This window comes from Sminthopsis crassicaudata, chromosome 2 (genome assembly GCF_048593235.1).
Source record: "Sminthopsis crassicaudata isolate SCR6 chromosome 2, ASM4859323v1, whole genome shotgun sequence".
Taxonomy (NCBI): Eukaryota; Metazoa; Chordata; class Mammalia; order Dasyuromorphia; family Dasyuridae; genus Sminthopsis; species Sminthopsis crassicaudata.
Window position 1 is genome coordinate 74,870,798 of NC_133618.1, and position 288,358 is coordinate 75,159,155.

The 288,358-nt window shown below is 34.0% G+C and overlaps 10 protein-coding genes and 1 long non-coding RNA gene across 15 annotated transcripts in view; 6 read left to right on the plus strand and 5 right to left on the minus strand.

The window, feature by feature from the left end:
• Positions 1-2,213: 2,213 nt before the first annotated feature.
• Positions 2,214-18,440, minus strand: LOC141554573 (uncharacterized). Of its 2 annotated transcripts, none has more exons than XR_012485897.1 (3): positions 18,066-18,440; positions 16,381-17,065; positions 2,214-4,042 (listed from the first exon to the last, which is right to left on the minus strand). It is a non-coding gene; the product is annotated as an uncharacterized LOC141554573 (long non-coding RNA). The 2 variants fall into 2 exon arrangements; XR_012485896.1 differs by having other exon boundaries at positions 11,974-17,065.
• A 17,929-nt stretch (positions 18,441-36,369) lies between these two features.
• LOC141552643 (olfactory receptor 1N1-like) lies at positions 36,370-37,317 on the minus strand. Its single transcript, XM_074284710.1, has one exon. The coding sequence runs from the start codon at positions 37,312-37,314 to the stop codon at positions 36,370-36,372; it is 945 nt and encodes a 314-aa protein (XP_074140811.1). The 5' UTR covers positions 37,315-37,317.
• An 11,674-nt stretch (positions 37,318-48,991) lies between these two features.
• LOC141554568 (olfactory receptor 1N1-like) lies at positions 48,992-49,939 on the minus strand. Its single transcript, XM_074286579.1, has one exon. It carries the CDS (start codon positions 49,937-49,939, stop codon positions 48,992-48,994), a length of 948 nt encoding a protein of 315 aa, XP_074142680.1.
• A 15,276-nt stretch (positions 49,940-65,215) lies between these two features.
• On the minus strand, positions 65,216-66,163 carry LOC141552644 (olfactory receptor 1N1-like). Its single transcript, XM_074284711.1, has one exon. It carries the CDS (start codon positions 66,161-66,163, stop codon positions 65,216-65,218), a length of 948 nt encoding a protein of 315 aa, XP_074140812.1.
• Positions 66,164-84,800: 18,637 nt separating this feature from the next.
• LOC141552645 (olfactory receptor 1f45-like) lies at positions 84,801-85,841 on the plus strand. Its single transcript, XM_074284712.1, has one exon. The coding sequence runs from the start codon at positions 84,801-84,803 to the stop codon at positions 85,839-85,841; it is 1,041 nt and encodes a 346-aa protein (XP_074140813.1).
• Positions 85,842-104,579: 18,738 nt separating this feature from the next.
• On the plus strand, positions 104,580-105,500 carry LOC141552646 (olfactory receptor 1f45-like). Its single transcript, XM_074284713.1, has one exon. The coding sequence runs from the start codon at positions 104,580-104,582 to the stop codon at positions 105,498-105,500; it is 921 nt and encodes a 306-aa protein (XP_074140814.1).
• Positions 105,501-110,501: 5,001 nt separating this feature from the next.
• On the plus strand, positions 110,502-232,890 carry LOC141554569 (olfactory receptor 1f45-like). 4 transcript variants are annotated; one of them, XR_012485895.1, is made up of 6 exons: positions 110,502-110,639; positions 180,385-180,532; positions 192,348-192,550; positions 213,586-213,652; positions 232,246-232,339; positions 232,596-232,890. XR_012485895.1 is itself a non-coding variant. In XM_074286580.1 (4 exons), exon 4 carries the CDS (start codon positions 194,250-194,252, stop codon positions 195,165-195,167), a length of 918 nt encoding a protein of 305 aa, XP_074142681.1. In that variant the 5' UTR covers positions 110,502-110,639; positions 180,385-180,532; positions 192,348-192,550; positions 194,248-194,249; the 3' UTR covers positions 195,168-195,314. The 4 variants fall into 4 exon arrangements, 3 of the variants coding, with proteins under 3 accessions (XP_074142681.1, XP_074142682.1, XP_074142684.1); XM_074286580.1 differs by lacking the exons at positions 213,586-213,652; positions 232,246-232,339; positions 232,596-232,890 and adding an exon at positions 194,248-195,314; XM_074286581.1 differs by lacking the exons at positions 180,385-180,532; positions 213,586-213,652; positions 232,246-232,339; positions 232,596-232,890 and adding an exon at positions 194,248-195,314.
• On the plus strand, positions 215,786-216,703 carry LOC141554570 (olfactory receptor 1G1-like). The gene has a single exon (XM_074286584.1). It carries the CDS (start codon positions 215,786-215,788, stop codon positions 216,701-216,703), a length of 918 nt encoding a protein of 305 aa, XP_074142685.1.
• Positions 232,891-246,188: 13,298 nt separating the features above from the next.
• Positions 246,189-247,121, minus strand: LOC141552648 (olfactory receptor 1D2-like). Its single transcript, XM_074284714.1, has one exon. It carries the CDS (start codon positions 247,119-247,121, stop codon positions 246,189-246,191), a length of 933 nt encoding a protein of 310 aa, XP_074140815.1.
• Positions 247,122-266,943: 19,822 nt separating this feature from the next.
• On the plus strand, positions 266,944-267,903 carry LOC141552649 (olfactory receptor-like protein DTMT). Its single transcript, XM_074284715.1, has one exon. It carries the CDS (start codon positions 266,944-266,946, stop codon positions 267,901-267,903), a length of 960 nt encoding a protein of 319 aa, XP_074140816.1.
• Positions 267,904-287,547: 19,644 nt separating this feature from the next.
• LOC141552650 (olfactory receptor-like protein DTMT) overlaps positions 287,548-288,358 on the plus strand; it is a 966-nt gene continuing 155 nt past the window's right edge. Inside the window, exon 1 of the mRNA XM_074284716.1 lies at positions 287,548-288,358. This exon is cut by the window's right edge and continues 155 nt beyond it. Within this exon, the coding sequence (XP_074140817.1) occupies positions 287,548-288,358 (811 nt within the window).

A 288,358-nucleotide genomic window follows, 5' to 3' on the forward strand; every position in this document is an offset into this window, starting at 1 on the left:
AGCTATGAACTGGCAGATTTTGTAACTAATTGCATGGAGAGTAAATTCAAGGGTGGAGCTTAAATATCTTATTAAGATATCTCCAACCAATCACTGTGTGAGTTAAGGAACTGGCTAAACAACAAAGGTTTCTACAAAGGGGTCCAGGCTTAAACCAGCCCAAATCAGCTAGGATCAATGACAGATTACAAGCCTTTAGACATATGGAATAGGTGAATAAAGAAGATTCTAAATCAACCAGTTGTAACTCTGTAAATCTGACCTAATTGTAATTCAGATTGTAAATCCCACCAATTGTAGCTAACTCTGTAAATATGACCAATCTGATCTGAAGGAAAGGGTAAGAAGCTTAACTAGCAATATAAAGCTTGCTCCTGTGTTTGCATTGTGTGTGTCTTCATCAGTAGTTCTTGAAATTTCTGCAGCAATAGAACCCAACTAGAGTTTAATTAGAGCTTAGCATAGTTATTGGCATATAGTAGTTGCTTAATAAATGTTTATTGACTGACAATCTCATGAAATAAGACTTAAGTAGAAACCTTAAATGATTTTCTAAAAAAAAAGTTAACACTATGTCTAAAGTGTTATTAAACTGTGCATACTCTTTGACCCAGCAGTGTTTCTACTGGGCTTATATCCCAAAGAGATCTTAAAGGCGGGAAAGGGACCTGTATGTGCAAAAATGTTTGTGGCAGCCCTCTTTACAGTGGCAAGAAGCTGGAAACTGAGTGGATGCCCATTAGTTGGAGAATGGCTGAATAAATTATGATATATGAATGTTATGGAATATTATTATTCTAGAAGAAACAATTAGCAGGATGATTCAGAGATGCCTGAAGAGACTTACATAAACTGATGCTAAATGAAGTGAGCAGAACTAGGAGATCATTGTACATGGGAACAATAAGATTATATGATGATCGATTCTGATGGACATGGCTCTTTTCATCAATAAAATGATTGAAACCAGTTCTAATGGTCTTGTGATGAAGAGAACCATCTACACACAGAGAGAGGACTGTGGGAACTGAATGTGGATCACAATATAGCATTTTCACTCTTTTTGTTGTTGTTATCTTGCATTTTATTTTTTCTCATTTTTTCCTGTTTGATTTGATTTTTCTTGTGCAGCAAGATAATTGTATAAATATGTATGCATATAGTGGATTTAATATATATTTCTATCATGTTTGACATATATTGGACTATTTGCCATCTAGAGGAGAAGTAAGGGGAGGCGGTGAAATTGGAACACAAGGTTTTGCAAGGGTTAATGTTGAATAATTATCCATGCATGTGTTTTGAAATTAAAAAGCTTTAAAACATAAAAAATATAATACAAATTAATATAAAATTCATTAAAAATACTTTCAGAAGAATTTTATTCAAAATTTAGCATTTTAAATTACAGCTTTATCATTTAGAAAGTGCTTTATATAATTTTAATTGTTCCTATCATGTAGATAAGGTAGTCTTTTGGGGTGGGAGCAGGGAAATGCATCAAGGCTATCTAACTGCACAGCCTATATGAGGGGCAATAATGAGAGGGAAATGGCTGATCTCCCCTATCTATTTTGATCCCAATGAAAGATTCTGTCACTTCTATTTTTATCTGAGGAGTATTCTTCCTTTATTTGCTACAAGACAGTCAACTCTTAACTCTCAAGTATTCATGCTTAAATATTACTTCACACATAAGGCCCCATAACTAGAATCCAATACCAAAAACAACAACAACAAAACCACCCTCTTTTGTTAAAATATAGCACCTAAAAACCAAACATAAGTGCAAAAGAGAAATATAAGTTTTCTCACTGAGGAAAAAAAAAGATGAAACAAGAATCTCCTTTTTTATCACTTCTATTTGACATGGTTTTAGAAGTGCTTGAAATTACATTAAAAATAAGAAATTAAAAGGATAAATGTTTATAATGAAAAGGTTAAAACACATATCTATAGAGAATTCAAATTCTCAATAAAAATTGTGAAGATTTCATTTAGGTTGAAAACTAAACATGTCAAAAATGACTATATTCATTTATACTGGTAGTAAAAATAACAAATCAATTTTTAAATGTTAAAACAATTGACATTAATGAAAAAATCAAATACTTGGGTAATATCTAAGACAAACACTTTTTTAAAAAATTGCAAAATGTTGTGGCTGAGCTAAAATAAGTTAATAATAGAGGGAACACTTCTCCACAGGAATCTGCTAAATAAATATAATAAAAAGTTCAATATTTAATTTTTAAGTTAGATTAAGTATTACATTTGATATAGTACCAACTAAAATACCACAGGGTTCTTTTACAGAATTAAATAACATGACAAATTTATATGAAAAAATAAACTGGCAAAAATATGATGAGATGCCTTTATGGAAAAAAGTCTAATTGGTAAGGGGGAGACTTGCCTTGCCAGACCATTAAATACAATAAAGTCTATAGTCAAACTCTCTAGTAAGATATAAAGGAGTCATGATCTGTATTAGTAATTGAAACATACTTATGAAAATACAGATGATTAACATAATAAAGTAACTTTTAAAAATAAGTGCTTTATAAATAAATGTAGCAAACATTTGTAAACTTCAATTTCAATATGAATTCTTAGGTGTTTAAGGATAAACTCTCATATTTTATTTATATAACTTTTCCTCAATAGGAAGTTTCTTATGTTTACAAAGTGATGATCTTCAACTGAGTGTTTTCTGACATGTACTACACTCATAGGGTTTCTCTCCAGTATGGATTCTCTGATGCTGATTAAGAGATGAACTATGCCGGAAAGTTTTTCCATATTCAGTGCATTCATGTGTTTTTTCTCCAGAATGGATTACCTGATGTCAAGTAAGAGATGAGTTTTCACTAAAGGTTTTTCCACACTGATTACATTTATAAGGTTTCTCTCCAGTGTGGATTCTTTGATTCTGAATAACATGTGTGCTCTGGCTGAAGGCTTTTCCATATTCACTGCATTTATAGCGTTTCTCCCCTGTATGAATTCTCTGATGTTTAATAAAAGATGAGCTATTACTGAAGGCTTTTCCACATTCATTGCACTCAAAAGGCTTCTCTCCAGTGTGGATTCTCTGATGTTGGCTAAGGGATGAACTATGACTAAAGGCTTTCGCACATGTTTTACTCTCATAGGGTTTCTCTCTAGAATGAATTCTCTGATGCTGAGTAAGTGTTGAGCTGTGACTGAAAGCCTTTCCACATTCAAGGCATTCATGTATTTTTTCTCCAGTATGGATGATTGGATGTATAATAAGAGATGAGGTATCTCTAAAGGCTTTCCCACATTCATTACAATCATAAGTTTTTTTTCCAGTGTGGTTTCTCTGATGCTGAACAAGATGTGTTCTTTGACTGAAGGCTTTGCTGCATTCATTACACTTATAGTGTTTCTCCCCAGCATGAATACTTTGATGTTGAATAAGGAATGTGTTCCTGCTAAAGGCTTTGCCACATTCCTTACATTTATAGCATTTTTCTTCAGTGAGAATTCCCTGATGTTGAGTAATATGTGTGTTTTCACTAAAGATGTTCCCAGATTCATTACATTTATATGCTTTTTCCCCATTATGTAAACCATGATATTGCATTAAATTTGAGCAATGACTAGAAGCCTCCACACATTCATTATTTTTGCAAGGTTTCTTCCCTGAGGGGATTGTATTACATTTAAGCAATCTGAAAACTCACTGCAGACCATATCATAAGTTTCAAATTTATGGAGTCTCTTTTCCAAAGATTCTGTTCTTTGTAGAACAGGAATTGACCCAAGGTTAGAATTTCTCTCAAATTTATTATATCGATGGCTTCTTAATAAATCAGAAGGTTTTCTGTTGGGGTCTGTTACTTCCTCTGAATGTCTGTCCCAATTTTGCTGCTGTTTCTCTGTCTTGACATTATATCCCCAATTTTGTCCTTGAGAATCCTTAAGCCCAAACATTTTAAGTCTTTCCCAAATGAGTCTTCAATATAAATGGCTTGATTAGAAATTGACTCTTTGCTTTTAGTCCCAGTGTTTGAATCTGAAAGAAATAAAAAATGTAAAAATCTTGTGTCCTTTTATACTGTGAAAAAGTACTATTGAATAGTAAGTCCTCTATTCTATCCTTTAAATCAAGGAGAATTTGCTTCAAAATGCAAAGGCTAAACAAATATGACTACTCCCTGAATTTGCAGAATTCTTAAGCTTCTATAGGACTTCATATTTAGTATTTCGTTTTAATCTCATAACAGAACTGTGAAATAAGGACTTCTGCTAATAAGAAAAATAAGCTTTAACATGCAATAAAGAACTTGTTCATGGTCATGTAATTATCAAGTGGCACAATCAAAAATAGATCTTGGGTTTTCAAATGCCTAATCCAGCATTATTTTTTCTCCTTTTTCCTTTCAACTTTTGTGGTAGAAAGTTGTGATATTAGGAGCAGAAGAAGAAAGAACTTGAGATGAATAAAGAAAATTGTGAAAATAATTTTGTGGATTTTAGACTTGTGAAGAAGACCAAAGATTAAATCTGAGAAAAAATTTAGGAGACCTTGAGGAAAAGTTGAAGAATAACTTGATTTAAGGGAAGAGAATTTAATATGAATGAGGGAAAGGAAAAGCAGAGAACATGGAAAACTTAATGTTTAGTTAATGTACTAAATGTAAATGGTCTGAGTTTTCATGACAAAAAGTAGACTTAATGAACAGATTTTAAAACTCCTATTCTGCTTAGAGGAAATAATTTAGTGCATATAAATACACATATATAGTTTTAAAATTAAGAGATAAGTTTAAAATATTTCAAGATAAAAATATATATATATTTAAGGCAGGAATAGCAGTACCAACAGATGAAATAGATAATAGATAATTCAGATTGGAAAACCTCAAGAAAGACAGACCAGGACATTATTACATAAAGTTAAAAAGAACTTTAATCAATATATAGCAATCTTAAATTCGTGGCCACCAAAAAACTTCAGGAGTTAACTTCAAAAAAGGCAGATTAACAACTTAAAAGCATAAATAGCAAAATATTTAATAATGAAAGAAAGCTTCAAATTGTCATTTTCAAAATATCAAAAAAATTTAGTGAGAAATCACATTTCTGAGTTACTTCAAAAAATGGAAATAACAGCTTAGCTATTAGAGAAAACTAACTATAACACAAAGAATGTACAGGGAGCTCACATAAAAATGATTATTTATTTAGACATTGTTGTAAAGTTTATAAATTGTAACTGCTACAATATAATTTATAGTGTCTTGTTTGTAATTTCTATGATCTTTCTTGACTCTTAGAATTTTGTAACTATAAGTATTAATCTTTTCTTTTACTTTAGAAAATATGAATGAATATAGCTTTCCATATAGTATATACATATGTACAAATATTTTATTAACATTTAAAGTCTTTTTGAGATTTAAGTATTTAGGATATTAAATATTTTAAAATTCTTTCTTTGGAATTTAAAACAGTTTTCATATTTGTAATTCTAAAGGAAAAACTTGAAGCACCTTTAACAAAGGACCTTTGATTTCCTCACTTGAGAGAATTACTCAGGGCTGTTACTAATCAATTTAAAATACAGAATTCCCTGATTCATGGCCATATCAACTAGCTAGTACATTGTCTATTTCTTTCTGTCTTTTACCCCTAAAATAAGTTGAGATCTCCTTATCTTTTCACAATAATAATTGCATAGAAATTATGCGGATTCAAATGGCCTCATAGCACATTAATCAATCAACAAGTGTTTATTTAGTGTCTATTAGAAGCCAGGCATTATGCTAGGTAGTGGGAATCCCTACTCTCAAAGAGTTACTCCCTTTGATATCTAATCTTGAGGGCAAATATAAACATTCTAATTGCATAGTCTTATTATTTTCTACCAATGACTATGCTCAAAGATCTCAAACATAGAAGAAGCAGCAGCTAACAATCAGTCCCACATCAATCACCATCTTGAAATCCCTGAAAAGGAGGCAATATCTATTAATGTCACAGATGGGACTTTGCTTATACAAAAGAGAAAGATTTCAAAGATGCCGTAGCAATTGCTATTCATGTTTATAATGTTACTAAACTTTCTTTTATAAAGTTAATTACTAAAATTGTTTGGTGCTCATAATATAAAGATGCAGTGGTTATTGTAAAGTCCTTTCCGCATTATTTTACTATCTATCTTGAAGTTTCCTGGTTTGAATTAGGGAGCTGCCCTAATCTTAGGGAAGGTCATATTATTAGCCGAATCTCGATGCAGATTCAGAGGCTCAGATCATCACAGTTCCATTTCTGCTGAGTGTAAAGTATTACCCTTTAATAATTTTTGTATTTATGGTTCTTCCTTTTTCTTTTCCCTAGTAGATACTGGACTACCACATTATCACTCATTTGGAGATACTTCCATTTAAAGAAATTGAAATGGGCTGAAGAAACTGATAAATTCTTCTCACTTTTTAAACTCCTTAAACTCAGAAAGACCTCATTCTAAATGATGTAGTGAGTGATCCTGATATCACAAATAAAAAGTCTTAAATTAAAAAAAAATAATAATTCATACCACAATCTCAAACCAGAAAGCAAAATAACTAGAAATAGATGATAACATGGATAAAAAGTATGAACTAGATGATTTCTAACATCCTCACTGTAAATCTATTAAAATATTTAAAAGCATAGGAAGGGTAAGAGATAGTATTCAGATTAAAGGTACACAGCTTAGATATAAAGAAAAGGAATGTATCTCATTTGGTGAAAGCATCAGGACAGGTGTGTTATTACTTTATCCTCTTCCCCCAAGTCTGACAGTCTTTGAGGAGATGTTCTGATTCAAAATTAAACAGGATCATATGATGTTTTTGCTTGCAATTATTGCCCTCTGCATAGTTTTATTCATTCACTTTTTAACCTTAACAAGTACCTTTTTAGACTTCTCTTTCCAGAATTCCTGGTTCTTCCCCTAAATCCATATGGGAAATTAATTCTAGTTTAGAAACTGGAAGTCCTGCTCATGTGAGGAAAAAAAATGGAAAAATGGATCTTTGGCATTTCAAAATTCAACTTCTAGTTCAAACTCTTGAAAACACAAAAGGAGAACCTTGAAGTAGGAGAGTTCAATGTAACATTCCAATAAAGTGAAGAGGAATGAGTCATAAAGTTTGTGTGAATTTCTAAGTTCCATTTCCTGTTAAGAAGATGGAAGCTGCTTCTAATATTTGTAGAAATTTGCTCTACAACTTACACTAGAAGAATACTTATTTTGGGAAGATATTACCCGGGAGGATGATGTCTTAGATTAAGCTTAAGAGACAACATAATGAATCTCCCAATTTTCGGTTATATTAAACAAAGCCCTTTTAGGGAATTCAATTATATTAAATACAGCCCCCATTAGGGAATAAAGAAGAGAAATAGTCTTTCTCTTGGTTGTAAAGGTATTAGACATCTTCTCTATCTGCTGCACCCCCTGAAAGCTTTTAACTAATCACTTCATCTCTTGTAAGAAAAAAGAAAATAAAGACATTCCAAGGAGAAAATCTTTAGTCAAAAAATAAAGCTATACTCACCCAGAAAAAACTAGGTAACGGTAGTTCTCTAGAATGACAGCCAAGTATAGGTCCCTCTGATCTGATTCTAATTCCCCCCACTCTTCCTGAGTAAAATCCACAGCCACATCCTCGAATGTCACAGACTCCTGAAATGTGAAACCCACTCTGATCCATTCACAACCATCCTCCCTACATTCTGGAGAAGGGAGCATAGGTGATGGATTTGAACAGGATATCTACGCTTTCTGGGAGCTTTCAAATTGAATTCTATTATGTATTTACTATATGTCTGTTTTTGTGGGTGAAATCCTAACTTTTACAATCAGATTCCATTAGTAGTTAGAATTTAGTCATTTAAAAATATTTTGCTATAAAATTTCTGTTAATTTTTTAAATTTTTTTTATTAATTTTATAATAATAATATTTTTGACAGTACATACGCATAGGTCATTTTTTTTTTACAACATTATCCCTTGTACTCCTTCCTGTTCCAAATTTTTCCCCTCCTTTCCTCCACCCCCTCCCCTAGATGATAGGCATTCCCATACATATTAAATATGTTACAGTATATCCTGGGTACAATATATAGGTCCAGGTTCGAATTTTGTTGTTGTTGTTATTGTTGCAAAGGAAGAATTGGATTCGGAAAGTAAAAATAATCTGGGGAGATAAACAAAGAATGCTAACAGTTTATACTCATTTCCCAGTGTTCCTTCTCTGGGTGTAGCTGATTCTGTCCATCATTGATCAATTGGAATTGGATTAGTTCTTCTCTATGTTGAAGATACCCAGTTCCATCAGAATACATCCTCATATAGTATTGTTGTTGAAGTGTATAATGATCTCCTAGTTCTGCTCATTTCACTCAGCATCAGTTGATATAAATCTCTCCAAGCCTCTCTGTATTCCTCCTGCTGGTCATTTCTTACAGAACAATAATATTCCATAATATACATATACCATAATTTATCCAACCATTCTCCAATTGATGGGCATCCATTCATTTTCCAGTTTCTAGCCACTAGAAAAAGGGCTGCCACAAACATTTTGGCACATGCAGGTCCCTTTCCCTTCTTTAGTATTTCCTTGGGATATAAACCCAGTAGTAGCACTGCTGGGTCAAAGGGTATGCACAGTTTGATAACTTTTTGGCCATAGATTGCTCTCCAGAATGGTTGGATCCTTTCACAACTCCACCAACAATGCACTAGTGTCCCAGTTTTCTCACATCCCCTCCAACATTCATCATTATTTGTTCCTGTCATCTTAGCCAATCTGACAGGTGTGTAGTGGTATCTCAGAGTTGTCTTAATTTGCATTTCTCTGATCAATAGTGATTTGGAACACTTTCATACGAGCGGAAATAGTTTTAATTTCATCATCTGAAAATTGTCTATTCATATCCTTTGACCATTTATCAATTGGAGAATGGCTTGATTTCTTATAAATTAAAGTCAATTCTCTGTATATTTTGGAGATCAGGACTTTATCAGAACCTTTAACTGTAAAAATGTTTTCGCAATTTATTACTTCCCTTCTAATCTTGTTTGCATTAGTTTTGTTTGTACAAAAGCTTTTTAATTTGATGTAATCAAAATTTTCTATTTTGTGATCAATAATGATCTCTAGTTCTCCTTTGGACACAAATTCCTTCCTCCTCCACAAGTCTGAGAGGTAAACTATCCTATTCTCCTCTAATTTATTTATGATGTCGTTCTTTATGCTTAATCATGTACCCATTTTGATCTTATCTTAGTATGTAGTGTTAAGTGTGGGTCCATGCTTAGTTTCTGCCATACTAATTTCCAGTTTTCCCAGCAGTTTTTGTCAAATAATGAATTCTTATCCCAGAAGTTGGGATCTTTGGGTTTGTCATACACTAGATTGCTATTTTTATTCACAATCTTGTCCTGTGAACCTAACCTATTCCACTGATTAACTAGTCTATTTCTTATCCAATATCAAATGGTTTTGGTGACTGCTACTTTATAATATAGTTCTAGATCAGGTACAGCTAGACCACCATCATTTGATTTTTTTTTCATTACTTCCCTTGAAATTCTTGACCTTTTGTTCTTCCATATGAATTTTGTTGTTATCTTCTCTAGGTCACAAAAATAGTTTCTTGGGAGTCTGATTGGTATAGCACTAAATAAATAGATTAGTTTAGGGAGTATTGTCATCTTGATTATATTCGCTCAGCCTATCCAAGAGCACTTAATGTCTTTCCAATTATTTAAATCTGACTTTATTTTTGTGGCAAGTATTTTGTAATTTTGCTCATATAATTCCTGACTTTCCTTTGGTAGATATATTCCCAAATATTTTGTACTATCAACAGTTATTCTGAATGGAATTTCTCTTTGTATCTCTTGCTGTTGGATTGTGTTGGTAATGTATAAAAATGCTGAGGATTTATGTGGATTTATTTTGTATCCTGCAACTTTGCTAAAATTCTGAATTATTTCTAATAGCTTTTTAGCAGAGTCTTTGGGGTTCTCTAAGTATACCATCATGTTATCTGCAAAGAGTGATAGTTTGATTTCCTCATTACCTGCTCTAATTCCTTGAATCTCTTTCTCGGCTCTTATTGCTGAGACTAGCATTTCTAGTATAATATTGAATGGTAATGGTGATAGTGGACCACCTTGTTTCACTCCTGATCTTACTGGGAAAGGTTCCAGTTCATCGCCATTACATATGATGTTTACTGACAGTTTTAAATGTATGCTATATTTTTGAAAGTATTCTTCCATTTCATTTAAGTTATCGAATTGATTGGCATAAAGTTGAGCAAAGTAGCTCCTAACTATTGTTCTAATTTCCTCTTCATTAGTGGTGAGTTCTCCCTTTTCATTTTCAAGACTAACAATTTGCTTTTTCTCTTTCCTTTTTTTAATCAGGTTTACTAAGGGTTTATCTATTTTGTTGGTTTTTTCATAGAACCAACTTTTAGTTTTATTAATTAATTCAATAGTTTTTTTTTACTTTCAATTTTATTAATCTCACCTTTTATTTTTTGAATTTCAAGTTTTGTGTTTGTCTGGGTGTTTTTAATTTGTTCCTTTTCTAGCAATTTTAGTTGCAAGCCCAATTCGTTGGCCCTCTCTTTCTCTATTTTATGCAAGTAGGCTTGTAGAGATATACAACTTCCCCTTATTACTGCTTTGGCTGTATCCCACACATTTTGGTATGATGTCTCATTATTGTCATTTTCTTGGGTGAAGTTATTAATTATGTCTATGATTTGCTGCTTTACCCAATCATTCTTTGGTATAAGATTATTTAGTTTCCAATTATTTTTTGGTCTATTTTCCCCTGGCTTTTTATTAAATGTAATTTTGATTGCATTGTGGTCTGAAAAGGATGCATTTACTATTTCTGCCTTACTGCATTTGATTTTGAGGTTTTTATGCCCTAGTATATGATCAATTTTTGTATAGGTTCCATGAACTGCTGAGAAGAAAGTATACTCCTTTCTGTCTCCATTTAGCTTTCACCAAACATCTATCATATCAAACTTTTCTAGTATTCTATTTACCTCTTTGACTTCTTTCTTATTTATTTCTGTGGTTTGATTTATCTAATTCTGAGAGTGCAAGGTTGAGATCTCCCACTATTATAGTTTTGTTGTCTATTTCTTCTTGCAGCTCTCTTAATTTCTCTTTTAAGAATTTAGATGCTGTACCACTTGGTGCATATATGTTTAATATTGATACTGCTTCATTATTGATGCTACTCTTTAGCAGGATATAATGCCCTTACTTATCTCTTTTACTGAGATCAGTTTTTCTTTTTGCTTGATCTGAGATGAGGATGGCTACCCCTGCTTTTTTGGCTTTGCCTGAAGCATAGTAGATTCTGCTCCACCCTTTTACTTTTAGTTTGAATGTATCACCCTGTTTCAGGTGTGTTTCCTGTAAACAACATATAGTAGGATTCTGACTTTTAATCCAGTCTGCTAACTGCTTCCTCTTTATGGGGGAGTTTACCCCATTCAAATTTATTGTTAGAATGACTAATTCTATATCTATATTGATACACACTATGCTCATCTCCCTCCTTTCTTTCTCTCAGATTTAATAAGTTACCTTTGCCTCTTCATGAGATATAGTACCACCACTTTACACTTTTTTAGGATATAATTTCCTTTCCACCTCTAGTTTCTAGGACAAATTATACATATGTTCTTTACATATTTTTTATGGCAGAAGTATAGTTCTCAAGATTTCTTTTTACCTTTTTAGAAACCTCTTGAGTTCTATATTTGAAGATCAAACATTTTATGTAGATCTGTTTTTTTCATCAAGAATAGATGGAATTCATTTATTTCGTTAAATGTCCATCTTCTTCCCTGGAAAATGATGCTCATTTTTGCTGGATAAGTTATTCTTGGCTGCATACCAAGTTCCTTACCTTTTGGAATATCATGTTCCAGGCCCTTCATTCTTTTAATGTGGATGCTGCTAGATTCTGGGTTATCCTTATTGTGGCTCCTCCATATCTGAATTGCTTTTTTCTAGCAGCTTCCAATATTTTGTCCTTTGTCTGATGGTTCTTGAACTTGGCCACTATATTTCTTGGCGTTTTGATTTTAGGGTCCCTTTCAGTAGGTGATCGATGATTTTTTTCAATGTCTATTTTACCCTCTGTTTTCAAAATGTCTGGGCAGTTCTCTTTGACAATTTCCTGGAAAATGGTGTCTAGGCTCTTTTTTTTCCTAACATTTTTCAGGGAGTCCAATTATTCTCAAATTGTCTCTCCTGGATCTGTTTTCCAGGTCTGTTGTCTTTCTAATAAGGTACTTTACATTATTTTCAATTGTTTCATTTTCCTGGTTTTGCTTGAGTACTTCTTGGTTTCTCCTTGAGTCATTCATTTCTACTTGTTCAAGTCTAATTTTCAATGATGTATTTCCTTCACTCACTTTTTTAAATATCTTTTTGTAATTGTCCAATTGAGTTTTTATCTTCTATGGAATTTATTTCCATTTCATCAATTTTATTTTTTAGAGAGCTCTTTTCTTTTTCCAACTCACTAATTTTATTTCTCAATGATTTGATCTCTTTATCCACTCTGGATGACTTCTCCAGACTCTCTTGCCAAGCTTCCCTTTCCTTTTCCCATTTCTCCTCTATCTCTCTTGTGAGAGCCTTTTTGATTTCCTCTATGAGAGTTTTGTGTATTGAGGAGTAGATCATATCCCCCTTAGGGGATTCCTCTGGAGACAGTCTGCTTTTAGTCTCCTAAGGGTTTGAAATCTGCTCTCTATCCATACAGAAACTGTCAATGGTTAGAGCCCTTTAAAATTTTTTGTTCATTTTGTCAGAGTGGGAATTGAAGAAAACAAATTAACAAGAGAAACAATTGTTCTGTTTCTGGGTTGGGGGGATGGGGCTGGATGTTATTACTGGGCTTCCTATACAGACTGCTGGAGACAGAAGCGAGGCACTAACAGGACAGAGATGGCTGTGTGCTGTGTCTGTGCTCTGAGGCTGTAAGAAGGTGCTGAGTCACTCTGGGTGGGGGTGGGGGTGGCCCTTCCGAGAGACTCTAGCTTTCCCCAGTTTTATTCTTTACCTCTGGTGTTTACACCTTTTCTGCAGCTCCTGGCTTGCTACCAAGACGGAATATCCACACTGGAGTAAAGGTCATTTTGCAGAAACAGCAGAGACCACACCCCTCCCCCTCAGGTCTGAGCAGCGTGAGCTGCCTGCCTTGCTTGTGCTCCTGTCTTCAGCCTGAACCAAGTCTGTTTGTCCCCTCCCCTGAGCAAACACAGACCTTTTCTGGCAAATTTCAAGAATGTCTTCTGTTGGTGATTATTTGTGGGTTGTTTGTTTATTTGTTTGTTTGTTTTTTCCGGTCAAACTTTAATTCTGAGGCTTGTCATGGAGTAAATTCTGAGAGAAAACAAGGAGCTCAAGCAGCTGTGTGCCTCCTCTCCCCCAACTTGGCCAGAAGTAGCTAAAAAAATTTTTTTTAAGAAAAGGAGTCCGCCATTTCCTAAAGTTGTAGAATTACTGTCCTACATTCTCCTTGCTCAATCTAGTCTTTTCTTTCTTTCATTTAATATTTTATTTTTTGTAATCAATTAAGTTTGGTAATTACAAAAAATTAAGTAAATTCCTAATTGTTTAATAGTATTAGTCTCATTTTCCCAGTGAGACTGTTAACCCCTTTGACCAAAAGATATTTCTCTTATGCCCCTCAGACATTAAGGACAGAAATGTCCTTATAAGGAACAGAACGACTTAATAAATAAATGGGGGCATATAGGTGGTGCAATAGACAGAGCACCAGCCCTGAAGTCAGTAGACCTGAGTTCAAATCTGACCTAAGATACTTAATACTTCCTAGCTGTGTAACCTTGGGCAAGTCACTTAACCCCAAGCCTCAGGGGGAAAAATAAATAAATAAGTGAATCCTAGCTGGGAAAAAGAAGAAAAGCACTAGATTAGCTAGGATCATTTCTTTTGAAGTCCAACATCAGAAAGGCTTTATATAACCTTCTGGATTGCAAGATGGTGGGACTAAATGAGTCCATATTCTAAAAACAAAGATGATATTTCAGAGAAAAGGATGTATCAACATATCTGGCATCTCAAAATAAGGAGTTCAGGAACCATTTTCTCTTCTTTTTCCTCCAGAAGCCTAAAGTCCTGATGATTAATGGCAGAGGAGTTAAAAGGAAACATGAGAAAAACTGATTTTACCTTGAAGTTCCCAGATGGATCAAGCTATATATCTCCCAGCACTACTTCACTGACTTCCCAGCACATGCACATGCATGTGAATGCACAATAATGTGTGCACATATACATATGCATGCACAAGCAGACTATATACACATGCATACACATGCACACTTTGCACACATACATATACACATACACACACACAAACATGCAATCCCTACAAAGAGGAAAGTCAGGGAAAAAAATGAACCAGTTCCTTTCCAGGATCACAAAAGGAACCATGGACACTACTGCTAAAAGTCTTGACTTTGGCGCCTTTTCTACATGTACTTTCTTTTTTTTTAATTCCTCCAGAAATAGTTCCTCAAGTAACTAAAAACAGTTTTTGTATCCCTGACCATAGTCTCCCTAACATGCCTAACTCCTTTAACCCATGTTTGTTGATATAGACCAGCCCATTTCATCACCTAATAACCTTGCTCTAGGTATACTATTATTTGTCAAAAGTCCCTGATAAAATGTGGCAGTCAGAGATACACAATTCTGTAGATGTGGCCCAAGAAGATGTGGCCAGATATCTTGGTATTTCCTTTATCTGAAATACCATCTTTGTTTTTAGGTCATGGACTCATTTTCTCCCTCCATTCTGCAACCCAGAAAATCAGAAAGGACCATTCTGATGATGTTGGACTTCGAAAGAAATGATGCTCACTTTTCTAGTGTTTTTCTTACCCAATATAAAGTCATCCTTTTATAGCTGGGTAGATTCAGGTTTAATTTAAAGAAAATCTTTTAATGATTAAAGGCTGCCCCACAAGGCTCTCTCAACAGAGGTCTTCAGTGAAATTTTCATGATATGTGGAAGGTGTAATCATTTAAGCAACTATTACATACTAGGCTCCATGCTAAGAGATCTACAAACATTATATCATCTTGTCCTCACAGCAATCATATGAGATAGGAACTATTATTACTCTCATTTTATAGTTGAGGAAACAGATAGAAAAAAGTTAAGTGACTTTCCCAAAGTCCTACACCATCCTGATTTCCATTCAGCTGGTATGTTAGATGACCTCTGAGTTCCCTTTAAACTATGAAAAAACAGGAGTTTTTTTTTTATTAGACATATAAGGAAATAATGTGTAAATCTCAAAGGGAAAGAAATATGCACAAATAGATGATCTTAACTTCATGTTAGAGAAGCACTATGTTTAATGAAGAGAGACAGTAGAATCAGAAGATTAAATTTCTGGTCCTAATTTGGCTGACATAAGTTATAGAAAAAATTAAATATAAGTCAAAAGTGATACCAGAGACAATCTTGTCCAATCCCCTCATTTTTCAGATAAGGAAAGTGGGACCCAAAGGTAAAGCTACTTGCTCAAGATCACACCTCTAGCTGAGTGAAATGAGCAGAACCAGAAGATCACTATACACTTCAACAACAATACTGTATGAGGATGTATTCTGATGGAAGTGGATATCTTCAACATAAAGAAGATCCAACTCACTTCCAGCTGATCAATGATGAACAGAAACAGAGAAGGAACACTGGGAATTGAATGTAAAATATTAGCACTACTGTCTATCTACCCAGGTTACTTATACCTTTGGAATCCAATACTTAATGTGCAACAAGAAAATTGGATTTACACACGTATATTATATCTAGGTTATACTGTAATGCATGTAAAATGTATGAGATTGCCTGTCATCTAGGGGAGGGAGTAGAGGGAAGGAGGGAAAAATCTGGAAAAATGAATACAAGGGATAATGTTATAAAAAAATTACTCATGCATATATACCGTCAAAAATGTATAATTATAAAATTAATTTTAAAAAATTTTAAAAAAAGATCACACCTCTAGAAAGGGTCAAAGCTAGGACTCAGTTCCAAATTTCTCATCACAAGCCAATCCTTCCTACACCACACTTCCTATTTTAAATATATAAGATATTATTTCCAAGTCTAAATTTCAGTCACTTCCTTATGGGGCAATGGCACAAACCCACTAGCAAGATAGGATAAGATATTCCTTCCACTTCCCCTAAGTGCCCTCTCCCAAAGAATGCAAAATAAAAACCAACTACTCAGAAAAGCAGTCTCAAATGATAATAGGCTTACCTATATGAAAAAATACTACATACTACTACCCACAGTGGACTCCGAAGAAGACAATGGGCTTGATAACGTCATCCATTGATCCCATGTTGGAGTTCCAAAATTCTCAGAAAACCTTTTGCTCCATGGATTCCTTTTTTCAAGTGCCTATTTCAACCTCTTCCCTTCCCATCATTTTTCTGCAGTTCTCACTTCTCTCCTCAGTTTGTATCAATTCCTCCACCAGACTCACCACCTCTTTGCTATTTGTGGGATGCTGAGAGTTTACCCAAATCTTCATATCTCTAGGCGGGATGGTCGGAAATTGTTCTAAGAGCACTAACAGTTCTAAGATCTGTTTCTTTGTGTGAATCTCTGGTCTTAGCCGCTGAAAGCTCTGGGAATTGGATTAGGGTTTCTTGGGGTCCAGCCACTTTTTTGGGTATTGATACCACCTAAAACTCTGTCGAGCAGCTTCAAGGTCTGATTTCTCTCTTCCTAAGATTGTATCTTTCCTCCAAGGTACATCAATTCTCAGGACCCAGTCTTATTCATATGGAGGCAGAAGCTGGGAGCTCAAGAGAGTGGCCATCACCTTGTTTGGAGCTTTGTATGGGAGACTCTCCCCATGAATTTCAAATCTGCATTTCCCGCAGGGAGCCAATCCCTTTCACTTATATTAAGCAGTTTCAAGTTCTTCTAAGGGCCGCTGTGGGCAAAGATCGATTATAGTGATCAGAAAAAATCCCTAAAGTCTCAATGATAGAGCCTGACTCTAGAATCATGCAAAAAACTGTGGAGAGGTACTGAACTTATAAATGTTCCATAAGAGTAGTAGCATACAAAATTGTCAGATATAATTCTTTAGACTTTTAGATCCTTCAAAGCAGAGGTGGCTTTGTTTATTTTGGTTTGTTTGTTTTTGCCTTTCTTTGTGTGCCAGAGTTCAGCACAAGGGCTGCCAAATAGAGATTCTAATTAAAATTTTAATGTAAATATTTACACTTCTGCAATCAGCAAATGGCACAAAATCAAGGTCTATGTCATTGATTGTCTAAACTCAAAAAATATGTGGAGAAAATATCATCACTTGCAGATTGAACTTCGAAAGTTTTTCTTTGAGTCAGCGTGCCCCCTTCGTGACATCAATACACAAATTTACCGAGGTAGAGAAAAGCAGATTTTTCTCAGATCAATCTGCCAATCACGCTTAGAGGAGCCAGGCAGCCGCGGAAGCAGGGCGTACAGAGAAAGGCAAACGCAGTCCCTGTCCGAGGTCCAGAAATCCGAGGCTAGTTCTTAACATTCCATCAGCAGCCTCACAAGAAAACCACTTCCCAAAGCTGCAAAGACCCGACCTCCCTCATATTCCCGCCCTCTGAAAGGGGAGGAGGGAGGAGAACCGTTAGCAACACAGAATATTGGGGGTGAGGTAAACAGAGGGAAGAGGAGGCAAAGGGTGAGCCCGACTGGACAATGAGCTAATTCTAACTGGACTTTCGGTACCTCCCCCTCCGGGGCTAATACACACTCCCTCCTCTTCCAGACCGCCGACCAAGTTCAAGATTAATGGTTGGCTAGCTCCCGGGATAAAGACGGTGATCCCATCTACCCCGAGGCAGATCTACACCAGCCTCTAGATTATCCCAGTCAGGCTGGAAAAATAGGCCCTTGGAAAGCTAGAGTCAGATTCCCTGAGTTGTACTTACCAGATGCTTGAATATAGGACCCAAGCCTGAAAGCAACAAAAGCCAGTCCAGAGCAAAGCGTTCTTGGGACCCACAACGGGGCTCGCGTACTCAGCTCCCAAGGGATTAGGGATGTGGTTAACCACAAAAAGCCTTCGAACTACGACTCCCAGAATTCCCCTTTCCATATTTTCTGGGTCCTCTTTTTCCAAGAATCTGACTGCAAAGCAATGGCTTCTCCTCGCCATCGTATTCCAAGGGGTGACTTATGGGCTGCGCTTATGCTGGCTTTGAACCCAAAACTGAGTTATTTCACTTATCTCAGTGGAATTGGGGATCAGGAAGGGAAAGGTAAGGAGAGAGATGCTAATTAACACCATCTAAACTCTCCATCAATCAGGGGATTTTTTGCTCCTCCCTCTTTCTTTCCCTATCCCTCCCTTTTCCAAGAGTCAAATCCCAGTTTCCGGCGGCCGTCTTCTATCCTTATCTGTTCTGAGACCGGGAAAGAATGGTGAGAGACCAGAAGAAAGAGAGATCAGAAAGTTTCCTTTCGCTTTGGACTAATACCTTAGCAGAAAACGTAACGTTCATGGCAGTGTTTGGAACTGAAATTAAGGAGATGGAGGCCGCTAGGTAGCACAGTGAACAGAGCGCAGGACCTGCAGTCAAGAAGACCTGAATTCACTTTGGACCTCTGTAACCCTGAGCGTAATCAAGATGCCTTAATGTACTACATAAGTGCTTGCTATTGTTTTTGTTACAAGAATGTTGAGCATTCTGACCCCTCTGAAAAAAATAAATATTCAAGTGCTGTCACAAGTCCCTGGGTGATAAAGGGAAAGCAAACTGATTATAGTGGTCAAAAGGCATTTATTGAGTGTAATTCCATGCCAGACACTGAACTAGGATCTCACATATACAAAAAGGAAAGACAAAAGTAGACAACCCTCAAAGAATTTACATTCTAATGCGGGAGACAGACATGAATATAATTAGGTTTATATAAATTATATACAGAATATATGAGAGGTAATCTCAGAAAGAAAGGTCCTCTGCAAAAGATGAAATTTAAGAGTTTTGAAGGAAGCCAAGGAAAATAAATGTGAGGAGGGAGAGCATTCCAGGCATGGGGCACAGCTGGCATAAAAGTATAGCAAAGGAAGATAGAGAATTGTATTGGAGGAATGATAGGTCAGTGTTGTTAGATGGTAGAATTTGGAAAGACAGTAATTAATATATGCCCGAGGAGTGCCTGAAGGAAAGCATCATTGATTGTATAACTAGAGAAACCCAGAGAGTAGAAAAACTGACCACAAACTAATGCGGCAGAAAGCTGAACTAGGGAAGATTCTCTTGAAGGAAAAACTGCTGGAGAGTAGGCCTGGCCTAGGAGGAATAAGCCACAGATTCCCTAAGTGATAGAATAGTGAACCTCAATTTTTTCCTTCTGTGGGAAACCCTTTCAAAGAGTTGTTTTGGGGGAGATTGGCTGAGTAGAGACAAATGAGTTACATTAGATGTATTAACTGCTCAATCACCTCTCCCAGTTCCCTTTCAGAAGTGCCAGAAAATGATACTTGAATAAGCACAGATCATCTGGGAATTTTTTAGGACTCAACATATAGATAGATAGATAGATAGATAGATAGATAGATAGATAGATAGATAGATAGATAGATCTTCAGGTTTTTCTTGTTATGATAAAGACTTTCAGAAGAGTTACTTACATTGGTCTTTTCTTTAAATAAATTTTCTAATTCCATAGACTTTCCTCTCAAATTTCATTCTTTTTTATTTCTATGTTCTTATTTAGTAAAACATTTTCCACATATATATAAAACTTTTTTACATTACTATGTACTATTACTATGTATTGGGCAAAGGATACATACCTAAAAAATGATGACTGCATGTCATATGAGATCATCAGCTTGGGCAGATATCTTTATATCAGAGGCATGTATTGTTCCTTTATTCATATTTTCCAATCATGTGTCCCTTTACATGTGTACCCTGAGAAAATGTGTCACCTATGTTGTATTCCTACATAAAAGCTCCTCACAACTTGAATTTACTATGTCTCTATAAATTTGTTCCCTGCATGATCAAATTAGATAAATAGTAGCTATCAAACTAATAATAATCATCATGATCATTATTACTATGTATCTACTGTCCCTACAGATGGAAAAGTTAACCCCAGGTTTATGGAGAAAGTATTTTATTTCTATTTTCATTACTATTCTATCAAATGCTTCTGTTTAAAATTGTATCCTATGGTCAACAAATAAAGGTAAACATATCAGTGGAGTATGGTGAACTATAGATTTGAGTGGATATAAACCCAATGAGTACCTTAAAATTGGGTAATTTTGTCTCAGGGATACACTTTGCAAGTCAAAATTGATCCTTATATTTTATATATACATGAAATTATCCTTTGCTAGATCTCTTTCCCAATTTTTTGGCATCAAAAATTATTTAAATTGTTCAAGTTGAAGTTCTTTTACCACTGTAAATAATTAATCCAGAGTGCAAGATGTCATCAAATAAATTTATTAGTGGAAAAGAAGATGGACTGTCTAGTGAAATTAGACAATACTTTATGGACAGATCATATATTTCATTGTTAACTTTTATGATGGGAAAAAATATCCAGAAACATCTCCAGCATTTTGGATTAAGTGCCTATAATAAATTTATGTAGTAACTGTATGAGTGTTTGGAAAGAAAAGACTCAAACAGATCCTGTCACAACCCTCATCATTTCCACTCTCCACTCCAGCCAATATTCATTATACTCAACTGCCTAAAGAGTAGGTCTAAATATTTCATATCACTTTCCCCTACCCAATAAATGTTGGTGGCTCCTTATCACTACCTGGATCAGAATGTTAGAATTTGCTTTGGTATACTCAACTCTGATAAATGAGCTTTCACTTCTTGCCTGGAATGAGGCAGGCATTACTTTCTGGCCATTTCTACATCATGCTGGCATCAATAACTCTGTTCTATCTAATCCTTCTTCCTTCCTCCTTATATATTGTCTTCCCCTATCGAATGTAAACCCCTTGAAGGTAAGGATAATCATACTTATAAAAGCAAATATAAATTTATATCTCTAACACTTATAGTACCCAATACATACTAAGTGCTTAGTATATGATTTATCATTCATTTATTCATGCCTTTAATTTATTTGGGACGTAGTTTACTTATCTTTATAATGAGAGATGTAGTCTAATTTCTAAAGGACCTTCCAGTTAAACTTTTTGACTTTCACTTTTGTCTTATAAAAAAAAATCTTGTGTTTTTACAATTCTTTATTTTATTCAAGAAACTCCCACCTTTTAAAAAATTTGTCTCCATTTTATTTTGAAGCATTTTGATTATCTTGTTCTTGTCTAAGAACAGAAATTGCCGAGCTTTCTGACAATTCAAGGAAGAAAACCACATCTTTATTCATGTATTTCTTCATTTATTGATCAAACACTGATGATATATCAAAAAGATAAGGGCCTGCTTCATGAAATGATGACTTCCTTATTAATTGTAAGTCTTCAAAAAGAGACTAGATAAACATTTACTAGAAATTTTGTTCAGGGGAATTTCTATTTTAGGCAATAGATTAGATGATCCCTGGGATCATATGATTCTAATGTGCTTTTGTGTAGAAAGCATCATTCTAGATAACGTTGTTAATCATTTAATGACAAGGATGCTACCAAAACTATGAAAGGGTTGTGTGAACATACTCAGTAATTAAATGTGCTAGAGCTTCCATACAATGGAATAATACAACATCTAATCAAACAGAAGAACTTCTGAAGCCCGTGGCTGCTTAAAATACAAGTGATACAAGTCATCCTTTGCAAGTAAACTAGCTAAACTTGAAGATTCCTGCAACTGCTGAAACCAATTCTAACCAGTTTAGAAAGAGAAACAAATATCTTGCTTTTTGACTGATTGTGTTTATAGAAATCCTACTTTGCTGATTTCCAGATCTATTTTGTTTCTTCCTTATCCCACAGTTAGCATAAATACTCCAAATAGGTATCATTATCTCATTTTCCCACTCCCCTTTGAATAGCTGAGAACTTTGTCTCTCTCCTTTAGCTTGCAAACTTCTTTGACAATAAATGCTTTTATTATTTTTTTAATCTTTGTAAATTGTGACTGGACACCGGCCATTCCAGATCCCCCTTTTGAACTTATGATTTCAGCAGCTAACAAGGGGATTTTATGTATTTTAACAGTTCAAAGAAAGAAACCATATTTCTAATTTCTCCAGAATCTTGGAATCTATTGCTAGGATACTGAATTTTTATCTTTATCTTGCCTGGAACCAGATCTTCATGCCACTTACTTATCACTTCCATACCATGCCACTTCTACTCTGGCCTTATCTCCATTTTCTACTATGGAAATCTTGGACTCTACCAGTAGGATAATGATGGGCAATGATGTGTGATTGTTTTAAACTTATTTTGTCCAGAACCAAGATTTCATGTCATTTTTTTCTAGCTCTCATTTATGTGTTAGCTCTTCACATTATACTACAAATTCCTTGACTGTAGGAAGAGTCTTATTTGCTTTTCTTTGTATCGCTAACATTTAGCACAAAAGCTTAAATGATTGCTCTCTTTATGACTGTCTTGTCTCTCTGTCTGTCTATTTGTCTACCTAGCTAGCTAGCTATCATTCACTAGAAATTCCCTGTCATACCTTCAAGACTGAAACAAAGTACCTTTTGTTGGATAAAACTATTCTGCTTGAGTGTGTTTGTTTTAATGTTGCCTGACATGTAAGAATTAGAAAAGATGAATTACCTCTATATCTAATAAGATAATTAGCTCATTATTTACTCAATAGCAATAGATTGAAGGTTCTTATTTAATCTTTTTGTTAATTTCTTTTGGTAATCTCACATAGTCTATGGACTCCACCAAATAATATTTTAAATGTATAAAATAAAATATATAGGATTACAAAGGAAACCAAATATTAGTGACAATAAAAATGTAGGTTGGTAGGGGATTTTTCCCTATCCAAATCTACAGATCTCTTGAAATCAATACACAGACTTCAGGTTTAAAACCCCCAGCAACTAGTTTCTAGTCACCTTCCTGAGCCAAAAATAATGGTCAGAAACAGATGCTTTATTTTTAATATGGGAAGATGTCTGACTTCATCTTTTCTGTTCCTATGAAAAAACATGAGGCTTCCACATAAAGTTACTTTAAATTGAGATATATAAAGGAAAGAAGAAAAGATAAACACTGCTTCCTAAGAGAACTAGAAAGTTTTTGAGGAAGGAAAGAGTCAGGTAACATAAAAGGATCTTTGAATAAGATTAAATAAAACTGAATATTCCAATGTGGAGTATCTATAGTTGAAGACTTAGATATAGATGACCTTACTCTATCTACAAGCCTGAGATCAAATAGCTTTTATGGTTCAAATATGCTTTTTCTGACTCTGTGTGTGTGTGTGTGTGGGTGGGTGGGTGGGTGTGGGTGTGGGTGTGGGTGTGGGTGTGTTTGTATTATAACTTGATCATTGCGTAGAGGAAGATATGGAACAGAAAAGGATAAGTCTGTATCATTCCAGTATGGAACATCAAGCCATTTGCAGCCATGTGGCACAGCAGATAGAGAAAAAAGAAAATCAGACTTGAACCCATACCTATTACTTGTCTGACTCTAGGCAAGTCATTAACTTGTTCACTTCATTTTCTAATTGTAAAAATGAAGATAATAATAGTACCTACCTCTCTGGGTTATTATGAGGATTATTATTATTATTATTATTATTATTATTATTATTATGGATTTTAAACAGGTCATGTTTTTGCTATATCACTATAGCCAGTTCATTCTGAGTATATGTGCCAAACATGCTTTAATTTTATGGTTCTGAAGACTATAAATGTAGGGGTTCAGTGTAGGAGCCACCACTGAGAACATAATTGAGGCTACAAGATCTTCGCTTCTTCCTTGAACCTCAGTCTGACCTAGAGGTTGTATATAAACAATAATTAATGTTCCATAGAAAAGCATGACCACAGCTAAATGAGATCCACATGTGGCAAGTGCCTTGTGCAAACCCCCAGTAGCTCGGACTCCATTTACTGCAGCTCCAATGAAGATGTAGGAGGTGACAATACAAGCAGCAGGCAAGATGATGTCTGCACTACCCTCAACTAAGGCTATTAATATAGTTGAGGGAAGTGTCAGAACAGGCAAGCTGCAGTAAAGGGTACACATCACAATAGAAGTGTGGGATATCATGACTACTGCAGAAGGTGAGCCTTGCAATGAGAACTGTGTGGAGCAGGGAATGGAGAGTTGTGCCAACCCAGACCCCACAAATAAGAATTATGCAGCATGGTAGTGTCACCACAGTAGCATAGTGCAGAGGTCGGCAAACAGCAACATATCTGTCCCATGCCATGACTGCCAACACATAGCTACTCACATTGCCCGCCATCAAGAAGAAGACCTGAGTCAGGCAGGCTGTGTGACTGATGGACTGGTCTCCAGTAAAAAAGAGAATAGAGGAGTGAAGCACAGGTCTCCCAAAGACAGATTGATCAGGAGGATGTACATGGGAGAGAGTCTGATCTGACAGCCATAAGAATCAACAGATTTCCCAGGAGAGCTGCTAGGTACACAACCAGGAATAGTATGAAAAGAAAATCTTGATGGCTGGAGAAGGCCAAGAGGAAGAACTCAAGAGACACCAGTCTGGTTCCCCATTGTGACATTACTGTTGGATTTGAGCCTGGGTTGAGGGAAGGGGGAAACAGGATTAGTGTTATTTCTATAGTTAGTTTTTTAAAAATTAAATTCATCTTCAAGAGCCATTGAAGACATTCAAAATATTATTCTTCATCCTCTAAAGATCATTTCTGAAGAAGAAATATAAAAGTGTTTTTAGCTTTTAAAATATCATTGAAATAATCTCTCTAGGCAACTGATAACAGTAATAAATGATGACCATTGAGTACTTTAGGACTTATAAAGCACTAAATTTTACTTCTTTTTCATTATTTTTTTTTACTTTTTGATCTGATTTTTCTTGTGCAACAAAGTAATTGTATAAATATGTGTGCCTATTTTGGATTCAACATATATTTTTCCCATGCTTAACATATATTGAATTACATGCCACCTAAGTAGGAAGGGGAGGAAAATTGGAACACAAGGTTTTTCAAGAGTCAGTTTTGGAAAAATCATTCTTCATATGTTTTCAAAATAAAAAAAAAACCATCAATAAAAAAGAAAGACTTACAAAGCACTATATTATGTATATATATATATAATGTATATATATATATATATACACACACACACACATACAACACATAGTTGTGTGTGTATGTGTGTGTATGAGTGTGTATGAGATCTCTTTAGAGCATCTAAGAGTCCTATAAGGGTTTTGTTACATGCTTGAGTAGTGTAACAAAAATATTATAAAGCCACTGTTGTATACTTTCCCTTATAGTGTATAGTACAATACTGTTACACCCCTTACCTCTTGAAGGGAATGCTGTTACCCACATCATCTCGCAGAATGTCACCCTAACCTTACATCCCAACTTATCTTTGGAAAAAAAAAAAAAACTTCCTCTTCCTCTATTTTAGCTTTCTCTAGAATAGTTATCTTGTAAAGAAATGCTTTGGTCAGCAAGACAATACTCACAGGTAAGCCTTAGAAACCTGCTGGGGTGAACAGCTAAGTGGTTCAGTGGAGAGAGAGCACTGGGAGGCTTATAGTCAAGAGAACTTCAGCTCAAATCCTGCCTTAGCTTTTCCCCAGTTGGGAAGTGAGGATAATAATAATAATAATACCTATCTCCTAGGGCTGTTGTAAGGATCAAATGAGATAATTGCAGCACATAGTAGGTGCTAAATAAATTCTTATCTCCTTGTTCCCTCCCCCAAAGCTATTGTTCAGTGATGCTAATGAGGGATGTTCTAGGGGACAGTGAGGAATTAGGAATAAGCATCCTCCTTCTCCTGGCTCAGTGTTTTGGAGGCATAAAAGTATATCCAGTAATGGAGATGGTGATTATGGATACAGTGACTGTGGAGGTCCCAGACTTCCACCCACTCTAAAAATATAAATTAAAGATGAGGAAGAGGCCTGGGGAAATTTGCATTTTTAAAAATAATACAGGGATGATGAATCAAAGAGAGAGAAAAACATTTTTATGTAGGCACTGAAATTTTCAAACACAAGTCTTAAGAGAGTAGGTAGTAGAAGAAAAGGAGGAGAAAGAAGAGGAGCAGAAACTTTCTAAGCAATATTTAGGAGAGTAGATTATTCTCTTAAGTGTTTTCTTCTTCCTACACCTGAATTTAGGTCATATGTTAGTCATCCACAAAATGGGAGTAGGAAAGAATGCTTGGGCCCACTTTTTTTCCCCTCTGATTCAATGTAGGAGGATTTAGCTGATAGAAAAGGATAAGTCATCTGTTATGGAAATACATGCCTTCCTTTCATCTCCCTTTTTTTACCTGGTATACCTAAGAAAACAAAAACAATCTCCCCTTCCACTATTTGTTGTTCTTAACTTTCTTCATCAGCCTTAAAGCCTTCTGCATTGTGTTTTCCTGTGTATTTTTCATATAACTGTGTGAAACTTTGTTATTCTTGCTTATTTATGTTTCCTCTTTCACTTCAGTATACATTTTAAAAATCCAAGACTGTTGATTTTCTTAAACATCTACATTAGTCTCTTTGCATAATTTCTCATATTCTTCCTCATTGGAATTGTTTCTCCATCCAAAAATAAAATATGGACATTTTTCCTCTTTTAATTTGATATCTATAGAAGATAGGTCCTACTTTGGTAGATATCTTTTTTTTCCCAATCAACCAGTACACATTTAGTAAGCATCTGTTTTATGCCAGCCACTGCTCTAGGAACTAAGATCTCCAAATCTTGGGTGGTTGTCAGATTGAATTCCTTCTTTCGTCTAACCCTAATTTTAATGTGGAATGGTTGTTTCTTTTCACTATCATTCCCACTCAAGAAACCATTTCCTCCTAATTAGCAAAAATCAAGACCAGAATAGACATTTCCATTGTTGGTTATTCTACTTTTTATAGAATGAAATTATTATTATAGTTATTTCTTATTAATTGTTCTTATCTGAACAGAAGAATTTCAACAGATCTATTTCCTCTCTTTAACATATTATGATGAAAAATTTGTTTGTTTCTACTGATTTCCACCTAAATACTCATCATTATATCTCTCGCATCATTATTAAATATCTTCTTAATAAACAATGTTCCTCTTTCCTATTGTCTTTTATATATTTTGTTCTTTTTCGACAAAAAAGGTATAGACCAGCTGTCTACTACATTTTAGAGATGCAAATCAAGTCAAATTTGCCTCCTTATTTTAGCATCCTTTGAGAGGGACAAGAATGCAGCAATAATATCTATAAATCCCCATCTGCTGATTGGGACCATGGGAAATCTAAATGCAGATGAGTAAGAAAAAATATCTGCTCATTTCTTCCTAAGGACAATACTAAATCATAAGCATCTTGTCTTCTAAGGCAAGGTGTAGGAAGAAGAAAACACTTAAGAGAATTTTTTTACACTCTCCATTCCTTCTGACAGTGATCCCATAATTCATGGCTAACGGTAGTTCCTTTTCTTCTATCATTTTCCAATAGGACCCAACTGAATTTCACCCACTTTCTCCCTAAGAGAGATCAGATGAATCTTAATCACTTCTGCTTGGACAATCTGGATCACACACTTGTATAAAGCAGAAGCCACTGAATTTCACTCACCTTTGGAAGGGTGTTTCTGCCCTTTCATATGTCTTCAGAATAATACGGTGACCCCAGTAGTGATCCATCTGGAGAAACCTATTTATGGCCACTTCCTCAATAGCTACAGCTATAAAAATTGGAGGTTTTCAAACAAGACAAGAAGAAAGAAATTGGTGAAAGTCTAAAAAGATCTCAATCCTTTGTTACTTTCTTGTTTATCATATTTAATGATTAGTAACTTATAGATGCATACCAGGGTGGGATTTCTTTTCAGGTACTTTCATTTAGATCTCTCTGAGGGCTCACTCTTATTATTTTCTCTTGTCACTCTCCAGGGTTTTCCTTTCATTATGCTCACAGGAGAATATCAGACATCTCTGGGGGCACACTCAGTTGGGGTCCAAGGTTTCATGACAGAATGCCTCATCTCCCATTCAAAAGAAAATTTTCAGTTCTGGACTGACTGCCTTATTATTTTTTTGCTGAAGTAACTCAAGTATCAATATATTGGTTTATTGTTTTTTTAATGCTCTCTTGAGTATTAATTTTGTACCAGCTTCTCATTTTTATTCTTTATGTCTATTTTAAGGCATTTCTTTTATATAGTAAATGGTTGGATTTTATTTTATATACATTCTGACACTTTTTATTTTATTGAATTGAATATTAATTCACTGACTTGGGGATTATGAAAATTAGGTTTATGCTCTTCTCCATTTATTGATTGTGTGTATGTGTGTGTGTGTGTGTGTGTGGTATGTGTGTGAGTGTGTGTTTTATTCCTTTCCTCTTTTTAATCAGCACTTGGTCCCTGTCATTGGTTTTATTTAAATTACTTTGATGCTAATTTATTCCCACAAGCTCTCTCAAATTGCTATTTACCTGCCCTATTATCAAGTTATTTGAACTTACTTAAATTCATTCATTCATCTATTTCTTTTACTCTTTCTCTCATTATGGGGGGTGGGGTGAGACTCAACCTCATTCTTTTCCATGACTATTCTTTTCAGTCACAATATCATTCTCCTTTGCAGAAAAAAAAATTGTAGAAAATAAGAAAGAGGTAGATTTGTCTTTTCTCTTTTCTGAATTCATTGTTTCATCATATACCCCTTGATTCCTTTCTTTTCCTCAACATAATTTAAAACCAGTTTTTAAAGCGTTGGCTTTCCTTATTAGAATATGGAACATTTAACTTCATCATCTACTACCTATTCTTTGATCTTCTGTAGAAGTATAAAATTAAGGAATTGCTGCTGCATCTAAATGTTCTCTACTGAAATATATATATTTTGAACCAAAATCCGTCCTTTAAAACCTAGCCTCTAATAAGGATGCATAGAATCTTTGTTCTCAAAATTATTAAAGCCAATTATATTATGCCAAAGGATGATTTTATATGTAACTTTAATCATAGCTTATATCAAAAATAGAGAGGCAGAAAGGTATTCATTACAAAAAGTGGATCAAGTATCAAACAAATATTATTCACACAAAAATTATACATCCAAAATAAATGCTAACCACAAAAGATTTATAGTAGTCACTAACAGAACATCTTAAAATATAATTTAGCAATTTAACATAATTATGGTCATAATATGCAAAGAGGATGATGCTTAAATTTCTACAGAATATACAAGAATCTTTTGATCTATTTGTAGCCTTCCTTTAAAGAAGCCTTGATTTTTAAGAAGTAATTCTCCATTTACCATCAATAGGTTATTGGGTTTTAACTCCAACAAATTATATAATCCCATTGTAGACACTCACTCCCTTGGCCTTCTGCAGAAAGTCTTTATATTCCCCTATGACAAGTAATCCAATATATGTTAAACATTCTAAATATGTTAATTAGATCCAATACATGTATACATATTTATACAATTATCATGCTGCACAAGAAAAATCAGATAGAAAAGGAAAAAAAAAAGAAAAAAGAAAAGAAAATGCAAGCAAACAACAAAAAGGTGAAAATGCTATGCTATGATCCACACTCAGCTCCTACAGTTCTCTTTCTGGGTGTACATGGCTTTCTTCATCACAATATCATTGGAATTGGGCTCAATCATCTCATTGTTGAAAAGAGCCATGTCCATCAGAATTGATCTTTGTATAATCTTGTGATTGCCATGTACAATAATCTCCTGGTTCTGTTCATTTCACTTAGCATCAGTTCATGTAAATCTCTCCAGGCTTGAAATCATTCTGCTAATATTTTTTCATAGAATAATAATATTCCATAACATTCAGATACCATAATTTATTTAGCCATTCTCCAATTGATGAGCATCCACTCAGTTTCTAGTTTCTTGCCAATACAAAAAAAAAAAAGGCTGCCATAAACATTTTTGCACATGTGGGTTCCTTCCCCTACATTAAGATCTCTTTGGGACATAAACCTAGTAGAAACACTGCTGGATCAAAGAGTACACACATTTTGATAGCCGCTTGGCTGTAGTTCCAAATTGCTCTCCAGAATGGTTGGATCAATTTACAACTCCACCAACAATGTATTAGTGTATCAGTTTTCCCACATCCCCTCTAACATTCATCATTTACCTTTTTCCTGTCATCTTAGCCCATCTGAGAGGTGTATAGTGGTACCTCAGAGTTGATTTAATTTGCATTTTTCTGATCAATAGTGATTTAGAGCATCTCTTCATATTACTAGAAATGATTTCAATTTCTTCACCTGAAAATTGACTAGAATTCCCCATCTTCCTCTCCTCTGAGGGACCCCTATCCATATTATTATTGATTGTAGAAGTAGTAGTCGTTATCATCATCATTGTCATCATCATCATCATCATCATCATAATCATCATCATCTTCATATCCATTGGACATTTATCAATTGGAGAATGGCTTGAATTCTTAAAAATTTGAGTTAATTCTCTCTATATTTTAGAAATTAGGCCCATGGCTGAATAAATTGTGGTATATGAATATTATTGTTCTGTAAGAAATGACCAGCAGGATGATTTCAGAAAGGCCTGGAATGACTTACATGAACTGATGCTGAATGAAATGAGCAGGACCAAGAGATCATTATTTACTTCAACAACAATCCTATATGATGATCAATTCTGATGGACATGGCCCTCTTCAATAATGAGATGAACCAAATCAGTTCCAATAGAGCAGTAATGAACTAAACCAGCTATACTTTAAGTCCTTCCTGATATCCTGATTGCTAGTGCCCACATTATATTGCATTGATGTTGAATGTAAAAAATGTGAACTACTGCAATTTCCAGGGGACTAGAATTTCCCATCTTCCTCTCCTCTGAGGGACCCTTATCCATATTATTATTGATTGTAGAAGTAGTAGTCGTTATCATCATCATTGTTGTCATCATCATCATCATCATCATCATCATCATCTTCATCATTATCCTATTCTTACATTAAGAAAATAAACTCTAAAAGTTATAGGACATAAGATATTTGATTTAATAGTAATTTTCTGCCAAAAAATCTGAGGGCAACCATTGATTATAAAATTTATTTGAAGCACAGTTGCATTGCTACTAAATAAATCTTAGAGTATATTAATCAAAAAACAGTTACTCCCCCTCACCTTCCTTTGATCTACTCTTCTCCTTGTCTGAAAACTTTGGCAACATTTTTGGCATTCATTTTTCATTGTGTCCTTCCTGCCACTATCTTCCCTGATTGGGCAACGTATGTATAATTGCATTCACTTTTTGACATCACATTTTTAAATAATTATCAACAAATTTGAGTATTACCAGACCAAGACTACCAGTTTGATTAAGGAATACAAAACTATGTCATAAGAAAGATGGTTGAAAAACTTGGAAGTAAGGGATTATTAGTTTGGAGAAGAAATGGCTGAAATAATCAGGTTTCAAAGATTTGAAGGGCTGTCAGGAAGAGGGTAATTTAATTTGTTTTGTGATTTTTTGTGAGGTGGACTAGGATGAATAGAAAAACTTACTGGGGAGCAGATTTCAGGGCTGCTCAGCAATAAAGTGAGTTGTTTTTTAAGTTGGTGCTCAAAAGTATTCAAAATATTCAATAAGAGTTTAGAGTACCACCTTTATAGGTTATTGTAAGCAAATTTCCATATTGGGTAGTAAGTTACCTAAGATTATATAAAAAATCCTTTGTAACTTTGGAGGTCTCTGACTCTTAAACTTTAATAATTATGGGATTCCATGATTTTATAGTCTTAGACCAAATAAACTAGGAAATTTTAAAAGAAACTAAGGATGTCCAGAATCATATTTTGAAAATTAGTGAGGTTGAAATCATTAGAGATAGGCATGCTTCCTACAATATCACTTTTAGTTTCTTGATGAAATGAATCCACAATTTAACTCTAGGGAAATTTACTATGTTCTCAAGTTTGTTAAATTGGAAATGTCTCAAGGAGTGTAAATTCCTGGGGGTCTCATTAGCAAAGGAGACAATTATAGGGATTCAAGTACTACACAGATATCTCTCTCACAGATAAGTTAGTTATAGTATAACTGCACTTTAGATTCTCCCAGCATTACCTGAGGACAGATTTAGAATCAAATCAAATCAAATCTTGGTATTTTATGCATTTCTGATGAAGTGTGTTTGTCTCTACTTGCATATTTGTCTATTTGTTTATCTATAATTGTACTTTTAAAAAATCCAGACTAGCTGCTCCTGCCATCATTTAAGATAATTAAAATCATGAAGTCAAGGAGCTAGTACTTATAATCAAGGAGGAGACTTCTGATTGGGTTATAATATCACAGATCATAGGAACATAGATTTTGAACTGGATAGATCCCTAGAGACTATCTAGTCCAACCCTTCATTTCACAGATGAGGACATGAGGCTATGAGAAGTTTAGTGATTTTCCATACAGCTAGTAAGTACTTGAGGTGAACTATCAACCTAAGGCTTTCTTCCACTCTTATACTTTATTTAGTATGATATGCTGCTTGTAGTTAAGTGCAGTACATACAGAACACAACCCTCCCTGGAATCTAGAGATTAGCCTATAGATCAAGAAACACCTAAGTACCAGAACCAAAGTGGATGAATTAAGAACCTGGTTAAACAAATCTAACTTTTCTAAACAGAGATTTTAAAAGTGTATTCCTCTTTCCTCCCTTCTTTTCTATATCCTCTATCCTAGACTATTGATTACAGACAAAAACATTTCCTACTAGTTCCTACTACTACTGCAACTGAATTGAGAAACCCCAAACCAAATTCTGAATGATCCAGAGATTCAGACCCTAGGAGGTTCTTACACAGTGATAGTTCAAACTGAATTTAAAATATCCCAAATATCTTTTCAACTGTTCATAAAATATCAACTAATATTGTGATGCTTTTGTATCTTTCATGTCACTTGGCTTTGTATAGGCTGTCCACCACCCCACCACCACTCATCCTTCATCCCATGTCTGTAATATACTTTTTCCATATTGTTTTCTTTCAAAACACAACTCAAACATCACCTTTCATTAAACTTGAAGTCCTTCCTGATACTCTGATTGCTAGTGCTCACATTGCATTGATGTTGAATGTAAAGAAATGAACTACTGAAATTTCCAGGGGACTAGACTTCCCCATCTTCCTCTCTTCTAAGGGACCCCTATCCTTTGAACCCAAGAACATGGATATTGTTCAATCTTAAGGATGCCTAACCCTAGAAGAAAGTGATGCTTCTTTCTCTTACAAACTTGGGTACTTTGGTGATGCACCCTGGAGCATGGTGAGTCCAATCACTTAAAATTTATATTTGAGTTATTTAAAATTTCCCCAAAGAGAGAAGCAAAAAGGGCCTCCACGCAGACCATATATTCGGCAAATATTTATTTCCTCCACAAATTAGAAATGCTTAACATAAAAGAATTTCAAATTCACAGTGACAAAAACCTTAGACAAACAATAATATTGCTACTGCCATACTTTGCCAGTATTATTGATATTTTAAACACCAATGTGAGGCAATTTATGGAACAACTGAATAATTTTATTTTTTGACTTGGTTATATACTATGTTATTTAAGATCCATTTATTTAGAAAACCAAGCCAGGTCTTGAGTTCATCCTCCTTCAGAGAGCAACCATCTCCAGGAAACACTAGGAGCTGTAAGAAACTCCCTATTAAATGTATCCAATATGAACTGAAGACCCAGGAACACTCATACTCTCAGATTCAGGATCAGTGATAATATATTTATACTCTGGAAAGAGACAAAACAGAAGAAGTTCAAGCCCCAAACTCAGAGTCCCTTAGGCAGGACATGTCCCCTTTGTTATATACTCACACCTGCCACACTGCCAACGTGAGGAAATTATGGCTCACCACTGATTCTTCATGGGAAACTCAAGAAGGGAAAGTTTCTTGCTACGTGGGAGCGTTGAAGAAAGATATTGAGATGGAAGTTGTCTTTCATTTTTAACTGGTGTGACCATCTGCTTTATTGTAAAGGACTACAACATATCAAAATTCTAAGTTCTTGTATGCTAAGCCACATGTTTCATTGGAAGTGACCAAGATATAAAAGTACTTAATGTGGTAGACTCTAGCCATTTTCCAATATTTATACCCCATTAAAGGTAGTATTTTGGGTATATTTGGGTGTGCATATTGCTTCCCTCATTGCAATATGAGTTACTTCAGAACTAGCATTGTTTTGTTTTTGTCTTTATGTCTGCAGTACCTAGCACATAATAAGCACTTTAAAAATTGATGATTTGTGAATGAAGAATCACTCCATGTCACTATCATAAGGAAGGAGAAGACAAAAGATTGTTTTTTTTAGCCAAGATGTTTGGGTGTGTTGTTTCCCCTTCTCCTGCAAGAGCCATTGAAGATGTTGCAGAAGAGGGTATGGGTTATCACTTGGAAGATTCTCTATTATATCTTTTATTTGTTTCTATTCAGTAAACGTATTCTAATCTTTTATGTAAGTCTTTTTGGGGCCAGACAAAATTGGGAAGGAGATAAAAAATCTCAATTTATGGAAGTGTAAACAAGTCAAATACATTTTGAAAAATTGGACATTTTCATAACATAGGCAAATAACCTAGGCAAATCAGAATATCAATGGATTTTTTTGTGGAATTAGTTAAAATCATGATAAAATTTATGTGAAAAAACTGATGGACAAGAAAATAAAGAGCTCAGCTGAAAAAAGGAAAGCTGATAATGATGGTTTTATAGTCCCAAATATTAAAACATATAATAAATAATTTATCATCAAAACCCTGTGTTATATATCAAATAAATTAGTGGAACAGAATAAACATGCCAGTTCTCAAACCAAATCTATACCAAAGTTTAGGATTTTATAAACATGAAGAGCATAAAATTTGAATAAAGAATTAATCATTTAATTAAAACATTATTGAATTGGAATCCATGCCAAATTCAACAAGTTGGGAGAAATGATCAGCAATTCAGATAAAAATTAATGTACAGCTATAACTCACCAAATATTTCAGGAAATTCCAACTACATGACAAAATAATGGAGAAGACTATAGGAAAAAATAGCTCAATATAATTTTCATAAAAGGGGAAATTTTTTTCTATTCAACAAAAAAGTTTTAAATTAGAATAGGTAAGACAGGCTTGAGTACATTAAAATAAAATCTTTACATAAGAAAAAGAATAAAAATGCAAATATTTATGACATGAAAACATAGCATCTAAATAGATATGTGTGGAAATTTTACATAAGTAACTTATAGACTTTAATGAATATATGGACAAGGAATATTAAATTCTTTTCAAGTGAGAGACATAATTATTATGCAATTACTTAATAAAAACAATAATTAGACACCAATCATAATAACTCTGAGGTACTACATTCAACAAATTAATGAAAATATTTAAAAGCAATGAAATCTCTTGCGTTAGGGGTAGTAGGGAAATACATATAGACATTCATTGCTGAAAGAATTGCCAAGTAGTAAAAAATTAGGGCAGTTCTCACTAAAAGTTACAGAAACAACCACATAGTTTGAGCTAATAATTTCATTTAGGAGATGCACTTGAAAGGATTATCAAAAACATACCTCAAAAATTCATCATTTCAATTATTTGTATAGTAGCATTAAAGAGATAGTTCTCTGCTCCAAGAAGGAACATTAACATCCAGAAATAGAATAATAATTAAATAAACTATCATATCTTCACATAATGTGATATAATTTAATTAAAAATGACACATATGAGGAATATAAAGAAATTTGGAAAGACTATTTACAAAAAATGCAAAGTGAAATCAAGATAGCCAAAAGGATAGACTATACATTTATTCTGATGATGGAAGAAGAAAGATAAAGAACAAGGAATGGACTAAGAATACTGATGGAGATTTAAGGGGCATATGGGGAAAAGTTTTGACATGTTAATTAAAATGAATGAATGAAAACATAAAAACTTGTAAATCATATTGAATCACTTGTATTGATGTTTGATATTAAGTAAATATACTTAATGTGTGTCTCTGTGTGTGGTGTGTTTTGAGTGATGTAGGCTAAGGCATGGATTACTAAGCCTGGGAGACAAGTAGCCTACCTCTTAGAAGACCTACTAGGGCATCCTTCATATCTCGATTCCTAAGGCTATACAGGAAAGGGTTCAGCATTGGAGTGACTACTGTATAGACCACAGATGATGCTGTCTCTTCAGTAGAGTATACTGATGTGGGACAGAAATAAGCGCTCAAAACAGTTCCATAAAACACACAAACTACAGAGAGGTGGGAGCCACAAGTAGAAAAGGCCTTGTGCCTTCCCCCACTCCCTGAGGGGATCCTGAGGATAGCTGAAACAATGTGGATGTAGGATGCCACAATACATAAGAAAGGAATTGTCATAACTGGGCCACCAACAGCAAAAACCATCAATTCATTTATATGAGTGTCAGAACAGGATAGCTTCAGGAGGGGGCCAATATCACAGAAAAATTGAGACACTTCCCCTATCACACAGAAAGAGAGATGGGCCATAAGGAGGGTGTGAGTCAGGGCAACAAGATTAGTGAGAATCCAAGACACACTCACAAGAAGGACACAGAGCCTGGGACTCATGGCTGTAGTATAGTGGAGAGGGCGACAGATGGCCACATACCGGTCATAGGCCATCACAGCCAGCAAAAAGCTGTCTAGATCACCAAAAGTCAGGAAAAAATATAGCTGTGTTAGGCACCCTATATAGGAAATAGTGTGACACTGGGTATACATATTCACTAGCATCTTCAGGACAGTGGTAGAAGATAAGCCAATATCAGCTAAAGAGAGACAGGCTAGGAAAAAGTACATGGGGGTGTGGAGACGAGTCTCAGAGATGATGGCCAGGAAGATGAGCAGGTTCCCAATAATGGTCACCAGATACATCAATAGAAAGACTCCAAAAAGAATTTGCTGATGCTCTGGATGAGGGGAGATCCCCCGAAGGAGGAATACAGAGATAGTAGATTCATTTCCCTGTCCCATATCATTGACACATCTGGAAGCAATGAAAGACCTATAGAAAATAAATGAACAGTTGCTTGAGTACATTAAATTGTATTTCAAGCAATCAACATTCATTTCTAAGCATGTTGGATGGAACAATGAAACACCTGATTTTCAGAGACTTTATTTCTTTACTTTTGGTCAGCAAAACATACCTGACAAGCAGTCATCAAATCTCTGTTGGAGTACCAGCAATGTGGGGGAATGAGGGAGAGAGAAAGCCTTCTAGCTCCTGAAGAAGCCCATTCCACTTGCAGAGAACTCTAATGGATAGGAAGTTTTCAGAATATCAATGTTATATTTTCCTATTTGCAACTCCTATTCATTATCTCTGAAATTGCTTTTGGGATCACACAGGAAGAGGATAATGTGGTGTTTTTTTTTCCTGCACAATAGTCCTTAAAAATAGCTATCACATCTACCTTCATCTCCAACCCCCACTCCCACCACCTGCTAAATATTTTCTTCTTCAGGTTAAAATTCCTAGTTTCATCAATCAACCCTAGTTAGCTAAGTGGTCCAGTGATTGGAATACTGGGAAGGAAGACCTGAATTGAAAACTATTCTTATTTGAACTTGCCACATGACCCTAAACAAGTCATATAAACTCTTTGACTTCTTCAATTTCCTTACCTGTAAAATGGAGTTAGTAGTAGCACTTACCCCACAGGATTGTTATGAGGATCAAATGAAATCATATTTATAAAAGCACTTATTACAATGAGTGGCACATAATAGGAGCTTATGAAATTATTTTGCCTTTCCTCCCTTCACAGTTTTAATAGGGTCTAAATTCCTGGCCCTTTACATTCTGTTTACCATTCCCTGATTGTTCTTAAGTTTATCAATGTCCTTCCTATTTTGTTGCATTTAGAACTGAGAACACTTCTCAGAGGGGAGAGTATCACCTCATTCCCAGCAATCAAACTGCTGTTAATACAGCACAATATTGAGTTCCCTTTTTTAACTGCTATATCACTAATGATACATTATCGAACTAGTATTCCATTAAATCCCTTGGATTTTTTTTTTTTTTGTAAAACCAGATATTATCCAATCCTGCTTCACTTCTATTGCCTTTGTGAAATTGATTTTCTCAACTCAAATGTAAAACTGCAATATTGCAATGGAAATGTATTGAATCCAACCTGATATTCTAGCTTGTCAGTTTTTTTTCAGATCCTGATTATCTGATATAGTTTCATGACAGCAGAGTTGAGAAGGACAGTCTCTGTCCTTATCCTTAAAAGAGAAATTTCAATGCCAGGCTAAGGATTTTTTGCTTAATCATAGTGGTAAAAAGAAGCCCCTAAGATTTGGAACTCGGAATGGTCAGATCTGCACCTTACAATGATTATTTTCCTAAGGTATCTCATCCCATCGTCTAGATGCTTTAAATCTTAAAAATAAGTTTGCCTCATTTTCTCTTCCATCCCCACTTTCCTATCCTTTACCTGACTTCTCTTTACTGATCTCAGATATCTTCACCAAAGATTCCATTTCTTTTGCCACCACTTATCTCCTTTGGATAAGGGGAAAATACATCAGAAAAATATGATTTAGGAAGCTTGAAGTCGTTATGCCTTGAAGCAAAGGAGACAGAAAGATTTCTAGAAGGCTTCCAAGTAAGCAGTTCATTACTACTAGGAAAAAAGAAACTGCTTGGTAATTGTGGCAAGAATATTTACCAGTTTCATAAATCCCTGGAGACTAATCCCCATGATTCATTATTAGAGGCACAGATAAAATGTCCCATTTTATCACCCAATCACACTAGTCTCAGTGCTCATCTGAGTTTGGGAAAAGGGAAAGGGTTATCTGTCTCTTGACATATTGGTGCCTGAAATTATGGCCACTACATCAATAAATGGATAGAGAAGCTAATGATACTTTATTACCAATATTTGAAACAATCTGGGATTTTATCCCTAAGAGAACTTCTAGAAACATGGATCAGAAACTCTGTATACCTCCCTAGACATGAAGCATTGTAGTCATAAATAATAATCAAAGTGAATTATGATTTAATGTTGACACATTGATGCTTTCTAGAGAGAGAGAGAGAGAGAGAGAGAGAGAGAGAGAGAGAGAGAGAATGTTTCAATCTATATTCAGGTACAATAAGTTCCTTCTCTGGCTATGTATAGGATTTTTCATCTTAAGTCCTTCAGTGGATCATTGTAATGCTAAGAATAGCAAAGGTATTTATAGCTGATCATCCCAGAACATTACTATTACTTTATACACAGTCCATTTCACTTTGAGTTCATGGAAGATTTTCCAGGATTTTTTAGAGCATCCTGCTCATACTTTCCCATAGAACAATAACATTCTCTCATAATCACATACCACATTTTATTCAGGCATTCCCCAAAGGAAGAATATCCCCCAAATTTCCAATTTTCTGTCCTGAAAAGAATGCTGCTATAAATATTTTTGTACATAATACATCTCTTTTTGGATTCATACCTAGTAGTGATGTTGTTATATTTATAGTCCAATGGGCACAGATCATATCTTTTGATCATTTATCAATTGAGCATGATTCTTATTTTTTATAAATTTGACTGTTTCCTCTATGTTTGAGAAATTAGGCCTTATCAGAGAAATTTGCTTTAAAATTCTTTTTATACTTACTATTGCTAACTGTATTGTCCCCCATTTATTATGTTCTTACCTTACCCTATTTCTCCTCAAAAATGTTTTTGATTGACTCCTCCCTCCCCCAATGTGTCATCTATTTTTTTCACCCTCCTCCCTTCTCATATTCCATTCCTATCTCACTTTCTTTCAGGGTAAAATGCTCCATATGGAGTATGCATGTTATTTCTCTTTGAGCCACTTCTGATGAGAATAAGGTTAACTCACTCATTCTTTCCTCCTCTCTTCCTTTCCACTATAAAAGTCTCTTTTTTTGCCTCTTTTATGGCAAATAATCATTCTACTTCTCTCTTTCTCTTTCTCCCAGTAAATTTCTCTCTCAGAGGTCCTCAAACTACAGCCTGCAGGCCAGATGCAGTCCACTGAGGATGTTTATGCGGCAATCCAGGATAATAATAATAATAATGATAGCAATGCACTGGGCTGAGGTTCATAGTTTTTGTTTTTACTACAGTCCGGCCTTCCATAGTCTGAGGAACAGTGAACTGGCCCCCTATTTAAAAAGTTTGAGGGCCACTGTTTTAGGAAATAATAATAATAATGATAATGAGTTACAAATAGTATCCTCCCTTTTAGGAATGTAAACAGGTAACCCTTATGACAATTTCCTGATTACTTCCTTATGCTTCTTTTGAGACTTGTATTTGAAAATCAAATTTTCTATTCAGCTCTGTTTTTCATCATGAACATTTGAAAATACTCTATTTCACTGACTATCCATCTTTTTCCCTGAAGGATTATATTCATTTTTACTGGGTAATTGATTCTTGGATGTAATCCTAGCTCCATTGCTCTCTAGCATATCACATTCCATAATATTCCAAGTTCTCCAGTCCTTTATTTTAGAAGCTGCTAAATCTTATGTTATTCTGACTGTGGTTTCAATTACTTCTGTCTGAATGCTTGCAATATTTTCTCTGTGACCTGGGAGTTCCAGAATTTGGCTATAAGATTCCTGGAAGTCTCCATTTTGGGATCTCTTTCAGGAGGTGATAAATAGATTCTTTTAATTTCTATTTTATCCTCTGGTTCTAGATTGTCAGAACAGTTTTCCTCTATATTTCTTGAAAGGTGATAGCCAGGTTCTTTTTTTGATCATGATTTCAGGCAGAACAATAATTTTAAAATTAGCTCTCCTGTATCTATTTTTCAGGCCAGTTGTTTTTCCAATGAAATATTTCACTTCTAAAAATCAGCAATGTTATTGATGATTCAGAGGTGCATATCAAAATTCCTGCTTTGCTGGGGTTGGACTGCACTGTGCAGTCTGTGCTGTAATTGCATAGTAGACTCCCATCCTGTTGCCACAGACATTTTCTGCTGATCTTCCAAGTCCTCTTCAATGTCTCTGAGTTGAGAGGTTTGGAAGCCGTCAGTATTGCCATTAAATCAGAGGTCCCTACTTCAGTTCACGGTTTTTTTTGTCCTGAGATTGGGGCCAGGGGTGAAGCCAGGGCTGTGCTAGCATCAACTGAATGCATACTGAATAGTGAATTCAAACCCTGGTACCACAGATCTTTTCTGTTAACCTTCTAAGTTGTCATTAGATGGAAAATATTCTACTCCATCTTGTCAGACATTCTGACACTCTAAAATTTGTTTAGAGTCATTATTTAAGGGAATTTCAAATAGTTTGGGGTAAAGGTTTGGTGAGTTACTGCCTTTGCTGTACTGTAGTGGCTCTGCCCTCAAACACTGCCTTTAAAAATATATATATATATATATATATATATATATATATATATTTTTTTTTTTTTCAATCAGCAAAATTCTGGCTTCTCTCCCTCAAATAGTAATTCCCCATTGAGAATAAAAAAAACCCTTTGCCACAAACATATATTGTTAAGCAAAATAAATTTCCTTATTGGCCCTGTGCAAAATTTTATATATCACATCCTATGCTCTGAGTTATTCACTTTTATATTAGGATATGGTTAATATATTTTATTATTAGTTCTCTGGAATCATGATTGACTATACACAGATCACAATTCTTAATTCTTTCAAAGCTGTTTAATTAGGAGAACAAAGGATAGTCTACCTCTTAGATCTTTGAAAAAGGAAGGAATATATGGCCAAAAAGTGCAAAATGAGTAATTTCAATGATATTAAATTTAAAAGTTTTTATACAAACAAAGCCAATGCAGCTTTGAAGGGAAGCACAAAACTGAGAAGGTTTTTGGGTTTTGATAAAAACTTCATTTCTAAAATATATAGATAATTGACTCAAATGTATAAGAATAGAAGCCATTTTCTCATTGATAAATGGTCAAAGGATACGAACTTATTTTTATTAAAGCTTTTTATTTACAAAGCATATTCATGGGTAATTTTTCCAATATTGACCCTTGCGTAATCTTTTGTTCCAAATTTTCCCCTCTTTCCCCCCCCCCCATTCTCTCCTCCTAGCTGGCAGGTAGTCCAATACAATAGATAATTTTCAAATGAAGAAATTAAAACCATTTCTAGTCATATGAAAAGGTGCTCTAAATCACTATTGATCAGAGAAATGCAAATTAAGACAACTCTGAGAGGTACCACAACATACCTTTAAGATTAGCTAAAATGGCAAGAAAAGATAATGATAATCCTAGAAGGGGATATGGGAAAATAGGGATACTAATATATTGTTGTTGGAATTGTGAATCATTCTGGAGAGTAATTTGGAACTATGCACAAAGGACTATCAAATTGCACATATGCTTTGATCCAGCAATATCTTTACTGGGCCTATATCCCAAAGAGATCATAAAAAAGGGAAAAGGACCCACATGTGAAAAAATGTTTATAAGAGCCCTTTTTGGAAAGACAAAGAACTGGAAACTGAGGGGATGCCCATCAGTAGGGGAATGGCTGAATAAGTTACATCTGATTGTTATGGAATATTATTATTTTATAAGAAACTATCAGCAGGCTGATTTCAGAAAGGTCTGGAGAGACTTACATGAACGGATGCTTAGTAAAGTGAATAGAATTACAACAACAACAGCAAGTTTATACATTGACCAAATTAAATCCAACAATGAGGTGATTCAGGCCAATTCCAAAAGATGGAGATGTGCTTGTGATGGAGAGAACTATATGCATCCAGAAAGAGTACTATAGAAACTGAACATGGATTACAACATAGAATTTTCATTTTTTGTTATTGTTTGCTTCCTCTTTGTTTTTTTTTATTTTTTTCTTGATCTGATTTTTCTTGTGCAACATGATAAATGTGGAAATATGTATAGAAAAATTGCACATGTTCAGCATATATTGGATTATTTGCTGTTTAGGGGAGAGGATGGGCAAAGAGAGGGAGAAAAATTTGGAACTGTTGAAAATTATCTGTGTATATTTTGAAAATAAAAAACTATTATTAAAAATAGGGAAAACATAAGGAAACAGAGTATATTATCAAAACTTTCAGCTTTAGAAAGACACAAATGGAATTAAACACTATATGGAATCAACAAAACAATTTGCTTATTTTTATTATATTATCATTGCAAAAATTATTCTCCTAGTTTGTTCACTTCATTCTGCACCAGTTAATACAAGTCTTCTGAAGTTTTTCTGAAACCATCCCCTTCATAATTTCTTACTACACAATAATATTCCATCACATTTATAAATCATAACTTGTTCACCCTTTCCCCAATTTATTGGCACCCCCTCAAATTCCTATTCTTTATCACCTAAAAGATACATAAAAATATTTAGTTCATCCTAAGAATTTTATTTGTTTAGGACTAATAAATCCTTTACTCTAATTTTCCTCTATTTCCTGTTTCTTCCTCCTCTACTTTTTCTCCTATTTCTTTTTTGAATAAAATATAGTTCTGTACCCAACTTGTGTGTATCACAGTAAACAAAATTATTACACCCAACTTAGTTATTCTGGGTGAATAATTCCAAATTACTCTATTCATAGCTCCATTAAAATGTTTTAGGGCCTTTTTTCATGCAGCCTTTCAAATATTTACATTTTCTTTTTCTTCCAAATTATTAGTTTGATAGATGTGAGAGTGAACTTTACAGGCATCCTAATTTGCATTCTCATATTAGGGATTGGGAGTATTTTTTCATATTTTTGACGTAACTTGAATTTCTTCCCTTAGAAATAGCTTGTTGATATGAACAGACTATTCTCAGATGATGAAATTGAAACTATATCCACTCATATGAAAGAGTGTTCCAAATCACTATTGATCAGAGAAATGCAAATTAAGACAACTCTGAGATACACTACACACCTGTCAGATTGGCTAAAATGACAGGAACAAATAATGATGAATGTTGGAGGGGATGTGGGAAAACTGGGACACTAGATACATTGTTAGTGGAGTTGTGAAAGAATCCAGGACATTCTGGAGAGCAATTTGGAACTACGCCCAAAAAGTTATCAAACTGTGCAACCCTTTGATCCAGCAGTGCTACTACTGGGATTATATCCCAAAGAAATACTAAAGAGGGGAAAGGGACCTGTATGTGCCAAAATGTTTGCGGCAGCTCTTTTCATAGTGGCTAGAAACTGGAAAATGAATGGATTATGGTATATGAAGGTTATGGAATATTATTGCTCTGTAAGAAATGACCAGCAGGATGAATTCAGAAAGGCTTGGAGAGACTTACATCAACTGATGCTGAGTGAAATGAGCAGAACCAGAAGATCACTATATACTTCAACAACAATACCGTATGAAGATATATTCTGACGGATGTGGATATCTTCAATATAAAGAAGATCCAACTCACTTCCAGCTGATCAATGATGGACAGAAACAACTACATCCAGAGAAGGAACACTGGGAACTGTTAGCACTACTGTCTTTCTACCCAGGATACTTATACCTTCAGAATCCAATTCTTAATGTGTAACAAGAAAATTGGATTTACACACATATATTGTATCTAGGTTATACTGTAACACATGTAAAATGTATGGGATTACCTGTCATCTAGGAGGGGAGGGAGTAGAGGAAGGGAGGGGAAAATTTGGAAAAATGAATACAAGGGATAATGTTATAAAAAAATTACTCATGCATATGTACTGTCAAAAAATTTATAATTATAAAATTAATAAAAAAAGAAATAGCTTGTTCACATTGATTTTTTTTTTATCAATTGGAGAATAACTTTTAATGTTACATATTGGAAAAAGCTCATTATATCTCTTGAAAATGAAGTATTTATCGGAGAAAATTACTACAAAGTACTTTTCCCAAATAATTGTTTATTTTCTATTTATAATTAGATATTTTATTTTTGATTCTTTTCTTTGGTAATGAATTTTTCTTCATCCACATATGCAATAGCTAATTTTTCCATGTTTACCTGATTTATGATGTAATCTTTTATATCTAAGTCACACATCCATTTAAATCTTATCTTATCTTAAGCCTGGAAAGACTTATATACACTGAAACTGAATGAAATGAGCAGAATCAAGAGAACATTGTACATAGTAAGAACAAGGTTATATGAAGATCAATTGTGTAGACTTTGTCTAAAAAATGCAATAATCCAGGGCCATTTCAATAGACTTGTGACAGAAAATGATACATGCATTACAGAGAGAACTATAAAAATTGAATATGGATTGAAGCATGGTATTTTTGTTTTTTTGTTTTCTTGTTTGTATGGTCTTTCCCATTTGTTCAAATTTGTTCTAAATTTCTTGCACAACATGATAAATATGGAAATTTATTTTAAAATAATTACATGGACTTAACCTATGTCAGATTAATTGTCTTCAGAAGGGAGAAAAATTTGGAACACAAAGTCATACAAAAATGAATATTGAAAACTATTTTACATGTATTAGGGAAAATAAACACTATTGATAATTTTAAAAATAAATCTTATCTGAACATAAGATATAAATTATTAGTTAAATTTAGTTTCTTTCATATAGCTGTACAATTTCTCAATAGTTTCTTTATTTCATCAGATAGTAAGTTCTAGTCCTAATATATGGGATTTTGTGCTTTTCAAACACTAGGTTAATATATTCATTTGCTTCTGCATATTATATACATACATATATATATACATATATATTTCCCAGAAAGCTAATTATGATAGCTTACTAAAAAAATGGAAAGACACTGATTTATGTTAGCTTGGATATTTCAGTTTTTATTTTGAGCCTTAAGAAAAAACATATTTTTTATACTTGACTGAGTAATTTTAAATTGGTTTACAGCAGTAACTCCAATATACATTGTTCTAGGTGCAATTCATATGGCTTAGTTTTCATATATTTCATAATTAGTAGCCAAACAATTCATCATTTAAATCACCTCCATATTAAAAGCAACTTTGTAAACTATATTCCATTTTGAGTGGAAGTGTTCATATTAGAATGAGGATCTCAGTTCCTCAGTAACCAATTTTACTGGTCTTAGAATTTGCAGGGTTCTCATATGTTTTTGCACATCCTTCTATCATGGAGCTGATAAAATTTTATGACTTTACCAAAATTGAAAATCCAGAAGATCTGACAAATCCCCAAAAAACTCCACAGATAATGAGAATTTACAGTCTTTTGTACTTTTACAAACACTAAGTAATTTTCATTATTATTCATGTTAAACAAAATATGCCCAATGAAATGCTTAAAATAATTTTGTAACCATAAGAACAAAAGTTTCCAATAGTGATAACCAAATTCATAATTCCTCAGCATTCAGATAAAAAGAGGAGCTAATTCCCTAATCAATATCACTTTTAAAATTATAAGCATTTTAATAAAATATTTCCCTAAATTACAATGCAAAAAATCAAAAGCATAATATTAATATGCATCAATATTGCAGATTTTAAAGAGACATAAAACTTACTGCCCAAATGATAAATTATTTATTCAAATGACTTCATTTCTTAATTGTTTTACATAGGAAAAAATCACTTCTTTGCTTGTATAGGTCTAGAACTGAGCAAATGCACTTGGATAATGGAGCATGTGAGACTAATTGCCAATTGGACAAATCTCTATTAACATGTTTGAAAGATGACCCTCCCCAACTATTCTGTGCAGGCTCAATTGGTGGGTGTGGACAAAGAAGGGGAAGTGACTTGTGTGGGTGGAGTAGGAGGAGGAAATTGAGGCATTCTTCTGGCGGTGGAGAGAGAGGAAGGAGCTGTGGAGATTGCTAGATCTAATCCCCTGACCTTGACCTCAAAAGACCAAGAATAAAGACTTTTTGTTATCCTGGCTCTGGCTGATTTCTGGGAAGACAGAGTTCCAGCATTAGCTCTACAATTTTGGCATTCTATACTAATTCTATTCATAAACCAACATAAAATAATTGTAATTTTATTGATCTTATATTTAGAAAGGTACTACCATTCAAAGGATAGATCAACATGCTGTGAATAATATTTTCCCTAATTTATCAAAACCTAATATAAATCTAAATCTTAAATTGTTCAGTGTTCGGTTGTAAATTTGCATTCCAAATGATTCCAGCTGCATTTATACATCAACAAGAACACAGAATCAGCTAAATAAAGCTTGGAGGCAATGAGAAATCTCAACTAATTTTAACTATCTGAAGAAGAAACAAGCACTTCTCAAAATAAAGTTTACAATTCTTTATGTAGGAAAATCTTCCTTTTCCTATCTAAATGAGACAAATTAACATATTTTATTATTCACTAGCAATTCATTATAAAACTTTTACTTTTTCCTTGTCAAAATTTAATTTTCAATGTTTGTATATAAATTTTCATTTTTGTCAAGATGACTTTTCAATTGGTTTCTTAAGCTTGCAAATAGCCCATGCCAAATCCATCTAAATAACCTTACTCCTAATTCACACAAGTAATTAAGTTCTCCTAAGTAACTCACAAAAGAACATAGTGGTAAAGTAAACCACAAAGTCAATATTGCTTTTTTTATTTGCTTTCTGATTTGAAGAAGGCTCTTTTTTTTTTTTATAACCCACAGAGAGGAGTTAATAACTTCACTAGTTGGTTTTTGAACACCAATTTTTTTTAATGAATGTATTTTTCCCAGTTGCATGTTAAAACAATTTTCAACATTAATTTTCAAAATTTTGAGTTCCAATTCTCTTCCTTCATTTCTCTCCACCCTTGCCTAAGACAGTAAGAAATATGATGTGGGTTAGATCAGTGAAATCATGAAAAAGAAATTTCTATGTCAGCATCTTATTAAAAAAACTCAGACTAAAAATCATATGTATTCAGTTTCATTTTCATTTTTGCATTCAGATTCCAAAAGTTCTTTCTCTAGAGGTAGACAGCATTTTTCATCATGAAACTATCAGAAATGTCATCTCTTCCTCCTTTTCTTCCTCCTCCTCTTTCTCCTTCTTGCTATTTTTCTTCTTCTTCTCTTTCTTTTCTTTCTTCTTTTTCTCTCTCTCTGTGTCTTTATCTCTCTCCATCCTTCCCTATCCCCAATCTGGCCAAACTTAGGAACACAGAGATGGGAATTGTCAACCAGAACAGAATTAGAAAAATAAAACATCATTTCATTTTAATCTTTCCATATTTGTGGTAATTTATTTCTTCATTTCTTATACCACAATAGTAACTAGCCCATCATATTTTTGTATCACAATTAATTCAGTCATTCTCTGATAGTTTTTCTATAAGATTCCAATATTTCTCTATGAGAAAAGTAAGAATAATGAAATAAGTGCATACTCTCACATCAATGTAATAAAAATGAACAATTATGTCTGTTTGATATATGATGGGGAATGAAATAAGCAGAATAAAACAACTGATAAAATAACAACTTTACCAAAATAGCAACAACTTTGAAAGTGATGAGTGGGGCAGTCTACTAGATATCTGTCTGCAGACTTTTACCCATTTGAAAATGTCCTTCCAAAAAAAAAAAAAGAAAGAAAGAAAGAAAGAAAGAAAGAAAGAAAGAAAGAAAGAAAGAAAGAAAGAAAGAAAGAAAGAAAGAAAGAAACAGGAAAGCTAGGTGGAGAGGAAAAGATTAAGAAGAGGCTCAACATAGGAGACCAAAAAGTTAATGTTTCTCAGAGGCAAATATTTTTCCTCTAAGGAGACGCCCTAGGGCCACTTTCATGTCTTGGTTTCTCAGGCTATAAATGAAAGGATTAAGCATTGGAGTTACCACTGTGTATACCACAGAGGCCACCATATCTTTGATGGGGTAAATAGATGGAGGACTGAAATACACATTGAAAAGTGTACCATAAAAAACACAGACCACAGAAAGATGAGAGCCACAAGTGGAGAAAGCCTTTCTCCTGCCACCCCCTGAGGATGGCATCCTGAGAATGGCAGAGACAATACAGATATAAGAGACCAGAGTGCACAGGAAGGGAACTGCCATAACTGGACCACCAACAAAAAAGACAATTAATTCATTTAAACGAGTGGGAGAGCAGGAAATTTTCAACAGGGGACTGATGTCACAAAAAAAGTGGGATATTTCCCCCACCACACAGAAGGACAGTTTTGCCATAAGCAAAGTGTGTAACAGACCATGGAGATTAGTGATCACCCAACACACACTCACCAGAAGGACACAGAACTGGGGTCTCATGGCTGTGGTATAATGCAGTGGGTGACAAATGGCCATGTAGCGATCATATGCCATCACAGTTAGCAGGAAATTGTCCATATCTCCAAATGACAGAAAGAAATAGAGTTGGGTCAGGCATCCTGTATAGGAAATGGTGTGACTCTGAGTATAGAGATTATGGAGCATCTTCAAGACAATACTGGAGGACAGACCAATGTCAGCAAAGGAGAGACTTGCCAGGAAGAAATACATGGGAGTGTGGAGGCGAGCTTCAGAGATGATGGCAAGGAAGATGAGCACATTCCCTGCCATGGTGACCAAGTACATACACAGAAATAATCCAAAGAAGAGGGGTTGGTGTTCTGGCTGCTGGGAGAGCCCCCGGAGAAGAAACTCAGAGACACTGGTCTGATTTCCATGTCCCATATCATCAACATATTAAGAGAGTCAGAAAACAAAAGACCTAAATAAACAAAGGAATATTTCATAAATGTATTACAGAGTGGTATAGAAAGAATTGAAATAAAACCCATGATAATTATGTTCTACAAGAAATCCATTGGTCTTCATGACTTCTATTCTATCTCCTCTCCTCTGGGAGTTTACCCAGTTGACCATTTCTCTCCCCTTTTCTCCAAATCTCTCAGTAAATACTATTTCTCAACTACCAATAAATATACTCAGAACTCCCTTATCCTTAAAAATTCTTTTTTCACCCCCATTCCCCCAGATAGTTCCATATATCTTCTCTCTATATGTTAACAAACTAAAAAGAATATACTGAACTGACTACCTGTACTCCTATCAACCTCTAATCCCTTAAATAAAGTATCTAGACTCCACTGGGAAAAAAATAGTACAGAGGTTTGCATGAATCAATATTGATTCTTTCTCAAAAGACAGAAAAGAAAATACTTTAGCATAATACTTTTGTATTTTATAAAGAAAAGGTCCAGGGATGTCCCATTTGATCAATTTTGAGAAAGTACCATTGCTGTGGAACAGAAAAATAACTGTGAAAAGCAGAGAAGGACTGACATCCCCCCTTCAAAGATAGCACAGTGGGTAGAATGGTGAGCTTCTCCCTCCTTGTCTCCACAAGAGAGTAAGCAATCTGACACAGGTAAAACGTGTGCAATTCTTCTAAACATATATCTATACTCATCGTGCTGAGCAAGAAAAATCAGATCAAAACAGAAAAACATGGGAAAAAAAACAAGCCATTAACAACAATTAAAAAAGAAAAAGTGAAAACAGTATTCTAGGCACTAACATTTTCAAAGTCTATTTGTATGGATGGCATGCCTCTGATGGATCAAAATCCCAACTCTGAAAGATCTGGATTCCACCCCTACTTCTGACATACTACCTGTCTGACCCTGGGAAATCACTTAATCTTCAAGTGGACTAAACAGCTCTCTTAAGAACATGTTTCAGCATGATTGTAAATCTGCTTTGATCAAAGGAGTCTCTTCACTGGAATATCCCCTATCTAGTTAAATATCAAGTTGGGACAAAAAAAAAGAATTATATAACAAAAATACAGTCAGAACATTAGATTATTTTTTCTTATTATCCTCTACCTCCAGGTATTTTTGCTTGATTTTTAGACTCACTAGAATTTGAGTTCAAATCCAATCTCAAGCACTTATCAGCTACTTGATCCTATTTAACCTTGGTCTGCTTTATCGACTATAAAATAAAAATTATTTGTCTCCTGTACTTCCAATGCTTGTTGTGAGGAGGAATAAGATATTATTTGTAAAATTCTGAGCACATTGTCTAGCACATAGCAAGTATCCAATAAATTATTTTTTTCTTTTATTTCCCTTATTTATTCTCTGCCATTTTCCTTCCTTCTTCCTTCCTAGAGCTATTTCTGATGAGGGGAAGCTGCAATGGCTATCAAATGCATTTTAATAAGCTAGAAAACCTTAAAACATAAGAATTGAAGGAAATGTTTATAAACTATCACATGCAATTAGGATGCAGTCTACAGTATCTTTGGAACTTTTTCTTGGCAAGTTTCTTAGGGAACTGTTAGGTTAAGCAATTTGTTCAGTATAGTATATACTGTATACTAGTATATACTATACTATACTATAGTATAGTATACTAGCATAGCTAGTATGTGTCATAGGCAAGATTTGTACCTTTTATTTACCATATAAGACCAACCAATTATTTGCTATGTTCTATATTCATTTCTTAGTTAAAAATTAATAATATTTATATTAAATTAGAATCCAACTTCATCCTGCATGTGCGTGTGCATGTGTGTTTGTGTGTGTGTGTGTGTGCGTGTGTGCTTGAATGATTGCAGACGAAGCATCATAGTATTTAAGACCGAAGATTTGTCTTAGACTTAAGAGAACTAGAGTATAAGCCCTGCCTCTGACACATACTGGGAATGGGAACTGGGTACCTCTCTTAATCATATAGTCTTCCAGGTAACACTCTAAGAATACAGATGGCAGAGTACTAGCCCATCTGCATTACTAGGAAGAGTTTTCTTACCTAGAGCTCCCTATATAAATACAAAATCAAGTCTGGACTAAAATTTAAAAGTCTTTACCTTAGTACAAACCACTCACCTGGACTCTTGCCTCTCCTCACAGGTCTTACTCTTTCCACTATCTATTCTTCTAGAGTTAACTCATGCTAATCCCCACAGTGTATTTGATTTGGGAGACAGATGATACAGGGTTTTAGATTTCTGGACTTAGAGTCAGAGAAGACTTCAGTTCAAATCTTGTCTGAGTCTCTTATTATCTATAACATTGGTCAAGTCATTTGACCTTTATCTGTTTCAATTAACTCATTTTTAAAATGAGTAATTTATAATAACACTCACATTCCAGATTTGTGAGAATAATATCTCATTGTTGGTTCTTTACTTTCAATATACCTTTGTTCAGGTTCTTTCTTATACCTGAAACTCCCTCACTTCTACCTTCCATTTGAATTTCTACTGCATCTCTGAATCTCATTAAAAATATTTTTTCAGTGAGAATGCCTTGAACTTCACAAAGAACCTTGATTATACCCTAGCTATGTACTATTTTTTTCTTTTTTGAATTTCATAGTATTTTATTTTCCAAATACATGTAAAGATAGTTTTCTACATTTATCTTTTCAAAACCTTGTGTTCCAGATTTTTTTCCCCTCCCTCCTTCTCTGTCTCTTCAAGATAATAAGCAATCTGATATAGGTAAAACATGCACAATTCTAAACATATATTAATACTCACCATGCTGAGCAAGAAAAATCAGACAAAAAATAAAAAATTAAAAAAAAAGAAAAATCAGGACAAAAGGGAAAAACAAGAAAAAGAAAAAAACAAGCAAACAACAATAAAAAAAGTGAAAACTATTCTATGCATTAAAATTTTCAAAGTCTATTTGTGTAACAGAGGCAGTATGAATGCTGTCTGATGGATCAAAATCGCAACTCTGAAAGATCTGGATTCTATCCCTACGTCTGATCCTGGGAAATCATTTAATTTTCAAGTGGCCATAAACAACATTCTAATAGCACAAGTTTCAGCACAGTTGTAAATTTGCTTTGGTCAAGGGAGTTTCTTCACTGGAACATCCCCTATCTAGTTAAATCTCAGGTTGAGACAAAAAAGAATTGTATAACAAAGATACAGACAGAACATTAGATTATTTTTCTTTGTCACCCTTTACCTCTAGGTAGTTTTTGCTTGATTTAAAAGATTAAGGAAGTGTTACTGAATGTATGATCTTTTCTGCCACCATTTCTCTGCTTCAGATGATAGTAATTCAAAAATTAATTGGAAGGAACAGGGAACATCAATCAGAAGATTGTGTTGTACAGGCTGTAGATCTCTGGACTCAGTAAGTGACTTGGAAAGAAAAACCTCAATCTTGGCATTGAGAAGCATTAGTGTGGGGACTATGGAGCCCAACACTGGCTAGAGTGAATTGAGATAGGTAACTAGGTCCTAAGTGTACACTCTACCCCCTCCCCATTCCTACCTGCCTAGTATCCCCTGCAGATTAGAGCTTTTACCTTCTTAACTGGCACTTAACTGGACTGGGAAAATAATCCCCAAAGATTTGTTAGGAAAGAAAAATAATTTTCTGACCATCTATATCCTCTTCAGATCTTTTTCTCCTGGGGCAGAAGAGAGAGTCCCTAGGATGAGCTTTCACATAGTTTGTGCTATGGACCCCTCAGAAAAGCTAATCTTCTATTAGCTTAAGGTACTCTTCCTCTGAAACATGGAGTAGGGGACAAGAGAAGGTAGTATTCTTAAAGCTGGACCCTCTTGGCTCTGAATAGAAACTGTTTCCTTAACAGAATCCCTACCTCCATTAAAGTTCTGGTACTAGGGAATTCTAGTTTTTTGCTCCACATTGTCTATCCTACATCCTTTTTCACCACACTCTATACCTGAAACTTAAAACTACAAGATTTAAAAAAAAAACAGTTTACAAATCAACAAATTAAACATTTGTTAAGGACTTGCTAAAATCCATATCAAAAAATCTAAAAATGAATACATTATTTTGCTTGTTTACAATGCCCAAACTCTTCCTGATATCTTTCTAATGAATTCTAGCTACAATCTATTCAGTACCTATATTGCTGATTTTTTTATTATCATTTTGAAATTTTTTTAATTTTTTTTACATTACAAATATTTATAGGTTTCTTTCACTTCTTAATAAGCCTCTTGTAACAAAAAACAGTTAATAAAACTGATAATATAGTGCCATTTTTGAAAGAATATGGAATATTTCACATCCCACTCCTTTCAATTGCTTATTCAAAATTTAATAGAAATCTATTTTCTCTCCTCCATCATTGGAAAAAAAGACAAAATAAAACAAATTTCTTATAGCATCTATCTACAAGTAAGCAAAACAAATAATCTCAGTGTCCATGTACAAAAATGCATATGTCTCAATCTAGATCCTAAATTCATCATCTCTCTATAAGGGTATCATTTTCTGAAATCAAAATGGCCTCTCAGATTACAAGGGTTAAGTGATAAAAAAAATTCATTTCATTTGAGTCTTTACACATATTTTGTAATGCATTTCTTTATTTCTTATACTACAATAGTAATTCATTATACTTTGGTATCATAATTGATTCAGCCATTCTCTAATAAATGATTTTTTCCTTTAACTTTACAATTTTTTGCCATGAGAAATGTAAGGATGAAGCAAATGGATGCTATTACATTAATATAATGAAAATGAACAAATATGAGGGTTTGATAAATTGTTGGAGAATGAAATAAGTGGAATCAAAGAACAATTTATAAAATAACAACTCTACAAAACAAGAGCAACAACTTTGAAAGTAGTAAGAACCATCATCAGTACAATCACTAGTCTAGGTACAGTAATTCTACAGTTATCTGACTTTTGTTCATTCTTTTGAGATAAATGGGAAATGTATCATATTGAAGAAATCACATTGAATGACATGAAGAAGAGACGTTTTATAAAGATGAGAGGAGAATCATCAGGATGTTCAAAAATCAAAAGGCTATCATTTGAGCAAGGGATTGCACATGTTCTTTGTGCAAAGGAAGCTGGAGCTAGAGTTTTCAAAGAAATCTATTTAGGTTTGATATAAAGTTGAAGTTGGGCATGTTATAGAGAGGATTCATTTAGGCTACAGGGTTTCAAATTTCCTTTCCAACAATTGAAGTCTGTGGTCAGTGAAGAATACTATTTCCTAGTCTGTTTTATTCAGATGAAGAATTCTTCCTAATGTCATACCATCTGCATGTTAGATCATTGTGACATCTATGGCAATTCAAACTATTGTTTCATATGTAGAATAATAGTATAATACTAAGAATGGAACCTTGTGGTACTCTATTACAGATCTATTTGCAGACCTTCATATCTTGGTTCTCAGGCTATGGATGAAAGAAAGAGTTGAATATTGGAGTTTACAATGTATATACTACAGAGGCCACAATATCTTTGATGGGGTAATTAGATGGAGGACTAAAATATACACTGAAAAGCATACTATAAAAGGTACAGACCAAAGAAAAGTGAGAGCCACAAGTGGAGAAGGCCTTTCTCCTGCCATCCCTAAAGATGGCATCCTGAGGATGGCAAAGACAATATAGATATGTGAGACCAGAGTGCATAGAAAAGGAACTGCCATAACTGGACCACCACCAACCAACAAACAAACAAACAAACAATTCAGTTAGATGACTGGGAGAGCAGGAAACTTTCAATAGGGGACTGATATCACAAAAATAATAACTGCAAGTTCATAAAGTCTAAGTTTCATCAAAATATTATCTATATAGAATTCCAATAAATTGAAGCAGAAGACAAAATAAGATCCAAATTTGAAAATATAATGTCATTTACCTGATTATCTTTTTACATAAAAGTAAAGTTCACATTTTAATTCAATTTAATTTACACAGTTTAATTCAGTATAAACAAGAATTTATTAAATGTCTACTATCTGAAATTCCAAGAAAGTAAAAAACTTGAGGGAAAATAGGAAGAAAATGATGATCAATTTCATAGCACACTCATATATTGACCACAGAAACAGAGATTTTGCTGATGAGAGACATTCCCATAAAATTTCAACTAACTAGTCTTTGGAAGGGGCCTTTTATATGATTGTGTTTAAGAATGAATATCATTAATTTGATGGAGGTTGGGGAGAGAAGAAGCATCAACTTTCTTCAAATCTCATCTGATCAACTATCTTACATAAATTAAAAATATTTTCAGTTTAGAAAATTTCTCTTTTCCATGAAATTACAAGTCCTATTTATTTTCTTGTGTCTTTCTGTTTCTTTTTTTCTTGAGACTGTCCCAAATAGATCCAAAGAATGACCTTTTCTACTATTGTGTTATTTCACAAGTAATTATAATTTACCCATGCAATCTAGATAGGTAGAATGCTCTAGTAGAGATATATAACAACAGATGACCCCACAATAATCTGTAGTTGAAATACATTAAAAATTCAATTGAAAATATTTAATTAAATAAACATTAATGATATTCACCATCAATAATGTTAATGAATAATTTTCTAAGTCTATATGAAATGAACAAGGATTTATTTCTATTTGAGTTTTATATTACTGGTGTAATGTATAAAGAGCTTCCCACTAGGTTGGGAAGGACCTATCTTACTGCCCTAATATAGTATAGTGATGAAATACTTTTAATAAATAAATTTAATAAATAAATAAATAAAAATAAAATAACTTTAAATTTTTTTCAAAGCTTTTTATTTTCAAAATATGTGCATAGATAACTTTCAGCATTCACTCTTGCAAAATCTTGTGTTCCAAATTTTTTTCTCCTTCCTTCTCCCTCCAATCCTCTTTCTTAGAGACAGCAAGTAATCCAATATATGTTAAACATATGCAATTGTTCTATACATATTTCCACACATCATACTGCACAAGAAAAATCTGATCAAAAAGGAAAAAAAAATGACAAAGAAAACAAAAAGCAAGCAAACAACAACAGAAAGTGAAAATATTATGTGGTGATCCACACTCTACAATCCTCTCTCTAGGTGCAGATAGCTCTCTCTATCATAAGTCCATTAGAAATGACCTGAAACACCTCACTGTTAAAAAGAGCCACATCCATCAGAATTGATCATATATATATGTATATATATATATATATTTAACACTTATCCAGCCATTCTCCAGATGATGAAAATCCACTCAGTTTCCAGTTCCTTTCCACTAAACAAAAAAGCTGCTACAGAATTTTTTGCACATGTGGGTCATTTTCTCTTTTTATGACTTCTTTAGGCTAAGGCCAAGTAGACACCCCTGGGTCAAAGAGTAGGCACAGTTTGATAGACTTTTGAGCATAGTTCCATAAAACGGTTGGATAAGTTCACAACTACATCAACAATGTATTAGTGTCCCAGTTTTCTCATATCCCCTCCAACATTCATCATTATCTTTTTCTGTCATCTTAGCCAATCTGAGAGATAAGAGGTGGTACCTCAGAGTTGCCTTAATTTGCATTTCTCTGATCAATAGTGATTTAGGATATTTTTTTTCATATGATTAAAATGGTTTTAATTTCTCCATCTGAAAATTGTCTGTTCATATACTTTGACCAATTATAAATTGGAGAATGGCTTGTATTCTTATAAATTTGAGTCAATTCTCTCTATATTTTATAAATGAGGCCTTTATCAGAATGCCTGATTGTATTTTTTTCTGTTTACTTCTTTGTTTGTACAAAACTATTTAAACTTAATATAATCAAAATTATCCATTTTGCATTGCATAATGTACTCTAGTTCTTTTTTGGCCACAATTCCTTCCTTCTCCACAGATGTGAGAGGTAGATTATCCTTGGTACTTCTAATTTGCTTATAGTATTACTATTTATGTCTAAAGCATGAATGCAACTTGACCTTATCTTGGTATAGGGTTTTAGGTGTGGGTCAAGGTCTAGTTTCTGCCATACTAATTTCTAATTTTCCCAAAATTTTTGTCAAATAATGAGTTCTTATTTCAGAATCTTTGGGCTTATAAAATTCTAGATTACCAAAGTCATTGACTATTATGTCTTATGAACCTAAACAAACCCACTGATGGACTACTCTCTTTCTTAGACAGTATGAAATGGTTTTGATGACCATTGCTTTATAATATAGTTTTAGGTTAGATACACCTAGGCTACCTTCATTTGCTTTTTTTCATTAATTCTGTGAAGAAAGAACTTAACTTTTTAGTTCCACAGACAAGTTTTAAGGCAGATGCAGAAAAGGTATTGATTTTCATTGAATGAGAGTCTTTAAAGCAGCCTAAAATGATTAAATTATGTAGATTATGTTTTTTTTTTTAAAGTGAACAAAATTTTTCAGAAAAGAACATTTTACAAATCGTAAGGGACTATAAAATGTGCAGTAGGGGTGATAATTGTAATTGTCAAGTGAATAATGTTAAAGACAAGTTATATCAAAGGAATGGTCCTCATTCAGTTGGATATGGAATTCTTTGACTACATCTTACATTTCTTGACCTTGTATGCTCAAGTCCAAGCAGGCAAATGCCAAGATACTCAAATCTGCTAAGAGAAGAAAGAGTTCTAGTGTATGAAGCAAAGATTAACCCCATTCTGCTAGAAATATAGGTCAGTAGGCAAGGTGCTAAAATGGTAAAATGTGTTCTTAAGAGATATTATATACTGCAATACAATCTCTAGGGATCAGATTTTGTAGACTGTCTAGGAGATAATGTGACTACAGCCTCATGTTGTACTGAAAACCCACTAAAAAGATTTGGAATTCTAGAGAGGTAAAGTTCAGTTCTTTAGGATAGGATGGATTAAAAGAAAAAGAAAAAAAAGAAAGAAAGAAAGAAAGAGAAAGAAAGGGGCAGCTAGGCGGCACAATGGATAGAGCACCAGCCTTGAATTCAGGAGGACCCAAGTTCAAATCTGGTCTCAGACACTTAACACTTCCTAGCTGTGTGACCTTGGGCAAGTCACTTAACCCCAGCCTCAAAAAAAAAAAAAAAGAAAAAGAAAAAAAAAAAAAGAAAAGAAAAGAAAAAAGAAAGTATAGGATAGATTGCATTCTTCCTATGAAAACTAGAACTATCATGCTAACACGAGATCCAGATTATCCTGAGGCTACAGTATAAATTTCTGACTTTTCTTCATTTCTTCAGTCAGTCAAGAGTAGAAGTTACTTCCAAAGGGGAGTGGGTCTTTCAAAAATGCTACTCCAGATATTCAAAATGGCAAATTCAGAAGTGGGTCTATGGAAACAATGGATCTTATTCTGTACTTTGAAGGTTGGCTAAGATTTAAAGAAGCTAAAGGGTCATATAAGGGTTTTTCAATTCCAAAAAGTAGATAGCATAGCAGATCTGTCACCTCTGGAGTCTATGTGATATAATAAGGTGTGAAATGATGTTATACCTCAATGAGGACAATTAGTAAGAGGAAAGTTTCAACAGTGAACAATACCATATGAGAATCATTGAGTAATAGAACATATGCAGACCCGAGACAAGAAGATATGTGCAGAATATTATTTCTATATTCATAGAATTATTGAAAATTTGCATATAATGAAAAACCCCTAAATTTTTTCTGTTTTTACAAAAAAGAACTAGATGCAATAATTAAAAGATCTCTAGAAGTATCAGAGTTATCATAGCAATGGAACAGAATACCTTAGGATGTGCAGATCTCCCTATCACTTGAAGAGCTCAGGGAGACATTATTTATGGAGCAGATGTTACTTTTGAATATGAGTTTGAACTAGATGCTTTGTAAGTTAACTTTTTGATAATAATAAATTAATATATTTTTGACAAATTTAGTTGAATTTGGGATCTTTAATTCTATAATTATCATGAAGATATCCTATTATCATCCTATCAAGATATGAGGTGATGAAATATAGGGAGAGAAGAGTATGGAAGAAATATACCTAGAATGGAATTATGATTCCAGGCAGAGCTGACCCAGGACCAACAATTGTTTGGGTAGTCATCAAATGAAGGTGTCAAGAAACTCTGACTATTTCCACTACAGCCCTTAAGGGAATGTATATTTAAGAGTCACTGGAGCAAAATCATGAATAAGGGTACTAGCATATTAGACTATTTCCTGGGATTCTTTTCAATACCAAGCACCTAAGAAAAAGCAGTCAGTGTCTCAGACATTGGGATATAGGGTGAAGTCTAGAAGATTCCTTTTTAAGCCTGTTTCATATTCCAAACAAAATTTTCAAAATTCCTTCAAAAATAATGAAGGAAATAAAAATTTATTTAAAAAATTGGAAATTGTTAACTATTTTCTACTTAATTCAATGGTGCTAAAGTTTTGTGGAAGGACAGAATAAATTCTGCAGCTTATCAATAGGTAATTGGAAAAGGAAGCTATAAGATTTGCCAAGCTGGTAACTACGTTCCTAGCATTTGGCATCATCAAATGTTATTATCTGACAAAATTATTCATGAAGCAGATTGACTTGTTTCTTCACCGAAATTGATTCCCTTTCTGTTCCTAAAGACTCAAGAACATTGAAATATTAACATGTATGTCAAAGACAAAAATGATCAAGTAGCATTATTTAACATTAATTCTCCTAGCCTATATTACTGTCAAGAACTGAGGTCATGGGTCCCCAATCCTTAGAGAGAAAGCTTACCTTAGCAGAAATCCCTCAGTAGTAATAGCCTTAAACCTCACTGATGTGTAGCTACATGAAACCCCAAAGCTCCTACCTCTATAATTAATAATTCTTTTTGCTTTTCACTCCTTCATGGTACTACATAATGAATTGCTTTTCTTTTTTAAATTAGATTTTTCTTTAATCATATGATATATCAAGAATTTTAGCAAAGTAGACTAATACATCAAAATGACATATATAAGATAATTAGGAATTTCTTTTTTTTATTAAATAGTTCTTGAAGCATTTTTGTGATCCTGAAAAACCCTTTTTCTGGGCCAAAGAAGTTCATTTTTAGTACCAATATTCTCTTAATGGGTAGTCTGGTTTACTATAGAATATTTTGAGTGCTAATATTTCTGAGAAAATGCAAAAATGTTGATATTCATTGATAACCTACTGCACTGCTAATCACAGAGCTGCATATAAAATATGGTATTCTTTTACTATGATACACATTTTGGCAGGTGGGAAATATTGCTAAATATTTTTTTTAATTTGAAAAGAGGTTAATGGAATCATGTTGCATAGTTAATTAAGTTTTAGGAAAATAGATACATGGAAGTCTATAAAGCTGTGGAATATTTTTTCTGGCTGATAAAATATGGGAATGAAAATAATTAACATTTATACTATTTTCAGCCTTCTTGCAGATAACAATTAGCAAAAAGTTTTAAACTACGAATGTAGGAGATAATACATATGATAATTCTTAAAATTTCCTTAAATTTAATTTTCAAATTTATAAATTATTATTCCCATCAATCTCGTCTTTATAATTAATTATGTTGGTATACCCAACATTCTGTTAGATCAGTAAAGATTATTATTATTATAAGCATTGTGCATTTAATTTTTAAAAATATATTAACTAGGTATTTCTCTCAATCATATAACAATATGTAAGTTGGAGTAATACTTACAAATACCACCAAGTGTAAGAAAAAATGCACCAATTTCCTCTGATAGGCATTAACTTCTTAGTTTCTAATAAATTGGAACGCCATTCTATTTAATCAGTATAACTGCCCAGTATAACTTTCATTAAGTTGAGTAAGTTGAATATAATATTATTTAAAGGTATGACATGAGATCTTTCATTTGTCTTGCTGAAAGCCACTTTTTATGTCAATATTTACAAATTATAAACTGAATATAAAATATGATGATTTCAGAACCTTTTTCTTGGCAAGTGGCATGTCATTGGTAAGCTAATTAACTGCTTTTCTATGAATACAACCTTAAAAGAAGATGATTCCTCAGTTTGGAAGATTTGTAAGGAAAAGACACAAGTCTATTAAATGTCAAATAGAGGAAAGAGACCTTGTTCATTAAATGGCATGGCACTAGAATTAATCTATTGCTACCCTTACCCCACCCCCACACAAACCCTCTACCCTCAATTTAAAAGTTTTAAAGATGTAATTTAAGGAAAACATAAAGACTTCTAAACACAAAGTGGGTGTTGGTAACAAACCTTACATGATTTATCTTTGTTAAGTAATATACATCTCTGGGGTTATTTCCTCCTTTGGAAAATGAAAATGCATATTAGCCACTATTCTCAGATCAAAAATCATTTATTTCATTATTTTTAGCTATAAAATTAGATTTCCAATGCAGCAAGTTCCTTCCTAATTTCCTTCCTAATTTAACCTATATTTGGTGAACAGATATTACTGCAAAATTCCCAAGAAATGGTCATTTGGTCTCTGCTTTGAGGTTTCCAGTTTGGAGAACTTGATATCTTCTGAAGCAGCATTTACCCACTTTTTTCAGATTTCAATTTTAGAAAGTTTCTCCTCAGTTAAAAACTGCCTCTCTATAACTTCAGCTCATTGCTTCAAGTTTGTCCTCTAAGGCCAAGCCAAATGAATCTTTTACTCTACAAATCTTTCAAAATTTTGAAAACCGGTACCACATTAGCTGAAAGAATTTTTTTTAATAGAATAATCATATAGAGAATTTTTTTTCACTGAGTCTCATCTTCCATCATTTTTTTTCCTTTAATGGTCTTCTCTTTCTCTGAATATAGTCATATGTCACTTGTCTCTAGTCTTCCTAAAATGTGACTATCAAAAATTAACAATAATCATGCATTATATTATGACCAAGGCAAAATGTTAAACTTATTACTTCTAATAATGAAGTCCAAGATGAAATTGATTTTCTTTCCTGCCTTTATAATCCCCTAATCCCACCTGGCACTTTTCACATGAATTGCTGTTTAGAAACAAATCCTCTGTCTTGCACTTATATTCTTTGTTTTTGACTATTTAATTTTTATAAATGTTTATTCATATTATAAATATTTCTATATAACTCTCACTTTTCTAGAAGTCTTTCATAACCAACTAAAAAGTAATTAATAATTTAGCAACTGAAAACACACACAGGAATTCATATCTGGAGAACTACTCCACATCTTCTATTAAAAAAAAAAGAACAGAAATCAATTTTTCTTCTTAGCCCTACTACAATTAAAAAGAAATTTAAACTTATTAAAACAAACATGAATAGTGAAGAAAAACATTCTAGCACTAATTAATACAAGGATATCTGTCTCTTAATCCATACCTTTCTATTAATGATAGAATGTTTTATCATCATAATTAGTTCTTTGGAATGATTAATGATCATTCTTTCGTTTTTACATAAATTATTTTTCTGATTTTTCTCTTTTACTCAGCATTAGTTTACATAAAGTCTTCAAAATTGCTTATTGTTGTAATATTGATATGATTACACATTTTTCTTCTATCTCTGATCACTTCACTTTTACTTTTGTAGTTGGAGAAACCCGTGAAACTAAGGAGAAATATTAAAGAATCATTTATGATAAATGAATGTAAAGAAGTAGTACAGCACTATAAGAAATGAGAAAAATGAACACTTCAAAGGCTATGAAAAAGTTTACATGAACTGATGCTATTGATTTTCTTTAATGCAAGAGCTAGAGTTTACATTTCTATTTATTAAATATGATCTATCTTGTGAAAAATAACTTGTTTTATTGTACTGTAAGTTCAACATGAGTAAATTAAAAAACAGAAAATCCACTGATATCATGAACTTCATTGAGAAAGAGGCCCACACTAAAAGAAGTAATTGCTGTACCTTGACTCAGTGACTTCTCAACTGTGTCTTCTGCTCTGTTCACCATATTTTAGGGAGAAAAGAAAATTGACATGTTGGTAAATGTGCAGAAGAGAATAAACAGGAAGATCCAGATGACTGGATCATGTGTCATATATGAACCAGTTAAAGAAATCATGTTCATTTGCTTGTAGCTGAGATTTAGAAGGATAAGAGAGGCATCATAGTGGTTCCAACAAAGTAAGAGGTAGAAGTTCCAAAGAAGTCAATTTAGATTCAGAGAGGCTGAAGTTGGCAATGTTTTACAGAGGATTTTTGGTCAGATACACTTTAGTTTCTAAGTCCTCACTAGCTCTATAATTCTGTAGTTCAATGAAAAAGGCTATAATTCTAATCTCATGATTTCTTTAGAAACATCAGTTGTCATCTCAAGTATCCCTCCTAGTATCATCTACAAATGTGATCAATGGCCTTAATTAACAATTCAAGTCCCTGTTAAAAAGACTAAGGACAAAGTCTTAGGCAATTTTTTAAAGACTTCCCTCCAAGTTTTCTTTTATCCATTAGCAATTTTTTTTCAACAGAACAAGTTCTGCTAAAATTTATTATTTGAAGCAAAATGGAAAGTGAGGACAAAGTTATGGAGATATCTTTGATTGAATTTGCAAGGCTAGAATTTGCATACCAAACCAGGTCAACCTAATTACTCTGAATTCAGAAATAAGTACTGATTTAGACTTCATTTTCATTTAAAAAAAAAAAAAAAAAAAAAAAAAAGGAAAAGAAAAGAAACTTGTTTTGAACATAATTGCACAAGGCAGGTCATCTAACTAGTTAGCTACTTTTGGACTTTATTAATTCTACTACAGAAGTCATTTCCATTTTGTTACTGAAAAGTGTATTGGGAGAGGAATTTGTAGTGATTAGAAATGACTCATCCATCTTCCTTTGCAGAGTCCATTACAGAATTTACATCATAGCTCCAGGGGAAAAAAAAAGGTCCTTGTCCACTAAGAATGAAAATTTATCCTCAGGCTAAGTTTTTCCAACAGCCAGAAACGGGAACTTAACCTCTGATCAACATTGCCATTCTTCCATTAAAGAAAATGTTGCTTTTTGAAAAAGCCAATCCCATGATTATTTCCCACAATTTACTCTAAATTATCTGCTAATAAATGATAAAATCTTGTCAAATATCCCTTTACTAAGTCTATAGGTTACCTAGATTTAAGAAGTGATCTGTTATTTATGGCCTAGATGTTAGAGCTAGTTTTTACTAAAAAGGGTTACTTAATCTAATCAAACTAAAAATAAATCAAAGTAATGAAAAATAGTTTATTTCCTTTTCAGTTCAAAGTTGAAAAGAAGAAATTAAGAGAAGGCTTAGCATAGAGGGACAAGGGATCAATGTGACAGAAAGGTAAATGTCTTGCCTCTGAGGAGACTCCCTAGGGCCATCTTCATGTCTTGATTTCTCAGGCTATAGATGAAAGGGTTAAGCATTGGAGTTACTACTGTGTATACTACAGAGGCTATAATATCTTTCTTGGGAAAAGTAGAGGAAGGACAGAGATACACACTGAAAATTGTACCATAAAACATACAGACCACAGACAGATGAGAGCCACAAGTTGAGAAAGCCTTTCTCCTGCCACCCCCTGAGGATGGCATCCTGAGGATAGCAGAGACAATGCAAATATAAGAGATCAGAGTGCATAGGAAGGGAACTATCATAACAGGACCACCTGCAACAAAAACCATTAATTCATTTATATAGGTGGAAGAGCAGGACACTTTTAACAAGGGACTGATGTCACAAAAAAAGTGGGATATTTCCCCCACCACACAGAAGGACAGTTTTGCCATAAGCAAAGTGTGTAACAGAGCATGGAAATTAGTGATCACCCAGCACACACTCACCAGAAGGATACAAAATTGGGGTCTCATGGCTGTGGTATAATGCAGTGGGTGACAAATGGCCATGTAGCGATCATATGCCATCACAGCAAGCAGAAAGCTGTCCATATCTCCAAATGACAGAAAGAAATAGAGTTGGGTCAGGCATCCTGTATAGGAAATGGTGTGACTCTGAGTATAGAGATTATGGAGCATCTTCAAGACAATACTGGAGGACAGACCAATGTCAGCAAAGGAGAGACTTGCCAGGAAGAAATACATGGGAGTGTGGAGGCGAGCTTCAGAGATGATGGCAAGGAAGATGAGCACATTCCCTGCCATGGTGACCAGATACATGCACAAAAACAGTCCAAAGAAAAGGTGTTGTTGTTCTGGCCGCTGGGAGAGCCCCCGGAGAAGAAACTCAGAGACACTGGTCTGATTCCCATGTCCCATATCACTGACATGTTAAGAGTCACAAAATAAAAGACCTAAGAAAATAAAGAACATCACATATATTACAGAGTGAAGTGGAAAGAACTAGACCAAGAATCAGAATACTGGTTTTCACAGAAAATCTATTGATGTCTTTATGCTTTTGATTCCATTCCTTCATATCTCCTTTGGAAGCTTATTGGTAGCTCATTTGGAGCTCTTTCCTTTTCACCATCAATTTCTCTACAATTACTATCTATTCTTCCCGTATCTATACAAATGTCCGAATTTCCTTTGCTTTAAAATTCTCTTAGCTGCGACTTCTCAACATAATGTTCTATATTTCAATTCCCTTTAACTGCTGACCTCCTTTACTAAAAAAGTCAACTTAAGTTCATTACCTACATTCCTGTCTTTCTCTGATCTTTTAAATAAAGTACCTAGACTTCAATATAAGGAATAGTACTGAACTCTGTGGTTCAACAGGCTTTTCTCAAGTAGTCTGTAGAACAGTGCTATTTTTATATAAATTCTCTAATTCTAACTCCAATGTGAATAGGAGAGAACAATGTAAGATTATAAATAATTTTATTATTATCTTACAAAGGAAGAGACCAGGGCTGCTCCATTTTGTCAGTATAAAGTATTATTCCTCTGGAGCACAAAAATAGGGGGCTGATACAAAGAGAATGATCCTAAAGAGATTGATGACATAATGGATAGACCACCAGGCCAGGAGTCAGGAAGATCTGACATGCTATCTGTATGACCCTCAATGAGTCATATAACGTATTTCTGTTTTATTATCTTCAATTGTAATATACAAATAATTTAAAATGCATTTTCTAGAGTTATTGTGATAATTAAAATGTGGTAATATTTTAAAATGAGATAATATTTTTAAAGTATTTGACAGCATCTAGAATATTGTATGTGCTTAATAAATGTTTGTTTCCTTTACTTGTGTCCTTTTTCTCCCTGGTGCCCTTTCTAAAAAGGAAAGCTCCAATGACTATCAAATGCATTTTAATCAATTAGAAAATAATACAATATAGGGAAGTGAACAAAATAAAAAATAGAACACATAATTAGGATACAGTTTAGTCTTGTTTCTTCTTGATTTTATTTTCTTAGAGAATTCCCCAGGCCCTCTCAGGTTAAGCAATTTGCTTAGGGTGACACAGTTAGCATGTTTCATAGACCTGATTTGAATCCAGTGCCTCCTGACTATAACATCAGACAGTTTCCCTATATTCCATGTATCTTCCTTCATAAGAAGAAACAGAATAAAGAACAAGAAGAGCCAGAAGAACTAACATTTATATAATCCTTACAAAGTGTCAGGCACTGTACTAAGTACTTCATAAATGTTACATTATTTCATATATTTTAAATAACTACCCTTAGAGATGGATGGGGTTAAGTGACTTGCCCAGGGTCACACAGCTAGGAAGTATTAAGTGTCTGAGACCAGATTTGAACTCAGGTCCTCCTGACTTCAGGGCTGGTGCTTTATCCACTGTGCCACCTAGCTGCCCCTATAAATCATTTTAAATTAATAATTCAAAAAATTAAATTAACAATATATGTATCACTTTAGAATCCAACATCACGATTTTGGATTTTGCTTCTGCTTCTGGTTGCATTACTCAGGGTATCTTCCTTAAGCTTTCAGTGCCCCTGACAATACTCTTAAGATTAGATTGTGGAGCATTTGTTTATCTGTGATGGTAAAGAAGTTTCGTACTCAGAGTTCCTTATAGGGATGAAATTACAGATCTGGACAAATAAGACAAATTTTGCAAAGCACCATCATTTCCTCTGATCCTAATACTAAACCTTTGGGAGTAAATAGCTCTGGAATTATTGTTCCCATTTTACAGATAAAAGTGTACAAATAACAAAGATCAAAAAGTGAAGTGATTTCTCATGGTTGCACAAAAGGTAAATATCAGTGGAGGTTTCCACCAAAGTCAAGTCCAAAACCCTACAAGATTTAATTCTGTCTCTAAGCTTTTGATCAGCCTATTTTCTTCAGTTTGTAATCTTCTCCTCCCATCTGCCAAGTATTTGTAACACACATTTAATGCTTATTTTCTATGATGATTGATTGCTAAAGAAATATGTGTATAAGATGGAATTAAGGGAACTCACTTCAAGGGAATTTTGACTCTGACATTTTTCAGGCTAGTACTTTAATTCAAACTCCAGTGTGTCTGAATCAAGAAGGAAATGCTGGTTAGAGTACAGTAAGTTATTCAGCTGAGAGTAAATGGAATACCTAAAAATAAGATCTTTATACCATTGCAATTTCATTCTCTCTCATAACTTAATCTCTCACCTTTCTTTATTATATTTGTTTCTAGCACTGAGTGTTTTTTGCGCCCTGACTTACTTCTAACAATATCACCAGTTTCTTGCAAGTAACATATGATATTACTACTATTTTTGAGTGGCAACACCATTTACCTGGTCTCCCATGTTCACACTTTGGAAGTTTCTTTGACTCTTTCCACTCTGTCATCTCATGACCAATCTGATGAAGAATACCATCCATTCCATTTTTCACATCTCTAAACTCTGTCTCTCCTTCCTGATTTCTTCTCTCTCTTTCTGAATATAGATCTATATTAAAATTCTCCTGGTGTCAGTCTTCTCATGGGTCTTCCTCTTTCACTTTCCCTATTCTTTAATCCACCCTTCATTACCACACTGCTACACTAAAAATCCAACAATGACTCCATAATTTAGAAAGGATGAAATTCACTTTCCTTAGTTTAACATTCAAGGCCCACCCCCATTCTCTGCAATATTTCCTTTCTAGCTTTAACTCATGTTATTATCCATGATATATATGACTTAGCTGGCAACTAGATGATTCTGAGGACAGATGGCTGGAATTAGAATCAGATCTGAGTTCAAATCTTTCCTAAGTCATTAACTATTTCTTTGAGTGTGAGCAAATCACTTAATCTTTGTCTGTCTCACTTTAGTCATTTATGAAATGGACATTAGAATAGTACCTACCTCCCAGGATAAAAGTAGATAATATTTTTAAAGTTCTTTGCATATTGTAAAGTGCTTTATAAATGCTAGGTATGTTTTATCATCATCATCATTATATAAAACTGAACTATTGGTCATTCCTCTGTAGATTCTGTACTTTACTAATATCTCACCTTAGCTGATATTTTTCTGATGCCAGGAATTCACTTTTGCCTACCTAATTCCTATACAATTTCTGAAACTCCTTACAATTGTACTTTGTCACAATCAGTGACATATTGGACGTTTTTACATCTGGCATATCTTTTTGTCCTGCATTTATTGGGGTAGTCTATTTGTTTACCAGAGGCAGCATAATAAAAAGTCTAGCTCATAGTCAGATCTGGTTCTCACACTCACTGAGGCAAGGCAGTTAGTCTCTCGGTGTCCCCAAGCAACAAGGACCATAACTTAAAGAATAATTATAAACCTATATTGGTCATAAGAGGCTTTTTTCTGGGTGATCTATATGCCCCTTAAATTACAATCTGGAAATGCCTTAAAATATATATCTGAGAGACAGTCAGAAAAATAGGTATTTGGCATTCATTACCTCCTGCTGTTCTGTGTTGATTTCAGATGCACACTGAAAAGGCAATTCCTTCTGTCACTACTCTCCTTTTCCAGACGATAGGAATTCAAGGATGGGTTGAGCTATATACGGGGCCTCCCTTCACTCAGGGAAAATTTAAAACAAATTTTACAGGCTGTAGGTCTCTGGACTTAGAAGGAAAAGGCTTTCTCCTTAGTCTTGGCAAGCATAAATGTGGGGCTGTAGAGCCCCACACTGAGCTAGAATGAATTGAGGAAAAGGTGTCTGTATCCTAAATGTTTTCCCCCAATTTGCATCCCCCCCAACAGATCAGAGCTCCTACCTTCTTAATTGGCACTTTGACAATCTCTGGGAAAATTCTCCCCAAAGATTCATTAAAGAAATGGTGAGTAATTAATTGCCTGACCATCTATGTCCCTTCCAATATCTTTCCCATCTGAGACAGAGAGGAGTGTCCCCAGAATGGAGTTTCACAGTGAGGAATCTAGTTCATTGTCCATTCTCTAGGCGCCACAGAGCAGTTAATTTGGTGTTCTCTGGAGGGTATCCCCACCTTCTTATTCCATTAACACTTATAATAAGAGACAGTAGAAAGTAGTGTTCCCAGAGTTATATCCATTGGCCTCTGAATACAATATATCTTCTGAATCTACCTTGATTCCTATTTTCATCCTAAGGGATTCCAGGTTATTGCCACTGTTTACCCCAGAACCTCTTTCACTATACCCTCACACCTGAAATTTGAAAGCATAAGGTAAAAACATTTAATCAGCCATTTGTTTACCACTCACTATGTGTCAAGACTATTCTAGACTTAGGTAAGAAAGAAAAATAAAATAATCACTGCTGTCAAGGAACTCCCATTCTATCAAGAGAGACAACATCTTTACCAATAGCCATAAAAAAATTGACAAACTAAATTCCAGGCATGGGCACTTGTAGCTTCAGGGATCAGGGAAAGTCATCCTGCTATCATCAAATCTGCATAGAATTTACCTTTCATTATTTCTAGCTGTTTGGTGTTGTTTTTAGGTACTGTCACTGAGTAGACAATTTCTTGATCTTAATTTGATTTTGAAAATTGTTAAAAAAAATTTTTTTCTTACTTTTGGTTGTTATATTACCCATACTTCCCAAAATAGCCTTCCCCTTTCATTCCACTTCCAGAGAAATGTCCCTCCTAACAAGAATTTTTAAAATGGGCAAAAGGAATTTCTAAAAACTTTTTTTAAACACAACCTTAGATGCAATATGACATCCAAATTATTTAGTGTCCAGCTCTCTGAGCACAAATTCTTCTGCTTTTCTTTTATGTTGCTCATATGTGCATGATAATGATTGAATCCATCAATCTTCATACTTATGTGACTGACACAACTATTTAGAAGTTGGATGAATGAATGCCATGATGAGAGTTTTTAGAAGTTTTTCACAAAATAAGTCATGGAGTGGGGTATTACATACAAAATGGAGATCTATAAATGCATATATACATATATGAATAATATATATTCATTATGCATAAGTATGTAGATTTTGTTGTTTTTCATTCACTTCAGTTATGTCTGACTCTTCATGAACACATTTGGTATTTCCTTGCTTTTTGAGTAGTTTGCCTTTTCCTTCTGAAACTCATTAGATTGATGAAAAAACTAAGACAAATAAGGTTTAGTGACTTGCTCAGTGTCACACAGGTAATAAGGGTCTGAGGCTGGATTTGAACTCAGGAAAATGAACCTTCTTGACTTCAGCCCATCATGCTACTTACTGTGCTTCAATATAGAGATATCTATAAATAAAAGAGATAAATATAATATGTTAACATTATCTCTTTTGCATATAGAACATGCACATAAACTTATATATAATGCATATAGATTAGATAGAGATTGAGATGATATATAGATTCACAAATATGTGACTTCAATTAAGTCACAAGATAAGTCACAATTAAATCACAAGATATGCCCTATATTTCCAAAACTTTTGTGATCTCCTTCAAGTCATATTTAAAATCTACTTTGTAAAGCACACTTTTTTCAATCTCTTTTAGTGTTAGTACTTTTCTTCTATTGATAATCTCCAATTTATCTTGTATGTAGTTTGCTTATCATCTCTCTCTTTAGACTGTGAACTTGAGAAAAGGCACCATTTAATTTTTTTTTTTTTTGCTAACACACATATGTATCCTTCATCCATTAAAAAATCAACTCCCAATTGATTCAATCATACTGGCTTTTTTTTTTCTGTTCCTCACATATGACACTGCATCTCCATATTCTCATTGTACTAGCTGTCCCCCATTCATAACTCTTAGATTCCCTGAAACCCTTCGAAATTCAGATCAAATCCCATCTTCTATTATATACTTTTTCTAGTTTTCTTCTTCTCTTTTTCAGTTGATATTCCATTTATATCCTTTTTATCTTGTGCATGAACAGTAATGTACATATTGTTTCTCTCATTAGGAACCATGTTTTTGCCTTTCCTTATAGCACAGTTTTGGTGCCTGATAAGGACTTTAAATGTATTAACTGACAAATATTGATTATAGTTCTCAATATTTACATCTTTTAATTTTAGTAAAAATTATTTTGTAGCTTTATTTATACAAGTCAAGTCATGCATGTGTAGATTAATTTCTAGATGTCTAAGATACTTTATTGTTTTCATAAATTAGATTTCTCTATCTTTTCCTCTTAGCATTTGCTAAAAAAATAAGAGGGATCCTGAATTATACTCATATTTAGAATCTAGAATCTTGTAGAAGATCACCTTGTCTGTGGGTCATCAAGACATAAATAAAGAACAATTTGGAGCTATATCCAAAGATCTATAAAAGACTGTGCATAACCTTTGTCCCAGCAATACTACTACTAGGTCTGCTTTCCAAAAAGATCAGAAAAAGAAAATAAAAGACAAAGGATCTATATAAAATATTTATAACTAATTTTGTGGTAGCAAAGCATTGGACATTGATGGAATGTCCATTAATAAAGAACTGGCTTAATAGGTTGTGATAAATGATAGTGTTGGAATATTACTGTAGTATAAAAAATAATGAACAGGATCATTTCAGATAACCCTGGACAGCCTTAAATGAAATAATACAAAATAAAGTGAATAGAAGCAGAAGAACATTGCACATAATAATAGCAATGCTGTATGATGATCAGTTGTGAATGACATAACTATTCTCAGGAATACAAAGATCCAAGACAATTCTGAAGGACTTAAGAGGAAAAAAAATGCTCTCTACCTCCAAAGAGAGGTTAGAGTCTGAATGCAGATCAAAGCATATTTTTTTCTATTCTTAATTTTTTTTCATTTTAATGTGTTTTCTTTTACAACATGACTAATATAAAGTTATGATCTGCATGACTGTTCATGTGTAGCCTATTAATATATAATTGCTCATTGTTTCAAGAAGGCAAAAGAGGAAAGGAGAGGGAGAATTTGGAACTCAAAATTTTAAAAATTTAAAGTTAAAAATTATTTTTGCTTGTAATTAGGAAAAAGATATCAAGGATGGAGTATGCTCAGAAAACTCTTAAGATGAGTTATTGTTTATACACATTATATAAAGAATATAAATGGAAAATCAGTAGTAAATATATTACTTCTTCCTGGAAGAATTCAAAAGGGATTTTAAAAAATCAAATTTGAGAAAAAGAGGGCAAACAGAAGAATTGAGAGAAATACAATAAAATTATGAAAAAGATAACAACTCAGTATAAAGAGGCACCAAAAATATTTAAGAGAATAACATCTTAAAAACTAAAATAGTATAAACAGTAAAAGAGACATAAAAATGCATGGAAGAAAACTTCCCCAAATGGAAAATGAGGTACAAAAGAAGACTAAAAAAGTAAATTCTAAAAATTTAAAATTGGGCAAGTGAAAGTTAAGAACTACATTAGACATTAAAGAACAATAAGTAAAATAAAAGAATGGAAAAGTAAAAGACAAAGTGAAATATCTCATTGGAGAAACAACTGATCTGGAAAACAGATGCAGACAAGATCATTTAAGCATTATTGGGCTATCACAAAGCCGTGTTTTAATAAAAGAGCCTAGATATCATCTTTCAAGAAATTATCAAAATTACTGCCCTAATATCCTAAAATCTAAGATTAAAATAGAAATTGAAAAATCCACTGATAACCACATGAAAAAATTTCTCAGATGAAAACTACAAGGAATATTAAAATCCTACAGCTCCCAGATCAAGGAGAAAAAAATTGCAAGTAGCCAAAACAATTCAATATCATGGAGAAAGAATCAGCATAACACAATATTTAATAGCTTCCAATTTAAAGCATTAGAGAGTTTAAAATATGAAATTCTGGAGAACAAAGAATTAGGATTTCAATGAAGAATCACCTATCTAGCAAAATTTAGTATAGACTTTATAGGGGGGAAGTGGATATTTAGTGAAATAAAGGACTTTCAAGAATTCCTGATGAAAAAAACAGAACTGAATGGGAAATTTGATTAAAATATTAAACTCTAGAAAAGCACAAAAAGGTAAATGGGGTGAGAAATTTTTGAGGAATTCAATGTTTTAAACTGTTTACATTCTGCCGATATAGGAAAATGATACCTGTGACTCCTAAGAACTTTCTCATCATTAGGACAGTTAGAAGGAATATACATAGAGAACATAAGTCTACAGTAAGATGATATCTAAAAATAAATAAAATTAAGAGGTAAGAAAGCAAAGTGTTCCAGTAGTAAGAATTGCCCCAGCTTGTGATAATTTGCCAGATACTATGCACATAGTGAGTCCAGAACTGCAAAGGAGAATAAAAACATTTACTCTATTTGGGAACCCATGGGATCTGATCCCTATAACTCTTCATTAGTTTAAAAAAAAAGGATTAAGGATTAAGTCCAACAAAAAGAGTTGTGAAAGAGGTTTAGTAAAACATAAGAAGATTCAAAATATAAAGCAATGCATTTCCATTTCAAGAAAGCTTATATTATAACTACTACATATTGTATTCAGAGTTGTCCATCTTTGCTTCTTCTTAGGTTTTCTTGTGTTCTCTGCTATGCGCTTTTTATTGTATTCTTCTTTTCCCTTTTCCCCCACCCAAAGAAAACTACAACTTAGTGTGGTTAAATATATGTACATACCTATAATGTTTTCTGGTTTGGTTTTCCTGGGGGTCTCTGGGTTCTTGGGAGCAGTCTTTGGTCAGTTCAGTAATCACCATAAAAACAGCCAGGTGTTAAAGTCCAAGTACTTTATTATCTCCTTCCTGGGGCTGGGCACCTTTCTGGAGAGCCTTTCAGACCAGCCTTGATCTCAATGGGGAAAGTTCAGGAGGCCAGGCCAACCACCAGGAGCCTGACTGAAGGTGAAATGAATTTCTGTCTCCTTGGTTCCAAGAGCTTTCAGTGCACTTGTTCTCTGTGGCTCTCAGTCCTGCTGAGTCCACACTGAGTATAAACCAATCATTATATCTCTAGGAAACCATTATTTGTTGTAAGATTAAATCAATCATACTGAACTTAGAGAACAATTAATGACCATGCTAAACTAGATAACCATTGTCTCATCAATTCCACTTAGTACCTTGTAAACATTCTTGTTTCAAGTTCAGAGTTCTGTCCCATAACACATACCTATATGAAAATATAGTCATATACACGTACATTCATATGGGTCTATGTGATACTATATTACATTTATTTGTCCTCTGTTTTTCTGAAAGTGAATAACATCTTCCTTCATAAGTCCAAGTCTTTCCATATTTTTCTAACTCCACCAACTCATCATTTCCTACACCACAGCCATATTCCAACTATTTTATTCCAGGTATTTTAAGTAGCTTAAAATAATATTTATTAATATGGCTGAGAGTTGTTTGATTGTAATTGCAATATTTTATGATGATCAACTATAAATGATTTATTTATTCTCAGGAATACAATGATGCAAGATAATTCCAAAGATTCATGAGAAATGCTATTCACCTAAAGAGAAAGAACTGGTAGAATACCTATGCAGATTAAAGCAGGCTTAAAAAAAAAACAACTATGTTTTCCTTTATGACATAACTATTATACAAATATATTTTCCATAACTATACATACATATATAAAATTAATTAATTAACTAAAATTAATTAAGAAGGAAATGAGAGGAAAGGTGGGAGATAAAGAATAAAAATAACATTAAAATTTAATTTGTGATGGATAGCAAAGGCATATAGAAGTGGGGAAATATTTGGACAAGACTGGGTTCAGATTATTTCAAGCAATATAATCTTTAGGGTCATGGTGATTTTTAAAATTTAATACTTTTTTGAAGGTAAACATAAAATTAACAAATAGAATGTTAAAATTTTATGAACAAATATAATGTTAAAGTTTTATGAATAAAAGTTATCCATAAAATGGAAGGCAATGGCAGAATAAGATAGAAAACAAAATTATGGATAATAAAAAATTAAGAAATGCTAAATATATATATGTTTCAAATGGCACACAGGTATTTAAGTGAAGAGCCAACAATATACAAGAAAACTTTGATGCTAGTGAAATAATGTAGGTCACTTTACCATTTTTATTTCAGAATTAGATAAATTTAACTACATAAACCAGGAAAAAATTATGGATCTAAATAGAATTTTGAAAAATTGAATAGATCCCTACCAATTGTTAACTTAAAATATTAAATAATATATTTATTTTTATAATGATATTTTATATTTTGTTGAATTTATCATGTACCAGGCAGGGTACAAAATCACAATTATAAAAATGAAAAACACTGACTATATCTTTTGTGGGCATTACCAACAAAGAGTAAACAACAAAGAATATATGAATAAAATACATATCTAAATACAGACTAACAGCTTCAAAAATAGTGAATAGATCTTATAAAAAGATGGAATAGTTGCATCGATGAATAAGAATATTCAGGATATAGCTAAAGTCAACACAAATAAATATATGTCTCTGCAAATGTATATTAACAAAAGATTAAAATATAATACTGGTAAATTCTATGTTCTTAGATAAAAAAGAACCGAGAATTGACCATATACCTTTTGCTTTCCATCTACTGCTGGGCACAGTATATCACCTGAGGAAAGGTGTGTCAAGGAAGGCTCAATAAGGGTCCATGCTTCTTCCATCTGCCTCAAAGTAAAGACTTCCATCTATTTCAGCACAAGGTAACTTCTTTCTGCCTCATGCTGCCAGACTAATCTCCCTTAGATCTTTGGTGCAAAGAGAAGTAATCTTTGTGGAGAAAGATACTTCTTTTTTTGTGTGTGGACTTAACTTCCACTGAAGGTGGACTCTTGTTAAATCTCTGAACTTCACAGGGAAGTGAAGAATTTAAAATGGACTTTCATTTGACCATCTCATTATGTCTTCCCTTTTATGCTGGACTTACCACCTTATTCCTAACTTTTGGAAGAGAAGTGCTTCTACTCAGTGATGTGCATTCTCACACTTGATCATACTCTTCACATCTCAATGATTCAGAACTCATGTATGTCATCCAAACTCCATTTCTCACCCTTCTACCACCTGATTTATTATCCTATCCACCTTATTCCTCTCATTCCAAAATTTCAAAAAACAAAACAAAACATACAACTCCTTACAATGTGTCCTTGAAAGTACCTCTTCCATAAACAATAAATTTCCTTCCATCCAAAAACTTCTTTTTTCCTTCTCCTTCCATCTACTAGTTTTATTGAAACGTGGTTCCCTACAAATGACATAGCTCACTTACTTTTCAGTATTGTCTTTACCTTTACTTATTCTCCTTGGAACACTGATTGAGACAGCAGTGTTGGAACCCTTATTTTTCTTGTCTCTTCTGATGCCTCTTCCAGGTTTTCCTACTACTTCTATCATTCAGTAACCTCTCTTCCATTGAGCTTCATGCTTTTAATATCTACCAACTAATCAAAATTCTGGAATAATTGTATACAGAAAGCTCTCTTCCCTTCCTTCTTCCTTCTTCCATGTGTTTAGTGCATGGCTCATTATTTTTCTTTTTATCAGAACAATTAACCATACAAAGAACAAATCACTAGTCTACAGGATTGTATCAATAAATGAATAAAAATATTCCAATAAAATGATAGGAATGGCATAGATTTAATAGATCATTATTATATTTTTGTTTTTTTCTCTCAATTACATGTCAAGACAACGTTAGCATCCCTTTCTTCAAGATTTTGAGTTGTAAATTTTTCTCTTTCCCACCACTTTCCTAAAAAAGTATACAACAGAATATAACAACTAACTAAGAATCATCATTATTATATGAAAGGAAAAAAAACACTGGAAGCTTTCTTAATGAGATCAGGGTGAAACAAGAATTCCCCAATTCCTATAGTTTTTGATATTATAGCAGAAATGTTAACTATAATCCATGATACATGTCAAAAGAAAATAAAAGAACAACTATTAGCAAAGAGGAAGCACAACTATATCTACAGGTAGTTAATATATTGATTTACTTAGAGATCCTGTGAATGCTAAAAATGGAATTTGGGAATATTTCTAACTAAATTAGAAGAAAACAAAAATATTGTTACATATTAAATAATTGAAATATCCAAGGATGTATTTACAAGCACTCAGAAACTAAAATAAACACAACTATGAAACATTGTTTACAGAAATGTCACCACTGTCCCAAATCCTTTGATATGGGACTCTTTCCTCATTGGTATATATGAATGCTTTGTCCTGCATGGTGGGTGAAGGAGAGTTAGCAAGAACAAGAGAGCTCCAGTTATTGTTCAGTCTTCAAGTTTTAAGTTGTTTCAATTGAATTAGGCTTCCAACTTGGAGAAAGAATATGGCAAAGACCAACTCCACTCTTCAAGTTGCTAAAGAAAAGATCTTGAGAAGACCCAAGATGAATTGGCTATCAGTTTTCTACACTAGACATTTCATGCAGTTTTCCTTTTGGCAGAAATTTAAGATTTCTTCTTGGTTGAGCTGAGTTATCTTGCTCCTGGAGGGAGAATTTATTCACTCTGAATTGTCTGATATATATCCTCCTATTCATACCTCCTCTCACTTCTATTTTGCTGTGATTTCAAAAAATGCATTTGTTTGCTATTCACTATATAAGTTCACTGCGAAACTGGTATTTTGTGAGAAGAATGAAGCTTTATTTATAGAGTTTAGGGTCCTCCCTCCCTTTAATAATAAAACAGCAATTAAAAGTTATATTGAACATTATCATATTTCCTAAACTAACAATATTTAAGGGAGTATAAAAATATAATCCTAATAGGATATCTCATCTCTCTGAGAAGAGCAGATTTTCGCTGGCCCCAAACTCCTCCTTTCTATTCTGTCAAGAAAGTTTCCCTTGGGGAAAGATAGTAAGGAAAAAGGGTAGAAATGTCTACAATGCTTCCCTTGGAGCCACATAATGACACCCCATGCTACCTGTGAAGAGAACATCATGCTACATGTGGGCTCCTTACAACATATGGGACTTCTCTGCACAGAAATAATGGAAGACCTATGTAATATAAATACTGCCAAAAATAATCTAAAGATTACTGTTATGCCTATCAAAATATCAAAGAGAACATTTATAAAATTGGACAAAATAGTAATAAAATTCAAAGAGAAGTATAAAAGTTTGACAAAAAAGAAGACATGTAGAAATTATGGAGTATGGCATTATAAAATTTCAAATTATATCACAAAGTAGTAATTGTCAAATATGATGTAGTAATGGCTTTTAAGAAGGAAAACTTAATTAAAACAGCTGATGCTAATTAGGTAAACTTCTATATTTGTTAGTTGCTGAAATAAAGAAGACAAAAATGCAGCCTTCCTTTCCTTTAGGAGATTACATGTTATACGTAAGATGATTTCAATTGTATTTCCCTCTTTACTTCTTGCTGTTTTGTGAGGTGATAATGCTCATAATCTTCTCTTTTCCTCCATGAGATTTTACAAATGCAGTTAAATTTCAAAGCAATGTTATTTTAATTTTCAGTTTTCCACTTGGAAAAGAAATTATTTGTTGATTACAGTGGTTTTAGTTTCTTCATTATGGTAGTTAATTTACACTGGCAAAACTTCCTTAGGAAATTTTTAAAAATTAATAGAATTAGATGAATCAAGTGCTGGACTTTGAAAGAAGAAACAGGGAACAATAAGGAAACAAAATATAGTGTGAGAATTATGTTGGGGTAAAAGTAGGTATGTGCTGCCATGAAATTCTGGACCCCGATAGAGGATATTGGGGGGTGTCTGATGTTTTTTTTCACATTCTTTATAATGAGGCTCTGGGGAGGTTAAAGTATGATCATGGGAAACTCTGGAGATTAAAGATGAAAAACACAAACAGAGAGGCCCTTGAGAACAAGAGAAGGAATTACAGAGCCCCTCAATCACCACCTGCTTTTTCAGCCAAGTCCTTAGAATCTCATATATTTGCATTGTGTCTTTTGGCAAGGTATTGTGATATGAAAGTAAGGGAAGTGTCCTGTGCTTTCTTTCATTCCCACTGTCCTCATTTTTTCCACTTCATCTCTAAACTCTAATCATTGAAAAGCTGCAGGTTTGGGAACAATATTTTGAAACGGATTTCCCTATATGGATTGGATCCAAAGTAGGAGTTTACCTCTGAAAGTTTATGGAATGTCAGAAAGTGCTTTGCTAAGGTGAGTGAAGTTTAGGTGCATGAGACTGAAGAATTGTGGGAGTAAAGGTCTGAGTATTTAGAAGTTCTTTTCAAAAGTTATTCTGGTTTGGGTGTATCCTACAAGAGAGAATGTGGAGGGTAGGGTAAGAATTGCCAACCATCTCTAGCAATGAGATCAAATGATACTTTGCTTGAAATGCATGTTGGGTTGGAGAAGGTTTGGGAATAGTCTGAGAGGCTCAACCATAGAGATGAAGCTTACCAGGAAGACACCAGAGCAAATGAGAGAGACTTGGTAGTCTAGATAAATGACAATTTTCCTTTCGTTGTATTAACTTTCCTTTTACTCATTCCAAAAACAGATACATAAAGTCTGTCAGGCTATTGAAGATATAATGTATCTTTAGGAGGAAACGAGAAGGTGCTTTTCTAATCTATGCATATCTTCATTTCACATTGTTCTTATAAACACATAAACTATCCATTTGGTGGCTTAGTCTTCTCTCTTCTAGTAATTCAATTATATTTTTAAAAACTTTATTGATTCTACTATTCATAAAATACTACAATAAACACTGGAGAAGATACAAAGTACTTTTTGCCTAGTAGAGTAATTTAATATTGTTAGCAACTAAAAAATGCACACATTCTCTTTAATTTTGTCAATTTCAATGCTACTTATAGCAGTCCCAATTATACCTTTGAAAGGTGCTGAAGTGAAAAAAATCATTAACCTATGACTTTTCTAGTTCTGAGATCTTCCCAGTTTGGTAGGCTGGTCCTCATGTAATCCTGGAGTTACTTCATGAAGCTCAAATGCATCTTGGAATTATATATGGGAAAAACTTGCCTCCAATGATGAACATCCTACCCATTATAGAAAAAATTCTCTCATAGTAGGCTTGTGACTTAAAATCCCAGGTCTGGATTAGGAAAGGCGAATCTAGCTTTTGTGACTACTAGAGTTGTGCCTCACTCTCATACCTCTAAGGAAGCGACACAAAGAAATGAAAAGATAGGGTCAGCCACAAATCTTTATGAGAGATAAATTAGATCAGTCAAATTCAGCTTCTGGTAGACTGAAATGACTTGATTAGGAAGGTATGTCAGTTAAATTCCTCTGCATAAGGCAGGGGAAGAGGAGTAAGGTTCACTATTTCTTCAGTTTCTCTTTTTTTCCCCCACTCAGCTTTTCAGCTGCTATACTGAGCATCTAAGATAATAAACACATTCTTATACCTATCTACTGGTCTCTCTCATTGTCACCTATCATGGTCTCTTTTACATGACTGAATCTGAGAAAGGGAACTGTCAGATGCTACTGTCCTACTGATGCTCTATGTATTAGTGCAGAGTATCACCACCATTTATTTCTTCTTGCTCAGAACTCCTGGAAATCCCAGCCATTTAGTTCTTTTCTTGGTTTAGTTTGTTCTCTTCCCTCATTGGGAAGAGATAGAAATCCCAAGATCTTTAAAGACTCCCTCCCTGCCACAAGGGAGCCCAAGATTGACTAGAAAGGTTCTTAACTTAGAAAAATGAAATAAATCTGGAGTCTATTCATGAAACCCTTTAACCTTGGCATAGCCTGTTAGAGTTTCAATTTTATCACCATAACATTTGTACAACAATGAGGCAGCACAATAAGGTTTTAAAGCAAGTGATATATACACAAATAATTGTCATCCCAGATGAGTAAGAGTTCAGAGCAGATAAATTCATTATCAGCCAAGGAATAAAGAAGATTTCTTTGTGAAATTAGCTTTTGACATGGAATTTAAATGATGATTAGGAATTCACTAGTGAATAATGGAATGACATTTTAGGGATAAAATTTGTGAGCAGAGGCACAGAAGTGGAAAATTCCAAGGTATATGCAAGCTCTTGTGAATAATTTGAACAGAAAAATGGTTTATGTCTAGAAAGGTAAGATGAAATCAGACTTTTGAAGGGCTTAAATGCTAAACAAATTGATCATAAATGTGTAAGTGGGGATCCATGAAAAAATTTGGAGTAAGGGAAAACAGGAAATTCTTGATGCAGAGGGAAATATGGTAGCAATATGAAAGAAGAATTGGAGCTCTTATGGAACTTACATTGACTCAGGGATGATTTTGTTTGAGAACTACAATAAGTAAGAAAGAGGAAAAATGAAGTCTGTGACTTAGGCATATAAAGATGCATCACCCTTAAAGTCCCTTTTGAAATTCCTTAAATTATTTGTAATTAAAATGGTGAGTAGGTGGAAACATTATGTAGTATTAAATTAAAAAAAAAATTAGAGCCTAAGCTCATAGCTTAAGTTATATTGACAGGGGTGAACCCTGAAACTGTGTCCCCTTTTATCTATAAAAGTCCGGGGTCTCAGACTCTCCCCTGGGAAAAGCACACATGCCCAGTTATCTGGCCAGAGATGTGGTTGCACCCTCTCTTGAGTTGAAGATTAGCCTGGAATCACTCCCAGCTGCTTGAATTCCCAGTTAAATGATTTTATTCTATTGGAGATCTGAGTGGCTGGAAACTCCAAGATAATTAACCTCTTTTCACCAGAAATCTAGGCCTGCAGACATTGACAACATTGAAGGAATTTCATTCAATTTTGAGTGCAAGCCCCAGCCTTAGACTGATCATAAAAGACAATTCTGAACTCCAAATCTCTGCAGAAGTGTGAAAAAAGGATTATGCTTTGCCAAGGTTGGCAAAACTGCCTGTCAGAACTCTTGCTCACTGTGAAGATATTCTCTTCTCATTGTTAACCTTTGTTGTTTTCTCTGACAGGACCTTGCCACTAAGAAGTCTGTCTTCCTAGCAAAGGTAGTTTCTCAGTGCCAATAAAAATCTCTTTTCTGCCACTCAGACTTTTTGGGTTTGCGAATTCTTTCACATTGGACCTGCGCCAACCAGAGGAGATTCCCCACCTCAAATATCACACTTCTTCTCTGCCACTAGCACCACATTAAGGCTGTTAAAGGAAGGTTTCCATTAAAAATTAAATTTTAGTTATGACTTAAAGAAAGTTAGGGAGATCAGCAGAAAAAATAGAGGAGGGAAAGCATTCTAGGAATATGTAAAAGCCTAGGAAAATGCCAGAGCTAAGAGATGAAATATCTTATTCATGGAACAGGGGAAAGTAAGGTGTAAGAATGATGAGGTTCATCATTCCCAGTCAGGGAACCAAATGATGAGGTTCTAGTGACTGTCATGGTTAGGAATTAAATGATGCAGTTAGTGGCAGTCAGAGAGTTGTGGGAACCCCTTTTGGGGAGACAAAACAAAAAGAAGAAAGTGGCCATAGGAGGGTATTTTGGTCTGTGAATTCATAGGAATACTTGAAAGATTAGTCCTAGTCCTGATTGATTTACTTTGCATTAATTTATGAGTCTCTATTCATCATATTTATCATTTCTTATAATATACTAATATTTCCTTATAATTCTGCCTCACTCAAATCCAATTCATTTGCAAGTCAAGACATCACCCTCATGATGTCATTGGTCCTCTTTGAGAACAAAGGAGAACAACAACAATTCATGTTTATATAGCATAATTTGTTTAGTTATTACTCAATCAAAGGATGCTTCTGTTTCTAGTTTTTTTCTACTTCAAAAAGAACAGATCAACTTATACCTGACATTTTTTCGATCTTTGACCTTGTCTTTGTAGATTTTACATATGATATATGAGTACATACAAAAATACAAACCTAAAATAATGGAACTTAATATCTCATTGAGACTCAACCAGAATCTGAAGGAAAATAATCAAAGTATTAATATGACTTTGCAGTTAGATGATTAGTTCAAGTATACACAGTTATGCCTGGGTGACCTAAGTTTCCCATCCTAGCCTTAAAATTGCAAACATAATGATTTTTTTCTAATAAGCCACAATTAGTACAGATACTCAGTGAATTTTTATGTATATTCAAGAACATGGCAGGAAAATGGACCTTTGTCCTTACTTCAGGTAGGGAATCCTGAGATCCTAGAAACCTAAAAGGTCTCTCATTCAAATGAATCCTGAAACCATAGAAGATCTGGAGCTCCAGAATTTTTTAAATTCTCCCAGAAAGAAGTATGAGGTGTAGCTAGCAGTGTTGCCCTCATTTTGATTTTTTTACATTATGATTATTCTAGAGCTAGTTTGGGAGTAAGTGGTCAAAATTCGTTAATATATACCAGAGGAAACTGGGATCTTTGAGTTATTCATTCCAAATGAAGGTATAGGGTATTACATTAGGCCCTTTTGGAGATATGAAAAAGTATAGACTTTTTCCTATTATGATTTTATAATATGCATTTGATCTGTTACTTGATTACAAATTAATGTTCTTTAGAGCTTCTACACTTATTTCACTGATGCTGACAAAGTTGGGAAATCTTTGAAATATCTTCAGGCTTGAAAACATGCTTTTAAAAAATATCTTAACGAGCTTAAATATCCAGCATTTGGGTAGATTAGCTGTGGGACTGTCTCTCAATCCATCTCTTCATCTTCCCACTCTCAGATATAACAACAACATAACAGCAGGAAATCAGACCAGCACCTCTAACTTCCTACTCCTGGCTTTCTCCAATCACCAAGAACTCCTGTTCCCTCTGTTCCTGGTCCTATACCTGGCAGCCCTCCTGGGGAATGTGCTGATCCTTGTTGCTGTTGGCTCAGATTCACGCCTTCAAACACCCATGTATGTACTCTTGGTCAACCTGTCTCTGGCAGATCTGTGCTTCACCTCTGCTACAGTACCTAGGCTCCTCTATGCCCTGTTGACAGGAGACCAGACCATCACCCATTCAGCCTGTCTGTCCCAAGTCTTCTTTTTCTTGATGGCAGGCAATGTGGATAGCTATGTGTTAGCTGCCATGGCATGGGACCGATATGTAGCCATATGTAAACCATTGCACTATGCTACTGTGGTGACTCTGCCAAGATGTATGGTGCTCCTAGGGGCTGTGTGGGTGGGCACAGCCCTGCACTCACTTCTCCATACAGTTCTCCTTGCTCGTCTTACTTTCTGTAGCAATCGTGGTCTCCCATACTTCTTCTGTGATCTCCATCCTTTGCTACATCTTGCCTGCTCTGACACCTCCCTCAACTACATGATGATTTTAGTTGAGGGTGGCTCTGTAATCATTGTGCCTGCGATTTGTATTGTGGCTTCTTATGTCTTCATTGGAGCTGCTGTTTGTCAGATTAAAGCCCCTGGGGGTCTCCGCAAGGCATTTTCCACCTGTGGATCCCATCTAACTGTGGTCATACTTTTCTATGGAACTGTGGTGAGTGTCTACCTACAGCCTCCAAGGCAAGTTGAAGATCAAGAGGAACCCCAAGACCTTGTGGCTATAGTCATGTTCTCTGTAGTGTCTCCAACACTAAATCCTTACATCTATAGTTTGCAGAACCGAGAAATCAAAGCAGCCCTTACAAAGCTGTATATGGGTAATTAGAGTTAGGGTCTTTGTGAACAGATGGCCAGAGTAGGATCCCTGCTACTGCTAGCCTTCCCTTTTTTTCACTCCTCTATTCATTTCACCAGTGACCAACTATAGGTAAATTTACATACATGTGTATGTGTGCCTAATTCAGGCATTTTTTTCAATGAAAGAAATTTTATTGCAGATTTGGAGATTGAATAAGAAAAAAATCAATATCTTGGACTATAATTGCTTCTGCTTGTCTCCCTCAAAGGTCCTTAAGTTTTAAGTTTTTCTTCTAAACTTTGAATTGTATGTCTTTCTTGTAAACCCTTCTTGGTTTTCATCCATTCTCTAGCTCTCAGAGAAGATCATGTCATCTTCATATTTGCTTCTATCTTAGCCTGAAGTGACCTTATAAAGGAATGAACTATATAATGTTTCTAGATGCAGGAAGAATCATGACAAATTTCTACCTGATCCAAAATTTTCTAATTAGACTAAAAGTTACTTGTGGCCCATTAAACATCTTCATCCTGAATTGCAATTTGAGAGATTTAGGTTTTGAGGATGTTTTCTAGGACATGGTGCCCTCACAAATATTTACCCTACTTTTTTTCTCAATAATAAGGCAAAAGCATATACACATAAATTCAGGAATGGCATCTTCCTGCAATATACTTATATCAGCCTTGAAGAACTAAATAGAGAATTCCTAAAAAGTCTCACAGTAAAATTAGAGACATTTTTTCTTTCATTACTCCCATCTTCTTTCAAATGTCACTATCCTAATTGATAATTTCCCAGGTATTAAATATCCAACAGAATATGTTGTCTAGAATGATGTATTAGATGTTTAGAAGTCTAAAACATTAGACATTGAAGAGATTTCTGATGTTAAATTGTCCAAACTCAAATCCTGGATAGGTCAACTATTGCCTCCAAAACATTTTTATTACAAAAATCCTGCAATAAAAGGCATGAACAAGATAAAGTAGCCTGAATTCTTTGAGACTCACCAATGATAAATTTATACAAAACTAAACAGGGACAAGATTTTTTTTACTATTTAAGGTGAAAGTCATAAAATTTTAGAATTAGAAGGGATTTTAGAGATTACTTAGTATGTCACTCTCTCATTTTACTTTGGAGAAAACTCAATTCTGAGCAGCTCTTGATACTTGTCCAAGGTCATATAAGAAGTTAATTTCTCGCCTATGGCTAGAAATGTTTACTCATTCTCAGTTCAAGATCCCATCCAGTACACTTCAAGATTGCTAAGTATCAATGGATACTTTCCTTTTTCTAGCAGAAAGAAAAAAAATCTGAGAAATGAATCAATTTTTTTCCTAATAATGAAAGGAAATTGATATGACCAAGAAGTTTAAGAGAATAAAATTTAGGAACCAAGAATGATCAGATGAAAAGAGCCAAGAAGTTTTAAATTCTCATAAGTCAATGGACCAAGTTTACCAAAAGGTCTTTTTTCTTCTCTTTGTTGAAAAAGAAATGTCTTTCTGTCCACTTTCCTGATCTGGGTAAGGTCAAAAGTAATAACTCAAGAATCATGATTCACACAGTAAAACACTTTACCTTTTCAACTGATCAGAGAAACAGAAATGGTTTTACTTGAGTAAATGTTTTTCTCGAAGAGTAAGGCTGGGCCTTGAGCAGTTGTTTTGAAGTATGAAAAAAAATATTCTTTTAAGAAGAGAATAATAGTCATAGCTTCATATCCATTGTACTTCCCTTTTTAAAAAAATAGTAATAGTGATAAAGATTGTACCTACAATTTAATCAGAGTCAGAAACTGCCTATTAATGATCTCCACAGAAATGAGGGCTTTACTGACTTACTCAAAGTCACACTGCCAGAATGTGTCAGAGGAATGAGTTGAACAGAGGTCTTCCTGATTCTTAGTTATTATTATGAATGACAATACAAATTTTTATTTAAAACTTTACTATTTTGACTATCTCCCTTCAATACTTCATGATATCAGAGACTGAAACATTCTTACAGTCACATTTTACACTATTTCTTAATCTGGGTTTTCTGAGTTTTTGGAAAAGCTCAGAAATGCACCAAAGTGTCATGAAATTTCTCATACTCACATTATCCCACCTACTAATATAAGTTGCCATCAAAGGCAGGCCTCTGTCCACTTATTCTGACCAGTAGTTCATGTGATAGTTGCTTAACTTGGGCTGTACCTACAATACACTGTCCTTGTATCCAATATAGAATTAACTTTGTGGATCTTTGTTAAGGGAATTCCTCTCTTTTTGAGATATGCCACATAGCCTGCATGCTGGAATTAAGAGAGGTTTAGAAGGGCTTCCTGTAGAAGATGGGCTTAGGTTGAGATTTAAATGAATGCAAGGAAACAATTTAGGCAAAGAATAGGTACTGTGCTAGCAGATAAATTGTCCTGTTTATAGAACTGCAAAGAGGCCATTATTACTAGATTCAAAAGTATGTGTTAGTGAGTAAGATGTAATACTGAAAAAATTTTGAGGAGTGAGGAGAGGACTGGGTTATTAAGGGCTTCAAATGCCAGAAAAGGATTTGTATTTGATCTTGAAGGAAAAAAGGGACCCTCCAGAATTTAGAGAATAATGGGGTGGTAACATAAGCATATTTAAACTTTAAGAAAATCATTTTGAGCGTTCAATGGAAAGTGAATTGAATTGGAGAGACAAGACAAGGAAACACATCAGCAGACTATTATAAAAGACCAAGTGTGAGATAAATGAGGACTCAGAGCAGAGTCATATTATTATCAGAGTAGAAAAGGGGAATATTAGAGAGATGTAGCAGAAGAGATATCAACAGATCTTGCCAACAATGAAATATGAGGGATGAATGATAATGAGTAATCAAGCATGACATCTCGATTGAGAGTTTGGATAATGTGAAAAAATGATGTTATCCTTATCAGAAATAGTAAAATAAGAAAGGAGAATAAGATTTACAGAAAAAGACAATGAGTTGAGTTTTGGACATGTTGAGTTTCAGATTTCCACCTGGTCTGAGATGCCTAAAAGCATTTTGACAAATTTTTATTTAAATTTATTGAGAAAGAATTAGACACATACCATAAGTAATTGAGAAAAATCTATGTCTTTCACAATTGGACTAGAAAAACTTGTAAGTTAAATAAGACAAAGAAAAATGGCTGCTCACAGCAGATAGTTATACAAGAGTGAGGGTGGGAGAAGTATTACTATTAAGGAAAAAGTAGGTACAAGAGATAGAGAAGAAAATTTTCCTTGTTAGTACAGCTAGTTGTATAAAATCAAAGGGAATCATACATTATTTTAAGACAAAATAATAAGGGGAAATACTCCAAAGGCTGCTGATATCCTTTTTTTATTTTTGTTTTTTTTGTAGCAAACAAGTCAATTGTACCAATTAGGGAAGGAAAGAGGACTCTGAAGAAAATCAGCTGTTGTAAATATATCCTTTCCCCTTCATATAATGATCATATATGGCAAAAATGGCAATTATGATAAAATGGAATTAATTACATCAATTTTAATAGACTACTCAGTAGTAAAAAGCCACTTGAGTTTTTCAAAACAATATTTATATATGTTTAATATTTTTATTTAAAATTTCAAATTCTCTTTCTTCCTCTCAAACCTTTACTCCCAAGAAAGCAAGCAATATGATATCAATTATACATGTGAAATCATGCAAAACAAATTTCCTTGTTAGTATATTATGCAAAAAAATCAAGAAAAATAGAGACCTGGATGTGTATTCCCAAAGAGGGGAAAAGATCCATATGTGCAAAAACGTTTATAGCAGCTCATTTTGCTGTGGCAAGGAATTGGATGATGAATGCATTCCCATCCACTGGGGAATGGCTGAATAAATTATGGTATATGAAAGGAAAGGAATGTTATTCTGTAAGAAATGATGAACAGCCTATTTTCTTTTTTAAATTAAAATTTGGTTTTTATTATTATTTTTCTTTCTTTTTTATTATAGCTTTTTATTTACAAGATATAAGCATGGGTAATTTTTCAGCATTGACAATTGCAAAATCTTTTTCCCCTCCTTCACCCCACCCCCTCCCCCAGATGGCAGGTAGACCAATACATGTTGAATACAATATATGTATACATATCCATATAGTTATTTTGCTGCACAAAAAGAATCAGGCTTTGAAATAGTGTACAATTAACCTGTGAAGGAAATCCAAAATGCAGATGGACAAAAATAGAGAGATTGGGAATTCTATGTAGTGGTTCATACTCATTTCCCAGATGAACAGACTATTTTTATAAAAACCTAGGAAGACTTAAATGAACTGATGCTGACTCAAGAAAACAGAATCAGGAAAACATTGCATCCTGCAATAGCAAGATTGTGATGATTGACTATAATAGAGAGCTCTGCTCAGCATTTTATTGAGCCCAGGTAATTCCAATAATCTGCACAAAAAAATGCCATCTGCATCCAGATAAAGATCTATGAGGACTGAATGAGAACTGAAGCATATTATTTTCACTTATTTTTCTTCTTTTTTCCTTTCACGGTTTTTTCCCTTTTATTTTGATTTTTCTCTCCTAGCATGACTCATATGGTTAAATGACTTGACAGAATCATGAAACTTTTTGTGTCTAAAGCCAAATTTTAAATCAGGAATATGAATGGCATTTAGTTTAGGGCAGGCTTTTTATTAATGTCACATAATTGCTATAGAGAGAGTTTTCTGATATCTTGATTTAATGACTACCCAAACAATTCATGGTGGTGGGTCAGCTTTTCCCAACATTACATTTTTATATGATCCCTGCCAAAATATTCCAGTTCTGTTCCTTCTATTCTGTCCCCTTTCTATATTTGATCCCCTTACATCTTGTTGTGATAATAAGCTATTATCTTAGAAATTTTAGAGTCACATATTCTGAATTCAAATAAATCTGTTGGCTAATTTACTTATATTAAAAAAAAGAAAAGATAAAACATGTTTTTCAAAGAGATTTTTTAAAAGGGAAAGAACATATATGTATACAAGGGGATGTCTATCAATTGGCAAATGATTGGACAAACTGTGATATATATGAATATGGTAGAATACCATTGTGCTATAAGAAACAATGAGCAGAATGCTTTCCAAAACACCTGGAAAGATTTACATAAACTGATGCAGTAAAGTGAACAGAACCAAGTGTAACAGTAACAATTATTTTATGGTGATCAACTGTGAATAACAGCCATTCTAAGCAAAACTGTGATACAAGAAAATTCCAAAGGACTCATAAAAAGGGCTATCCATCTCCAGAGAAAGAATTGATAGGACCTCTATGCAAATTGAAGCATGCTGTTAAAAAAAAAAAAAAAGCTTTATTTTTCTTGGTGTGTTTTGTAGGGTGTGAGGTCTATGTTTTCCATTACAATATGACTAGTATGCAAATGTTTTCTATGACTGCACGTGTATGTAAAATGCCTTGCCTTCTCAATGAGGTTGGAGGGAAGAGAGGGAAGGAGAGAATTTGAAATTCAAATTGTTTTTAAATGAATGTCCAAAATTATTTTTACATGTAATTAGAAAAAAACAAAATATTTAAATGTGATTAATTAAATCCTAGATTAACTTAAATGATGGAAGAAGCATGAAGAAGAATAACTGGTCTGACATGTATCTTTCAAACAAAATGATTTATGGGAATGGGGGAGATTTTGGAAAATCCTGAGCCACAATCTTAGCTAAGAAAAGAAAATATATCACTCTAATGTCTTTATGCATGTGTATGTCACAGAGAGAAAGAGAGACAGAAATAGAGTCAGAGACAGAGACAGAGAGATAGAATATAAAAGGAAGGGAGTGAGAGGAAAACAATGAGATAAAGGAACAAAATAGCAGTAAGGAATTCAGGTTTGTGATGGGTAGCAAAGGCATGTAGTATTGGGGAAAATTTTGGAAGTGTCTCTGTTCAGACAATTTCAACCAATATAATCTTCAGGGATGTGGTGATTTTAAAAGTTCGTATGACAGGGGCAGCTAGGTGACACAACGGATAGAGCACCAGCCCCAGGAAAAGAGACAAGACTTGGAAAGAGACAATAAAGGATTTGGACTTTAACTTCTGGCTGTACTTGTAGTGATTACTGAACTGAAACTAAGGCTGCCTCCAGAGACCCCAAGGAAATCCCAACAAGAGAAGATTACATTTTAGAGAACAATATTACAATATTGCAAGAAAATTTTGATGGTAATGAATTAATTATAGTTTGTTTTAGCAGTCTTCTTTTCAAAATTAAATAAGTCTTATGACAAAAACAAGGAGAATGATGGATCTGAATATTGGAATATTGAAAAAACTAAATTAAATAGATTTCTACCAATTGTTAACTGGAAATGTTAAAGAGTATATTTATTTTTATAATAATATTTTAGGTTTAGTTGAATTTAACATGTGCTAGGATATAAAAATCATAAATAATTATAAAAAGGAAAAATCCCAAATATAGCTTCATTGGACTTTAACAATAAAAATAGTAAACAACAAAAGAAATATGAATAAAATGCTTACCCAAAGTCAGTCTAATAATGTCCAAAATAATGAATAGATCTAAGAACAAATAATAGATAATGTCATATTAAAAATAATATCAATGTATATAAGTATTCAGTATGTAGCTAAAGTTAGCATAAGGAAACATATGTCTCTGCAAACATACATCTTTATAAAGAAAAGAGAGGAAGAAAATACTGGTAAATTATATATTTCTCAAATGAAAGGAGACATGCATTCCTTTGACCATATACCTTTTACTTTCCTTCTCCTTCTGGGCATGGCATATCCCTTGAAGGAAGGTGTTGGGAGGGTAAGGCCCAAGAGTTCATGCTGGATGTCCTCCATCTTCCCCAAGGAAAAACTTCCATCTGTGTCAGCACAACACAGCTTCTACCTCATCCTGTGTTAGGATTACTAGGTGAGAATTCAGGTTGTCTGGACAGTGACAAGGTGAGAATTCAGGTTGGACAATTACAAGGTGAGAACTCAGGTTGACTTGATAGAAGGAGCAAGCTCATTGGCTGAAGTGGCTCTTCCCAGAAGCCCTTGCATTATCCCACGCCCATTCTCTGGGAGAATAAAAGAGAGGACACCCAGAGATAGAAGAAGACTCTGCATTACATCTTGCTTGACGCAGCTCTCTGCAGGAAGGGAAGTCGGCTCTCTGCAGGAAGGGAAGTCACTTCTCTGGACAAGAGTTAACAGCAACTACCTGGAGACAACGGTTCACTACAGGAAGAAGAATTTGTCTGAAAGATTTGAGTAGACACAGCAGATCTCTTCCCAGAGAGCGATCCAGCAGCTTCTAGAGACGACAGCACGCTACAATCCTGCTAGCCAATTTCCCTTGTACCATTGGTACAAAAGGAGGCAATCTTTGTGAAGAATGGGACTTCTTTCTTTGTGCAGATTTAACTTCCATCCTCTGCACTCTTGTCTAATCTCTAGTCTTCAGGGGGAAAAGGAGTATTGAAATAGGTCCCTCCATGTGACCATCTCACTGCATTTACCTGCAGTCTGATTCCTAAACATCTTTGGGAAGAAGGGTGACACCCTATGCTCAATGAAGAGCATTATCAGATTGGTCAAACCCTTCACATCTTAGTAAATCTGAACCCCTGTAAGTCATCATCCAATCCCCGCATTTCTCACCCTCCTCCTACCTGATGCTTTATTACTATTCACCTTTATTTTCCCAATCCAAAATTTCAAACAAATCCAACCCTTCCAATGTATCCTTTGAAAAAAATAATCTGTTCCATAGGCAAATAACTTCATTTCACCCTAAATCTTTTCTTTTGTACTCTTTCCATCTACTAACTATTATTAAAATCCGACTTCCTCCAGATGACATAATCCACTTGGACACTTTTTTTTTTTTTTTTTTTTTTTGAGGCTGGGGTTAAGTGACTTGCCCAGGGTCACACAGCTAGGAAGTGTTAAGTGTCTGAGACCAGATTTGAACTCGGGTCCTCCTGAATTCAAAGCTGGTGCTCTATCCACTGCGCCACCTAGCTGCCCCTTGGACACTTTTTCTAATATCTCATCTTCACCTGTAATGTTCTTGTTTGTTTGTTTGTTTGTTTTTCTGGAGGTCTTGGAGCAGCCTTCCTTTCAGCAGATTAATCACCACTAGAATAGCCAGGTGTTAAAGTTCAAATCCTTTATTATCTCCATCATAATCTATTTCTTTACCTTGGGCCTGGGCCAGTTTTCTGGAGAGCCTTGCAGATGGGCCTTGGTCTCAGTGGGGGAAGTGCAGGAGGATAGGTCACCACACTCCCCTCAGAGTCTATGTCTGGCCCTTCTGAGTCTCTCTCTGAGCCCTTCTGAGATCTCTAGCTCTCAATCTGGCTGAGTTTGCCATATCTTTATATGCTCTATCAATCATTATATCACTAGGAAGCCATTATTTGTTGTAAGATTAAATCAATCATACTGAACTTAGAGAACTATTAATCACCATGCTAAATTAGATAACTATTGTCTCATCAATTCTCTTAATTAGCATGTTGTAAGAATCCTTGTTTCAAGTTCAGAGTTCTGGCCCATAACACTCACCTATTCTCCTTTGCTCACTAATGGATACAAGGGAGTTGGAAAACTCCCTCTGCTACTTCCAGGTTTTTTCCATACCTCCATCACTCAATAACCTTTCCTCCATTGGATTTTATGCTGTTAACATTATCAACCAATCAAAATCTGGAGGACAGTTTTTATAGACAGGCCCTCCCCCCAATTGATTTTCCTTCTTTATTGAATTTATTAAGACTCCTATTTTTTTTATTCTAATCAGAATAATTAACCATACTAATAACAAGATCACTAGAATACAGGACTCTGTTTTAACACTAAAAAACATAGGAATGAAATAGATTTTGTAAAACATTATGAACCAAGAACTATTATTGTATGAAATTAAAAAACATTAGAAGATTTCTTAAGAAGATCAAACAAGGCTCCTACAATATTTGACAGCACAGTAGAAATGCTAGCTATAATTATGATACATGTCAAAATAAAAAAAAAAAAACTACTGGCAAATAGGAGGCACAACTATATCTACAGATAGATAATATGTAAAATTACTTATAAACCCTTTGGATGTTTAAAAATTAGCATTTGGAAACGTCATTAACTAAAATTAGAAAAGAGACAAAGAATAATTCTATTTTAAATAACTGAAATATCTGGGAATTAATTTACAAGGACTCAGAAACTAAAATTAACATAACTATGAAATATATTCTAAAGAAAAGTACCACTGCCCCCAAATCCTATGATATAGAATTCTTTCCTCATTGATGGATGCATGAAAGGTGGGGCAAAGTTTGCAAGAATCTTAAGTCTTCTCAACTCTCTTCTTTAGCAACTTGAAGACTGGGGTTGGACTCTTGCATCTTCTCTCTCAAAACTGGAAATCTGAAGCCTGAATAAGAACTGAAATTTTCTTATTCTTGCAAACTTTGCCCCACCTTTCATGCATCCATCAATGAGGAAAGAATTCTATATTATGTCCCAGGGCTCAGTGTTCTACACTAGTGACTCCTGGCAATTTTCCTTTTGGTGAAATGTAAGATTTTCTCTTCATTGAAATGAGTTATTTTGCTCTTTATGGGAGAGCTCCTTCATTCTGTATTGTCTAATACATATCCTTCTATATATACTTCTTCTGAATGACTTCTATTTTGCTGTGATTTTGAAAAAAAAATGTTTTGTTTTGTTTTGTTTTGTTGCTATTCACTATGTGTGCTTACTTTGGAATTGGTATTTTATGGAAAAGGGGTCACTTCTTGGTTCTTGAGCTTGGACCTAAATAATGACACAGCAATAAAATGTATTGAATCTGATCATGTCTTTTAAACTAATAACACTTATAGGGCATGTAGATATAATCCCAGTATAATATCTCATATCTTTGAAGAGAATAGAATGGTCTTTAGTACCAACCTCCTCTGAATCCTTCTGGCAGGAATCTCAGTCTCCCTTGGAGTAAGGAAGTGGAGAAAGAGGCTAGAAGTGTTTACTTTGGGTCCCCTTGAATGCCTCAATAACACTAAGCTACATGTGAGAGAAACACTTGCTACATCTGGGGCCCTCACAATACATGGGAATTCTCTGTATAGAAACAATGGAAGATCTCGGTAATGTAAATACTAGCAAAAAAAAAATCTACAAATCACTATTATGCTAATGAAAATACAAAGGAAATACTTTACAAAATTGGGGGGGGGGGAAGTAACTATCCATAGAGAAGCAAAAAGCTTCAAAATATGAAAAGAAATAAAGAATAGAAATAGAAATTATTGGGATTATAGCATTATAAAATCTCAAATTATATCATAAAGTGTTAATTGTCCAAATGATTTAATAATGGCTTTTAAGAAGGAAAACTAATGAAATCAATCAATGACAATTTACTAAATTTTTACATTTGTTAGTTGCTAGAATAGTTATATAGAATAACTATAGCAGAAAATAGCATGTAGATATATTGTAGCATACTTTCTACACTCACTTCCTCAGCCTCTCATGATTCTGGACTATTAGATTCACAGAAAGACAAATAATATTTCAAAATATAGAAGTAACCCAGCAGAGACAGTGCTTTAAACTGTAATGCCGGAAAAACTGAGGCAAGATAGAGATTAGAGAGTTTTTTAATATTTTATTAATTGGAGAATTTAATTGACTGGACAGGACTCTTGTCTCAAAGTATCCAGTGATGAATGGGAGAATGACAAACTCTTTTATAGCTTTCAAAGAAAGAAAAGAAGAGCAGAGGGGGAAAAGTTCTTACAAAACCTTTTGGTTCTGTCAGGATGGGGAAAGCAATAAAATCTTACTGAAAACCAGAGTCAGGATATTTGAATAAAACAGAAGTAAGGACGTCAATTGAAGTATCCAGGATGGTCTCATCTCTTGGAATATTTTTGAGGGACAATGTCAAAAATTCTTTGAAGGCAGAGGGAGCTAGGAGCCAAGATGTCTGATCTGCTCCTCATCTCCCATTGACAATTTATACCCTTAGAGTAAATGGTCCTCAGTGTTAATGAACCAGAGGGGGTTTTACAACTTAAGGAGACTGAAGCAGAACAGTTAAGGAAACTGAGATAGAACAATTCAGGGAAACTCAGTCAGGACAATAAGGGAAAACTAGTGCAGGGAAACTGAGATAGAATAGCTCAAGGAGACTGGGGCATAACAAAACTTACCATGCCAGCTTACAAACGAAGCTCAAGAGGCTTTGAGAGAAGATGAACTGGCTTTATCCAATGTGGTTAAAAGAGTCACTCAAAAACCCTTGGAAATATCAGTTTTTGCTACACAAGAGGCACCCACAGCAGTCCTTCATCAAGGAGACAGTGTGATAGAATGGGTGAACCTCCCAGCACAACCAGAACAAAGCTTTACTCCTTACCCAGGGCTTGTGGCTAGAATTTTATTAAAGGTCATTAAGTAAGCAGTACAATTATCTGGGATAAGATCTGACAAGATATACACTTTTTACACTAATGCACAAATTAATGTATGCTGTAAAACCATCCCAGAGTAGTAAATTTTATTAGCCATGGTTCCAAATTTTACACACGGGTCTCCATTAAAGAAAACCTGACTGTTACATAATTGGCAATGGATTCTTGAAGAAAAGGTTTCTAAAGTTTGTCTTAAAGGACCAACTATCTTTCCAGAAGCATCCAAACATAATATTTGTGCTGTATACTCTTATGACAACTATAAAGAGAGTAATCAGAACTCCTTTTCAGTCCACTCAGCAGAATAAATTGTGTACAATCATTCTAGCTCTTGCTTGTTATCTGGGAGACATAAACATATTTTATTTGGCCTATTCAGTAAATGTGGTCCAAAGAATTGCCACAGCCCAAATAAAATTTGTAGCTTCTAATATATATCAGCTCTTTAAGGAACTTCAAGAGCAAGTGAGAAAGCATCCAGGTAAGATTTATATCTTGCATGTCCACTCTCATAGTGGACTTCCAGGTCCTATTTTTGGTGGTAATTCAAAGGCAGATAGCCTTCTAATCATGTTGGCCAATATTCCTGTGTTTCAAGAAGCCCAAGAATCTCATTTTAAATGTCATCAGGCTGCTTGAGCTTTATGTTTACAATTTGGAATAAGAGCATGGCAGTTATGGTGTTTGACTCAAGGACATCAAAAATTATTGGACTTCAAAATCCTCAGGAATCATTGGAATCTCTGAGACATGATAAGATTGTCGTAGCACTTGAAAACACTCAGGAATCACTGGATTCTCTGAAACATGATAAGATTGTTGTAAGACTTGAAAACCCTCAGGAATCATTGGATTTTCTGAGAAATGATAAGACTGTTGCAGGACTTCAAAATCTGCAGGAATTCACGTGTTAGGAAATCCTAACACGTGAAATAATGGACAATAGATTGGTTTTGGACTATCTCTTGGCTTCTGAAGAAGGCATATATGTGGCTATTGTTTACATACCCTCCTTCTAGGACTTCTGGAAATCTTTTACAACACCATGTTGATTTATATTGTTTGTTATATCATTACTTGCATGTACAATTCATGTTTGTTACACCACATGGAGCCTGCACCAGCTGTGATCATCACTAATAGCCTGTGTGTTATTGCTATGTGCTTGTGTAATATCTCCCATGCTGATAGGTTTGTGCATACCTGTTTCTAATAAGACCCTTCATCCCAGAAACCCACCAGCAATCCCCTCTTCCCTTTGGTATTTTTCATTTCCCTTCCTGAAATGCCAGGAAGGGCATGATCATCTCCTTTTGGGTTCTTTCACCTCCCTTCCTGAGAAGTCAGGGAGGGTATGATCACCTCTTTTTTGGGGGTTCTTACCTCAATACTGAGAAATACTTCATCCAATCAGTATTTCTCAGTATTGAGTCACATGATCCTTGTTCCCAGAGCTGGGAGATTGGGTTTTGGACTCTGGGTCCTGGAGGGACCCTGGGGGGGAAAGTCACATGATCTCTAGAGGGTCAGGCTCTGGGTTACAGGAGGTAAAAGGAAGTTGCAGGAAGTGATGTGATCTGTGGGAGGCAGACAACATTAGTGACCATTAGACAAAGGATGGTTACTTCTTTTTAAGTCTATCCAATGAAAAGTCTTGGATATTTTCCTATTTAATCTGCTGTTTTACTTCCAGCTGATTGGATTCAGGAGCACATGGCAGAAGTTGGGATAGCTCTCAGGTGGATCTGGGCCTCTTCCAGCAGGAATTAAATAAAAGCTTTCTCTTTGTAACTGAAAATGTCTCTGATTAGTTAATTTGGGAAAGGGGGATGTAGCACCTGTCCCACACAAAATCCTCTAAATTTCTATATATCTATTTTATTTTATTTATTTTATTATTTATGTGCAAGACAGGAGAGAAAGAAATTATAAAATGATATCCTTTTCCACAGTAGAAACTATGTTGAAATGTGAAGGTTGATAAATGGAATTAAATGGATCTCTGAAAGAAAAAGGAACAATAAAGGAAATCAGCCATAGGGAGAAAACTGTCTTAGTGTTATAGGGGGACAGTGCATCTTGCCTTGAAATTCTGGGCCCCAATAGAGGATATTTGGGAGTGTCTAGTATTTTCATTTCTTTTATAATGAGATCTCTGGGGACAGAAAAGTATGGTAATGGGAAATTGGTGAATGAAAGGAGATAACACAAATAGAGAAGCCCTTGAGAATAAGAGAAGCTATGGAACCCCTCAATCCCTATCCACTTTCAGAGCCAACTCCAAATACTCTGCTGCCCCTTATATATTCTCATTCTCTCTTTGGCAAGACACTGTGACAAGAAGGTAGGGGAAATGTCCTGTGCTTGGTTTCATTCCCACTAATCTCATTCTTTCCACTTCATCTCTAAACTCTAATCTTTGAAAAGCTGCTGGATTGGGAACAATATTTTGAAACAAACTTCCCTTTATGGATTGAAGTCAAGCGAGGAGTCTCCCTCTGAAAGTTTATGGAAAGTCAGAAAATGCTAAGTTGAGTGAAATTTAGGTGGCTAAGGCTGGAAGACTGGGCAGGGGAGATCTGAGTGTTTACAAGATCTTTTCAAAAGTGATTTTGGTTTGGTGTATCTTACAATAGGGAAATGTGGAGGATAGGATAAGAATTGCTAACACTCTGTAGCAATGAGATCAAATGACACTTTCTTTGCTTGAAATGTTTGTTGGGGTTGAAGAAGGTTTGAAAATATTCTGGAAGGCTCAACCATAGGGCTGAAGCTTACCAGGAAGACACCAGAGGAGGTGAGATCTGGTAGTCTAGATAAATGACTATTTCTGTTATATTAGCTTTCTTGTCACTCGTTCCAAAAACAGATACATAAAGTCTGTTAGATTTTAAAAGTCCCTTCCCCATTCAGTCTCCCAGTTTTCTTACCTCTCTAAATGTTCAGAAGACTTTTATAATCTTCCAGATGTACACCATTGTTTCCTCTTCAATCCAGATGAGAGTAAAGTTCCAACAGTACCAGTCTTTTACCCCTATTTATTCTTCTGTATTAATTCTTCCTTTCACATCCCATTTTAAATATATAATTGCTTCCTTTTACCTTTTCTTTTTCAATTTTACTTTTTAGAATTATCCAACAATATACAATTCAGTCTCAATATTTTTCAAATTACCTTAGTAATGATGACAGTTTTAATAATACTGATATGTTCATATAAATAAGTGTATATATAATATTCATGTATGTGCATATGTGTATATGTAAACTGTTTGACTTTAATAATTAGTCTTTAATGTTTTCCTTATATTTCTTCTGGAGCCTTTATATAAAATTTTTTCATTGAGTCAGAACTCAATGGCCTTTTTTACAAGTTCCTGAAGTTTTTTAGCTCAACAAATATCCTTTTATAGATTCATATATATCTATATTCAAATATATTATGTAATATATTAAAATATACTTATATGTTTTATATATTCAGTATTATACTCAACTTTTATGGGCAAGTTATTGTTTTTGGATACAGTTTGATCTCTTTTGCTCTTCAAAATATAATAGTATAAAACCTACAGTCTTTTAGAGTAGAAGCTGCTAAATCTTGTGAAAGCTTGACAGTATTTCTGAAACATTTAAATTGTTGTTGTGTTTTTCCTTGTTATTTGCAATATTTTCTCCTTAACCAGGGAGTTTTGAAATTTAATTTGGCTATGACATTTTTGTAAGTTTTTCTCCTGGCATCTCTTTACTTGATCTGTTCAAGAATTTCAGGGGAATTTTCCTTAAAAGTTTCTTATAAGGGGGCAGCTAGGTGGCACAGTGAATAGAGCACCAGCCCTGAATTCAGGAAGACCCAAGTTCAAATCTGGTCTCAGACACTTAACACTTCCTAGCTGTGTGACCCTGGGCAAGTCACTTAACCCCAGCCTCAGAAAAAGAAAAAAAAAGTTTCTTATAATACTGCATCAAGATTCTTTTTTTATCATAATTTTCGTGTATTCTGAAAAAAAAACTTACATTGTCTCTCCTTGATTTATTATCCAGATCAATTGTTTTTCTAATGAGGAAAAACAATTGATCTGGATAATAAATCAAGGAGAGACAATGTATGTGAGATGTTTCAGATTCTTTTCTATTATTTTCTAGTTATATTATACTTAGTGTCTTATAACATCATTTAATTCCATTTGTCTAATTACAGTTTTCAAGAAGTTGTTTTATTTCTTGAGATTTCAGACCTCCTTTTCTAACTGGTTAATTTTCTTTTCCTAATTTTCTTGGATTGATTTTATTTTTTTCCTAATTTTTTTCTTAATCTCTTTTATTTGATTTTTTAAATTTCTTTTTAATTTCTTTCAAGAATACTTTTTGGACTTGTGACCATCTGATGCTATAAAGTATTACAATAAGTACTAATGATGATAAAAAACATAAAGAAGAAATTTTTATCTTTACATTTCTCCTAATAGAAGGACATTGCATATTTAGAAACTAGAATGTATCAATTCTCTTTAATTTTGTCAATATGAATACTACTTATAACAAAATAATTACAACTCTACCATTTGGTAGATAGTCTTTGGGAATTATGTGGACTCTATGGCTGTCCTTGTTCTGAGTCTCTCCCAAATTAACTAGGCTGGTCTTCATAATAACTCTGCTCTTGAAATTACAGTTACAAAAGAAATATGACTCCAGTGACAATGGCCTCAATAAAAGAGAAAAAGCTCTTTAACAATAGGGTTAGGATTCCTTTCTCCTTTATGACTACTCATGCTTCCAAGACTCTGGTGCTCCTAATGAAAGAACACAAAGAAATATAAGGACAGGGTCAATCTCAGGTGCTTATGAGAGATGATATTAGATCTGTTAGATGCTGCTTTTAACAGAATAAAAAGACTTGATTAGGATTGGATGCCAAGTGAATCCCTCTTCAGTAAAGCAGGGGGATGGGAGTGAGGAATACCAGTTCTTCAGTTCCTGTCTTTTTCCCCCTAGCTTTCTTATTGCTGGAGCAAGCATCTGTGATAATAAAGTCTTATACTTTATTACTTGTTCCTTTCATTGTAACCTTTCATGGTGTACCTTGGCGGACTTAATATGAGTAAGGGGAATGCCAGATAATAACATCCTGCTGTTTCTTTATGTATGGAGGAAAAATACCACCAAAATCCCACCTACACATGCAGTCCTGGTCTTTTTTTAGAGACTTAGTTCATCTTGCCAGAATCCAGTTTTCACCAGAAAGGTGCTTATACTCAACAAAAGAAGCATATACCTAGGATTCTTACACAAAACCTTTTGAGCTCAACATAACCCATCAACATTTCAGTTCTGCTAGCATAACCTTTGCTGAACAAAGAGGCATCACAATAAGATTTTAAATCAAGTGGTGTTATATAGAAATAGCTATAATCACTGATGATTAAGAGGTTGAAGTTAAATAATTTTATTAATGATCAAGGGATTAGGGAAGGCTTCTTTCTGAAATTGGCTTTTTACCTGGAATTTAAATATTGATAGGAATTAATGAAATGTGATGATATTTTAGGAATAAGGAATTGAACAAGCAGAGGTTCAATGATGGAAAAGTTCAGGGTATATGCAGACCCCTTTGAATACTCTAATTTGGAGAGAATAGTGGTTGAAATTTAGAAAGGTAGGATGGAATCAAAATGTAGAAGAGTTTAAATGATAGACAAAGGGATTTTAAATCTTTAAGTAGGGAGCCAGCAAAAAACTTGGAGCAGAGGAAAACAGGAGAATCTCAAAGAGGAAAAATATTAGCCATATGAAAGATGAATTAGATCTCTCAAGAAGTTTATATTAACTGATTGATTCTTTGAATACCCACCTTAAATAGGTTGTTGTCAGACTCAGAGGACAAAAGAGGACAAAAACGTCATCATTGTCTTGAGGTCAATATACACCTGACTGTGGCTGAACAGAACAATATATGAATATTTGGAATGGAGGTGTCTCTAAATTTTAAAATAATAAAATAGGAAAATGATATGGATTGTGTTTTTCACGAGAATAAATTGTATTTGTGAGGCAGAATTGAACAAAGTTGTCAACCTCATTTTTTCTTCCAGAGTCACCAGAAGCAGTGGGGAAAAAGAAGGGGGAAAAGTCTATGAAATTGCAATGCAAAGATATATCACTTAAATGAAATGTAAAAAAAAAAACCATGTAGGCATTTATTAAAAAACAATACCAATTATAGACTAAATTTGTATCTTTTTGTAAATCAAAAGTGTTATCACATTTTGATCCATATAAGAAATATGAGTGGGTTTATTTTTTGTTGGTGCTGTTATTAGTTAGAAATATTAACAATTTGAATAGTAATGAACTTGTTGAATAATTAAAGAATGAATACTTATTAAATATCTACTATATACTAGGAACTGTGTTATGTGCTGGGGACATAAAATGGGACAAAAGATAGTTTCTACCCTCAAGGAGCTTACTCGAATGAGGGACACAACATGCAAACAAATATAAACAAATTAAGCTGTATAGAAGATAATTAGGAAATAATTAACAGAGGGGAACTACTAGAATCAGAGAGTGACTGGGGAAGACTTCTAGTAAAAGATGAGATATGAATTGAGACTTTAAGGAAAGATGGACATTTTTCTTTATTTCAAAGAAGGAATCTGCAAGCCAGAAACCTAGAAGATAGCTTTTCAAGTGAAAATTGTTCTACCCCAGAAGATCTGGGGTTCAGGAATATGAAGGACTAAAGATAATCTGCAGTAAATAAGTCTGAGTTATAGTTGGCCGTGTTAGCCCATTCTTGCCTGTGATATTTCTTTATAGGATGACTATTCTATGATGGTCAAAATTAGTCAATATATTCCAGGAGCAAATGGAAATTAGAATTTAAGCACACTTCTGAAAATGAGTTGGGGTGTGGGTATCCATTCCAGGGAAATTAGTAGAACATTATATTAGGCCTTCCGAGGAAAACAAAGAAGTAAAGACATTTTTTTCCTTTCCATGACTTAAAAACGTATCTTGGATATGATGTGATGATATATCAGTATTCTTTAGAGCTTGTATACTTATTCAAATCATACTGCCAAAGCTAAGAAGTCCTTAAAATCTCTTCAGGTAGAATATTTCAGAGCTGTGGAATAAGTTTTAGAAAGGTTTTAATGAAGTTAGATATTCAGCGTTTGAAGGGTTAATCATGGGACTCTCAATATATCTCTTCACCTCTCCAATTCAGGTTCACACTCAACTGTAAACTAAGTATGGGAAATCAGACCAGCACTTCTGAGTTTCTCCTCCTGGCTTTCTCCAATCACCAAGAACTCCTGTTCCCTCTGTTCCTGGTCCTATACCTAGCAGCCCTCCTGGGGAATCTGCTGATCCTTGTTGCTGTTGGCTCAGACTCACGCCTCCATACACCCATGTATGTGCTCCTGGTTAACCTATCCCTGGCAGATCTGTGCTTCACCTCTACTACAGTGCCAAGGCTCCTTTATGCCCTGCTGACAGGGGACCAAACCATCACCCATTCAGCCTGTCTGTCCCAAGTCTTCTTTTTCTTGATGGCAGGCAATGTGGATAGCTATGTGTTAGCTGCCATGGCATGGGACCGTTACGTAGCCATATGCAAACCACTGCACTATGCTACTGTGGTGACTCTGCCAAGATGTATGGTGCTCCTGGGGGCTGTGTGGGTGGGCACAGCCCTGCACTCCCTGCTCCACACAGCCCTCATTGCTCGTCTTACCTTCTGTACCAATCGTGCTCTCCCATATTTCTATTGTGATGTTCATCCTTTGCTACATCTTGCCTGCTCTGATGCTTCTCTCAACTACATGATAGCTATAGTTGAAGGTGGCTCTGTAATCATTGTACCTGCTATTTGCATTATGGCCTCTTATGCCTTTATTGGAGCTGCTGTTTGTCAGATTCGAGCCCCTGGGGGTCTCCGCAAGGCATTTTCCACCTGTGGATCCCATCTAACTGTAGTTATTCTTTTCTATGGCACTGTAGTGGGAGTCTACTTGCAGCCCCCAAGCCAAGCTAAAGACCAAAAGAAAGACCGAGATCTTGTAGCCACAATCATGTTCTCTGTGGTGGCTCCAACACTAAACCCCTACATCTATAGTCTGCAGAACAGAGAAATTAAAGCAGCTTTGACAAAGTTGTTTACAGAGAGTTAGGGTCTCAGTGATCAAAAGAGCATTAGAGGATCCTGGCTGGAGCTGGGCTCCCCTTTTTTCACTCTCTCTTCTTTTCCTCAGTGATTAGGCAACAATAGATATACACATATATGCATACACTCAGGTCAGGCATTTTTTTTGCAATGAAAGCAATTTTATTTCAGGCTTGGGGACAAAGGGAAAATCAGTATCTACTGACTATAATTGCAGGTATGCAGTGAAGTAAGAAAATTCAATTTCTTCTGTATCCCTTCAAAAATTCTTTGGTTTTGAGTGTCTCTTCCTGACTTGAACTGTATCATCTACTTTGCTTCAATTCTTCTATAGGTGCCTTCTTCTGAAGTTCCCTTATGAAGGAATGAATTGTATGACCTTTCTAGAAACAGTAAGGATCATGGCAGATTTCTTCCTGATACAAAGATTCCTAATCAGAATAATAGTTTCTTATTTCCCACTAAGCATCTTCATCCTGAATTTAAACTTGAGAGATGTTTGATATTAAGATTTTAATAATTCTTTTTTTTACCCCCTGAGGCTGCCCAGGGTCACACAGCTAGAAAGTGTTAAGTGTCTGAGACTAGATTTGAACTCAGGTCCTCCTGAATTCAGGACTGGCACTCTATCCACTGCGCCACCTAGCTGCCCCATTTTTAGAATTCTTTCTAAGACTTTGTACATTCACAATTATCCATCCTACTTATTTTCTCAACAGCAATTCAATAAGTATACTTACACAGAGACTCAGACTGAGTATATCCATACATATAGTTTACATTGGCCTTGAAAAACTAAATTAAGGGAATTCCTTAAAAGTCTCGAACAAAGAAAATCAGAGTCATTTTCTTTCATTCTAGTATACTAATTGGCATAGTTTCCCAGGCATTGAATGATTAAGACAATATGTAATCAAATAATACATTGGACATTTAGAAATTTGAAACTTCAGAGGTTGAAGAGTCATCAGCTATTAACTTGTCCACTCTCAGCCTCTGCTGACTCTCTGCTTTATCAACTGATGGAGGAAATACATCTGATTCTCTTTATAAAATCTTTTTTCTCCAAGAGTAGGGCTGGGGACTAACCAATAGTCTTAAACTCCTCAAAAAGGAAGCCTTTTAGAAGCAACAGTAGTTTGAGATTCCCATTTGTTGTACCCCCTCTATTTTTAATCATCAATATATGGATTTGACCTATAATTTAATTGGCTTCAGGAACTTCATGGATTAAGAAGTTTCTACTACCAATGCAGGTTGGCATTTTCTCTTCAGCTTAGAGTCTTAGAAAATTACCAAGAATAATGAGAGGTTAAGTAACTTGCCCAAGCCAAGATCACACAGCTAGTCTGTGTTGAAGGAAGTTCTTTCCTGCTTGTGTTATGCTGTTATCATGAATAATAATACTTTTTAAAATGTTATAATTATGATCATTCTACTTTAGTACTTCAAAACACCAGGGCCTAAAATACCCTTACATCTTATACACTCTCCAAATCTAGGTCTTCTGACTTTCTTGTAAAGCTCAAAAATATAGCAATCTGTCACAAAAATCTCCTAAACCTCATCATATTATCCCACCCATTGGTATAATCATTTCAGATATCTACAATCCAGATCTCTATCTGTTCATTTTCTTGACTGTACCCAACACAGAAAATCAACTCTGAAGATCTTTAATTGGAGATCTTTTGGGACTCACACTCCAAACAAGAAGAGAAAGAGGTAATTTCACTGTCTCATTTGAGTGAACTTCAATGAAAAGGGGCAGTCATCCATGCATCCAAAGCTTGATGATGACAGAACTGCAACATCTATAAACACAAATCTGGAGGAGCTTTCTGTCCCTACAGAGTCCTTCAACTTCATTTCTATGTTGAATCTTTCTATTCCAGTGGTAAGCACCTTTGGTGAGCATATATCTCCATGTTTTATAAATGATGATATTTATGGTCAGAGGATCATTGAAGAGGATTTTTCCTATTGTTTTATTTTTCAAGGATCTGGATGATATTAATGGATATATTGGAGATACAATATTGTGAAAAATATGACAGAATTTAGCTTTAGCTATTTAAATATGTTCATAATCAACAAACAATAATCATTGTATATTCTTTACATCTACACTTAATTTAAAAACTTTATTATTGAGCATCACTTGCAAAGCCTGCCTGTTCTCTGGTTGATGATACCATCATGAGGCATACCATAGGTTCACCTATAAATTACTATTACAAAAATTTCATTTTGTGATTAGAAAATAGACATATAGGTATGTAATTATTGACACTTTCTCTGTCACTTTTTTATTATTAAGTTCTGATATTTTTTCCCTCAGTCTGGTATCTTCTGCTGTTAAGTATAAGAAATGAATTCATATATTGACATTATTATTAGAAAAACCTAGCAATTAATGCATGATTTAGAGAAAAAACTATACAGGCACAGACTGATGAAATTAAATGTTTGCTATGTTCCAGACACTTCTTACTATCTAGTGATAATCTTTCAAACCTCCCTGCTAGAATGGAAGTTTTCCAAACTATTTATTACCTAAACTCTATCTTCTACAACATTCACAGTATGATGTACATTTAATAAGTTGGATAAATTTATTAGTTCAAAAGCTGCTGTAAGAAACCCTATAAATTGACAAATCAATGTAATTTTCCATTAAACAGGTTTTTACTTTCTTAAGATACATAGATGTCCTTTATTCATTCTGAATCTTTTAATTTTTCACACAACAGAATAATTATTAGATACAAATTATCCTTAATATTTTTCTGAAATTTAATACTTTAAGATTTCTAAGAGGCAAGATTTATAATTCAGGAAGAGCTACTCATATTTGGAAAGTGGACATCAGTCTCAGAGAATGATCCAATGTCATTTTTCTTGGTGAAGAAGAATATAAGGGGAAAAGTCTGAATTTTCTTGAGTCCTTTAAACAAGCAAATATTAACCACTAGCACTGTGCATGACTTTGTAGTTCTCTATATACTCTATAGGCAGTAGTTTAATGGATAGTATACAAGTCTTGGAGTCAGGAGGTTTCAGATTCCAGAGTTCAAATATGGCTTTAGATCCTTACTAGCTGTGTGACCCGGGGCAAATCACTTAACCCTGTTTACCTTAGTTTCTGCATATATCTACATCCATACATCTATATATCTATATCTACATAGATAAAGATATATATCTTTGCAGAAAACCCCAAATTGGATCTCAAAAAATTGGACAGAATTGAAGATAATTTTCCCACTGTGCCATTCTCTCAGCTTTCATATTTCCCTCCTTGAATGCAATCTATTTTGCTTCCTTATGGATCTTTGTTCAGCTATGGTCTCTGTACTCTGCTATGCAACATTTTAAATGATACTTTGGATCACTCTTAGACAATACTCCTTTCTACATTCTGGTTTTTAATATACTTATGGTACAGGTGTAATTTCTGCCCTGATCAATTGTTGTTCCATGTTTGCAGAAATGATATCTAATGTAATTTTTGTCTCAGTATTTAAGAATAAATGTTTAAAAGGTATGACCAAAAATATGTTTAGAAAAAAAGGTATATGAATTATATAGCAAGGACAACTACAGAGGAACAATTTAAGTGTTTCACTATAAAATATTGAGAGTCAAAAGGGGATTTATAAGAGAACTTGGACAAGAAAAGTACAGGATAATTGTAAAGGGATGAAACTGAGTTGCACAGAGTCCAAGCACTTGAGGCTAATTACCAATTGGACAATACTCTATTAGCATTTGCTTGAAGAATGACCTGGCCCATCATCCTGTACTGGCTTGATCTGTGGGTATATACAGTGAATGAAAAGAGGCATCAGAGGGTGAAGTAGGACAAGCAGGATCATTCTTTGGCAGTGGAGAGAGAGAAAAGAGGTGTGGAGATTCTTATATCTATTCCCCTAATGGTGACCCCAAAAGACCAAGAATAAAGACTTTTGCTTATCCTGACTCCAGCTGATTCTAAGATATCCAAGGGTACTAACGCGGTCCTTACAGATAATATTAAAAAGTGTAACTGGAATTTGATTTACATTGTGGGATATGTTAATAGTGATAAATTGATTGAAAATAGATTCATTTAATATATTCCCTTAGACTTAGCTTTAGAAGCCTAGACTAGGGCTTTTTAAACTTTTTCCACTTGCAACTCCTTTTCACCTGAGAAATTTTTTTTACACAACCCCAGGTATATAAATATATAAAATAATTACAAAAATCAAACATTTATGATAACAAATAATAATTTTGCAACTCCTACATTCAGTTACATGATCCCATATGAGATTACAACTTACAGTTTGATCTAGAGCAGTGCTTCCCACATGATAGGTTTTTAATAAATGGTGTTTGAATGAATGAATGAATGAATGAATGAACAAAAATTAGGAGTAATTTATGGGACAAGACCTTTTTGATACATTTTAATTTTCTTTTTGTCTATTTACCTTTAGTTATGAAACAAATGGGAGGAGAAAGGAGAAATTATGAAATATCACTGTGTTTTCCATAGGCTCTGAAAGGAGAGGAAACCCTTGTAGAAGGAAATATGAAAGCAATCAGATAGCAAGGTGGGTCAATACTTTGGGTCCTAGATCCAGAAAAAAAAATGAAGTAACAAGGCAATCAGGCCAAAACTGAGAATTGACTTGGGAGAGAATGTGTGAATATACTGACATAAAACTTTGGGTGCCAATAGAGAGTACCTAGAATATATTTGGTGTTCTTGTGTTCTTATAATGAGGACACTGAGGAGATAAAGATATCATAATGGGATAACCCTGGAGAACAAAGAGAAAGCATTACCAGAAGGTCCCTGGAGAGGAAGGGACTAATGAGGCCTTTCATCTTTGACTGCTGCCAAAGATACTGTACTGGCCCTTTAAATAGTTTCATTCTGCCCTACAATGGAAGATTATGATGAAAGTGAGAAATGTATGCTGTGCTTCTGTTTATCTCTTTCCTTATACCCCCTTGCTTGAGCCCAAACCTCTTATCTTTGAAAAGTTGCAACTGTCAGGGCTTTGGACAGTGAAAGGTTTCCCAAGATGAATCATAACTGGAGTGGGAATCTCTCACTGGAGGTGAATGGAAGGTTAAGGAGCCTCTTACAAAAGTGAGTGGAATTTATATGCTTTATACTAGAAGAACCTTTTTCAGAACTTAGACTTGAGCTGGATCCCTGCCTTTTTTCTCTTTATACCAAATCTAGTAATCTAAGAATAGAAGAATTAAGAGGTAGGTAATCACTGTCTCTAAATTCATGGTGTCTACTACTATCTATCTATCTGTCTATATATATATATATATATATATATATATATATATATATATATATATATATATATATATATACATATATATGTATATATGTATATATATATATATATAGGCATGAAGGTATATATTGACTTGATTTGGAGCTCTTTTCATATTTATATTAGTTATTTCACTTTTTTTGCTTATTTGTACATTTGTATGTTGACTGTAATTTTCTTATCTTCTACGTTTGTTGATGTGTTTAGTTTTTTTTCATTATTATGTCAATTTATTGGAATGGGACATGGAACCATTTATGTCATTGAATCTACATATTAATCAATTAATAACAATTCCTACACATAAATAAGTATTTACACACTAAAACATTTCTGATTCTTAGCATCCTCTACCTCATTTCCAACATTCTAATTTTATATCCATACGTTGATACTGCTCATGTAGGATTATTAAAGACTTACTTGCACAGCTAGGAAACAGATAAACAGAATACTGAATCCAGAACTGAGTATAAATGCAGTGACCTTTCCACTACAGCACAGCTGACAAAATTAGCCAGAGGAGTTCACTTTTTAGACATCTCTAAACCATTTTTCATGTACACTGGTCATCCTCCCCACCTCCTCGCCATAGGAGCCTTCCATTTTCCTCCTGGAATTATTGTTAGGTCTGATGCATGTTCATTTTTACATGGCCTGGAAATAGACCACCCCCCAAATCTGGCCACCAATTCCAAATCATGCTGCCATGGGTATATCTTTCCCTTCCTAGGCTCTCTTTTTGTGTTGTTCCCTACTCCCTTTAATGTAAATTCCTTTAGATATAGAATTTTATTTTTTACTTGTATATATAATTGTATACCTAACACTTTGAACAACACCTAGAACATCTGTCTCTATGTCTCTGTGTGTGTGTGTCTGTGTGTTTGTATATATATATATGTGTGTATATATATATATATATATATATATATATATATATATATATGCATGTATGTGTGTGTGTGTATATATATATATATAAACTATTATCTATCTACCTATCATCTATTGGTGAATCTATCATCTATCACCCCTCTTTCTCTCTAATTAACCACAGATCATACAAGGATTTTTATTCTTTTCTGGAATAGGAAGGCTAGGGAAGTTTGAAAGTATTAAGATCGGGAAAGCACTAAGGGAAACTCAAATGAAAATGTGGTACCCTAAAATTTCTGGGGTTCAAGGCTTTGGAAGTATAAAGAATTCTTCAGAAGAATACTTTGAGGTCTGTTTGAGGATGTTTTTTACCTTCTTCCTGGACCAGTGTCTATAATTTGACTATTTTGGAAATGATGGAAACTCAAGATCATGAAACTCCTTACAGAAACAAGCAAAAGTTTAGATACAGGTTATGGAAGTCAGTTATTAGATAGTGTTTCCTTGGGATATTGAGGTAGAGTGGGAACTAATGGTAAATTTGAATACCATAGAAGACTATTACTCTCAATGAACTTACAATATACATTAATTCAATAAACATTTGTTAAATGTTGATTATGTGAAAGCTACTATTATTCTATTTTATATAAATACCCTGGAAAACTTTCCAAAATGACACCTTAGCTGAAAATTATTTGGATTTCCTCTTTGGAAATGACACTCAGAGCCTGTGCAACATATTTATGAATAGTTTCAATGATAGCAATTGAACTGACTTTGCAAAACATTTTATAACTATTACCTAATTTTTATCCATACAACATTGCTGCTGGGCCAATTTTTGTCCTTATTTTAAAGAAGAGGAAACTCAATAAGGCTAAAATTGTCACTAGTACCAAGCCACACAGGTTGTATGTGTTGAGGCTAGATTTGAATAGAGGTCTTCTTGATTGCTCATTATCCACCATTCCACCAAACATTTATAGATGGATTAACATTTTGGAAATAATTGTAAGAATTTTTCTTTTTTTCCTTTTTTAAATTTTATTTTATGATTATGAATTTTTTGACACTATATATGCATGAGTAATTTTTTTATATAACATTATCCCTTGTAATCATTTTTCCAAATTATCCCCTCCCTCTACTCCCTCCCCTTGATGACAGGCAATCCCATACATTTTACATGTGTTACAGTGTAACTTAGATACAATATATGTGTGTAAATCCAATTTTCTTGTTGCATGTTAAGTATTAGATTCCGAAGTAACCTAGGTAGATAGACAGTAGTGCTAACAATTTACATTCACTTCCCAGTGTTCCTTCTCTGGGTGTAGTTGTTTCTGTCCATCATTGATCAACTGGAAGTGAGTTGGATCTTCTTTATGTTGAAGATATCCACTTCCATCAGAATACATCTTCATACAACATTGAAGTGTACAGTGATCTTCTGATTCTATTCATTTCACTCAGCATCAGTTGATGTAAGTCTCTCCAAGCCTCTCTGTATTCCTCCTGCTAGTCATTTCTTTCAGAGCAATAATATTCCATAACCTTCATATACCATAATTTACCCAACCATTCTCCAATTGATGGACATCCATTCATCTTTCAGTTTCTAGCCACTATGAAAAGAGCTGCCACAAACATTTTGGCACATACAGGTCCCTTTCCCCTCCTCAGTATTTCTTTGGGATATAAGCCCAATAGCAGCACTGCTGGATCAAAAGGTATGCACAGTTTGATAACTTTTGGGGTATAGTTCCAAATTGCTCTCCAGAATGGTTGGATTCTTTCACAGGAGTTTTTCTTATATTATTTCTTCTCCTCCTCAACCCAGGGTCAGATCCAACAGTAATACAATAGTGGGAAACCATACTAACACCTCTGAGTTCCTTCTTCTGGCCTTTTCCAGTCACCAAAAAATTCTGTTGCCATTGTTTCTGGCTCTGTATATAGCAGCCCTCCTGGGAAACTTGCTTATTCTTGTTGCCATTGGATCAGACTCACATCTCTACACACCTATGTATTTTCTTCTGGTCAACCTGTCCCTGGCAGACTTGTTCTTCACTTCTACCAAAATTCCCCATTTCTCCATGCCCTGCTGATGGGGGACAGGTCTATCACCCATTCAGGCTTCTAGCCCAAGTCTTCTTCTTTCTGTTGGCTGGCAATGTGGACAGCTATGTGTTAGATGCCATGGCATGGGACTGATATATGGCTATATGCCAACCACTTCACTATGTTGCTGTGGTAACCCTACCACACTGTGTGATGCTCTTAGGGGCTCTGTGGTTGGGTACAACCCTGCACTCTCTGCTTCACACATTCCTCACTGCTCGCTTGTCCTTCTGTAACAACCATGCCCTTCCACATTTCTACTGTACTGTCTATACTTTGCTGCAGCTCGCCTGCTCTGATATTTCCTAGTTGCTCTAATTGAAGGGGGATCTACCATACTATGACCAGCTGTCTGCATTATCACTTCCTATGTCTACATTGGCACTGCTGTATATAGGGTCCGAGCAACAGGGGGAGTGTACAAATCACTTGCCACATGTGGTTCTTATCTATGTGTGGTTGGTCTTTTCTATGGGACACTGGTGGGTGTTTATTTGCAGCCACCAGCTCAGATGAATAAGCGGGGAAGAGATCAAGATCTGGTGGCCACAATCATGTTTTCTGTGGTGGCTCCAACACTAAATCCTTATATTTATAGCCTGCAGAATAGTGAAATCAAAGCATCATTACAAGGATATTCATGGTAAATAGGATCTAATGTCAAGATAAAGAAATAGTGAGCACATGACCCTTGTTGAAGGACTTAAAGCTCCTTGCTTGAACTTGTAGCCTCATTTACAGTAACATAGAATAAGAGAATTACAGTTTGAGTTTGTAGTTGTTTATTGCAACCCATATTTGAAAAAGCTCCAATAAGGGGCCATCCTGCCTTTCTTGAAAACTTATAATGAGGGGAAACCTTTGTTTCCCATTATTACTTAATGCAACACATTTATCATTTGAAACTGGCTAAAATTGTTAGGAAGTTTTTCTTTACATGAAGCTTATAATTGATTTTTTTTTTGCATTTGCCATCCATTGCTCCTGGTTTCAATCTCTGAAGGTAAAAAAGTACAAACATAATCTCTCTTTTGGGGGCAATTATATAACAGTAGATAGAATACCAGGCCTTTCGAAGTTCATATCCAGTCTCAGGTATGTACTGTGTGACCCTGAACAAGTCAGCTTAACCCTGTTCACTTCAGTTTCATTTTTTCAAATGAGAAGGAGAAAGGAATAACAAACCATTCCACTGTCTCTAACAAAGAAAAACCCGAATGGGATTACAAAGGATCAGACATAAGTGAAACTAGTGAAAAAGAACAAACAAAAAAAAGTATTTGAAGACAGCTAACCTATCACCTTTGAATCTTCTCCAGGAAAAACATCCCCAGCTCCTTCAGCCTATTTGCAGATCACATGAACACAGGATTTTCACCACTCTGGTAGTCCTTTTCTAGATGACCACTAACTTATCAATGTCCTTCCTAAAATATAATATACAGAACTGAAAATAGTTTTCTGGATATGATCTATCTCAATCAGAGATGGATGACTATGACTTCATTGTTCCTAGAATCTATGCTCCTATTAATGAAGGCAAAGACTTCATTGTTTTTATTTCCCACATTACATCATTTATTCATCTCAATTCTTGTACATTTGTTCTTCTTCTCAGTAGACAAGCAAAAAAAGGCATGAATGTAAACTATGATTGGGAATTTTTTTTGCAATAATATTTATTTATTTAAACTTTTTATTTATTAATACAAATATACAAAGATAAATTAATACAAAGATACAAAGATAAAATAAACATAAATAAGGGAAATAAAGGACAATTCAGGTCTATAATTTCAAGCATCCAGCATGGCAACACATCAGCTTTATGTAATCTAATTCAAAGACTTTTCATACTATATAACACTATTTTGTCTTGCTTTTCACCCTCTTCTTGTCCCATGCCTTCTCTCTGGCTTTCAGTAGTCTTCCCTTCTTTATCTTTCATGGTTTAAATTAATCATGCATGAGGACAACCCTTGTTATTTTTTTCTGTGATCAATAAGGGCTATGTTTAGTTTCCCACTCTATTAAAAAATAAATTGCCTTTATATCTGAATATTAATATTTAAACTTGTCAAGGATCTACTAGAGATTACTATTGATAACACTGAAAGTATCCATGATCTTGTATGAAAACAGAGAATCATTCATGAGAATTCATATCATAATAGCATAGATTTAGAGCTGGAATAGACATTAAAAATAATTAATATGAGTTCACACTTTATAAATAAGGAAATTGTGGCTCAGAAAATTTAAGTGATTTTCCCAAAGTAAAGTAGCTCATAAATATAAAAGATAGAAATGGAATATAGGTCTTCTGGCCCCAAATTTAGAGTCTTTTTTTTTTAACTATACTTTATTTCTTATTGAAAATGTAGGGGTTCTTGTTAGGTATATACTTTTGATCTTATGTATCTCATTTACTTCCTCTTTAAGTTTTCTAGTTTTACTTCAGGAATGATGATTTATGTCTCCATATGGTGAATAAAGAGTTAATTTCATGAATTGTCCTGACCATAATTCCAGTGCATCAATACCAGGAAAAGAAAAATAAAGACAAAGACCTTCAAAATAAAATTAAATAGAGATATTATAACTGTTATACTTCTGCCCACTCTGTTGGGCTATGCCTGAAGGACTTCCAGAGGTCCTCCTTGAGGAGGAAGAGGTACACCTGGAGCTCAGGCTGGCTGGAGAGGCCAAGGAGGATGAACTCAGTCACTGAAGTGAGGTGCTGTAATCCATCTTGTTTATGAATCTACTGAGGGAACATGAAGTTTTGTGGTTACAAAGTGTTTTACATTATTTGTCTTTTGTTTCTCACTACAACCATTTAGACAAGGCAAAGAATATTGGTATTCTCTTATTTATTCTTTTCTTACGAATTTAACTACCACAAACATAAAAGATAGAATTTATAAAGAATAAAAAAGAGGACTATAGATAAATTCATGATTTTCTGAATGCTTTTTGCATTATTTTGCATTAAAGATAAATTTAAATTACATTTAACAAGATAGTAAAATTAACACAGTTGTTTTCCCATTTCATTCAGTTTATTTTCTCCTGTGTATTTAAATAAAAGTTATGATCCTTTTTTTTTTCAATATATTATTACTTCCCATTTACTTACTTTCCTATAACTTAGAATAAAATTTGTTCCTTGGAATAGGAGATCAAAATGATTCAATATTATTCAATATTAGAAGTTTTATCCCACTTTTATGAAGGAGGAAATAGGCATTCAATACAATTAAGTGAATTTCACACAATTTAGTTGAACTCATGACTTATTTGCATGTCATCTCACTCAAAATGAAAAGTGAGAAAAACAAGATCTGTCTTCTCTAGGTCTTGCCAACTCCATCTCTTGTGTACTTTAGGGGATTTGAAAATGGAACTATCCTATCAACTACTCTGACTACACCAAATGTAGGAGAGGAGGTACAAATTAATTAGCAAGCTAGAGTTTTTTCAGAGAAAAGAAGCCAGTATCATTAAGCATCTAAAAACTATGTCCTACAAAGATGAAAAGAACATTTTGCTAGAGACGAAAAGACAGAGAGAATGCTCAGTTTCTTTAAGTTCCTGAAAGACTGTCTTTTGATAGTTTTATTCTATGTGATTCAAGAGGTCAGGAGCCTTCCTGAGAGTTTGTTTGCTGAGGATCTATTTTCAGGTAAACAAAAAGGAAAAATCTTAAATGGTATGAATTACTACTTGAAGAAATAAGCTCTCTGTTAATGGAAATGCTCAGACTCATTGAGAGTCAATGTGATAGTTATAATCACTGATATTTATTTACAGATTTAGAGAGCTTTCTTTAATGTAATGCATAATAATGTAATAGACATATATATATATACATATATACATATATATGTATATATACATATATGTATATAAAATGTACATCATCTGATCCTCATGACAAGGCAAATACTACAGCTCTTACTCGTTTTAATGACTGAGATTATAAAACTGAGCATGTTGCCTATAGTGCAGATATGATCATCATTACCCCACCCAGAAAAGTCCAATGGCTACCAATTTGAAAATTTTAGGTTGAAGTGAATACATACCAAAATTATGAATTATAGCATAATCACTTGAATTTTGAATTTTCTCTATACATTACACCAAGTATCATAAAAAGGTTCTTTTGCAAAATCATTTTCTTCAGAAATTTAAAATAACATAGAACTTTAAAAGGAAATGCCCAATTTGCAATTTAAGAATTTTTAAGTCCTGCTCATATATATTCTCTCTCTCAATCTCTCTCTCTCTCTCTCTCTCTCTCTCTCTCTCTCTCTCTCTCTCTCTCTCTCTCTCTCTATGTCTCTGTCTCTGTCTCTCTCTGTCTCTCTCTCTGTCTCTCTCTGTCTCTGTCTCTGTCTCTGTCTCTCTCTCTCTTTGTCTCTCTGTGTCTCTCTGTGTCTCTGTCTCTGTCTCTCTGTCTCTGTCTCTCTTTCTCTCTCTCTCTCTCACACACGTACATGCGCACACACACACACACACACACACACACACAAACAAACAAACACAAAATGATGTGTGTATCTTAATAAAATCCTACCTTCTACAGGAAATATTCTCCAGTTCCTCGTAATGCCAGTGCCTTCCTTCTATTAAATTATCTCCAACTTATCCTGTATAGAATTTGCTTTGCAAATATTTGTTTATGTGTTATCTCTTCTATTGGTTTATAAGCTCCTTTTGAGGACAGAGATTATATTTTGCCTTTGTTTTATATTCCTCACATTTAACATAGTGGTGCTTCATGAATGCATATTGATTGATTGATTAGTTCAGGGACAAGACCCAAGTCATATAGAACAAGACATTGGGGAAAGCAATTAAGGGACCACAACTTTAGCAATTTTAGCTTTGAGGTCTTCTCACTTGGTGTAGTAATTTGTAGAGAACAAGGATCTAACAAAAAAGAGTAGGATAGACTATTTTTTAAGACAGTTGCCAAAGACCAAATTTACTCAGTCTTAAAAATTTTTTAAAGTAAGGATATTGTGTTATTCACACACACACACACACAAACACACAAATTCCTTCTGTTCCTCTTTCCCTTCCCCTTGATACATAAAAAACTATATATACTCATATGAGTGTCCCCTAATGGAGCTGAGAGAAGTAGGGACTAATGCCTGGGTTTTTTTCCCTTCTAGAGATTAACAATAGGAGTCTAGTTCAATGCAAGAATATTTACTTAGTTTGGGGACCTCTGAGATTAGATCACCATGACTCCTCATTAGAGAAAAGAGGAGTAATTATTTAATCACTTTTTCTGACCCTTAGCCTCCTGGGTCCTATGTTCCAATTAGAAAAAGAGTAACATGTAATGAACTTTATATTTTTGGAATTTATGATTGACCTTATGGAAGTTCTTATAAAGAACTGTATTCAATATAAACATAATGTATTACATAAACATAATGATTTTTTCAATTCAAAGAATTGACAAGGGGAAAAAGCGATAAAAGAGATAATTCCATAAATGCTTCTCCCTTCCTCCCTCTCTCCCTTCCTTTCTCTCTCCTTTCCTTCCTTCCTTTTTCCTTTCCTTTCCTTCCTTCCTTCCTTCATTTCTTCTTTCTTTCCTCCCTTCCTTTCTTTGATCCTCCCTCCTATCCCCTCTCTTTCTTCTGTCCACATAAAGTATCATACCCTTACCTAAGAGTGCTTGCTCTGATGAAAGGAATATAATAATCTGTTTTTAAACACTGAAATCTCACAAGACATCTTGGAGTTTTTAGACTAGATTTCTTTCTTAAGGATTGTGAGATATACTCAAAAGTTAGGCTTCCACAAGGTGTTGCAAGTTTCAAACTAATGCGGGATAATAAGTACTACTAACCAATCAGTTTTCAGAAGAAGGAGCTAGTCTAACCACAAAGTCTAGATAAATGGAGGTAGGCTAGACATTGGTTTAAAAACCAACTACAGTCTATTGTGCTTGATTAATAGGCTCATTGCATTTTATATGACTCACCCAAAGGTGGAGAGAGTTGACATCTTTGAATATGGGATGTATGATCAGGGACAGGGAACATGGCTATAGCAAGGGTGAATGAGGAAGATTGTAACTCAGAAGAGAGTTGACCAAACAGTCATCTAAAGGGAGGAACTGCAGTTGGACTAACTATATAAAGCTCTTCTCAATTCTATGCTCACTGCTCCTTCTTCCTAGAGAAAGGGGTAACATACTTCTGACCAGAAATATTTAATTTCTCGGGATTCTTTGAAATAAATTTTCCTAGAAACCTGAATTTCACTGTCAAGTGTATTTCTAACAGAACCATGTCTTAAAATTAAATTTCTCTAGCTCTCGTTGACTGACCAACTATAGGTACCAAGCCAAGCCCTGGTTGGTCATGATTTGGGCCCTGATAGGCTCAGAGTAAATATAAATAGGAATTGTTTCTGGTTTTGACCAGAAACCTTGATTGTCTTCCCCTCTCAGATCAGAATTTTTGTGAATGGGTAAAAAAGGCCATTCTTTAGCTCAATTCTTATCTAGTCTTAATCACTGAATCAATCAAACAGAGACATTATAAATACCTTAATTTAAAAAGGTAAAAAGTCTTCTACAACATACAAAACCATTTCCAGTAATCCTGATCTATATTTTGCTACTGGACATGGAGGAGAAAGTGAGACTAATAACTTTGCACCCTCACTTAAATCCAACTTACTTGCATATCTTGGTATCACCTCCCTGATACCATATTCCTCTTCAAAAACAAAGGATAAATACCAACAACTTCTCTTTCCTCTATGTTTAAGACTTATGGTACTTATTCTCTCATGCCAGTTCTGACTTTATCTCTGCTCCAGATAAGCTAGTTTCTTTATTTAGAACACATACCAAGCCTACTCCCACCTATGAAGCTTTTATTTGATTTATGTTCCTCTTGCATAAAGACTTTTTCTCACTTTTATCTGTTTATTCAACTGTATCCATCATTCAAGATCCAGGTCAAAAAAACACTGCTCTGATACCTAGAACCCACAGTGTCTTCCCCACTCATCTCTCCTACTTAAGAATTGGGACAACGTATCTGATCTTTAGCTTTTGTATCACTCATTATCTTTTCCTCTATATATGTATAGAATTCAAGTTTCTTGAGATCAGAGACAGACGATCTTTGTTGACAATAATTAGTTTTGTATCATTAAACTCACTTTCTTTTTTAAATCAAAAAAGTAATTGTGGATTTGAAAAATATCAAGAAAAATATAAATATAGAGAGTATAGAGATATATAGAAAGCAAACAAATATATAACAAAACAAGCTGCATATCATATAAACAATAAATAATTAAAAGGAAAGCACTTCAAGTTTTGCCATGCTACTTTCCATTTTTTCTAGCATCTTGACTCATCTAGCAAGTTCTTTCCTAAGTAATTTCTCTTTTCCACTTTATCAAACATTGTATTAATTAATTCCATTGTTTCTGACTCTCCTTTCTCTCATCAGTTGCATAGATCTAAATCTCCTGTTATATAAATAGTACTAGATGGTTTTAATGACTGCTGCTTTATAATTTAGAGTTCTGTGTTACTCCCTTCTCACTTCTATGTCTTTCTACAATTTCTCTTGATGTTCTAGAACTTTTTCCCAAAGAAATTTTTGATAATTTCATTGGTATAGCATTAGAAGTATAAATTAACTTTGGTTGTACTGTCATTTTCATTACACTGGTCATGTTTGCCCAGGAGCACCAAATATTTATCTGGCAAATCAAGTTATTCTTTATTTTCTCAATTAATATGTTGCAACTGAATCTATAGAAGTCTCCCATAGAGAATGATATCTTATAGATTTTGTAGTTATTTGGAAAGGGATTTTCTTTTATGTTGCTCCTTTTACTTTATTGTTATTGTACAGAAATATTGCTGAAGGTTTATTTTGTAGACTATAACTTTGTGAAAGCTATTGTTTCAATTAGTTTCTTGGCTGATATCCTCAGGATTTTCTTAATAAACTTTCGTATCACCAAGTATGAAAATGTGTATCCCTTTTACCTATCTACATACAATTAATATCTTTATCCACCTTTATTGATGTAGCCAGAATTTCCAGAACTATGTGAAATATTAGTGGGCCTCCTTGCTTCATTTTCATAATGATTGGAAAAAATTCTAGTTTGCTCACTGAAAATGATGCTTGCTTTTCATTTTAGATAAAATTTTTAATGACATTAAGGTCTCTCCACATTTATAGTTTTGAGGGTTTGTTAGCATGAATGTTGTTGTATTGTGTTAAATGCTTACCCCATATCTATTGAAATGATTATATGGTTTGGTATCATTTTGTCTTTTAATATGATTAATTATTCTGAATATTCTGATCATTTTTCTAGTATTAGACCATCCTTGCATTTCTTATAAAAACCCAATTTGATCAAGATAAATAATTTCTTGGGTGAATGTATGTAGTCTATTTAAAAAGATTCTCTTCAGAAATCTTTAATTGATTTTATTTAATGATATTGTTTTATAAGTCTCTTCTGTGCTTTATCCTTCCCTGATTTAAGTACCAAGACTATATTTTCCTTACAAAAAGAATTTGCCAAGATTTTCTTAATGTTTGAGAATAATTTGTGAAGCATGGGTATTAATTGTTCTCTAAAAGTTTGATAGAATTCTTCTTTTAACTTATTAGCACTAAGAATTTTTCCTCCTTTAGCAGTTCCTTACCAATTAACTCATTTTTCCTTTTCTGAGATTTGATTAAAATCTTTACTTTGGCTTTCTGTAAGTCTAAATATTCCATATTTTTGAAGATAATCTATTTCTTTTGTGTCCTTGTGTTTCTTAGACTATAACTATAATTATTATATTTTCCTTTTACTGTTTTTGCTATTTTGTCTTTATCAGTTTTAATTTGATTTAATGTCATCCTTTCAATTAAAATGACTAAATGACTATCATTTTTATTGGTCTTTTCAAACTGGTTTTTAGTTTAATTTTTCATTCCTATAGGACTTTAATCCTAGATGATACAATAAGATTTCTAGTTTGTTTCTCCACTGATTTTTAATATCTTATTTTATACTTATGTTAGGATTGTTTGTTTTCTGGCTTTCAAACTGTTTAAAATATATATATCATGTTCATGCATCTTCCCTTTTATTATGTTGTTAAGAAATGTTTGTAAGAATATAATTTTTCTTTAAGGACTTCTTTACCTGTATCCCATAAATGTTTGCATCTTATTTCATCATTATTATTTTCTTCTATGGAATTATTATTTCTATTATTTGTATAATAGTATCCTAGTAATAGAAATACCCCTGGTCATTCTGAAATATTTCTCATGGCCCTAGCTTCAGGGAGAAAAATGAAAAGGCAGTAAGGAAAGACATCCATCAAGAGTAGTAGGTTTTTCCATTTATGGGAAGAATGGTAATGATCTGGGTCAGAGCTTCAAGGATGGGCCACTGATGGAAGATAGCTAAAAGAAATACCAAAGGATCTTATGAGTCTCTGGTTTTCCCCAGGAGTTTTTTTAGGGCCATTATTACCTCCTTATTCCTCAGACTATAGATGAGAGGATTAAAGATAGGTGTAAAGGCCACATAAAATACAGAAATTATTTTATCATATTTTGGGGAAGAGAGTGATCGAGGTCTGATATAGAGTGAGAGTACAGTACCATAAAATACCATGACAACTGTGAGGTGGGAAGAACAAGTAGAAAAGGCTTTTCTGCGTCCTTGGGCAGATCGAATGTGTAGGACAACATTAATAAGGTGGGCATATGAGAAGGTGATGAATGTGACAGGACATACGAGGGTAAAGATACAGAGGACATTCATGACCATCTCTACATGGGATGTATCTGTACAGGAGAGGTGCAGCAATGCAGGCATTTCACATAAGAAATGATTGATAACATTTTCCCGGCAGAATGAAAGTTGGAATGCTGCCATTGTATCTATTGTGGATGCTATAAAGCCACCCACCCAGCATCCAGCAGCCAAACCTCCAGAAAAACCCCAGTTCATTATGACTGAGTACCTTAAAGGATCCTTGATGGCTATATAGCGATCATAGGCCATCACTGAGAGGATGTAGCACTCTGCAATGCCAAAAAATAGGAATGTATAACACTGTGCAGCACAACGAAAGAAGGAGATAGACTTCCTTTCTGCCAAGAAGTGTCCCAGCATCTGTGGAATTACACAGGTTGTGTAAGAGAATTCTAGAATGGACAGATTAGCAAGGAAAAAATACATGGGTGTGTGGAGACAAGTATCCATCAGTATCAACAACACAATGAGTAGGTTCCCCACTAAAATCATCAGATAGACAATGAGGAAGAGCAGGAAAAGGTACTTCTGAAGCTCGGGTCTACTGGAGAGGCCAAGGAGAATGAACTCAGTTACTGAGGTAAGGTTGCTGCTTTCCATCTTGATTATGGACCTACAGAGAGAATGTAGGAAAATTAGATCCTATATGTGTAAAAAAAACTTCACATTCATTATATATTATGACCCTCATTTGAATCATACTTGAAGTATTCAGTATAATTATAATTATCTCAATTTTGCAGTTTAGAAAAATAACCTTCAGAGAGTTTTAAGTGATTTACTGAAACAATAAAGCTAATAAGTACTGGATCTCATCTTTTGTTTCTTCAAGTCTTGACACCTAAACTTACATTTTTTATCCAAATTAATAATCACTTAAGGAGATGGAGCCAAGATAGTGGAGGAAAGCCAGGAAGCTGCTCAAGATCTCCTAGTTTCCCTCAAAAACCACATGTAACCAACTCTCTGAGGAGAGATGGAATGAAACCACTCTCCAGCTCAAGCTTGACTAGAAAAACTTCAAAAAAGGTCATTATCAGTGGTGTGAAAAGGATATTCAGCCAAACTCAGACAAACTCTGGGAAAGTTAGTAAGAGGTTCTTAATCACAGAAAATCAGCAACTAAAACTCTCAGTCCTCGCTCAGTAGAGGAGCCAATGAGTGGGACAGCTTCCAGTCCCAGGTCAGAATGCAAACTCTCAGAAACCAAGCTATTCCTGAAAAGAACAGGCAAAGTTGCTCCCTGCAAATACAAGGGGCCACTGTGCCCAAAGCCAAGATTCAAAGCTGCACAGGAAGCTTAGGGAAGCATCCTCTTTACCCCAGGAGCAGAATTCAACCATAAAAAAGGAGGAAATAACAAAAGAAAAGAAAAGAAAATGAGGAAGAATCAAAAGAACCTTGATCATAGAAAGCTACTATGTTCACAGGACAAACTAAAACACCAACTCAAATGAGGACAAAATGTCCACAGAAGAAATCTCAAAGAGTGATATGAATTGGTTTCAAGCCCAAAGAGCTTTCTTGGAAGTACTCATAAAATAATTTAAAAGGAAAATAAGAGGAGGAGGAGAAAAAATGAGATAGGAAATTAAATGTGTTGATGAGAAAGTCAACAACTTGGAAAAGGAAGAGAAAAAAAAATGAGTGGAAAAACAATTCTTTAAAAAATGCAATTGGCCAAATGCAAAAAAATAAAATAAAAAATAAATCCATTGAGGAAAACACCTTCAAAAGTAGAATTAACCAAATGTAAAAATAGATACTAAAGCTAATTGAAGAAAATTAAAAACTAGAGTGGGGCAAATGGAAGCTAATGACTCTGTGAAATAGCAAGAATCAATCAAACTAAAAAGAATGAAAAAATGAAAGTATGAAATATCTTATTCGAAAAGTAGCTGAACTTGGAAAATAAATCCAGAAGAGATAATTTAAAAATTATTGATCTACCTGAAGGCCATGACCAAAAAAAAAAATGAGCCTGGCTAGCATTCTTCAAGACATCATGAAGGAAAATTATCTCAATATTCTAGAAATAGATGGGAAAATATTCATTGAAAGACTCTATTAATCACCTTCAGAAAGAGATCCTACAAGAAAAACCTCAAGGATATTGTTGTAAAACTTCAAAATTACAATCTCAAGGAAAAAGTACTTCAGCTTTCTGGCAAAAAACATTCAATATCAAAGAGCAACAGATAGGATTACCCAGGATCTAGCAGCTCCAAAACAAAGGATCACAGAATCTGGAAAACAATATTCTGGAAGAAAAAAGATCAGGGTTACAACCAAGAATTAACTACCCAACAAGACTGAGCACCATCTTTCAGAGGAGGCAATAGATTTGCTTTCTTTTCTTTTTTTTCTTTTTTTTTTTTTCTTGAGGCTGGGTTACGTGACTTGCCCAAGGTCACACAGCTAGGAAGACAATGGATTTTCAATGAAGTAAAAGAATTGTAATCATTTATATTGAAAAAAAAACAGAATAAAACAGAAAATGTAATCTACAAAGGACTCAAGAGAAGCATAGAAAGGTAAACACAGAGAAAATGTATATTATCTGAAAGTCAAGTTGTTTACATCATTAGTTGTAAAAACAATATCTATAACTCTTGATAAGTATATCTGTCACTGAAGGAGATAGAAGGGGGCTTTACATGGACTGAGGATGTGGTTGTGAATGGACAATATGATAATCATAGAATGGTATCAGAGGAAAAGACATTAAGGGAGTGGAAAGATCTGTACTGGAAAAAGAGGAAAGAGGAGATATGTTGGGATAATTAGATCACATGAAGAAGTGAAAAATATCTGTTCAATCAAGGGAAGGAGAGGAGGGGGTGAATTTTATCTGAAACTTGATTTCATTAGTTTTGGCTCTAAGAGGGAATAACAATAATTGAAGTGGATATAGAAATTAATCTAACCCTTTAAAGAAATAGGAGGAGAATAAGGAAAGAAAAGGGAGGGGCAGGATAGAAAGAAGGGCAAAAGGTAAGAGAAATGGGCAAGGTGTGATAGAAGATAAAATAGTGGGTGCGTTGGGTTTAAAAAAACCTAATAAGAGAAAGGTGAGAGGTAATAGGAGATATGGTAGTAAGTAGGATGGATTTTAAAAATCATCACTAAGAACAGGGTAGAAAAAGAAAACAAAAGTATATACAAGGGAGAAAATAGGATAAAGGGAAATAAAGAGCTAGTAATCATAACTGTGAATGGAAGGAACTCTCCCCTAAAATGGAAGTGAAGGGCAGAGTCGATTAAAATACAAAATCTTAAACTATGTTGTTTATAAGAAACACATTTGACACAGAGAGACATACAAAATTAAAGTAAAAGGCTGGAACATAATTTATTATGTTTCACCTAAAATTTAAAAAAAAAACACAGGAGTAGTATTCTGATATCAGGTAAAGCAAAAGTAAAAATAGATCTTATGAAAAGAGATAAGGAAGGAAAGTATCTCTTGATAAAGAGTGCTATAAACAATGCAGTAGTAATTGTACTAAATGTATAGGCATGAAGTGCTAGAGTGAGATTCCTAGATTCTGATATCAGGTAAAGCAAAAGTAAAAATAGATCTTATGAAAAGAGATAAGGAAGGAAAGTATCTCTTGATAAAGAGTGCTGTAAACAATGCAGTAGTAATTGTACTAAATGTATAGGCATGAAGTGCTAGAGTGAGATTCCTAGAGAAAAATTTAAGTCATTTACAGAAAGAAATAGACAGAAATACTATACTAGTGAGGGAACCTCAACCTTCCCCTCTCAGAATCTGATAGATCTAACCACAAGAAAAACACACACACACAAGAAAGTAGGAAGGTTGATAGAATCATAGAAAACCTAGATATGATACTCCTCTGGAGAAAACTAAATAGGGACAGAAAGGAATACACCTTTTTCTCAGCAGTATCTGGCACCTACACAAAAATTGACCATTGTAGTAGTAAAGTATTAAAAACCTTACAATCAAATGCAGAAAGGCAGAAATAGTAAGTGCTTCCTTTTCAGACTATGATGCAATAAAGATTATATTCAATAAAGGTCCAAGGAAATACAGACTAAAAAAAGATAGATTAATTAGTCTAATTCTAAAAAGTGAGTGGATCAAACAATTCACAAAAACAATCCATAATTTCATCCAAGAGAATGACAATAATGAGACAACATGCCAAAACCTATGGGATGCAGTCAAAGCAGTTCTTAGGGGAAATTTCATATCTCTAAATTGCTACATGAATAAAAAACAGAAAGAGGAGCCCAATGAATTGAGTATACAATTAAATAACCTAGAAAAATAACAAATTAAAAACCACCAATTAAATACCAATTTAGAAATTCTGAAACTTAAAGGAGAAATTAATAAAATTGAAACTAAGAAAACTATTGAACTAATAAATAAAACTAAGAATTGGTTTTATGAAAAAACAAAACTAGATAAACCTTTGGCTAGAAAAAGGAAAGAAAAAAAAACAAATTACCAGCATCAAAAATGAAAAAAAAATTAAAGCAAAAATTAGGAAGTATTTTGCCCAACTGTATGGCAAAGTTTGACAATCTAAATTAAATGGATGAATATTTACAAAAATATAAATTGTCATATTAACAGAAAAAACAAATTATTTAAATAATCCCATTTTAGAAAAAGAAATTGAACCAACCATTAATGAATTCCCTAAGACAAAATCTCCAGGACCAGCTGGATTCAGAAGGGACTTCTACTAAATACTTAATGGACAATTAATTCCAATACTACATAAACTATTGGAAAAATAGGTTAAAGAGGAGTACTTCCAAATTCCTTCTATGACTCAAATATGGTACTGATATCTGAACCAGGAAGAGCCAAATCAGAGAAAGAAAATTACAAACCACTAGACCTAAAATTATATTAAAAAGCTGTGGTCATCAAAACCATTTGGTACTGGCTAAGGAAAAAAAGTTTTTGTACAAACAAAACTAATGCAGACAAGAACAGTAGGGAAGCAATAAATTGGTAAAACATTTTTACGTTTAAGGGGTCTGATCAAGGCCTCATTTCTAAAATACATAGAAAATTGACTCAAATTCATAAGAATTCAAGCCATTCTCCAATTCATAAATTGAGGGGGAAATGTGAAACACAAGGCATGCAAGGTTCATTGTTAAAAAATTATCCATGCATGTTTTGAAAATAAAAACTTTAAAAAAATAAAAATAAAAACAATTGATAAGGAAAAAAAAGAAAATTAGAGATCAATCTCCCTAAAGAATATTGATGCAAAAAATTTAAATAAAATATTAGCAAAGAGATTACAGAAACTTATCAGCAGGATTATACACTATGACCAAGTGGAATTTATCCCAGGAATGCAGGGCTGGTTCAGTATCAGGAAAACTATTGTCCTAATCGACCATATCAATCACAAAATCAACAAAAATCATATGATAATCTCAATAGATTCAGAAAAGGCTTTTGACAAAATATAGTACCCACTCCTATTAAAAATATTGGAAAACATAGGGATAAAAGGTGTATGCCCTAAAATAATAAGCAGTATCTATCTAAAACCAATATTAAGCATTACTTGTAATGGAGAGACGCTGGACACATTTCCAATAAAACCAGAAGTGAAACAAGGATACCCATTATCACAACTCCTATTAACCATTGTACTAAAAATGTTGGCTTTAACAATAAGAAAAAGAAATTTAAGGAATTAGAATAGGCAATAAGAAAATAAAACTATCACTCTTTGCAGATGATATAATGATATTTTTAGAGAATCCTAGAAAATCATCCAAAAACCTACTCAAAAAATTCACAGCTATAGCAAAGTTGCAACATATAAAATTAACCTGTACAAACCATCAGCATTTCTATATATTATTGCCAAAGTCCATCAGCAAGAGATAGAAAGAGAAATTGCATTTAAAATAACTGTACATAAAATAAAATTGCACAAATGACCAATAGAACGAAAATTAAAAGGGACGTACAAAGTTGGGAAGAATCTTTACATCCAGTATTTCTGATGAAGGTCTTATTTCTAAAATATATAAAGAATTGTGTCAAATTTATAAGTAATTCGCCAATTGATAAATGGGAAGAGAATTTTAATATGATGAAATTAAAGCCATCTAGTCATATAACAATGCTTTAAATCACTATTGATTTGAATTAATATGGAAGAATAAAAAGTCAAGAATTGCAAGAGAACTAATGAAAAAAAAAGTCAGATGAAAGTGGTCTAGGTGTACCTGATCTAAAGCTATATTATATAGCAGCAGTCACCAAAACCATTTGGTATTGGCTAAGAAATAGACCAGTCGATCAGTGGAATAGATTAGGTACAAAGGACAAAAAAGGATACATCTATAGCAATCAAGTCTTTGACAAACCCAAAGATACCAACATTAGGGATAAAAATTCATTATTTGGAAAAAACTGTTGGGAAAACTGTAAATTAGTATGGCAGAAATTAGATATGGATCCACACTTAACACCATATACCAAGATAAGATCAAAATGGGTCCATGACTTAGGCATAAAGAATGAGATAATAAATAGATTAGAGGAACAGAGCATAGTCTACCTCTCAGACCTGTGGAGGAGGAAGGAATTTGTGACCCGAGGAGAACTAGAGATCATTATTGATCACAAAATAGAAGATTTTGATTACATCAAACTAAAAGTTTCTGTACAAACAATACTAATGCAAACAAGATTAGAAGGGAAGTAACAAATTGGGAAAATATTTTTAAAGTTAAAGGTTCTGATAAAGGTCTCATTTCCAAAATATATAGAGAGCTGACCCTAATTTATAAGAAATCAAACCATTCTCCAATTGATAAATGGTCAAAGGATATGAACAGACAATTCTCAGATGATGAAACTGAAATTATATCCACTCATATGAAAGTGTTCCAAATCACTACTGATCAGAGAAATGCAAATTAAGACAACTCTGAGATACCACTACACACCTGTCAGATTGGCTAAGATGACAGGAACAAATAATGATGAATGTTGGAGGGGATGTGGGAAAACTGGGACACTAATACGTTGTTAGTGGAGTTGTGAAAGAATCCAACCATTCTGGAGAGCAATTTGGAACTATGCCCCAAAAGTTATCAAACTATGCATCCTTTGATCCAGCATTGATGCTATTGGGCTTATATCCCAAAGAAATACTGAGGAGGGAAAGGGACCTGTATGTGCCAAAATGTTTATGGCAGCTCTTTTTATAGTGGCTAGAAACTGGAAGATGAATGGATGTCCATCAATTGGAGAATGGTTGGGTAAATTATGGTATATGAAGGTTATGGAATATTATTGCTCTGTAAGAAATGACCAGCAGGACGAATACAGAGAGGCTTGGAGAGACTTACATCAACCGATGCTGAGTGAAATGAATAGAACCAGAAGATCGCTGTACACTTCTGATGGAAGTGGATATCTTCAACATAAAGAAGATCCAACTCTCTTCCAGTTGATCAATGATGGGCAGAAACAACTACACCCAGAGAAGGAACACTGGGAAGTGAATGTAAATTGTTAGCACTACTATCTACCCAGGTTACTTATACCTTTGGAATCTAATACTTAATGTGCAACAAGAAAATGGGATTTACACACATATATTGTATCTAGGTTATATTGTAACACATGTAAAATGTATGGGATTGCCTGTCATCAAGGGGAGGGAGTAAAGGGAGGGAGGGGATAATTTGGAAAAATGAATACAAGGGATAATGTTATAAAAAAATTACTCATACATATATACTGTCAAAAAATTTATAAATAAATTTTTTAAATCACTATTGATTTGAGAAATGCAAATTTAAACAACTCTGAGGTATCAGCTCACAATTCTCAGAGCGATTACGATGAAAGGAAAACATAATTATAAATGTTGGAGGGGATGTGGGAAAACTGGGACAATAATACATTGTTGTTGGATTTGTGTACTGATCCAATCATTCTGGAGAGCAATTTGCAATTATGTCCACAGTGCATATCCTTTGATCCACCAGTATCTCTACTGGGTCTGTATCCTAAACAGATCATAAAAAAGAAAAAGGACCCATATGGGCAAAAATGTTTGTAGAAGCTTTTTTGTGGTAGCAAAGGATTGGAAAAGGAGTAGATGCTTATCATTTGGGGAATGGCTGAACATGTTGTGGTATAAGAAGATAATGGCATATTATTGTTCTATAAAAACAATGAACAAGCTGATTTTAGAGACTTGGAAAGATTTATACAAACTAATGTTCAGCAAACAAGCAGAATCAGGAATACATTGTACAATAACAGCAAGAATATGCGATGAAAGATGTGGTTCTTCTCAATGGTCTAGTGATCCAAAGCAATCCCAATAAACTTTGGACAGAAAATTCCATCTACTTCCAGAAAAACAACTACATAGATTGAATATAAATCAACACATACTATGTTCATTTCTGTTTTTTTTTAATCTCTCCTATAGTTTTTCCTTTTTCTCTGATTTTTCTTTTTCAATATGATTAATAAAGCAATGTGTATTAAAAATAAATAATCTTTAAATTAAAAAATAAGATCCATCACCAAGAAAAAAAATTAATAATATATGGCCTAAACTCTTATTTCACTGAAATCAGAGTTTATAATTGGGATTTGAGGTGGCAATGAGGACAACAAAAGGGGAAAGAGATTCAGCATCACAATCTTTTTCTAAAATTCCTCACTAATGACTCACACAGGCTTGATAAAAACCAGATTCATTAAATTGATTTACAATTCTAAATGCTTTGTAGTCAAGAGTAAAAACATCAACAAGCATGTTAATATGTTAATGACATATTTTTCTATTCAGTTAGAAGACATAAGAATTACCTTTGTAGCCTACTTATTTGAAGTCAAAAGCACAGATTGTTACATTCTGAGGTCATATGCAGCCCTCTGGAATTATCAGCTTGAAATGGAACTTAATGGTCTGTGGCTGAAAACAATTATAACTTGGCAGATAAAATTATTGGAGGAGAAAGAGAAAAATAGTAACATAGAAAAGAAAATCTCATTGTTCAAGTAAAAATATCTCTAGATTATGGAAAAATAATTTGTAAAATATATATAGGTGATGAAGTACTTTTTTCTATGGAGAGGAAAATATTTTTAATTTTAAACATTTTCACTATCCTACCTGTAGCTAAATGTAGAATTGTATAAAGCATTCAACCTAGAGTTAAGAAGACCTCAACTAAAATTCAGTCTCAGACACTAACAAATTGAGTGACACTGGACAAGGCATATAATCTTTATTTGCTTCAGTTTCCTCATCAGTAAAATTGGAGTAATAATTGCTCCTACATTCCAGAGTTGTTATGAAGCTGAAACATCATAGGTACTTGTAAAGCATTTAATACAGTGTCTAACATATTGTAGCAACTATATAAATGCTTGTTCCCTGCCACATCCTTCCCCATCACATGAAAATTTACTTCTTAGTCACTGCTTTTTTTCTGAAATCTTGCATCTCCTTAAACTACTTCATCTGTTCCCCCACTTTCACTTAGTTGTTTTGGTCAGAAGGTTCTATTTATTTGACTCAACAGTGAAGAAGACTCTATCACCTTTAGCTATTTAGCTGTTAGGAGAGAGAATTTCAACAATTCAACAATGTCAGTATATCAACAACTGACATAATAGACAAGAAATATTTATTGAATTGGAGTATTGGATTTATAGAACATAGTAATTAGTAATGATGAGAGATCAGATATGATAATCCTATTTCTTAAAAGACTAATGTTACTTCCCTCATAGGCAAAAATCTGATTTTCACAGTAATAGACTTTGGACATTTTAAATGGGTCCTACTCCATTAGAATTTATAAGTGCCATCTCAGCTCCGACACTCCCTTTCAGTTTATGTTTCTGTGACAGCTTTTCTATTAGGAATGTATGAACTTTTAACTGTTACAAGTGGCGAATTTTCTTGTGATAGTCAAAGGGAGACGCATAGAATTTAATTGGAATGAATATTAGAAGTGATTATGTATAGTTTCTCTTCCTCTCTCTCCCCTTTCCTTCTTTCTCTCTCCCTTTTCTTCTCTCTCCCTCTCCTCTCCTTCCCTCCCAATCTCTCTTTCTCTACCCCCTCTCTCTTTCCCTCCTGCACTCTCCCTTCTTTCTTTCCCTTTACTCCTTCCTCTCCCTCTTTTAGCCCCTTTCCTTTCCCTCCTCTCTCTTTCTGTCTCTCTTCCCTTCCCTCTTTCTCCCTGTCTCTTTCTTCTTTCCTCCCTCTGTTTCCACACTCCACATATTTAACAAATTTATGGAAACAATGAATCATAGGCATTTTGTGAGCAGAATATCAACACAGTCAAATCTGTACATTAAGAATGTAAATTCATTATCTTGGATGTAAAACCTATCTCTAACTTTTTTTTCTGTCTTAAATTGTCACATAATCAATCAAATGAACTATCAGCTCTTCTTCCACCTTTTGTCTAATTTTCCCCTCTTCCCAATTCCAGTTTTCACTAAACTATTACTTTAACAACTATTTTTAAAATTCCAAAAGTTCTGTAACTAATCTTCCTGCTTTTTATAGTCTCTCTATAAATCTACCCTTCATACTGCTCCCAAAGTTGTCTTCCTTAAGTATAGATATCAATAAATACAAACTCTCAAAAGCTCCCTACTGCCTGGTAAATAAAATTAAAATCTCTTTGCCCAGAATTGAAATTAATCCTTTTGAGTATCTGTGATAGAAATTCAACCATTCCCTGGGAAATAGAAGCATCATAGTTTATTTAAAATAAGTCTAAACTGTTGGTCCTAGAATCCAGATAAAATAGTGGAATCTTTCTAGATGACTTCTCCTCCTCATAAATATCAACAGAGAGGTTAAAACTTTGCTCATCAATTTTGTTTCCTTACCTGAACTCTATCCTTCCAAATGCAATGATTCTATACAGAGACTTTCTCCCAAATCCAAGGCTACTTATGGCTACAAAATACAACATTGCTCAAATATATTATGTCATGGGATGGGAATGGAGAAGAAAGAATAATGTATTTGAACTGGACAGAACTTATTTTGTCCTATACAATGAAACCATATGCACCAAATAAATGGATGGTTTCAAGTGTTTTGTGGTCAAAACTAAAGTTAAGTAAGCAAAGTTGTTTGGAGCATAATATTGACATATTTTTTTTCTTTGTACTCAAGGAAGACATAAGAATTTTCTTTGTAATCTACTTATTTGAAGCCAAATGCATGGATTGTTACATTCTGAGACTATGTGAAGCCCTTTGTAGTTGTCAGCCTGAAGCAGAACTAATGGTCTGGGATTAAAAACACCTGTAAATTGGCAGAAAGGATTATTTAAAAAGAAAGAAGAAAAAGAGGATAATTTATAGTCAACATCTCTCAACAAATTTTTATTCTTAATGCACAAATCTGACTATATTGATAGTCTGCTTACAAAATGTCAGTGACTTATTGTTTCCATTGTTTCCAGAAAAAAAATTGACTTTTAAAATCTTTTAAAAATTTGACATTTAAAGTTATTTACAATCATAACTGCAATCTATCTTTCTAGATCAGTCAATCACCTTCTGTCATTCTTTGTTCCCCACACCTAGAAATGTACAGAGACTAGATAAAAGGTAATGTGGCAAAATAATATTAATATTAACTTATTTTATAATGCTTCAAGGTATGCAAAATGTTTTAATTTATTATCTCATTTAATCCTCATAACAACTTCCTGAGGTGAATAGGCTAAGAAGTATCAAATGTTTGCCTCAAAGTACTCCAGTTATTTATTGTCTGAGGCAGGACTGACACACAACACAGATTCAGTATTCTCCTTACTGTGTAATCTCATCCGGAAGAACAAAAGAAAGGATTGGAATTGGAGTTAGAAAACACATGGATTAGAATCTACCTCTGATACTAGCCTGTGACCATAGGCCAGTCATATGAATTCTAAACTTCAGTTTTTCTAATGGTAATCTAGAAATAACTTTAGTTCTTGTGTCATTACTTAATGTAAATCATTTGATAAATTTTAAAGAACTGTACAAAAAACAGTTATTGTTATTATTATTATTATTAATTATTACCACTTGTAATGGAGAGAATTCAGAGTTAGATGGACAACTGGACTAGATTACATGCCTTCCAGTTTCAAGATTGTCTGAATATAATGAATACATGCAAAAGTACAAATCAGAACAAAATTAATTTAATTCTTTGCTTTAAGAATTCCTTTCAAAACTAAATTCTCCAGACATTTAAAAAGGGATTCTCCTTCAAAATAAAAGTGCCATTTACACTTTTAAAACATCTAATTCCACTAGTCTTGGTATTGTTCACAAACCAACAACAAAAATGACCTTGAACTTGTAAAGTAAAGAACAATGGTGAACTGTCATGTAAACCCTCAGTTCTATGGGTAAAGGATAGGCTTTCCATACCTCTTATTTATGAATCTGATAGAGAGATAAGATCCACGTAGCTAGTACTTTTGGTCTTATTTAGACAGCAATGACTTAATCTATTGGAAGGCTGTGGAAACAAAGAGAAGAAGATTCATTCCTTTACCTACCTGTGCATTGATTCTGTAATGAAACTTTCACCATTTGGGCTTGTACAACATACAAAACAGGTTCCATGGACAAGAAGCTGCTCAGGATACACATTTGCTCATTTAGATTATAATATCTGACAACACAATTAGGGATCAAAGTATCAGCAACATTAACCTATCCTGGTTTGATACTAATTTGTAAAAAAAATTAGGGCATCATAAGATCACAAGTTTAGAGACGGAAGGGATCTTTGATATCATTAAGTCCAATCTACTCATTTTACTCATTTTACTCTCTCAGAGAAGCTACATGATTTGTCCAGGGGACCACAGCTTATAGGACTTTAAGGTAAGATTTGAACCCAATCCCTTCAGACACTAAGTCCAGCATCTTATTCACTGTACCAGAGTATGGTAAGCTATTTGTAAGAATTGCCCCAGCTTGTGATAATTTGCCAGGTACTGTGCACATAGTGAGTCCAGAACTGCAAAGAAGAATAAAAACATTTACTCTATTTGGGAACCCATGGGATCTAATCCCTATAACTCCTCATTAGTTTAAAAAAAAAAAAAAGGATTAATTTTCCTATCTCTCTCTATGTCCCTTATCCTCCTGAGCCCTTTGCCCCAACTAAGGAAACAATGGTATCTAAGGAGATCAGTCTTCTGGGCATTTAATAACTGACAACATTGGATTTCCTGAGAGGGTGAATTCTTGGGGTCATTCAACTCCCCCTTTCCCCGTGGTCAGCCTCATGTGATACCACTTCTTCTTGGAAAATAGTGCATCTTTATCTCCAGATGTCAAGCTGGCTAACTGCTTTCATGTTTTCCCCAATACTATTTCTTTCCCCACAAGGAATTGAATATATACTTGGGTTAAACCCTGATTGTTCATATTTGTTCTCTTCCCCTTTCATGTCTTTGGACCTCCAGGATTTGTTATCTCTCATGATTATTCTAAAGTCTATCTACTCCAGAAAGGTGGATTTCATTGACTCCCTCTTACATGCCAATCTCATTCTCAGCTTTGAATCTTATCTTAGACTACTGTTCCTCTTCTCTGAACATCCTTTCCCAATTTTCTCTAATTTTAAACTAACCATATTTAAGGCCCAGATTGTTTCTAAAGTGTTGAGATTAATATAGAATAAAAGGAAACAAGTTAGAAATTAAGACTTTTAGTTACATTTTTATTTTTCATGTATATTAAAATATTTATGTTTGTCTATGTATCAAAGTTCCCATTGTAAAAGGATAATAAAATTTTAAAATACTGGCACTGAACCTTGGCTTTTCCTTTAAAAAATATGTGTTGTTTTTAAATTCTGAATTTAACAAATACAAAAATAAGTCAGTATATTTACATGCATATCAAAAGATTGTACATGAATCACAGATATTTCTTAAGTGCATTGCTTTGCTTTTAAATAGAAAATAGATCAAATATGTAATATTTGTTTTTATAATTTATTTTATTTTTAAGTTATTAAATAAAACAAATATTTCTATGCTATAATAGAATAATAAAAAGATGATTTCATGAGAAACTATACATTTATTTTTTACAATTTGCTATTTAAATAATAACTAACTTTTCAAGTGACACCACCTCTTTATGATTCTTTTTGGAGTTTTTCCGTGTGCATCCTCTATAAGTTCTACTTCTCTTGAACTGGTAAGATAAGCTTTACAAAGCAAATCTACTTCTTCCCATCAGAGTCATGGATGCACCTGAAAAGAGTTATCTGTGTATTTCTAATGTTTTCAGTATGAGCCAATGTTCCTGGGTGTTGATTATTACTAGTTGATATAAATTAATAAGCCAGAATTAGTGAAGCTTTAGGAAAATATATTTATTTACTAAGGTACAGTAAGAAGAGTTGTTTTATAACTCTTCCCCCCAAAGTCTGGAACACATTTTCCCACCAGCATATACTAAGCTTAGAGAAATCTTGGCCCAAGTTTAAATACATGTAGCAAAATCTTTGGTGTTGGAAGTTCTTCTCCCCTTTATTGAGATTCTCAAGAAGTTCCCTTGGTTGTGATGTAGTGTCCTTACTGGATGCTTTGCCTCACTAGGAATCTGCTTTTTCAAATTATATCTAATTTCTTCTCAGTTCCTAATGCAGACACTGCTGCCAGCTGTGTCTGATCTACCTGATGTTACCAGGATGCCAATAGCAAAATGGGAAGCCCAGATTATCCCTGGCCCTTTGAAATTCTTAAGGTCTATTTTTGCTATTATTCATTGGCAGACAGTGAATGAAATATGGACCTGAGAATCAAGAAAATCTGTGCCTAAACCCATTCTCAGACATTAGTTGTATGAGGCTGAGCAAGTTACTTAACCTCTTCCTGCTTCAATTTCCTCAACTATAGAATGAAGCTAATAATTCTACCTACCTCTCAGGGTTGTTGTGAGAATCAACTGAAATATTTGCAAAGTGCTTACCATAGTGCTTATCACGTAGTAAGTATTTGATAAATGCTTATTTCATTCTATTCTTCACTGTTGAATTTTGTTTACACTATATAGAAGTGCTATTGATTTCTGATTCTATTTTCTTTCCTGGAATTTTACTGAAGCTATTGATTCAATTGGTTTCTGTGCCAATTTTGAAGAATTTTTATAATATGAACATAATTCTTTTAGCAGATAGTTCTGTCTCATCTTTGGTTATATTTCTTTACCTTATCTTATTGTTAGTGCTAGTATTTTTAGAACTATGTGAAATAATAGAAGGGAAAGACATAGAGAGGGAATGCCTTCTTCATTCCCTTCTCTGTTAAGAAAGTTTCTAATAGTTCTTCATTGTAGATAATGCAAACTTTTGGATTGAGATTGATATTTTTATCATATCTAAAGTGTAATGTTCTTGGTTTACTTTTCTTGGGTGAATCTCTGTAGTCTGTTTAAAAAGATTCTCTTCAGAAATCTTTAATTGATTGTACTTAATGATATTGTTTTATAAGTCTCTTCTGTGCTTTATCCTTCCCTAATTTAAGTATCAAGACTATAGTTTCTCCTCAATTCCACTCAGTTAATCTCTTGTTTTAAGCATACTTCTCCAGAGTTCCCGCCCTCTACAATCCATGTTTAAGCAGTTTGTCCATGTTGAATTCCTTAAAACTGATCTTTAATATTGGCTTTTGTTAAATTTTCTCTTAGTTCGGGTTTGACTGATAGGAAACTCTGAAAATCTGCAAGTACATTGAATGTGCATTTTTTCTCATTCAAAATTATAGAAAATTTTGCTGATATGATATTTGTAGCTACAGGCCTAGTTTTTTTTTTTTTTTTTTTTTTTTTTTTTGATTACTGGTAGATATGTTTCCAGAATCTGTGGTCTTTTATTGTAGCTGCTGATAACTCTTATAAAATTCTAATTGCACCTCCAGCATATTTGAAATATTTTTTTATTTCTTGCAAAATTTTCTCTTTGATCTAAGGGTTTTGAAATTTGACAGTAATATTCCTGTGTGTTTTCCACAAAGGATCGCTTTGAGGTGGTGATCAGTGGATATTTTCTATTTCTACTTTCCCATCATGTTTTTACTCCAGTACAATTTTCTTGGATTATTTCCTGCATTAAGGTTCTCTTTTTGGTCATAACTTTTTTTCAGTCTAATTATTATATTTTCTCTTCTTGATTTGTTTTTCAGATCTGTTATTTTTTCCTATAAGATGTTTCACATTCTGTTCTTTTTTCTCATTCTTTATAATCTTTTGTTATTTCCCTGACCCACTGCCTCTGCACTCACTGGGTGCTGGTTCCTTCTTGCCCAAGGCCACATTTTAGTAGCATAGCTAGGCCTAGCATTCCCAAACAGCTGAGGCTTACTTCATCTTCCTGGACTCAGACTCCAATTTCACACCCAGCTAGCCAGAAGATCCCCATTTGGTGTTTTTGTAGAGCTAGCCTGAAAGTGTTTATACTTCAGACAGGTTAATCTCTGGCTCATTTTTTTTTCTTTAAATTTTCTTGAATTTTATCAGAAATATCGTAGTCTTCTTGATTTTTCACCAGACTACATTTGCCCTGAGATGCAAATTTGTTCTATTGTGGGGGGAATTAGGAGAGCTTGAAATTTACAAACCTACTTCTCCATCTTAATTTATATTATATTTTACTGAAAAAAAATTGAGGGCATTTGCCAAGATCTATTCTCTATCTTAGCTTCTTCTTGGGCAGGAGAATGATACAGCCAAACCTGTGCTTTAGGAATACCATTTTGTCAGTTATATAGAGAATGATTCCAAAGTTAACTGGAAAAAGTTGACACCATCAATAGAAATTAGGATGGTAGGAAGAGGTGGTAGGCCTAGAGGAAAAGATGTGGAATTCTGTTTTGAGATAGGTTGAGGTTGAGATGTCTATGAGTCATCCAATTTGAAACTCACAGCAAGCAATTTGGTTATGTATAACTGAAATTCAGAAAAAGGTACATGACCGGATTTGTAAATATGGAAGTCATTTGAATGGAATTGATACTGAAACCCAAGTGGACTGAGCATAGAGAAAGAAAAGAAGGGGACCCAAGACCAAACCCTGAGGAATACCCTTACAAAGAGAACCCCATCTAGATCTAACAGTATATGGGAATTATGTTTTTCTTTGAACAGTAGCATAGTTTAGGGGAAAGAGCACAGGATTTGGAGTCAGAGAACTTGTGTTTGAAGTCCACACATGCTATTTATATAGGTTCAAGCAAATCACTTTTTTCAAAGTTCACTTTTATGAGGCAGTTAGAGTTGTCCCTAAAAAGAGAGATTGTTGAGAACTTGAATTCAGTTCAATAAGTCCTGTATTTATTAAATTCTTAGTGTAAATATACATAGTGCTATGTCCTCAGAGATAGATAAAATAAAATAGTCCTTTCCCCTTAAGGAGCTTACATTCTGTTGAAGGAAAACAGATAGACATATCTATGATTAGACATGCAACTAGTTTCTGGAAAGAGGATACAAGTTCTAAAATAAAGGATACCTCATATACTTTCACAGAGTTTCAGGGGCACACTGGAAGACTATAAAAGAAAAGAATGGTAAAACCAAAAGGATGAGACTAATCCAGAGAAGTGTGAAAGCTGGGAATAGTGAACAAGGAAGGAAAATTCAGTTTACACACACACTATAAGTGAGAATCACAGACATTTTACATGAAGCCAGGGGGCATCATATTGGCACATGCTTCACAAGTAATACAAATAATGTTGTATTTGTCTTCATGTTTTGCAACAGAGGTACAAATTGGAGGTGGAAGACTTGGGCTAGCTCTATTCACATAGAAGTACCCTTTCTGCCAAGTACTTTAGAATGTGGGACATGTTTTTATGTGTCTTTACTTTTGCCTAAGAGTTTCCTTAGTGCTGTTTTCACCTCCTTATTCCTCAAGCTATAGATGAGTGGATTCAAAGTAGGTGTGAAGGCAACATAAAATACAGTTATGATCTTATATTTCTCTGGGGAGTAGAGGGATTTGGGCCTCAGGTAAAGAGATATCACAGTCACAAAGAATAGGATGACAACCAGGAGGTGAGAAGAACAAGTGGAGAAGGCTTTTCTGTGTCCCTGAGCAGAGCGAATCTGAAGGACAATGTTGATGATGTGGATATAGGAGAAAATGATGAATGTGACAGGGCACAGAAGGGTAAAAACACAAAGTATTTGTGAGATAATCTCTATCTGGGATGTGTCTGTACAAGAAAGATGAAACAGAGCAGGCATTTCACAAAAGAAATGGTTGATGACATTATCCTGACAAAATGAAAGTTGGAATGTAACTACTGTCGTCACCAAGGATGCCACAAAGCCACCAATCCAAGATACACTCATCAGAGCCACACAAACATTCCTGTTCATTATAATGGAGTACCTCAAGGGGTCCCGGATAGCAACATAATGGTCATAGGCCATCACTGAGAGGATATAGCACTCTGCAATGCCAAAGGTCAAGAATGTATAGACTTGTATTACACAGCAGGAATAGAAGATAGATTTTTTTTTACAAAAAAGTGCCCAAGCATCTGTGGAAACACATAGGATGTATAACAGAGTTCAATTATGGACAAATTGGTGAGGAAGAAGTACATGGGGCTATGAAGGAATGTGTTCATTACTATCAACAACACAATGAGCAAGTTTCCCAGCAAGATCATCAAGTAGATCATCAGGAAGAGGAGGAAGAGGTACACCTGGAGCTCAGGCTGGCTGGAGAGGCCAAGGAGGATGAACTCAGTCACTGAAGTGAGGTTGCTGTAATCCATCTTGTTTATGAATCTACTGAGGGAACATGAAGTTTTGTGGTTACAAAGTGTTTTACATTATTTGTCTTTTGTTTCTCACTACAACCATTTAGACAAGGCAAAGAATATTGGTATTCTCTTATTTATTCTTTTCTTACGAATTTAACTACCACAAACATAAAAGATAGAATTTATAAAGAATAAAAAAGAGGACTATGGATAAATTCATGATCTTCTGAATGTTTTTTTGTATTATTTTGCATTAAAGATAAATTTAAATTACATTTAACAAGATAGCAAAATTAACACACTTGTTTTTCCCATTTCATTCAGTTTATTTTCTCCTGTGTATTTAAATAAAAGTTATGATCCTTTTTTTTCAATATATTATTGCTTCCCATTTACTTACTTTCCTATAACTTAGAATAAAATTTGTTCCTTGGAATAGGCAATCAAAATGATTCAATATTGTTCAATATTAGAAGTATTATCTCACTTTTATGAAGGAGGAAATAGGCATTCAATTCAATTAAGTGAATTTCACACAATTTAGTTGAACTCATGACTTATTTGCATGTCATCTCATTCAAAATGAAAAGTGAGAAAAACAAGATCTGTCTTCTCTAGGTCTTGCCAACTCCATCTCTTGTGTACTTTAGGGGATTTTAAAATGGAACTATCCTATCAACTACTCTGGCTACACCATATGTAGGGGAGGAGGTACAAATTATTTGGCAAGCTAGAGTATTTTCAGAGAAAAGAAGCCAGTATCATTAAGCATCTAAAAACTATGTCCTACAAAGATGAAAAGAACATTTTGCTAGAGACGAAAAGACAGAGAAAATGCTCAGTTTCTTTAAGTGCCTGAAAAACTGTCTTTTGATAGCTTTATTCTGTGTGGTTCAAGAGGTCAGGAGTCTTCCTGAGAGTTTGTTTGCTGAGGATCTATTTTCAGGTAAACAAAAGGAAAAATCTTAAATGGTATAAATTACTACTTGAAGAAATAAGCTCTCTGTTAATGGAAATGCTCAGACTCATTGAGAAGTCAATGTGATAGTTATAATCACTGATATTTATTTTGTCTTTACAGATTTAGAGAGCTTTCTTTAATGTATAATAATATAACATATATATATATATATACATATATATATAAAACGTACATCATCTGATCCTCATGACAAGGCAAATACTACAGCTATTACTCCTTTTTAATGACTGAGATTATAAAACTGAGGATGTTGCCTATAGTGTAGATATGGCCATCATTACCCTACTCAGAAAAGTCCAATGGCTACCAATTTGAAAAGTTTAGGTTAAAATGAATACATACTAAAATTATGAATTATAGCATAATCACTTGAATTTTCTCTATACATTACACCAAGTATCATAAAAAGGTGCTTTTGCAAAATCCTTTTCTTCAGAAATTTAAAATAACATAGAACTTTAAAAGGAAATGCCCAATTTGCAATTTAAGAATTTTTAAGTCCTGCTCATATATATATATATATATATATATATATATATATATATATATACTCTCTCTCTCTCTCTCTCTCTCTCTCTCTCTCTCTCTCTCTCTCTCTCTCTCTCTCTCTAACACAAACACACACAATGATGTGTATCTTAATAAAATCCTACCTTCTACAGAAAAGATTCTCCAGCTCCTTGTAATGCCAGTGCTTTCCCTCTCTTAAATTATCTCCAACTTATCCTGTATAGAATTTGCTTTGCAAATATTTGTTTATGTATTATCTCTTCTATTGGTTTATAAGCTCCTTTTGAGGACAGAGATTATATTTTGCCTTTGTTTTATATTCCTAACATTTAACATAGCAGTGCTTTATGAATGCATATTGATTGATTGATTAGTTAAGGGACAAGACCCAAGTCATGTAGAGCAAGACATTGGGGAAAGCAATTAAGGGACCCAAAACTTCAGCAACTTTAGCTTTGAGGTCTTCTCACTTGGTATAGTAATTTGTGGAGAACAAGGATCTAACAAAAAGAGTAGGATGGACTATTTTTAAGCCAGTTGCCAATGATTCACCAAAGACCAAATTTACTCAGTCTTAAAATTTTTTTAAAGTAAGGATATTGTATTCTTCACACACACACACACACACACACACACACACACACACACACACACACACACACACACACATTCCTTCTGTTCCTCCTTCCCTTCCCCTTGATACATAAAAGCTATATATACTCATTGGGAAGGGAGAATGTAGAGAAACTCTAGACCAGACAGGATTATATTCCCAAACTCTAACAAAAAGCCTATTTGTATAACTATACTAACACCAATATAGAAAGAATACTAAATGAAAGAATACTAAATAAAGGAAGTAATTTGCTACACATTACACAGTAAGCTAAGACTGGTTTCCATATCTCCTGATTTCTTAAAGAAGATTCTGATCACCATAGCATATTACCCTTCTCACAAATCCTCATGTTGGAACTCTAATTTGATCCTCTAATTCAGAACTGTTAATCCCTCTCCCACCAATGTTCCCTTGTCTATTTTTGCTTCTTTTGCCTTCATGCTATACAAGACTCCAAATTCTCAGGCTGTTATTAATGATTCTTTTGTATTAATATTGAAGTCAGTTCTGGGAGTAGATAAGAACAGAGACTCATTAATGACACCTTCAAATGCTCTCTAATATTCCTACCTGTGATCCCCTAATTCTTACACTGCTAATCAGTTATAATATCATACATTAACTATCAGGGTTATGTCTACTTCTCTGCTTCAGTTGAGAGTAAATTCAAATCCAAAAGCCAATATTACAGATATCTGTTTTAATTGAGATAGCCATGAGGTATGAGTGTCCCCTAATGGAGCTGAGGGAAGTAGGGACTAGTGCCTGTTTTTTTTTTCCTTCTAGAGGTTAACAATAGGAGTCTAGTTCAATGCAAGAATATTTACTTAGTTTGGGGACCTCTGAGATTAGATCCCCATGACTACTCATTAGAGAAAGGAGGAGTAATTATTTAATCACTTTTTCTGACCCTTAGCCTCCTGGGTTCCAATTAGAAAAAGAGTAATATGTAATGAACTCCATATTTTTGGAATTTATGATTGACCTTAGGAAGTTCTTATAAAGAACTGTATTCAATGTAAACATAACGTATTACATAAACTTAATGATTTTGTCAACTCAAAGAATTGACAAGGGACAAAAGCGATAAAAGAGATAATTCTATAAATGCTTTTCACTTGCTCCCTCCCTCCCTTCCTTCCTCTTTCCTTTCTTTCCTTCCCTCCTTCCCTCCTTCCCTCCTTTTTCCTTTCCTTCCTTCCTTCCTTTCTTCATTTCTTCTTTCTTTCCTCCCTTCCTTTCTTTTATCCTCCTTCCACTCCCTTCTCTTTCTTCTGTCCACATAAAGTATCATACCCTTACCTAAGAGTGCTTGCTCTGATGAAAGGAATATAATAACCTGTTTTTAAACACTGAAATCTCACAAGACATCTTGGAGTTTTTAGACTAGATTTCTTTCTTAAGGACTGTGAGATATACTCAAAAGTTAGGCTTCCATAAGATGTTGCAAGTTTCAAACCAATGCAGGATAAGTACTACTGACCAATCAGCTTTCAGAAGAAGGAGCTAGTCTAACCACAAAGTCTAGATAAATGGAGGTAGGCTAGACATTGGTTTAAAAACCAACCACAGTCAATAATTGGGAGAAGACTTTTCTTCATTGTGCTTGATTAATAGGCTCATTCCATGTTATATGACTCAACCAAAGATGGACAGAGTTGACATCTTTGAATATGGGATGTATGATCAGAGACAGGGAACATGGCTATGGCAAGGGTGAATGAGGAAGATTGTAACTCAGAAGAGAGTTGACCAGTCTTCTGAAGGGAGGAACTGCAGCTGGACTAACTGTATAAAGCTCTTCTCAATTCTGTGCTCACTGCTCCTTTTTCCTACAGAAAGGCGAAACATACTTTTGACCAGAAATGTTCAATTTCTCTGGATTCTTTGAAATAAATTTTCCTTGAAACCTGAATTTCAGTGTCAAGTGTATTTCTAACAGGACCATGTCTTAAAATTAAATTTCTCTAACTCTCATTGACTGACCAACTATAGGTATCAAGCCAAGCCCTGGTTGGTCATGATTTGGGCCCTGATAGGCTCAGAGTAAATATAAATAGGAATTGTTTCTGGTTTTGATCAGAAACCTTGATTGTCTTCCCCTCTCAGATTGGAATTTTTGTGACTGGGTAAAAAAGGCCATTCTTTAGCTCAATTCTTATCTAGTCTTAATCACTGAATCAATCAAACAAACATTGTAAATACCTTAGTTTAAAAAAGTCATGGTCTTCTACTACATACAAAACCATTTCCAGTAATCCTGATCTATATTTTGCTACTGGACCCAAATGGCCACAGAAGAGAAAGTGAGGCTAATAACTTTGCACCCTCACTTAAATCCAACTTACTTGCATATCTTGGTATCACCTCCCTGATACCATATTCCTCTTCAAAAACAAAGGATAAATACCAACAACTTCTCTTTCCTCTATGTTTAAGACTTATGGTACTTATTCTTTCATGCCAGTTCTGACTTTATCTCTGCTCCAGATAAGCTAGTTTCTTTATTTAGAACACATAATAAGCCTACTCCCACGTTTGAAGCTTTTATTTGATTTATGTTCCTCTTGCATAAAGACTTTTTCTCACTTTTATCTGTTTATTCAACTGTATCCATCATTCAAGATCCAGGTCAAAAAAACACTGCTCTGATACCTAGAACCCACAGTGTCTTCCCCACTCATCTCTCTACTTAAGAATTGGGACAACGTATCTGATCTTTAGCTTTTATATCACTCATTATCTTTTCCTCTATATATGTATAGAATTCAATTTTCTTGAGATCAGAGACAGACGATCTTTGTTGACAATAATTAGTTTTGTATCATTAAACTCACTTTCTTTTTTAAATCGAAAAAAAGTAATTGTGGATTTGAAAAATATCAAGTAACAAATATAAATATATACAGTATAGAGATATATAGAAAACAAACAAATATATAACAAAACAAGCTGCATATCAGATAAACAATAAATAATTAAAAGGAAAGCACTTCAAGTTTTGCCATGCTACTTTCCATTTTTTCTAGCATCTTGACTCATCTAGCAAGTTCTTTCCTAAGTAATTTCTCTTTTCCACTTTATCAAACATTGTATTAACTAACTCCATTGTTTCTGACTCTCCTTTCTCTCATCAGTTGCATAGATCTATATCTCCTGTTATATAAATAGTACTAGATGGTTTTAATGACTGCTGCTTTATAATTTAGAGTTCTGTGTTACTCCCTTCTCACTTCTTTCTCTTTCTACAATTTCTCTTGATGTTCTAGAACTTTTTCCCAAAGAAATTTTTGATAATTTCATTGGTATAGCATTAGAAGTATAAATTAACTTTGGTTGTACTGTCATTTTCATTACACTGGTCATGTTTGCCCAGGAGCACCAAATATTTATCTGGCAAATCAAGTTATTCTTTATTTTCTCAATTAATGTGTTGCAACTTTATCTATAGAAGTCTCCTATAGAGAATATTTTATAGATTTTGTAGATATTTGGAATGGGATTTTCTTTTATGTTGCTCCTTTTACTTTATTGTTATTGTACAGAAATATTGCTGAAGTTTTATTTTGTAGACTATAACTTTGTGAAAGCTATTGTTTCAATTAGTTTCTTGGCTGATTCCTCAGGATTTTTTTTAATAAACTTTCATATTACCAAGTAAGAAAATGTGTGTCCCTTTTACCTATATATATACAATTAATATCTTTCTCCACTTTTATTGATATAGCCAGAATTTCCAAAACTATGTGAAATAATAGTGGGCCTTCTTGCTTCATTTTCATAATGATTGGGGAAAATTCTAGTTTGCTCACTGCAAATGATGCTTGTTTTTTATTTTAAATAAAATTTTTAGTGATATTAAGGTCTCTCCACATTTATAGTTTTGAGGGTTTGTTAGCATAAATGTTATTGCATTGTGTTAAATGCTTCCCCCATATCTATTGAAATGATTATGTGGTTTGGTATCATTATGTCTTTTAATATGATTAATTATTCTGATTATTCTGATTATTTTTCTAGTGTTAGACTATCCTTGCATTTCTTATAAAAAACCCAATTTGATCAAGATGAATAATTTCTTGGGTGAATGTATGTAGTCTGTTTAAAAAGATTCTCTTCAGAAATCTTTAATTGATTTTACTTAATGATATTGTCTTATAAGTCTCTTCTGTGCTTTATCCTTCCCTAATTTAAGTATCAAGACTATAGTTTCCTTACAAAAAGAATTTGCTAAGATTTTTCTTAATGTTTGAGAATAATTTGTGAAGCATAGGCATTAATTGTTCTCTAAAACTTTGATAGAAATCTTCTTTGAACTTATTAGTACTAAGAATTTTTCCCCCTTTATTAGTTCCTTTCCAATGAACTCAATTTTCCTTTTCTGAGGTTTGGTTAAAATCTTTACTTTGGCTTTCTGTAAGTATCAATATTTCATATTTTTGAAGATAATCTATATCTTTTGTGGCCTTGGATTTCTTAGAGTATAACTATAATTATTATATTTTCCTTTTACTGTTTTTGCTATTTTGTCTTTATCAGTTTTAATTTGATTTAATGTCATCCTTTCAATTAAAATGACTAAATGATTATCATTTTTATTGGTCTTTTCAAACTGGTTTTTAGTTTAATTTTTCATTCCTATAGGACTTCAATCTAAGATGATACAATATGATTTCTAGTTTATTTCTCCACTGATTTTTAATATCTCATTTTATACTTATGTTAGGATTATTTGTTTTCTGGCTTTCAAACTGTTTAAAATATATATATCATGTTCATGCATCTTCCCTTTTATTATGTTGTTAAGAAATGTTTGTAAGAATATAATTTTTCCTTTAGGACTTCTTTACCTGTATCCCAGAAATGTTTGCATCTTTTTTCATCATTATTATTTTCTTCTATGGAATTATTATTTCTATTATTTGTATAATAGTACCCTAGTAATGGAGATATTCTTGGCCATTCTGAAATATTTCTCATGGCCCTAGCTTGGGAAAAAAGAGGAAAAGGCATTGAGGAAGGACACCCATCAATTGTAGTAGGTTTTTTTTATGGGAAGAATGGGAATGATCTGGGTCAGAGCTTCAAGGATGGGCCACTGAAGAAAGATAGCTAAAAGAAATACCAGAGGATATTATGTGTCTCTGGTTTTCCCCAGGAGTTTTTTAAGGGCCATTTTTACCTCCTTATTCCTCAGACTATAGATGAGAGGATTAAAGATAGGTGTAAAGGCCACATAAATTAAAGAAATTATTTTATCATATTTTGGGGAAGAGAGTGATCGAGGTCTGATATAGAGTGAGAGTACAGTTCCATATAATACCATGACAACTGTGAGATGGGAAGAACAAGTGGAAAAGGCTTTTCTGCGTCCTTGAGCAGATCGAATGTGTAAGACAACATTAATAATGTGGGCATATGAGAAGGTGATGAATGTGACAGGACATACGAGGGTAAAGATACAGAGGACATTCATGACCATCTCTACATGGGATGTATCTGTACAGGAGAGGTGCAGCAATGCAGGCATTTCACATAAGAAATGATTGATAACATTTTCCCGGCAGAATGAAAGTTGGAATGTTGTAATTGTGTCTACTGTGGATGCTATAAAGCCACCCACCCAGCATCCAGCAGCCAACCCTCCACAGAAACCCCAGTTCATTATGACCGAGTACCTTAAAGGATCCTTGATGGCTACATAGCGATCATAGGCCATCACTGAGAGGATGTAGCACTCTGCAATGCCAAAAAATAGGAATGTATAACACTGTGCAGCACAACGAAAGAAGGAGATAGACTTCCTTTCTGCCAAGAAGTGTCCCAGCATCTGTGGAATTACACAGGTTGTGTAAGAGAATTCTAGAATGGACAGATTAGCAAGGAAGAAATACATGGGTGTGTGGAGACAAGTATCCATCAGTATCAACAACACAATGAGTAGGTTCCCCACTAAAATCATCAGATAGACAATGAGGAAGAGCAGGAAAAGGTACTTCTGAAGCTCGGGTCTACTGGAGAGGCCAAGGAGAATGAACTCAGTTACTGAGGTAAGGTTGCTGCTTTCCATCTTGATTATGGACCTACAGAGAAAATGTAGGAAAATTAGATCCTATATGTGTAAAAAGAACTTCACATTCATTATATATTATGACCCTTGTTTTTATCATACTTGAAGTACTCAGGAGAATTATAATTATCTCAATTTTGCAGATTAGGAAATTAGCCTTCAGAGAGTTTTAAGTGATTTACTGAAACAATAAAGCTAATAAGTACTGGATCTCATCTTTTGCTTTTTCAAGTCCTGACACCTAAACTTACATTTTTTATCCAAATTAATAATAGATAATCACTTAAGGAGATGGAGCCAAGATGGTGGAGGAAAGCCAGGAATCTGCTCAAGCTCTCCTAGTTTCCCTCAAAAACCACATGTAACCAACTCTCTGAGGAGAGTCTGATGGAATGAAACCGCTCTCCAGCTCAAGGTAAACTAGAAAAACTTCAAGAAAGGTCAGTATCAGTGGTGTGAAAAGGATATTCAGTCCAAATCAAACTCTGGGAAAGTTAGTAAGAAGTTCTTAATTACAGCAAATTAGCAATTAAAGCCCTCAGTCCTGGCTCAGTAGAGGAGCAAATGAGTGGGACAGCTTCCAGTCCCAGGTCAAAATGTAAACTCTCAGAAACCAAGCTATTTCCTGAAAGGAACAGGCAAAGTTGCTCCCTGCAAATACAAGGGGCCACTGTGCCCAAAGCCAAGATTCAAAGCTGCACAGGAAGCTTAGGGAAGCATCCTCTTTTCCCCAGGAGCAGAACTCAACCATAAAAAAAAGAAGGAAATACCAAAAGAAAAGGAAAGAAAAGAAAATGAGGAAGAATCAAAAGAACCTTGACCATAGAAAGCTACTATGGTCACAGGACAGACTAAAACACCAACTCAAATGAGGACAAAATGTCCACAGAAGAAATCTGAAAGAGTGATATGAATTGGTTTCAAGCCCAAAGAGCCTTCTTGGAAGTGCTCATAAAATAATTTAAAAGGAAAATAAGGGGGGTGAGAAGAAAAAGTGAGAAAGGAACTTAAAGGTGTTGATGAGAGAGTCAACAGCTTGAAAAAGGAAGAGAAAAAAATGACTGAAAAAACAATTCTTTAAAAAATGCAAGTGGCCAAATGCAAAAAAATAAAATAAAAAATAAATCCACTGAAGAAAACGACACCTTCAAAAGTAGAATTAACCAAATGTAAAAATAGATACAAAAGCTAACTGAAGAAAATTAAAAACTAGAATGGGGCAACTGGAAGCTGATGACTCTGTGAAATAACAAAAATGAGTCAAATAGAGTAAAAAGAGTGAAAAAATTAAAATATGAAATACCTCATTCGAAAAATAGCTGAACCTGGAAAATAAATCCAGAAGAGACTATTTTAAAATTATTGATCTACCTGAAGGCCATGACCAAAAAATTTAGTCTGGCTACCATTCTTCAAGACATCATTAAGGAAAACTATCCCCAAATTCTAGAAATAGAGAGGGAAATATTCATTAAAAGAATCTATTAATCACCTTCAGAAAGATATCCAACAGGGAAAATGTCAAGGAGTATTGTTGTAAAACTTCAAAATTACAATCTCAAGGAAAAAATACTTCAGCTCCCTGGCAAAAACCATTCAATATCAAGGAGCAATAGTCGGGATTACTCAGGATCTGGCAGCTTCTACAACAAAGGATCAGAGAACCTGGAAAACAATATTCTGGAAGACAAAAGACAGTATTACAACCAAGAATTAACTACCCAACAAGACTCAGCACCACCTTTCAGAAGAGACAATAGATTTTCTTTTTGGGGTTTTTTTTTTTTTTTTGGTGTTTAATTTTTTTGAGGCTGGGTTAAGTGACTTGCCCAGGGTCACACAGCTAGGAAGGCAATGGATTTTCAATGAAGTAAAAGACTTTTAATCATTTATGTTGAAAAAAAAACCAGAATTAAACAGAAAATGTAATCTGCAAACAAAGGACTCAAGAGGAGCATAGAAAGGTAAACACGGAGAAAATGTATATTATTTAAAAGTTAAGTTATTTATATCACTAGTTGTGAAAACATATCTTGACTTGACAAGTATATCTGTCACTGAAGGAGACAGAAGAGGGCTTCGAATGGACTGAGGGATGTGGTTGTGAATGGACTCTGATATGATGATCATACGATGGTTATCAATGAAAAAGACATTAAGGGGGTGGAAAGATCTATACTAGAAAAAGAGGAAAGAAAAGATATGATTGGATAATTCGATCACATGGAGAAGTACAAAATACCTGTTACAATCAAGGGAAAGAGAGGAGGGGGGTGAATTTTATCTGAAACTTGATTTCATTAGTTTTGGCTCTAAGAAGGAGTAGCAATCATTGAAGTGAATATAGAAATTAATATAACCCTATAAAGAAATAGGAGGAGTATAAGGAAAGAAAAGGGAGGAGCAGGATAGAAAGAAAGGCAAAAGGTAATAGAAGTGGGCAAGGTTTGATAGAAAATAAAGTAGTGAGTGGGTTGGGTTTAAAAAAACACTAATAAGAGAAAGGGGAGGGGTAATAGGAGATATGGTAGTAAGTAGGATGGATTTTAAAAATCATCACTAAGAATAGGGTAGAAAAAGAAAACAAAAGTTTTAAGCGAGAAAATAGGATAGAGGGAAATACAGAGCTAGTAATCATAACTGTGAATGGAAGGAACTCTCCCATAAAACAGAAGTGAAGAGCTAAAGGAAAAGGTATGAGAAGTGGGAAAGATGTGATAAAAGATAAAGTAGTAGATGGGTTGGATTTTTAAAAATCACTAATAAGAGAAAGGGGAGGAGTAATAGGAGATATGGTAGTAAATAGGATGGGTAAAAAACAATCACCACTAAGGATAAGATAGAAAGAGAAAATAAAAGTATATACAGGGGAGAAAATAGGATAAGAGAGCAATACAGAGCTGATAATAATAACTGTGAATGGAAGGAACTCTCCCATAAAATAAAAGTGAAGAGCAGAGTGGTTAAAAAACATAATCTTAAACTATGTTGTTTATAAGAAACACATTTGACACAGAGAGACATACAGAATTAAGATAAAAGGCTGGAACATTATTTATTATGTTTCAGCTAAAATAAAAAACAGCAGGAGTAGCAATTCTGATATTAGGTGAAGCAAAAGTAAAAATAGATCTTATGAAAAGAAATAAGGAAGGAAAGTATCTCTTGATAAAGAGTACTATAAACAATGCAGTAATGATTATACTAAATGTATAAGCATGAAGTGCTAGAGTGAAATTTCTAGAGAAAGTTTTAATTCAGTTACAGAAAGAAATAGATAGCAACACTATACTAGTGAGGGGATCTCAACCTTCCCTTCTCTGAATCTTACAGATCTAACAAAACACACACACACACACACACACACACACACACACACACACACACACACACAAGAAAGTAGGTAGGTTAATAGAATCATAGAAAACCTAAATATGATACACCTCTGGAGAAAACTGAATAGGGACAAAAAGGAATACACCTTTTTCTCAGCAGTACTGGCACCTACACAAAAAATGACCATTGTAGTAAAGTATTAAAAACCTCACAATCAAATGCAGAAAGGCAGAAATAGTAAATGCTTCCTTTTTAGACTATGATGCAATAAAGATTATATTTAATAAAAGTTAAGGAAATACAGACTAAAAAAAGATAGATTAAATAATCTAATTCTAAAAAATGAGTGGCTCAAACACCAAATCACAGAAACAATCCATAATTTCATCCAAGAGAATGACAATGATGAGAGAACATACCAAAACCTATGGGATGCAGCCAAGGCAGTTCTTAGGGGAAATTTCATATCTCTAAATTGCTACATGAATAAAAAAGAGAAAGAGGAGATCAATGAATTGGGCATGCAATTAAAAAATCTAGAAAAATAACAAATTAAAAACCCCTAATTAAATACCAATTTAGAAATTCTGAAACTTAAAGGAGAAAATTATAAAATTGAAACTAAGAAAACTAAGAATTGGTTTTATGAAAAAACAAACAAAATAGATAAACCTTTGGTTAATTTAATTAGAAAAAGGAAAGAAAAAAAAACAAATCACTAGCATCAAAAATGAAAAAAGAAATTAAAGCAAAAATTAGGAAGTATTTTGCCCAACTGTATGGCAAGAAATTTGAAATCTAAATTAAATGGATGAATATTTACAAAAATATAAATTGCCCATATTAACAGAAGAAACAAATTATTTAAATAGTATCATTTTAGGAAAAGAAATTGAACAAGCCATTAATGAATTCCCTGAGAAAAAATCTCCAGGACCAGATGGATTCAGAAGGGAATTCTACCAAATAATGGATAATTAATTCCAATACTATGTAAACTATTTGGAAAAATAGGTAAAGGAGGAGTACTTCCAAATTCCTTCTATGACTCAAATATGGTACAAGAAGAACCAAAACAGAGAAAGAAAATTACAAACCACTAGACCTAAAATTATATTATAAAGCTGTGGTCATCAAAACCATTTGACTAGTTGATCAGTGGAATAGATTAGATTACAGGACAAAAAAGCCAATGACTACAGTAATCTAGTGTTTAACAAACCCAAAGACCCCAGCTTTGGGAATAAGAATTTGCTATTTGACAAAAACTGCCAGGAAATTGAAAACTAGTGTGACAGAAACTAGGCATTGACCCACATGTGACACCATATACCAAGAAAAGGTCAAAATGGGTTCATGATGTAGACATAAAGAATGATATTATAAATAAATTAGAATAATTAGGATCATTTACCTCTCAGATCTGTGGAGGAGGAAGGAATTTGTGACCAAAGAAGAACTAGAGATCATTATTGATCAAAAAATAGATAATTTTGATTATATTAAGTTAAAAAGGTTTTGTACAAACAAAATCAATGCAGGTAGGATTAAAAGGGAAGCAATAAACTGGGAAAACATTTTTACATTCAAAGATTCTGATAAAGGCCTCATTTCTAAAAATTATAAATATAGAGAATTGACTCAAATTTATAAGAATTCAAGCCATTCTTCAAGTGATAAATAGCCAAAGGATATGAACAATTTTCAGATGAAGAAATTGAAACTCTTTCTAGTCATATGAAAAGGTGCTCCAAATCATTATTGATCAGAGAAAAGCAAATTAACTCATCTCTGAGATACCACTGCACACCTGTCAGATTGGCTAAGAAGACAGGAAAAGACACGGATGAATATTGGAGGGAATGTGGGATAAGTGGGACCCTAATACATTGTTGGTAGAACTATGAATGGATCCAGCCATTCTGAAGAGCAATTTGAAACTATGCTCAAAAAGTTATCAAACTGTGCATACTCTTTAACCCAGCAGTGTTTCTATTGGGCCTATATCCTAAAGAGATCTTAAAGAAGGGAAAGGGATTCAGATGTGCAAAAATGTTTGTGGCAGCTCTATTTGTAGTGGCAAGAAACTGGAAACTGAGTGGATGCCCATCACTTGGAGAATGGCTTAATAAGTTAAGGTATATGAATGTTATGGAATATTATCTTTCTATAAAAAATGATCAGGAGGATGATTTTAGAGAGGCCTGGAGAAACTTACATGAACTGATGCTAAGTGAAATGAGCAGAACCAGGAGATCATTGTACATAGCAACATCAATATTATAACATGTTCAGTTCTGAGGAATATGACTCTTCCCAACAGTGAGATGATTGATGCCAGTTCCAAAGATCTTGCGATGAAAAGAAGCATCTGTACCCAGAGAGAAGACTGTGCGAACTGAATATGGATCACAATATAGCATTCTCTTTCTTTTTGTTGTTGTTCCTTGAATTTTATTTTCTTACTCATTTATTTTCTTTTTTAATCTGATTTTTCTTGTGCATCAAGAGAATTGTATAAATAGGTTTAGGTTTATACATATTGGATTTTATATATATTTTAACATGTTTAACATATATTAGATTGCTTGCCATCTAAGGAAGGAGGAGAAAATCTGAAATATAAGACTATCCAAGGGTCAATATTGTCAAATTATCTAGGCATATGTTTTTGTTTTTATTTTTATTCTTTTTTGCTGAGGAAATTGGAGTTGTGACTTGCCCAGCATCACACACCTAGGAAGTGTTAAGTGTCTGAGACCAGATTTGAACACAGGTCCTCCTGACTTCAGGGCTGGTGCTCTGTCCACTGCACCATATAACTGCCCCCCATGCATATGTTTTGAAAACAAAAATTTTATTTAACAAAAATAAGATGAAAAAGAATGGGAACTCATAATTGAACATCAAATAATTAATTTTGATTACGCTAAGTTAAAAAAGAATTTTGTACAAACAAAACTAATGCAGACAAGATCAGAAGGGAAGCAATAAATTGGGAAAACATTTTTACATTTAAGGGGTCTGATAAAGGCCTCATTTCTAAAATACATAGAGAATTGACTCAAATTTATAAGAATTCAAGCCATTCTCCAATTTATAAATTGAGGAGGAAATCTGAAACACAAGGCATGCAAGGGTCATTGTTATAAAATTATCCATGCATGTGTTTTGAAAATAAAAAGTTTTAAAAAATAAAAATAAAATAATTGATAAGGAAAAAAAATACAGACCAATCTCCCTAAAGAATATTGATGCAAAAATTTTAAATAAAATATTAGCAAAGAAATTACAGAAACTTATCAGCAGGATTATACACTAAGATCAAGGGGAATTTATCCCAGGAATGCAGAGCCGGTTCAATATCAGGAGAACTATTATCATAATCAATCACAAAACCAACAAAAATCATATGACAATCTCAATAGATTCAGAAAAGGCTTTTGACAAAATATAGTACCCACTCCTATTAAAAACACTAGAAAAGATAGGAATAAAAAGTGTATGCCCTAAAATAATAAGCAGTGTCTATCTGAAACCAATATTAAGCATTACTTGTAATGGAGAGAAGCTGGACACATTCACAATAAAATCAGAAGTTAAACAAGGATTCCCATTATCACCACTACTATTAAACATTGTACTAAAAATGTTGGCTTTAACAATAAGAAAAGAAAAAGAAATTTAAGGAATAGGCAATAAGGAAATAAAACTATTACTCTTTACAGATGATATGATATTTTTAGAGAATCCTAGAAAACCTACTCAAAAAATTCACAGCTATAGCAAAGTTGCAGCATATAAAATCAACCTACACAAATCATCAGCATTTCTACATATTATTGACAAAGTCCATCAGCAAGAGATAAAAAGAGAAATTGTATTTAAAATAACTGTAGATAAAATAAAATTGCACAAATGACCAACAGAAAGAAGATTAAAAGAGAAGTACAAAGTTGGAAAGAATCTTTACATCCAGTTTCTAATAAAGGTCTCATTTCTAAAATATGTAAAAGAACTGTCTCAAATTTATAACATAAGTAATTCACCAATTGATAAAGGGGCAAAGAATATGAACAGACAATTTTAATATGATGAAATTAAAGCCATCTATAGTCATATAAAATGCTTTAAATCACTATTGATTTGAGAAATGAAAATTTAAACAACTCTGAGGTACCAGCTCACAATTCTCAGAGTGATTAAGATGAAAGGAAAAGATAATTATAAATGTTGGAGGGGATGTGGTAAAACTGGGACAGTAATACATTGTTGGTGGATTTGTGTATTGATCCAATCATTCTAGAGAGCAATTTGGAATTATATGCACAGGGTTATCACACTGCATATCCTTTGATCCACCAGTATTTCTACTGGGTCAGTATCCTAAAGAGATCATAAAAAAAGAAAAAGGATCCATATGGGCAAAAATGTTTGTAGAAGCTTTTTTTGTGGTAGCAAAGAACTGGAAAATGAATAGATTCTCATCATTTGGGGAATGGCTGAACACGTTGTGGTATATGAAGATAATGACCTATTATTATTCTATAAAAACAATGAACAAGCTGATTTTATAAAGACCTGGAAAGATTTACACAAACTGATACTGAGCAAACAAGCAGAATCAGGAATACATTGTACACAATAACAGCAAGAATATGCGATGATCACTTATGAAAGATGTGATTCTTCTCAATGGTTCACTGATCCAAAGCAATCCCAATAAACTTTGGACAGAAAATTCCATCTACATCCAGAAAAACAACTACGCAGACTGAATGTAAATCAACACATACTATGTTCATTTATTTTTTCTGTTTTTTTAATCTCTCCTATAGTTTTTCCTTTTGCTCTGATTTTTTTCCAACATGATTAATAAAGCAATGTGTATTAAAAATAAATAAATTTTAAATTTAAAAATAAGATCCATCACCAAGAAAAAAAAATTAATAATATATGGTCTAAACTCTGATTTCACTAAAATCAGAGTTTATAGTTGGGATTTGGGGTAACAATGAGGACAACAAAAGGGGAAGGAGATTCAGCATCACAATCTCTTTTTAAAATTCCTCACTAATGACTCAAACAGGCTTGATAAAAATTCCTTTCTCTATTTCTGTCTTTGTTTCTCTGACTCTTATCATTCTGCCTCTCTCTATCTCTATCTCTCTGTTTCCCTGTCACTCTCTCCTTTCCCTCCCTCTCTCCATCTCTCTCTTTTCTTCCCTCCCTCCATCTCTCTCTCTCTTCCTTCCTCACTTCCTTCCTTTCTCCCTCCCTCCCTCCCTCCCTTCCTCCTTTCCCACCCCCCTCTCTCTCCTTCTCTTTCTCTCTCCCTCTCTCCCTCTACTCTCCCTGTTCCTCATTTCTTGCTCACCATTTTCTTTCCCTGTTTCTTATTGTATTTGTCTGTCTTCCTCTTTCTTTGTTTTTTTTCTCCTCTCTGCCTCTTTTTCTGTGTATTTCTTTATGTTTCTGTGTTTCTCTACATATCACTCAATGTCTTTCTGTCTCTATTATCTGTCTGTTTCTGTCTCCCTGTGTGTGTCCTCGGTTTCTGTCTCTCTCTCTCTATCTCTCTGTTTCTCTGTCTCTTTCTCTGAACTTGTCTATCTCTTTTTTCTCCCTACCCCATTCTCAAAACTTCCTTCAAGTAAGATTCATACAAAGATGATTCTCTGTGCAATAATTCTACTCCTGATGTTCCTCCTGAGTCTAAACTCATATAAAACTCAAACTGCCTCTAACACATTGATTTCTTAATGTGTATATCTACAGGTACTTCTTGCTCAATGGGTCCAAAACCAAAGTTATAGTCTTTTCTTCAAAACTTGCTCCACCTTCTGACTTTTCCATTTCTGTCATTCATAACAAAATTCACTCTCCTGTATTTTAAATTTCTTATTTCCAAATGTTCCATCTGTCTCAAATTGTCATATAATCAATTATCATGAACTATCAGATCTCCTTCTATAATTTGTCTCATTCCTTCCAGTTCCAAATGTTACTACCCCAGTATATTACCAATTACTTTTAAAACTCCAAAATTCCCTTAACCAATCTTCCTGTCTCTTAGTCTCATTTCTCTACTCTTAATACAGTTTCCCAAATAATCTTCCTTATGTACCAATATGAATAAACTTTCAAAGCCCTTAAAAGTTTCCTACTGCTAAGTTCTTTGTACAGAACTGAAAATTGTTCTATTGAATACTCATGCTATAAATGCAATCAGTCCTCTGAGAAGTAGAATTGTCATATTTACTAAATACTAAATACTAAAATAAGTCTGACTTCTTAGCTCTGGACTACTGATGTAACAAAAAATGAGTAGGAATCTCTTTATATGACTGTCCTCTCATAAATATCAGTTGAGATGGTAAGACTTTGCTCATCAGCTTAGTTTACATACATGGACTTGTTCTTTTCTACTTCAGTGACTCTGTGCAGAGACTCTCCTTTTCCCAAAATCCAAGGCAACACAACATTGCTCAAATGTATTAGGCTTTGGAGAGGAGAGAGAAAAGGAAAAACAATCAATTTGACCTGAATAGGACTCATTTGGATCTATATAATACAACCAGATTCATTAAATGGATTTACAATTCTAAATGCTTTCTAGTCAAGAGTAAAAACATCAACAAGCATGTTAATATGTTAATGACATATTTTTCTATTCAGTTGGAAGACATAAAAATTACCTTTGTAACCTACTTATTTGAAGTCAAAAACACAGATTGTTATATTCTGAGGTCATATGCAGCCCTCTGGAGTTCTCGGCTTGAAATAGAACTTAATGGTCTATGGATGAAGATAGCTATAACTTGGCAGATAAAATTATTGGAGGATAGAGGGAAAAATAGAACATAGAAAAGAAAATCCCATTATTCAAGTAAAATGTCTTTAGATTATGGAAAATGAATTTGTTTTATATATATATATATATATGTATATATATATATATATATATATATATATAGAAAAAGTACTTCATCAGATATATATACATATATGTATATATATCTGATGAAGTACTTTTTCTATGGAGAGGAAAATATTTTTAATTTTAAACATTTTCACTATCCTACCTGTAGCTAAATGTAGAATTATATAAAGAGATACTAGCTAGTTGATTGACACTGGACAAGGCATGTAATCTTTATTTGCCTCAGTTTCCTCGTCAGTAAAATTGGGGTAATAATTGCTCTTACATTCCAGAGTTGTTGTGAAGATCAAATGTCATAGGTACTTGTAAAGCACTTAATACAGTGTCTAACATATTGTAGCAACTGTATAAATGCTTGTTCCCTACCACATCCTTCCCCATCACATGGAAATTTATCTCTAAGTCACTGCTTTTTTTCTGAAATCTTCCATCTCCTTAAACTACTTCATCTATTCCCCCACTTTCACTTAGTGGTTTTGATCAGAAGATTCTATTTATTTAACTCAACAGTGAAGAAGACTCTATCACCTTTAGCTATTTAGCTGTTAGGAGAGAGTATTTCAACAATTTAGTGTCACTGACATAATAGACAATAAATATTTATTGAATTGGAGTATTGGATTTATAGAACATAATAATTAGTAATGATGATAGATCAGATATAATAATCCTGCTTCTTAAAAGACTAATGCTACTTCCCTCATAGGTAAAAATTAGATTTTCACAGCAATAGACTTTGGACACTTTAAATGGGTCCTACTTCATTAGAACTTACAAGTGCCATCTTAGCTCTGACACTCTCTTTCAGTTTATGTTTCTGTGACAGCTTTTCTGTTAGGAATGTATGAGCTTTTAACTGCTACAAGTGGTGAATTTTCATGTGATACTCAAAGGGAGATTCATAGAATTTATTTGGAATGAATATTAGAAGTGATTATATACAGTCTCTCTTCCTCTCTCCTTCTCCTTCCCTTTCCCTCTCCTCTCCTTCCCTCCTTTGCTCCCAGTCTCTCTCTCCTCCATCTCTCTTTCCCTCCTGAACTCTCCCTTCTCTTGTTTCTCTCCCCCTTCTCTCTCCCTCTTTCACCTCCCTTCCTTTCCCCCCTCTCTTCCTGTCTCTCTTCCCTTCCCTTTTTCTCTTTGTCTCTTTCTTCCTTCCTTCCTCTGTTTCCACACTCCACATATTTAACAAATTTATGGAAACAATGAATCACAGGGATTTTGTGAGCAGAATATCAACACAGTCAAATCTGTACATTAAGAATGTAAATTCATTATCTTGGATTTAAGCTATCTAACTTTTTCTTCTGTCTTAAATTATCACATAATCAATCAAATGAACTATCAGCTCTTCTTCCACATATTATCTAATTTTCCCCTCTTCCCAATTCCAATTTTCACTAAACTAGTACTTTAACAACTATTTTAAAAATTCCAAAAGTTCCTTAACTAATCCTCCTGCTTTTTATAGTCTCTCTATAAATCTACCCTTCATACTGCTCCCAAAGTTATCTTCCTTAAGTATAGATATCAATAAATAAAAGCTCTCAAAAGCTCCCTACTGCCTGGTAAATAAAATTAAAATCTCTTTGCACAGAAATTAATCCTTTGGAGTATCTGTGATAGAAATTCAACCATTCCTTAGGAAATAGGAGCACCATATATTAACTAAAATAAGTCTAAAATGTTGGTCCTAGAATCCTCCTCATAAATATCAACAGAGAGGTAAAAACTTTGCTCATCAATTTTGATTCCTTACCTGAACTCTATCTTTCCAACTTCAAGGATTCTATACAGAGACTTTCTATACAAAGATTTTAAGACTACTTATGGCTACAAAATACAACATTGCTCAAATACATTATGTCATGGGATGGGAGTAGGGAAGAAAGAATAATATATTTGAACTGGATAGAACTTATTTTGTCCTATATAATGAAACCATATGCACCAAATAAATGGATGGTTTCAAGTGCTTTGTGGTCAGAACTAAAGTTATGTAAGTAAAGTTGTTTGAAGCATAATATTGACATATTTTTTTCTTTGTAGTCAAGGAAGATATACGAATTTTCTTTGTAATCTACTTATATGAAGCCAAAATGCATGGATTGTTACATTCTGAGACCATGTAAAGCCCTTTGCAGGTGTCAGCCAGAAATAGAACTAATGGTCTGGGATTAAAAACACCTGTAAATTGGCAGAAAGAATTATTAAAAGAGAAAGAAGAAAAAGAGGATAACAAATTTTTATTCTTAATGCACAAATCTGACTATATTGATAGTCTACTCACAAAATGTCAGTGATTAATTGTTTCCAGAAAAAAAATTGACTTTTAAAATCTTTTAAAATTTTGACATTTAAAGTATTTACAATCTTAACTGCAATGTATCTTTCTAGATTGATTTCCAATCAATCACCCCCTCTCATTCTTTGTTCCCCACACATAGAAATATACAGAGACTAGATGAAAGGTAGTATGGCAAAATAATATTAATATTAACTTATTTTATGCTTCAAGCTGTGCAAAGTGTTTTTCATTTATTATCTCATTTAATCCTAATAGCAATTTCCTGAGGTGAATAGGCTAAGAAGTGCCAAGTGTTTGCCTCAAAGTAATCTAGTTATTTATGTCTGAGTTTTCATCAGTGCTCTCCTTCCTATGTAATCTCATCAGGAAGAATAAAAGACAGGATTGGAATTGGAGTTAGAAAACACATGGATTAGAATCTACTTCTGACACTAGCCTGTGAGCACAGGCCAGTCATATGAATTCTAAACTTCAGTTTTTCCAGTGGTAATATAGAAGTAACTTTAGTTCCTGTGTCATTACTGAATGTAAATCACTTGATGAATTTTTTAAAACTGTACAAAAAACAGTTATTGTTATTATTATTATTATTTATTACCACTTGTAATGGAGAGAATTCAGAGTTAGATGGACAACTGGACTAGATTACATGCCTTCCAGTTTCAAGATTGTCTGAATATAATGAATACATGCAAAAGTACAAATCAGAACAAAATTAATTTAATTCTTTGCTTTAAGAATTCCTTTCAAAACTAAATTCTCCAGACATTTAAAAGGGATTCTCCTTCAAAATAAAAGTGCCATTTACACTTTTAAAACATCTAATTCCACTAGTCTTGGTATTGTTCACAAACCAACAACAAAAATGACCTTGAACTTGTAAGAAGTAAAGAACAATGGTGAATTGTCATGTAAACCCTCAGTTCCATGGGTAAAGGATAGCCTTTCCATACCTCTTATTTATGAATCTGATAGAGAGATAAGATCCACATAGCTAGTACTTTTGGTCTTATTTAGACAGCAATGACTTAATCCATTGGAAGGCTGTGGAAACAAAGAGAAGAAGATTCATTCCTTTACCTACCTGTGCATTGATTCTGTAATGAAACTTTCAGCATTTGGGCTTGTACAACATACAAAACAGGTTCCATGGACAAGAAGCTGCTCAGGATACACATTTGCTCATTTAGATTATAATATCTGACAACACAATTAGGGATCAAAGTATCAGCAACATTAACCTTCTCACCTGGTTTGATAATAATTTGTAAAAGAATTAGGGCATCATAAGATCACAAGTTTAGAGATGGAAGGGACCTTTGATATCATTAAGTCCAATCTACTCATTTTAGAAGCTACATGATTTGTCCAGGGGACCACAGATTATAGGAATTTGAGGTAAAATAAGAGCCCAATTCCTTCAGACACTAAATCCAGCATCTTATTCACTGTACCATTCAGAGTAAGGTAAGCTGTTTGTAAGAATTGCCCCAGCTTGTGATAATTTGCCAGATACTATGCACATAGTGAGTCCAGAACTGCAAAGAAGAATAAAAACATTTACTCTATTTGGGAACCCATGGGATCTGATCCCTATAACTCCTCATTAGTTAAAAAAAAAAAGGATTAATTTTCCTATCTCTCTCTATGTCCCTTATCCTCCTGAGCCCTTTGCCCCAACTAAGGAAACAATGGTATCTAAGGAGATCACTGTTCTGGGCATTTTATAACTGATATCATTGGATTTCCTGAGAGGATGCATTCATAGATATGTGCTACACACAATTCTTGTGGTCATTCAATTCCCCTTTCCCCCTGGCCAGCCTCATGTGATACCACTTCCTCTTGGAATACAGTGCATCTTTATCTCCAGATGTCAAGCTGTCTAACTGCTTTCATGTTTTCCCAATACTATTTCTTTCCCCACAAGGAATTTGAATATATACTTGGGTTAGACCCTGATTGTTCACCTGTATATTTTTTCTCTTCCCCTTTCATGTCTTTGGACTCCAGAATTTGTTATGTCTCATGACCATTCTAAGGTCTATCTACTCTGGAAAAGTGGATTTCATTGACTCCCTCTTACATGCCAATCTCATTCTCAGCTTTGAATCTTGTCTTAGACTACTGTTCCTCCTCTCTGAACATCCTTTCTCAATTTTCTCTATCATTTTAAACTATCCATATTTAAGGCCCAGATTGTTTCTAAAGTGTTGAAATTAATATAGAATAAAAGGAAACAAATTAGAAATTAAAATTTTAGTTATATGTTTTTCATGTATATTAAAATATTTATGTTTGTCAATGTACCAAAGTTCCCATTATAAAAGGTTAATAAAATTTTTAAAGACTAGCACTGAACTTTGGCTTTCCCTTTAAAAAATACTTTTTTAAAAATTCTGAATTTAACACATACAAAAATAATTCATTAAGTGCTTTGCTTTGCTTTTAAATAGAAAATACATCAAAAATGTAATATTTGTTTTTATAATTTATTTTATTTTTAAGTTATTAAATAAAACAAATATTTCTATACTATAATAGAGTAATAAAAATATGATTGCATGAGAAACTATACATTTATTTTTTACAATTTGCTATTTAAATAATAACTAACTTTCAAGTGACACTACCTCTTTATGATTCTTTTTGGAGTTTTTCCGTGTGCATCCCCTATAAGTTCTACTTCTCTTGAACTGGTAAGATAAGCTTTACAAAGCAAATCTACTTCTTCCCATCACAGTCATGGATGCACCTGAAAAGAGTTATCTGTGTATTTCTAATGTTTTCAGTATGAGCCAATGTTCCTGGGTGTTGATTATTAGTAGTTGATATAAATTAATAAGCCAGAATTAGTGAAGCTTTAGGAAAATATATTTATTTACTAAGGTACAGTAAGAAGAGTTGTTTTATAACTCTTCCCCCCAAAGTCTGGAACACATTTTCCCACCAGCATATACTAAGCTTAGAGAAATTTTGGCCCAAGTTTAAATACATGTAGCAAAATCTTTGGTGTTGGAAGTTCTTCTCCCCTTTATTGAGATTCTCAAGAAGTTCCCTTGGTTGTGATGTAGTGTCCTTACTGGATGCTTTGCCTCACTAGGAATCTGCTTTTTCAAATTATATCTAATTTCTTCTCAGTTCCTAATGCAGACACTGCTGCCAGCTGTGTCTGATCTACCTGATGTTACCAGGATGCCAATAGCAAAATGGGAAGCCCAGATTCTCCCTGGCCCTTTGAAATTCTTAAGGTCTATTTTTGCTATTATTCAGTGGCAGACAGTGAATAAAACATGGAGCTGAGAATCAAGAAAATCTGCATCCAAATCCATTCTCAGACATTAGTTGTATGAGGCTGAACAAGTCACTTAACCTCTTCCTGCTTCAATTTCCTCAACTTTAGAATGAAACTAATAATTCTACCTACCTCTCAGAGTTGTTGTGAGAATCAACTGAAATATTTGCAAAGAGCTTAGCATAGTGCTTATCACATAGTAAGTATTTGACAAATGCTTACTTCATTCTATTCTTTATTGTTGAACTTTGTTTATACTATATAGAAGTGCTATTGATTTCTGATTCTATTTTCTTTCCTGGAATTTTACTGAAGCTATTGATTCAATTGGCTTCTGTGCCAATTTTGAAGAATTTTTATAATATGAACATAATTCTTTTAGCAGATAGTTCTGTCTCATCTTTGGTTATATTTCTTTACCTTATCTTATTGTTAGTGCTAGTATTTTTAGAACTATGTGAAATAATAGAAGGGAAAGACATAGAGAGGGAATGCCTCCTTCATTCCCTTCTCTGTTAAGAAAGTTTCTAATAGTTCTTCATTGTAGATAATGCAAACTTTTGGATTGAGATTGATATTTTTATCATATCTAAAGTGTAATGTTCTTGGTTTACTTTTCCTGGGGGTCTCTGGAAGTCTTTGAGAGCAGCCTTCATTTCAGTTCAGTAATCACCACAAGAGTAGCCAGGTGTTAAAGTCCAAATCCTTTTTTATCTCTTTCAAAGTCTTGTCTCCTTTCCTGGGGCCCAGTTAGCTTTCTGGAGAGCCTTTCACATTGGCCTTGATCTCAGTGGAGAAATGCAGGAGAAGAGCCTGTCACCAAGGTGGTGTGAGATAGGATGAATGAATCTGAGTCTAAGGGTTTGTGCTTCAACCTACAGTCCACTTGTCTTCTCTAGCTCTCTCTCTGAGCCTCTCAGTCCCCCAGGAGTCTGACTGAAGAGCGAATGAATCTCTCTCCTTGGTTCTAAGAGCTTAAGCTTCTGCCTCCGTTCTCTTGTCTTCTCTGCCTCTCTATGAACCTGGCTGAGCCTCCTAACTTATGTGCTCTACACTGAATATAAACCAATCATTATATCACTAGGAAATCACTATTTGTTGTAAGATTAAATCAATCATACTGAACTTAGAGAACTATTAAGCACCATGCTAAACTAGATAACCATTGTCTCATCAATTCCACTTAGTACCTTGTAAGAATCCTTGTTTCAAGTTCAAGAGTTCTGGCCCATAACACTAAAGGAAGTTCTTTCTATGTATCTCCTTTGGATGATTTTTGCATAAATATATGCATTTTGTCAAAGGCTTTTACTGCCTCTCTTAATATAATATATGGTACTGGCTATTTGGGATTTCAGTATGATTATGTTAAATATATTCATTTGGAAGCATTCTTACATCTTTGATATAAATCTAATTTGAATTTTTGACAAATTACTATAGTATTTTTGCCAGAATTTTTCTTTTAAAAATGAATTCATGTTCATTGATTATATTGACTTCTAGTTCTCTCTTTTTGTTTCCTTCTACCCTTTGTTTAGCTATTAGAAATATAGCTGTCTTTTAAAGATTATATCAATGTTTGCTTTCTGAAAATTTTTAGAATAATTTAATCATACGTATCAATTGTCATTTAAAAGTTTTCTTGTCTTATAATTGTCTTATAAATCCATTTGAATAAGAGTTTTGTTATCTTTTATGGTTCATTTCAAACCAGTTCAATTTCTTTTTCTTTTCTTTATTTGGGGTTCTTTTAATCCGCGAATTTTATATTTTAGTAAAAATATCATCCTTTTTGGGTTCACTCATCCAACAGGTACTTCCATAGGCAGATTGGGTTATCAAAAGTCATCTCCTCTCAGTATTCTGGGGCTAAATTTGCAGGGGGGGGGGACATTTTTGGGATTACTGAATGTGGTGGAACACACCCAATATGTTCCTTTTGTTAATCAAACAATCAAGGCAATCTTAATGAAATTTCAAACTCATAATAAGACAACTGGGCAAAGTATAAAAAGAAATAAAACAAGATCAGATAAGTTTCATACACATGTAAAGTTCCCCCCAAAATGGCTATGCACTTAGAGTTGGTTATTTAAGCTTATCATATGGATCTACATTCCATAAGAAACTCACAATAAGTCTGGGTCTGCTTAAAACACTAAAAGAAAAAAAAATAAACTTATGATTTACCATGGTATGATGAAAACTGGCAAATACCAATATCTTAGGGCCATAAATATGGTTTGTTCACAGTAATACCTCATCTTTCTGTAATACTGTTTTATCATTATTCCTCTGGTATCACAGATGGTCACTGCATTGACCATAGTTCTTACAACTTTTAAAATTTTCTTCATATATTTTTTCTTTTGTAAAATGTGTTCTAATTCTGTTCATCTTATTCTTCAATACTGGAATAAATAGTCACTAACAATTATCAAGCATTTATCAAAGCATGTGCCAGGTACTTTGTTAAACACTGGGGATACAAATATCAAGAAGATATTCCCTGCCCTCAAGAACTTTATAATCTAATGGGGGAAGACCATACACACACACACACACACACACACACACACACACACACAAACTTGAAAATGAGTGATATGAGTATTCAGCACCTGGGCATGGTAGAGAAAGTCAATGATATCCCTCAGTAGTGCAGCCAAGTGAGAAATGAGGTATTCTGAGTGGAACTCCTTCCTTAAACACAGGCCGTGGAATTCATGGTTTCACTTATTGATCAGAAGGGTATAGAGTAGTGATGAGGTAGAATGGAATCCTGTGTTCAACTCAGACATACTAGAATTAATTCTATGATTTTATGTTTAAATGACTTTCTTGTAATCAATTTTTGTTGAATTTTGCTTTTTAATCAATTCAAGCACCTCTTGAAATTTGTGAGTTTATCCCATTCATATTCATAACTATGTCTATTTCCCTGCATCTTATTATCTTACACATCCTATTTGCAAATAATTATAACAGATAGCAAACCAATGAGGAATTAGTTCCTGGAGCATGCACAGTACACTTTGCCCAATATTAAACCATATGAAATCTTAGTGATCCTACTTCTGGAAATGTGTAATGGAGAGTCTTGGCCTCCACTTCAGAGTACACTTAACAATAGTTACTACCAATACTTCTTTTCAGTTGGCTCTTTGTTGGTATGGCTGGATATTAATTAATTCATGTATTCCTGACTCCGAACTTAGCACTCTATCCACTGAACCACCCACCTATCTCCAAAATATCATTTTACAAAAGTTGATGTTGACTGAGTATCAATAATATTGAAGAGATATAAACAGGTTGAGATACTAACTAGAATTGGTGATATTGAAGGGAACATGCTGGATTGAGGCTCAAGTGATAATATAAGGAAAAATATCTTTACTCCCTGGAGATATGGAAAGAAATGATGGTGATGCTCTGGGCACCCAAAGTGTCATTGGAGTTGAGGCTGGAAAAATGAAATCAGAGCCTTCATATATGACATAATAATTTCAGTTAAATCTAATTTGTTTATTGATAAGGGGAAGTTTACTTCATCACCCCAGATCATGTGAGTAGTTTTGTGAAAATCACTCCAGTGGGGCAGCTAGGTGGCACAGTGGATAGAGCACCAGCCCTGAAGTCAGGAGCACCTGAGTTCAAATGTGGTCTCAGACATTTAATTCTTATTAGCTGTATGACCCTAGGCAAAGTCACTTAATCCCAATTGCCTTAGGAAAAAAAAAACACACACTCCAGTGATTTGATCCAAATAGGGTCAAAAAGAAGCAGACACAATTTAAAACAACTGAAAAACAAGAACAACAAAATCAGTAGAGACTTTGTAATTAATTTTTATGTAGGTTCTTCAAGCATAAGATCCAACCAGAAGTTTAAAAGTCCAAGTAAAGGCTCTAGTTACAAGGATTATATCTAAAATAGAGTGATCAGGGTGCTGCCCTGGGGTGGCAAAACTAGAGTGCATTGGCAGCCAAAAACTGAAATTAGCACTGTTAGAAAGAATAATTAGTTAATCTAGGAAGCTGTCACATAGTTTTATTACTTCCCTGAGACACTCTCACCCATTCTTCAGGTAATCACCAGCCTCACCCCCACCTCACCCCTCAAAAAAAGCTACCTCTGCCCATGAAAATTTATATCCCCACCCAACCCATACATCTAAAAGCAAATTTAACCAAATTAAAAAATAGTAGCTGTGATTTTGCACTTAATTATAATAAGTATTTAAAACTATACTGAAATAATTCTCAATATGCCAAATTCGTGCTGAGTTAAAATCTTTTGTGGTTTAGATAAATGAAGGCTAAGAAAAATAGAGAGGGGATCTTGCAGATAATTCAAATGGTTCCTGAAGTGACAAGTGTCTGGACCTGCTCACTAGAGGATTTTAGTAACAACACAAATCCTGATCATGGGTGAGGAGTGAAGGGGTAGAATTCACAAAGATGGCCAAACAGGAGTCCGTTTATTCAAAATTTTCTCAGTTATATACCCTAATACATTTACATAACTATAGCACACTGTGCATGTGCTAATTATAGGATACTCTGCATGTGGGACCACATAAACAACTTGCTATTGTGTGCAGATGTTTCCTTGTTACTTTAGTATAATTCTGCTTTAATTACAACACAGGTTGTCTTGCTTCCTGAGTTTTCAGGATTCTAGGTGTCATGAGGAACTAAATTAGACACATCAGCAGGGCTCCTTTTACTGGACCAAAGGAACCCTTGCCCAGGGTTCCTCACTATCTGTGGCCTTCTACAGACAAGAGAAAAGATTGAATGAAAATAAGATGCCAATGTTCTAGATACATTGAGGAAGAACAACAAGGAGGCTTTTTGGACGCGAGTTTTTTCTTACCTGGGTTCAGAAATTGGATATGTAGAATTAAGCACCTTCAGATTTCCCCAAAAGTTTTCTCAGGGCAATTTTTACATCTTTATTCCTCAAGCTATAGATAAGAGGATTGAGGGTAGGTGTGAAAGCCACATAAAACATAGAAACAATCTTATTGTATTCTGGAGAGGACACAGACTGAGGTTTCATGTAAAGAGACATTACAGTACCAAAAAATAGGGTGACAACCAGAAGGTGGGAAGAGCAAGTAGAGAAAGCTTTTCTGCGTCCCTGGGCAGAGCGAATTCTGAGGACAGCAATGATGATGTGGGCATAGGAAAGGATGATGAATGTGATAGGACACAAAAGGGTAAAGATGCAGAGAACCTGCATAACTAATTCTGCATGGCTTGTGTCAGTACAAGAGAGATGCAGAAGAGCAGGCATTTCACACAAGAAATGATCGATGACATTATCTTGACAGAATGAGAGCTGGAATGTGGTTACTGTGTCCACTGTGGATGCCATAATACCACCCAACCATGACCCAGCAGCCAGAATCCCACAAATCCTCCAGTTCATTGTGACTGAGTACCTTAAAGGGTCTCGAATAGCAACATAGCGGTCGTAGGCCATCACTGAGAGGATATAGCACTCTGCAATGCCAAAAGACAGGAATGTGTAGACCTGTATGACACAGCAGGAATAGGAGATGGACTTTCTTTCTGAAAAAAAATGTACCAGCACCTGTGGAAACACACAGGATGTATAACAGACTTCTAGAATGGATAAATTAGTGAGGAAAAAGTACATAGGTGTGTGAAGGCGTGAATCCCTCAGTATCAGCAACACAATGAGCAGGTTCCCCAGCAAAATCATCAGGTAGAGCATGAGAAAGAGCAAGAAGAGGTGCACCTGGAGTTCAGGCTGGCTGGAAAGGCCAAGGAGGATGAACTCAGTCACTGAAGTGAGGTTGCTATTCTCCATCTTGTTTTGGGTCTACTGAAAGAACATGGACAGTTATGTTTACAAAGAATTTTATGTTCCAGATTTCTTCTTTCTGGTACTGCTGGAAGATCATATAGAAAATATAAATAAGATTATGTGAATATATACCTTTATGGCTGCAAATCACTTTATATCTGTTATATCATATCATTCTCATTGTAATCATGTAAAGAAGACCAGATATTAATATATTATCATCAGTTTTTTGTATGAAAAATATTGAAGCTCAGAACAATTAAGTGACTTTCTTTTTTAACCTTATTTAATATTATATTTTTCCCAATTAGAAGTAAAAACCATTTTAACATTTTTCAAATTTTGAGAACTAAATTTTTTTCCATCCCTCCTTTCCACCCCATTGAGAAGGCAATGTGACATAGATTATACATGTGCAGTCATGCAAAACACATTTTTATGTAAGTCATTCTATGAAAGAAAACACAAACAAAAAACAATAAAAATAATGAAAGTGAAGAAAAAGATCTTTGATCTGCCTTCAGGTTCTATAAGTTCTTTCTCTGGAGATGGACAGCACATTTCATTATATGTCCTGCAGGATTATTTTAGATTGCTGTATTGTAGAGAATAGTTTATTACTTTGAATATTCATTTTTCTCCTGAAAGATTACACTGTTTCATTGGGCAAGTGCTTCTTGGTTATAATCCTCACTCTTTTGACTTCTGTAATATCATATTCCAAATCCTCTAATCCTTTCATTTAAAACTGCTAGAGTTGGAGCCTTGACAGTGGGGAGAAATGAGGAAGTCACCTGATTTCTAGCCAGTTTCCCTCAGAAACTATGTTAAAGCCTACAAACATATTCTAGAGTAGTAGAACTTAAAAAAGAATGTGGAGTGAAACAATTTTACAGCTTAAGATAGTTTATAATGATTTTGGATTCCCACTTGGGTAAAAGAGAAACAACCCAGTACAGGTCAGCAGATCTTAGCCACAGCACAGATCAGCAAAGGAAACTCCTCAGTCCTGACTTAACAAGACAGTGACAAAACAGGCCAGTGGTGGAGACTCCAGACCCAGTGCAGAAGGCAAATGGCGCCAGCCCAGTAATATAAGCAAAACAATTGACTAGGTCAAGCTACCCTAGCACAATGAGCAAGCTTCCAAACACCTAAGGCTCTAGTGTTCAAAATTAGTGATCCCACATAAAACTCAAGAAAAAAATCATTCCTTATAGAAAAAATAAAAACTAATGACTCTATTAGATATCAAAAATCCATCAAACAAAATCAAAAGAATGAAAAAATAGAAGCAAATGTAAAGTACCTCATTAGAAAAATAAATGACCTAGAAAATAGATCCAGGATAGAGAATATAAACATTATTGGACTACCTTAAACATATGATTGAAAAAAAGAGCCTGAACAGCATCTTTCAAGAATTCATCATGGAAAGTTGCCCTGGTAACCTACATCCAGAGGGTAAAATAGTTATAGCATCTACCAATCACCTTCTGAAAGAAATCCCAAAATAAAAATTCCAAGGAATATTGCAGCCAAGCTCCAGAATTATTAGATCAAGGAGAAAAATACTGCAAGCATCCAGAAAGAAACAATTCAAATATAGAGTGGACATAGTCTGTATTACATAGGACTTAGCAGTTTCTACATTAAAAGATTTGATGGTCTGGAATATGATATTCCACAAGGCAAAGGAGCTTGGACAACAACCAAGAATCAACTACCAGAAAAATTGAGCATAATCTTCAGAAGAAAAGATGACTATTCATCGAAATAGAATACTTTCAATCATTGCTAATGAAAATACCAGAACTAAACAGAAAATTTTATTTTCAAACACAAGACTCAAAAAGAAGCATAAAAAGCTAAACAGGAAAGAAAAACATGTTATTCAATAGGTAAACTGTTTAAAACTTTCAAGGAAAGATGATATTTATAACTCTTGAGATTGTATCTTTATTGGGGCAGTTAGAATTTGATTTGATGATATGAAGAAGAAATTAAGGCATAGAAAAAGAATTATATTGAGAGAAGAGGTAAAATGGAATAAATTAGATCACATGAAAAGGCATATGAAGAACAAAAGGCCGAGAATATCAAGGGAATTAATGAAAAATGCAAAGGAATGTGGCTTGACCGTACAATTTAAAACTATATTACAAAGCAACAATAATCAAAACTATGTGGTACTAGCTAAGAAATAGGGTGTGAATAAGTGGTACACAGGACACAGTAGTCAATGACCATAATAATCTACAGTATAATAAATCCAAAGTCTCCTGCTTCTGAGTTAAAATACACTATCTGACAAAAACTGCTGAGAAAATTGGAAAATAGTATTGCAAGAATTAGGAATTGACTCACATCCTATATACCTAGATAAGGTGCTTTAGACATAAAGGCTGATAACATTAGCAAATTAGGAGACCAAGGAATAGTTTTCCTGTCATATCTATGGAGAAGAGAAGAACTTATGACCAAATAGGACACAAGCAAATCCAATGCAACCAAAATTAGAAGGAAAACAAAAAGCTGGAAAATATGTTTATAGCCAGTGTTTCTGAAAAAAAGCCTCATTTTAAAAATATATAGATAACTGAATCAAACTTCAAATAATGCAAAATATTCCCCAATTGATATATATTCAAAGGGTATGTAAATGTTGGAAAGGAAGTGAGAAAATTGGAACAATGTATTTGTGGGGTTGTGATTTGCATCATTCTGAAAAGCAGTTTAGAACTATGCCCAAAGGCTATAAATCAATCTTCATTGAGAACAATTTAGGTCAAATTACAGAAGTAGAAAATGGAATAACATGCATAGGAGAAAATTAGAATATTGGGATATTTGAGGGAAATAAATTAGAAATCAACTTTGAAAGATTACAAAATTTGAAAAGGGTTTTAAATCCCAAACGAGGGAGATTTATTTTTCCTAGAGGCAATAGAAAAACACTGAAGTTTCTTGAGCAGGGAAATTCGAAGAGCAGAAAAGAGCTGTATGGAGAAGGAATGATGTGGGAAAGCCCTTATTAAGCCCTTGTACCAAACAATAGGGACAAAAAATACAAATAAAAATAGTGCCTTTACTCATGGAGCATATATTCTAGTGGGGAAATGATAGAAATAGAAGAGTCATAGACAGAGAGGAGCATTTTGGTCCAGGACTATAAGACTGGTGGTGAAAAGGAGCATTATAGAGTAGGTTGACAACACATTCTTTCTGGAATGGCAGAGTAAATTTGATTATGGTTTTAGAGGTATTGGAGAATATTAATCAGTGAAAAGACTTGAGAATAAGAAGTTAAGCAGGCCTTGATTCTGCCTGAAACTAAATCCATGAGACATTCACTAGTTGGGACAATGGGATATTAGGGCAGAAATTTCAAAGGGAAAAGGTTAAAAATGTGGTCCTTGGTCCAGGCACTTGGCAAGAAAGCAAGAGATGAACAAGTTAGGTGAAGTTAGCTATCTGAAATATTGGGCAAATTGGAAAGGGAATGGCTCAGAAGTGGAAAGGTTAATAAAGAGGGTTTTGCAATAGTACAGTTGAGAGGTGATTAAGTCCTCAACTAGGATGTGAGTCATGAAAATGGAATTTGACTCTCCATGATCCCTTTTGGGGTTTTCTTAACAAAGATACTGGAGTGGTTAGGAATTTCCTCCTCCAATTCCCTTTATAGATGAAGATACTAAGGCAACCATTGTTAAGTAACTCATGCAAGGTCACAGAGTTAATAATGTCTGACACCAGATTTTTAATTCAGGAAGCAGAGTCTTTCTGATTCTAGACCTTATGCTCTATCCATTGTGCCACCTCACTGCCCCCATGCAAATAGAGAAAAGGGAGTGAATGATGTGTAGATAAAATTGACCAGACCTGATTGATAGGTATTATCATGAGCCCACTGACAACCACCAGAAACTTGACAAAAACATAAATAAACTAAGCCTTCAGAAAGCTAGATGGAACTGTTAGATAAGCATAGATTGACATAGGATCAACTCTGATAACTAAGCTTCAATTAATGAAGTGGGATTATATCAACAGTGGGTATACCCGGAGCTCTATAGAGCATAAAATGATGGCAGGGACCTCTGACACTGACTACTCTGACCAGACAGAACCACAATTGTATTTATTATGTATATATTGCAATTATTCCAGTAGATTTTATGATCTGTGTGACTAGCACAGTGTATAGATATTTTATAAATGAAGCAGAAAATCATACCTTAAATTTTTTGATTCCAAGGCAAATTTTTCAGCCATTCTAATGAACCACTCATAGTAATGCTGACTCCACTCTTGGCCCAAGCTTAGAATCTGCTTGCATACCGACTCTCTTTATACCACTCAGTGTATATAATGATAAAGTTGCAGGTAAGAAAACATGAGTTCAAATAAAGATAATATTTCTGAAGTTATTTGTAAACCTTAAAACACTACATAAATTATAATTTCCTTTGTGAAGATTGTAGTGAATTCAGAAATAACTAGTAACATAGCAATTTTATTTTGGAATGAAGAGGAAGTCTCCAAACAATGTATACTCGCTTTCACATAGAGATGGCCTCCTTAGATCACCAAAACCTATTCTTCCCAAAAGTTAATTTTTTCATACAACTGCTGAAAATTTAGGAGAATTTGAAGAATTTCCCTGCCATTTCTGAGTCAGATGTTAAAAGCCCTTCCAATATCTCTAGACTCAACAAAGTTCATCTGTAAAATCTAAGACCTTTCCAATCACAGATGATTCTGAAGGTGTACTCCCATTAAAGCCTTACCACTGTGTACTTCTTTCATATGAATAATCCTGGCCTGGTGTAGCTGAATCTCTTTCTGTATTGTCCTAAAATGCATGAATGTTGCTTTCTTTTTTGCCTTCTTGAAGCACCACAGTAATAAAGTTCATGTTTTTTCCAGCTCCCTGTGAACCAATTTTCTGTAAAATCTTGACCCTTGATCCTTGCTCTAACCTGAATCATGAAGTCAAATAGGGTACTCTTCCTAAAAAAAAAAAAAAACCCTCTCTCACTTCCTTGGACCACTGTACCACAACTGCATGCCTCTTTCTCTATGTATTAACTTCCTACCTCCAAGGATTTGTTTGTACCAATATAATGTATAACATTAGAAATGAAATTACATACTATCACCTCTTAATAAATTCAGGGGCTATTATATAGCCATGTATTTCTACTGTGCATGGCTATCTCTCCTTTTTCTGGTGTTCTAAGACTTTATCAAGCTGCCATTTTAGGAAAAAAATGTGGGATCCCTTATGTTATCTGAAAGATGAATGAATAGATCAGCATATGAAATGTGTGTTTTCAAAAAAAGTTCTCATTCTGTTTAAGTAATGATATGACTGATAATATGACTAATAATCCTGATTTAAAGAAAATTATACTTGACTAAATGATCTATAATTTTCCTTCTCAACTTTGAGGTTTATTACTTAATAGTATAGCATATTCTCCATTCAGAGATTGGAGGACTTTGGGTTCTTAGAAGCAATAGGAAAAAAGGAAGCCAATCAATCAAGAAACAGAATGGTTTGAGAATGATAATATTTAAGATGTGAAGAAGTTGTAAATCATAAGAAGAAAATGTTTGGAAAATTAGGAAATTAACCTTTGCTTGTGCTGATAGGGGTTGAAATAAGATGGGTCTAGGACAAACAGATTGTTTGGCCATAGGAATAAGTTGGACTGGATATCCTACACATAAAGACCCAGAACAGAAGGATCTCTATGGTATTTATGTCCAAATTGAGACTGGAATTTTCTAATGTGATAATATTGCACAAAAGATCCTGTGTTGAGGATATGCTGCTTTCAGTATTTCATTATAAAAAAAAGGCATAGGAGAAAAGGGGGAGGACAGTTTCTATTCTCAAGGTTATAATAATCAAAGGAATTCTGAATACTTACCTAGAGACAGAGTATAGCAAGTCAGTAGAGCAACTTTAATCATCTACAGAAGAGATCATTGTTCAAATGCAGGCTGGTCAAGGACGCCTCTTCCAACTCTGAGATTTTGTGATTCTGTAATCTTTGAAAGTAACACTTCTATCACTCTCAAGAAGGATATGCCCAGGAATCCCTTCTAAGTAACTAAATTCTTTATGACACTGAATACATTCTTACTGCAGTCTCAGGAAAGCCTGCTTGACACACATTAAGGTTCTCTGAAAAATCCACGTAATTAATATTCATTCAAAATCAGAATGAAATAATGGAACTCAACAAAACATTTATACCATCCAACTTTTTGCACTACAATCCCATTCTTACATAAAAATGAATTAGATTTCAATGTAACTTTTTTAAAAGGATCAAGTTCAATAAAGGAAAGGCATTCAAGGGCGCTCTTGTCTTGTTCAACATGATTTTCAGTGATTTGGGTGAAAAAATACTTGTAAAAATGGCAGTTGGCATGGAATAAGGAAAGATAACTACTATATTGGATAAGAAAATCAGGATCCAAAAGGATCTCTACATGCAAAAGAAAAAAAAAAGGTGAATGAAATTACTTAGATAGAAAATGTATAATAAATGTATTAGCACTGTGCTGAGTGCTAGTGCTAATGATATAAATATAAACAGGTAAAACTATCCCTGACCCAAAGAACCCTTTATACTAAGATGGAAAGACAACCCATAAAGGGGAACCGGGGATGAGGGATTAAGAATGATGGCCCGAGTAGAAGCAGCATGATAAGGAATTGATCAGGAAATGGTCTATGGAGACCAGGTTTGAGGGAAAATAAGGCAGCAAATACAGCTAACTCATAGTTTTTAGCTCATCATTTCACAATAAAAGTATAGATTATCACCTTATCAGATTATTATTAACAAAAAGAACAGGATGACCAAGCAGAAGAATTGAAGGTTGTTCAGTAGAAGAGATGAAGATAATTTTAATGTAAGTAAAACAGGGGATAAATATATGGGAACAAATATAAAGATCAACTGTTTGGTTCAAAAAATCAATTGCAAATATATAAAATCAATAAGACATGGTTTAACAACAAGATCATATAAAAAGACTTGAAGGTTCTGATGAAGTGAGTTCTGTTTTAGTCAGTGCCATGCTCTCAAGCTGAGCAAAAGGGTTTACAGATTGAGAGAAGGATATGACCCCCTCCTAGAATTGTATGATCAGCTCTGAGCAGCACATTTTAAGAGGTACATTTCATTGACAAAATGAAGCATGTTTCCATACAGGGAAATCAGTAAAGTAAAGTTTCTTGAATTATGTTCTATAGGGAAAAGGAAAGGAATTCTTATAGGTTTTTCTTGGAAATTTTTAATTGAATTGTCCAATTTCTTTAAATTCTTGAAGGACAATCTTATGGAAGTGGAAACAACCTTATTCTATGTGGCTCAAGAGAGTAGGAGTTTTCCAAGAAATAAAAGTTGGAGGTGGACCTTTTTTGGCTAAAAATTAATAACTTCCTAATAATCTCACATATTACCTCTTGGCTAAAGGACCTTCCTGTCACTAGAGATGTTCAATCAGAAACTAGAAAACTACCCTAAGCAGTGTAGTGAATGAAATGCTGAATGAGTTAGGAAATAAGAGGAGTCCTAAGATTATCTGAAAATATTGAATGCATTCAAAATCTATAATTTAGAAAATGGTATCTCTGTATCCAACTTTTTTCCTCCCCAAGACATTAAAGATAGGATTTCATTCAAAAAGAAAAACACAATTTGCATTTTAGTAACATATTTTGTAAGTGCTTTTTAATTTCACACACACACACACACACACACACACACACATTAATCTGTACTTCCATGTGTGGGAAAATGAATAGAAGAATAAGGGGTAAGCTTACTCAAAGTGCTGTATCAGTATAATCCTATTCCTACAACTAAGGATTGGTCCATCCTTACCTCTCATTTATGGATGTGATGCAACAATAATGTCTATATTGTCGTCTTCCTTTGTCTTGAATAGAGAGCTGTGATTCAGCCCATTGCCAAACTGTGGGGCAGAAAAAGAAGAGGAAATTCATCCTCTACCCATCTGTATCTCATCTCTACTGCCTAACAATCTAGCAGTTGGACCTGCACAGAGGAGAACACATTATGAAAACAGAAAGAAGGTTGAAACAACCTTTGTCCAGAAAGATCAGGACATCTGAAAATTCAGGGACCAATGTGTTAGAGTTTCAGTCTTCAGATTCACTCATCCCATGTGGGACTGCGGGCTTTTTTGTTTTTGTTTTTGAAGAAACAAGGACCACCAAATTGGGCAAAATAGACTATTTGTAGAAACTTCCTTAATCCCCAAAGTATCCCTGGGCGGAGCTATTGATGGATATAGGCTGATGAGTCACACTGATATAACATTCCCCAATCATGTCATTTTTTTCTCCTGGGTAGGTCAAAATCACATCTTCTCCTGGGTTCTGGAAACTAGGTAGGGATAAATTCCCCAGTTATATCATGAAGTCACTTGGGAGTAATATTAATCCCAGGAACTTTGAGAACTATCACATCATTTGCTATTTATATGGCACTTATTCCAGAATTTAGTCTCCAATGTAAGGGTTCTTAATCAGCGTGGACAAAACCCCACTACATGTGTAATCAAAAAATCTAGTTCTTTGTTTTCCCTAATCTTTGATTTCCTTTGTAATTCTATGTATTTTAATTATGTCTTTATAGATATTCTGAGAAGGGTCCACTTACTTCCTCAGACTGCCAAACAAAACAGGTTAAGAACTACATATTATCTCTTTTACTCTCAACAAACTTGTGTGACTGACAGACAAGCCTGTGTGAAAACAGATTTCTGTGTCTTTTGTTATTTATATGACAAGATGGGAAATAAATCCACAGATGTGATAATAACTTTTCCATATCAAATAACTAGGTAGCCAACTAGACATATATTCTATGCTTCCTGAATCCCAGAGTAAGCTATGATCATTCTACCACACTTTCCCTCTTAGATTAATCTGCAAAACTGGACTTTCTAACAGGCTCCTCCAGTAAAATGTCCTTATTGTACCTCACACAGCTACTTACATTTTGTTACAGCTTCCCCACCCTAATTCTGTTTTTTTATATACTTTGAATTGCTTTTATCTTCTAATAATATTAGTCTATATAATAAACACAAAAGTAAAATATATTTTAAAGTGAACATAATCTTATTAAAATTATATACATATGTATAAATATATAAAATCATATATATTTAAATTACATATGTATGTTTATATGTGTATATACAGATATGTATATTATGTGTATCCATACATATAAGCATGTGTACATATGTACTTGTTTATTTATAGAATATATATAAACTTAAATAGCCTTTGATGCTTCCTAGAAAACATTTGTTACTAGCTGAAGGCATGAAACATTAAACTCACACTTATATAATACTTTACCTATCACAAATCATATACCAACCATATACAGAGACAGGTAGTTTAAGTAATATAACATCCATTTGATAAATAAGAATTCATTATAGGAATAAGAGAAAGAGTTGGATAAAATACATCATCCCTTCTACTAATCTCTTTTTCTTTATTAATTAAAGCTTTTTATTTACAAAACTTATGCATGAGTAATTTTTCAACATTGACCTTGGCAAAACCTTCTGTTCCAAATTTTCCCCTCCTTCCCTTTACTCCCTCCCCAACATGGCAAATTAAATACATTTTTACATTTACATTTAAATACAGATAAATACATTAAATATGTTAAGATATATGTTAAATCCAATATATGTATACATATTAATACCATTATCTTGTTGCACAAGAAAAATCAGATCAAGAAGGAAAGAAAAAAAGAAAGCAAAATGCAAGGAAATAATGAGAGAGAAAGAAAGAATGCTATGTTGTGTTCCACACTCAGTTCCCACAATCCTCTCTCTATATGCAGATGGCTCTCTTCATCACGGAGCAAGTGGAACTGGTTTGAATCATCTCATTATTGAAGAAAGCCACATCCATCAAAATTGATTGTCATATAGTCTTGTTGTTGCCATGTATAATGATCTCCTAGTTCTGCTCATTTCACTTAGCATCAGTTTAGGAAAGTCTCTTCAGGCCTTTCTGAAATCATCCTGCTGATCATTTCTTACAGAACAATAATATTCCATAACATTCATATACCACAATTTACTCAGCCATTCTCCAATTGATTGGCATCCATTCAATTTCCACTTTCCAGCCATTACAAAGAGGGCTGCCACAAGCATTTTTGTACATGTGGGTCCCTTTCCCTCCTTTAAGATCTCTTTGGGATATAAGCCCAGTAGTAGCACTGCTTGATCAAAGGCTATGCGCAGTTTGATAACTTTTTGAGCATAGTTCCAGATTACTCTCCAGAATGGTTTAATCCATTCACAGTTCCACCATCCAATGTATCAGTGTCCCAGTTTTCCCACATCCGCTCCAACATTTGTTATTATCTTTTCCTGTCATCTTAGCCAATCTGACAGGTAGTGGTATCTCAGAGTTGTCTTAATTTGCATTTCTCTGATCAATAGTGATTTGAAGCACCTTTTCATATGACTAGAAATAGTTTCAATTTCTTCATCTGAAAATTGTCTGTTCATACCCTTTGATCATTGGAGAATGGCTTGAACTATTATAAATTTGAGTCAATTCTCTATATATTTTGGAAACGAGGCCTTTATCAGAACCCTTTAGATGTAAAAATATTTTCCCAGTTTGTTTCTCTTCTAATCTTATCTGCACTAGTTTTGTTTGTACAAAACCTTTTTTAACTTAATATAATCAAAATTATCTATTTTGTGATCAATAATGATCTTCATTTCTTCTTTGGTCACAAATTCCTTCCTTCTCCACAGATCTGAGAGATAAACTATCCTATGTTGTTCTAATTTGTTTATAATATCATTCTTTATGTCTAAATCATGAACCCATTTGACCTTATCTTGGTATATGATGTTAGGTTAGTTTCTGTCATACTAGTTTCCAATTTTCCCAGCATTTTTTGTCAAATAGTGAATTCTTATCCCAAAAGCTGGAGTCTCTGGGTTTGTCAAACAGTAGATTGCTATAGTCATTGACTATTTTGTTCTGTGAATCTAACCTATTCCCCTGATCAACTGCTCTATTTCTTAGCCAGTACTAAATCCCACCCAATTCTTGATTCAAAGGCTGTTCCTAATGAACATTAAATAATAATCTGACAATTTGTTCTAGGATTGTAGATATGTCAAAGGCTTGGATATTAATTATTCTTCCTCAAGATAACATGATATTCCACCTGAAAGGAGAAGACAAAAGTGGTATAGAAACCAACCAAGAAATCCTTGTAAAATGTTATTTGGGACAGAGTGAGATTTTGGGCAGGAGTAACCTTCTGTTGGAGATATGAACAATACCAGAAAAATACAAAATAAAAGTATAAGGGGTATTTAGAAGCCTCAGTAGAACTTATTTATATTTATAACTGCACCTTTTTCTTTGGTTATCCTGCTTTGGGTAAGTGCTCTCTCACAGAGAAGTCAATTAAAAAGATTAGTTATTTGAATTGGGAAGATTCCTAAGAGTCAGAAAGGGTTAGTGATTGTTATGTTATCATCAGAGAGTGAGAGCACAGAATAATTTCCATCACTACAAGCCTAATGAGGCCCTCTGGAAGTTCTGCTTTCTCTATCAGAGGTTCTTCTGTTTGAGCAGAAAATTATCACCCAGGGGCACCTTTTGGCAATCCAATTAAATTAAGTCAGAGGGAGAATGTTTGGTTTCTCCTGAATGATTGTAAGTGGGAACTTAGCCCAGCAGCCTTTTATACTAATGTGTCCAAGAATGGCCAGAGACAAAGTGCTCCCAAAAACAGAAGTGGGACATCTCATTACCATTAGTTTAAATAAATTCATAGAGCTCCATGAGAACATTACATATGATCTTCAAGTTATGATCACATGTATTTAGGGTAGATAGGACTCTGATGTAGGGAATAGAGTACTGGTCCTGGGAAGAGGAGTTCAAATCCAGCCTTGAATAGTTACTAGCAGTGTAATCTTAGGTAAATCATTTAACTTCCATCTTCCTCAGTTTGCTCATTTGTAAAATAGGTATAACAATAGCATCAACTTCCCATGATTTTTGTGAAGACCCAATGAATTGATATAAGTAAAGCACTTTGCAAAATTTAAAACCCCATATAAACCAACTATTATAATTATTAGGATTTGCCATCAGGTGACATGCTTTCTGAAGCTGTGCTTTTTGGCCTTCATGACTTGATAATGGTCAAAATCTGTCACCTTGACTTTTCTTTCCCTAATTTCAATCTCTTTGGTTCATCATCAGATGGTGTTTCCTTTCACCCAAGCAGTCTGGAAATACTTCTGACAAGCATCATATGGGACTTGCAAACAAAATCTATGAGTTGCATATGTTCAAACATCATAGTTTAAGTTCTCACCCCACTGCACAGGTCATCAAACAATGCTCTGTTTTGATTAATAACATCACCACCAGATCCAAGTTTTCCTGTCTGTGGTCCAAATGAAATGGAAGCCCCCTCAGGCAACTTCTACATAGAGTTTGAATCTCATATTAGTGATGATGAGCAAAAAGGAAAGGAAGAAGACACACTTAACTTTACACAATACCATCAATTATATCCACTTACTCTTTAATTGAATGAACGTAACATATGAAGTAACTTACTAGTTTCTTTTGCATTCCTTTCCATTTCCAGTTTGTCCATTCACCTATGTATTTATATAAATACTTTCCCATATAGTCATAGTAAAACATAAACTGTACTGAGACACTTAGAATCTGAGTTTGAATGGATCTTAAAGATTACCTCTCCTGAGAATCTTATCCTTTTTTTGTCTTGTGAGACCCTTTGGCAGCCTAGTGACTCCATTCGCAGAATAATATATGTAACTGCATAATATAAAATACATAAGATGAAAACCAATTATGTAAAAATATAGTTATCAACATATTAAAAAATAATTCAGCAATCCCAACTCTTGAGTCTAATCTTTGCATGTAGTTCAATATCCAGTACAATATTTCTAACAACCTCTTTTCTCACCTAACCCAGCAACTACCCTACTTCAAGATCTCTTCTGTCTTGCTTGGACTGTTGCAATAACCTCCTCAGTGATCTTTCTAGCTCATACTTATTCTATCCTATACACACAACTACTGAACAATATTCCTGAAGTATAGTTCTGACCATATCTTTTCCGATTCTATAAACTTTTATACTTCTCTATTACTCTTACAACCAAGTAATTTAATTTAAAGACCCTTGACACTTTCCTCTTGACAACTTAAAGATCTTTACAATCTAGCTCCTCCCTATCCTTTCCAGCTTAATTTTATTATATTTCTATCAAGCCAAACTCAACTTGTGAAAAACACTTAATCTCCTCCAAGCCTGGAAAATGGTCCTGTCTCATCTCTGCCTATAAGACTCTATGATTTCCTTCAAAGCTCAGCTCAAGTAATACTCATACATAATGCTTTTTCTGCTCTTCCAATTTCCAATGCCCTTCCTTCAAATTATTTTGCAGTATTCAATAAATATTTGTTGATGAATTCAAGAGGTCTCTGCCTGAAGATCTCTTGGGATAAGGAACTCAGTCCTCTTAAGACAGCTCATTTTACTTTGAGGCACCTCCATTTTCTAAGAAGCTGCACTATATCACAATCCAATAATCCTCTCTGTAATATCTAGGTCTTGCTCCTGATTGTGATGCCTTGTACAACACAGAAAGAGTCAAATTGTACTAAGACCTTTCTTTGCTTCGTTTAAAAATTTCTATATAAAAAATCCCATGCAATTCTATAATATATGTGTATATGTATATAAATATACAAAAAGAGACCATGGTTTCTGGTTCCCTTGACAACCTCATTAATTTTTTGTGATGGATTATGGTTTGCAAATGTTCTTCCGAAGATGTGGCACTTTGAACTAAGCATAATACTTCCAATGTATTGTGACCAGAGACAATCACATGTGAACAACCATAAATCTTGATATAGACATCATGTCTTTCTCAAGGTAAATGTAAGATCACATTATCACATCATATTGAGCCTGTCATTCACCAGAATCCTCAGTACTATTTGCCATCCATACTCTTCCTCTCTTCTTGTAATTGATATTTTGATTTTAAGATGAAGACTTTACATTTATCTCTATTTAGTTTGCTTTTATTAGACACAGCTCAGTTCTCCAGCGTTCGAGGAAAAAATATTTGATTTATCAGAGGAACATGACAGTAATTCTCTCCTGCAATTGCTCAAAGTTTCAAGACCAGGGGGAACAGAGAGTAGGCAAAGTTTTGAAATAAAGATTTAAATTTATGGGAAGTATCTTGAAGTTCAATTAGTATTAATTTCTTGCTACTCCCTATATTTTGGCTCCCTAAACTTAGAGAAATCCTCTATTTACTGAATTGCTCATTCCAGATCTTCTAACTTCATCCCAAATCCACTATAATAACCCATCCAGCATGGCACTTGGATTCATTATTCTCCATTCCTCTCTCTAACTTGTCCCCCTTGCCAGTCTACAAATTATATGTCCTGTCTCTGATGTCTTTAATTACTAGGACATTCAGATTTTGTCTATGGAATACAGTAACATTGTTCTCTAAATTCCAAAGAGAGATGACCTAGTGTAGCCACAATAGTAGACAGACATTCTGCTATTCCTCCATTGTAAGAGTTTTAAAGATTAGAAAGTACCAACAGCAATTATTTCATATTTCTAACAAATTAGCCATACTATAGAAAATATTTGAAACCTTGAAATACATACATTCCTTGCTCCGTCATTATTTGGAAGAAATGGGCCCTGGCCCTACATAACAGAAACTAGTTTTATCTTCCTCCAAGGGTAAAGATGCCTTATGATTTGCTATTCATCCTGCATTTATTTTCTTAAGTCAAGCATTTATTATATAGTTAGTTTTGCCAGGCATTACAAAGTCCCTGCCCGACAGATGTAATAAATTGAAATAGGGAAGTAAGCTAGGATCTGGACCATCTAGCTGGGATTGGAGATAAAGCACAATGAGGACTTAAGTTCAAATCTTGCCTCAGACACTTAACACTTCCTAGCTTTGTGACCATGGGCAAGTCACTTAACCCCAATTGTCTCAGCAGCAACAGATATTTTGTTTTTGGTTTTTTTTCCCCTAAACTTCATTTCTATTCTGCCCTTTTCTCACTCTTCATTCTGTGTCCCACTACCTCTAGACTTTTGAGGTAAAACTTTCATGGCATCAGTTGTTATTGATCCTTATTATATTAGATACAATGACATTTGTGAACTTTGCTGCAGACCCAGAGACATCCCACTAGTAGTTCAACTCAGGTCCTTGATTGATAAGACCAAATCCCTGTAGAAGAGAAAAAAACATTATGAACACAATTAGGACCGTTCCTGTAAGTACTACAGACAAATTTGCCAACAATTCCAGTTCTGTCAATACATGAGACCAAAGGAACTTCAGTTTGCACAATTCTGCTAACTGAAAGACTTCCAATACATCTTAATTTTAGGGCTCTGTATATAAAGATGATATGGCAAAGAATGGCCTTATAGTAGATGTGATCTCCTTATTCAATTTACAGCCTTGTTTTAAAAATCCTACTCTAGATCTTTTCGTGGAGCAGGTCAGAGATAGTAATCTTATGGGAGATATTGGAGAAGAACTGAACAAAGAATTAACAAAGGATTAAAAAAAACTCAGTCTTCTTGAGAGAGCTCATTTTACTTTGAGGAACCTCCATTTTTTAAGACGCTTCACTTTATATCACAATGCAATCATCTTCTCTGTAATACCTAAGTCTTGCTCCTGGCTATGATCCCTTGTACAATACAGAAAAAGTCTAATGTACTCAGTCATATCATGCCAAGCTCTTTCTTCACTTAGTTAAAAAAAATTCTATGCAATTCAATAATGTATGTATGTGTGTGTATGTATATAAATGTTTATAAAGAGACCATGGTTTCTGGTCCCCTTGTCACCCTCATTACCTTTTTTGATGGATTATGGTGTGCAGATGTCCTTTCTAAAATGTGGCACTTTTTTTCTCTATTTTTATTAATTTTTATAATTATTACATTTTCTTTGACAGTACATATGCATAGGTAATTTTTTTTTTACTCCATTATCCCTTGTACTCCCTTCTGTTCTGAATTTTTCCCCTCCTTCCCTCCACCCCCTCCTCTAGATGGCAGGCATTCCCATACATATTAAATATCTTATAGTATATCTTAGGTACAATATATATGTGCAGAACCGAAATTTTGTTGTTTTTGTTGTTGTTGCAAAGGAAGGATTGTATTCGGAAGGTAAAAATAATCTGGGAAGAAAAACAAAACAAAACAAAACAAAAAACAATGCTCACAGTTTACACTCATTTCCCAGTGTTCCTTTTCTGGTTGTAGCTGATTCTGTCCATCATTGATCAATTGGAATTGGATTAGCTCTTCTCTATGTTGAAGATATCCACTTCCATCAAAATACATCCTCATACAGTATCATTGTTGAAGTGTATAATGATCCCCTAGTTCTGCTCGTTTCACTCAGCATCAGTTGATATAAGTCTCTCCAAGCCTTTCTATATTCCTCCTGTTTGGTCATTTCTTACTGAACAATAATATTCCATAACATTCATATACCATAATTTACCCAACCATTCTCCAATTGATGGACATCCATTAATTTTCCAGTTTCTAGCCACTATGAAAAGGGCTGCCACAAACATTTTGGCACATACTGGTCCCTTTCCCTTTTTTAGTATTTCCTTGGGATATAAACCCAGTAGTAGCACTGCTGGGTCAAAGGATATGCACATTTCGATAACTTATTGGGCATAATTCCAGATTGCTCTCCAGAATGGTTGGATTCTTTCACAACTCCACCAACAATGCATCAGTGTCCCAGTTTCCCCACAGCCCCTCCAACATTCATTGTTATTTGTTCCTGTCATCTTAGCCAATCTGACAGGTGTGTAATGATATCTCAGAGTTATCTTAATTTGCATTTCTCTGATCAATAGTGATTTGGAACACTCTTTCATATGAGTGGAAATAGTTTTAATTTCATCATCTGAAAATTGTCTATTCATATACTTTGACCATTTATCAATTGGAGAATGGCTTGATTTCTTATAAATTAAAGTCAATTCTCTATATTTTTTGGAGATGAGATGTTTTCCCAATTTGTTACTTCCCTTCTAATCTTGTTTGCATTAGTTTTGTTTGTGCAGAAACTTTTTAATTTGGTATAATCAAAATTTTCTATTTTGTGATCAATAATGGTCTCTAGTTCTCCCTTGGACACAAACTCCTTCCTCCTCCACAAGTCCGAGAGGTAAACCATCCCATGTTCCTCCAATTTGTTTATGATTTCGTTCTTTATGCCTAAATTTTGAACCCATTTTGATCTAATCTTAGTATGTGGTGTTAAATGTGGGTCCATGCCTAGTTTCTGCCATACTAATTTCCAGTTTTCCCAGCAGTTTTTGTCAAATAATGAATTCTTATCCCAAAAGTTGGGATCTTTGGGTTTGTCAAACACTAGATTGCTATTTTTATTCACTATCTTGCCCTGTGAATCTAACCTATGCCACTGATCAACTAGTCTATTTCTTAGCCAATACCAAATGGTTTTGGTGACTGTTGCTTTATAATATAGTTCTAGATCAGGTACAGCTAGGCCACCTTCATTTAATTTCTTTTTCATTACTTCCCTTGAAATTATCGACCTTTTGTTGTTCCATATGAATTCTGTTGTTATTTTTTCTAGGTCATTAAAATAGTTTCTTGGGGGTCTGATTGGTATAGCACTAAATAAATAGATTAGTTTAGGGAGTATTATCATCTTAATTATATTTGCCCGGCCTATCCAAGACCACTGAATGTCTTTCCAATTATTTAAATCTGACTTTATAAAATGTGGCCCTTTGAACTAAGCACATTTTCCAGTTCTTTGCCACCACAAAAAGAGCTGCTGTAAACATCTCAAAAAAATTTAAAAGATGAAATATTTTGTTTGGAAAGATATTGAATTCTGTTTTGAACATGTTAAGTTTCAGATGCCTACTCTTCATTCAACAATCTATATAGCCCACATCTGAAATAGATTGCTAACTCTGGAAAACATGCTGTAAATTTGTTGATAAGAAGAGAATCATTAGGATAGTAGTGGTGGGAAGCTTCAAAGCATCCCATAATTAAGATTATTCATTGAAGGAGCACAGTTTTTCAGATTCTAGAAATAAGACTTTGTGGAAACATAAGATATGTCTTCAAATATCTAAAAGCTTGTTATATGCAATAATGTCTGAAATTATTCTGTGGAATTTATAAAAAGTGAATTTTTATCAATTGGAGGAATGTTTCCAACAATTTGAGCTATTTGAAAATGGAATGTAGTACTTAGAAATAGTGAGTTCCCTGCCATTTACTTCATCAAAATAAATAAATAAATAAATAAAACTAAACACAAGTCAGGGATCTTGTTGACAGAATTTACACATCAGATAAAGATAAAGGAGAGGCAGGCAAAATGACCTGTAAGATCTCTTTCTTCTAAATCCAAGATTCACATAATCATAGAATAAATTGAAAATGAAATTCTAGATTAGGAAATGATCCTATTGATCATCTGATCCAATACTATCTTTGGGGGAAAAGAAATATTGATACTTGAAGAGAGAAACTTGCCAAAGTGATATTGAGTAGCCAAGTCAGATCTAGAATTCTGATGACTTCCATGTATTAACATGAAAATCATCAGAAAGATGAATAGAGAAGGGACATTATTCCACCTTTATCTTTAATGAGATGCTATGGGTATAAGATCTCAGAGGTTTATAAAATATGTAAATATTCCCACTCCAAGTCCAACACTGACTCCCACTGGGGCAAAAGAATCAAGTCTACCCTATTTTGTCCAAGGACTAACAGTCCCTGTTTCCATCTTATCTATGCCAGGGAAAATTTCTCTGGGGCTTTCAACCTTTAGCTGGATTCAAATTTCCCATTATCTGGAGGAAAGAAATAGAAGTAGTAGAGCTAAGTGACAGTGCTTGAGATCTTTACAAATCATCTGGGTAAGATCTAGGGAAACAGCTGGGGCATTGCCTTCAAATACACATACACATACACATACATACACATAAAACTCATACTCACACATAGACACATCATATAAGTATACACAGACAAATATATAATCCATTTTTTCCGTCTAGCTATTTCAGTCAATTCTATACTTCATTTTACCCACCAATGGATAGGATACAACTAACAGCAGGGAATAGAAGGATTATGATTGGGACAGTGGCTCAGTTCCTCTTTGGTAGAACTAGGCTAGACTATGGTCCTTGAAAAAGAATCCTAGGACTGAGAGTAGAAGGAACTTTAAACATCATTTAGTGGTAAACTTTCACTTTAAAGAAACTGAAGACCAAGAAAAAGTAGCTTGACTAGCTTAAAAACATGTATGTAATTAGAGCTAGTATTAAAACAAGATTTTCTAAATTCAAATTCAATAGTCTGCCCATTACATTAAAACACAAGTGTCATGTACTGGGGGTGGGGGAAGATCACTGAAATTTCCCATATATCATAGCCTAGCAAAAATCTCATTCTCTCTGATCAATCCAACCTAAACTGAATTTTCCCTTTTCTGAATTCCTGTAGCATATGTTTATTAGTCTAACTGAGGAAGTAGAATTCTAAGGTCTCTTTCTGCTGTAATATTCTAGGAATATGTAGACCCACAATTTTCTATATTTTAAGAGAAACATGGGAAATTGTTTATTCTGACAGAAAAAGATTAGGGGTATTTAATCTTCTCCACAGAGAAGTATGTTTTCTCTTACATAGCTTTCCTTTTCCCTTTTCTCTACTGCACTGTGGAAGAGATATCATTCTGAGGGAGCTGAAACTTGTGAAGACTGATAGACGGAGAAAGACAGCAGTTTCAGGAAGATTTCTTTAAACTGAATTACTTAAAGACAGGAATTATGAAAATCTATAAGGAAACTTTAATTTGGAGTCACCATAAGACTGGATACAAACCATCTTGAAGTTTTGGAGCAATGTTGCAGTCTCATAAGATTTGGGTGAGTAAGGGAAGATTATTTACCTCTAAGGGTATTGACCTAAAACAGTTAGGTCAATACATCATAAGATCCTAAGATTTAGATCTTAGATCATAAATATAGAGTTAACTGGGACCCAATAGGTTATCTAGTACAATTCCTACATTTTAAAAATGAGGAACTGAGATCCAAAGTAGTTGAATTATTTGCTTGAAGTCACAGCAATAGTAAATAGTAAAGGTTTGAACATAGGCCACCATGGTCAAAATTTAGCTCTTTCTGCTATGTCATAGCAGATGATAAAAATTAAGGTTCATATTTAAATGCCATTTTAAGGTGATTTGCTTGAAATAATACTATGAGATAGATAATATAAGTTTTAATCCAGCCAAGCTTCATGGAGACATTTAAGCTCACACAGTTAATAAGTAATAATACTTGCTAAATTAAGGACTAAAATTCAAGTCTTTGTATTTCAAATACAGTGGTATTCCCTATATGTCTTACTGCTTATTAAAAAAAGAGGCATTAACTTTTATTTAATATGTTAACTTTTTAAAAACTCTATAAAATAATTTATCAACTTAATATGTATGGCTATTTTAATAAAGTTGTATTGTTAAAATTAAAAGGAAGCAGTATAAAATCAATAGTTATGAACTGAATCTCAACTAAAGATAATCTTTAGATTAAATTAGATCCAGTGAATTGAAGCAAATATTACCAACAAATTTTATCTATGTTAGCTACCTGTCTATCTTTCTATCACCTATTATTTGATTCTGTGCCTGTATTTTAATCATTTCATGAAATTCTCAGAGTGGAAAATGTCTTTACTAGTGCAGATTTCACATAGTTCTTCACTTCTGTAACTTATTTTTAAATATTGACTAACCATTATTTCAGAAGACAAGTAAATCAGCATGTTGCCCATCTCCTGATGAAATGGTGATAGACCCACACACAGTATAAAATGAGACATGTTTTTTGAACATAACCATGTGAGAATTTGTTTTCCTAACTGAACATTAGTTAAAAGAATTTTTTTTCTCTTTTTCTTTTCAATGACTTGGATAGAGTAGAAGAAAAAAAAATTTTGTTAATTGAAACAAATAAAATTTAAAGTACAATAAAATGTGTTGAGAAAGGACATTTATAGTCTTGTAGAATTATACAAGAATATAGTAAAAAAGTTAAGTACTTATAGTCACACAGTTAGTGTGTGTGTGAGCGAGATTGAACTTAAATAAATCTAGGGCTTCCTGATTCCACAACTGCCTCTCACTGACAATAATAACTTGCATGAATTTTAGGAAAAGTGTACAAGACGTAGAATGTAAAGGAGCAAGTAGGTGTGAAAACACAAATTTAAACGTCCAATTCATCTAATGAATGTCATAGATATATGTGTCCTTTATGAACATTATAAAGACCTCACAATACCAATTGCTAAATGACTTCATTATTTGTTTCTCTATGCAGAACTTATATTTTTTCTTTATTTACTGCCTTTAAATTAGTTCTAAATGCATGACCAAATCCTGCATTCCCTGATAAGAATATTTGATCATTAGTCTAAAAAGTTAGACTAAGTTTGTAGTTAAATAATACCAAATGAAGAAACATCTTGAATTTTGCATATGCAAGAAAACTAGTCGCTAAGTAAATAAAACTCTCATCCTTTGTTGATTGAGCTATATTTTTTTTTCCTCTGGCAGATATGGACAGAGAAAACCAAACCATTATCTCTGAATTCCTTCTTCTGGGACTCTCTAGTCATCCAGAACAGCAGAATATTCTCTTCTGGCTATTCCTGTGTGTTTATCTTGTCACTGTGTTTGGAAACTTGCTCATCATGCTGGCCATTGGCTTGGATGCCCGGCTCCACTCGCCCATGTACTTTTTCTTGGCCAACCTCTCTTTTGTTGATATTTGCATTTCATCAGTTACAATCCCCAAAATGTTGGTAAACCACATATCAAAAAGCAACTCTATCTCTTATGTGGAGTGCATGATACAAATGTATTTCTTTATTACTTTTGTAAACATGGATGGGTTTCTTCTGGTGGTAATGGCTTATGACCGTTATATGGCCATTTGCCGCCCACTTCACTACACTACCGTCATGCGCCCTGGGCTTTGTATCCTTCTGGTGGCCATATCCTGGGTTATTACTAATCTTCATGCCCTCTTACACACTCTATTAATGGCTCAATTGTCCTTCTGTGCTGACAACATTATTCCCCACTTCTTCTGTGATCCCTACCCAGTTAGAAAACTCTCCTGTTCAGACACTTACATCAGTGATTTGATGGTGTTCACTGTAGGTGGGGTGGTGTTTGTTACCCCATTCACATGCATTGCCATCTCTTATATCTTCATATTCTCCAATGTGATGAAGATCCCATCTACCCAAGGAATACAGAAAGCCCTATCCACATGTGGCTCTCACCTCACTGTGGTTTCCCTCTTTTATGGGGCCATCATGGGGATCTATTTGCGCCCCTCATTTTCCTACTCAGCTGTGGACACAGTGGCCACAGTGATCTTTACTGTGATTACCCCCATGCTTAACCCTTTTATCTATAGTCTGAGAAATCAAGACATGAAGGCAGCTCTACGGAGACTAATTCTTTAAAAAAGTGATTTTGCAAATGCCTTAGAATCATAGAATTCAATTTAATTCAACAAATATTTAGTATGAATCAAAGTGTTTACTAAGCACTTGTTTTATAGCAAGTTCTGTACAAGGAGCTAGGGCAAGAAAGCCAAAAATAAAACTATTCCTCTCCACAAGAAGCTTACATTCTATTGGGAAAATGACATATCTATATCTATAGATATATATCAAAGTAAATATTGCAGAAATGAAGCATGGAAGACAACTAGTGAAAAAGCATAGAGATGGAAGATTGAATAACATGTATAGGTATCACCAAGCTGGCCAGTTCAATTGCAATGTAGGAGGAACTAATGGGAAGTATGCCTATTGTAGGAAAAACAAAACAAAACAAAAAAAAAAAAACACAGATAAGTCATATTACAATGGACTTTAAATACCAAACAATGGAATTTGTCCTAGAACAAGGGTTATAAAACTTTTTGCATGTGATAGCCCCCTTTGGTATTCTGGTGAAGTCTATGTTCAGAATAATGTTAATAAAGGAATAAAATATGTAGGATTATAAAGAAAACCAAATATATTGAAATCAAATATATGTGTGTATTCATATATAATTCTGTTTACAGACCCCAAGGTTCAAATGCGTATTGTAGAGAAAATGGAGAACCACTTGAAATGCTATAATAAAAACTGTTCCTTAGGAATATGTCTGGCAGTTGTTTGAGAGGAATTATTTGAGACATGAGACAGTTGAGATAGGAAGATCTTTTAGGAGATTATTGAAATTATTGAACCAGCCAAGCAACAGACTGAACCATTCAACTGAAACTGCTTGACTACAATGAAGAGAAAGTACAGCTAAGATAAACATCCAGAAAGTATGCCCTGTGAGGATACAGTCCAGCAAATTAGCAGAACTAGACAATCATCAACCACCATATCTCACAATAAACTTTGTGAAAATCCTCTAAAGAGAGAAAGAATAGAGAGGTTCTAAAGTTCCTGACTTGTAAATTCAAATTTAGACATGCTGAATTAAGATATTTTAGGGAATCTAGTTTGAAATTCTCCAGCTTATACTGGACATAGCATATTAGAACTCCAAAGAGATGGCAGCTATCATTTTCAGGGTCCTAGAGTTAATCTTGTAAATTGTTATTTTTCACAGACTAGTTCATGAGCTCCCACCATGTATTTTCCCTTAAAAAAACCCCAGTAAACCCAGTTCTTCCAGCAGACATTTATTCAAATAACACAATAAGAAGAATGTACCAAAACATTTGCACCAAGGGTACATGCATTCTCTTACAAATACACCCAGATTGAGGGAAACAATAGATCCAAATTCAAAATGGAATAGCAACAAGGTGCACATAGAGGGAATATATAGGGCTAAAGCAACTTAAAAGAGGAAAAGGCTCTCCAGAAGGGTTGGATCAGTTCGCAGTTCTAAAAGTGAATTAATGTACCAATATTTCTACTTCCCCTACAACTTTTGTCACTTTCCCTTTCAATAATTTTAGTCAGTCTAATAGGTGCATAAAGCATGTTGATTTTACCTTCATAACATTTTTCTCCATAACACTCCATTCTTCAGTCCTCTGACACTGTTGCTAACTTGGTACAAACATTTACCATCTTGAGCCTGGACTGTTCCATTACTATGTTAATTGGTTTTCCTGCCTCAGATCTCTTCCCACTATACTCCATTATTTACTCCACTGTCAAAATGACCTTCCTAAAGCAAAAATCTGAGCACATCACCTCCACTAAACAATAAACTCTAATGGCTCCTCAAAGGCCTTCAAACCTATTCTGCTACCAGTCTTATACTTTATACTTCACCATGTTCTCTTTCATCCAGTGACTCTGTCTTCCTTGCTGTTCTTTATACAAACTACCCCAGTTGTCAACTCCAAGAATTTTCACTGGCTGACTCCATGCATGGAATGTTCTCCCTTCTAATCTCTGCCTCTAGGCTTCCTTCAAATCTCAACTAAAATCTCTCCTTCTACAGTAATTCTTTCCCAATACCTCTTAATTCTTAATACCCCTTTCCATCTGTTACTTATTTCCTATTTATGCTAGATATAGCTTATTTGTATATAGTTGTTTTCACATTGTTTTCCCATTAGATTATTACCTTCCTGAAGACAGGGACTGTCTTTTATCTTTCCTTGTATCTTCAACATTTAGTATAGTGCTTATCCTAAAAGTTAGGTGGTATAGTGGCAAGAATGCTGGACTGGGAGTTAGGAAAATGCCATTTTAAATCCCATATTTACTAGTTGTGTGATCTTGGTCAAGTCACTTTGCTTCAGTTTTCTCAACTATTAGTGAAGATAATAATATCACCCATTTTACAGGATTGTTGTGAGCACCAAATGAGGTAATATACAAGAGTATTTTTCAAACTTTAAAGTACTACATAAATACCAACTGAAATAATAGCAATAATTTTTGTTATTTTTGTGAGAGAATAGGGGCATAGCCTTTAGACACTCCCTCACCTTTCCTTGAAGATGCCTCTCAGTGGGGGAAATAAATGAGCCCACTCAAAGTAGGACTTGAATACAATGGAATTTCCTTCAAACTATCAAAAGTATTTGAAAAATCTAGATGTAAGATAGAGATCAATTCCATTTCATGAAGTTCTTGAGTGTGTTCTGATGCATACCTAGTTCCTTTTGATTCCTTCTGAATGTTCCAATTTCTCCTCTGCCAAATGTCAATTCTTCAATTCTAGCTACTCCTGTCAAAATCTTCTAAATAGCCAAGCTTTTCTACCCCAATGTCTCATTGATCTTCTGGGTTACCATCTCACTGCAACCTGCTGATTACTATAGATCTCCATTCTTGTGCAGACAGGATCCACTAGTTCTCCTGGTTAATTTTCAATGAAATCTGACCCCTGACATGTACAGTGCAACTCCGGGATATTTATTTAACCTTTCACGCCTCCAGCAAGTTATTAAGACTATCAGATAAAAACTAGTTGTCCATGTGCTTTGGCAAACACTAGGTTTTGCTTTTTGTTTTTGTTTTTTTTTAAACAATCTGATCTAAGTGACTTACCTAGGATCACACAGCTAGTATCTGAAGCCACATTTGAACTCATATCCTCCTCTAACTCCAGGGCCAATGCTTTATTCATGGTGATATCTAACTGCTTCCATAATTTTTTACACCAATGAAATAATAGATTTGAATTTTTTAAACTAATATTTTTGATGTTGTTGTATATCAAAATTTGTTAAACCCTATTGTTGTATATCTGCATCTCATTAGAATTTCCTTATACTAATAAAATATTTTTATTAGCTTTGTGAAGAACAAGAAGAAGGAGGAAGACATGATAATTATGTCAAAGAAATATAAAAAAGATGCAGAAGCTTCACCTTACTCACACCCTAGAGGCATGAGACAGGACTGAATAGCCAGGATTCACAGATTTCCTGACCAAGACACAGATTTATTCCCCCAAGATGAGTGATGGTTGATTTTCCCTCCATGTACACTGCTTCCCCCTAATCTGGAACAAAGGGCCTTAGATTTTGTATTCCTCAGGGCCTGTCTACACAAGTACTCATACTCTGTTGGTTGTGTCAAAGAGATGGAAACACAGGGGACATAACTCATTGAAGCAGCCAAGAAACTTCCCATGAGATGAGAACAGAATGAGGAAATCTTGTGTGCTAGACTTCTCTGGCACAAAACTCCACTCTCTCTTTCCCTAAAACCTATCCAGAGGTATCAAGAAAAGCAACAATTTGCAATGGGCAGAACAAAGGAGGGAAAGAGAAGTTTCCTAGGAGTCCATATAGTCTAAGAACAACTGTCTTCACCCAACATTTCTGATATCTAGATCTACTATGAGATTGCTTCATACTGCATTCATGATGCCTCCTAAATGCCTCTTATTTCTGAGTCTGAGTTGTAATTAAAAGGAATTACTTTCTTCCTACCCAAAATAAAGCTATGTCTGCAACAGAAGTAGTCCATCCAAATCTGCATATTCAAGCCAGTGACTTCATCTCTTCTGCTCCACAAAGAACCCAGGCATCTATCACTACCATCCTTTCTAGGACTCCCATAACCAATCCCAGTCTTCAGCACTTTTGTGGAGGTTTTTGGATCCTTAACCGCTATGGAAAAGAGAAAGGGAGATAATGGAACAAGGTAGCTTGGTAACTTTAAGAGATCAGAACATGCTAATCAGGTAAGAGGCAAGGGAATGGGAATAGGAAAGTCTTCCTCAGATGCAGATAGAAACACACTCAGATATTCTGAGACAAACTCACAGACAACACACGGGGACACCAAAACACATATAAAGAAACAGAATCACATAAAGACATAAACAGGTTTATAAAAATGCAGAGATACACAAGGACACAGACACAGAAGTGTCCAAGTCTTTCCTTCTCTTTCTCTCAGCCCAGTTTGAGATTACTGTGAAGCAGCATGTCTCAGATGATCAAGTCCTAAACTCCCTGAATTGTGGCAAAGACATAAAAACCTATGTATGTATTAAATAGGGAACAAAGGTCCATATTCTGAATCACAGTAAGGTCAATCCAAGTGAGAAGTTGGATGAAATAGCCACGTTGGCACATGATAAAGAATGTCTGGAGAATTCAATCGTATTATTGTATCAAACTGTTACTCACCACATATATAAACCACACAGTTTGCCCTTTCCTTACATTCAATAATATTTAATAAGTTTAGTTATTGTTTTGTTCACTACACTACAAAGTTTACTACTTGTTCCTTAATTGATCTTTACTCCAAAAGAAGTTTCCAGCCCTCCTAGAATCAATAAACTTTGAACAATTAATAATAAAAGGCATAATGTGACAAATGTTAAGTTCACAGGAAGAGATAGTAGTTTTATATAGGGCAAGGGTTCTTAACCTTTATTGTAGCATAGACCTCACTGGCCATCCAGTGAGTGAACCTAGGGATCCCTTCCCAGAATGATGCTTTTAACATAGAATAAAATACAAAGTATTACCAAAAAACCCATTATATTGAAATACAGATATTTTTTAAAAGCTCATGGGTACCTGGTAAAGAATCTCTAAAAGAAAAGAATTAGAGCAGGATTTTTGAGAGTGATGGTATTTCAGCCAGGTTTCAAAGGAGGAGATTAGATTTCATAATATAGAGGTGGGGAAGAATAAGATGTATGTGTTAGGGGGAATCTTATATATTGTAGCAGAGGTAAGAATATGGGCAAATTATCAGAAAGAGTAGATCATTTTCACTGAACAACTAGTGGTGCAAATGGTTGGAGTAGAGGGTGTGGGAAGAGGGAAATGAGAGATAGTCATCCGTTTTCATTCCTACCTATTGCTCATGGATTCATAGGAATTAGACCTTAGAAATAATTGAATCTAAAGCTCAAAATTGTGTGTATCATGCACTATTTTGGCAGCAGGGGTAAGTCTCTGGATCTATTCTCAGATAATATTATTAAACAAAATATAAAATATTACAAAGAAAACCAGCTATATTGAGGAAGATTACCAGGAAATGGTTACAAATATTTTTTAAAGCTCAGAGGGTGAAAATTATAGTGTGTTCAACAAGTGAGCAATCACTGCAATTCAGGTTGTATGAAAAGGAGTAATGAGAAATAAATAAATAAGAATAGTTTGGAGCAAATAAGTGAACCAGGGAGGCAAAACATGAAGTGAATGTGTCTTGTAGGCTGAGCATATCGGCAAAAATCAAGAGGTTCAAGGGATGACTACCACTAGAGTGGTTGACCATTTTCTTCTACTGCTCATTTGTCAGATGAAGAACTGAGGCAAACAGGGTTAAGAGACTTACCCAGGGTCACACAGCCAATAATATCTGAGGCCAGATTTGAAATTCAGGAACCATGCCTAGTGCTCTATCCACTGGGCTACATGTAAATCATTGATGATTTCAAGTTATTATTTAATTTTTAATATTTAGTTTAGAGCTGTAATGAAAAGAGATCTGGGTTGGGATTCTGGAGAACTAATTTCTGGGCTTAATTATGTTAACTTTGAGCAAACTACTTCCCTGTTATTATCCTCAGTTTCCTCATCTGTTAAAAAAAACTATTGGAAAGATGATATACAATGTTCTTTATAGTTCTAATATTCTTTGTATGGCATTTTTTGAAAGGATGAACAGAGGAAACCTGACCAGTGTATCAGAGTTCCTCTTATTGGGCCTCTCCAAATGGCCTGAGCACCAACGACTCCTCTTTCCATTGTTCTTGGGGATGTACTTGATCACAGTAATTGGGAATCTATTAATCATCCTAGCCATATGTTCCAATGTTAACCTTCATAGCCCCATGTACTTTTTCCTCATCAATCTCTCCTTCACCGACATCTGTTTTATCTCTACCACAGTCCCCAAGATGTTAATGAACCTTTATACTCAGGATTACACCATCTCCTATGTGAAGTGTCTGACTCAAATGTACTTTTTCACCTTGTTTGTTGGACTAGATGACTTCCTCTTAGGTATGATGGCTTATGACCGATACATAGCCATCTGCCGCCCACTTCATTATTCAATGGTAATGAGCCCCAGAATCTGCATTCTATTTGTGTCTGGGACCTGGATCATCACTAACAGCTGTTCCCTGTTACATACTCTTCTAGTAAAGCGGTTGTCTTTTTGTGAAGAGAATATAATCCCCCACTTCTTCTGTGACCTTTCAGCCCTGCTCAAACTCTCTTGCTCTGATACTTACATCAATGACCTAGAGATTATAATTGTGGGGGGATTTTTGATTGGTGCCCCATTTGTTCTAATCATAGTGTCCTATATTCACATTATTTTGGCAGTTCTGAAGATCCCATCTACTGGAGGCAAGTATAAAGCTTTTTCCACCTGTGGTTCCCACCTCTGTAGTGTGTCCATCTTCTATGGAACCCTTATGGGGGTATATTTTCTTCCCTCCTCCACTCATCTAGACAATTTAGACATGCTAGCTGCCATCTTCTATACCATACTGACTCCCATGCTCAACCCCTTCATCTATAGTCTGAGGAACCAGGATATGCAGAATTCTCTGAGACTTTTTCTTAACAAGAGAACATTCTCCTTCAGGTGACCCTTGCCTTCAAGATTGGCAAAAATAAATAAATAAATAAACAAACCACGTAGATTAAAGGCCAATAAGATAAGGTATATAGAGTAACTGGAATTGCCTAAATAAAGAGGGAAGGGATTTGGGAAAGGAGAGGGGAGGAATTTTTGTAGGGGCAGTTAAGCTAAGTAATAACAAGGCAAGTAGCAGGTAAAAGTTAAGAGGAGGAATCAGTAGGGATTAGAAATAAAAGATACACACGAACATAATAACAATGTTTAAGAATAGAATTTATTTTTTTGTAAAGGCGGGGTTAGGAATCATTGATCTCAGATGAATTTAAAGCTAAAACAGACTTAATCAAAAGAGAAAATGGGGAAACTACACTATATGTCAATCATATCAATATTGCTTTAGACTACTTAAAATAAAATAACTTAAAAAATAAAATTAGAATATTGTTGTGGTGTAGGAAATGATAAGTTAATAGATTTATAAAAATATAGAAAGATTTGGATTTAATAAGAATAATGTCATTTACCTTCAGAAAAATGGAGGACAAACAACCATAGTATGGTCTTACATGAATGTATGTGCATATATATGTGTATAATTATAGATATCTCTATATAGGTATATATATTTATGTGGATATATGTATAGATAGATTATGTATAAATAAAACATATATGTCTGTACTTAATTGTAGCCTTCTTGGCAGAGAGAGAGGGAGGAAAGGGGGGAAAAGAATAAAGTAAAAAGTGCACTGCAGAGAACAAAAGAAAACCTGGAAAAGAAAAAAATTGGTCAGCTCTGAACACAATATGTAGTACTTATTATATAAGTTTTCTTGAAATGGAAATTTATTGTTTCATATTTTGACTCTTCTCTTATGTTCTGCTCTGCACGTGGAATTTTTTTTCTTTTTCTATTTTGTATTTGTTTTAAGTAACTAAATAATTATATAAAAAGAAAAATAAACAGGACGAAGAGAACTATTTATATAATGATCATAATAAGATCAATTAAAACAATACTGAAAAACTTCAGAACTTAGATCAACGTAGTAACCAATCACAACTTCAGAGAACAAAAGGTGAAACTGGCCTCCCACCTCTCAATAGAGCAAGAAAGTCTATATTTGTTTACATGATCAAAATCTTCATTTGCTTTGCTTGATTATATTTATTTGCAAAAAAGAAAGAATGGGGCAGCTGGGTGGCACAGTAGATAGAGCATCAGCCCTGAAGTCAGGAGGACCTGAGTTCAAATTTGACCTCAGACACTTAACACTTCTTAGCTGTGTGACTGTGGGCAAGTCACTTAACCCCAATTGCCTCAGCAAAGAAAAAAAAGAGGGTCTTATTGCCAGGGATAGTAATTGAGAAGTTACAGTGATGTTAATATGACTATCACTACTTTTTTTTTTTAATATATTGAATGAAGATACTGATGTGGGCACCATTTGGAGACACCTCCTTGTGGGAGTAAAACCACAGCCTACATACTAATAAAAAAAGGAGACTTTCCTACTCAGAGGTAAGGAAATGGGAAGCCCAAGGTTCATAAGTGGGAGGCTTCTTTGGCTAGTGTTCAATACAACTGTTAATATCAGAAAATAAATATTAAGCACATTGACACCTAAGTTGCTAAGGCTTAATGTATATAGCACCAGAACTGAATGTTACCACTACCACTACCGCATTATGAAGATCTATTTGGGTGGCTAGTTTTAACCTGGATTCAATTTTTGTTTGTTTTTATTTTTTTTCTTTGTGAGGCAATTGGGGTTATGAGACTTGCCCAGAGTCACACAGCTATCAAGTGTTAAGTATCTGAGGCCAGATTTGGCCAGTGCTCTATCCACTGGGATATCTAGCTGCTCTGAATTCAATTTTTGTAACCAAAAAATAACAAGGCAAAAAAAATTCAAGAATTCTTGAATATATAGAAGAGAGAAGCACACTTTTTGTAGATTTTGCAATAACCACCCAATAATCTATTTTCATAGTTTCTCTTAAAAGTCAAATGTAATTAATTTTATATGGTTAAAAGAGCTTCATATAAACTTATCTCTTTGTATCTTTCTAGATTTATAAAGTCTGTGTCTATGTATATGCTCATATGGTAATTATTAGGGGGAAAATAACTGAAATTGTAGTTCAGAATAGGCAACATATTGAGAGTGATTTAACTTCAATATAATGTTTATAATTCTAGGCTTCTATTTTCTCTATGAAATTCAGTTCATATTATTATTAGTTAAATAATGCTTAGGAAGAACACTGATAGCTGGTCATAAAGCTTTTTGACATGTTTGAAAAATAATTCTATTTTTAAATTTTGGTCAAGTATGTGGTGTTTCTGATTAAAATTACTGCAGAAACTCTACATTAGCTCCAATGCTTCATGAGAAAAATTTCAGAGACAGTCATGAATATCAGAAATTTCTCTATCAGTTCTAGGATTTGAGATAAAATTGAGCATTAGATCTTGGAAGAATCATTCCATACTATAAGTATTGAGTTCCATTTTGAAATAAGCCCTTTATTTTTATATATGTGAAATGTATCTTAATACATTTCATCTGGGTATCTGGATGGCATTGTAGAGTTATGGGTCTAGAATTGGAAATACTCATGTTCCTGAATTCAAATCAGACCTCTGGCACTTACTACCAGTATAACCTTGGCCACAATACCTAACCTTCTTTGCCTCAGTTTACTCATATGTGTATTGAAGAAGAAAATGACAAACCAGTTTAATATCCTTGAAAAGAAAACCTTGCTAAGAGTTGGATACAATTGAATAACCCGTCATATTCCTTATCCTACAAAGGTAAGTTGTGCCATATGAAAAAAACATAGTTCTCTACTTTTTTTAATTTTGAATTTTAATAAACATTGAAGAAGTTGGACCTTTTCAAATTTATCTCAGACAAAAAAATTCAAGACTTGTCTGTTTGGGGTGAAATTTTTCAGAACACAATTTAGTCATCATCTATTTTCTATATTTGTTTTAAATTTTCATTTCAATAATGAAACATTTTAGTAAATACTAGGGGAATAAAATTTCTGAAGTATTTAAAAATACAAAAAATATTAGATTAAAGTTTAGGCAAGAAAATGGATATTGTTCTTAGCATCATCATAATCACAATAAAATAATAACTTTTATATAGTGCTTACAATGTGACAAATAATTTGCAATCTAAGATTTGCAATCTGGCTGTTGTTATCTCCATTTTACAAATGAGAAAACTGAGACAAACAGAATTTAAGTAATTTGCCCATGATCACAAAGTAGTAAGTGCCTGAAGTTATATTTTAATTCAGGTCTTCCTGACTGACAGTTCAACACTCTATCCACTGTACCACCACACCATAGCCTGTCAATCAATCACATATATTGTCTTTACTCTGTACTAGGGACTATATCAAGCACTGGGAACACAAATACAAACAAAAATACACCCTCTACAAGCTAAAATTCTAAAAGGGAAAGGTAATATGTAACAAAAGGTTTTTAAAAACTGGGAATAGGGAAGGATATAAAAAAGTATACAGTGTAGGGGCATAATGGAGGAGTCCAGATTGAAGGTAAGAGACAGCTGGCCTGAATATCCTTGTTAAATGGAGGTTCTGGAAGAAATCATCCAATCTGAAGGAGCCACAAGCATGGAATCCATGGATGAAATGATTTTCCAGTTGAAAAGTTTTCTGGGAAACGTGAACTGCTCAGATTAACAGAATAGGAAATAGAATACAGTGGCACCTCAACATTTCTTTGCTTCAAAATTTATGAGATTTTATGCCTTTCTATAGAAAAGTAATGCTTCAAAACTTGACATTTGTTTGGTACTCATTGCATTTAGCTGTTGTCTTGGTTAAGCAATAGGGATCATGCAAGTCAGTGAATATGTCACAGAGAAATTCCTGCAGGATGATGTGGCTACACTATATGGTCTCCTGGGTCCCAAAACAGTAGTACTGGGAAGGGCATTGAGCAGCTGGGATGCTTAACAAGAAAAGAAGTAGTAGGACCAGCAATGGTGGCATAATAAGCAGTAGCAGGAGCCCAAGTAGAGGCAGTGGAAGTTGTAGAGGCAGTCACAGGACTTCTAGCATCCCCAAGCCGGCCAGAGCCTGGACACAGAGAGCTTGGGACTATAGCTTCTACCTCCATATCAAAGCTCCCATCCCCCAGGAAGTTTAGATATCCTGGGATAGGGAGATAATATAAAAGTCTGATGCTTCTCAAAAACTGAGTTTGGTCAAGAAAGAAGTCCAGCTGGGATGAGCTGGGCTGGGTTGACTTATTTCTCCAAGTTGGAAGTCCTACTTGCTTCTATGGGAAATTAGGTAAAGAATGGTTAAGCTATGGACTGAAAATGTATTCCTTATGAGAAAAATTTCTATAGTACTCATCATTCTTGCCACTCATTGTGCCTTCTGGAACCCATTAATAATGATTACTGATGTACCATTGTATTTAAATAAAATCACTTTTAAAAAAATTTGAATAGATCATAAATTAGCTTCTTAAGAAAAAAAATCATAACCAGATGGATTTACAAATTAATTCTACCAAACATTTAAAGATCAACTAGTTATAGTATCAATTAATTATTTGGAACATGAAGCAAAGAGGAAACACTATGACCAAGTAGGATTTATACCAGGAATGCAAGGCTAGTTCAATATAATGAAAACTATTAACATAATCAAAAAAAGTAACAAAAGTATAACAAGATTAACAAAAGCAATAAAATAATAATTATTATATCAACAATTGTAGAAAAACTTTAAACAAAATATAATGCTCATACCTAATTTTTTTATTTGAAAACAGTTATCGATTTTTTCTTATAATGATAATAAGGATAATAAAGCATTATTTCTAACAGGGATAAGCTAGAAGCCTTCATAGTGAAATCAGAATGCCTGTTGTAACCAATACTATTCAATACTGTACTGAAATGCTAGTAATAGCAAAAAGAAAAGGAAATTGAAGAAGTCAGAATGGACAATGGGATAATAAAACTATCTCTTTATAAAGATATATGATGATAGACTTAGAAAATATACAGATTTAACTAAAAAGCTAGTTGAAACAGTATTAATAAGGAAGCAAGATATAAAGTAAGCCATCATTGGTATTTCTATATATCACCAACAAAGCCCTGCTAGAAAAGATAGTTCTTTTAAAATAGTTCTAGACAATATAAAGTACCTGGGAGAATATCTTCCAAGGCAAATTCTTAAAATACATGAACATAATTTGAAGCATTTTTATACAAATAAAGATATTCAAATAATTGAAGAAACATTCATTGCTCATGATGAGTTGAGCCAATATAATAGAAATGAAAATTCTTCTTAAATTAATCTACTTATTCAGTGTCATCTCAATTAAATTGTCCCCCCCCCAAAAAAATTATAGAGCTAGGAAAAAAAACAGCTACAAAATTCATTTGTAAGAACAAAAAGTCAAGAACATCAAAGAAAGTTTTTGTTTTTTTAAGGAAGGATACATAGCATCACCAAATCTTAAATAGTATAATAAGGCAGTAATTATCCAAACTATCTAGAACTGGCTAAGAAATAAAATAGTATATCAGTGGAATATAGCAGCTGTATAATACACAATGAAAAATAATTACAATAATCTTGTGCTTGATAAATGTAAATATTCAGCTTTCAGCATAAGAATTCATTATCTGGTAAAAAAAATTGTCAATAAAACTGGAAAGTAGTCTGACAGAAACTAGATATAAATCAATATCTACCATTTACCAAGAAAAGATCAAAATGAATATATGACCTAGGCATAAAGGGGGATATAATAAGTAAATCAGAAGAACATAGAACCTATTATCTATCAGATTTATGGATAGAAATATTTATGAATAAACAACAGATAGAAAGCACTGTGAGATTTAAAATGGATAATTCTGATTACATTGAATTTCCTTATGGGGGAGGAAGGGAAATCAAGGTTAAGTGAGTTACCCAAGACCACATAACTAATAAGTGTTAAGTGAGGTCTGTGCCTCTGCAGGCACTAACACTTACCTAGAAATACCTGCTTAGCTATAAGATTCAAAGTCATCTTGATGTGGCTCTGAACTCCCCTTTCCTAAAATGAAAGCTAGCAGACCCAAAAGGACTGAGAATTATGAACAAGTGTGTTGGGCCTGTATCATTAATCAGAATGGCAAGGGGATGTTTCTATAGATAACGCCTAATTCTTTATGTTTCCTTAGTAACTTTGCAGTTTTAGGGATTAAAGATGGAGAGCATAGATACGATAAACTTGCCATCGATATTGCTACCTATTCTTGTTTTCAGGGTCTCTGCGAGAGCCAATACAGCTGGATTGTCATTGGCATTTCACAAAGGCCAGATTTGTGGTCCTCCTGATTTCAGGGCCAGAGCTCTATCCAGTGAGCCTTCTAGCCACCCCTGGGGACATTAAATTTGAAAGATTTTGTATAAATAAAATCAACATAGTCAATATTAGAATGAAATTAGGTAATGGTAATAGGAGAATTTTTATAGACACTTTCTTAAATAAAGACCTCATATTTCACATATATGGAGAACTTTGGTAAATTTAAAATTAAAAAGATAAGATTTATCCAATTGATAAATGGTCAAAGAATATGAACAGCCTTCCCTCTTTATCCCTTGCCCATTTATCCTAATCTCTCCTCCCTCATTGCCTTATGGATTGTTTTTTTGCTTTTTTTTCCCCCCCTAAGACAATTGGATCTATATTCTATATTTAATTCATTCCCAACATGAGTAGGTTTTCAGAACTAAAGTTCCTCCTTCTCCCAGTAATGTCTCTGTTTTGGTTCTTCTTCTGTACCTCATTTATATAACACAATAACTTTTTGTCTTTTCCTAGACAATATTGCTTTTTAGAATTGGATAATACTCAACTCTATCCCATCTTTCTTTTGAGTTATTCAATTACTGACATCAATATTAAATATATGGTATACATTTCCATGCACAACACCTAAACAATTTGTCCATGTTGAGTTCTTGAAATTAATCTTTGACCTTGGCTCTTATATATTAAATTTTTTATTAAGTTCAAATTTGGTGGAGACAATTTCCTAAAAATCTGCAAGTTTTCTGAATGTCCTTTTTTCATTTAATATTATAAATAATTTTGCTGGATATGATATTTTTGGTTTCAGGCTTAGCTCTTTTGATTGCTGGTATATGTTATCCCAGGATCTGAAGTGTTTTATTGTGGCTGCTGCTAAGTCCTGCACAATTCTCATTGTTTTAAATCCAGCATATTTTAATTGTTTTTGTTTGTTATTTGTTTATTGCAAAATTTTCTCTTGCATCTGGGAATTTTGAAATTTGGCAATAATGGTCCTATGTGTTTTCCATCAAGAATCTCTTTGAAGTGGTGATCAGTGGATTTTTTTTTTCCATTTCTACTTTCTGCTTGTGTTCTATCTCTCCAGGACAATTTTCTTAGATTATTTCTTGAATTATTATGGCAAGTTCTTTTTAGTCACAGCTTTAAGGTAGTCCAATTATTTTTATGTTTTCTCTTCTTGAAGTGGCCTAGCTGTACCAGATCTAAAACTATATTATAAAGAAATGATTATCAAAACTATTTGGTACTGGCTAAGAAACAGAGTAGTAGATCAATGGAATAGGTTAGAGTCACAGAACAAAATGACTATAATAATCTAGTGTTTAACAAACCCAAAGACCCCAGCTTTTGGGATAAGAATTTGCCATTTGACAAAAACTGCTGGGAAAATTGGAAACTAGTGTGGCAGAAACTAGGCATTGACCCACACTTAACAACATATACCAAGATAAGGTCAAAATAGGTTCATGATCTAGACATAAAGAATATTATAAACAAATTTAGAACAACATAGGATAGTTTGCTTCTCAGATCTGTGGAGGAGGAAGGAATTTGTGACCAAAGAAGAACTAAAGATCACTATTGATCACAAAATAGATAATTTTGATTAAATTAAGTTAAAAAGGTTTTGTACAAATAAACTGGGAAAACATTTTTTACCTTTAAAGGTTCTGATAAAGTCCTCATTTCAAAAATATATAGAGAATTGATTTAAATTTATAAGAATTCAAGCCATTCTTTAATTGATAGTCAAAGGATATGAACAATTTCCAGATGAAGAAATTGAAACTATTTGTAGTCATATGAAAAGGTTCTCCAAATCACTATTGATCAGAGAAATGAAAATTAAGACAACTCTGAGATACCACTACACACCTCTCAGATTGGCTAGGGTAACAGGAAAAGATAATGACAAATGTTGGAGGGGATCCCGTGGGAAAACTGGGGTACTGACACACTGTTGGTGGAATTGTGAATGGATCCAATCATTCTTGAGAGCAATTTGAAACTATGCTCAAAAAGTTATCAAACTGTGCATAACTTTTGACCCAGCAGTGTTTCTACTGGGCTTATCTCCCAAAGAAATCTTAAAGGAGGGAAAGGGATCCACATGTGCAAAAATGTTTGTGGCAGCCCTTTTTGTAGTGACAAGAAACTTAAAACTGAATGGATGCCAATCAATTGGAGAATGGCTCAATAAATTATGTATATAAATGTTATAGAATATTATTGTTCTGTAAGAAGCAACCAGCTGGATTGTGTGGTATGGCAAGTCCTGACTCAAAATGATTACTCAGAGATTTCTCAAAGTTCTCAAAACCAGAAGTTTATTAGGATCTCATGAGAAATGGAAAGTCCACTCACTGCAATCTCAGAGAGTGGAGGTCAATTTTCACAGAAGTTAAAGGGGGTTATATAGTCCTAAACCACAAGAATCCATGACACCCCCCTCCTTTATCCAGTTAATTGCCACTACCTTGTTTAGTGCATGGAAGTCAGGCCCATATGTTTGCAGATGTGTTTACCTAAATTTTATGGTGATCAGTTTAACAAGGTTTACAACTGTTTGCAGGTGTGTTTTCCTAAGTTTATGGTTTTATCAGTGATCAGTTTCACAAGATTTACAACTGTTTACTTGAGCCAGTATGTAATCTACATTAGTTAATAATTTTATGAGAAACCATATAATCTCTCACAGGATGGTTTCAGAGAGACCTGGAGAGATTTACATGAGTTGATGCTAAGTGAAGTGAGCAGAACCAGGAGATCATTGTACATGGCAACAACAAGATTATATAATGATCAATTCTGAAAGATATGGCTCTCTTCAACAATGAGATGATTCAAACCAGTTCTAGTTGTTCAGTGATGAAGAAAGTCATTTATACCCAGAGAGAGGACTGTGGGAACTGGACCGCAACATGGCATTTTTACTTTTTCTGTTGTTTGCTTGCATTTTGTTTTCTTTCTCAGTTTTTTTCCTTCTTGATCTGATTTTTCTTGTGTAGCAAGATAATTATGTAACTATGTATACATTTAATGGATTTAACACATATTTTAACATATTTCATATGTATTGCCCATTTCTCTCATTTTTAAATAAGAACTTGAGTTCTTATTATATTAGTATATTATTATATTATTAGCATAGGCATCTCTAATCTTTAGGTGGGAGGATGGTGCCTCTAACTTCATTTCAGCTCTCCCCTGTGATCCCAAATCAAAAACTCCACTCTTTTGTAAATGCTGACCTCACTGCTGATTCCTTCTTGTGCTGGGTCTCTTCAGCACAGCTGGATCTGTAAATCCTAATCACCAGATGTCCCCTCAGTCTTCCCAGATTCTGACCACCAACTCCCCATGGAAATAAAAATTTCTGTAATTTGAGCTGAGGCTCAAACTTCACACTAATTGATTCTTGTACTGGGCTTTCTTTGAGTCTTTTTGGATTATGCCAGAAGAACCCCTGTTCTGTCCCAAATCTTTTTTTTTTTTTTTAACCATACTATGTTTGCCCTGATGAGCAAATTTGTTTGGTTTATGGGGGGAAATTTGGAGAGCTTGAAATTTTCTAAGCTATTCTGACATCTCCCCAGAATTTTCCTACCTAAAAATGGAGGACAGTTTTTCCATGAAAATAATATATGGTAACATCTCTCTCTCTCTCTCTCTCTCTCTCTCTCTCTCTCTCTCTCTCTCTCTCTCTCTCTCTCTCTCTCTCTCTCTCTCTCTCTCTTTCCCTTTCTCTCTCTTTCACACACACTCTCATACAAACACACACACATACACACACACACATATATATATATATGTATGTATATATATACATATATATATATGTATATAATCTGTGTCAAATATTGGCCTGTAGTGAAGGACTTGGAGGAAATGAGAAAAACAGCTTGGAACTCAGATGTAACAGAAAAAAATAAAATTAAATTGTATAGATATCTAGGGCATGTTGGTTGAGTACAGATTATAACCTAGTGAGAAATGATGAGATCATAGGCACTGATATAGAGATTTACCATCAGTTTTCATTTATCACCATAATAATTATGATTTTATTATCATTATCATTGTGGTCATGATTATTATATAATAAGAATAAGCTTAGAAGTTATTTTACCTAGAAATTCAGGTCAGAATCATTTGAACCAAATAGGCCATTTGTGTCCCTCAGAAAGTTATCTATACAACACTGTCTCATAATACTTTATTCCAAATCCAATGTGGGTTCAGAAGGGAAGACTTCCCAGGAATAAGCAAGTTCATGTCTTAGAAGGACTTGGATGTCATCTAATCATATTTTTAATTACAAAAATAAGACTGGGGCCCATAAAAGTTACATTCTTTGTCCAAGCTCATACAGGTAATTGGAATTGAGCTCTCAAACTGATACTCATGACTCTTAGGTTTTAATGGAGATACTGAGGGGTTATAGTAAATTTTCCTCCTCTCTGCTTCTTCTTGCCAAGTTTCCAACAAGGGAAAACATGTAAATTCTCTTGAGGATTGACTCTGCATAGAATTGTTTCTTTACAAATAGACGAGACAAAAAAATTGAATAAATACTGAGCTTGCTAGTGAAATATTGGGGTTATATTCCTTTAAAAATTTAATTTTAATAAAAATAAACTATAGGAGCAGGGGAAAGGGGCACTGAGTGGCTGACATTAAAAGTACTCAATGCTAATGCATATATTTGGGAGAGAACTGCCACAAATATATTGATATTCTTTCAGCTTGACCTAGAACTGTCAGCTTCTATGTCTTAGTGTCCTTGAACTTAATTTTTTTAGGATAGTGAAGGATGATTATGAGGAAAATAATTACCATTGATTCAGTACAGGATGTGAAGGAAATTTACAAATCATTTTGGTGCTATTAGTAGAAGGGTTTAATTCTTTTCTGATTACACTCAATATTCATGTCTTTTAACTACAGGAGAAAGGTAGAGGAGAAGATTCAGAACTCCGGGTGACAGCATTTGAAATCAACAGACATCAGCTAGGTAAGACTTGGAGGGCTTATAATAGCCAACTATCTTCATGTTCTCTCTTCATTTTTTCTTTTCTTCTTTCCTAATATTCTATTATCAATAATCATAAATACTATCACCTCTCAGATAAGAGAGGGTTAGAAAATTTGATTCATACATATACATATACATACACCATTCTTTATATACACCATTCATTATTTAATTTTATTTACCTATTATAATATTTTAAGTTACAAACTGTCTTCCTCTTCCTCCCTCACCCTGCACTAGAGAAAGCCACCCTTTCATACAGATAAATAGAGACATAGAGCTATGTGTAGTATCATACTATGCATGTTTCTATTTATCAATTATTTTTCTGGAAGTGAATAGTTATTTTTCTTCATAGATCCCTTGCAGTTGATATTAATATTTATAATATTCAGGATGACTTAGTCATTCACAATTATTCTCTTTAAAATATTAGTATTAATATAAAATATGTTCTCTTGATTTGCTCATTTTACTCTTCATTATTTCAGGCAAGTATTTTATGGTTTTCTAAAATCAAACTGCTCATCATTTCTAAAAGCATATTAATATTCTGTCACAATCATATACTACAACATGTTTCATCATTCCCCAATTGACAATTTCTATTTCTTTGTTACCCCAAAGAGAGCTACTATAAATATTTTAGAACATATAGTTTCTTTTCCCTTTTCCCTGATCACCTTGGGAAACAGACCCAATAATGGTATTTCTAGGTCAAAGAATTTATTCAATTTTTATAATTATTTGGAAATAATTACAGATTATTCTCCAAAATGATTGGGTGAGATCACAGTTCTGCTGGTGTCCCACATATTATTGTCATTAAAATAATTTGACTTCAGATAAAGGCAATCTTGCTTTTCAAATTGTCAAGTAAGAAATTCTCCAATTTGTGTATGAATTCTAATTTACTGCCAGGAATTCATAACTTGTGTGAAGAGAAGAATTATTTAGAAAAGGGAGTTAAAAAAAACTCCTGGATACCCTCATCTCATTCCTTCTTACTCTTTAGTTCTTACCCTCGCCATCTTTTATCCTTAATTCTCTTTGTGTTTTGTTCAAACTGTATTTTGGGATTCAAAATGAATGTTTAGTCATGGGAGGACATTAATTGAACACTCTTACCTTTGACTCCTCAACCCTGATAGCAGTAGTAGTACTAGTACTAGTGCTATTAGTAGTAGTACTAATAGTAATAGTAATAGTGGTGGTTGTGGTGATGATAGTGGTAGTAACTAGCATTTATATAGGGGCTTCAGGTTTGCAAAGCAAACATAGAAAATGTAACATATTATCTATTAGTTATGATATATATGTCATCAGAAATAATCTAAGACAGACTAATCAATTATTAAGATCAGACACTCATGAAAAACTAAAGTTTTTTTTAAGTTTTCCTTTATATAATTATGAACTTGAGAAACATCAACATGAATATTTTCCTATATAGTGAATGGAAAAAGAAGACTACAAAGAATACCATAAATTTCCAATACACACAATTCCACACATTTCAAAGTTGACATGATACTTTTTCAGCCCTTCTAATATGCTTATTGATGTACAATCCATCTCTAAGCTAGAAGGAAAAAAAACAAATTCACTTTCATAGTTATTACTAAGCCATTATGGGATGCAACTAGGAGGTTATGGCTTTATTTAAAAAGAAGACAAGAAACAAAAGAGGCATTGGAATATAACTATGTGGTAAAGAAATATATTCATGTGAGAAATTCAAAGAACCCAAGATAGGAAGCAGAATGATAAGCGCTGGGGTGAAGATTAGTATAAAAATAAACAGAAGCATTATTTTCATGAGAGTAAATCCCAGACCACTTAAATAGAATGAAAAAATAAGTATCTAAGAACATATCTGAACCCAGGTTTTTCTGATTCCATGTCCTGCACTCTGTTCAGTGTGCCATCTAGTTGCCTCTTTAATGGAAAACAGGATCAATAGTAATAGTAGGATCAATAGCACCATGATTACTGGTGTTTTATAATTCTTTAGCAGAAGTATCATATTAAATTTTCCATGATTTCATCAAGGAATTATTTATTTACTCAATAATATTAATTTCCTAAATCTAATTTTCTTTTAATAGACTCATGGGTTGGAAAAACCAGACCACTATTTCTGAGTTCCTCCTTCTTGGACTATTTGAGGGGTCAGAGCATCAACAACTGATCTTCTGGCTGTTTCTATTCATGTATCTGGTTACTGTGATTGGAAACCTACTCATCATCATGGCTGTTGTTTCTAATACACAACTCCATACCCCTATGTACTTCTTTCTAGCTAATTTATCTTTTGCTGATATCAACTTCATCTCTACAACAGTCCCCAAAATGTTGGTGAATATACAAATTCAGAATAACTCCATCTCTTATTCTGACTGTCTGACACAATTATATTTTTTTATCATGTTTGGGACTGTAGATGAATTTCTCCTGGCAACAATGGCATATGACCGCTATGTGGCCATCTGTCACCCACTCCATTATGCAATAGTGATGAGTCCCCAGCTTTGTTTCCTGTTGATTTCAATTACATGGGTTATTAATGTCCTTCATTCCCTCTTACATACACTGTTGATGAATGAACTAGTCTTCTGTGCCAAAAATGAAATTCCCCACTTCTTCTGTGACCTTAATCCTTTGCTAAAGTTGTCCTGTTCAGACACCTTCATTAATGAGCTAATGATTCTCACAGTTGGTGGTCTTGCTGGTCTCACTCCTTTCTTCTGTGTCATAATCTCTTATGTGTATATAGTCTTAGCCATATTAAGGATCCCATCTGCTAAAGGAAAGCAAAAAGCCTTTTCTACCTGCAGCTCCCACCTTTCTGTAGTAACTCTCTTCTTTGGGACTGTCTTTGGAGTCTATTATAGCCCTTCATCCAACCATTCATCCTACAGTGACACAATTGCATCAATAATGTACACAGTGGTGACCCCAATGCTAAACCCTTTTATCTATACCTTAAGGAACAGAGATATGAAAGCAGCCCTAGGGAGGATCTTTTAAGTCCACTTCTTGAGGGCTAAGATATATAAATTAATTCCTAAAATTATGTTTCTCTTCCTCTCTGTTCCCAAACTGAATAGCAGAAAGGTGCCAACTTCAAAGAATTTTTCCATGGGAAAGTGCTTTGATTCATTCACATTTGGGTCAACTACCTTAAGCCCAGTCTCAGGCTTCGTCTGTCTGTGTTGACAAATTTGAATCAGAACAAACCCACTAATAGTACGATAACATAATTCTACAGATGAAGAGTCAAAATAATATAAATTTTAAATTAAAGGATCAGACTTAGAGAAGTTTAGTTACAAAAGAACAGATTATAATGATACAGAGAAATTCCACTTTGATTCCCTTTCTCCACATAATTTGGGCATTATATTAGAGAATTCTGATCATCTCATTATAGATTGACATCTGGTCACCCATTGCCCTATTATTTTATTTTTATTTACTTACCATTTTAAATATATTTAAATCTATGCCATTCCTTGTCACCTTCAGCTCTTTCTTCAGCATCACATGCTATGATAAAGAGGTCTCTCCTGATAATCAGAAGACCAAGTCCTTTATATTTTAATGTTTTTGTTTTTCTCAGTTACATGTAAAACAATTTTTGGCATTTGTTTTTAAAACTTTGAGTTCCAGATTTTCTCCTTTCCTTCCCACCCTCCCTTCATAAGAAGGCACATAGGAAGTTATGCAAAATATTTCCATGAAATGAAAAGTGAAAGAAAACATAAATTTCTCCCAAAAAATCAAGAAAAAAGGTAAAAGATCATGTTCTTGTCTCAGTTTCATGTTTAATTTAGCTATAAGCATGTATTCAAACTTTAATTTCTTATTCTGAATAATGGAGGAGTTGAACTAAATAAGGTAAGGTTATTTATACCACTAACTAGAGATGACTTTCCAGAATGAAAGAGAGTAGATGTTGACCTTGAGATACCACTCTGCAAATTATCTCTGACAAGCAAATAATCCCCTTGATAGGTGATCTGATGAACAACAGTGGTTATAGGTCTATTTACAAGAGTGAGGAAGGACTAGAATACAACCACATTAACTTAATGGGAGTCAGTTTATTTTAAAAGAGCTAAGAGAGAATTAGAGTTACTATCATAGTCCAAATAAAAAATCAAAGTGCCCAGGAATATGGGGTTTTAACTCTGTGTAACTTTCTAGCTCCCCACAACTAGCATTATTACCTTTCTTATTCATTATTTTAAATTTTTGCTTTTTCTTTGGACTTAAGAACCAAACAATAAAAAACTTATAAAACACTCAGAAAGGGGCTCTTTTTCAGAATCAACATTAAAAGTTGTAAATCTCAATTCCATTCTTTTAGAAGCATGGTGGAAAAAATTTCAAATGACTGAATACATGGTAATTTCAAATCAACTCCATTCAAGATTGAATCAACTGAACCAGCCTAGTCAAACCTTAGGACTTAAGGGAGAAAATAAAATAGAACCCAAGGAGTTTACCCTATTTTAGAAATGTTGGAGTGTATGAGAATGGTTGTTAAGACCAGGAGGAACTTCCATATGACATCATACTTTTGGATATTTACAGACAGTTTTCACAATCCTCCTTAATTCTGTGGCTTTTCCTGTATTGATTATTTTCAATTTATCCTGGATATAGAGTGCTAGTACATAACTATTTCATGTTATCTACCACATTCAATAGTAAGCTCCTCAAGAAGTACTGGATTCACCTCTGTTTGTATCTCCAACATTTAGTACAGTACCTGGAACATAATAGTGCTTAATAAATTTTATTGACTGACTTTGAAATCCTTTGTTAGTATGAAATTTAAAAAGCATTCCAGCTAATCTGCTTTTTTCCATATGACTATTATTAAATTAAATCTCAAAATAACACCTTCTACTAATATTTCTAATATTATATCCATTTTCTTCAAAGTAATAGTGAAAAACACATGTTATGACCTATTTTGTCTTTCATGTTAAATTCCAGTTGCTTAAAACAATCATCTGAGTTAGGTTGACAATAACTTTCCTGTCCTCCAACATAATCGTCTAAGGAAATAGTCTTTCTCCACTATAATCACCAGTAATGAGATTGTTTCATTTAAAAATTAAAGGCCACTTATCAGAAATCTAAACAGGGAACCAAAATGTTCATTAACATTTTTTCATTATCTTTTAACCAATTACAGTCCATATACATATACACATATATCCTTATATGCACAGATGTAGATATAGATATATTCAACTATAAAAAGGTCAGTAGAAAGATAGATTAAAATTAATTAGAAACCAAATAATGTTCTAAAGACTAAGTGATGCAAAAAACAAATTACAGAAACAATCAAAATTTCATAAAAGAGAATGACAATAAAGATACAACATACCAAAATTTATGGGATGCAGGTAAAGCAGAACTTTAAGGAAAATTATTTCTCTAAATTCTTATATCAACAAAATAGAGGGGAAAATATCAATGAATTTGACATGCAACAAAAAAAAACTAAAAAGAACAAAATAAAAATCCCTGAGTAACCATCAAATTGTAAATCCTGAAAACTAAAGGTATGACTAATAAAACTGAAAGCAAGAAAATTTTTGAGTCATTGATTAATTAGATTTTTTAAAGACAAAACCAAATAATCAATATCAAAAATGAAAAGGCAAAACCATGGCCAGTAAAGAATTTATGAAAGCAATCACTACAAAATAATTTGTGCAATCATATGCCAAAAAAATCTGACAATCCCAGCAAATTATGAGAATATAAATTACCCAGATTAACAGATGCAGAAATTGAATGCCTTAATAAGCCCATCTTAGAAAAAGGAATTGACTTCATTATGAAAATTCCCAGGGCCAGAAGAGTTCATAGGTGAAATCTATCAAGCATTTAAAGTTAAAATAATTCCAATATTATATATAAACTATTTGGAAAATTAGGCAAAGAATAAATTCTACTAAACTCCTTTTATGACACAAATGTGGTATTGATACCTACATCAGGAAGAGTTAGAAGAAAAAAAGAAAAGTATAAGCAAATTTCACTGATGAATATTAATGCTAAAATTTTGAATAAAATATTAGCAAAGCAATTACAGAAATATATCACAAAGATCATACACTATGACCATATGGGATTTGTTCCAGGAATGCAGGATTGGTTCAATGTTAGGAAAAGTATCAACATAATTGACTATATCAATAACAAACCCAAGAGATTCAATAGATCCTTTTTTTTAAACTATTGAAGAAATGTAGCTCCTATCCCTATTAAAAACATTAACAAGCATAGGAATAAGAGGAGCATTCTTTGGAAGGATAATCAGTATCTTCTCTAAAACCCCATATCAAATTGCCAGCAAGCATTATCTGTAATGTGGATAAAGCTAGAAGCCTTCCCACTAAAATCAGGGGTGCCCATTATCACACACACACACACACACACACACACACACACACACACACACACACACACTCACACACACACACACATATGATATTAGAAATATTAGCTGTAGCAAGAAGAGAAGAAAAACAACTTGAAGGAATTAGAATAGGCAATGCAGAAAAAAAGCTATGAATCTTTCCAGATGATGTGATGGTACACTGAGAGAATCCACTAAAAAACTACTTTAAATAATTAACATCTTTCCTAAAGTTGCAGGATATCAGATAAATCCATATAAATCACCAGCATTTATTTATATGACTAACAAAAGCCCAGTAGCAGGACATGGAAAGAGAAGTTTCATTTAAAATAATTGAATAATGTAAAATATTTGGGAATCTATCTGACAAGACAAACCACAATTACAAAACACTTGTAACACAAATAAAAGTCAGATCTAAACAAATGGAAAAATATCAGTTGTTCATTGGTAGGGCCAAGCTAATATAATAAAAATGACAAGTCTGCCTAAATTAATTTATTCAGTGTCATCTCAATCAAACTATTAAAAAATGTTTACTAAGACTAGAAAAAATACAACTAAATTCATTGAAAGAATAAAAGTTCAAAAATGTCAGGAGAATTAATGAAAAAATACAAAGGAAAGTGGACTAGCAAGACCAGAACTCAAACTATAGTGTAAAACAATAATCATCAAAACTATCTAATATTGTCTAAGAAATAAAGTGGTGGATTAGGTAACATAAAAGAGTAGAAGATAATGATAGTATTCTAGAGTTTGATAAATCCAAAGACTCAAACCTCTGAGATAATAATTTTCTATCTGAAAAAAAAACTGCTAGGAAGCATGAAAAATAATAGAGCACAACAAAAATATAGATAAATATCTCACACTATATACCAAGACAAAGTCAAAATGGATACATAATTTAAACTGTGACACCACAAACAAATTATAAGAGCAAAGAATGATCCACCTATTGCATCTAGAGAGAAGAATTCATGACGAGACAAGATAGAGAATATTACAAAATGTAAAAGAAGATAATTTTGGTTACTTTAAATTTAAAAGCTTTTGCATAAGCAAAACCAATGGAAGATTAGAAAGAAAGCAGAAAGTTGGGAATCAATCTGTACAATACATGCCTCTGATAAAAGCATCATTTTTCAAATACTCAGGGAATTAAATCACATTTATAATAATATAAATTTATATATTATGATTATATATTATTACTTATTATATTTATATATTTATTATATTTATTATAAATTTATCATTAATAATTTTAATTAATTAATTAATTTTAATTAATAAATTTATTTTTAATAATAATATATAATTTTATTATTTATTTATATTATTAAATAAATTTATGTATTTACATTTATAATCATATAAATCATTCCTCAATTGATAAGTGGTCAAGGGATATTAAAAGGCAACTTACACAATATTACTTTATTGTACTATTACTTTATTGTCTCTGGTGCCTTTAAGTACATTGTAATTTAATTTGTCTACCTCTTTTAATTTTGTCTCTTTCTCTTCTTATGAGTTACTTAGTTCACCTAAAGCAAACTAAATTATATTTTAATACCACCTTCATCTTTTAACTCTGTGGAAATCTTTCTGGGTTTGCACTGTAAACTATTCTGCTTTCCTCTTTCTCTCTAACACAAACTATTTCTTGATCTTATTACTTGGCATTTTTTTCCTCTTATTTTCATATATAAGACTCTTCTCCCTTAACTAGATTGTGAGCTCACTAAGGAAAATAACTGCATCTTCTCATTTTATTGTCTCTCATAAATAAAGAATATTTGATCATGAATAATATAGAATAAAAAGCTTATTTCTAACTTTTGAGATCAACATTAATCTCTTTAATAAAATTGCCTTCATTTTCCACTATGTCCTTCCCTGTTACCACTCAGAAAACTGTCCCTTATAATGAAGAATAAAAGATAGGGAATTGGGGAAAGTAATTCAGGAAAAGTAAACAACATTCAGTTGAACATGATAGTGCATTCAGTATTCCACATTTCCAGTTTCCCATCTTTATAAAGAAAGGAGAGTGGTATATTGTCATAATTTTTCATTGTCCTAACTTGGTCATCATAATTACAATGAATTCAATTCTGGATATTTTTGTTGTTGCTTTTGTTTACATTGCTGTTTTCTTCTTTCTGCTTGCTTTACTTTGTATCAGTACATAAAGTCTCCCATGCTATTCTGTATTATTCATATTCACATTTCTTAAGGACCCAGTAAAACATTTCATTCTGTTGATGTGCTACAGTTTATTTAATCATTTGGCAATTGGTGGGCAGAGAATTGCCTCACAATGCAAATAATTCTTCTTATGAATGACTGACTATGAAGATGCTTTTCCATACTACTGTGCATACTAGGCTTCTGTTTGAGATATATGCACAAATAGTTATTTTTAAAAAGGAAAGAGAGGTGAGTTCAGAGAAGAATGAGATAAAGGGAAAATAAGAATCTAGGCAATGTATTAAAACAATATCGAGCAGGGAAGGATCACTTTACCTTGGAAGTTCAGAGAAAATTTCATGGAAGAAAAAGTAACATCTTATCTGTGTTTTTCCAGCTCAAGACCCATCTCTTCCCTGAAGCCCTCCCTGAGCACTTCAGTTTATTAATCTCTCCCTATCTATTCCACACAATTGAACACAATCTTTGACTTCTAAGGACCTTTCCAATTTTACAATTCTCTATATATTTGATCTCAATATTGCTTTTAAATTGGGAAAGGCAAAAATCATTCTGTAGCTCAGTCTGGTGGGAAGCAATTTAGAAAAAGCTGACTGTGAAATAAGATAGTCACAGAAATAATATCCCTAAAAACTTCAAGAACTATTTTATGCTGAATTATTATATAATGGAAAACCAAACACTGGAAAGATTTTTTTTTATTTCAAGCAAGCTTTAAGATATAGGTGAATTAGGAAAGATCATTTGAATAAAAATCTAGAGATGAGGCCATCATAAATAATTATTGAAGTATATGAGGGTCCATTATCAATCTTAATAATATGTGGGATATCCATAGAAGCTTAACAGTAAAATAAGTTATTTGTTACATGTGAAGCAGCTTTCCCCCTTATTGAGAGGATGCAGTTTCAATATTGTCAGTGTTAATTATAGTTACAGACAGAGGCACTTACTCATATATTTGTATGACCAGGATAGTTAATGAATACTGGAGTAGTGGAGGATTTATAACAAGGATTTTAATTGTTTCCTCTTTGATACTGTTGAATGGGCACATAAACAACATGAGGGGGTAGGCAGTAATAATCATTGCTCCTGAGTTTTATTAGTATTAAGTGTCCCTTGGCATCTAAAGCTGCATACCTGTTCCTCCACTCCCCAGGTTGGCTTCCAGGACCCGTTTCCCTGATTCCTGCATTCTGAATCCCAGTGTTTCATTGTTTTGAATTTTAGACATGGTATTTTAGGATGACTCCCATTACCTGTATTCTTAATTGGGGAACGACAGTCTTTCTTAAAGTGTCCTGGTTTACCACAAGTATAACAATTCCCTTTTGGCCCTTTCTTAGCAGCAATTACATATTCTTGCATCAATTGAGCTTGATGCATTTGTGAACCTACTCTGTCACAACTCTGAATCATTTCTTCTATGGTACAATCTCTTCTCAGTCCAATCATTGCTCTGCAACAATCTGCATTACAGTTTTCCCATAACAAAGCCTTTTATATCCTATCTACACTTCCTACATTTCTTTGGAGTCCTCCCAAGAGACTGGTAAAGCCTACTCCAGAAATTAAAGCAGAATATTAAAAGTCAAGGAAGCCAGGAACCATATGTGAAGAAAGAGAGCATTCTAGAAATTGGGAATGATATATATTAACTACTACCCTTTCTCATGACTGGAGAAAAACATTTTTAAAAACAAAACTTCCTTATTGTAAGCAGTCAAAAGATTTGTAACAAACAGTATCCTAGAGTTGCATATCCAAGGTCATTTTGAACATCACATATCTAGTCAGGAATCTCGGGAGCTCTTTCAGTTTTTCAGGAATGACTTCAAGTGATATTGAAATTCCATTACTTCTTAAGTTAGCCCTTTCCAATTTTAGGTAACTTTAATTATTTTAAAATTAATGTTTTTTCTTATTTTGAGAGAGTATTATTCTCTTTGCATCTTCCCCATATTTTTCGTAATTGTATCTTCAGGGACAAATCAAATATCTCCTATCAGAGACTCAACATTTGAAGACTTATCATGTTCCCCAAACTTTCCCTCTTCCCAAGCTAAACCTCCCCATCTCCATGTGTCATTTTCTCAAGGCCACATCTGTTCTCCTCTGGGCATATGCTATTAACTAAGGCTTTTTCTAAAGTCTAAAGCCAGCACAGAAGATAATGCTTTAAAGGTGGTCTGACTAAAATAAAGCAGAGTGTCATACTAATCTTCTTTATTCTGGACACCACAATCCCCTAAATAAAAACTAAAATTACATTCTTTTTTTTTTTTTTACTGCCAAATTATATTGTCCATCCATGTTATATTTTCAGTCTACTAAAATCCCTAAATTATTTCAGAGGAATTATTTCCTAGCAATTCTTCACCCTTATTTCACTTATGAAATTGACTTATTTTCAAACCAAGTATAGACTTTTTATTTTTTTTTCTACTATAATTTATTTAATTTTACTTGGCCCTGTATTCTGGCTTTTTAAGCAATTTTTGGACTCTGACTCCCTTAATCTTCATGATGGTTTTTTCTTGTTTTATTAATTTTTATAATTATAACATTTTTGACAGTACATATGCATAGGTAATTTTTGTTCTTTACAACATTATCTCTTGTACTCCCTTCTGTTCCGAATTTTCCCCCTCCTTCCCTCCACCCCCTCCCCTAGATGGCAGGCATTCCCATACATATTAAATATCTTATATTTAGGTACAATATCTATGTGCAGAACCAAATTTTGTTGTTGTTATTGCAAAGGAAGAATTGTATTCGGAAGGTAAAAATAATCTGGGAAGAAAAACAAAAAAACAAACAAAAAAAATGCTCACAGTTTACACTCATCTCCCAGAGTTCCTTTTCTGGATGTAGCTGATTCTGTTCATCATTGACCAATTGGAATTGGATTAGTTCTTCTCTATGTTGAAGATATCCACTTCTATCAGAATACATCCTCATACAGTATCATTGTTGAAGTGTATAATGATCCCCTAGTTCTGCTCATTTCACTAAGCATCAGTTGATGTAAGTCTCTCCAAGCCTCTCTGTATTCCTCCTGTTGGTCATTTCTTACTGAACAATAATATTCCATAACATTCATATACCATAATTTACCCAACCATTCTCCAATTGATGGACACCTATTCATTTTCCAGTTTCTAGCCCCTACAAAAAGGGCTGCCACAAACATTTTGGCACATACAGGTCCCTTTCCCTTCTTTAGTATTTCCTTGGGATATAAGCCCAGTAATAGCACTGCTGGGTCAAAGGGTATGCACATTTTGATAACTTTTTGGGCATAATTCCAGATTGCTTTCCAGAATGGTTGGATTCTTTCACAACTCCACCAACAATGCATCAATGTCCCAGTTTTTCCACAGCCCTTCCAACATTCATCGCTATTTGTTCCTATCATCTTAACCAATCTGACAGGTGTGTAATGATATCTCAGAATTGTCTTAATTTGCATTTCTCTGATCAATAGTGATTTGGAACACTCTTTCATATGAGTGGAAATAGTTTTAATTTCATCATCTGAAAATTGTCTGTTCATATCCTTTGACCATTTATCAATTGGAGAATGGCTTGATTTCTTATAAATTAAAGTCAATTCTCTATATTTTTTGGAGATGAGATGTTTTCCCAATTTGTTACTTCCCTTCTAATCTTGTTTGCATTAGTTTTGTTTGTGCAGAAACTTTTTAATTTGGTGTAATCAAAATGTTCTATTTTGTGATCAATAATGGTCTCTAGTTCTCCTTTGGACACAAACTCCTCCCTCCTCCACACTTCTGAAAGATAGACTATCCTATGTTCCTCTAATTTATTTATGATTTCATTCTTTATGCCTAAATCTTGGACCCATTTTGATCTTATCTTAGTATGTGGTGTTAAATGTGGGTCCATGCCTAGTTTCTGCCATACTAATTTCCAATTTTCCCAGCAGATTTTGTCAAATAATGAATTCTTATCCCAAAATTTGGGATCTTTGGGTTTGTCAAACACTAGATTGCTATTTTTATTCACTATCTTGCCCTGTGAACCTAACCTATCTCACTGATCAACTAGTCTATTTCTTAACCATGATTTTGGTGACTGTTGCTTTATAATATAGTTCTAGATCAGGTACAGCTAGACCACCTTCATTTAATTTTTTTTCATTACTTCCCTTGAAATTCTTGACCTTTTGTTGTTCCATATGAATTTCGTTGTTATTTTTTCTAGGTCATTAAAATAGTTTCTTGGGAGTCTGATTGGTATAGCACTAAATAAATAGTTAGTTTAGGGAGTATTGTCATCTTATTTATATTCACTCAGCCTATCCAAGAGCACTCAATATCTTTCCAATTATTTAAATCTGACTATTTTTGTGGCAAGTATTTCATAATTTTGCTCATATAATTCCTGACTCTCCTTTGGTAGATATATTCCCAAATATTTTATACTATCAACCGTTATTTTGAATGGAATTTCTCTTTGTATCTCATGCTCTTGGATTGTGTTGGTAATGTATAAAAATGCTGAGGATTTATGTGGATTTATTTTGTATCCTGCACCTTTGCTAAAGTTCTGATTTCTAATAGCTTTTTAGCAGAATCTTTGGGGTTCTCTAAGTATACCATCATGTCATCTGCGAAAAGTGATAATTTGATTTCCTCATTTCCTACTCTTAATTCCTTGAATCTCTTTCTTGGCTCTTATTGCCGAGGCTAGCATTTCTAGTACTATATTGAATAGTAATGGTGATAGTGGGCAACCTTGTTTAACTCCTGATCTTACAGGGAAAGGTTCCAGTTTATTGCCATTACATATGATGTTTACTGATGGCTTTAAATATATGCTCATTATTATTTTAAGAAATAGTCCATTTATTCCTATACTCTCAAGCGTTTTTAGTAGGTTTTTAGTAGGAATGGATGTTAGATTTTATCAAATGATTTTTCTATATCTATTGAGATGATTATATGGTTTTTATTAATTTGATTATTAATATGGTCAATTATACTAATAGTTTTCCTAATATTAAACCAGCCCTGCATTCCTGGTATAAATCCCACTTGATCATAGTGTATTATCCTGGGGATGATTTTCTGAAGTCTTTTTGCTAATATCTTATTTAAGATTTTAGCATCAATATTCATTAAGGAGATTGGTCTATAGTTGTCTTTCTCAGTTTTCAATCTACCTGGTTTAGGTATCAGTACCATGTCTGTGTCATAAAAGGAATTTGGTAGGACTCCTTCAATTCCTATTTTTTCAAATAGTTTATATAGCACTGGAGTTAGTTGTTCTTTAAATGTTTGGTAGAATTCACATGTAAATCTATCTGGTCCTGGGGTTTTTTTTTAGGGAGTTGGTTAATAGCTTGTTCTATTTCTTTTTCTGAAATGGGACTATTTAGACTACTTACTTCTTCCTCTGTTAATCTGGGCAAGCTATATTTTTGAAGGTATTCTTCCATTTCATTTAATTTATCAAATTTATTGGCATAAAGTTGAGCAAAGTAGCTCCTAACTATTGTTTTAATTTCATCTTCATTAGTGGTGAGTTCTCCCTTTTCATTTTCGAGACTAACAATTTGCTTTTTCTCGTTCCTTTTTCTAATCAGGTTTACTAAGGGTTTGTCTATTTTGTTGGTTTTTTCATAGAACCAAATCTTAGTTTTATTAATTAATTCAATAGTTTTTTACTTTCAATTTTATTAATCTCACCTTTTATTTTAAGAATTTCGAGTTTCATGTTTGTCTGGGGGTTTTTAATTTGTTCCTTTTCTAGCAATTTTAGTTGTAAGCCCAATTCGTTGGCCCTCTCTTTCTCTGTTTTATGCAAGTAGGCCTGTAGAGATATAAAGCTTCCCCTTATTACTGCTTTGGCTGTATCCCACACATTTTGGTATGATGTCTCATTATTGTCATTTTCTTGGGTGAAGTTATTAATTATGTCTATGATTTGCTGTTTTACCCAATCATTCTTTAGTATAAGATTATTTAGTTTCCAATTATTTTTTGGTCTATTTTCCCCTGGCTTTTTATTAAATGTAATTTTAATTGCATTGTGGTCTGAAAACGATGCATTTACTATTTCTGCCTTACTGCATTTGATTTTGAGGTTTTTATGCCCTAGTATATGATCAGTTTTTGTATAGGTTCCATGAATTGCTGAGAAGAAAGTATACTCCTTTCTGTCTCCATTTAGCTTTCGCCAAAGATCTATCATATCAAACTTTTCTAGTATTCTATTTACCTCTTTGACTTCTTTCTTATTTATTTTGTGGTTTGATTTATCTAATTCTGAGAGTGCAAGGTTGAGATCTCCCACTATTATAGTTTTGCTGTCTATTTCTTCTTGCAGCTCTCTTAATTTCTCTTTTAAGAATTTAGATGCTGCACCACTTGGTGCATATATGTTTAATATTGATACTGCTTCATTATTGATGCTGCCCTGTAGCAGGATATACTGCCCTTCCTTATCTCTTTTAATTGGATCAACTTCTGGTTTTGCTTGATCTGAGATAAGGATAGCTACCCCTGCTTTTTTGGCTTTACTTGAAGCATAGTAGATTCTGCTCCACCCTTTTACTTTTAGTTTGAATGTCTCACCCTGTTTCAGGTGTGTTTCCTGTAAACAACATATAGTAGGATTCTGACCATGATAGGAATAGATCATGAGTACAAGGGGAGCCTTCAGCAGTTTGGGAACTAACAATTACCAGAATAGCAGGCTGATTTTCAAAGAAGCAGAGGAACTAGAGGCTAAATTACCAACATTCATGTAGCAAGCAAGGATGTTCCAGAAGAATATCTATTTCTGCTTCACTGACTATACTGAAATTTTTTACTGTTTGGATCACAATAAAATGGGGCAAATCCTCAAAGAAACAGAAATTTTGGATCATCTTACTTAGCTCCTGAGATACCTGTGAGTCGAGAAGCAACATTTAGGAAAAAAAATTAAACAGATGACTGTATAAAGATTGATAAAAGAACATGACAAAACTATAAATTGTCACTTTATTTATTTAACTTGTATGCAGAGTACATCATGTAAAATTCCAGCCTGCATGAATCAGAAGCTGGAAAAAAAGATTTCTAGGAGAAATATCAGCATTATCAGATGTGCAGACAAAACCACAGAAAATAAAGAAAGAATTTGAAAAACTCTTGATGAGTAACTCAAATAAATAAACAAAATTATATTAATTAAATTTACTTGCCAATTGCCATACCATCCAATCTACCAAAAAAATAACAATGTTGTAAAAAATTGGCCTACACAGGTATGAGTTGAACCAGATGAACACTTAGGTAAATTGCTGTTTTGAAATTCTATGTTTTACTGATCATATTTTGACCACATGTCATTTGCTTTTCCACTTTCTTACTTAAAAATATTAATTGCTTTCAATTGGCCGATTGATTGTTGTCCTTCATCCTTGAAAGAGACTAAAATTACATGACTATGTTAGCACAAGTTACAGTGTATTTAAACATGGCTGATCAGACTAATACAATCTCAAAAATCTGTACCACATCTTGGGTACAAATAGTCCATGTGAACATTAGGGGTTGGATTTTCTAAAATTTGGCATGTAGTATTTCTTTTGACTTAGGCCAATTCTACTTTGCTCATGGACCACATAACCTTTTATAAAAAGGCACATTATCCTGAATAGTCCTATGCCAACATATCCTATGCTGCACAATCAAATCCAAAGTTCTTCAGAGAGACCTAGACAGGGATTTTGTATTGCTTCTTCTGATCACTACAGGAGTGCTTATCTTGTTTGATTTCTGCATAAAAAAAATATATATATATATATATTGCATTCAAACAACATGGCAATCCCATCAAAAACACTTTCTGCAGTAGACTTTGAATCTTGGCAATTTAGTTTAAGAAAAGAAGTCAGCATTGAGTATTTTATCCTGCCAGGTGATCTTGAGAATTTTCCAAAGACTGTTCAAACAGAAGCCATTCAGTTTCCTGACATATCATTAGTATACTGTCCAGATTTCATGGGCATACAACAATGAGATCAGCATTATGGCCCTGTAGAACTTCTTTTTTGTAATTCTCTCTCACAATTTCCTTTGGAGCTAAGTACATTACTGGGCTAGCTCTGGCAATGCATGTATCAACTTCAACATCCAGTTTATCACTGGAAGATACACCATAAAGGTAAGAGAAGTTATCCACAGCATTCAAAATTCCAAGTCTTGTCTCACCCAGGACTGCTATTTGGATGTAATACCTCTTGAATTCACTTAAGAACTGTTCAACTTGGAGGTCTACTGGACATTGTATTACATATAATTTTCTGCACATCCTATGTACTGATAGTGAGTGGAATCATGTTTGCAAAGATTTTTGTACATTTTTTGCGTGTTTTGATCACAGAATAAGATTCCAATTTGGCTTAAATGAAGTAATCCAGGGCTAGGTAAGTAGAAAATTTTTAGGAAATCTTTTCTTGCCCTTTCCTCACATCGGGAAAGTAAGCAAAGTGGTAATTAAAAACCTACTCAGACATCATAAGAGTTATTAAATCCCTGCTGTTTCCAATGGAAAGATAATCTTATGGCCTGGCCTACCTGTGTGCAGAATGGTGACTATACCTCCCAGTCTATCCACTGCTGCTATTTCATCATTGCCTATTGCCAAAGCACTTTGAGATTGGTTAAAAAAAAAAAAAAGGTAAAATGATTGGGATGATTTCTCTTGATTCATGCCTCGGCTGGATTTTGGTGAGACAGAGTTGCACAAAGTTTTTGGCTTTAGCTTTATTCTCTCTTACAGAGTCATCAAATTGTAGTGGCAGGGCAGAGCCAATACAACCAGTGTTGGCTAGAGATGAATTGTAGGGTATAGGATATCAGGGAAAACTAGTATCTCTGGTGTAAGACTGCCAATCACTTTTCAGAAATGCTTTCACCTTAGGTGTCTCCCTCATCCACCTAATTCTTAACTATGAAAAAGTTTTAGTCTTCACATAACTGAAATACAGTAAACCATTGGGCAGATAGGATAAACAAGATTAACAGCAACTGAGAGGTTTCAAATCATTCACTGAGTTAGGAGGATATCTTTACTCAAGCATATGGATACTTCCCATGGTGGGATGGGCAGAATAGAACAATTTGCAACAGTCATGAGGGTAGCTGAAGCAAGTTCTATGGAGCTCTTTGAGCTTGGTTAGACATCAAAAAAGCCAAGGGCATCTGTTCTTGCCTCACATCACAATGAGAGGCTAGCTTGGTAATATTTTTGGCTGAATACTTTCCCCCCTGCTTATGCAACTGACTAAAGGTAAAGAGGAAAAAGAAACTATTGTACTCTTGAAAGCTACTGGCTACACCTGTTCCATCCTTCTCCTAATGTGTAAATGTGTTATATTCTCAAATCATGAAAGAACTTGTCTGATAGAAAAAAAAATTAGGCTTTTCTCCTCTGGGGGACAGGCACATGATGAATATTTTGCCAAAGAATGACTTGGAAATTAGGCCCATGTGGTAAATGAAGAATATGGCAACTCTAAAGATAAGCAGTTGAAATTTGTAGAGCCATCACATCTCAGGTTCATTTGGTTCACTTTAAAATTAGAAGCCATCTTTGAATTCCTTCCCCTGGACCTGCCTATCCAACCAGAGCTAAAGGCCCTTTTTATGCCCTCTTTCTAACCATGTACCTAAGTTCAGAACTAGGGAATATGCTCATCATCTTCTTGATCTCTCTGGATTCCTGCCTTCATACAGCCATGTATCTATTCTTCAGCAATCTGTCCTTCTCTGACATGTGCTTCCCTTCTGTGAACAAACTTTTGGTAAATATGGAGAGCAAGAAACCAATCAACCTCTATCCTGGGGGTCTGACCCAGATACTTCTTCCTTTTCTTTAGAGACCTGGAGAGCTTTCTGCTGGTGCCCATGACCTATGACCATTATGTGGCCATCTGCTACCTACTGCACTATACAGTCATGATGAATCCTAAGGTATGTAGCTCTCTTGTAGTGCTCTCCTGGGTTCTAACTACCTTTCATGCAATGGTATAAACCTTGTCTCAATTATCTATCTGTGATAACAACATTATCCCCCACTTCTTCTATGACATGCCTAACCTGCTAAAACTGGCTTGTTCAGTTATCAACAACAATGAACTAGTAATATTCATTACAGCAGGACTGATTATTGTTGTACCATTCTGCTAATTGTTACATTCTATGCTCATATCCTCTCTTTTATCCTCAGAATGCCCTGCAAGGGGGGATCCCCAAAGCTTTGTGATTTCTATCTCTCCGTGATCTCTCTCTTCTATGGGATAATTATTGGACTCTACTTGTGCACAATTCAACTTTAAAGGAAACAGTCATGTCAATCATGCACACAGTGGTAATACCAGTGCTGAACCCCTTCATCTATAGTCTAAGAAATCAAGACTTGAAAGGTGCCTTCAAGAAACTCCTAGAAGGAAGAAAAATTCCCAATGCCTGGGACTGTGATATGGAAACTTCTAACATAATGCTTTACAGTTACAATGAGAATGAATGGCATAATAATAATAGACTAGAAAAATATGATATGTAGTCTCCTTGCTTCCATTTCCTCCCATCCTTTCCCAACTTTCAGAATATTCTTCCTTATATACTCTTCCTATGATGTCCCTCTCCTACTCAAACACTGTTCAACCTTCCAAGACTGATTTTTCCTGTTTTCCCTCCCCTCATTCCTCTACATATAATCTGTTTGACAATGATTTGTCTCATCACAGTCTGTATTGCTATCCCTACTGCTATCCACTTTCCCAGACAGAGTGCTATCTTTTTTCTCAACATTCTTTTCACTTTATCTCCATCACAAATATATATTTTAAACACATGTTAATCACTTACTAAGTATTATATCTTGTATAAGACATGGCTCCCTTATGTCTTCTCAACCATCCCTCTTTGAATCCCTCCTCCCAACTCTAAATCACTAAATTGTCCAATTTTGCAAATCCTGACGTGCACATTTCAGAATACTCTTCTTTTATGATGCAAGCATAATTCTACATGGATATGAGAATATTATCATGGTTTGAGGAAAGGTGAAAAGAATTCCTTACTAAAGCAGTTTAATTTAGAGTATTTTATTTTCCCTAATTACATCGACAATTTTTAGAATTACATTTTAAAAGATTTTGAATTCCAAATTTTTCTCCTATCTTCTCTCCACTCCCTATTCCAAAAATTGTAGGCAATTTGATATGTTATACATGTTTTATCATAGGCACAGTTTTGAAAGAAGAAATAGATTAAAAGAGGGGAAAATAAAAAAAGAACAGAATAAATGAGTGAAAATATGCTTCACTCTGCATTTAGAATCCATTATTTCTTTTTTTTAATTTAATTTTTATTTTATTTTATAATTATAACTTTTTTTTGACAGTACATATGCATGGGTAATTTTTTACAACATTATCCCTTGCATTTACTTCTATTCAGATTTTTTCCCTTCCTCCCCCAGCCCCCTCCCCCAGATGGCAGGCAGTCTTATACATGTTAAATATATTACAGTATATTCTAGATACAATATATGTGTGTAGAACCGAATTTCTTGTTGCACAGGAAGAATTGGATTCAGAAGGTAAAAATAACAGTTTACACTCATTTCCCAGTGTTCCTTTTCTGGATGTAGCTGATTCTGTCCATCATTAATCAATTGGACTTGGATTAGCTCTTCTCTATGTTGAAGATATCCACTTCCATCAGCATACATCCTCGTACAGTATCATTGTTGAAGTGTATAATGATCTTCTGGTTCTGCTCGTTTCACTTAGCATCAGTTGATGTAAGTTTCTCCAAGCCTCTCTGTATTTCTCCTGTTAGTCATTTCTTACAGAACAATAATATTCCATAACATTCATATACCATAATTTACCCAACCATTCTCCAATTGATGGACACCCATTCATTTTCCAATTTCTAGCCACTATGAAAAGGGCTGCCACAAACATTTTGGCACATACAGGTCCCTTTCCCTTCTTTAGTAATTCCTTGGGATATAAGCCCAGTAGTAGTATGGCTGGGTCAAAGGGTATGCACATTTTGATAACTTTTGGGGCATAATTCCAGATTGCTCTCCAGAATGGTTGGATTCTTTCACAACTCCACCAACAATGCATCAGTGTCCCAGTTTTCCCACAGCCCCTCCAACATTCATCGTTATTTGTTCCTGTCATCTTAGCCAATCTGACAGGTGTGTAATGATATCTCAGAGTTGTCTTAATTTGCATTTCTCTGATCAATAGTGATTTGGAACACTCTTTCATATGAGTGGAAATAGTTTTAATTTCATCATCTGAAAATTGTCTGTTTATATCCTTTGACTATTTATCAATTGGAGAATGGCTTGATTTCTTATAAATTAAAGTCAATTCTCTGTATATTTTGGAGATGAGGCCTTTATCAGAACCTTTAGCTGTAAAAATGTTTTCCCAATTTGTTACTTCCCTTCTAATCTTGTTTGCATTAGTTTTGTTTGTGCAGAAACTTTTTTATTTGGTGTAATCAAAATTTTCTATTTTGTGATCAATAATGGTCTCTAGCTCTCCCTTGGACACAAACTCCTTCCTCCTCCACAAGTCTGAGAGGTAAATCATCCCATGTTCCTCCAATTTATTTATGATTTCGTTCTTTATGCTTAAATCTTGGACCAATTTTGATCTAATCTTAGTATGTGGTGTTAAATGTGGGTCCATTCCTAGTTTCTGCCATACTAATTTCCAATTTTCCCAGCAGTTTTTGTCAAATAATGAATTCTTATCCCAAAAGTTGGGATCTTTGGCTTTGTCAAACACTAGATTGTTATTTTTATTCACTATCTTGTCCTGTGAACCTAACCTATGCCACTGATCAACTAGTCTATTTCTTAGCCAATACCAAATGGTTTTGGTGACTGTTGCTTTATAATATAGTTCTAGATCAGGTACAGCTAGACCACCTTCACTTAATTTTTTTTTTCATTTCTTCCCTTGAAATTCTCGACCTTTTGTTATTCCATATGAATTCTGTTGTTATTTTTTCTAGGTTATTTAAATAGTTTCTTGGAAGTCTGATTGGTATAGCACTAAATAAATAGATTAGTTTGGGGAGTATTGTCATCTTAATTATATGCGTTCGGCCTATCCAAGAGCACGGAATGTCTTTCCAATTATTTAAATCTGACTTTATTTTTGTGGAAAGTGTTTTGTAATTTTGCTCATATAATTCCTGACTCTCCTTTGGTAGATATATTCCCAAATATTTTATACTATCAACCGTTATTTTGAATGGAATTTCTCTTTGTATCTCATGCTCTTGGATTGTGTTGGTAATGTATAAAAATGCTGAGGATTTATGTGGATTTATTTTGTATCCTGCACCTTTGCTAAAATTCTGAATTATTTCTAATAGCTTTTTAACAGAGTCTTTGGGGTTCTCTAAGTATACCATCATGTCATCTGCGAAAAGTGATAATTTGATTTCCTCATTTCCTACTCTAATTCCTTGAATCTCTTTCTCGGCTCTTATTGCCAAGGCTAGAGTTTCTAGTACTATATTGAAAAGTAATGGTGATAGTGGGCAACCTTGTTTCACTCCTGATCTTATAGGGAAAAGGTCTAGTTTATTGCCATTACATATGATGTTTACTGAAGGTTTTAAATATATGCTCCTTATTATTTTAAGGAATAGTCCATTTATTCCTATACTCTCAAGCGTTTTTAGTAGGAATGGATGTTGGATTTTATCAAATGCTTTTTCTGCATCTATTGAGATGATCATATGGTTTTTATTAATTTGATTATTAATATGGTCAATTATACTAATAGTTTTCCTAATATTAAACCAGCCCTGCATTCCTGGTATAAATCCCACTTGATCATAGTGTATTATCCTGGGGATGATTTTCTGAAGTCTTTTTGCTAATATCTTATTTAAGATTTTAGCATCAATATTCACTAAGGAAATCGGTCTATAGTTTTCTTTCTCAGTTTTCAATCTACCTGGTTTAGGTATCAGTACCATGTCTGTGTCATAGAAGGAATTTGGTAGGACTCCTTCAATCCCTATTTTTTCAAATAGTTTACATAGCATTGGAGTTAGTTGTTCTTTAAATGTTTGGTAGAATTCACATGTAAATCCATCTGGTCCTGGGGACTTTTTCTTAGGAAGTTGGTTAATAGCTTGGTCTATTTCTTTTTCTGAGATGGGACTATTTAGACTACTTACTTCTTCCTCTGTTAATCTGGGCAAGCTATATTTTTGAAGGTATTCTTCCATTTCATTTAAGTTATCAAATTTATCGGCATAAAGCCGAGCAAAGTAGCTCCTAACTATTGTTCTAATTTCCTCTTCATTAGTGGTGAGTTCACCCTTTTCATTTTCGAGACTAACAATTTGCTTTTTCTCGTTCCTTTTTCTAATCAGGTTTACTAAGGGTTTGTCTATTTTGTTGGTTTTTTCATAGAACCAACTCTTAGTTTTATTAATTAATTCAATAGTTTTTTTACTTTCAATTTTATTAATCTCACCTTTTATTTTTTGAATTTCAAGTTTTGTGTTTGTCTGTGGGGTTTTTAATTTGTTCCTTTTCTAGCAATTTTAGCTGTAAGCCCAATTCGTTGGCCCTCTCTTTCTCTGTTTTATGCAAGTAGGCCTGTAGAGATATAAAGCTTCCCCTTATTAATGCTTTGGCTGTATCCCACACATTTTGGTATGATGTCTCATTATTGTCATTTTCTTGGGTGAAGTTATTAATTATGTCTATGATTTGCTGTTTTACCTAATCATTCTTTAGTATAAGATTATTTAGTTTCCAATTTTTTTCTTGGTCTATTTTCCCCTGGCTTTTTATTAAATGTAATTTTGATTGCATTGTGGTCTGAAAAGGATGCATTTACTATTTCTGCCTTACTGCATTTGATTTTGAGGGTTTTATGCCCTAGTATATGATCAGTTTTTGTATAGGTTCCATGAATTGCTGAGAAGAAAGTATACTCCTTTCTGTCTCCATTTAGCTTTCGCCAAAGATCTATCATATCAAACTTTTCTAGTATTCTATTTACCTCTTTGACTTCTTTCTTATTTATTTTGTGGTTTGATTTATCTAATTCTGAGAGTGCAAGGTTGAGATCTCCCACTATTATAGTTTTGCTATCTATTTCCTCTTGCAGCTCTCTTAATTTCTCTTTTAAGAATTTAGATGCTGCACCACTTGGTGCATATATGTTTAATATTGATACTGCTTCATTATTGATGCTGCCCTTTAGCAGGATATAATGCCCTTCCTTATCTCTTTTAATTAGATCAATTTTTGTTTTTGCTTGATCTGAGATGAGGATGGCTACTCCGGCTTTTTTGGTTTTGCCTGAAGCATAATAGATTCTGCTCCACCCTTTTACTTTTAGTTTGAATGTCTCACCCTGTTTCAGGTGTGTTTCCTGTAAACAACATATAGTAGGTAGAATCCATTATTTCTTTATTTGGATGTGGATAGTAATTTTCTTTGTGAGTCTTTTGTACTTGTCTAGGATTGTTATGCTGCTAAGAACTTAAGTCACTCTATCTGATCATGATGAAATGTTGTTGATATGGCCTACAGTGTTTTCTTAATTCTGCTCATTTCACTTTGTATCACTTTGTACAAGTCTTTCCAGTTTTTTGGATACTTACAATATTTTCTCCTTGACTTGGAATTTCTGAAATTTGGCTGATCATTGGAATCTCACAATTTCTATTTTACCCTCTGGTTCAGGAAAATCAGGAAACTTTTCCTTGATAATTTCTTGAAAGATGATGGCTAGGCTCTTTTTTTAATCATAACTTTCAGGTGGGCCAATAATTTTTAAAATTATCTTTCCTGGATCTATTTTTCAGGTCAGTTGTTTTTCCAATATGATATTTCACATTTTTTCCTATTTTTTTCATTTTTTGGTTTTGTTTTATTGTATCTTTATTTCTCATAAAGTTATTAAATTCCATTTGCTTAATTCTAATTTTTAAAGGAATTATTTTCCACAGTGAGCTTTTGATTCCTTTCCCAATTGGCCAATTTTGCTTTTTAAGGCATTCTTCTCTTCATTAGCTTTTTGTATTTCCTTTTGTATCACTCTCAGTTCTTTTCGTAATTTTCCCTCTATCTCTCTTACTTGATTTTCAAAATCTCTTTTGAGCTATTTCATGGTCTGAGTCCAAATCTTATTTTTCTTGGAAACTTTGGATGTAGGAGCTTTGACTTTATCATCTTCTGAGTGTGTGTGTTTTCATCTCCCTGTCACCATAATAACTTTCAATGGTAAGAAACTTTTTTTTTTATTATTGTCTGCTTGTTTTCTTAACTTATTACTTGGCTTTTAACTCTTTATTAAAGTAGGACTTTAATAACTTGATTTGTTTAGCAAAACAGAGAATTACTTAAAGAGATGAGACAAGATTTTTTAAAGAGTCAGAAATGGTTTTATAAATAAAATGAGAGTGGTTCAGTTAGAAATTGGAAAAGAACTGAGAGCTTTGGTAGAAAAAAACTGGAAAGAATATTAACATATTGGCATAACAAAGACACAATCTTGCCCAAACAAAGACTTATTCAATTGGGCCAAATAGAAGGACTCCATAAAGAAAATAATAATAATAATAATAATAATAAAACAAACTGGGGAAAAATAAAAGAAAATGTAAGATATTTCATTTAAAAAAAAACTTATCTGGAAACTATATCAAGAAGAAAAAAAGTAAGAATCATTGACAAGTCTGAATACTGATGAGATCCTAAATGATGGATGTGATAGCCAGAGAGAAACTGAAGCATTGATAAAATTGTTCCCTGGGGCAGGCAGGAAGAAGGCTCTGATAGAAATCAGTTTAGTCCTGGTGGTCTATGGTCTGTAAAGGGAATCTAGTCATTAATCCAAGTTATATCAAGATACTGAGGCTAACTTTTTCAAATAAATCTACTTATGGCCCATGCTATCTTTGCTAAATGTGCTTGGGTCAGCACTCTGTCTCATGTTGTCTTTTCCCTTTCTCTTCCCCCATGGTGTCTCTCCTAATTACACAATGCTTTGTGGTATCTCTCCTAAGTCCACTATGCCTTATTGTATCTCTCCATAAGAGATACAACTTCTCTTTTAGTATGTTAAATTCCTTTGAGGATTTAGCTGTCAGCTTAGGGCATGCCCCATTCTCATGGAGTCTTCTCTTTTTCCTGGGTAATTGGAAGCTCCACTAAGTAACTTGTCTATTCCATCATTAATCATTAAAACCCTTTTCTATTACTCTAATTATATTTCATTTTTACCATCCATGGTATCTATTATATCTCTTCAGTTTCTCTGTTCCCTTTTCTTGTAAATAAAACTACCTTTTGCCAAAAAGAATGGCCATTGTGAATCTTCACATGACCAAACCCCAACATTTCAACAACTCTCCTAAAATATAGATAAAATACATCAGATAACTGTGCCACATCATTTGCTACATCAAACATATGAATACCATGGCAAAAAATTGGACAAAATTGCAAGAAATCTTAAAAGAAAACTACCTAGATCTCTTAAAAGTAGAGGTCAAGGTAGAAATAGAACAACTTCACCAATCACTTCCTGAAAGAAGTCTCACAATAAAAATTCTAAAGATATCACAGCCAAAATCCAGAACTCCCATGTCAAAGGAAAAAATACTGTAAAAAGCCAGAAAGAAATAATTCAGTTACCACAAAGCCACAGGTGGAATCACACAAGAATTGTGGCAGCCACAATCACAAAGAAACAGAGGGCTTGAAGTACTATATTCCAGAATGCAATGGATCTAGAATTGCAAACAAGAACAACTGAGTCAATAAAATTAAGTATAATTCTTCAGAATAGGAAGAATTAACATTTAATGAAATAGAAAATTTGTAAATATGCCTGAAGAAAAGACCAGAGCAATGGAATAGAAAATATGACATTCAAACACAGTACAGAGAGTATCAGGAAAAAGGAAACAAGAGTCAAAAATCATATAAAACAAGAAAAACATTAACTGTTTATATTCTTAAATGGAGGACTGGTATAAATAACCTCTTAGAACTTTATCATTATGAGGGATCTAAGGGGGAGTCTAATTAGACAGAAGGCCTAGATGTCCTCCTATTAGGTTTAGAAAGAATGGGAGGAAGAAGAATGCATGGGGAAAGAGAAGAAAGGGAGGAAGATGAAAAATTGGAAAAATTGTGTCACATAAATTAGGTGCACAAGGAAAAATTAGGTGCACGAAAGGGGTGTGAAGTCCAGGTTAGCCTCCTGGAGGCCCCAGAATCAGCTTGAGTCAGGATAAGCAAAAATCCTTGATCTTTAGGGGGAGAAGTGAAAGGGATGGACAAGATTGCCATAAGCTCTCCAAAATCTCCCTTCTCTTAGTCCACCTCCAAAGTGACTCTGGCTCTTCTCACTCCATCCCCTAATCCCTTTACAATTCTCTTAACCCCAAACATTGAGCTAGCATTAACTGTGAGAAGAGAAATTCCAAACATGCTAATAGAGTTATTGTACAATAGGTAATTAGATTCAAGTGCACCTATTCAGAATTTCAGCCCTTTACAAAGGGGCAGTTGTGGATCATGATGATAAAGATTTCAAAACATGTCCTCTTCCTGCCAGAAATCTTTCCCAACCACTCCCAGTTTAATAATCTCTTCTTGTCTCTGACCTTGTACTCCCTCTGCTGTCTTTACCACTTGTTTTATACCTCTTTAATTATGAATTGATGTGTACATCTCACTTTGCCAAATCAATTCAAATCAGCAAATAATTGGGTAACATACTATAAGATGTCCCAAAAGTCTTAGTGAAGTTTTTGGACTATTAAAGCTTCAAACAACATTGACTTGTGGGACATTTATTTATTCCTAACTGCTTTTTAAACTTCCTGAGTAAAGGGACCATGTGTTAAAATTTTATCTCTATAATCATTCAATAAACTTTTGGCTGTATTTTAAAAAGCATTATGAAGTTTAACAGTATTAGTTTTTGTTTATTTTTAAAAAGCATTCACCCAGTTATTGCATTGGACCATTTCCTTCTGAAATATTTGTAATATTACATATTTGTAATATTACAGACTATATAATCTTTAAGAACCACTTCAGTTCTAAATCTATGATTATGAAGGATAGTTTCTAGTAAAAAGGTCCATAATATTATTCTTGATCCCATCTTGTTCAGCATATTTTATTTTCAGTGGCTCAGGCCTGTAGTTCTTGATGATCATAACAATGATGATAACAATGATGATATTGAGTTTGGAATCAGGAAAATTTGAGTGCAAATCCAACCTCAGATACTTACTAGTTTGTGATGATTTATTTACCCTCTGTTTGCTTCAGTTTTTTCAACAATTATTGGTGAAAATAACAGCACCTATTTTCCATGATTGTTGTGACTATTCAATGTAGTGTTTGTAAGCACTTAATACAGTGTCAGGTACACAGTAGGCATTATATAAATGCTAACTGACATGAGGCTGATGATGTTAGCAATGCTGGGTGATGATAACTGTGATATTCCTTTGTTAGTGCCAAAATTCTATATGGGACCCCATTGATTGCTGTTTTGTTCTTAGTGTTGATTGAGAAAATATATTATGACAAAAGTATGAATTTAACAATACTTTTACATTTGTTTGCTTTTTCTTATTTGTATAATCTTCTAAATACATTTTTAAAAATAATGATTTGATCATTATTAATCAGAGAAATGCAAATTAAGACAACTCTGAGATACCACTACACACCTATCAGATTGGCTAGAATGACAGGGAAAGGTAATGCAGAATGTTGGAAGGGATGTAGGAAAACAGGTACACCGATACATTGTTGGTGGAATTCTGAATACATCCAGCCAATTCTGGAGAGCAATTTGGAACTATGCTCAAAAAATTATCAAACTGTGCATACCCTTTGATCCATCAGTGTTGCTACTGGGTTTGTATCCCCAAGAGATCTTAAAGAAGGGAAAGGGGCCTGTATGTGCAAGAATGTTTGTGGCAGCCTTCTTTGTGGTGGCCAGAAACTGTAAACTACTTGGATGCCCATCAATTGGAGATTGGCGGAATAAATTGTGGTATATGAATGTTATGGAATATTGTTGTTCTGTAAGAAATGACCAACAGGATGATTTCAGAAAGGCCTGGAGAGACTTACAGGAACTGATGCTGAGTGAAATGAGCAGGACCAGGAAATCATTGTATACTTTAACAACAATACTATATGATGATCAATTCTGATGGATGTGGCCATTTTCAACAATGAGATGAACCAAATCAGTTCCAATAGAGCAGTAATGAACTGAACCAGCTACCCCCAATGGGAGAACTCTAGGAGATGATTATGAACCACTACATAGAATTTCCAATCCCTCTAATTTTGTCTGCCTGCATTTTGGATTTCCTTCACAGGTTAATTGTACACTATTTCAAAGTCCGATTCTTTTCATACAGCAAAACAACTCTTTGGTCATGTATACATATAATGTATTTAATTTATACTCTATCATATTTAACATGTATTAGTCAACCTTCCATCTGGGGTGGGGAAGGAGAGGAAAAATTAGAACAAAAGGTTTGCCAATTGTCAATGTAGTACAATTTACCCATGCATATATCTGGTAAATAAAAACTATTAAAATAATAAAATAATAATAATAATAATAATAATGATTTGAGATACTGCTAGATGGCGCAGTGGATAGAGCACTGGCTCTAAAGTCAGGAGGACCTGAATTCAAATCCAGCCTCAGACATTTAATACTTCCTAGCTGTGTGATCCTGGGCAAAGTCACTTAACCCCAATTGCCTCACCGAGAGAGAGAGAGAGATTGAGAGAGAGAGAGAGAGAGAGAGAGAGAGAGAGAGAGAGAGAGAGAGAGAGAGAGAGAGAGAGAGAGAGAGATTGAGAGAGAGAGAGAGTCATCTGGGGAGAGATATAGAGATTGAAGTAATACATAACTTTTTATTTTAAAAATAAATACTATTTGTACAAAACACTGGGTTACATCATATATTAACTAATATAATATTTTATTAAGTAGATCTCTTACAATAATTTCTTAAGTCCACCTCTATCCCTCACCTAGTCAGGTTCTTCTGATTTGGGGTTAGGAAGTAGTGACTTGAATGAAGATAAATAAAATATAATTGTAAAATGAATAATGATATGAAGATGGGATAGATAGAAAATAACAATCTTAGAGGCTACAAAATCTGTTTAAAACCAACTTTAATTTTTATAGACATAAATGTTGAAGTTCTGATTTTAATTAGCCTAAGAATAAGTTTCCTAAACCTAGAATCATGGACACAGACTTGTAAAGGACCCAAAAGCACACAATCCAATCCATAGCTCAACAAGAATCTACTTTACAACATAACCAGCAAATGGGCATCCATGGCTTTTTAACTAATTAGATCTTAATAAAACTGTTAAATTAGTATAAATAGATTAATCTTTCAAAAATATTAAATATCTAGATTAATAAGAGAATAAAAAATTAACTCAGCATCAGAAAAAGAAATTGAACAAAACATAAACAAAGACCCAAAGGAAAAAAAAACAGTATAGGATAAATTTATAAGTGAACTCTATCAAATATTCAAAGGAAAAAATAAATCTAATATTAATTATATAACATCTTGGCAAAAACAGTAAAAAACATTTCCAAACTTTTTAATGACACATATTAAATATTAGGAAAGAATATGTAATAATATATAATAAAGATTATATACTAATACTGTATTAATTTCAAGCTAAGAAGTTAGGGTTGATTCAATCTAGGAGAAAGATAAACATAATAGACCATATTAATATCAAAACAATTAAAACTATGCATATGATTACATCAGTAAATACTGAAAATTCATTTTACAGAATATAATTATTTTTTTAAAAACTAGGAAGAAAAGAAATAGGCTTCTCTTTAAAATGGTCAATAACATCTATATAATAATAAATGTAATAGAAAAAGATTTAAAGTCTTTCCAAAAAGAAAAGGGCTAAACTAAGGATGCATATTATCCTTAATACTATTTAACGTGAACCTAAAAATGTTATCTATAATGATGACAAAGGAAAGAAATGGAAGGAAGAAATAAAGATAACAAGACAATAAAATAGATTTTATGACATTCTAGTGAAAGAATGCTAAAGTCAGCTAAAAAAAAGATTTGCAACAATTAATCATTTCAGCAGCTTTACAGAGTATAAAATAAATAACATAATATGAATCATTGACAATTCTGTATATTGATGAGCACAACCTTAAAGGAAAAAACAGAAAAATGCAATTCAAAATAATCATAGAATCATAAGATATATGGGAATTTATCTGTCAAGCCACATCTAGGAATTCTATAATGTACCTATAAAACATTCATTATGGAAATAAAAATACATGTAAATAAATGTAAATAAAAATATTAGTTGACAATTAAATGACAATTTAAATGATAACATTATTTAAGTTAATTTATTTATTGAGTGCTTATAAACTACCAAAGGATTATTTTATACAGCTGGAAAAAAATAGCTGAACAATGTGATTAAATGAACAGCTATTATTCCTTTAAGATAAAGCATGCTACTCACAATCTAACAGAGAAGTGGTAGACAGAAATTGAAAACAAGACAAGCATTTTCAAACACAACCAATATGGGAATGTGTTTTTATTGACTATGCATATTTATTACTAGAGGCCTGTTCTGCTTTTTTTTTTTCCTAAAGAAGAAAGGGAGTAGGGGAAATAAAGACAGCAAGCCAGAAAAGAAAGAAATTGTTTAATAAGATACCTTAACAAAAATTTACAAAGAGGAGAGAGGAATTTAAGAAACACACATACAAAGAAAGGAACAGAAGGAAGATAAGTAACACCTGGAATTGCTTGAAAACTACAGGTTGAATATTATTGAGTCATATTGAACTTGCAATCAGCTAAAAACTTCATGTTTTGTCAAGAATACTTTCTAACTGCATTTTTAAGATTTTTTTACTTGTGAAATTGACTTTTTTTAACAACCCAATCTTTTCTCCTATTATAATTCCTTTTGACATTTGACACAATTGTCTGTCTGTTGGGAAATCTGGAATTCTGATTCTTAACTAACATATTTTGTGGTTTTCACCTTTGTATCACTGGAAAATATGCTCTGTATACCATCTATGCCTTCATCCAAGTACAACAAAAACAATAGGCAATGAATGATTATTGATACATACCTAGAATTAATATTCAATGGATTCCTCCATTATTTGATATGAGCAGTGAAACATATTAACAATATTTCATTGTATGATTTCACAAGAGGTTCTTTAATTTCTTTCCAAATGCATCTTTAACTTCTCACTTTCTTGTGGCCAACTCTTTGTATCTACACAGTCTAAGACAATTCTTTTTACATTAGAAATTTAATAAATGTTGTAACAAAGCATTCATGACATATAACATCATCTGTATTTTTCTCTGCCTCTTTCTGCCTATCTCTTCTCTCTGTCTCCCCTCTCTCTCTCTTTCTCTGTCTCTTTCTTTCACAGAAACACACATACTCACAAAACAAAACAAAACAAAACAAAAAAACCAATCCTGCAATGGGCTCAAGTCTTGTTTCCAAATATTTTTGTTAGAATCTGACATGTTCATTAACAAACGCTCCAAGAGCAAAATCAATATACTCCAGTCCTTAATATTTTAGGGATATGCACACAGAATACATTCAATAGATACTTACTAATTTTTATAAGTGCATCAAACTCTGGAGGTTATGGGTTTCAGGGATCAAGGAAAAGAAGAATCAAGGGACAGTTTTCCCTCTGAGAAGTTTCCTCAGGGCCCCCTTCATGTCCTGGTTCCTTAGACTGTAGATAAAGGGGTTGAACATAGGAGTCACCACAGCATACATAACTGTAGCCACGGAGTCTTTCACAGAATAGGTTTTCAGAGGTTGCAAATACACCCCAAATAGAGTGCCATAGAACAGGGAAACCACAGCCAGATGTGAAGCACAGGTAGAGAATGCTTTGTACTTCCCAGTCGCTGAGGGGATCCTCAGGATGGCCTTGACAATTTGAACATAGGAAATGAGCATAAACAGAAAGGGAACAATGAAGAGGAGAGAGCCTGTTATGAGTAGCACTGCCTGGTTGACTCGGGTATCAGAGCAAGCCAACTGTAGTAGGACATACATCTCACAGAAGATGTGACTGACTTCCCGCGGCCCACAGAATGTCAAGGTGGACATGAGAATTGTGTGAGTCAATCCATAGAGAATGGAGAGGACCCAGCATAGAACTAGCAACAAAATGCATAGTCTGGGGCTCATGATTATGCTATAGTGAAGGGGCCGGCAGATGGCCACAAAGCGATCATAAGCCATCACAGCCAAGAGAAGGTTGTCCAGAGCCACCAAAGAAACTAAAAAATACAACTGAATCAAGCATCCAGTGTAGGATATGACCTTTTTCTGTGTATATAGATTCACCAGCATCTTAGGAACTGTATTAGATACAAAGCAGACATCTGTGAAGGAGAGGTTAGCCAAGAAGAAATACATTGGGGTGTAGAGGTGAACATCAGAGACAATGGCCAAGATAATCAGCAGGTTCCCACCCATAGTGACTAGATACATAATCAGAAATAGTCCAAAGAGAAATCTCTGGTGTTCTGGATCCTGAGTGAGGCCTAGGAGGAGGAATTCAGACACACTGGTCTGGTTTTGAAAGCCCATGTCTCTGTATGAATGCAATAATGACAAATGTTTATATAGCAGCTACTAATACTAGGTTCCTACACATTTTTAAAAAATCAGTTTATGAATAAATGACCACTAATTATTTGTTAAATGAACATGTTTAAATGAATACATTTTGAAATTATGAATAAAAATAAATAAATTGTGAATTATTCAATTTAATAATTTCATTCAGGAAGAATTTACATTCTTTTATTTTTTCTGAAACAATTGGGGTTAAATTACTTGCCCAGTGTCACACAGCTAGAAAGTGTTATGGTAGTGTCGTGAATATAGCAAATAATTGTATGTGTTTTTCTTTCCAATTGATTTGTTTAATAACAAGCATCATCATTACACTAATAATTTCTTTTGTGTTCTTTCAAGTATTAAAAAACTAATATTTTGCATAACATCATGTTTTATAACATGTATAACATAAATAGTGTCTAAGGCCAAATTTGAACTCAGATCCTCCTGACTTCAGGGCTGGTGCTCTAACTATGGCACCACCTAGCTACTCCCTTAATTTTACTCTCTAAGCTCTTGAATTATGAAGGGAAAAACCAAGAATCATTATCCTAAATAGGTTTAATGACTTCTGAATAAATTTTTATTGCATGCACATAAATAACAGCATCAGGAATAGCAAATAGATTGCTAGCTATGGGCAAAATTTTTAAATCTCTGAGACTCAGTAACTCTAAGATAGTTAGTTGCAAATTGTAGTTGGTGAAGATTATTGGCTATTTGAATTCACTCAGGCTACTTATTTTGAGATAAATACTGGACAAAGTGTTGCATATAATTTTAGATGTGGCCATTTTCGTAGCCCTGTTTTTACTTAAATGATTTTCTTTGTTATGAGGTAATAGGAAGTTTCAAAGTGAGGTAATTTTAAGGTAAATCCAAAAATGACTGTAAAATTTAAACAAGTTATCAACGCAACTTATGTCATAAAATTTTGAAAGGAAGAAGCAGTGGTAAATTTTGGTGACAAACTAGATAGTGGGGAAAAGCCAAGAAAAGAAGTAACCAAAGAGAATTTAGTGATCCTAAGCTTAGGAATCTGGGAAATAGTTTTACTATGAAGGCGAGTCATTATACTGAGGACAGTGGTAAATCTGATTCTGGACAATTTGAGTTTTAGATGCAGATGACAGGATATGCAAGTAGAATTATTGTGTGAGTTGTAGAAGATTTAGAAGTAAGCTGAGGAACAGTTAGTGTGACATAGTAGAAAAGAGCCATGAACTTGGACCTAGAAGTTAAAATCCAAGTTCTGGCAGATACTAACAGTGTAACTGCACACAAATTACTTGATTAAGACAAACTTTCTTCATCTGTAAAATATTAATATGTGTATTAACATTTCTCAGTGATAGTATAAAGAAAAACTATTTTGTAACCTTTTCGGTACTATGTAATATGTCTGTTACTGTTGAAAAGAGATATAGAATTGAAGTAAAGAGAGTGTGGAATCAAAAACTTTGTAATTTTGTGGATGAGAGCTAAGGGAAAGTCTGACAAAATGAAATAAAACAAATTACTTAGGTTCCATATGTTGTCAAGAGGGTTTTCCCTTTGATTAGATACCTCACATATCTTTGTATCCCAGTTCCTTAAATTGTAAGCACTAGTAGTCAGAGAGATTTTATGGGTTGAGGATTATTTTAGGGGATGAATAAACTATTGACATCTTTTTGCTTCCAAACTCTAATGGAGAGGCTTCAATGACATGTAAAAGAGGAGACATTCAAATAGGTGGTTATATTTAATTATCTGGGTTTTGGTGTGGATATTCAATAATTTAGAAAAATGGATGAAGGGTGGGCCTGGATTCAGGAGGACCTGAGTTCAAAACTGGTCTCAAATATTTAGTGATTGTATGACTCCAAGTAAGTCACTTAACCTCTTTACTTATCTGCAGAAGAAGAAAATGGGCACGATCTTTGCCAAGAAAATCCTTATGGACTCATGAAGAGTCAGACTACTGAAAATCAGAACAACAATAAGAAAAACAATAGGAGCTGGATGTTGGGTCAGTTTTGACCCACTTCAGGAGATACTAGGAGAATTATGCCCATTCTGCTGGACATTTGGGAGGAGATAAGTCATGGCTAATGGCACTACTGAGACTGAGACAAGCCATACCTCTTACTTAACCTCAAGGGGAAATAGAAAGAAAATAGGTAATAAATTTTAAAGCAAGTGCATCTATCTAATTGATTACTTTTATGCCCTTTTGATTCTTTGAACCAATGTGAATTATTTGTGAATTTACTTTACTCATGGTAAATCAACATGCCAAGATCTGCACATAGATTCCAGAATATGTTGGAAGAGGGAGGGATGAAAGAGGGCTGGATGTTTGGATTCATCCAAACCTCACTGTCAGAAAAAAAAAAAAAGAAGAAGAAGGCCACATGGGAGTCAGGAAAGGGGAACAGTCAATCAGAGTTAAAATATAATTCTGCATATGAACTACATCAGGGCATATGGCAATGGTTTGAAAAGAAATTCTAACCCAGACCAGGGAGAGTGATCTACATACCCAAGGAAGCTACTGATACTGGTAGTCTCACTCTGATGCTCTCACATATGTCCATTCAATTATCTTCATCATAATTTCTACAAGTTTGAATGTCTGAACATCCATAGACTGGAACTCAAGGCTCAGCTCTTCTCAGAGCAGTGTTGTTAATATAGCAAATAATTGTATGTGTTTTTCTTTTCAATTGAATTGTTTAATAACAATTAAGCACCATCATTATACTAGTAACTTCTTTTGTGTTCTTTCTAGTATTGAAAAAATTAATATTTTGCATAACATCATGTTCTATAAGTTGTTGCATTATTTATCTTGTTGTTCATAGTAACCCTCTAAAATAGTACAATTATTAATTTTATTTTACAGATAGCTCATAACAGAATCTCAGAGTATCGAAACACAGAACTTTGGACCTAGTTTATCTGTGCTAAGTTTCAGTTCTTTCTTCTTTCTATATCATAACACTTTCATATGATTCTCTAAGTTACATCATATACCATATCTCCTTGACTTTGCCTGAATATAATTGGCTCTAAATGGATGGCTCCATTCTTCTCAAAAAGGCTTTCAATCTCCAGGAGAATGGGGAATAGAGGAAGAATCTACTTTAAAAATATCTCATGTGTAGATAATTCACTCTGAACTGTTTCCTTAGAAAAGGCTTAGCCTGGGCTGAGAGATAAGGTGAATAAAGAAAACTATATGTGTATGTACATGGATCTTTGTGTGTCTGAGTAAGTCTATAAGTATGTGAGCATTTGTGAATGTCTGTACAGATTATTGTCTTTTATGCATATCTTGGTGTTTGTGTATTAGTCTAAAGGGAACTCTTCCATTTCAGTTACCCTAACTCTTACCTAGATAGTTTATGCTGATCTCAGGAGCTGTCATACAAGGCCATGATTCTATCTCTTCTCTTCAGATGAGGAGTGACATACTATTAAGGAACTAAAGGAACACTCTCCTACAGAAGTAGGAGAGCTTGTGCTGGAAACTGGGGAACTCCAGAGCTGGTCTTGGGAAACAGTTACCAGGGATCATGTCTTTAAAGCCAGAAGGGCTTGAACCAGGACAGAATAAAGCCTATATAGAGAGGAGATTTGGGGTCCTCTGGGAGACAATTCCTAAAGCTCCTCATTGGAGATTAACACAGATAGTTATTTCACAACAGTTTCACAATCTGAGTGTTCCAAGGGGAGGAATTTTAGGAAACAAGCCTCATAGGATGAAACCATGCTCACACAGATTCCATTCCATCCTGAGATCTGTCGCCATCTACACTAGGGAATGTGTTAGCCCCGTTTTTCTCTTTCCTATCCTCTGGGAACAAAATCCCTATGATATTTCTTTTTAAGGCTCCTCATAATTCCCCTAGCTAGAAGTAAATTAATGGTATATATGTTTATGTCACTTTTCTTCAGAGCTTTCACGTATAGCATATTCAAAGTCATAGAGACATAAGATTGTAAATACTATAAGGAACCTGATTCATCATATGGTTCAATCCTAAATTTTACATCTGGCACATCAAAAGATAGGACTTTAGTAGAAAAATATACATGTTCACATAAATAGAGTGAAAAACAATAAATACAAAAGATATATTTCTACCTTAGGAAAAAGAGGTCACTTTCCTCCACTTCTGACCAAGACAGTTTTGCTGGAGATGTTGCATTTGAAATGGACCTTGGAAGGTCTGTAAAATTTCAACTGATGAATAGTAAAAGGGATAATGAGAAATGGCATTCCAAGTTTATGTAAGGGCATTATTAGCAAACATACAATAGTGGGAAAGTATGAAAAATATTTGGAAAACAGAATTTCAAGTTTGACTAGAAGGGAATAGATGTGAATGGCAATAGTAAGAGATAAATGAAATAAGTTTCAATGGGACAAGACTGATATAATCATTCATATGTAGATAAATCCCCAATGTAGATCCTTATAGTTTTATTTAAAATCTTGCATATACATATACTAGATTGCTTGGTATCTTGGGGAGACAGAGGAGGGAAAGAAAGGGGGGAAATTTGGGATACGAGGTTTTGAAAAGGTTAATGTTGAAAACTATTTTTGAATGTATTTGGAAAGATAAAATACTATTAAAATTTGTAATAAAAACATACTATATCCCTTATCCCATATAATGCTTAAATATGTGTGTATATTCAATCCCATACATGTGTTTATATACATGTATGTGCACATATATGTGATTTTTGACTGCTTAACAGTGTTCTTCCTTTCCAAATGAATGGGTTCTTTTCTAGATCTGTCATCATACTGAATGTCATTGGGAACAACTCTGTGGAAGAAATCTGTGATCCAAGAAATTTTAGAATTATCACTGTAACCCCATCTCCATTATTAAACATATAATTACTCAATTCACTCCAAGTAGTCCAATTATGACTATTAGTCTATAAATATATCTGAGCCAATAGGAGAAGTGGAAAATGTATAAACCCTGATCATATTAAGATTTGCTTCCTACTAAGAAGCCTTCAGGTTCACACCATATGAGAGCTAGGTAAAGAAGATGTGGATGGATAATAAAAGACAAGATAACAGATCATACACCTGCTGGCTTCACTGAGTTCCTTTAAGACAATTCAAATCTCACCTTTTCCAGAATTACTTTCCTGGTTTTCCCCCTACCCTTTGTCTTTCGAAGCTAGTTCCTTCCCTCTGAGATTATTTTCCATCTATTTTATATATGTAGCTGTTTATTTATTGTCCCCTCAACTAGAATGTGAAATATTTGTGGACCAATATCTTGTATTTGCATCCAAAAGCAAGAGATACAAAGAGAAATTCCATTCAAAATAACAGTCAATAGTATAAAATATTTGGGAATATATCTACCAAAGGAGAGTCAGGAATTATATGAGCAAAATTACAAAACACTTGCCACAAAAATAAAGTCAGATTTAAATAATTGGAAAGACATTCAGTGCTCTTGGATAGGCCGAGCGAATATAATAAAGATGACAATACTCCCCAAACTAATCTATTTATTTAGTGCTATACCAATCAGACTCCTAAGAAACTATTTTAATGACCTAGAAAAAATAACAACAAAATTCATATGGAAGAATAAAAGGTCGAGAATTGCAAGGGAACTAATGAAAAAAAAACTCAGAGGAAGGTGGTCTAAGTGTACCTGATTTAAAGCTATATTATAAAGCAACAGTCACCAAAACCATTTGATATTGGCTAAGAAATAGACTAGTTGATCAGTGGCATAGGTTAGGTTCACAGGGCAAGATAGTGAATAAAAATAGCAATCTAATCTTTGACAAACCCAATGATCCCAAATTTTGGGATAAGAATTCATTATTTGACAAAAACTGCTGGGAAAACTGGAAATTAGTATGGCAGAAACTAGGCATGGACCCACATTTAACACCATCTACTAAGATTAGATCAAAATGGGTCCAAGATTTAGGCATAAAGAACGAAATCATAAATAAATTGGAGGAACTTGGGATGGTTTACCTCTCAGACTTGTGGAGGAGGAAGGAGTTTGTGTCCAAGGGAGAACTAGAGACCATTATTGATCACAAAATAGAACATTTTGATTACACAAAATTAAAAAGTTTCTGCACAAACAAAACTAATGCAAACAAGATTAGAAGGGAAGTAACAAATTGGGAAAAAATTTTTACAGTTAAAGGTTCTGATAAAGGCCTCATCTCCAAAATATACCAAGAATTGACTTTAATTTATAAGAAATCAAGCCATTCTCCAATTGATAAATGGTCAAAGGATATGAACAGACAATTTTCAGATGATGAAATTAAAACTATTTCCACTCATATGAAAGAGTGTTCCAAATCACTATTGATCAGAGAAATGCAAATTAAGACAACTCTGAGGTATCATTACACACCTGTCAGATTGGCTAAGAAGACAGGAACAAATAACGATGAATGTTGGAGGGGCTGTGGGAAAACTGGGACACTGATGCATTGTTGGTGGAGTTGTGAAAGAATCCAACCATTCTGGAGAGCAATCTGGAATTATGCCCAAAAAGTTATCAAAATGTGCATATCCTTTGACCCAGCCATACTACTACTGGGCTTATATCCCAAGGAATTACTAAAGAAGGGAAAGGGACCTGTATGTGCCAAAATGTTTGTGGCAGCCCTTTTCATAGTGGCTAGAAGCTGGAAGATGAATGGATGTCCATCAATTGGAGAATGGTTGGGTAAACTATGGTATATGAATGTTATGGAATATTATTGTTCTATAAGAAATGACCAACAGGAGGAATATAGAGAGGCTTGGAGAGACTTATATCAACTGATGCTGAGTGAAACGAGCAGAACCAGAAGATCATTATACACTTCAACAATGATACTGTACGAGGATGTATGCTGATGGAAGTGGATTTCTTCAACATAGAGAAGAGCTAATCCAAGTCCAATTGATTAATGATGGACAGAACCAGCTACATCCAGAAAAGGAACACTGGGAAATGAGTGTAAACTGTTATTTTTACCTTCTGAATCCAATTCTTCCTGTGCAACAAAAAATTCGGTTCTACACACATATATTGTATCTAGAATATACTGTAATATATTTAACATATATAAGACTGCTTACCATCTGGGGGAGGGGGTTGGGGGAGGAAGAGAAAAAATCTGAATAGAAGCAAGTGCAAGGGATAATGTTGTAAAAAATTACCCATGCATATGTACTGTCAAAAAATGTTATAATTATAAAATAAAATAAAAATTTAAAAAAAAATCTTGTATTTGATTTTCTTTGTATATCCCTGGAATGTAGGTAGATGAATCCTTATTAAATATTTGATGGTTGATTAATTAACATAGAATTATAAATCTGGACCTGGAAGGGACCTTGTTCAATTCCCCTCATTCTAGAAATGAAGAAATTAAGACCCATAGAAGTTTTATGAATTGCCTGTAGTCACACAAGGTGAACTTGTACCCAAATTCTCTAATTCTATAGACATGTTTTATCTATTATAATGTTTCTCCTATGAAAATTATCTTTAAATATTGGAATAAGGCCAATATGTGGCCCTGTGAAAATATTTCACTATGTGTTAGTTTGCTGGTGAGGAAGTAAATTAATCTGGGGGGCTCCAATCTCATGAGTTTTGAAAGGTTAGAAGAGTGAGCCACTAGGAATCCAAGAGTTTGGGAGTTCAGGGATTTAAATCCATGAAGGATTTTATAGCCATCTAAGCTTCTATGCCTCAAGGATTGAAGAGGTTATGGATACATCCCTCAATGGTCACTGGAATGAGAACTCTTTAGGCAATGATGGTACATGTGGACATGGATTTATTGAGAGCAAAACTATATAGAAATTTTGCTGGAGTTGTATCCTTCAGTTGTCAGGGGTAAATGTTGATACTTTTGTTCTTATATCACCAAAATAAATATACTTTTTGTAAAACTAATTGATGTTAAATGGTTATGTTGAATTGCGACGTTGGTATTAGGAAAAATAAATGGCAGAAAAATAAGCTGATAGCATTAAAGGGGAGATTCACCAATGACCCAAAGATATTCCCAAGAATCCTGAAGGGAAATCTAATAACTTGGCTGTGGAAGAGTGAACCCATATTAGTGGCAGTACAAATTAGAATGAGTTCCCTTCAGAGGTATTTGGATTCTCCTTCTAGGAAGTCATTGAGTAAAGGCTACTTGGTCTGGGGTTTTGTAAAGGACATTCTCTTTGTGGAATGAGTTAAACTAGAACAAAATTGAACTCCATCTTGGAAATATATCATTCAGTGTTTGTGTGATTCTGTCTTAACTTCTAGTTAATTGTCATCAGGCCATTGAAATTTCCAAAACATTATAACATCTTTTTTTTTCCTGAGGCAATTGGGGTTAAGTGACCTGCCCAGAATCACACATCCAGTTAAGTGTCTGAGACCAGATTTGAACTCAGGTCCTCCTGACTTCAGGGCTGATGCTCTATCCACCACATCACCTAGCTACCCATATTATGACATCTTTATGCCAAAACATAATTACTTAAGAAGGAGCATAAAAAGTTTCAAAGAGGTATATAACCAGGAAATGATGTGAACTGGACAAAGCATTAACTGATGGACAAAGACATTGCTGCACTGATACTCTCATAATGTTGAAACCTAAAGCAATGTTCCAAATATGTTGGTGAAGCTTCTGTGGTAAAATTATAGGAGGACTTGTACAAAAACTGAATAGGATAAAATGATTCAGATAAGTTGCAGAGTCCAGTGTTGGAGGAAATATCCATATCAATAAGGTTATTGATTCACAAAATAGTTAAGGTATGATCCCTCAAAACAAGTCAGCCTTCAAGATCTTGAAGTCTAATATTTTCTCCAATCAGTTTCTTCTCTTTCCACCTTTCTTCTACTTTTGTATTTACCCAAAACCTATATTTACTAGAACTCCACAAAAATTCTGTGATACAAACTGGTCTGGTTTTATATTAGAAAAATATTAGATTTTCTATTATCTGGTTTCCTAAATACTTTGCAGACCTGTATTAGGTAAATAAAATTTGTTCATTAGCTTCTCATAAGCTCTGGTGGTAAGGTGAATACCTCAAAGATGTGCCTCATGTGTATGAAGGCACCTTCTTCCAACTGTATTCTTAGAATTCTATCCTATTTCATTTGTAGTTGATACAAAAATATGTGCAAAGTAAAAGAGAAATCTGTAGGATGGAGAGCCACAATAAGTGGCAAGATCTCAAATAATTTCTTGGACGAAGCGGCACATGGATTGTTCTCTTAAGAAAGTTGGAATTCTGTGGAAAGAGTGTAAGGAGGAAAAGACATGAGGGACAGCTAGTGAAATCTGGGAGTTTGGGGAGTGAAATCTGAATGTTCTGAGGAAAAATTAATTAGCCACTGAAGCTTCTATCCAGTATTCTTAAACTATTTTAACTCTGGTTAATTGACATTCAAATCATTGGATAGCTATGGGTATGTTATTAAATGACCAGAATCTAACAAATATTTTGGCAAAATTGTCCTTTTAAATTTTGTTACCTAGACACACATCACCACCATAAAATACTCGCTTCTCTTCAAAATTGTATCTGATTTTTGTTAAGTAGCTCTGAGCATCCCATAATATTCTAAGGATCCCAATGACATGACTGCTTCCTTTCCTAATAAATCATGATCCCTCTACTTTTAAGCACAGCCATCTAGAATCCAAGATGTCCCCTATCTTATAAGGAAATGATACAGTATGACTTTTAATAAAATTATCATGGCCATCACTGCATTTTGTAATTCAAGGAATTCTAGCAACTTTTTCCTCTTCCTGAGCTACCCTAATGATCTGTATATCTGTATATCCCATTATTCCCTCTCTGTTAACATAATGGACTTGTTTAAAGTCATAAATGAGAGTAAAGAGTATTAATAATAATAATAACTCACATTTCTATAGCACTTCTACATAACAGTTTTTAAACAAAGGTTATAAAGCCTTTTTTTTTTCAAAATGGCTTCATAAAGTGGATAGAATGCATAAACATAATTATTTAGAGTATAGGTATCTTCATTTTGTATATAACTAGTCGACTGTAGAAGAAAATTATAGCTGATTAGAGAACAGAGTGATGACAACCAAGGCAAAGAGAACTCTGGAAGTTTTGCTTTATTTATTATTATGCCAGTAATAATTGGCAGAAGAAGACTGGGGACTTCTAAAGATTCAATCTAATAGTCCTAAAAAGCTGGAGGACTAAATGACCTACTGTAGAGATGACAGCCATAAGGGATGACAAAAATAAGAGAAAGAAATATTTTAAAATTGATTCATTACCTATACATTCCCCTTTCTTTAATCAGTAGAAAGATATGAATCAAAATAGGAATTGGGATAGATGGATGGATGAATGGATGGATGGGAGACATAAAGTATAGAAGAAAGAAGGAAGAAAAAGTGATTTGCTACCCTGCCTGTTTCCTCCACCTCAAAACCTATTTTAACCCACATCTCCCTAGTAATTAGAGAGGGTGAAGAAGAATTAAAAAGGACTATATGAAGAGCCATTCTTTATAGTTCCCTACTCTTTAATATAAACATTTAGTCAAGTCATCAAGCATTTAAATACCTATCTTTTATTAATAAATTTATTGGTTATTAAATATAATTATTTTAACTTATTAAGTTAAGTATTTGTTGGTACATATGCTTCAACATCAAATATATTTAGATATTTACTATTTATGAGACTGATTATTTCTTAATGAAGAATAATGTAGCTCTCCTTTTCATAAAATAATTTTTGTGAATTATGAACGTCATTTTCACAAAAGAAAAAGTCCCTCAATATGGTGAGAAATGGGAGAGATGTATTGCCTGTTATACTTATTCCTTTTTCTCTACTTCCTACATAAGGTACATAAAGCAAGAGAGTTAAAAAAAGAAAACCCCAAGTATAACATAATCCATCAGGTTCTAAGAATGTTTAACATCACTTTTGCAGGCACAATACCAGTTATTCTAGTTCTTATCTTTGAGCTTAACATTTTTCTATTTGGAATCCCATAATTTAAGAGTAAAAAGCAAAGATCTGAAAAAGATCCTTTTAGAAAGTTTTTTAAACAAAGTTTACAAAGTACTTTTTAAAAAGTACTTAAGTACATAAAAGTACATAAGAAAATTTGTTAAAAAAAAAAAAAAACTTTTATCTTCTCCATTGAGACTATACACTTAGACATTACAACCTGAAGCTTAATACATATCGAGAACTGCCAAGCTTGATAATACCATTCTTGTGACTTGCTATATTCTGCAGAAATCACAGCATTTTCTGTGTTGCCTAAGCTGCATTTTCAGTAAGTATTTATTAAATACCTTCTATATGACAGGAATGAAGATAGCACTGGTTATACAAAGCCAAAAAACACTGTTCCTGTCCTCAAGGAGCTCACATTACACTAGAAGAGACAACGTACAACTGACTGGTCAAATATACAAATTATATTGTGTAAATAAAACAAAATCTTAGAGAGAAGGAACTTGGGAATTATTCTCCCAAAAAGACTAACAAATTACTCCTCCAGAAATTAAGACTTAAGCTGAGCATTATGAGTCAAGGAAGCCAGAAATCACATGGGAAGAAATAGAACATTCTAGAATTAGTAATAGTGTATACTAACTACTACTCTTTCTCATGATTGGAAAAAAATTTTTTAACACAAAACTTCCTTATTGTAAGCATGTTAAAGGACTGCTAATAAATAGTATCCTAGAATAGTGCATCCAAGATCATTTTGAACAACATATACGTAGTCAGGAATCTCAGGAGCTCTTTCAGTTTTTCAGTAATGACTTCAAGTGATATTGAAACTCATTATTCTCAAGTCAGCCCTTTCCAATTTTAGACCTCTAATTATGATAAAACATTCTTTTTGTCTTATGTTGAGAGATAATTATTCTCTTTGCATCTTCTCCATATTTTTTCTAGTTGTATCCTCAGAGACAAATCAAATCTCTCATATCAGAGATTCAATACTTGAAAACTTATCATAATCTCCAAACTTTCTCTTTTTCCCAGGCTAAACATTCCCATTTCCTTTATCTGATTTCCATGTGTCATTTTTTTTAAGGCCACATATGTTTTCCTTTGGGCATAAGCTATTTATTAACTAATGCTCTTCCTGAAATCTAATAGCCAGAATAAAATTTAGTGCTTTAGATGTGGTCTAAAATAGAGTATAAAGATAATCTTCCTTAATCTGGACACCACAATCCCCTACATAAAAACTTAAATTACATTCTGTTTCTTTTTTTACTGCCAAATCATACTGACAACCCATGTTATACTTTTCAATTTACTAAAATCCCTAAATTATTCCAAGACTATTTCCTAGCTATTCCTCACCCTAATTTCACTTATAAAATTGACTCTTATTTTTCAAACCAAGTATAGACTTTTTATTTTTTTCTATTATGATTTATTTTATGATACTTGGCCCTGTGTTCTAGCTTTTTAGGAAATGTTTAGACTCCGACTCCCTTAATCTTCATGATGGTCTTGACAATTTGAACATAGGAATAGATCACAAGTAACAAGGGAAGCCTTCAGCAATAAGGGAACTGAGAATTAACAGAAGAGTAGGCTGATTTTGAAAGATGCAGAAGAACTAGGGACCAAATTACCAACATTCACTAGATCATGGAGCAAGAAAGGAGGTTCCAGAATAATATATATTTCTACTTCACTGACTACATTGAAAATTTTTAATGTTTGGATCACAATAAAATGGGGCAAATCCTCAAAGAAATAGAAATGTTGGATCATCTTACTTGGCTCCTGAGGTACCCATATGTGAGTGAGTCAAGAAACAACAGTTAGGGGAAAAAATAAAACAAATGGCTGGATAAAGACTATAAAGGAATGTGGCAAATATATATTTTCACTTATTTATTTACCTTGTATGCAGAGTATATCATGTGAAATTCTAGTCTGCATGAATTAGAAGCTGGAAAAAAGGTTTCTAGGAGAAATATCAACAGTATCAGGTATATGGACAATACCACTCTAATACAGAAAGTAAAGAAAGAATTAAGAATCTTCTTGAGGAACACTGGGAAATGAATGTGGACTATTTGCATTCCTGTTTTTCTTCCTAGGTTATTTTTACCTTCTGAATCCAATTTTTCTTGTGCAACAAGAAAACTGTAATCCGGATCTGCACACATATATTGTATCTAAGATATACTTTAACATGTTTAACATGTATGAGACTGCCTGCCATCTAGGGGAGGGGGGGGAGGGAAGAAAGGGAAAAGTTGGAACAAAAGTGAGTGCAAGGGACAATGTCATAAAAATTACCCATGCATATGTTCTGTCAATAAAAAGCTATAATATTTTAAAAGAGGTTTCTTGATGAACACCTCAAACCAATATAACAAAAATTACAATACTACCTAAATTAATTTGCCTATTGTCATACAATCAATCTAACAAAAAATTACTTTAGAGAGCTAGATAAAATGAGTAAAAAAATAATTCATAAGGAGAAATAAAAAGTTCAAGAATAAATAAAAAGTTCAAGAATATCAAGGGAATAATTTTTTTAATGTAAAAGAAGAGGATCTTGCAATACCAGACCTTAAGCTATACTACAAAACTAGAATCATCAAAAATTTTATTACTGGATTAAAAATAGATAAATTGATCAGTAGAACAGATTTGATACACAAACTAAAGAAGCAAATGGACACAATAATCTAATGTTTGATAAACCCAAACATCTTAGCTGTCGGGATAAGTATTACAATTTGAAGAAAAAAAAAACTTATTGGGAAAACTAGAAAGTAGTCTTGTTAAAACTGCATTAACCAACATCTCATTAAGATAAGTTCTAAATGGCCACAGGAGAACATAAAGTGTAATATCTTAAGTAAATTAATAGAACATAAGAGAAATAAGTTGACATATTTATGAAGAAGGCAAGAGTTCACCAGCCCACAAGAGATAGAGAAGTTCAAAACAGTTAAAATGAGTTTTTAATTACATAAAATTAAATAAAATTAGAGATGCAGATAAATTAAATGTAGATAAATTTAGATATGCAGATAAATGCAAATAAAATTAGAAGAAAAGTAGACTGGGAAAATCATTAAAGCAAATTTCTCTGATAAATTTATGAGGAACCAGTCAAATTTAGAAGAATAATCATTGTCCAAATGATAAATGTACAATAGATATTAATAGGCATTTTTCAGAGGAAGAAATCAAAGCTATCAATAACTAAAGAAAAATTGTTCTAAAACATTAATAACCAGAGAAATACACATTAAAATAACTCAGATACCATCTTGGGTAGCTAGGTAACATCACAGAAGGAACTCTAGATCTGGAATCAGTAAATCCTGAGTTTAAATCTGACTTCAGTTTCATTTATTTCTTGGTTTTATTTCTGAAATATGGTTAATGTTGAAATTATTTACATATATATATTTTTATTGCCTTATCAATGAATAGAGAAAGGTAGCTCAAAGACTGAACAATGAGAGATTATTCACAAAGAATGTACAATCAGAAACTCATCCCCTTGAAGGTGGCACAGAGAAATATAATGTGTGGCTCTAATAAAAATACAACCTCACTACAGATAAGAGGATGATCACAATAAAGAATACTTTCTAAATCCCAAAAGAAGATTAAGAATGTAAACACTTCTGCAAGCACTTAAATCTGGCCCAGAGAGATCATTTCGCATAAAAGCAGAGGAAAGGAACTTGAATACAAGAAAATACACACATTTGTCACTAATGAATTTCTCAGGGACATAAGGTCTCCAGGGACTAGAACACTGAAGAAAGAGAGACTAGGGTAAAGGCAAAGAATCATGAAGAAAGCACAGGAGAGGACAGAAAGAAGAAACAATATCCTAGAACCCCATTCAGGCTATCAAGGTAAATTGAGAATATCTGGGAATTTTGCTGTCTGGATTTCTGACTCTTTAAGATGTAATTATACCCTAATCTATCTAAAGACATTTCTTTCCAAAAGCACTCATTTACACACACACACACACACACACACACACTCACACTCACACGCGCCGCGCGCCCGCACACCTCCTATGGTTCTATATATTCTCTCAGATAAAAATAGAAATTCTTTACTCTAGTGTTTATTAAGGTCTTTCACCATTTGGTTCCAAACTATTTTTCCAGATTAACTTCACATAACTTGCATTTACATATTCAATACTCCAAGTAAACTGACCTACAAACTATTTCTCAAAGTCAACCTTTCTCCCACTTCCATGCATTCTCAGAATGCACTCTCACAGTGCTTCGAATGCACTCTCTCCACATCTTCAAAACTTTATTAATCTTAAAAGTTCTACTCAGGCACCAATTTCACTAAGAATAGTTGCCTAATGCTACCAGATATTAGCATATCCTCATACCTAGAATTCCTTTTCATTATATTAACTCATAAAAATGTGGAATGTGATGTCCTTCAGATGAGGAATTTTGATCTTTAGATTTAATACATTGAATGCACATAGATGATTCTTGATAAATATTTATTGAATTTTTTTAAATTATTATAAATTTGTGGGGGTTGTTTGTTTTTATACCTCTATAATCACTAAAATATCTCACAATTCAACTTCTGAAAAAGAAGAGCCTGCATATAGGTCAGTGTGTAGGGAGAGGTAAAGAAGAGGAAAATGAATGTCATGCTCAAGATTCCTAGCAGCAATCCCTCAAGTTGATGGAAGTCATCTCAGACAAGGATCTATAGGTCCATAGCAGAAAAATAAGACAAATGTCATGCTTTATCACAGACCATGCACCAGTGGTGACATCTATTTCCAGACACTATAATGACTTCTCTGGTGTCAATTTACTCAGGAAATTGAAAATCATAATATAATAAGAATGATAAATAGCTAATGTTGACATAGTTCCTACTATGTGCCAGGCACCATGCTAAGCACTTTACAATTATTATCTCATTGGATCCTGGCAATACCCAAAGAAAGTAGGTGTTCTCATTCTGCTCCTTTCACAGATGAGGAACCTGAGTCAAACAGAGATTAAGTGATTTGATTTGGTCAACAAAGGTCACACAGCTAGTAAGTGTTTAGAGCAACAATTGAACTTAGGTTTTCCTGACTGTGGCCCAGCACTCTTTCCACTGCACCACATAGCTATCTGAGTCACAACTATCTGAGAACAGCAAAATGCCCTAGATGAGTTCAAGTCACCAGGAATAAATGAACAATTTTATAGGAGAGCTAACAATGAGATTTCTTAACTACTTCAAAGATTCACAGTTGAACAGGAGACTTGTTGCAGAGATAGAGAAGACCAAAAACCCCAATCTTCACTACAGAAAAAAATGGATTTTTCAAACCAGAGGCCAATGAGTTTCAATTTAGTTCCAATTAGGAGGGGAGCCTTAACAGAGAGATGATTCTTCAACACACAGTAAGAAAATCCACATTTACTATACAACTACATGGGTTCATCAAAAGCAAATCAAAACACCAACTTAATCCTACTTTATTTGTGATAGATTTCCAAAAAGATTAGAAAGAAAAACTACAAGCATAGTATGCTCAGATTTTAGCTGGTCATCTGACAGCCTCTCAAAATATGGATTCTACCTTAGATGTCAAATTCATTCCACAGAATGTAACCCAAACCACATTAAATTATAATTAAGAAATATTCAACAAAGTAATTAGAAATATAGTAAAACAGATAATTGTGGTTTTCTAAGTCAACATGGGGCCCAAAGATTTCAATTCCATTTGAGTTTGAACCATTGGAGTAGATAATACAGTTACTAAGATTCTTAAATCATCATCTGGTACACTCTAAGAGTACTCATTGATGAACCAATATCAATTTACAGGACAGTTTCTAAGGTGATCTTCCAGGGTCCTTTCTTTTGTCCTGTTCTATTCAACATTTTTAGCAATAGCATGAATGAAACATAGACAACAGGTTGAGGTTTTTTCATCTAAAATGTCATAATAGGGTATAAGATTGGCCTAAAGCAATAAATAGAAGTTTCATAGGGATAAATGTCTTGCATATTCATTCAAAAGATGAATTGCACAGATTACATATATACATTGTGGAAAAGAGAGATAAAAAACACATCATACACTAACGAATTTAAGATACTATGTTTCTGCAAACAATTCATATGAATACACTGTAAAGTCACATATACACATAAATTTATTTAAGTAAGGAACTTATTTATTTATTATGAATTAAGGAGCATACACTACAATATATCTTACAATTCTCTACCTAGTGAGACAATGTGCAATATTCTGGTTATATCTTTATATTGTATTAAAGGAAAAGACAATGACAAATTACAAATGTCCATAGGAGGCAAAGATAATGAGCAAAATTTTAAATGTGCAATAGCACAAAATCACAAAATTTCATACTTGTAAGGCACTTCAGGGTACATCTAGTGAAATTCATAACTGTTCATAAATTGCCTTTACAATATCCCAAAAGTTGTCCTTAACTTAAAAAAAATTTTAAGGATTTGAAATTAGAACCAACTCTACATTCATTGGTCTTACACTATGTCATATAGCCTAGCTGGCTCATTTGAAGGCACCAAATATGCTTAACCAAAAAAAAGATGCATCATTTAGGTAGGAGGAGATCTCTTAACAATGTTTTAAAAACTGTGTTGCACTGTGATATTAGACTTGCAAATTGGCCCACAATATAAAATCAGATCCAAGGAGTGAAAATTACAAAGAAATTTATTTTGCCTCAAAAGAATAATAATTTATTAATCTATTAGAACTGCCCATAAATGGTATGAATTGTATTAGGAGATTGCACATGATTACCAGAAAATTGAGAATGTTTGCAGATAACAAGTTAATAAGAAATAGATTTCAGTGTGTATAAATAGGAATTCAGCTATATCACTAAAATGATAAGTTTCTCTAGGATAGAGATGTTAAGTATTTATCTCACTCCTGAGTATAGACCATTAAAAAGCAATTGGGAGATATTTAACAAAATACATAAAAAATTTTAAAAAATTTAAAAAAACAGAGTGAACCTTACATTTAAAAATAAGTAAAAATGTAGCCTGCAAGTAACCCTATGTATGAATTAGTAACCCCCTTCAAGCTGAATTTGACTCTCTCTCTCTAAAATAGATTATGTACCTGTCCTAGTAGAGAACAAAAATTAGCATCTACCTATTTTGTCAGATGGGAAGGCTAAGAAGAAGAAATTTAAATGTAAATGGCAGGTTTTGTTCCCTTTGTGTACTGGACTTGAAATGGAAGAATTAGAATATAGAAGGAAAAGCCAATCCCTTTTTCAAAAAATCTACGTATGCTGCTATTATAGCTAGATAGTAGACCCTGTCTAGGTCTCTCTGAAGAACTTTGGATTTGATTGTGCAGCATACATAGGTTTATCCATCACTTGCTTGTTGCCAGAGCACTTTGAGGTAGATAAAAAGGGTAAACTGATTTGGGTGATTTTGATTTAAACATCAATTGGATTTTAGTAAGGCAGAAGTGAACAAAATTATTGATCTTTCTCTTCCAGAATCACACATTGCAGTAGCAGGGCAGAGCCAACACAACTGATGATGGCTCGAGATAAATGGAAGGATATAGGATATCAGGGAAGACTAGTATCTCCGGTGTAAGAGCTGCCAATCACTTTTCAGAACTTATTTTCACCATTGGTGTCTCCCTCATCCACCTAATTCTTAATTGTGCTTCCAAGAAGCGTTTAGTCTGCACAGCAGCTGAACTATAGTAAATCACTGGGCAAGTATGATAAACAAGGTTGAGGGCAACTGAGAAATCTAAAACCACTCATTGAGGTAGGAGGGTGTCTTAAATGTCTATGGATTCCCACAGTGGGAATGGGGAGAAAAGAACAATTTATTACAACAGTCATGAAGGCAGCTGAAGTTAAGCTCTATGGAGCTCTTTGAGCTTGGTTAGACATCACAGAAGCAAAGGTTATCTGCTCTGCTCTTACAAAACAGTAAGAAGCTCACTTGGTAATACCTTTGACTGAAAACTTTCCTCCTTGGTTATGTACTTGAAGGAAGGTAAAGAGTAAAAAGAGACTGCTGTATTCTTGAAAGCTATTGGACATAGCTATTCCTCTAATGTCTAAATGTGGTATATCCCCAAATCATGAATGAACTTGACTTGTAGGAAAGCAAGTTAGGCTGATATCCTCTGGGGGACAGAGACATACTGAATATTTTGGCAAAGAATAACTTGGAAATTAGATCCATGTAGTTAATGGAGAATATGGCAATTGTGAAGATAAGTAGCTACAATATGTAGAACTATAGTATCTTCTTAGGGTTTAAAGTGAACTTAGAAACCATCTTGTTGCCCAATTATAGGATTTCCTGCTAGATGATTTCTGACAGGTATCCAACTCTTGATTTCACACTTTCTGTGACAACTGCCTACTAATTAGTAAGTCAGGCTAGCTCATTTTTATGAGCTACTAATTAATGACATGAACTTTACAAAAGAACAGGTGACTGGAAAGAGACTTGAATTATGTGGCCAATAAGCAGGATACCTAAGGCTAAGCCCACCTCAAACACCAGGAAATAGATCAGATCACTTATAAGAATTAGAAGTCAGATGTGGTTATATCTCAGGTTTCTTCCAGCTCTGAAACTCTACAAACTGTCTCATGAACAAGATTTTTACTAAAACTCCTTTTCAAAGAAATGATTAGTATTTTTGTTTTCTCTCAGATGAAGCAAGTTAATGAAGAAAATGAAAACCAAACCATTATTTCTGAATTCATTCTCCTGGGCCTGCCTATCCAACAAGAGCTAAAGACCCTTTTCTATGCCTTCTTCCTGGCCATGTACCTAACTACAGTCCTTGGGAACATGCTCATCATCCTCTTGATCTCTCTGGATTCCCGCCTACACACACCTATGTATCTGTTCCTCAGCAATCTGTCCTTCTCTGACATGTGCTTCTCTTCTGTGACCATCCCCAAACTGTTGGTAAACATGCAGAGCATGAAACCAGTCATCCCCTATCCTGGATGCCTGACCCAGATGTACTTCTTCCTTTTCTTTGGAGATCTGGAGAGCTTTCTGTTGGTGGCCATGGCTTATGATCGCTATGTGGCCATCTGTTACCCACTGCACTACACAGTCATGATGAGCCCCAAGCTATGCAATTCTCTTGTGGTGCTCTCCTGGATCCTAACTACCTTTCATGCAATGCTGCATACCCTGCTCATGTCTCAATTATCTTTCTGTGATAACAACATTATCCCCCACTTCTTCTGTGACATGTCTGCCCTTCTGAAACTGGCATGTTCAGATATCCACATCAATGAACTAATAATATTCATCACAGCAGGACTAATTATTGTTGTACCATTCCTGCTAATTGTCACATCTTATGCTCGTATCCTCTCTTCTATCCTCAGGGTGCCCTCTGTGAGGGGCATCCACAAGGCTTTTTCTACCTGTGGCTCCCATCTTTCAGTGGTATCTCTCTTCTATGGGACAATCATTGGACTCTATTTGTGCCCTTCAGCCAACAATTCCACATTAAAGGAGACAGTCATGTCAATCATGTACACTATGGTAACACCGATGCTGAACCCTTTCATCTATAGTCTGAGGAATCAAGACATGAAAGGGGCCTTCAAGAAACTCCTAGAAGGAAGAAAAATTCTCAACTCCCTGTGACTGTGATACTGAACCTTCTAACATAATACGTTACAATTACAAGGAAAATATATAGTATAATAATAATAATGTAGAGACTAGAAAAATATCCTGTATAGTCTCCTTGCTTCCATTTTCCTCCCTTTCGTTCCCATTTTTTATACTATCAGGGTATTCTTCCTTAAATCCTCTTTCTATTATATCTTTGTCCTACTCAGACATTTTACAATCTTCCAAAATTGACTTTTCCTGTCTTTCCTCTCCCTGTTCCTTACAACCAGACTAGTCTCATCATAGTTCCTATTACACCCTTTCCCAAATAGAGTACTCTTTCCTTTTCTCAACATTCTTTGCCTTTTAAAGTCTAGCTTATATTGTCCTTAATTGATATATTATAATTTTTTTCCTGAGGCAATTGGATTTAAATGACTTGCCCAGGGTCACACAGCTAGGAAGTGTTAAGGGTTGGAGGCCAGTTTTGAACTCAGGTCTTCTGTCTTCAGGGCTGGTGCTCTATCCACTGTACCACCTAACTACCCCTATTAACATAGTTTAAATCATTTAGCATTAGCAAGAATTTAGTAATTCCTGATATTCATGCTTAAGAATACTCTTTTTTTTATGATGCAAGAATAATTTTACCTGGGTATGAGAATATCATCATGGTTTGAGGAAAAGTAAAAAGAGATCTTAACTAAAGCAGTTTAATTTAGAATATTTTCCCAATTATATCGACAATTTTTAGAATTGATTTTAAAGATTTTGAATTCCAGATTTTTCTCCCACTTTTTCTTCCCTCCCTCTTCTATTCCAAAAGTGGTAGGCAATTTGATATAAATTATATATGTGCTACCATAGGAATGGTTTTGAAAGAAGAAATAGTTCAAAAGAAAAAAAAACAAAAAAGAACAGAATAACTGGGTGGAAATATGCTTCTGCATTTAGAATCCACCATTTCTTTATTTGAATGTGGATAGCATTTTCCTTTGTGAGTCTTCTGTACTTGTCTTGGATCACTGTGTTACTAAGAAGAAATTGTCATTCATAAACAGATCATCATGAAATGTTATTGATATCACACACAGTGTTTTTCTAGTTCTACTTATTTCACTTTGCATCATTTTGTACATCTTTTCAGTTTTTTCTATATTCCATCTGTTCATCATTTCTTATTGCATAATAGGATTCAATTACATTCATGTACTGCAACTTGTTCAACAAATCCCCAATTGATATTTTTAGTTTACTTTTGATTTATTTATTTAATATTTTGCCCATTTATATTCAAAATGATGTTTTTCACATTTGCTTTTAAAATTTTTGAATTCTAGATTTTCTTTCTTATCCTCATCCACAATTGAGAAACCACATATGAAGTTATGCAAAACATTGTGAAAGAAAAGATAGATCTTCCATCCTAACAGAAAAAAAAAATCAAGAAAAATTAAGTTGAGAGAGAAAAACAGAGAGACAGAGAAAATGCTTCATTGTGTAATTAGACACAATCAGTTTATTCTCTGAGTACAGATAGGATTTTTCATCATAAATCCTTCATAGAAGTCATAGATGATTGTTCTACTGAGAAGAGCAAAGTCATTTACAGCTGCTCATCCCAGAACATTGCTATTACTTTGTATAGAGTACATTTCACTTTGCTTGGGTTCATATAGGACTTTCCAGTTTGTTTTTTGATTTTTTTTCTGAGAGCATCCTGCTTATCATTTCCCTTAGAACAATAATATTCCATCACAAACACATATCACAGTTTGCTGAGTCATTCCCCAATTGATGGGCATCCCCTCAACTGCCAAATTTTTGCCCTGAGAAGAAAGCTGCTTTGAACATATTTTGTATATGTAGGTCATTTTCTTTCTTTTTTTAAAATCTCTTTTGGTATTCCTGCCTAGTAATGATGTCGTTAAGTTAAAGAATACGCATGAATTTATACCTCTTTGGGCACAGATCATATCTTTGGATCATTTATCAATTGGAATATGGCTTTTATTTTTTATAAATTTGACTCAGTTTCCTCCATCTTTGAGAAATGAGGCCTTATCAAAGGAACTTGCTTCAAAATTCTTTTTACAATTATTATTCCAAACTTTTCCCCCCTCCATTTATTCTCTCTCTTCTTTCACACTTCCCTCTTCAAAAGCATTTTGGTACTGACCACTCCTCCCCCAATATGCCCTCTTTTATCACCTTCCCCTGTTCCCATATCCCATTCCCCTCCTATTTTCCTGGAGGGTAAGATTGATTTCTATACCTATACTGATTATATATCTTCATTAAAGTAGGGTTCTGTTTCCAAGGTAAAAGGTGCACTGTCCCAAGCTTTGGTGAGTTTATGCTGCTGTTTTCAGAGATCTAGGGACCTGACCAGAAAAACTCTTTTCTATACTGGAGCTATTAGAAGTATCCCTGCCCTAGTGTAGCTATAAAATCTAGTTTGCTAAAGTAAGAGTCCTGCTTTGTTAAAGCAGGGTAGGTAGTGAAGCCCGGACTGTGCTTGTGCAGCCTGTGCTGGAACTGCACACTGGACTATCACCCTAGTACCACAGACCTTTTCCACTGATCTTCCAAGTCCTCCCTGGTATCCCCAGGCCAAGAGGTCTAGCATCTTCACTGATTCAGATATCTTGCCTCACTGATACTGGGGTCTGAGCTGGGGAACTGGCTGGCCCCAGAGTCTGGGCCAGGGTTGGGGCAGGAGCTGGAACTGAGGCTGGGCCTGGGACTAGGGCAGGGATTGTGTATCAGACCCCTACTCTGGTTCCACAGATCTTTCCTGCTAACCTTACAAGTCTTCTTTGCGGTTTCTGGACTGAGAGGGCTGGAAGCCTCAAATCCTGCCACTGATTTGAGATGTCCTGCTTAGCTGACAGTGGAGCTAGGGCCAGGGCTGAGGATGAGGGCAGTACTTCATGCTGGGCTCCCATTCTGGTGTCATAGACCTTTTCTGCTGACCTTCTGAGTTGTCTTTAGTTGGAAAATGTTCTACTCTGTCTTTTTGGGTGTCCTGATGGTCTAAGTTTTATTTAGAGTCATTATTTAAAAGAATTTGGAGTGGTTTAGGGAAAAGGTTGGGTGAGTTCCTGCCTTTACTCTACCATCTTGATGCCACCAATTTCCCAATTGACGAAGAATTTTTCCAATTATATAAAGGCCTGTTATAAATAATTTTGCACATGTAAGCCGTTTTACTTTTCTTAATGATCTCTTTGGGTTACAGACCTTGAAGTGATGTTGCTGGATCAAAAGGCATGCACAGTTTAGTTACTTTTTGGGCATAGTTCCAAATTACTCTATAGAATGATTGGACCAGTTCACAGCTCCACTAATAGTGCATTAATGTTCCAATTTCCTCTTATATCCTTTTCAACATTTATCATTTTTCTTTTTTTGACATATTAGCCAATCTGATAAGTATGAGGGGGTACCCCAGAGATGTTTTAATTTTCATTTCTCTAATTAAAAGTGATTTAGAGTACTTCTTCAAATGCCTTTATTCAAAATCCTTTATTTGAAAACTACCTGTTTATATTCTTTACTACTTAACAATTAGGGAATGATTTGTATTCTTAAAATTTGATTCAGTTCTCTATATATTTGAGAAATGAGTTCTTTATCAAAAATACTTGCTACAAAGATTGTTTCCCAGATTTCTGCTTTTCTTCCAATCTTACTTTTATTGGTGTTACTTTTTTAATTTAATATAATCACAATTCTTTCTTTTTTCATTCTAAATTCTTCCCTTACCCATAGATCTGAGAGGTAAACTATTGCTTATGCTTCTAATTTGCTTCTGGTGTCACCCTTTCTGTCTAAATCATGTACCCATTTTGATCTTATCTTGGTATAGGCTGTGAGATGTTGGCTAATGCCTGCTTTATGTTCTATTGTTTCCCGTTTTCCCAGCAGTTTTCATCAAATAGTGAGTACTTATCCCAAAAGCTGAGGTCTTGAGGTTTATCAAATACTAGTTTACTGTGATCAGTACTATTACTGCTTCTTGTATACCTAATCTCTTCCACTGACCCACCATTCAGTATGATATAATTTTGATGATTATTGTTTTATAATAAACATTGAGATCTGGCCCTATGAGATCACCTTCCCTAGCAGTTTTTTCCATTAATTCCCTTGATATTATTGATCTTTTGTTCTTCCAAATGAATTTTATTTCTTATGCTTCATGAAAAATTTTTGGTAGTTTGATTAAAAGTTTAATTTAAACATTAATATTCAACCTACATGCCCAAAACAACTGTGTAAGAGTACAAGTTTTAGATAAGTTGCTTCTCTCTAATGTTTAAGGGAAGTTCCACCTCATGGATTCCCCAATATCATGGAATCAAAAAATTAAATTATTTTTAAAAGAATATAACAAAGCAATATTTAATGTCTACATGACATGCAATACCTCAGTCTTTATATCTTTATACATAAGCAGTCAAAAATAATGATTTATTTTAAATTATATTCTTGTAAATGTTATAGGGAGACAGGATATAAGTTGAACTAAAAGGCTATTAAGCTCCCTTTCAATGTGAAATTCCTTTATTCTCTGGTTCAATGATTCTGACAAAGTCTATCTGGATACTAAGTTGTTTAGTCATATTTTTACTTTTCTATTTTATTAAGATTAAGACCATCTGATATGAATTACCCCATATATATATCAAATTATCTTCTTGTGTTTTCTTTCTTTCCTCTAGTCTCAATTGATGAAGTTATCAATCCAAATATGGACTTAACCCCATCCCCCCAATTACTTCAAACCCACTCAATCTATCTCTCTCCTTTTCCTGTTCCTTCTTCTTCTTTAATCTCCTGCTTCTCTTTCTCTGTCTCTGTCTCTCATTTTTCATCTCTCATTTCCTTTCCTCCTTTCCCCCTTCCTCCCAAGAAGAGAGAGCTGGATTGGGTGACAGGAAGAGTTGAGTTCAGATTCATCCAAATTCATCCTTGTTATCTGTGTGACCCTGGGAAAGTAACTTCTATTGGCCTCAATTTCCTCAACTGTAAAATAAGGTTGATAATAATAACATCTACTTTGTGATATTGTTGTAAGAGATGAGAAAATGAGAAAACATTTGTTAAGAAAAAAACCACAACAGAGGGCCTAGAATATCATAGGCATTATATAAATGTTTATTCTTTCATCAAAAACTTTCCCTTGACATTGCTATCCCCTCAAGTTACTGTTCTATGACCCTTGAATCCTTCCTTATCACAGTTTTAGAAATAATATTTTACATGTGCTTTGTCCATTGGTTACCACCCAATCACTCTTCAACTCCCTAAAATTTGTTCTGCTTCTCCATCCCATTATTATAACACCTTGCTCAAAGTCTCCAAAGAATTATTCATTGCTGAATCCAAGGACTTCCCATTTCTCATTCTACTCAATTTTTGCAGCACTTAACACTTTTGGAATTCACATCTTCCTAATGATAAATTTTGGAGGGGATGTAGGAAAACTGGAATAATAATATATTGTTGTTGGAGTTGGGAACTGATTCAACCATTGTGAGAGCAATTTGGAACAATACCCAAAGAGTTGTGGAAATTTGCATACCTTTTGATTCAGCACTGTTTCTACTGGGGTTGTATCCCAAGTAGATCATAAATGAGGGTAAGTAACCTACAGATGAAATAATATTTGGGGTAGTCCTTTTGTAATGGCAAGAAACTGGAAACTGAGTGCATGTTCATCAATTGGAGAATGGCTGAATAAGTTATAGAATATGAATGTTATGGAATATTACTGTTCTATAAGAAATGATTAGCAGGATGATTTCAGAGAGGCCTGGAGAGACTTATATGAACTGATGCTGAGTGAAATGAGCAGAACCAGGAGATCATTGTACATGGCAACAAGATTATATGATGATCAATTCTGATGGGCGTGGCTCTTGTCAACAATGAGATGATTCAGGCCAGTTCCAATGGTTTTGTGATGAAGAAAGCCATCTGCACCCAGAGAAAGAACAATAAGAATTGAATGTGGTCTATAATATAGTATTTTCACTATTTCAATAATGACTAAGAAATAGAAATCCCTATGGTTGTCACAGCATAATTTACTCTCTTTACCTTTGTAAATATGGACAATGGAGGCCTCTCTCTCTCTGTTTCTGTCTCTGTCTTAATTTTTCTGTCTCTTTTCCTCTCTAATATTATCTCTCTACTCTCATTCTCTATCTCTGTCTTTTTCTCTTTCTCTTTGTCTCTCTGTCTCTGTTTATATCTCTGTCTCTCTCTCTCTCTCTCTCTCTCTCTCTCTCTCTCTCTCTCTCTCTCTCTCTCTCTCTCTCTCTCTCTCTCTCTCTCTCTCCTTTCTTCCCTATGTGAGCTCCTTGAATGCAGAGACTACTTTTTGTCTTAGTGCCTTACACATAAGTGATTAATAAGCCTTAGTTGATTGCCTGACCTGAATCATCCAAAAGTCCAAAGTTCTTTAATTTTATATCTACAATATCTCTTACTTCTATCTTTTCCTTTCTATTTTCAATTCATTCAAACAGGGTAAAACTTTTATTAACTCTATAATAAAATATCCTAGCAACTTCTTAATCAAAGTCTTTTTTCTAGTATTTTCTTTTTCATTCTTCCATTCTTCACATCACTTTCGTGGTCATCTTTCTAATATGCCATCTAATTACATTATCAGCTCAAAAATTTGTCAACTCCGTCACCCACTGCCTAGGTATGGGTCACAGACCCAAGGCTGTTTATGAAAGATAACTGGCAGAGGGGTAACATTCTTTGGTAGGAAGGCCCTAAGTTGTGTTTGAAGAAAGGAATAAATTCAGAAATCAGTAGTGGTAAGGGTGTGGCCCAGACATCCACCACAGTAAGGTGTCATTTCCACCATCTAGACCCAGCCTACAAGTGAATAACCAATACAGGAATCACAGGCCAAAGGCGATCCTACTATTCTGTAACTCAGACCCAACAGTGATTTTCAGCTGGCTGATAGAGGCTGAGCCCAGAAGCAAACTGCTTTTCACAGAACCAAATCCAGGTTGGAAACTTGCAAAGCTCAGATCAATGAAAAAGCAATCAGACTTTCTTCTAATGACTGACAATATCAAAGGCATTGATCATATCTACATATGTTATATACAGACCTCTATTCTGCTCCTAGAATTTTTCCTGGAATTGTCTGGCAGTAAATATCATATCAACTATTCTTCAGCCTCCTCTGAAGTAACACTGGCTATCAGGTAGATGACCTTTTTACTGGGAGTAAGATCAGTCTATTAAGGAGGCTCTGGCAAGAAGTTTGTCAATAATGACTAAGAAATAGAAATCCCTATGGTTGTCACAGCATAATTTACTCTCTTTACCTTTGTAAATATGGACAACGGAGGCATCTTTGAACTCCTGGGGTATAATTTCTTTTGTCATTTAATCAGGAAAATTTCAGTCAGAATTTGTATTAATAATGGATCCCCCACCTTAAAAATTTGAACTGGAATAAAATCAGCACTCGGTGCTTTACCACAAGAAAATAGCCTAATGGCATTCAAAACCTTCTCTTCAGATAGGAGAATTTCAGATAGAGAGTGTTTGATTTAAACTTGAGGAAAATTGTCAATACATTCAATTTTGATTGATGACAGTCAAGAACACAATGGAAGTGTTAACCAATATCTCCAGGATCAATATCCTTAATGTATAAAAACTTCACAGGCAAAAAAAAAAAAAAAAGTAAAATATGAAACACACCTTTTTCTAATTGTAATACAATAAATATCATATTTTATAAAGGGACTTTGGAGCAAAGATTAAAAATTTGTTGAGAACAAAATAACCTTATCCTATAGAATCAATATGTTAAAAAAAACTCAAAGAAAAATCAATAATTTCATTAAAGCTAAAAATAACTAATGAGACAACATAAAATTTTCAGGATACAATAGTCAAAGGAGAACACAGGAAAATTTTTCATATGTTACTGATTGAATCAAAGAAAAATAAAGAATAGATCAGCAAATTGGGTGTGCAATTTAAAAAGTAAAGGCCAACAAATTTTTAAAACCTCAATTAAGTACCAAAATAAAATCACAAAACTCAAAGGAAAATTAATAAAAATGAAAGTTTAAAAAAAAAAGAGCTAAATGAAACAAGTTGGTTTCTTGAAAAACTAATAAAATAAATAAACCAGTGTCTAATTGATTTTTTTTAAAGGAAGGAAAAAAGTTACCAGGATCAAAAATTTAAAAGGCGAATTCACAGCCAATAAAGATAAGATAAAAGCAATCATAAGGATCTATTTTGCCCAACTACATGCCAATAAGACTGATTATCTAACTGAAATGGATTAAAATGTACAAAAATCTAAATTAAAACTTATTAAAGAACAGAAAATAGAATATTTAAATAACTCTATATAAAAAAAACCAAAAGGCTAAATGAGTAATAAGTGAATTCCATAAGGGGAAAACAGGGACCAATGGATTTGCCATCAAATTCTACCAAGCATTTAAAGAATAAACAATTCATATACTACATAAACTCTCTAAAAGGGACTTTAAAGTTCCACCTTTTATAAAAGAAACATTGAGATCTAAACCAGAGATAGTCAAAACAAAGAAAAATGTGAACCATTTTGACTAATGAATATTGATGCAAAAAATATTAAATAAATATTTCCAAGGAGATTACATCAATATATCACAAAGATGATATATTGTGGCCAGGATGATTCTATATCAAAAATGCAAGACCAGTACAATATTAGTGAAACCATGAGCATAATTGACCATATCAATAACAAAAATAATTTTTAAAATGTGTCATTTCAATAGAAGCAGAAAAAAAGCTTTTGAAAGAATATGATAACCTTTTCTGTTTAAAAAAAAAAAAAACAGAAAAAAACAGTAATAAATGAAGCTCTCTCTAGAAAGAGAAACAACATATATCTGAAACCAAGAGCAATGGCGATAAAGTAAAAGTATTTCCAATAAGATCATGAGTGAAACAAGAATGTCCATTTTCACCATTACCATTCATTTTAGTTATAAACCTCCTAAATCATTGCCTTGTAGTGATAATGCATAAATCGTGAAACTAGGAGCCATGCCATGAAGGATTTCCCAAGATGGATAAATCATAATGGAGAGTTTTGACAAAAGATGATCTACTAGAGAAGGAAATGGCAAAACAGTTTTCCAGTATCTTTGCCAAGAAAACCCAATAAAAAGTATTAAAATGATAAAAGATATGACATGAAGATGAGCCCTTCAGACTGGAAGGTGTCCAGTACACAAATGGGAAAGAATGGAAGACAACTATTTTGCTCCAAAATGAATGGAGCAACTGGGCCAAACCAAAAAGGAAGCTATGATTGAACCTGGACACACAAAAAAAGTCTGACCTTATAAAGATCAATATTACTTGGAAACTGGAATATAAGACTTATGAACCACTATATATTGGATGTGGTCACAAAGAAAAACAAGAATAAAATATCAACACCCATGGATGGGAAATGGGTGAATTTAATTCAGGAGATACATACATATATATATAGACAAGAATTCCTTATAGGAAATATAGTAGCCCTTATAATTGGTACGAGAGTAAGAAAAGCAATACTTGGATACAATCTCAAAAATAACAATATCTGTTTGAATCCAAGGAAATCCAACATCACAGTAATGCAACTCTCTGCTATACCATTGATGGTAAAGAGTTCAAAGTTGATTGACTCTGTGAAAAACTACATCTTTTGGAAATAAAAGCCAGCAGAAAAAAAAACAAAAAACAAACAAACAAACAAACAAACAAAAAAAGATGTCATATTTATTATAGAGGGATTGGAAGCTAAAAAAAAGACTTCAAAAGACAATTAGAATAGAAAGCAAGTTTTGTCTTGGAATACAAAATGAAGCAGGGAAGGAACTAATAGAGTTTTCTCAAACTCTTTTTCAATAATCCAAAAGGTGATTCTACACATGGATATCACCAACTGTTCAATATCAACATCAAATTGGTTATATACAAGTCAACAAAAGCTGTACAAGCTCTATACAGATAGTTAAAACAAGACGTGGAACTTATTATAGCTCAGATCATGACCTTCTTATTGCAAAATTCAGACAAACTGCAGGAGGGAGAGGGAAAACCATTATAACGTATAGATATAGCCTAAATAATAACTCTTGTGAATCTGTAGTGCAAATGATAAATCAATTTAAGGGATTAGATCTGGCATTCAGAGTGCCTGAAAAACCATGAACAGAGGCTTGAAACACGTGTAGGAGGTAACAAGAACAGCAAAAACATTCTAGAGAAAATTAAGAGAAAGAAAGCAAATGGGGATCTGATGAAGCTTGACAAATAGCTGACGAAAGAAGGAAAAGGGGAAGGATACATATTCCTAACTGAATGCAAAACTCTAGTGAATAGCAAGAAGTAAGGTTTTCCTAAATGATCAATGCAAATAAAGAGGGAAAAACCAAGAGGATGAGAAAAATGAAAGATCTCTTCAAAAAAATTAGAGCTATCATGGGAATAGTTCATGCAAAAGTGGGCATAATAAAAGACAAAAGTTGTTTTTGATGGAATTCCAGCTGAGCAATAAAAAATTCTAAAATAGGATGTAGTTAAAATATTGTACTCAAAATACCAGCAAATTTATAAAACTCCACAGTGGCTACTGATTGGATTAGAAAATATCAGTTTAAGTCCTAATCCTAATGAAGGGCAATACCAAAGAATGTACAAATCATTTCACATATCAGCAAGATTGTGTTTAATATTCTTTGAGCCTTCAGCAATATGGGAACTGAGAATTACCAAAAGAACAGGTTGATTTTCAAAGAGGCAGAGGAGATAGAGACCAAACTGTCAATATTCACTAGATCGTGGAGCAAGCAAAGGAATTCCAGAAGAATATCTACTTCTGCTTCATTGATTACACAGAAGCCTTTTACTGGGTGGATCACAATAAAATGAGGGAAATCCTCAAAGAGATAGAGGTATTGGATCATTTTACTTGTCTCAAGGAACCTGCATATGGGTCAAGAAGCAACAGTTAGAAAAATAAAATAAAATAAAGCAAATGACTGGTTTGAGATTGAGAAAGGAACAAAATAAGACTATATCTTGTCACCTTATTTATTTAACTTATATGCCTGATACATATGAATTGCAAACCTAGATGAGTTAAAAACTTGAATGAGGGTTTCTCAGACGTGAAGACAATGCCACTTTGATATAGAAAGTGAAGAATTAGAAATCTCTTAATGAGCAACCCAAACCAATATAAGAAACTGATAATACTAGCTAAATTAACATACTTATTCAGTGTCATATCAATTAAACTACTCAAAAAAACTCAAATAATTTCACAGAGGTTAGGATAAAAAAAATTGAAAAAAAAACTTTTTTGGGAAAACTAAAAAAGTCTGGCTAAAAATTGGCATTGACCAATATCTCATACTGTATGTTAAAATAAGCCCAAAATGAGAAAATGGATACATAAAGGGTAATATCATAAGTAAATTAATAGAGAATAGGGAAATCACTTTATCAGATCTGTGAATAGGGAAAGAATTTATAACCCTACAAGAAGTTCAAAGCAGGTAAAATGGATAATTTTGTTATATCAAATTAAAGGGGTTTGGCACAGTGGGGAAGAGAGAGAGAGACAGAAACAGAGAGAGAGAGAGAGAGAGAGAGAGAGAGAGAGAGAGAGAGAGAGAGAGAGAGAGAGAGAGAGAGAGACAGAGAGATAGAGAGACAGAGAGACAGAGAGACAGAGAGAGACAGAGAGAGAGAAGACTGAAAAGTCATTAAAACTAAATTTTCAATAAAAGTTTCATTTCTAAGTTATGTATGGAACGAAGGTAAATAAAATAATATAAATAAAATAAAAACCATTCCCCAATTGATAAAGGTTTCAAGAATATTGCCATCTCAAGAAATGGAATAGAGTTCATAAATTGACCAAAAAGAGATGATTCTCAAAAATTAAACAATTAGATAGCTGTCCTTGTAAGGGTATGAACTAGGAATATAGTGGTTCTGATAAAAAAAAAAAAAAGTAGTACTTCACTACTAATAAGAGGATGATCAGAATAAGGAATACTTTCTAAGTCCCAAAGGAAGTTTAAAAGTATAAAAACTTCTACAGCCATTTATGAAGTCTGGTCCAAAGAGATCAGTTTGCATTGGGACAGAGGAAGGGAACTTGAACACAAAAAATCCTCACATTAGCCACTAATGAATTTCTCAGGGACCTAAGGTCTCCAGAGGCAAGGACACTGAAGAAAGGGAAAGACACAGGCAAAGAATCATGGAGATAACAGAGGAGAGGACAGAAACAAGGATCAATATCCTAGAATCTCATTCAGGCTATCCAGGTAAGTTGAGAAGAAAATAAGAATTTCACTGTCTGGATTCCTGATCTAACGTTATTATTTCTGCTCTATCTGAAATCTGTTCTTTTCTTTCCAAAGGCACTAGTTTATAGATACACAGGCACGTACTTCATATACGACCACTAGGATAAAATAGAAATTCTTTTTACTTTGATGCATAAAGCCTTCCACCATTTGTTCCAAAGAATTTTTCCAGATTAACTTCACATAACTTGCATCACATATTTAGTATCCAGGTAAACTGACCTACAAACTATTCCTCAAAGTCAAAATCCTCTCTCCCAATTCCATGCATTCTCACAAGCCATTCCCTATGCCTCAAATGCACTCTCTCCACATCTTCACGTGGCTAAATCTTTACTGATTTTAAATTCTACTTAGTTCTACTAAGAGACCAGTTTCACTAAGAATAGTTTCCAAATGCTGCCAGATCTTCCCACATTCTCCTATATAGAATTCCTTTCTTTTATATTTACTTATATAAAGGTGGAATGCCATCTCCTGAGGCAAGAAACTTTGATTTTTAGGCTTAATGAATTGAATGCACATAGAAGATGCTTCATAAATATTTATTGAATTAAGATGAAGTGAAATTTTCCTCTGAGAGGGAGGCACTACATTGATGTAGTGACTTCCTTTTCCCTCTTGTTTTCATTCTCTAAAGTTGTGTTTTCTTTGTTTTTTACCACCATCATGACCACCCCAATGTCTCACAATTCAATTTCTGCTTGATTTCACTGACATATATAGGTCAAAGTTTAGGGAAAGATAAAGAAGAAGGAAAATGAATGCCATGCTCTAGATTCCTAGCAGCAACCCCTCAATGGTGGAAGTCATCCTCAGTCAAGGATCTATAGGTCCACAGCAGAAAACTAAGACAAATGTTATGCTTCATCACAGGCCATGCGCCAGTGGTAACATCTATTTCTAGTCACTATAAGGATTTCTCTGGGGTCAATTCACTAAGGAAATTAAAAGTTACACTATAATAATAGTGACAAATAATTAATGTCTATTATGTGTCAGACACCATACTAAGCACTTTACAATTATTATCTCATTGGATTTTTGCAATACCCATAGATATTATAGGTGCTATAAATATTTTCCTTTCGTAGATGAGGAAACTGAGACAAACAAAGGTTAAGTAATTTGGTCAACAAAGGGCACACAACTAGTAAGTGTCTGGAGCTCCAACTGAACTCAGGTCTTCCTGACTGCAGCCCAGCACTCTTTCCACTGCACCACATAGCTATCTGAGTCACAACTATCTGAGAACAGCTAACTGCCCTAGATGAGTCAAATTACCAGGAATACATGAATAACTTCATAGGGGAGCTAACAATGAGATTCACAGTGAATGGGAAACTTGTTGCAGAACTAGAGATAACTAAGTGTCCCAATCTTCATTACAGAAAAAAATGGGTTTTTCAAACCAGAAGTCAATGAACTTCAACTTAGTTCTAAGGTAAAGAGGGGAGCCTTAATACAGAGATGATTCACCAAAATACAGTAAGACTATATAAGCTCATTAAGAGCAAATCATAACACCAGATTAATCCTACTTTATTTGCTATAGATTTCCTAAAAGATTAGAAGAAGAAAAGTATGCTCAGATTTCATCAGGTTATCTGGCACAGCCTCTCAAAATATGGATTAGATTGGAGATGTCAACTTTATTTCAGGGACATGTAACTCAAACAACATTAAAATGTAATTGAGAAATGTTTTAACAAAGTAATTAGAAATATAATAATGTGGTTTTCTAAATCAACATGCAGCCCAAAAGATTTCAATCCCATTTGAGTTTGAACCCATTGCAGTAAATAATACAATTACATAGGTTCTAATATCATCATTAAAATTAAAATGTCCATTGATGAATTAATATCAGCATAGAGGACAATTTCTAGGGTAGTCCCTGGGTCATTTCTATTCAATATTTTTAACATAATGTGAATGAAAACATAGACAACAGTTTTTTTAATCTGAAATGTTTCAATAGACTATGAGTGATTTCAAGCAATAAGTTGAAGTTTAATAGGGATAAATGCTTTGTATATTCATTCAAAAGACCAATTGTACAGATTAAAAATATACATTAGGGAAAAGAGAAATAGAAAGCACATCATGTGCTAAAGAACTTAAAATACTATGTTTCTGCAAATATTTATTCATATTAATACATTGCAAAGTCGCATATACAAAAATAAACGTAATCTTGACCTACGATTGATGTAAATATAGTGTCCTGAGTAATGAACATATTATACCTACAATTCTCTACCTGGTCAGACAACATCTGCAATATTCTGGCTATATCTCAACATTGTGTTATAGGAAAAGATAATGGCAATATACATAATGTCCATAGGAAGCAGGCAAAGATGATGAGCAAAATTTTAAATGTGCAATATCACAAAATTTCAGACTTGTAAGGCACACCAGAGCACTTCTAATGAAATTCTTAACTATTTGTAAATTCCTTTCATAATATCCCCAAAAGTTGTCCTTCCTTTAAATTTTTTTTTAAGAATTTGAAACTTGAACCATTGACTTCACATTAATGCTTCTTCCACTATAACATATAATCTAAATGGTTTATTTGAATGCACTAGATATACTTATTCAAGAAAACAGATGCATCATTTAGGTAGGAGGAAATTGTTTCTCTTATCAAATGTTTTAAAGACTGTTTATTGTGTTGTGATATTTAACTTAAAAATTGACCCATGGTATAAAATCAAATTCAAGGAGTGAAAATTGCAAAGAGATCTTTTGCCTCAAAAAAATAACTTTTCAACTTATTTAGAACTCCCCATAAATGGTATGAATTGCATTAGGGAACTGTGCATGATTACCAGAAAATGGTGGGTGTTTGCAGATAACAAGTTAGTAAGAAATAGATTTCAGTGTGTATAAATAGGAATTCAGCAGTATCACTAAGATGATAAGATTCACTAGGAGAGAGGTGTTAAACATTCATGTCACTCCTGAGTGTGGACCAAATTAGGTTAAAATGTAATTGGGAGATATTTAACAAAATAAATAAAAATACCATAAAACAGAGTGAACCTTACATTTAAAGGTAAATCAAAAGTTAGTCACAACCATAATTAACTCTAAAAAATGTAACAAAAAAATCAAAGAGCTAGCCATAAGAGAAGGAAAGTTTTCTTTATATAGCTAGAGGAAGGGAATTAGACACACATTTCTGGGAGGAGACTTCACGTTGCTAAGGACAAACTACTATGCAGTAACCTGGAACTGTGACAATGAGGGGTAACAGTAACAAAGAGACAAGTTTTATTCATGGCACAGCTTCATGACCAGAACATAGTTACTGCAGGTGTTTGTCTAAGCTCAGGGAATACCTGAAACTGCCATGTAACAGTTCTGGGATTCTCTTACATAAAAGTTCCTCAAGAAGGGGAACATAAAGATTGCTGTTAGGCAAAGCTCAGAGCACAGCTTGCTTGTTAGAACCTGGGTTGGGAAAATAGTAAAGAGAGAGGGATGTTCTCAGCCTGGAAATCCTGAAACTTCCCAAGTCCTATCCACATTGCACTTCATTGATTCTTTTTGTAATTCAAGAAATATTGTTAATAAATGCATTTTATTATTGTTTGGTTATTTCAATTACTCTTCATGAGTCTATTTGGGATTTTCTTGGCAAAATTCTAGAGTACTTTACCACTTCCTCCTCCAACTCACTTTTAGAGAAGGAAACTAACAAATGGTATTAAGTGACTTGCCCTGGTACACACAGCTAATAATTGTTTGAGGGCAGTTTTGATGGGTCTTCATCACCCCAGACCTGGCACTATCTACTAAGTGACCATGCTGGCCTATTAGTCAACTACTTACAACCTTAAATCTTCCCAACCATTCCAGCCTAAGACAATTCATTCATCTTCTGAATTTCTAAAACATTTAATTTTCATTAAGCAATTCTTTGAACAATTTCATAAAGCAATCTTCTTAAGTTCCAGTAAAGATTAAGAATTTGCCATAAATCAATGGATAAGCATTATCAAGCATTTACTAAGCTCCAGGCAATATATAAAAAACTAGATTTATAAAGAAAAAAAAAAAAACCTGCTCTCAAAGAGCTTACTTTCTAATGGGAGAAACATGCACACATATAGGCATCTACAAGGTATTTATTAAGTAAATAAAAATTTTAGATGGGAAAGCACCACTAACTGATGGTATCCTTATTGAACAAACAATGGAACACCTTTCCTTGAATTATAGCAATCTGTGGAATTTTTCAACAGTGGTTGGACAAGCTTTTGTCAAATGCGTTGTAAAAGGCTGGCCTACACAGACATGGGTTGAACTAGATGAACACTTAGGTAGATTCCCCTTTTGAAATTCTGATTCACTGATCATATTTTGACCACAGATGAACAAAGCATCTTGGAAGAATTAAACAAGTCATTCACTTACTTAAAAATACAAACTTTTCTTGATTTGGCTGGTTGGTTGTTGTCCTTCATCCTTAAAGTGAATCAAAATTACATGATTATTTTTCAGGAAATTACATTATCTCTCACCATGCTTGATCAGGCCAATATAAACTCAAAAGCCTCTACCACAGCTTGGGTACAAATACTCCATGAGAACATTAGGGGCTGGATTTTCTAAATTTGGAGATCTGGAATCTCTTTTGATTTAGACCAATTCTGCTTTTCTCATAGACCACATCACCTTTTGCATGAAGGCATCTCGTCATGAACAGTTCTGTGCCAGCATCTCCCATGCTGCATAATCAAATCCAAAGTTCTTCAGAGAGATCTAGACAGGGATTTTGTATTGCATTTTCTGACCACTACAGGAGTGTTACCTTATTTAATTTCTCCATAAAAGAGTTTTTAGGCAAACATACATTTGCCATCCAAACAACATGGCAATCCCATCAGAATTACACTGTCTGCAGTAGAGTTTGAATGCTTGGCAATTCAGTTCCAAAAAGGAAGTCACCCTGCCAGGTGATCTTGAGAATCTTCCAAAGACTGTTCAAACAGAAGCCATTCAGTTTCCTGACATGACATTAGTATATTTCCAAATTTCATGGCCATATGAAAATGAGATCTGCACAATAGCCCTGTAGCACTTCTTTTCAGTAATTAGTCTAATACCTCTTTTCCCCACACTTTCCTTTGAAGCTGAGTTTATCACTGGGCTAGCCAGAGCTAGCATATATTAACTTCAACATCTATGTGTCTATCAATGGAAGACACACCATCAAGGTAAGATAATTTATCCACAGCATTTAAAATTTCTAGTCTTGTCTCACTTAGGGCTGCTATTTGGATGTGATACCTGCTGAATTCACTTGCAATAAGAGCTGTTCAACTTGGAGGTCTACTGCACTTTTTATTACATATATTCGGGTACACCTCCTGTGTACTGATAGAGAGTAGAATCATTTCGTGAAGATTTTTGTATATTTTTACATGTTTTGATCACAGAATAAGATCCCAATATGGCTTGGTAAACCAAGTAATCCAGAGCTAGGTAAGTAGAAAATTTTTAGGAAATCTTTTTTATCCCTTTCCTCACACCAGGAGGTAACATTGTGGTAATTAAAAGGCTGCTCAGACACTGCAAAAGTTGCTAAATCCCACTGCTGCTTCCAATGGCAAAGTAATCATATGGCCTGGCCTACCTGTGTGCAGATTGGTGACTATATCTCCCAGTCTATCTATTACTGCTATTTCATCATTGCCTGTTACCAAGGCACTTTGAGATTGGTTAAAAAAAAAAATTAAGGTAAATGATTTAGGTAATTTCTTTTGTTTCATTCATCAATTGGATTTTACTGAGGCAGAGTTGTACTAAGTTACTGATCCTACTCTCTCTTCCAGAGTCATCCCAATGCAGTGACAAAGCAGAGTCAACACAACTGGTGATGCCTCGAGATGGAGTATAGCATATAGGGGATCTTAGGAAGACTAGTAGACTTAGGTGTAAGGTCTGCCGATCACCTTTCAGAACTGCTTTCACCTTTGGTGTCTCTCTCATCTACCTAACTCTTCCAGGTGTTCTCAAACTATGGTCCGCTGCCCAGATGCTTTATGCAGCCCGCCAGGTTATGGCAAATGGGCTGAGGGGCGGAGACACTATAGTCCAGCCCTCCCACAGTCTGAGGGACAGTGAACTGGCCCCCTATTTTAAAAGTTTGAGGACCACTGCACTATGCTTCCAAAAAGTTTTAGTCTGCACCCAATTGAACTACAATATGGGCAGATAAGATAGACAAGGTTAAGGGCAACTTAACTTGAGAAGTCTCAAACCACTCACTGAGTTAGGAGAATATCTTTACTCAAGCCTATGGATACTTCCCATGGTGGGATGGGCAGAATAGAACAATTTATTACAACAGTCATAAGGGTAGCTGAAGCAAGTTCTGTGGAGCTCTTTGAACTTGGTTAGACATCAAAGAAGACAAGGTCATCTGTTCTTTCACATCACAATGAGAGGCTAGCTTGGAAATACTTTTGGCTGAACATACTTGCTGAAAACTTTTCCCCTGCGTATGCAATTGAATAAAGGTAAATAGGAAAAAGAGACTTCTGCACTGTTGAAAGCTATTGCCCACAGTTGTTCCATCCTTCTCCTAATTTGTATATGTATTAAATCATGAAAGAACTTGATTGATAGGAAAGCAAATCTGGCTTTTATCCTCTGGGGGATAGGGATATATTGAACATTTTGACAAAGGATGACTTGGAAATTAAGTCCATGTGATTAATGAAGAATATGGCAACTGTAAAGATAAGTAACTGCAATTTGTAGAATCATCAAATCTCAGGTTCATTTAGTTCACTTTAAAATTAGAAGTCATCTTGTTGCCCAATTATGAAAATTCCTGCTAAATAATTTCTGACAGGAACCCAACCACGATTTTAACACTTACTGTGACAAGTGCCCACTGGTTTTCAAGTCAGGCTATCTCATTTTTATCAGCTACTTATTAATGACATAAACTTTACAAAAGAACAAGTGACTAGAAAGAGACTTGAATTAGGATGACCAATGAAGAGGATACCTAGGTGTTAAACCCATCTCAAATGGCAGGACATAGATCAGATCACTTCTCCAGATATAAATTTCCTCAGTTATAAAAATTAGAAGTCATAGTTGGTGATATCTCAGGTTTCTTTCAGATCTGAATCTTTATGAAGTTTGCTTCATAAACAAGGTATATTTACTAAAATTTCTTTTCAAAGAAATGATTAGTATTTTTGTTTTCTCTCAGATGAAGCAAGTTTATGATGAAAATGGGAACCATACCATTATTTCTGAATTCATTCTCCTGGGCCTGCCTATCCAACCAGAGCTAAAGGCCCTTTTCTATGCCTTCTTCCTGGCCATGTACCTAACTACAGTCCTTGGGAACATGCTCATCATCCTCTTGATCTCTGTGGATTCCCACCTACACACACCCATGTATCTGTTCCTCAGCAACCTGTCCTTCTCTGACATATGCTTCTCTTCTGTGACCATTCCCAAACTGTTGATAAATATGCAGAGCAAGAAACCAACTATCCCTTATCCTGGATGCCTGACCCAGATGTACTTCTTCCTTTTCTTTGGAGACCTGGAAAGCTTCCTGCTAGTAGCCATGGCCTATGACCGTTATGTGGCCATCTGCTACCCACTGCACTACACAGTCATGATGAACCCCAAGCTATGTAACTCTCTTGTGGTGCTCTCCTGGGTCCTAACTACCTTTCATGCAATGCTGGAAACCCTGCTCATGTCTCGATTATCTTTTTGTGATAACAACATTATCCCCCACTTCTTCTGTGACACGTCTGCCCTGCTAAAACTGGCTTGTTCAGATATCCACATCAATGAACTAGTACTATTAATGGCAGTAGGACTGATTATTGTTGCACCATTCCTGCTAATTGTCATATCCTATGCTCGTATCCTCTCTTCTATCCTCAGGGTGCCCTCTGTGAGGGGCATCCGCAAAGCCTTCTCTACCTGTGGTTCCCACCTCTCAGTGGTCTCTCTCTTCTATGGGATGATCATTGGACTCTATTTGTGCCCTTCAGCCAACA

Bases quoted from the DNA above. Each gene is read 5' to 3' on its own strand.
- LOC141552646 (XM_074284713.1), top strand. From the start codon at position 104,580: ATGGGAAATCAGACCAGCACTTCTGAGTTTCTCCTCCTGGCTTTCTCC.
- LOC141552644 (XM_074284711.1), bottom strand. From the start codon at position 66,163: ATGGGACATGGGAATCAGACCAGTGTCTCTGAGTTTCTTCTCCGGGGG.
- LOC141552649 (XM_074284715.1), top strand. From the start codon at position 266,944: ATGAAGCAAGTTAATGAAGAAAATGAAAACCAAACCATTATTTCTGAA.
- LOC141554568 (XM_074286579.1), bottom strand. From the start codon at position 49,939: ATGGGACATGGAAATCAGACCAGTGTCTCTGAGTTTCTTCTCCGGGGG.
- LOC141552645 (XM_074284712.1), top strand. From the start codon at position 84,801: ATGCTTTTAAAAAATATCTTAACGAGCTTAAATATCCAGCATTTGGGT.
- LOC141552648 (XM_074284714.1), bottom strand. From the start codon at position 247,121: ATGGGCTTTCAAAACCAGACCAGTGTGTCTGAATTCCTCCTCCTAGGC.
- LOC141554569 (XM_074286580.1), top strand. From the start codon at position 194,250: ATGGACAGAGAAAACCAAACCATTATCTCTGAATTCCTTCTTCTGGGA.
- LOC141554570 (XM_074286584.1), top strand. From the start codon at position 215,786: ATGGGTTGGAAAAACCAGACCACTATTTCTGAGTTCCTCCTTCTTGGA.
- LOC141552643 (XM_074284710.1), bottom strand. From the start codon at position 37,314: ATGGGACAGGGAAATGAATCTACTATCTCTGTATTCCTCCTTCGGGGG.